This window comes from Ranitomeya imitator, chromosome 3 (assembly GCF_032444005.1).
Source record: "Ranitomeya imitator isolate aRanImi1 chromosome 3, aRanImi1.pri, whole genome shotgun sequence".
NCBI lineage: Eukaryota > Metazoa > Chordata > Amphibia > Anura > Dendrobatidae > Ranitomeya > Ranitomeya imitator.
The window spans coordinates 311,590,216-311,834,008 of record NC_091284.1 but is presented as its reverse complement, the minus strand read 5'-3'; the positions used below and the strand labels follow the sequence as shown (position 1 = coordinate 311,834,008).

The 243,793-nt window shown below is 45.7% G+C and overlaps 1 protein-coding gene across 5 annotated transcripts; it reads left to right on the top strand.

Annotated features, from left to right (window-relative positions):
• Nucleotides 1–211: 211 nt before the first annotated feature.
• PPARD (peroxisome proliferator activated receptor delta) lies at nucleotides 212–154,827 on the top strand. 5 transcript variants are annotated; one of them, XM_069756603.1, is made up of 6 exons: nucleotides 212–300; nucleotides 32,832–32,977; nucleotides 99,553–99,691; nucleotides 124,040–124,227; nucleotides 125,032–125,482; nucleotides 152,594–154,827. In XM_069756603.1, exons 1-6 carry the CDS (start codon nucleotides 291–293, stop codon nucleotides 152,839–152,841), a joined length of 1,182 nt encoding a protein of 393 aa, XP_069612704.1. In that variant the 5' UTR covers nucleotides 212–290; the 3' UTR covers nucleotides 152,842–154,827. The 5 variants fall into 5 exon arrangements, with proteins under 5 accessions (XP_069612704.1, XP_069612702.1, XP_069612706.1 ...); XM_069756601.1 differs by lacking the exons at nucleotides 124,040–124,227; nucleotides 125,032–125,482; nucleotides 152,594–154,827 and adding exons at nucleotides 106,780–106,936; nucleotides 107,491–108,588; XM_069756605.1 differs by lacking the exon at nucleotides 32,832–32,977 and having other exon boundaries at nucleotides 223–300.
• The last annotated feature ends 88,966 nt before the right edge of the window (nucleotides 154,828–243,793 follow it).

Sequence of the window (243,793 nt, the reverse complement as noted above, 5' to 3'; positions counted from 1 at the left end):
AAAAGCAACAACTCTGTGTTTTTCTGCAATGTGCTATGTCCGGTAATGCAAAGCAACATAGACTGAAGAGATTGTGTTATTAAGTGTAAAGTGTGTGGAAAGAGTAGAAGCCTGGGTGAGGGGAAGGGGTCCAAGAGTTTACAAGGAATGCTTTATACACACTCCCCCACATCACTTACATTCCAGCAGCCTGCTGTGATTTCTTCTGAATAACAGGAAGTGTTACAGCAGGAAGGGGTTGGAGGGGCTCTTTAAATCAGGAATCAAAAATCCTGTCACAGAGCATACAGATGAAAGACGGTAATTAATTGTTCATTTACCTCTTTTAGCCTAATTTTGCTTTTTTTGTTCTTTTGTATCCCTATGTCAGAGCTTGCTTAGCGCAAACTAAGTGAGTGTGAATTTCTGGTTAGTGGATGGCAGTCACAACAACTGTGCAGTCCTCCAGGATTGCATTTGCCTGTTTCAGTGTATGTTTATTTCAGATAAAGCTAGCAGGAAACATTTCAATCACTTTGGTATGAACGAGAACTTTGTGTAATGTGTTTTTTAGACAAATTTACTGGTTAGTAGATGATGATTTAAATAATAATTTGAATTTCCTTTATAATATTGGCTGCAGAGCCCACATGGTATAACAATTACTGGCAGTCGCTGATGGGTTGCAGTGCTCACACCGTACGTCCATGGTTTGTCCTAAGCCAAGCCAGGGAGCCAAGGAGCCCATTAGCGACCACTGATTGTTAAAGGGAACCTGTCACCCCGTTTTTTGAGATTGAGCTATAAATACTGTTAAATAGGGCCTGCGCTGTGTGTTCCTATAGTGTATGTAGTGTACCCCGATTCCCCACCTATGCTGAGAAATAACTTACCAAAGTCGCCGTTTTCGCCTGTCAATCAGGCTGGTCAGGTCGGGAGGGCGTGGTGACATCGCTGGTTCTTCCTCAGCTTTACGTTGGTGGCGTAGTGGTGTAGTGGTGAACAAGCAGCGCGCGATCTGCGCTGTCATCCCTTTCGTCGGTGGGGGCGGCCATCTTCCTGGGGCCGCGCGTGCGCAGATCGAGTGCTCTGCTGCACGGGGCTTCAGGAAAATGGCCGCGGGATGCCGCGCGTGCGCATTAGAGATCGCGGCGGCCATTTTCCCAAAGCCGAGTTTGCATCTTTTCATGTAATGGTACTCCTAGAGTCATAAAGGTTATACACTAAGTGGAAAGCCTGCAATAAGTTACAAGCAAGGTCATTCATAAAACATTGAAGGCAAGAACTCGAGGTCCTTATTAAAGTATTTTGAATGTGTAGTTGATGTACCTATAAAGGCATTGTACAAAGTTCAAAGCCAGGAAAAATTATTGTGGTTATAAGTATTGTCATCCAGTCATCCATAGACCCTTGAAGGCAACAACTGGTGGGCATCATTCAAATATTGAAGATTAAAAACACTTTATGCGCTGCTGTCATCTGGTGGTGTGGAAAAGTTGGGGTTAATCCAAGATTCTAAACCTTCAAACTATATTCAAATATTAGGCCAAAAATGTAGCTTAATATAAAAGATATAACTTTATTTATCAATTAAAAAAAAAGAAAGCATCATAATTTTACACAAAGCACGTTAAACTGTATGGATGACTAATTGAATCAGGATTAAATGTTTTCTTTGGAGTGTTATATACCACTGACATTTAACAAAAAGCACATAATACTCTATGGATGACTAATTGAATCCAGAATAATTTTTTTACATTTTTTTGAGTGTTAAATACCAACGAAATTTAACAGAAAGCACTTTATACTCTATGGATGACTAATTGAGTCCAGAAAAATTTGTGAATGTTATTTTGGACTTTTATATATATCGAATCTTAACAGAAAGCATGTAATACTATATGGATGATTAATTGAATCCAGAAAAATGTTTGCTCGCTCTTTTGGAGTGTTATATACCACCAAAATTTAACAGAAAACACAAAATACTCTATGGATGTCTAATAGGGATGAACGAGTGTGCTCGTCACTACTCGTTACTCACTCGAGCATCAGTATGCTCAAGATGCTTGTTACTCGATGAGTACTTTTTGAATGCTCGAGCGGAAGCTCAAGTCCTCGCCCTGCATGTTTGGCGCTTTTTAGACAGACAAAAAACATGTGGGAGTTGCCTGCCAGTCACTGTAATGCTATAGCCAACTTGGTTGTCGCATTATTATGATTGGCTGGCCGCATAGCTTCATCAGGTCTATATAAGACCCATAATGCTATGCTTGTCACATTGTAATTACAGAGCAGGCAGAGGTGCTGTTGAAAGAGGGACAAAATTGTAGATGCGTAAATTGTAGATGAGAAATTGTGCTGAAGGGATAGTGTAGGACAGGATAGTGTGACCTGCACATCTTTTACGCTGCAGCCTGCAACTTATACCAAAACCCCTTCTCAGGGTTAATAATATTGTATTTGCTTTTAATCCTGCAAATTGTTCTGAGCAGGGAAACATTATACACCATTTTTACTGCGGCAGTTGTGTGTCAAAAGCATACAGCCAGACTGGGTTGAATCTCAATAACATCGCTATATTGTTCCTGGACTATAAACAGTCCATCTGAATTTTCCTACAATAGCAATACTGCAACTTTTTTCAGCAGTGAAATATTATACGGCATTTATAGTGCTCCAGTTGTGCGTCAAAATTTAAAAAAATTGGTGGTTACAAATAGCATAGCTATATTGATACCTCAGTGTAAGAGGTCCGCCTGAAGTGGCCAAATTTTCCTGCAAAAGTAACTCTGCTAAATTTTTTCAGCAGTAAAATTTTATATGACATTTATATTGATCCAGCTGTGCATAAAAAAAAACTTGTTTGGTCCTAAATAGCATCGATATATAGACCAGGCTGGAGCGAGCCGCCCCACCCCCTCCCCCGGGCGGCATACGTGAAAACTCACATGACACGGGGTTTGGAGCAGGGAAAAAGGGGGCAGGGAGTTTCACTCTTAGGGGAGGGTTAATGCTGGCCTGGAGAGGGAATGGGGTGAGTGGGGGGGAGGAGCCGGTCACTTCCCGCTCTGAAGACCTGTGAGCAGGAAGCACCAAGCACCAGCAGCTTACCATGGCAGCCATTGAAGGAGTCCTGTCACAGCTGCGGGCGGCAGCGGCGTCACAGCCTCCAGGCTGGCTGGAGGCTCAAGTGTCCAGCATCCTTGGTGGTGGCAGCGGCAGCGGCGGTGTGGATCCCCGGCGGTCGGGCCCGGTGAGCGGCGGTCCAGGCGAGTGCGGCCCCCGCAGCGCTTATCCCCCGATGTCACCCCGGTGTCTCAGCTGTGGCGCAGGAGCCCATCAGGGGACCCTCCAGGCCACGTGCCTGCTCAGAAGCGCCCCAGCAGGCCGCGGTCTGGGAGGAATCCGCCAGCTGCGCTGAGGCCTGCGGCAGCAGTTAGGCCTTCTCCCCCAGCACGCCGGGGGCAGGGCCTATGCGCGCCAGAGCTCCTAACAGCCGGAGCGATGTCACGGCGGGTCGCCGTAGTGATGACCAGGCCAGGTGGCCTGCCTCTTGCGGCACCGTGAGTCAGCGGGGGAGCATACCAGGGCAGCACCCCAGACCCAGCGAGGCTGCTGGACATGACCAGGGGGCACAATTCCCCTCCAGCACCGGCGGCCGGGCCTGCATCCTCTAGGGTGGCGACGTCAGACGGCAGCGTTTCAGACGGCGAGTCCGGGCCTGGGCCTGTAGGACATCAGGCGGTCACCTCAGCTGACGGATTCGGCACGGTCCCCTCCGCAGGGGGCGGATCGGTTGGAGCGGTGTTGCGGAGCAAAGTTCACGTCCGGGAGGGCCCAAGGACAGCTTCGGGATCGAGAGACGGCTGGACAGCGACAGCGTCTGCGGCTGGGGGGATCACAGCTCCCTTGCAGGCTGGTGAGAACCCTTCTATGTATTGTTTGTCCCCGGCGTTTTCGACGCCGACTTTGACTTCTGTGAATCGGGTTGTGGGGTATGTGGAAGGGGGTGATAGAGTCAGTATGCGGGCTGATGCGAGTCATGAAGGGTTGGGGGAGTTGTCAGGTGCACGAAAACTGTTGTCACGGTTGGGCAGTGGTAGGCAGGGCCATCCCCTTTGTCAACTTGGGTCGGATCGTCTGATCCGGGGTTGGTGTTATCCGGCAGCGGGTCTGCTGAATCGGGCAGGTCGACCGAGCCGGTCTCGGTATCCGTGCAGACTGAGAAAGAGAAGGAGGGGGGCATTCGGGTGGATGATAAGGTGCGGGGGGAGGTGTATGTTTGTTTTGAAGGGCCGTTGGGGGCACACTTGAAAAAGGAGCTGCGTGAGAAGATTTGGAAGGACGAGTATGTCGAGATATTTTCGCTTTTGCCTTTGGAGAAATTTAACCTTGATAAGAGTAAATTTAACCTTGATAAGAGTAAAGGAAGATAGTAAGAAGGAAGATGAGGAAAAGCGGCGATGGCGCCTTATTCCTCAGACGTTTGTAAATTGGCTCCAGGCATTCGCGATTTTGGCAAGTGTTATTGGCGAGAAGGCTCCCGAGAATTGCTCCGCCTTGTTTTGCTATATGGATCCAATAGGTGAGGCGCATAGGGCCTATGGTGGGCAAGCATGGTTACGATACGCTGAGCAGTTCCGGCAACGGAAGGAGGTTCGTCCTGCGATCCGGTGGGAGCAGAAGGACATTGGTTTGTGGTTGCGGGTGATGGCGCCAGCGAAGTTTGGTCACTCCTTTCAAGGCGGGGCCGGAACTTCCGGCCAAGGCGCTTCGCAAGGTTCCTCTTCAGGAGCTGGGGGTCAGTCGGGACAATCCGGCGGCCAGAGGCACGGAGTTTGTTGGCAGTTCAATGAGGGCCAGTGTAAGTTCGGAGTGACGTGTAACTTCAAGCATTTGTACTCGAACTGCAATGGCGCGTCGCACGGAGCCTCCAAGAGCATTAAGAGAAAAGGGAAGCCAGAGGGTAATTCCAAAGGGGGTGACTCCGGTGAGGTTGGACGCAGTGGCCCCCTATCTAAATAGGTTTCCCGACAGGGAGAAGGCGGAGTTGGTTGGTTTTAGTGTTGGTTTTCGTATACCTGCCCCGGCTTTTGTGGTACCACCAAGTTTGAAGAACCTTAGATTGGCTTTGTTACATGCATCAGTTGTGTCAGAAAAGTTAGGCAAAGAGGTGGCTTTGGGTAGGATGTCTGGACCGTTTTCCATTTCTCCCTTGGACGATTTGGTGGTGTCGCCATTGGGTGTGGTCCTCAAGAAGGAGCCTAATAAATTTAGGCTCATTCAGCATTTGTTCTACCCGAAAGGGAGGTCCGTGAATGATGGGATCGATCCTGAGCTTTGTTCGGTGGTGTATACGTCGTTTGATGAGGCAGCCAGGTGGTTGCGCAGTTGTGGTAGAGGGGCTTTGTTGGCTAAGACCGACATTGAGTCGGCCTTTTGTTTACTGCCGGTTCACCCCGATAGCGTACGGTTGTTAGGCTGTTATTGGGATGGCGGGTTTTATGTTGACCGTTGTTTGATGATGGGCTGTTCGCTGTCGTGCGCTTATTTTGAGGCCTTCAGTTCCTTTCTGGAGTGGGCGGTGCGGGATGTGTCCGGTTTGGACTCGGTGATTCATTACTTGGATGACTTCTTGTGCATAGGCCCTAATCAGTCTCAATGTTGTGAGGTCCTGTTGGGGATGGTTGTTTTGGTTGCTGAGCGTTTTGGGGTCCCGCTTGCACCGGGCAAGACTGAGGGTCCGTGCACGAGTCTGTCTTTTTTGGGTATTGTTATCGACTCCGTGAAGTGGGAGTTTAGGTTGCCGGTTGACAAGGTGTTGGGTTTGAGAGAGGAGGTGGCCCGTGCTAGACGTGTGAAGAAATTGCCGCTGTGAGAGGTGCAGTCACTTTTGGGAAAATTGAATTTTGCATGCCGAATTATCCCAATGGGGAGGATTTTTCACGTAGATTGGCTAGCGCTACAGCCGGGATTACCGCCCCACATAATTTTGTTCGTTTGTCGTCTGAACACAAGGCCGACTTGGAGGTTTGGGATAGTTTTTTGTCTTGTTACAATGGGAGTTCATTGTTGATGGAGGAAGCAGTGGGTAACGCGGATTTGGATTTGTTTACCATCAGGCGGTATTGGATTTGGGGCCTTCTTCGGTGGCCGTTGGTGTGCTGCTAGGTGGCTGGAAGCTTGGTTTGAAACAGGGTTGGTATGGAACATTACTTTGTTGGAGATTTTTCCAATTTTGGTGGCGGTGCAGCTTTGGGGCGACGATTTTCGAAACAAAAAGGTGCGCTTTAATTGTGATAATATAGCGGTTGTGTGTGCCATTAACAGTCTGACGACAGCGTCGCCCCCTGTGGTCAGAGTTCTTCGGCAGTTGGTTTTGTCTTGTTTATCTTTGAATGCTTATTTCATGGCATCACACATGCCCGGTGTTAATAACTGCATTGCCGATTCTCTGTCTCGTTTCCAGTGGGAGCGTTTTTGGTCGCTGGCTCCAGAGACGGGGCGGGAATGCCCAGCGGAGCTTTGGAGCGTGGTGTCCGGGCTGCAGACCTTTTAATTCAAATGTCCTTGGCGCCGAGTACGTGGTCGTGTTATCAGGCGGTATGGGAGAACTGGTTGGTGTCTTGTGGCGTTGCGGGTACTGGTCGGGAACAAGTGGGGGCGCTGTTGTTGTGGTTGAGGCACGGGGCGGACCAGGGATGGTCGGTGGCAAAGGTTGATAGGACGTTAGCTGCTTTAGCTTTTGGTTTCAGGCTCCGGGGCCTGCAGGACGTGACAAAGTCCTTTTTGGTAAAGCAAGCTGTGAAAGGGTTGAGAAGATCAGGTAGCCATGGCGATTGCAGGCGCCCGGTGTCTTTTGAGATATTGGAGCGGTTGGGGGCATGTCTGGGCGATATATGTGTTTCCGGTTTTGAGGTTGCGCTATTTCACCTGGCTTTCTCGTTGGCTTTTTACGGGGCCTTGAGGGTGGGGGAGTTGGTGTCTCCCACTACAGTTCGTCAGGGGGGCCTTTGGGCGGGGGACTTTTTTGTTTCCGAGGGGTCGTTGCAGTTTTGGATTCGGAGGTCTAAGACGGATCAGATGGGAAGGGGTAAAAGGGTGGTTTTGGGCGCCGTTCCCGGGTCAGTTATGTGTCCTATCCGTTGCTGGCAGGATTTTGATAGGCTCCACCCGCGGGGTGATGGGCCTTTGTTACGTCATGAGGACGGGTCTTTTCTGTCCAAAATACCAGTTTGTAGCAGTTTTTCGGCAGTCTTTGGAGGCCATTGGCGTGGATTCTTCCAGGTTCGTCTCGCATTCTTTTCGGATCGGGGCCGCTACGGAGGCGGCGCGGAGTGGTTTAGCTCCTGCGGTGGTACAGAGGATAGGACGGTGGGAGTCTGGTTGTTATCAGAGTTACGTGAGGCCCGGAGAGGCTGGTGACTGTTGGTCATTGTACTCGTAGTCGGCGCGTGCCTAAGTTGTTTATGTTTTTCAGGTTCATCCTCGCTGTTGGTGTGGATTGTCGGCCACTCTTACGTGTACTGGGGCGCAAAGCGAGCAGATGTCCGATGGGATGGAAGACAGCTCGGCTTTTCCAGGGACGTGGCCGTCATCAGGTGGTTGGGGTTTCAGGGCTTAGGTTGGAACAGAGTCCTGGAGGAGGTACACAATGGTGTACGATTGGACAGGCCTCCCGACATTTTGGTTTTACATGTTGGGGGAAACGACTTGGGAGTTCGTCCTTGTCGTGAGTTGATCCGGGACATTAAGCATGACTTGCTACGGCTATGGGTTTCTTTTCGGGACATGTCTATCGTGTGGTCGGAGATCGTTCCACGGAAATCCTGGAGGCACGCTAGGTCGGTAGACAAGATTAATAAGGCCCGCATCAAGGTGAATCGGGCCGTGTCTGGTTTTGTCGCACGGAATGGGGGTTTTGCCGTGCGTCATTTTGAGTTGGATCGTGGTGGTGACCAATATCTTTTGGGTGATGGCATTCATCTGAATGCGGTGGGCATTGACTTGTGGGCCCTCGGGCTGCAGTCTGGAATTGAGCAGGCCATAGCGGTTAAGGCTGGTGGGGTCTCGGGTACTTGAGGGGGTCAAGTATCCTCGTGGTGGTGGGGGAGGGGTCCTTGGAGTTGGTGCTAAATTGGCCTGGGGGGTCCGTCGGGATACGGATTCTCCAGTTGGTATATGTTTGGATGATGGGAAGGAAAGGGATCGGAGACCCTTGGGGACACACTTATTCACGGTGGTCGACAATACCAATGTCAAGACCAGGCTGGAGCGAGCCGCCCCACCCCCTCCCCTGGGCGGCGTACGTGAAAGCCGACATGACAGGGGGTTTGGAGCAGGGAAAAAGGGGGCAGGGAGTTTCACTCTTAGGGGAGGGTTAATGCTGGCCTGGAGAGGGAATGGGGTGAATGGGGGGGAGGAGCCGGTCACTTTCCGCTCTGAGGACCTGTGAGCAGTCCCACCCACCCGCCCTTTATGTTTGTGTATTCGATAATTTTTGTTGGTTCTTGTTTTCGGGTCATAGTGGCTGTAGGCGGGGGTAGGGGTCCTTTTGGAGTTGGTGCTAAATTGGCCTTGGGGGGTCCGTCGGGATACGGATTCTCCAGTTGGTATATGTTTTGGTTGCGGGCCTGGTGATTTGGGGGAATCTTGGTAACGGTGGGCCAGATTCCTAAGTTGGAAGTGGACAAGGGTAACCCTTCAGGGTATTTTGGTGCTCTCGAGCCTGTGGGGTAATGGCTGAGAGTAATCTACAGTTGGTCTTTTGTCCACTTGTTTATACTATGGTTAACACAAGACTTTTAGCTTCAAGGACCCCTTCCTGGATCATGTTACGGTTAAATGTTTGTCTGTTTATAATAAAGGCCGCTGTGGCCAATTATATCCAATGACTCATGTCATTATTCGGATGATGGGAAGGAAAGGGGTCGGAGACCCTTGGGGAGACACTTATTCACGGTGGTTGACAATACCAATGTCAGGCTAGTAGCCACACAACCTTCGTCCTGTCTCTCCTACGTGGATGGGCTGAGGATGAAAATGAGGAGGAAGAGAGGGAGGAGGATATGGAGAGTTTTTATCATGGTGGAGACAGGGAAGTGTTTTAGGCTGTATGGAGCTTGGCACATATGGCTAACTTTATGTGCCACTGCCTTTCCTGTGACGCTCGCATTAAATTCATCTTGGCAAAAAAAAATTACTAGTTGTTCACCCTGATAGACCCACACTACAGGAGAACTTTGTATCTCTTCATTCTGAGGTGGAGAGGTCTATGCTATAGCAGAAGACCATTGTGGAAAATATATTGTAAAATATCCCATCAGACAACGCGAGCGACAGGAGGCAAGTTTCCTCCTTGCTGACCAAATCTGCCTACTCCCTACTTCCTCTGTGAATTTCAGCTATTTTCTCAAAGCTGGACGCCTGGCATGAACTGTCCCTCTATGCCATGGAGGTGTTGTGCTGCACTGCCACTAGGGTCTTGTCTGAGCTCTGAATGGGCCTGGAGGGGGGGTGGCATAACAGACATGCGCTTTCGCCTGTCAACTGAGAATTCTGACAGGCTCATTCTCATAAAAATGAACAAAGCCTGGATTATCCCACCCTTTTCCACACCACCACATGACAGCAGCACAAAAAGTGTTTTTAAATATTCAATATTTGAATGAAGCCTGACAGTGGTAGCCTTTCAGGGATTAATGGATGATATTTTTTATAAATTTTGCTTGTCTTTGCACTTTCTGCAAAGCCTTTAGGACTGTATAAGTACATCAACTACATTTTCAAATATATTCTAAATTTTTTTAAGGATTCAATGAGTCATCCGTACAGTTTAACATGGTTATTATTGCATTGCGGTGGTATGTAAAATTCACAAAAAGTGTTGAAAAAAATTATTTCTGGATTAGATTACTCATCCAAAGAATATTATGTGCTTTCTGTCACATTTTATTGATATATAACAGTACTAAAAACTTTAAACATTTGGCTGGGTTACATTCCTAACCAATACACCATTCTGGTCTGGGTTAAATTGCTTGGATGCATAACACTCCAAAAAATTTTTTAAATATTTTGCAGGGTTATATTTCTTATCCATACACTATTTTATGGTCTAGGGTACATTTTTGTCATATATAACACTCTAAAACAGCGTTAATAAATTTTGCTAGGTAACATTTGGCAGCCATAGAGTACTATGTGGTCATGGGTACATTTCTATGTTATATAATACTTCAAAAAAGTGTTACAAATTTTAGCTGGGTTACATTTCTCACCAAAATAGTATTCCGTGTTCTGACCTGGGGTACATTTTTTATTATTTATAATACTCCAAAAAAGCGTTACATTTTTTTGCTGTGTTATATTTATCACCCATACACTATTCCATACTCTGGGATACATTTCGTTGTTATATAACCCTCAAAAAACTTGGTTAAAAATGTATTGTATTATTTTGCTCATCCATAGGGTATTACATCTTCTTGTGTACATTTTGTTTCTATCTAAGCCTTAAAATACTTGTTAAAAAATGTATCTGTATTATATCGCTCATCCATAGACTTTTACATATGTTTGGGTAAATTTCGTTGGTGTATATCCATAAAAAAATTGTTCAAAATGTTTAGGCTGTGTGTACATGTTGTAGATTTGTTGCATTTTTGTTGCGTTTTTTTCAACGTGGATTTATGACAAAACCTGATGCCAGCAAAATGAATGAGAAATGTAAAGAGTCATGCAGAAAATCTGCAGCATGTCAATTCTCTGGGTGTTTTTACCCTGCGTTTTTTACCCTTGACTTCACTCAAATCCTTAAAAAAAAAAAAGGCAAAAATGCACCAAGAATGCACATTTTTGCAGCTGCGTTTTTCCTGCCAAGAGATGCAGAAATGGATTCAGAAATTTTACTCAACGTGTGCACATAATGTATCGGTATTTTATGGCCCGCCCATAGACTATTCCATGGTCTGGAATACATTTCCTTGGTATGTAACCCTAACAAAACTTGTTCAAAAACATATCGGTATTATATAGTTCACCCATAGGGAATTACATTTGCTTGGGTACAGTTCGTTACTATATAAGCCTCAAAAAACTCGTTCAAAGTTTTAGGCTATGTGCACACGTTGTGGATTAGCCTTAGGAATTTCTGGTGCGGATTCTGCCTCTCCTGACAGAAAACGCACCTGCGGATTTGTCGCGTTTTTGTGCGGTTCCGCAGCGATTTATGTGCCTTTTTGCTGCGGTTTTCTCGTGGATTTGCTGCGTTTTTTACCCCTGCGATTTTCTATAATGGAATGGGTACAAAAACGTTGCAGATTCACAAAAAAGAAGTGACATGCTACTTCTTTTAAACTGCAGCGTTTCCGCAGCGGATTTTCCGCAAAGTGTGCACAGCATTTTTTTTCTCATTGATTTACATTGTACTGGATCTGGATTTTACACACTATTATTCATATCTTCTCTACAGCAAACGCTGCTGCAGGGAAGATATGAATGGGGCTTCAGCACGATGCAGGGGACAGTGCTAAACTTTAGCGCTGTCTCCGGCACGGTACGTGTGGTACCCAGTGGGCACATGGGCGGCACACGTGTGCCGCACGTGTGCCACACTGATGTGCCACAGAAACGCACCGGCACACGGACACATAATTCCGGTACCGATTTTTCCGGTACCGGAATTATCTGGACGTGTGAGACTGGCCTGAGCTCGATCACTGCCAGGTGTCAGCTGATTCTCGCGCTCCTGGAACTTTAACCCTTTATATGCTGCGATCAAACTCGATCGCAGCATTTTGGGAGCAGGCAGAGGGATAACAGCCTCTCTGCCCTTGGATCGGATACCCTGCGCCGTCATGCGGGGTCCCGATCGTTGCCATGGTGACCTGATGTTGTCATGACGACATCTGTGTCACCAGAGCTAGGAAAGTTGCTGCTGCATCCCCATGCTGTACAAACGATCAGTATAATAGTACCATAGTGGGACTAAGTAAAAAAAAAAAAAAAAAAAGTATTTTTTTTTTTCGTTTTAAAAACCCCTTAACCCCTGGAGGTATTTTTGGTTGTGTGTTTTCTTTTTTTTGCTCCCTTTCTTCTCAGAACCATAACTTTATTTTTCCATCAATATTGCCGTATGAGAGCTTATTTTTTGCGGGACGAGATGTACTTTTGAACGACATCATTGGTTTTACCATCTCGTGTACTACAAAACAGGAAAAAAATTCCAAGTGCGGTGAAATTGCAAAAAAGTGCAATCCCACACTTGTCTTTTGTTTGGCTTTTTTACTAGGTTCACTAAATGCTAAAACTGACCTGCCATTATGATTCTCCAGGTCATTACAAGTCTAGGTTCTTTTTTATTTAATGGTGAAAAAAAATTCCAAACTTTGTTAAAAAAAAATTGTGCCATTTTCCGATACCTATAGCAACTCCATTTTTCATGATCTCAGGTTGGGTGAGGGCTTATTTTTTGTGTGACGAGCTGACGTTTTTAATGATACCATTTTGGTTGCAGATACAATCTTTTGATCGCGCGTTATTGCATTTTAATGCAATGTTGAGGTGACCTAAAAAATAAAATTCTGGCGTTTTGACATTTTCTTGCTACCTTGTTTAGCAATCAGGTTAATTCTTTTTTTTATTGATAGATCGGACAAGTCTGAATGCGCAATACCAAGTATGTGTATGTTTGATTTTTTTTTATATTGTTTTATTTTGAATGGGGTGAAAGGGGGTGATTTGAACTTTATTATTTTCATTTTTAATATTTTTAAAAACATTTTTTTACTGTTGGCATGTCCATGGGAGACTAGAAGCTGCCACAATCCGATCGGCTGGCGATCAGATTATTCCTTTTTTATATTATTGATAGATCGGGCAATACCAAATATGTGTATGTTTGATTTTTTTTATTTATATTGTTTTATTTTGAATAGGGTGAAAAGGGGGTGATTTGAACTTTTATATATTTTTTTATATTTTTTAAAATATTTTTTTCACTTTTTGCATGCTTCAATAGTCTCCATGGGAGACTAGAAGCTGCCACAACCCAATTGACTCCGATACATAGAGGCAATGATCAGATGACGTCTATGTAGTAGAATTACTAACTTGCTATGAGTGCCGACCACCGGGTGGCGCTCACAACAACCCAGGAGTGGCAACCATAGAAGTCTCAAAGAGACTTCTGGTTGTCATGCCAATGAACCGGTGACCCACAATCACATGACGGGGGTCACTGGTGGAGAGCATGCGGCCCGATGGCCAATGCTTTATCATACCACCAAACAAAAAGTGGAATAAAACGCGATCAATAAGATGGATATAAATATACATGGTACCACTGAAAGCGTCATCTTTTCCCGCTAAAATAAACCACCACACATCTCCATCAGCAGAAAAATACAAAAGTTATACAGGTCCTTCTCAAAAAATTAGCATATAGTGTTAAATTTCATTATTATAACCCAAGCCTTACACTATGGCTGGTCCGAATAACTATAGCAATTGTTACCATCCACCTCTCGTGTCTCCCCTTTTCCTCATAGTTTGTAAGCTTACGAGCAGGGCCCTCACTCCTCTTGGTATCTGTTTTGAACTGTATTTCTGTTATGCTGTAATGTCTATTGTATGTACAAGTCCCCTCTATAATTTGTAAAGCGCTGCGGAATATGTTGGCGCTATATAAATAAAAATTATTATTATTATTATTATTATTATTTACCATAATGTAATGATTACAATTAAACTTTCATATATTATAGATTCATTATCCACCAACTGAAATTTGTCAGGTCTTTTATTGTTTTAATACTGATGATTTTGGCATACAACTCCTGATAACCCAAAAAACCTGTCTCAATAAATTAGCATATCAAGAAAAGGTTCTCTAAACGACCTATTACCCTAATCTTCTGAATCAACTAATTAACTCTAAACACATGCAAAAGATACCTGAGGCTTTTATAAACTCCCTGCCTGGTTCATTACTCAAAACCCCCATCATGGGTAAGACTAGCGACCTGACAGATGTCAAGAAGGCCATCATTGACACCCTCAAGCAAGAGGGTAAGACCCAGAAAGAAATTTCTCAACAAATAGGCTGTTCCCAGAGTGCTGTATCAAGGCACCTCAATGGTAAGTCTGTTGGAAGGAAACAATGTGGCAGAAAACGCTGTACAACGAGAAGAGGAGACCGGACCCTGAGGAAGATTGTGGAGAAGGACCGATTCCAGACCTTGGGGAACCTGAGGAAGCAGTGGACTGAGTCTGGTGTGGAAACATCCAGAGCCACCGTGCACAGGCGTGTGCAGGAAATGGGCTACAGGTGCCGCATTCCCCAGATAAAGCCACTTTTGAGCTACAGAGAAGCAGCACCGGACTGTTGCTAAGTGGTCCCAAGTACTTTTTTCTGATGAAAGCAAATTTTGCATGTCATTCGGAAATCAAGGTGCCAGAGTCTGGAGGAAGACTGGGGAGAAGGAAATGCCAAAATGCCTGAAGTCCAGTGTCAAGTACCCACAGTCAGTGATGGTGTGGGGTGCCATGTCAGCTGCTGGTGTTGGTCCACTATGTTTCATCAAGGGCAGGGTCAATGCAGCTAGCTATCAGGAGATTTTGGAGCACTTCATGCTTCCATCGGCTGAAATGCTTTATGGAGATGAAGATTTCATTTTTCAGCACGACCTGGCACCTGCTCACAGTGCCAAAACCACTGGTAAATGCTTTACTGACCATGGTATTACTGTGCTCAATTGGCCTGCCAACTCTCCTGACCTGAACCCCATAGAGAATCTGTGGGATATTGTGAAGAGAAAGTTGAGAGACGCAAGACCCAACACTCTGGATGAGCTTAAGGCCGCTATTGAAGCATCCTGGGCCTCCATAACATCTCAGCAGTGTCACAGGCTGATTGCCTCCATGCCACGCCGCATTGAAGCAGTCATTTCTGCCAAAGGATTCCCGACCAAGTATTGAGTGCATAACTGAACATTATTATTTGTTGGTTTTTTTGTTTGTTATTAAAAAACACTTTTATTTGATTGGATGGGTGAAATATGCTAATTTATTGAGACAGGTTTTTTGGGTTATCAGGAGTTGTATGCCAAAATCATCAGTATTAAAACAATAAAAGACCTGACAAATTTCAGTTGGTGGATAATGAATCTATAATATATGAAAGTTTAATTGTAATCATTACATTATGGTAAATAATGAAATTTAACACTATATGCTAATTTTTTGAGAAGGACCCGTAGCTTTCAAAATAAAGTGATAATGCAAAAATAATTACTTTTTTTATAAAATAGTTTTTATTATGTAGAAGCGTCAAAACATAAAAAAAATATAACTGTGGTATCGCTGTAATCGTACTGACCCGAAGAATAAAACTGGCTTATCAATTTTACGACATGTGGAATGACAAAAGAAAACTCATCAATTTCAGAATTGCTGGTTTTTGTTCATTCTGCCTCCCAAAAATTGCAATAGAAAGTGATAAAAAATGTCATGTGTCTGAAAATGGTACCAATAAAAACGTCAACTCATCCTGCTAAAAAACAAGCCCTCACATGACTCAGTGGGCCAAAATATGGAAAAATTGTAGGTCTCAAAATATGGTGATGCAAAAACTATTCTTTGCAATGAAAAGCGTCTTTTAATGTGTGACAGCAGCCAAACATAAAAACCCGATATAAATCTGGTATTGCTGTAATCGCACTGACCCGAAGGATAAAGTCATCTAATCACTTATACTGCATGAGGAATGGTGTAAACAATAAATAAAACCAATTCTTCACCTGCTGTTCATTTTTTCATTCTGCCTCCCAAATATCCTGCGCTCTGCGCTGAGCACTAACGTCGGCAGAGTTTCTGTGTGAATTTCTGAAATATGTGATTCAGACAGAACCCTCAATGGAAGATCTATAATATAACGCTGGGAGCGTCACTCTGTCCGAAGCCTTTATAGACTGCGCAAGCGCAAGCGCCGGCGTAGTCTGGCCCCCACAGAGTGACGCTCCCAGGAGATCGCGGTATGCGTAAACACTGAACGCACACCGCAATCTTCACCGGAGAGTCAGGGACCGCCAGGAGGGTAAGTATATTCACCTGTCCCCCGTTCCAGCGCTGCGTGCGGCTCCATCTCCCGGGTCCTCTGCTGTGACGTTCCCAGTTCAGAGGGCGCGATGACACGCTTAATGCGCGCTGGCGCCGCCCTCTGACTGAACAGTCACAGCCAGAGGAGCCGGAAGATGGCAGCGCGCAGCGCTGGAACGGGACAGGCAGGTGAGTATAGCAAGTGCTGGGGGCCTGAGCTAGCGGCGATACCGGCACCTGACCCCCACAGCGTGCCGGTGTCCCCGCCTGCTCAGGCCCCCAGCACTCGGCGCCCAGCGACGATAGGTGAGTATGGTATTTTTTTTTTTTATATATGGCAGCAGCATACGGGGCATATATAATGGAGCATCTTATGGGGGGCATATAATACAATGGTGGCGCAGGATGGGAGTAGCACATGACAGAACGGGGGCAGGATGGCAGCAGCACATGACAGATCGGGGGCGCAGGATGGCAGCAGCACATGACAGAACGGGACGCAGGATGGCAGCAGCACATGACAGAACGGGGGCGCAGGATGGCAGCAGCACATGACAGAACGGGGGCGCAGGATGGCAGCAGCACATGACAGAACGGGGGCCCAGGATGGCAGCAGCACATGACAGAACGGGGGCGCAGGATGGCAGCAGCACATGACAGAACGGGGGCGCAGGATGGCAGCAGTACATGACAGTACGGGGGCGCAGGATGGCAGCAGCACATGACAGAACGGGGGCGCAGGATGGCAGCAGCACATGACAGAACGGGGGCGCAGGATGGCAGCAGCACATGACAGAACGGGGGCGCAGGATGGCAGCAGCACATGACAGAACGGGGGCACAGGATGGCAGCAGCACATGACAGAACGGGGGCCCAGGATGGCAGCAGCACATGACAGAACGGGGGCGCAGGATGGCAGCAGCACATGACAGAACGGGGGCGCAGGATGGCAGCAGTACATGACAGAACGGGGGCGCAGGATGGCAGCAGCACATGACAGAACGGGGGCGCAGGATGGCAGCAGCACATGACAGAACGGGGGCGCAGGATGGCAGCAGCACATGACAGAACGGGGGCGCAGGATGGCAGCAGCACATGACAGAACGGGGGCACAGGATGGCAGCAGCACATGACAGAACGGGGGCGCAGGATGGAAGCAGCACATGACAGAACGGGGGCGCAGGATGGAAGCAGCACATGACAGAACGGGGGCGCAGGATGGCAGCACCACATGACAGAACGGGGGCGCAGGATGGCAGCAGCACATGACAGAACGGGGGCGCAGGATGGAAGCAGCACATGACAGAACGGGGGCGCAGGATGGAAGCAGCACATGACAGAACGGGGGAGCAGGATGGAAGCAGCACATGACAGAACGGGGGCGCAGGATGGCAGCAGCACATGACAGAATGGAGGCGCAGGATGGGTGCAGCACATGACAGGATGGGGACGCAGGATGGCAGCAGCACATGACAGAACGGGCGCAGGATGGGAGCAGCACATGACAGAACGGGGGCGCAGGATGGCAGCAGTACATGACAGAACAGGGGCGCAGGATGGGAGCAGCACATGAAAGAACGGGGGCACAGGATGGGAGCAGCACATGACAGAACGGGGGCGCAGGATGGGAACAGCACATGACAGGACGGGCGCAGGATGGCAGCAGCACATGACAGAACGGGCGCAGGATGGGAGCAGCAAATGACAGAACGGGGGCGCAGGATGGCAGCAGCACATGTCAGGATGGGGACGCAGGATGGAGCAGCTCATGACAGGATGGGGACGCAGGATGGAGCAGCACATACCAGGATGGAGACCATATACCAATATAGATGCTAGCCACCCGGGCGTAGAACGGGTTCAATAGCTAGTTCCCTATAACGAGGCAGATTGGGGCACTGTGGGTTCCATAGGACCTGTGATCCGGCGGTGTCTGTCTTTTTAGGATTACATGAAAATGCAGTCGGCCACAATTTTGTGCACTTCTGAAAAGAAGGAAATGGCTGAACAGAGGCCAGACAGAGTCCAGAGTAACTCTGCTTCCTCATTATAGTGAATGGATCATCTGAATCATGTCACTCAGATTTAGATGGAAACCCCAAAGTAAGTTCTCAGCGTAGAGCGCCAGATAAATGTGATCCCAAACGTTATGTAAAATGTTCCCAATAAAAGCTTCAACTCAATCCACAAAAAAAGCAAGTCCCCACTCAGGTCATAGGTGGCTTCCACGTTACTGGTAGTAGAAAGGTTCTGGAAAATCAAAATGGTTCCTCACCCTCCAAAAAAGTCAGCAAAATCTGCACTCCCAAATCCAAATTCCCCCCTCCCTTTTGAGCCCCACAGTATACCTAAACCACATGTAGCGTCCACATGTTTGGCATTTCCGAAGCGATCAGAGCCCGTCTAACATACGGGTGCATGTCTCCAGAAGCACGGGCTGGGCATAACATACTCATGACTAGTGTTGAGCGATACCGTCCGATACTTGAAAGTATCGGTATCGGATAGTATCGGCCGATACCCGAAAAATATCAGATATCGCCGATACCGATATCCGATACCAATACAAGTCAATGGGACACCAAGTAGCGGAAGGTATGCTGATGGTTCCCAGGGTCTGAAGGAGAGGAAACTCTCCTTCAGGCCCTGGGATCCATATTAATGTGTAAAATAAAGAATTAAAATAAAAAATATTGATATATTCACCTGTCCGGCGGCCCCTGAACATCACGCTGCTAACCGGCGAGCTTCTTTGTTTAAAATGCGCGCGTTTAGGACCTGCGAATGACGTCCCGGCTTCTGATTGGTCGCGTGCCGCCCATGTGACCGCCACGCGACCAATCAGAAGCCGTGACGTCATTCGCAGGTCCTCAATTCCTAGAATTAGGAGTTTAGTGAATGAGAATGACGTCGCGGCTTCTGATTGGTCGCGTGGCGGTCACATGGGCGGCACGCGACCAATCAGAAGCCGGGACGTCATTCGCAGGTCCTAAACGCGCGCATTTTAAACAAAGAAGCTCGCCGGTGAGCAGCGTGATGTCCAGGGGCCGCCGGACAGGTGAATATATCAATATTTTTTATTTTAATTCTTTATTTTACACATCCCTATGGATCCGATACCGATACCCGATACCACAAAAGTATCGGATCTCGGTATCGGAATTCCGATACCGCAAGTATCGGCCGATACCCGATACTTGCGGTATCGGAATGCTCAACACTACTCATGACTTGAATGTACCGGTCACTACAACGTACTGGTCACTATAACAGCAGTTTGCAATTTTCACTAGGCAACATTTATTGCTGCTTATTTCTTGAAAATACTCATGGAGTCACCTGTAGATAAATCCCCAAAGAGGTATAATTTCCACTTGAGGGGGAAATTCTGCTCTTCTATCATTTGGGTTTTGTATTTGGAGTCCGCAAACTGTTCTAGGAAAATCTGCACTCCTGGAGGCAAATAGCGCTCCGTTCCTCCCGAGTCTCTCCTTATGACTAAGCAGTACTGTACAGTCACAAATGGGGTATTACCACGTTCAGTAGAAATTGTGGGACAACTTACGGTGTCATTTTTACTCACTCCATATGTGAAAATCTGGGGCTAAAACTAAAATTTTTTATTTTTGGTATAAAATTCTGTAACACACCTGTGGTGTCAATATGATCACTGCACCCCTAGATGAAATAATTCAGAGGTGTAGTTTGTAAAATGGGGTCATTTATTGGGGGATTCTGTTCTGGCAACTCAGGGGCTCTCTCATTGGGTCATGGAACCTGCAAATCATAACAATAAAATCTGCACTATAGTATTGTGCTCCTTGCCTTCTGAGCTTTGCATTGTGACTGAAAAAATATTTCCCGTTTACATTTATGTGTAAAAAAAATTCCTTTTAGTGGTAAAAATGTCATTTATTCTTTCTTCACCACTCAATGGTATAAAATTATGTGAGGCACATGTGGTGTTAATATGATCACTGCACCCCTAGATGGGTTCATTGGGGAGTGTAGTTTGTAAAATGAGCTCACATACAGGGGGTTTCTGTTGTTCTGGCACCTCAGGGACTCTGCCAATGTGACATGGCACTCTCAAATCATTCCAGCAAAATCTGAACTCCAATATGCACCTCTTCTCTTCTGAGCTTTGAACTGTGCCTTAAACCTTATATTCCCCCACATAAGGGGTATCAGCCTACTCAGGAGAAATTGCACAACACATTTTATGGTGTAATTTCCCCTGTTACCCTTATGAAAATACAACATTTGTGACCAAAATAACATTTCTGTGGGAAAAATGGGATTATTTTATTTTCACGGCTCTACGTTACAAACTTCTGTGAAGCACCTGGGGGTTCAAGGTGCTCAATACACATCTAAATGCATTCCTTGAGGGGTCTAGTTTCCAAAATGGGGTCACTTGTGGGAGATTTCAACTATATAAGTGTAAGGGGATGTAAAGTCTACCCCTTTAAGCTTTCCATGCTGCTATATATATATATATATATATATATATATACTCGAGTATAAGCCGACCCGAGTATAAGCCGACCCCCCTAATTTTGCCACAAAAAACTGGGAAAACTTAATGACTCGAGTATAAGCCTAGGGTGGGAAATGCAGCAGCTACCGGTAAATTTCAAAAGTAAAAATAGATGCCAATAAAAGTAAAATTAATTGAGACATCAGAAGGTTAAGTGTTTTTGAATATCCATATTGAATCAGGAGCCCCATATAATGCACCATAAAGTTTGATGGGCCCCATTAGATGCTCCATATTAAAATATGTCCCATATAATGCTGCATAAAGGTTAATAAGGGCCCCATAAGATGCTCCATAGAGATATTTGCCCTATATAGTGCTGCACAAGCGTTATGGCCCCATAAGATGCTCCGTACAGTCACTTGCCCCATATAATGCTGCACAAGTATGGCCCCATAAGATGCTCTGCACAGCCACTTGCCCCATATAGTGCTGCACAAGTATGGCCCCATAAGATGCTCTGCACAGCCACTTGCCCCATATAGTGCTGCACGAGCGTTATGGCCCCATAAGATGCTCTGCACAGTAACTTGCCCCATATGCTGTGGCTGCCATAAAAAAAAAAAATCACATACTCACCTCTCTTCGCTCAGGACCCCGGCACTGTCACCTGCTCCTCGTGCGGCTCCGTCTTCGGCACTGACGCTCAGCAGAGGGCGCGCACTGACTACGTCACCGCGCCCTCTCACCTGAGCGTCACTGCTGAAGACAGAGTGACACACGGACCGAGGAGCAGGTGACTATCGCGCAGCGCAGCGCTCCCCCTCCCCATATACTTACCTGGTCCTGGAGCTGCGTCCCTGCTTCTTCCCCGGCGCTACATCTTGTTCCTGTATTGAGCGGGCAGCGTCACCGCTCATATACAGTAATGAATATGCGGCTCCACCTCTATGGGGGGTGGAGCCGCATATTCATTACTGTATATGAGCAGTGCCATGTGACCGCTTAATACAGGAAGAAGATGCAGCGCTGGAAGAAGCAGGGACCGCGTCGGGTGCAGGTAAGTATAATTAAACAGCTCCCGTTCCCCCTCCTGTGCCGACCCCCAGGGCTGCCACTAGAAATTTCGGGGCCCCATACTGGCAAAATTTTCGGGGCCCCCTTGAAACTCCGCCCAGGCTCCACCCCAGCCCCGCCTCCAGGCTCCACCCCACGAACTGTCCACAGTCCCACCACTCTCTCTTGGAAAATCTCCACTTCTCACCTATCACACATTGACAGTTCCCATCACCAGATCACACATATAGCCGGCAGCTTTTGTTTTGGCCAAAAGATTTTTTAAGCCGCCACCACAACAAGGTAGACACTTTTGGCCGGGCCCTACTCTACTGTAACCTACTAAATATTTGTTAAAATATGCAATACAATTTAGGTATATTTTTATTTATTTTTCAATTTTTAAAATGACCTATAATACTACATACAAGGAACAAATACCACAACACTATGACCAGATGACATATTACCACCACAGTGATCGAATAATATAAAATACAAGGAACAAATACCGCTACACCATGACCAGACCACATATTACCTCCACATCATGACCAGACCACATATTACCAACAATGACTGAATACTACAATACTGATCAGTAATACAAAAAAAACCCACAATACTATCACCATCAGTGCCATTATGCACAGGAGATCTGTAATTAGTAAGCAGTGTCTGTGTACAGGTAATACAGTGATCACTGGTGACATTACACACAGGAGCTCTGTATATAATGTATAGATAATACAGTGATCACTGGTGACATTGTACACAGGACCTCTGTATATAGTATACAGTGTATAGTGTAAGTGTATAGGTAACACTGACTCACCAGTGACGTCTCTAGGTGAAGTCCTTCATCTTTCATCCAGCACAGACCGCCATCACTTTATCCAGCCAGGACTCGTCTCTGCAGGAAATAAAACAGTTATCTCGAGTTCCGCTTGTAGAACACATTACTTAATTTTCCCAACTTCTACATTACACCACATGAAGAAGGCAACATAGTATCACTCTACACAGTAACAGGACCGCCCCCCCATTTAAAACAGTATACTCAAAAAATAAAATAAATACATCACTGCAATAATAATATCCCTTAATTAGCCCCTATGGTAATATTCGCCATCCTGGCCACCGTGTGTCTCATTTCAGGCTCCAGCCATATGTTCTCTCATCCTGCCCTCATGAGTATTCATTCTACCCCATATGATCTCCCCATCCTGCCCCATCTGTCTCCATCGTATCCATCCTGCCCCATCTGTTTCCAATCCTGCACCATCTCTGTCCAGCACTCTGCCCCATCTCTGTCCAGCACTCTGCCCCATCTCTGTCCAGCACTCTGCCCCATCTCTGTCCAGCACTCTGCCCCATCTCTGTCCAGCACTCTGCCCCATCTCTGTCCAGCACTCTGCCCCATCTCTGTCCAGCACTCTGCCCAGCACTCTGCCCCATCTCTGTCCAGCACTCTGCCCCATCTACTACCCAGCCCTCCACCTCCAAAACCAACTTCTCCACCATTACAGAAGACGGACTCTCCACTCTACTCTCAAGATCGCATCTCACCACCTGTGCACTTGACCCACTCCCATCCCACTTCATCCCAAACCTCACCACAGTCTTCATCCCAACCCTAACCCATCTCTTTAACCTATCACTAACAACTGGCATTTTCCCCTCAAGCTTTAAACATGCCACAATCACACCTATCCTCAAAAAGCCCTCTCTTGACCCATCCTCTGTATCTAGCTATCGCCCTATATCACTTCTCCCCTTTGCCTCAAAACTACTGGAACAACATGTCCATATTGAACTGTCCTCCCATCTATCTTCCTGCTCCTTCTTCGACCGCTTTCAATCAGGCTTCCGGTCACACCACTCCACTGAAACTGCCCTAACTAAGGTCACCAATGACCTATTAACCGCCAAGAGCAAGCGACACTACTCTGTCCTCCTCCTCCTGGACCTGTCCTCTGCCTTTGACACAGTGGACCATTCCCTGCTGCTGCAGACCCTCTCATCCCTTGGCATCACAGAATTGGCCCTATCCTGGATCTCATCATACCTAACTGACCGTACATTCAGCGTCTCCCACTCACACACCACCTCCTCACCTCGCCCCCTATCTGTCGGAGTCCCGCAAGGCTCAGTTCTAGGACCCCTGCTCTTCTCCATCTACACCTTTGGCCTGGGACAGCTCATAGAATCTCACGGCTTTCAGTATCATCTCTATGCTGACGACACACAGATCTACATCTCTGGACCAGATATCACCTTCCTACTAACCAGAATCCCTCAATGTCTGTCTGCTATTTCATCCTTCTTCTCCACTAGATTTCTAAAACTTAACATGGACAAAACAGAATTCATCATCTTTCCCCCATCTCACGCGATCTCCCCAACGAACCTATCCATTACAGTAAACGGCTGCCCACTCTCCCCAGTCCCACAAGCCCGCTGTCTTGGGGTAATCCTTGACACTGATCTCTCCTTTAAACCACATATCCAAACCCTTTCCACTTCCTGCCGCCTCCAACTCAAAAATATTTCACGGATCCGCACATTCCTAAACCAAGAATCTGCAAAAACCCTAGTCCATGCCCTCATCATCTCCCGCCTTGACTACTGTAACCTCCTGCTCTGTGGCCTCCCCTCTAACACTCTTGCACCCCTCCAATCTATTCTAAACTCTGCTGCCCGACTAATCCACCTGTCCCCCCGCTATTCCCCGGCCTCTCCCCTCTGTCAATCCCTGCACTGGCTCCCCATCACCCAGAGACTCCAGTACAAAAGCCTAACCATGACATATAAAGCCATCCACAACCTGTCTCCTCCATACATCTGTGACCTCGTCTCCCGGTACTTTCCTGCATGCAACCTCCGATCCTCACAAGATCTCCTTCTCTACTCCCCTATTATCTCCTCTTCCCACAATCGCATACAAGATTTCTCTCGTGCATCCCCCCTACTCTGGAATGCTCTACCACAACATATCAGACTCTCGCCTACCATCGAAACCTTCAAAAAGAACCTGAAGACCCACCTCTTCCGACAAGCCTACAACCTGCAGTAACCACCGATTGACCAAACCGCTGCACGGCCAGCTCTACCCTCACCTACTGTATCCTCACCCATCCCTTGTAGATTGTGAGCCCTCGCGGGCAGGGTCCTCTCTCCTCCTGTACCAGTTGTGACTTGTATTTTTCAAGATTATTGTACTTGTTTTATTATGTATACCCCTCCTCACATGTAAAGCGCCATGGAATAAATGGCGCTATAATAATAAATAATAATAATAATAATCTCTGTCCAGCACTCTGCCCCATCTCTGTCCAGCACTCTGCCCCATCTCTGTCCAGCACTCTGCCCCATCTCTGTCCAGCACTCTGCCCCATCTCTGTCCAGCACTCTGCCCCATCTCTGTCCAGCACTCTGCCCCGTGTCCAGCTTTCTGCCCCCCATGTGTCCAGCTTTCTGCCCCCCATGTGTCCAGCTTTCTGCCCCCCCCCCCGTGTCCAGCTTTCTGCCCCGCCCCCCCCTGTCCAGCTTTCTGCCCCCCCCCCGTGTCCAGCTTTCTGCCCCCCCCTGTGTCCAGCTTTCTGCCCCCCCGTGTCCAGCTTTCTGCCCCCCCCGTGTCCAGCTTTCTGCCCACCCCGTGTCCAGCTTTCTGCCCACCCCCCCCCGTGTCCAGCTTTACTGCCCCCTCTGTGTCCAGCTTTACTGCCCCCTGTGTCCAGATTTACTGCCCCCTCTGTGTCCAGATTTACTGCCCCCTCTGTGTCCAGCTTTACTGCCCCCTCTGTGTCCAGCTTTACTGCCCCCTGTGTCCAGCTTTACTGCCCCCTCTGTGTCCAGCCTTCTGCCCCCCCTGTGTCCAGCTTTACTGCCCCCCTGTGTCCAGCCTTCTGCCCCCCGTGTCCAGCCTTCTGCCCCCCGTGTCCAGCTTTACTGCCCTTCTGTGTCCAGCGGCCTTCTGCCCCCCCCGTGTCCAGCTTTACCGCCCCCGTGTCCAGCGGCCTTCTGCCCCCTCTGTGTCCAGCTGCCTTCTGCCCCCTCTGTGTCCAGCTGCCTTCTGCCCCCTCTGTGTCCAGCTGCCTTCTGCCCCCTCTGTGTCCAGCTGCCTTCTGCCCCCTCTGTGTCCAGCTGCCTTCTGCCCCCTCTGTGTCCAGCTGCCTTCTGCCCCCTCTGTGTCCAGCTGCCTTCTGCCCCGTGTCCAGCTGCCTTCTGCCCCCCTGTGTCCAGCTGCCTTCTGCCCCCTCTGTGTCCAGCTGCCTTCTGCCCCCCTGTGTCCAGCTGCCTTCTGCCCCCTCTGTGTCCAGCTGCCTTCTGCCCCCCTGTGTCCAGCTGCCTTCTGCCCCCTCTGTGTCCAGCTGCCTTCTGCCCCCCTGTGTCCAGCTTTACTGCCCCCCTGTGTCCAGCTGCCTTCTGCCCCCCTGTGTCCAGCTGCCTTCTGCCCCCCTGTGTCCAGCTGCCTTCTGCCCCCTCTGTGTCCAGCTGCCTTCTGCCCCATCTGTGTCCAGCTGCCTTCTGCCCCCCTGTGTCCAGCTGCCTTCTGCCCCCTCTGTGTCCAGCTGCCTTCTGCCCCCCTGTGTCCAGCTGCCTTCTGCCCCCTCTGTGTCCAGCTGCCTTCTGCCCCCCTGTGTCCAGCTGCCTTCTGCCCCCTCTGTGTCCAGCTGCCTTCTGCCCCCCTGTGTCCAGCTGCCTTCTGCCCCCTCTGTGTCCAGCTGCCTTCTGCCCCCCTGTGTCCAGCTTTACTGCCCCCCTGTGTCCAGCTGCCTTCTGCCCCCGTGTCCAGCTGCCTTATGCCCCCTCTGTGTCCAGCTGCCTTCTGCCCCCCTGTGTCCAGCTGCCTTCTGCCCCCCTGTGTCCAGCGGCCTTCTGCCCCCTCTGTGTCCAGCGGCCTTCTACCCCCCTGTGTCCAGCGGCCTTCTGCCCCCCTGTGTCCAGCGGCCTTCTGCCCCCCTGTGTCCAGCGGCCTTCTGCCCCCTCTGTGTCCAGCGGCCTTCTGCCCCCTCTGTGTCCAGCGGCCTTCTGCCCCCCTGTGTCCAGCTGCCTTCTGCCCCCTCTGTGTCCAGCTGCCTTCTGCCCCCCTGTGTCCAGCTGCCTTCTGCCCCCCTGTGTCCAGCGGCCTTCTGCCCCCTCTGTGTCCAGCGGCCTTCTGCCCCCCTGTGTCCAGCGGCCTTCTGCCCCCCTGTGTCCAGCGGCCTTCTGCCCCCCTGTGTCCAGCGGCCTTCTGCCCCCTCTGTGTCCAGCGGCCTTCTGCCCCCTCTGTGTCCAGCCTTCTGCCCAAACCCCCCCCCCCCCCCCCGATCGCCGCTCTCCGCTCTTAATAGAAAAAAAAAAAAGTTCTACTTACCTGCCGCGCTCCTCTCTCCACGCAGCTGCACTGTGCACTCGCCGGCGACTGACAATGACGTCAGACGCCGGCGACCTGCACGCTGCGGCTGGCGGCTGTTAACTATTGACGTGCGGGCGCGGGCCCGCATGTCAATAGCGTACAGCTGCAGCGCCGGCCGCCGCTAAGGGCCCGGTTCAGCCTGCGGCTGCCGGTAGGGGCCCGGTGAGCAGGTAAGAGGGGGCCCGATGCGGGCCCCCTCTGCTCACCGGGCCCCTTACGCCAGTCACGGCTGTAATGCCCTGATGGCGGCCCTGCCGACCCCCGGGTATGACTCGAGTATGAGCCGAGAGGGGGACTTTCAGCCCAAAAAAATGGGCTGAAAATCTCGGCTTATACTCAAGTATATACGGTATATATATATATATATATATATATATATATATATACAGTACAGACCAAAAGTTTGGACACACCTTCTCATTTAAAGATTTTTCTGTATTTTCATGACTATGAAAATTGTACATTCACACTGAAAGCATCAAAACTATGAATTAACACATGTGGAATTATATACTGAACAAAAAAGTGTGAAACAACTGATATTATGTCTCATATTATAGGTTCTTCAAAGTAGCCACTTTTTGCTTTGTTGACTGCTTTGCACACTCTTGGCATTCTCTTGATGAGCTTCCAGAGGTAGTCACCGGAAATTGTCTTCCAACAATCTTGAAGGAGTTCCCAGAGATGCTTAGCACTTTTTGGCCCTTTTACCTTCACTCAGCGGTCCAGCTCACGCCACACCATCTCATTTGGGTTCAGGTCTGGTGACTGTGGAGGCCAGGTCATCTGGCGTAGCACCCCATCACTCTCCTTCTTAGTCAAATAGCCTAACATCTGCCCTCAGCCATCGGCTTTCAATCTGCTGGTTATGAAAATTACGCTGGAGCACACGCAATTTTTTTAAAACTTTTTTTTTAAAAAAAGAAACAGATATTGCATTTCACGCAGATTCCCACAGCATGTTCCTGGAGCGCCCCCAGACACAGGGCCACGAGTTCTCGGTACCGGGCCTCTCTGGTTCGGTTCTGAGGCTGTCACGGTGGCTAGACCCGGTCCGTGACCCTGCTAAGGGGCGTCCAATAAAAGGGTGATAGGAGTCTGTCAAGGTTCTATGATGCCACCTGTGGTGTTCGGTCAGGGTGACCGACGCTGCTGTGGGGTCTGCTGGGGTGATGGAATGGCAGCTGGATGGTATACCTTCCCACAGGTGAAGTATGTCCCCAGGGCTTCCCAGTAAGGTGGATGGTGATTGTGTGAGGTGCAGTCAATAACGAGGACACAAGGTTGCAGTCTCTTTACCTCTTTACTGAAGACTTCAGGATCCTCAATCCAGAGCACGCTTAACAGGGCTTTCTGAGACCGGCCGGTCCGATGGGCACATCCAGAGTTCCCTTTGCAGGTGGAAATCAGTGCCTACCACTAGTGCCTGTGTCTTGTAGTGCTACCCTGCTGAGCATTCGAAATAGTCCTCACAACTGCTGTTCTCGTTCGTTCGTTCTTTCTAATTCTCTCTCGCTTGTTCCAGATGTTACTAGTTTCTCGTCCCCCAGTATGTTATGGCTAGGACGCACCCGTATGACCGGAAGGCTCGGAGCTCTTCCGGGACCCTATAGATGCCCCTCTCCACGCGTTGCCCCCTATGTCTTTGTAGGAAATTTAAGGTAGACAGCCAACCTATAATTAACTGTCCTGCGGAGTTCGAAGTAAGGCCTAGAGTCAGTTACTCCTGTGGTGTTCCGGCCACCGGCTACGCGCCTCAGTAGGATGTTGCCTCGGTCTCACGGCACGACTCCTACTGGTTCTCCTTTGTGCTTGATCTCGTTTCTCACTGTTCCACAATATCCTTCCCTTCGTGTCTCTCTCTTAGGATACCGCCGCGGGGTGTGCAGGCGCGGTTCCGTATCGTTCTGCTCTGTTCGCTAGGCACCTGCCAAGTTCCCACGCCTGACAGGGACCCCCCTGTGTCTTCTCCCTGCAACACCCCCTGCCACGGGATGTTGCCTGAATCCAACCCAGTCAGCTTCTGACTAACTTCCTATCCAACCCTTAGTTTTACCAGCGTGAGGAGTGGCCCAATAAATAAAGCCTTTTTGTCCCCCTAGTGGCCGGAGTGTGAAGTGTAATGTGTGCTGGTGATACCTGGTCAGTAGAATTCCTTCAGTGCCATCAGACGTACCATCACTCCCCTTAGCGGCAGAGTGTCATACTGCAACGACCAGATCTCTGGGGCGCTGCATTCCCACAGTCAGTAAATGCTGCGGGTTGGACGCCATGACTTACCAAGCAGCGGCTGCTCCGGCACGCTGCTGGTCGGGGGCGAGCTCACTCCTCTTCAGTGCTTCATGCTGTCCTGCCTGCTGCCAAGTTTTAGTGTCCGCGTGCACCCCCGACTCAGCTTAGGTCGCAGGCACGCGTGTCCCCTGCGCTCTATAGAACTGTCATGACCTTACCCGGAAGTGCATCTCCACCAATAGTGGGTATGTGCAGGGTATTTCTCTGCATTTCCTCCAAGTGACTGCCTGATTATCTAGCTTGTTCCTTTAGCTCAGGCCCCTGTTGTACTCCCTCATATAGTGTGTTTACACTGCCTCACCTTGCCTTTCCTACATTGCCTCCTGCCATCCCTGCTCCTGGTGGTCACTGGATCTTGTTTACCCTGCCTGCTGTTGCCATTCCTATTGTGCCTCCTGCCGTCCCAGCTCATGGTGGTACCTAGATCTCATTTACTGTGCCTGCCCTTGCCTTTCCTACTGTTCCTCCCACCTTCCAGGCCCCTGTCGGTCCCTGGACCTCACTCCCTCTCTCCAGCCCTTTTCTTTTCTCATCCTTGGTTCTCCTCCAAACTTGCCTGGTTTCCTATTCCTCAAGTGACTGCCTGATGTGTTCTGAAGTCCCTTATGTCACGTTTCCTTGTCCTCCAGGTCTGTCTCTTGTACTTCTCAGTCCTTCAGTCGCCCTCTCGGTTCCGGCAGTCGTAGCATTTGAATCCTCTGGGCTTGCCCCTGGTGGTCCCAGTATAGGGGTCAGCCCACTAGGACCAGCTCACCCAGGGGAGGCTCGGCATCACGGCCTACAGGGTCCACTCTTGGATAACCTACTCTTTAGCGTAACAAGGGATTTCAAGAAATCCCATGTCCACTATGCATGCACCGCCACCCGCGCCTTCCCTGTGGAGATGGACATGTGTTGCGTCTTTCCTGACTGCAGCATGTCCATTTATTTTGCGGAGATGCTCAGTCTCCACAAGATAAGGTCGCGGTGATTCTGCACAGTTCAATGAACACCTGTCTTCAAAAGTCAGCAAAGCTTTGGACACGTGCTGTGTCCAAAGTGCTGCCGATTACTGACCGTGGGGACATTGCCTAATAACCGTTTCTGTTTTGTTACAGTAGATGTAGGTTAATTATGTTAATGCTCCTACATAGGCTGGTGACTGTGCGTGTATGCCTTTATTTAATTGTGCATGTGTGTGTCTTTATTTAATTGTGAGTGTGTGTCTCTTTAATTGTGTGTGTGTGTCTTTATTTAATATTAATGAGGGTATCTGGCTATAGAGTTTGAACAAGAAAATTACATCACAATTCTTTTTCTTTTTGTTAAATAATACAGTGCCTTGCGAAAGTATTCGACCCCCTGGAACTTTTCAACCTTTTCCCACATAACATGCTTCAAACATAAAGATACCAAATGTAAATTGTTGGTGAAGGATCAACAACAAGTGGAACACAATTGTGAAGCTGAGCGAAATTTATTGGTTATTTAAAATTTTTGTGGAAATTCAAAAACTGAAAAGTGGGGCGTGCAATATTATTCGGCCCGTTTACTTTCAGTGCAGCAAACTCACTCCAGAAGTTCATTGTGGATCTCTGAATGATCCAATGTTGTCCTAAATGCCTAATGATGATAAATAATTTAATCCACCTGTGTGTAATCAAGTCTCCGTATAAATGCACCTGCTCTGTGATAGTCTCAGGGTTCTGTTTGAAGCACAGAGAGCATCATGAAGACCAAGGAACACAACAGGCAGGTCCGTGATACTGTTGTGGAGAAGTTTAAAGCCAGATTTGGATACAAAATGATTTCCAAAACTTGAAACATACCAAGGAGCACTGTGCAAGCAATCATATTGAAGTGGAAGGAGTATCATACCACTGCAAATCTACCAAGACCCTGCCGTCCCTCTAAACTTTCATCTCTAACAAGGAGAAGACTGATCAGAGATGCAGCCAAGAGGCCCATGATCACTCTGGATGAACTGCAGAGATTTACAGCTAAGGTGGGACAGTCTGTCCATAGGACAACAATCAGTCGTACACTGCACAAATCTGGCCTTTATGGAAGAGTGGCAAGAAGAAAGCCATTTCTCAAAGATATCCATAAAAATTGTCGTTTAAAGTTTGCAACAAGCCACCTGGGAGACACACCAAACATGTGGAAGAAGGTGCTCTGGTCAGATGAAACCAAAATCGAACTTTTTGGCAACAATGCCAAACGATATGTTTGATGTAAAGGCAACAAAGCTTCGAATACACCATCCCCACTGTCAAACATGGTGGTGGCAGCATCATGGTTTGGGCCTGCTTTTCTTCAGCAGGGACAGGGAAGATGGTTAAAATTGATGGGAAGATGGATGGAGCCAAATACAGGACCATTCTTGAAGAAACCTGTTGGAGTCTGCAAAAGACCCGAGACTGGGACAGAGATTTGTCTTCCAACAAGACAATGATCCCAAACATAAAGCAAAATCTACAATGGAATGGTTCACAAATAAACATATCCAAGTGTTAGAATGGCCAAGTCAAAGTCCAGACCTCAATCCAATCAAGAATCTGTGGAAAGAGCTGAAAACTGCTGTTCACAAACGATCTCCATCAAAACTCACTGAGCTCGAGCTGTTTGCCAAGAAAGAATGGGCAAGAATTTCAGTCTTTCGATGTACAAAACTGATAGACATATCCCAAGCGACTTGCAGCTGTAATCGCAGCAAAAGGTGGCGCAGCAAAGTATTAAGTTAATAAGTTAAAGGGGCAGAAAAATTTTGCACGCCCCACTTTTCAGTTTTTGAATTTCCACAAAAATTTAAAATAACCAATAAATTTAGTTCCACTTCACAATTGAATTTAAGTTCCATTTCATCTGTTCTGTAAGAATTCTGGCATAAAACTGTATGAAATGTCACAAAAATGTTATGGCTTTTGGCGTTTTATGCAAGTCCCAGATAGAATTGTTTTTTTACTTAAAGTTTGGAATTTTTTTTAACCACTTAGATAAAAAAGTACCTATACATATTTTGTGTCAATACACTCACAATGACCTGGAGAATCATAATGGCAGGTCATTTTTAGCATTTAGTGAATATAATAAAAAATTAAAACAAAAAACAACTGTGGGAGTGCACTTTTTGCAATTTCCCTGCACTTGGAATTTTTTTCCCATTTTCCAGTACACGATATGTTAAAACCAATGGAGTCGTTCAAAAGTACAACTCGTCCCACAATAAACAAGCCCGCACATGGCCATATTGATAAAAAAATAAAAAAGTTATGGCTCTGGGAAGAAGGTGAACAAGAAATGAAACCGCATAAAGAAAATACCTCCGGTCATGAAGGGGTTAAATCAACAAAATTACATGAGGAAACTTTACAATGCGTAAAGAAACTAAATAGTTCTTCATATGCCCTATAATACATGTAAAATTTGATGCATATGTCTTTAGAGAAAAAAATATTTTTTCACATACTCATCCTTGATCACATCTTTTGTAATCTGCTGAAAAAACATTTAACATCAAATGTCATCTTAATATTGCAGAAATCCCACCTAGATCTCCCTCTTCATATGAGCGAATTTCAGGTTCACTTTTGCATCAACAAACTGTGCATAATGTGGACTGCAAGATATGTGGTGACAAAGCTTCAGGCTTCCATTATGGGGTGCATGCATGTGAAGGATGTAAGGTAAGATATACAACTTTCCTAAAAACCTAATTCCATCTCACCCTTTTGCTCTATGCTCATCCACCTGGGGCTCACACATCGGCCTTGCCCTGGCCTCACATCAAGGAAAATAGAAAAAATTGGAGTCCGGCTCAACAGGACTGGATTTTCCTTTTTTTTTTTTTTTTTCAAAAGAAAATATAGTGACTCATGAGTAAGACTGCCTAGTGCTGTCAAAACAAGTTGACTGGGTCATGTTGACCATGTCAATTTTTCTTTTGTATGCACTATATTTAAAAAGGAAAATCCAGTTCTGTTGAGTCGGACTCCAATTTTTTCTATACAACTTTCCTACTCTCAGAGGCGTCTGTAGGAGGCCATGTTCCGATGTGGAGAAAATGTTGCAACCATTTACAAAAAAATAAACTGAAATGGCATTTTCAAATGAATAGCAGGCCCATCATGTTGCAAAATCTCACAACAGATTTTAGCTTGCTCAGCAGCAAAATTCATTGGCAACACAGTAAGTAAATCATTTAGCTGCTGAAACGCATTGCTACAAACTTTTCAATGTGGCTGAAATATGTGTGTATATATATCTAATATATAAAGCTGGTGTGTGTGTGTGTGTGTGTGTGTGTGTGTGTATGTGTGTGTATGTATGTATGTCCGGTATTGGCATCTGCACCGTCGCAGCTACAGCCACAAAATTTTGCACAGTCACACAACTGGACCCCGAGAGCATCATACGCTATGTTGTAAGGCGAAATTTTAACCCCGCGCGTTCCAATTCACCAAACAATTTTGCCCCTATCTACATAATGGGGAAAAAAGTGAAAGGAAAAGTGTTGGAGGTGTCGCAGCTACAGCCACAAAATTTTGCACAGTCACACGTCTGGACCCTGAGAGCGTCATAGGCTATGTTGTAAGGCGAAATTTTAACCCCGCGCGTTCCAATTCACCAAACAATTTTGCCCCTATCTACATAATGGGGAAAAAAGTGAAAGGAAAAGTGTTGGAGGTGTCGAAGCTACAGCCACAAAATTTTGCACAGTCACACGTCTGGACCCTGAGAGCGTCATAGGCTGTGTTGTAAGGCGAAATTTTAACCCCGCGCGTTCCAATTCACCAAACAATTTTGCCCTTATCTACAGTACATAATGGGGAAAAAGTGAAAGGAAAAGTGTTGGAGACAAATTGACAACTGCCAGATGTGAACAAGGGGGACTTAAAGAATGAGAGCGATGGCGCCAAAGAGTATATACCGTACAGTTGCTAAGGTGGGGCCCCGACATGGGTTACTCACCACACACGGGGATATCAACACACAAAATGCGCCACACACTACCATGTGCTTGAACACATATTACCCTCAGCACACATTTCACCACAAATACACCAACCTCGCCACATAAAAGTTGAAACACAAAAGTCGCCACTCAAAATTCGCCACGCGCAGAAATCGCATGCAAAAACTAGGCTCTTGCAAAACTCGCCACAAGTGCAAAACTCACCTCATGGAAAACTCGCCACACGCAAAACTTGCACACGTGGAAAAATTGCCACATGCACAAAAGTTGCAACACATGCAAAAGTTGCCTCACACAAAACTTTGCACATACTCAAAAGGCACCACACATAAAACTCGCCACGTGCAAAACTCGCCATGCGCAAAACTTGCTCCACACAACTTGCTACACTAACCTGTCACATGCAACTCGACACACAAAAAGTTGCTACACGCATGTTGCCACACAACTCATCTCACAAAAGTCGCTACATGCATGTCGCCACACGCAACTCAACACACACAACTTGACAAACGAAACTCGCCCTAAAACACACACAAGTCTGGTATTATCCTTCAAAAATAAAAATCTGATTAATAAGCAGACAAACTACAACAAATGTACCATATAGGAAATACGGCAGCTGTCAGTCACATGACCTGTCTATTATGTGTATGTGTGAGCTAATATATACTGCCAGGGGGAGGGCTTCCTGTTGGCTGGGGATTTATCAGGCTGCCAATTTAGCTTACAAATACTGAGGTAAAAATACTGAGCAAATAACGTCTGAATGAGGTCTAATACAGGAGGAGATGACACACAGGTATATACTATATACAGGGGAGATGACACACAGATATATACTATATACAGGAGAGATGACACACAGGTATATACTATATAGAGGAGGAGATGACATACAGGTACATATATATACAGGAGGAGATGACATACAGGTATATGCTATATATAGAAGATGACATGCAGGTATATACTATATAAAGGAGGAGATGACACACAGATATATACTATATACAGGAGGAGATGACATACAGGTATATGCTATATATAGAAGATGACATGCAGGTATATACTATATACAGGAGGAGATGACACACAGATATATACTATATACAGGGGAGATGACACACAGGTATATACTATATACAGGAGGAGATGACATACAGGTATATGCTATATATAGAAGATGACATGCAGGTATATACTATATACAGGAGGAGATGACACACAGATATATACTATATAAAGGGGAGATGACACACAGGTATATACTATATACAGGAGGAGATGACATACAGGTATATACTATATATAATAGGAGATGACATTCAGGTATATACTATATATAGGGGAGATGACACACAGCAGGTATATACTATATACAGGGGAGATGACATACAGGTATATACTATATACAGGAGATGACATACAGATGTATACTATATATAAGGGAGATAACAAACATGTATATACTGAGGTAATGAGGTGAAAATGAGAGGTGTGAGGTGAAAATGAAAAGGTGTGAGTGCAAAATGAGAGGAGTGAGGAAAAATAGTGGAGTGATCAGAAAATGACAGATGTGAGGTTGAAATGACAAGTGTTAGGGGGGAATGAGAGGAGTGAGGGAGAAAATGAGAGGTGTGAGGGAGAAAATGAGAGATGTGAGGGGGAAAATTAAAGATGTGATTGGGAAAATGAGAGGTGTGATGGGAAAATAAGAGAAGTGACGTGCTATAACTAACCACAGATATTTACTATGCCCAGGCAACGCCGGGCTCTTCAGCTAGTCTACTATATAAAGCTGAATGTTTGTATGTGTGTGTGTGTGTATGTGTGTATGTCCGGGATTGGCATCTGCACCGTCGCAGCTACAGCCACAAAATTTTGCACAGTCACACGTCTGGACCCCGAGAGCGTCATAGGCTATGTTGTGAGGCGAAATTTTAACCCCACGCGTTCCAATTCACCAAACAATTTTGCCCCTATCTACATAATGGGGAAAAAAGTGGAAGGAAAAGTGTTGGAGGCGTCGCAGCTACAGAAACAAAATTTTGCACAGTCACACATCTGGACCCTGAGAGCGTCATAGCCTACGTTGTGAGGTGAAATTTTAATCCCGCGCTTTCCAATTCACCAAACAATTTTGCCCCTATCTACATAATGGGGAAAAAGTGAAAGGAAAAGTGTTGGAGGCAAATTGACAGCTGCCAGATGTGAACAAGGGGGACTTAAAGAGTGAGGCTGCCGTCACACTAGCAGTATTTGGTCAGTATTTTACATCAGTATTTGTAAGCCAAAACCAGGAGTGGGTGATAAATGCAGAAATGGTGCATATGTTCCTATTATACTTTTCCTCTAATTGTTTCACTCCTGGTTTTGGCTTACAAATACTGATGTAAAATACTGACCAAATACTGCTAGTGTGACGGCAGCCTGAGAGCGATGGCGCCAAAGAGTATATACCTTACAGTTGCTAAGGTGGGGCCCCGACATGGGATACTCACCACACACGGGGATATGAACACACACACAAAATGCGCCACACACTACCACGTGCTTGAACACATATACCACCCTCAGCACACATTTCACCACACATACACCAACCTCGCCACATAAAAGTCGAAACACAAAAGTCGCCGCTCAAAACTCGCCACGTGCAAAACTCACCACATGCAAAACTAGGCTCACGCAAAACTCACCACACGTGCAAAACTCACCTCATGGAAAACTCGCCACATGCAAAACTTGCCACACGTGGAAAACTCACCTCATGGAAAACTCGCCACACACAAAACTTGCACACGCGGAAAAATTGCCACATGCACAAAAGTTGCAACACATGCAAAAGTTGCCTCACACAAAACTTGCACATACTCAAAACGCACCACACATAAAACTCGCCACGCGCAAAACTCGCCAATGCGCAAAACTTGCTGCACACAACTTGCTACACTAACCTGTCAAATGCAACTCGACATGCAAAAAGATGCTACACGCATGTCGCCACACAAAACACATCTCACAAAAGTCGCTACATGCATGTAGTCACATGCAACTCAACACACACTACTTGACACATTAAACTCGCCCTAAAACACACACAAGTCTGGTATTATCCTTCAAAAACAAAAAATCTGATTAATAAGCAGACAAACTACAAGAGCAACAAATGTACCATATAGGAAATACGGCAGCTGTCAGTCACATGACCTGTCTCTTATGTGTATGTGTGAGCTAATATATACTGCCAGGGGGAGGGCTTCCTGTTGGCTGGGGATTTATCAGGCTGCCAATTTAGCTTACAAATACTGAGGTAAAAATACTGACCAAATAACGTGTGAACGCGGTCTAATGCAGGAGGAGATGGCATACAGATATATACTATATACAGGGGAGATGACACACAGATAAATACTATATACAGGAGAGATGACACACAGGTATATACTATATACAGGAGGAGATGACACACACATATATACTATATACAAGGGCGATGACACACTGGTATATACTCTATACAGGGGAGATGACATACAGGTACATACTACCTGAAAGGTGGCAGATGAGGTTTAACAATGATAAATGTAAGGTTATACACATGGGAAGAAGGAATCAATATCACCATTACACACTGAATGGGAAACCACTGGGTAAATCTGACAGGGAGAAGGACTTGGGGATCCTAGTTAATGATAAACTTACCTGGAGCAGCCAGTGCCAGGCAGCAGCTGCCAAGGCAAACAGGATCATGGGGTGCATTAAAAGAGGTCTGGATACACATGATGAGAGCATTATACTGCCTCTGTACAAATCCCTAGTTAGACCGCACATGGAGTACTGTGTCCAGTTTTGGGCACCGGTGCTCAGGAAGGATATAATGGAACTAGAGAGAGTACAAAGGAGTGCAACAAAATTAATAAAGGGGATGGGAGAACTACAATACCCAGATAGATTAGCGAAATTAGGATTATTTAGTCTAGAAAAAAGACGACTGAGGGGCGATGTAATAACCATGTATAAGTATATAAGGGGACAATACAAATATCTCGCTGAGGATCTGTTTATACCAAGGAAAGTGACGGGCACAAGGGGGCATTCTTTGCGTCTGGAGGAGAGAAGGTTTTTCCACCAACATAGAAGAGGATTCTTTACTGTTAGGGCAGTGAGAATCTGGAATTGCTTGCCTGAGGAGGTGGTGATGGCGAACTCAGTCGAGGGGTTCAAGAGAGGCCTGGATGTCTTCCTGGAGCAGAACAATATTGTATCATACAATTATTAGGTTCTGTAGAAGGACGTAGATCTGGGGATTTATTATGATGGAATATAGGCTGAACTGGATGGACAAATGTCTTTTTTCGGCCTTACTAACTATGTTACTATGTTGCTATGTTACTATATACAGGGGAGATGACACACATGTATATACTATATACAGGGGAGATGACACACAGGTATATACTATATACAGAAGGAGATGACACACAGGTATATACTATATACAGGAGAAGATGACATACAGGTATATACTATATACAGGAGGAGATGCCATATAGGTACATACTATATACAGGAGGAGATGACACACATATATATACTATATACAGGAGGAGATGACACACAGGTATATACTATATACAGGGGAGATGACACACGTATATACTGTATACATGTTGTGAATTCCGCTCTTGGGCTCCCTCCGGTGGTTGTAAGTAGCATTTTTGTGAGTTCTGCTCTTGGGCTCCCTCCTGTGGTTTTGAGTGGTATGGCTGCTTCTTGGATTTAGTTTCTGCAGCTGTTTTCACTGATCGTCTTTCTGGCTCTGCTATATTAGTCTGGCCTTATCCCTCATTCAATGCCAGTTGTCAATTGTTCCAGCCTGGAATTATTGCTCTTTGGATTTTCCTGACTCTCTGACCAGTTCAGCAAAGCTAAGTCCTTGCTTGTTCTTTTGCAGTTCACTTGTTGTGGACTTTGTTGTTCAGCACTTTCTATGTTTTGCTCATTTGTCCAGCTTATCAGTATGGATCTATTCAGCTAAGCTGGAAGCTCTGGGCAGCAGAGTTTGCCCTCCACACCTTTAGTCAGGTGTGGAGATTTTTGCATTTCTCTGCGGTGGACTTTTTCTAGTTTTTTTACTGACCGCACAGCGTTCTGTCCTGTACTATTTCTATCTAGCTAGAAGTGGCCTCCTGTGCTAAATCTTGTTTCATACTACGTATGTCATTTCCTTCTCCTCTCACAGTCATTATTTGTGGGGGGCTAAACTATCCTTTGGGGATTTTCTCTGAGGCAAGATAGTTTTCCTGCTTCTATCTTTAGGGGTAGTTAGCTCTTGGGCTGTGACGAGATGCCTAGGGAGAGTTAGGAGCATTCCACGGCTACTTTTAGTGTTGCGTTGAGCTTAGGGACTGCGGTCAGTATAGTTACCACCTGCTCAGAGCTAGTCGCATGTCGCTCCTTAATCACCAGACCATAACAGTACAACTGGCCAAAAATAAGCTGAATGCATCTCAAAAGAAGGAAAAGAAAAAGATTTCTGAGCCATTTTTTTTTCTTTAGTTTGTTTTGTCTTTTTCCTTCCTCTTGATCTCTGTATGATTCGGGATTTGGATGCAGGCATGGATGTTCAGGGGTTGTTTTCTCATGTGGATCAGCTTGCTGCAAGAGTACAGAGTATTCAAGATTATGTTGTTCAGACTCTGGCCTTAGAGCCTAGAATTCCTACTCCGGATTTGTTTTACGGGGATAGATCTAAGTTTTTGAACTTTAAAAATAACTGCAAATTGTTTTTTGCCCTGAAACCCCGTTCTTCGGGTGACCCCATTCAGCAAGTAAAGATAGTTATTTCTCTGCTGCGTGGCGACCCTCAGGACTGGGCATTCTCTCTTGAGTCAGGGGATCCGGCATTGCTCAATATAGATGCATTCTTTCAATCGCTCGGATTATTGTATGACGAACCTAACTCTGTAGAGCATGCTGAGAAAACACTATTGACCCTGTGTCAGGGTCAGGAAGCGGCAGAATTATACTGCCAGAAATTTAGAAAATGGTCTGTGCTCACTAAATGGAATGAGGACGCTCTCAGCAATTTTCAGAAAGGGTCTTTCTGAAGCCCTTAAAGACGTTATGGTGGGGTTTCCCACGCCTGTAGGTTTGAGCAAATCTATGTCTCTGGCCTTTCAGATTGATCGGCGCCTGCGCGAACGCAAAGTGGTGCACCATATGGCAGTGTCCTCAGAGCAGAGTCCTGAGGCCATGCAATGTGATAGGATTTTGACTAGAGCGGAACATAGGGGATACAGACGTCAGAATGGGCTGTGTTTTTACTGTGGTGATTCTGCTCATGCTATTTCTGATTGCCCTAAGCGTATTAAGAGGGTCGCTAGGCCTGTTACCATTAGTACTGTGCAGCCTAAGTTTCTCCTGTCTGTGACCCTGATTTGCTCATTGTCATCTTTTTCCGTCATGGCATTTGTGGATTCAGGCGCTGCTCTGAACTTAATGGAATTCGCTAGGCGCTGTGGTTTTTCTTTGCAGCCTTTGCAGAGTCCCATACCCTTGAGGGGTATTGATGCTACACCATTGGCCAAGAATAAACCTCAGTATTGGACTCAGCTGACTATGTGCATGGCTCCTGCACATCAGGAAGATTGCCGTTTTCTGGTGTTGCATAATTTACATGATGTTGTTGTACTGGGTTTTCCATGGTTACAAGTACACAATCCAGTGCTGGATTGGAAATCACTGTCTGTGACTAGTTGGGGTTGTCAAGGGGTACATAGTGACGTTCCTTTGATGTCAATTTCCTCTTCCCCCTCTTCTGATGTTCCTGAATTTTTGTCAGATTTCCAGGATGTATTCGATGAGCCCAAGTCCAGTTCCCTTCCTCCACATAGGGATTGTGATTGTGCTATTGACTTGATTCCTGGCTGTAAGTTCCCTAAGGGCCGACTTTTCAATCTGTCTGTGCCAGAGCATGCCGCCATGCGGAGCTATGTTAAGGAGTCTTTAGAGAAGGGGCATATTCGGCCGTCTTCGTCACCATTGGGAGCGGGATTCTTTTTTGTTGCCAAGAAGGATGGCTCCTTAAGACACTGTATTGATTATCGCCTTCTTAATAAGATCACGGTCAAATTCCAATACCCTTTACCTTTGCTCTCTGATTTGTTTGCTAGGATTAAGGGGGCTAGTTGGTTTAACAAGATTGACCTTCGAGGGGCATATAATCTTGTTCGTATTAAACAGGGTGACGAATGGAAAACTGCATTTAATATGCCTGAAGGCCATTTTGAATACCTGGTGATGCCTTTCGGGCTTTCTAATGCTCCTTCTGTATTTCAGTCCTTTATGCATGATATTTTCTGCAATTATCTTGACAAATTCTTGATTGTGTATTTGGATGATATTTTGATTTTTTCCAATGATTGGGAGTCTCATGTGAAGCAGGTCAGGATGGTATTCCAGATCCTTCGTGATAATGCTCTATTTGTGAAGGGGTCTAAGTGCCTGTTTGGAGTTCAGAAGGTCTCTTTTTTGGGGTTTATTTTTTTCTCCTTCGTCTATAGAAATGGATCCTGTTAAGGTCCAAGCCATTCATGACTGGATTCAACCCACATCTGTGAAGAGCCTTCAGAAATTTTGGGACTTTGCTAATTTTTATCGCCGTTTCATTGCCAACTTCTATAGTGTGGTTAAACCCCTCACCGATTTGACGAAGAAAGGCGCTGATGTGACTAATTGGTCCTCTGAGGCTGTTGAGGCCTTTCAGGAGCTTAAACGCCGATTTACTTCTGCCCCTGTCTTGCGTCAGCCGGATGTTTCTCTTCCCTTTCAGGTTGAGGTTGACGCTTCTGAGATTGGGGCAGGGGCCGTTTTGTCACAGAGGAATTCTGATGGTTCCTTGATGAAGCCATGTGCCTTCTTTTCCCGAAAGTTTTCGCCTGCGGAACGCAATTATGATGTCGGCAATCGGGAGTTGTTGGCTGTGAAGTGGGCATTTGAGGAGTGGAGACATTGGCTTGAGGGAGCCAAGCACCGCATTGTAGTCTTGACCGATCACAAGAATCTGATTTACCTTGAGTCGGCCAAGCGGCTGAACCCTAGACAGGCTCGTTGGTCCCTGTTTTTCTCTCGTTTTGATTTTGTGGTCTCAGATCTTCCAGGATCTAAGAATGTTAAAGCAGATGCCCTCTCTAGGAGTTTTTTGCCGGATTCTCTTGGAGTCCTTGAGCCCGTTGGCATTCTTAGGGAAGGGGTGATTCTGTCTGCCATCTCCCCTGATTTGCGGCGGGCGCTTCGGGAGTTTCAGGCTGATAAACCTGACCGCTGTCCTGTGGGGAAGCTGTTTGTTCCTGATAGATGGACAAGTAAGGTAATTTCTGAGGTCCATTGTTCTGTGTTGGCCGGTCATCCTGGGATTTTTGGTACCAGAGATTTGGTTGCTAGGTCCTTTTGGTGGCCTTCCTTGTCGCGGGATGTGCGTTCTTTTGTGCAGTCCTGTGGGACTTGTGCCCGGGCTAAGCCTTGCTGTTCCCGCGCTAGTGGGTTGCTTTTGCCTTTGCCCGTCCCGGAGAGGCCTTGGACGCATATTTCCATGGATTTTATTTCGGATCTTCCTGTGTCCCAGAGGATGTCTGTTATCTGGGTGGTTTGTGACCGGTTCTCTAAAATGGTCCACTTGGTACCTTTGCCTAAATTGCCTTCCTCCTCTGATTTGGTTCCATTGTTTTTCCAACATGTGGTTCGTTTGCATGGCATTCCGGAGAATATTGTGTCTGACAGAGGTTCCCAGTTTGTTTCCAGGTTTTGGCGGGCCTTTTGTGCTAGGATGGGTATAGTTTTGTCTTTTTCTTCGGCGTTCCATCCTCAGACAAATGGTCAAACTGAGCGAACTAATCAAACCTTGGAGACCTATTTGAGATGTTTTGTGTCTGCTGATCAGGATGATTGGGTGACTTTCTTGACGTTGGCCGAGTTTGCCCTTAATAATCGGGCTAGTTTGGCTACTTTGGTTTCGACTTTCTTTTGTAATTTTGGTTTCCATCCTCGTTTTTCTTCAGGGCAGGTTGAGCCTTCTGATTGTCCTGGTGTAAATTCTGTGATGGACAGGTTACAGCAGATTTGGACTCGTGGTAGACAATTTGACGTCCCAGGAAAAGGCTCAGCGTTTTGCTAACCGCCGTCGGTGTGTTGGTCCTCGGCTTTGTGTGGGGGATTTGGTTTGGTTGTCCTCTCGTCATGTTCCTATGAAGGTTTCTTCCCCTAAGTTCAAGCCTCGGTTTATTGGTCCTTATAAGATTTCTGAGATTATCAATCCTGTGTCTTTTCGTTTGGCCCTTCCAGCCTCTTTTGCCATCCACAATGTTTTTCATAGATCTTTGTTGTGGAGAAATGTGGTGCCCGTTGTTCCTTCTGTTGATCCTCCTGCCCCGGTGTTGGTTGAGGGAGAGTTGGAATATGTGGTTGAGAAAATTTTGGATTCTCGTTTTTCGAGGCGGAAGCTTCAGTATCTTGTCAAGTGGAAGGGTTATGGCCAGGAGGATAATTGTTGTGAATTCTGTGGTCAAGCTCCCTCCTGTGGTCATGAGTGGTACTTCGGCTGGTTCTGTCTATGAGCTTCCTCTGGTGGATGTGAGTGGGGCTGCGGCTTCTGAGTTTCCTTCCTCAGGTGACGAGGTTAAGTCGTTAGGTGCTGCTCTATTTAACTCCACCTAGTTCTTTGTTCCTGGCCTCCAGTCAATGTTCCAGTATTGGCCTTGCTTTCTCCTGGATCGTTCTTGTGGCCTGTCTGCCCTGCATAAGCTAAGTTCTGCTTGTGTTACTTTTGTTTGCTATTTTTTCTGTCCAGCTTGCTATATTGGTTTTTCTTGCTTGCTGGAAGCTCTGAGACGCAGAGGGAGCACCTCCGTACCGTTAGTCGGTGCGGAGGGTCTTTTTGCCCCCTCTGCGTGGTTGTTTGTAGGTTTTTGTGCTGACCGCAAAGCTATCTTTCCTATCCTCGGTCTATTCAGTAAGTCGGGCCTCACTTTGCTAAAATCTATTTCATCCCTGTGTTTGTATTTTCATCTTACTCAGTCATTATATGTGGGGGGCTGCCTTTTCCTTTGGGGAATTTCTCTGAGGCAAGGTAGGCTTTTTTTTCTATCTTCAGGGCTAGCTAGTTTCTCAGGCTGTGCCGAGGCGTCTAGGTCTGGTCAGGAACGCTCCACGGCTACCTTTAGTGTGGTATGATAGGATTAGGAATTGTGGTCAGCAGAGTTCCCACGTCTCAGAGCTCGTCCTATGTGATTAGCAACTATCAGGTCATTTTCTGTGCTCGTAACCACCAGGTCCATTGTGGTTCTGAATCACCTGTTCATAACAGTACTGGAGGCCCAAAGTACTTATGCTTCTCAATAGAGGGAAAAGAGAAGTTCTGAGATCATTTTTTTTTCTTTGCACTGTGTTTTGTCTTTCTCTTCCCCTAGACATTTGGGTGGTTCAGGACACAGGTGTAGTGATGGACATTAAAGGTCTGTCTTCTTGTGTGGATAATCTCACTGCAAGAGTACAAAAAATTCAAGACATTATGGTTCAGAAATCTATGTTAGAACCTAGAATTCCTATTCCTGAGTTATTTTCTGGAGATAGAGCTAAGTTTCTGAATTTCAAAAATAATTGCACACTGTTTCTGGCTTTGAAACCCCGCTCCTCTGGTGACCCAGTACAACAAGTTAAGATCATTATTTCTTTATTACGTGGCGACCCTCAAGACTGGGCATTTTCCCTTGCGCCAGGAGATCCTGCATTATGTAATATTGATGCGTTTTTTCTGGCGCTCGGATTGCTGTATGATGAACCTAATTCAGTGGATCAGGCAGAGAAAAATTTGTTGGCTCTGTGTCAGGGTCAGGATGAGGTAGAGATATATTGTCAGAAATTTAGGAAGTGGTCTGTGCTCACTCAATGGAATGAATGTGCTCTGGCAGCAATTTTCAGAAAGGGTCTCTCTGAAGCCCTTAAGGATGTCATGGTGGGATTTCCTATGCCTGCTGGTCTGAATGAGTCTATGTCTTTGGCCATTCAGATCGATCGACGCTTGCATGAGCGTAAAACTGTGCACCATTTGGCAGTATTACCTGAGCATAAACCTGAGCCTATGCAGTGCGATAGGACTTTGACCAGAGCTGAACGGCAAGAACACAGACGTCAGAATGGGCTGTGTTTTTACTGTGGTGATTCCACTCATGCTATCTCCGATTGTCCTAAGCGCACTAAGCGGTTCGCTAGGTCTGCCACCATTGGTACGGTACAGTCGAAATTTCTTTTGTCCGTTACTTTGATCTGCTCTTTGTCGTCCTATTCTGTCATGGCATTTGTGGATTCAGGCGCTGCCCTGAATTTGATGGACTTGGAGTATGCTAGGCGCTGTGGGTTTTTCTTGGAGCCCTTGCAATATCCTATTCCATTTAGAGGAATTGATGCTACACCTTTGGCCAAGAATAAGCCTCAGTACTGGACCCAGCTGACCATGTGCATGGCTCCTGCGCATCAGGAGGATATTCGCTTTTTGGTGTTGCATAATCTGCATGATGTGGTCGTGTTGGGGTTGCCATGGCTACAAGTCCATAACCCAGTATTGGATTGGAAATCTATGTCTATGTCCAGCTGGGGTTGTCAGGGGGTACATGGTGATGTTCCATTCCTGTCTATTTCATCATCCACCCCTTCTGAGGTCCCAGAGTTCTTGTCGGATTACTGGGATGTATTTGATGAGCCCAAGTCCAGTGCCCTACCTCCGCATAGGGATTGTGATTGTGCTATCGATTTGATTCCTGGTAGTAAGTTTCCTAAAGGTCGACTGTTAAATTTGTCTGTGCCTGAGCACGCCACTATGCGGAGTTACGTAAAAGAATCCTTGGAGAAGGGTCATATTCGCCCGTCGTCGTCGCCATTAGGAGCAGGGTTCTTTTTTGTGGCCAAGAAGGATGGTTCGCTGAGACCTTGTATTGATTACCGCCTTCTAAATAAAATCATGGTCAAATTTCAGTACCCCTTGCCGCTGCTGTCTGATTTGTTTGCTCGGATTAAGGGGGCTAGTTGGTTCACCAAGATAGATCTTCGTGGTGCGTATAATCTTGTGCGTATTAAACAGGGCGATGAATGGAAAACAGCATTTAATACGCCCGGGGGCCATTTTGAGTACCTGGTTATGCCATTCGGGCTTTCTAATGCTCCATCGGTGTTTCAGTCCTTTATGCATGACATCTTCCGAGAGTACCTGGATAAATTCCTGATTGTATACTTGGATGATATTTTGGTCTTCTCGGATGATTGGGAGTCTCACGTGAAGCAGGTCAGAATGGTGTTCCAGGTCCTGCGTGCGAATTCTTTGTTTGTGAAGGGGTCAAAGTGTCTCTTTGGTGTTCAGAAGGTTTCGTTTTTGGGTTTCATTTTTTCCCCTTCTACTATCGAGATGGACCCTGTTAAAGTTCAGGCCATTTATGATTGGACTCAGCCGACATCTCTGAAGAGTCTGCAAAAGTTCCTGGGCTTTGCTAATTTTTATCGTCGCTTCATCAATAATTTTTCTAGTATTGCTAAACCGTTGACTGATTTGACCAAGAAGGGTGCTGATGTGGTCAATTGGTCTTCTGCTGCTGTGGAAGCTTTTCAAGAGTTGAAGCGTCGTTTTTCTTCTGCCCCTGTGTTGTGCCAACCAGATGTTTCGCTCCCGTTCCAGGTCGAGGTTGATGCTTCTGAGATTGGAGCAGGGGCTGTTTTGTCGCAAAGAAGTTCTGATGGCTCGGTGATGAAACCATGCGCCTTCTTTTCCAGGAAGTTTTCGCCTGCTGAGCGAAATTATGATGTTGGCAATCGAGAGTTGCTGGCCATGAAGTGGGCATTCGAGGAGTGGCGTCATTGGCTTGAAGGAGCTAAGCATCGCGTGGTGGTCTTGACTGATCACAAGAACTTGACTTATCTTGAGTCTGCCAAACGGTTGAATCCTAGACAGGCTCGTTGGTCGCTGTTTTTCTCTCGTTTTGACTTTGTGGTTTCGTACCTTCCGGGCTCTAAAAATGTGAAGGCGGATGCCCTGTCTAGGAGTTTTGTGCCCGACTCTCCGGGTTTGTCTGAGCCGGCGGGTATTCTCAAAGAGGGGGTAATTTTGTCTGCCATCTCCCCTGATTTGCGGCGGGTGCTGCAAAAATTTCAGGCTAATAGACCTGACCGTTGCCCAGCGGAGAAACTGTTTGTCCCTGATAAATGGACGAGTAGAGTTCTCTGAGGTTCATTGTTCGGTGTTGGCTGGTCATCCTGGAATCTTTGGTACCAGAGATTTGGTGGCTAGATCCTTTTGGTGGCCGTCTCTGTCACGGGATGTGCGTTCATTTGTGCAGTCCTGTGGGATTTGTGCTCGGGCTAAGCCCTGCTGTTCTCGTGCCAGTGGGTTGCTTTTGCCCTTGCCAGTCCCGAAGAGGCCATGGACACATATCTCTATGGATTTTATTTCGGATCTCCCCGTCTCTCAAAAAATGTCGGTCATTTGGGTTGTTTGTGATCGCTTCTCTAAGATGGTCCATTTGGTACCCTTGTCAAAATTGCCTTCCTCCTCTGATTTGGTGCCATTGTTCTTCCAGCATGTGGTTCGTTTACATGGCATTCCGGAGAACATCGTTTCTGACAGAGGTTCCCAGTTTGTTTCGAGGTTTTGGCGAGCCTTTTGTGCTAGGATGGGCATTGATTTGTCTTTTTTCTCGGCTTTCCATCCTCAGACAAATGGCCAGACTGAACGAACCAATCAGACCTTGGAAACATATCTGAGATGTTTTGTTTCTGCCGATCAGGATGATTGGGTGTCCTATTTGCCTTTGGCTGAGTTCGCCCTTAATAATCGGGCCAGCTCGGCTACTTTGGTTTCACCGTTTTTCTGCAATTCTGGTTTCCATCCTCGTTTCTCTTCAGGGCAGGTTGAGTCTTCTGACTGTCCTGGTGTGGATACTGTGGTGGATAGGTTGCAGCAGATTTGGACTCATGTGGTGGACAATTTGACATTGTCTCAGGAGAAGGCTCAACGTTTCGCTAACCGCAGGCGCTGTGTGGGTCCCCGACTTCGTGTTGGGGATTTGGTTTGGTTGTCATCTCGTTATATTCCTATGAAAGTTTCCTCTCCTAAGTTTAAACCTCGTTTCATTGGTCCGTATAGGATTTCTGAGGTTCTTAATCCTGTGTCTTTTCATTTGACCCTTCCAGCTTCTTTTTCCATCCATAACGTATTCCATAGGTCATTGTTGCGGAGATACGTGGCACCTGTGGTTCCATCCGTTGATCCTCCTGCCCCGGTTTTGGTTGAGGGGGAGTTGGAGTATATAGTGGAGAAGATTTTGGATTCTCGTATTTCGATATGGAAACTCCAGTACCTGGTTAAGTGGAAGGGTTATGGTCAGGAAGATAATTCCTGGGTCTTTGCCTCTGATGTTCATGCGGCCGATCTGGTTCGTGCCTTTCATTTGGCTCATACTGGTCGGCCTGGGGGCTCTGGTGAGGGTTCGGTGACCCCTCCTCAAGGGGAGGGTACTGTTGTGAATTCTGTGGTCAAGCTCCCTCCTGTGGTCATGAGTGGTACTTCAGCTGGTTCTGTCTATGAGCTTCCTCTGGTGGATGTGAGTGGGGCTGCGGCTTCTGAGTTTCCTTCCTCAGGTGACGAGGTTAAGTCGTTAGGTGCTGCTCTATTTAACTCCACCTAGTTCTTTGTTCCTGGCCTCCAGTCAATGTTCCAGTATTGGTCTTGCTTTCTCCTGGATTGTTCTTCTGGCCTGTCTGCCCTGCATAAGCTAAGTTCTGCTTGTGTTACTTTTGTTTGCTATTTTTTCTGTCCAGCTTGCTATATTGGTTTTTCTTGCTTGCTGGAAGCTCTGAGACGCAGAGGGAGCACCTCCGTACCGTTAGTCGGTGCGGAGGGTCTTTTTGCCCCCTCTGCGTGGTTGTTTGTAGGTTTTTGTGCTGACCGCAAAGCTATCTTTCCTATCCTCGGTCTATTCAGTAAGTCGGGCCTCACTTTGCTAAAATCTATTTCATCCCTGTGTTTGTATTTTCATCTTACTCACAGTCATTATATGTGGGGGGTGCCTTTTCCTTTGGGGAATTTCTCTGAGGCAAGGTAGGCTTTTTTTTCTATCTTCAGGGCTAGCTAGTTTCTCAGGCTGTGCCGAGGCGTCTAGGTCTGGTCAGGAACGCTCCACGGCTACCTTTAGTGTGGTATGATAGGAATTAGTGTGGTATGATTAGGAATTGTGATCAGCAGAGTTCCCACGTCTCAGAGCTCGTCCTATGTGATTAGCAACTATCAGGTCATTTTCTGTGCTCGTAACCACCAGGTCCATTGAGGTTCTGAATCACCTGTTCATAACAGATAATTCTTGGATTGTTGCCTCCGATGTTCATGCCGCCGATTTGGTTCGTGCTTCTCATTTGGCTCATCCTGATCGGCCTGGAGGCTCTGGTGAGGGTTCGGTCACCCCTCCTCAAAGGGGGGGTACTGTTGTGAATTCCGCTCTTGGGCTCCCTCCGGTGGTTGTAAGTAGCATTTTTGTGAGTTCTGCTCTTGGTCTCCCTCCTGTGGTTTTGATTGGTATGGCTGCTTCTTGGATTTAGTTTCTGCAGCTGTTTTCACTGATCGTCTTTCTGGCTCTGCTATATTAGTCTGGCCTTATCCCTCATTCAATGCCAGTTGTCAATTGTTCCAGCCTGGAGTTATTGCTCTTTGGATTTTCCTGACTCTCTGACCAGTTCAGCAATGCTAAGTCCTTGCTTGTTCTTTTGCAGTTCACTTGTTGTGGACTTTGTTGTTCAGCACTTTCTATGTTTTGCTCATTTGTCCAGCTTATCAGTATGGAGCTATTCAGCTAAGCTGGAAGCTCTGGGCAGCAGAGTTTGCCCTCCACACCTTTAGTCAGGTGTGGAGATTTTTGCATTTCTCTGCGGTGGACTTTTTCTAGTTTTTTTACTGACCGCACAGCGTTCTGTCCTGTACTATTTCTATCTAGCTAGAAGTGGCCTCCTGTGCTAAATCTTGTTTCATACTATGTATGTCATTTCCTTCTCCTCTCACAGTCATTATTTGTGGGGGGCTAAACTATCCTTTGGGGATTTTCTCTGAGGCAAGATAGTTTTCCTGCTTCTATCTTTAGGGGTAGTTAGCTCTTAGGCTGTGACGAGATGCCTAGGGAGAGTTAGGAGCATTCCACGGCTACTTTTAGTGTTGCGTTGAGCTTAGGGACTGCGGTCAGTATAGTTACCACCTGCTCAGAGCTAGTCGCATGTCGCTCCTTAATCACCAGACCATAACAATACAAGAGGATATGACACACAGATATATACTATATGCAGGAGCAGATGACACAGGTATATACTATATACAGGAGGAGATGACACACAGGTATATATAATATACAGGAGGAGATGACATACAGGTACATACTATATACACGAGGAGATGACGCACAGGTATATACTATATACAGGAGGAGATGACTTACAGGTATATACTATATACAGGAGGAGATGACACACGTATATACTGTATACAGGAGGAGATAACATACAAGTATATACTATATAAAAGAGAAGATGACACATAGTATATACCTGCTGTATGTCATCTCCTCCTCTATATACCTATATACAGGGGAGGTGACATACAGGTATATACTATATACAGGAGATGACATACAGGTATATACTATATATGGGAGGATATGACACATAGGTATATACAATATACAGGAGGAGATGACATACAGCAGATATATACTATATATAAGGGACATTGCAAACATGTATATACTAAGGGGAAAATGAGGGGTGTGAGGTGAAAATGAAATGGTGTGAGTGCAAAATGCGAGGAGTGAGGGAAAATAGTGGAGTGATCGGAAAATGACAGATTTGAGGTCGAAATGAGAAATGTTAGGGGGGAATGAGAGGAGTGAGGGGGAAAATAAGAGGAGTAAGGGGGAAAATAAGAGGTGTAAGGGAGAATATGAGAGATGTGAGGGGGAAAATGAGAGGCGTGATGGGAAAATAAGAGAAGTGAGGTGCTATAAAGAACCACAGATATTTACTATGCCCAGGCAACGCCGGGCTCTTCAGCTAGTACAGGTCCTTCTCAAAAAATTAGCATATAGTGTTAAATTTCATTATTTACCATAATGTAATGATTACAATTAAACTTTCATATATTATAGATTCATTATCCACCAACTGAAATTTGTCAGGTCTTTTATTGTTTTAATACTGATGATTTTGGCATACAACTCCTGATAACCCAAAAAACCTGTCTCAATAAATTAGCATATCAAGAAAAGGTTCTCTAAACGACCTATTACCCTAATCTTCTGAATCAACTAATTAACTCTAAACACATGCAAAAGATACCTGAGGCTTTTATAAACTCCCTGCCTGGTTCATTACTCAAAACCCCCATCATGGGTAAGACTAGCGACCTGACATGTCAAGAAGGCCATCATTGACACCCTCAAGCAAGAGGGTAAGACCCAGAAAGAAATTTCTCAACAAATAGGCTGTTCCCAGAGTGCTGTATCAAGGCACCTCAATGGTAAGTCTGTTGGAAGGAAACAATGTGGCAGAAAACGCTGTACAACGAGAAGAGGAGACCGGACCCTGAGGAAGATTGTGGAGAAGGACCGATTCCAGACCTTGGGGAACCTGAGGAAGCAGTGGACTGAGTCTGGTGTGGAAACATCCAGAGCCACCGTGCACAGGCGTGTGCAGGAAATGGGCTACAGGTGCCGCATTCCCCAGGTAAAGCGACTTTTGAACCATAAACAGCGGCAGAGGCGCCTGACCTGGGCTACAGAGAAGCAGCACTGGACTGTTGCTAAGTGGTCATTCGGAAATCAAGGTGTCAGAGTCTGGAGGAAGACTGGGGAGAAGGAAATGCCAAAATGCCTGAAGTCCAGTGTCAAGTACCCACAGTCAGTGATGGTGTGGGGTGCCATGTCAGCTGCTGGTGTTGGTCCACTGTGTTTCATCAAGGGCAGGGTCAATGCAGCTAGCTATCAGGAGATTTTGGAGCACTCCATGCTTCCATCGGCTGAAATGCTTTATGGAGATGAAGATTTCATTTTTCAGCACGACCTGGCACCTGCTCACAGTGCCAAAACCACTGGTAAATGGTTTACTGACCATGGTATTACTGTGCTCAATTGGCCTGCCAACTCTCCTGACCTGAACCCCATAGAGAATCTGTGGGATATTGTGAAGAGAAAGTTGAGAGACGCAAGACCCAACACTCTGGATGAGCTTAAGGCCGCTATTGAAGCATCCTGGGCCTCCATAACATCTCAGCAGTGTCACAGGCTGATTGCCTCCATGCCACGCCGCATTGAAGCAGTCATTTCTGCCAAAGGATTCCCGACCAAGTATTGAGTGCATAACTGAACATTATTATTTGTTGGTTTTTTTGTTTGTTATTAAAAAACACTTTTATTTGATTGGATAGGTGAAATATGCTAATTTATTGAGACAGGTTTTTTGGGTTATCAGGAGTTGTATGCCAAAATCATCAGTATTAAAACAATAAAAGACCTGACAAATTTCAGTTGGTGGATAATGAATCTATAATATATGAAAGTTTAATTGTAATCATTACATTATGGTAAATAATGAAATTTAACACTATATGCTAATTTTTTGAGAAGGACCTGTATGTATATGTATAGATAAAGAAAAACACAGCAGCACATGTACATTACTCTAGGCCATGTGAAAACACAGACAAATATTCAATATGAATTATACTTCTCAAAAATATTTTTTCACAAAAAGTTTTCTCAAAATTTTTTTTTCATAAAACTTACAGTTATAGATGAAATGAAGATTCTTAGCGCATAAATTGGCCAATTCATGTGTGCCCATCAACCACAGCAAGGTGATCTCCCTCTGATAAGTCCTACTCTACCATACATGTCACTCTTGGGCCACCAGCCTACAACTCTGGACAAAACATGTCACTCTGGGCTAAACCTACAATTTATGGGCAGGTAGAGTTGATTACTGCCACCTGCAAGGTCAATGGGAGGAGTGCAAGATCAGTCTGGATGCAGCCACATCCAAACATCAAATAGAGAAAAAAAGCCAACCAGCACTCCTAATGTGAACACGTTCAAGCTGCAAGCTGCATCATATAGATAAAGAAAAACACAGCAGCACATGTACATGAATCTAGGCCATGTGAAAACACAGACAAATATTCAATATGAATTATACTTCTCATTCTTTATCTATATGATGCAGATTGCAGCTTGCACGTGTTCACATTAGGAGTGCTAGTTGGCTTTTTTTCTCTATTTGATGTATGGATGTGGATAAATTGTAGGATTATCCCAGAGGGACATGGTTTGTCCAGAGTTGTAGGCTGGTGGCCCAAGAGTGGCATGTATGGTAGAGTAGGACCCATCAGAGGGAGATCACCTTGCCGTGGTTGATGGGCACACATGAATTGGCCAATTTATGCGCTAAGAATCTTCATTTCATCTATAACTGTAAGTTTTATGAAAAAAATGTTTTGAGAAAAATTTTTGAAAATTTTTTTTGTGAAAAGATATTTTTGAGAAGTATAATTCATATTGAATATTTGTCTGTGTTTTCACATGGCCTAGATTCATGTACATGTGCTGCTGTGTTTTTCTTTATCTATTTGATGCAGCTTGCAGTTTGCACGTGTTCACATTAGGAGTGCGGGTTGTCTTTTCTCTCTCTCTCGCTATGTATATATACAGTGCCTACAAGTAGTATTCAACCCCCTGCAGATTTAGCAGGTTTACACATTTGGAATTAACTTGGCATTGTGACATTTGGACTGTAGATCAGCCTGGAAGTGTGAAATGCACTGCAGCTAAAAAGAATGTTATTTCTTTGTTTATTTTTTTTTTAAATTGTGAAAAGTCTTTTCAGAGGGTCATTTATTATTCAACCCCTCAACCCACCAGAATTCTGTTTGGTTCCCCTAAAGTATTAGGAAGTAGTTCAGGCACAAAGAACAATGAGCTTCACATGTTTGGATTAATTATCTCTTTTTCCAGCCTTTTCTGACTATTTAAGACCCTCCCCAAACTTGTGAACAGCACTCATACATGGTCAACATGGGAAAGACAAAGGAGCATTCCAAGGCCATCAGAGACAAGATCGTGGAGGGTCACAAGGCTGGCAAGGGGTACAAAACCCTTTCCAAGGAGTGGGGCCTACCTGTCTCCACTGTTGGGAGCATCATCCGGAAGTGGAAGGCTTATGGAACTACTGTTAGCCTTCCACGGCCTGGACAGCCTTTGAAAGTTTCCTCCCATGCCGAGGCCAGGCTTGTCCGAAGAGTCAAGGCTAACCCAAGGACAACAAGGAAGGAGCTCCGGGAAGATCTCATGGCAGTGGGGACATTGGTTTCAGTCAATACCATAAGTAACGTACTCCACCGCAATGGTCTCCGTTCCAGACGAGCCCGTAAGGTACCTTTACTTTCAAAGCGTCATGTCAAGGCTCGTCTACAGTTTGCTCATGATCACTTGGAGGACTCTGAGACTGACTGGTTCAAGGTCTTCTGGTCTGATGAGACCAAGATCAAGATCTTTGGTGCCAACCACACACGTGACGTTTGGAGACTGGATAGCACTGCATACGACCCCAAGAATACCATCCCTACAGTCAAGCATGGTGGTGGCAGCATCATGCTGTGGGGCTGTTTCTCAGCCAAGGGGCCTGGCCATCTGGTCCGCATCCATGGGAAGATGGATAGCACGGCCTACCTGGAGATTTTGGCCAAGAACCTCCGCTCCTCCATCAAGGATCTTAAGATGGGTCGTCATTTCATCTTCCAACAAGACAACGACCCAAAGCACACAGCCAAGAAAACCAAGGCCTGGTTCAAGAGGCAAAAAATCAAGGTGTTGCAGTGGCCTAGTCAGTCTCCTGACCTTAACCCAATTGAAAACTTGTGGAAGGAGCTCAAGATTAAAGTCCACATGAGACACCCAAAGAACCTAGATAACTTGGAGAAGATCTGCATGGAGGAGTGGGCCAAGATAACTCCAGAGACCTGTGCCGGCCTGATCAGGTCTTATAAAAGACGATTATTAGCTGTAATTGCAAACAAAGGTTATTCCACAAAATATTAAACCTAGGGGTTGAATAATAATTGACCCACACTTTTATGTTTAAAATTTATAAAAATTTAACTGAGCAACAAAACTTTTTGGTTTGTAAGATTTATGCATCTGTTAATAAATCCTGCTTTTGTTTGAAGTTTGAAGGATCTAACTTATTTGCATCTTATTAAACCTGCTAAATCTGCAGGGGGTTGAATACTACTTGTAGGCACTGTATACACTGCTCAAAAAAATAAAGGGGGCACTTATTTTGAGAAATCAATCTGTCCACTTAGGAAGCAACACTGTTTGACAACCAATTTCACATGCTGTTGTGCAAATGGAATAAACAACAGATGGAAATTATTGGCAATTTTCTAGACACACTCCATAAAGGAGTGGTTTTGCAGGTGGGGACCACCGACCACATCTCAGTACCAATGCTTTCTGGCTGATGTTTTGGTTACTTTTGAATGTTGGTTGTGCTTTCACACTCGTGGTAGCATGAGAAGTACTCTACAACCCACACAAATGGCTCAGATAGTGCAGCTCATGACAGGATGGCACATCAATGTGAGCTGTGGCAAGAAGGTTTGCTGTGTCTGTCAGCGTAGTGCCCAGAGGCTGGAGGCGCTACCAGGAGGCAGGCCAGTACACCAGGAGATGTGGAGGGGGCCGTAGGAGGGCAACAACCCAGCAGCAGGAACGGTACCTCAGCCTTTGTGCAAAGAGGAACAGGAGGAGCACTGCCAGAGCCCTGCAAAATGACCTCCAGCATACCACAAATGTGCATGTGTCTGCACAAATGGTTAGAAACTGACTCCATGAGGATGGTCTGAGTTCCCGACGTCCACAGATGGGGGTTGTACTCACAGCCCAACACAATGCAGGATGCTTGCCAATTGCCACAGAACACCAGGATTGGTGCCCTGTGCTCTTCACAGATGAAAGCAGGTTCACACTGAGCACATGTGACAGACGTGACAGTCTGAAGACGCCATGGAGAGCAATCTGCTGCCTGCAACATCCATCAGCATGACCGGTTTGGCAGTGGGTCAGTAATGGTGTGGGGTGGCATTTCTTTAGAGAGCCGCACAGCTCTCCATGTGCTTGCCAGAGGTAGCCTGACTGCCATTAGGTCCTGAGATGAGATCCTCAGACCCCTTGTGAGACCATATTCTGGTGCGGTTGGCCCTGGGTTCCTCCTAATGCAGAACAATGCCAGACCTCATGTGGTTGGAGTGTGTCAGCAGTTCCTGCAAGATGAAGGCATTGAAGCTATGGACTGGCCCGCCTGTTCCCCAGACCTGAATCCAATTGAACACATCTTGGACATCATGTCTCGCACCATCCACCAACGTCACGTTGCACCACAGACTGTCCAGGAGTTGGCGGACGCCAACCATCCGCCGCCTCATCAGAAGCATGCTCAGGTGTGGTAGGGAGGTCATACAGGCACTTGGTGGCCACACACACTGCTGAGCAACATTTCCTTGTGTTGAGGCATTTACACTGAAGTTGGATCAGCCTGTAATTTGATTTTCCACTTTGATTTTGAGTATCATTCCAAATTCAGACCTCCATGGGATATTAATTTTGAATTACATTGATCATTTTTATGTTTTATTCTTCTCAATGCATTCCTCTATGTAATGAATAATGATTTGCAACTAGAATATTTAATTCAGTGATATCTAGGATGTGGAATTTAGTGTTCCCTTTATTTTTTGAGCAGTGTATATATAGTCTAGTAGATGGTTAGAATACCCTTGAAAACCCTTGTGCAAGTATGTTAGCACAGCCGAAAACAGTTTGGCTGATTAGAGAATCTATAAACCTGACCTTTCTTGGAACTAGTTGAGAATCTGGAGCATTGCATTTGTTGGTTTCATTAAACTCTCAAAATGGCGAGAAAAAATGAACTTTCATGTGAAACTCGACAGTCTTTTCTTGTTCTTAGAAATTAAGGCTATTCCATGCAAGAAATTATCAAGAAACTGAAGATTTCCTACAAAGGTGTGTACTACTCCCTTCAAAGGAGAGCACTAACCAGAGTAGAAAGAGAAGTGGGAGGCCCCGCTGCACAACTGAGCAACAAGACAAGTACAATAGAGTCTGTAGTTTGAGAAATCGATACCTCACAGTTTCTGAACTGGCAGATTCATTAAATAGTACATGCAAAACGCCAGTGTCAATGACTACAGTGAAGAGGCGACTCCAGGATGCTGGCCTTCAGGGCAGAGTGGCAAAGAAAAAGCCATATCTGAGACTGGCTAATGAAAAGAAAAGATTAATGTGGGCAAAAGAACAGACATTGGACGGAGGAAATTGGAAAACAGTGTTATGGACACTCATCAATAGTGATGAGGGAATATACTAGTTACTCGAGATTTCCCGAGCACGCTCGGGTGTCCTCAGAGTATTTTTTTAGTGCTTGGAGATTTAGTTTTCTTCGCCGCAGCTGAATGATTTACATCTGTTAGCCATGTAGGGATTCCCTAGCAAACCAGGCAACCCCCACATGTACTTATGCTGGCTGACAGATGTAAATCATTCAGCTGAGGTGCAGAAAACTAAATCTCCGAGCACTAAAAAATACTCGGAGGTCACACGAGCGTGCTCGGGAAATCTTGAGTAACGAGTATATTCACTCATCACTACTCACCAATCGTTATATCGGTGCCTCTACCTTGTGCCAGTCATTACACTGGCTACCCTTCCACTCCAGAATCCAGTACAAATTTATTACCCTCATCCACAAAGCACTCCATGGCTCAGCACCACCCTACATCTCCTCCCTGGTCTCAGCCTACCACCCTACCCGTGCGTTCTGCTAATGACCTGAGGTTAACATCCTCAATAATCAGAACCTTCCATTCCGTCTCCAAGACATTTCACTTGCTGCGACAATTCTTTGGAATGCACTACCCAGGTTAATATGATTAATCCCTAATCCCCACAGTTTTAAGCATGCCCTAAAAACGCATTTGTTCAGACTGGCCTACCGCCTCAATGCATTAACCTAACTATCTCTGTGTGGCCCATTCAAAAAACTTAAACCAAAATCAGGTTCCTCACATTATGTTCTCATACACTTTATGCATTTAATTAGCCCTCTGTGTCTGTACTGTTACATATTTAGGCTGTTAACTGGTTCATGCAGATTTACATGAACACCTGATTCTTACACTATGGCTGGTCCAAACAACGAAAGCAATTGTTACCATCCAACTCTTGTGTCTCCCTTCTTTAATCATAGTTTGTAAGCTTGCGAGCAGGGCCCTCACTCCTCTTGGTATGTCTTGAACTGTGATTTCTGTTATGCTGTAATGTCTATTGTCTGTGCAAGTCCCCTCTATAATGTAAAGCGCTGCGGAATATGTTGGCACTATATAAATAAAATTATTATTATTATTATAAGTGCATCAGCCTGTCAACTGAAAATGCTGACAGGCTGACTCTTATAAAAATGAACAAGAGCTGGATTGGGCCAGACTCCTCAACACCAACGAATGTTAGCAACGTAACTTAAACTCAGTCCAGTGTGTTTTTTTGGGAGGTCTATTCCCATGTGTATCACTGATGAAGTCACTTAGGTGACGATACGCGTTGGGTGGGCCACATGGGAGCCGGTTCCTGGTTTTCCATCTCAATTTCCTCAGCTATATACAGAGTGTGAGCATGTCGATTAGGAGTCTATTTTGGGTGCACACACTCATGTTTTGCTCAACTATGACGGTTTTCTATTGAGATGCCTTTACGGGTATGGCACTATATTGTTATTTGTGCAATTTCCTCAGCTATATACAGAGTGTGAGCATGTCCATTAGGAGTTTATTCTGGGTATGTGCATTCATGCTTGATAAATCAATCTGCTCAATTATGTTGGTTTTCTATTGACATGCCTATACGGTTATGGTATTAAACTGTTATCTATGTATATGTATATATGTATATATATATATATACACAGTGCCTACAAGTAGAATTCAACCCCCTGCAGGTTTAGCAGGTTTAATAAGATGCAAGAGATTCCATTTGCACAACGGCATGTGAAATTGGTTGTCAAACAGTGTTGCTTCCTAAGTGGACAGATTGATTTCTCAAAATAAGTGCCCCCTTTATTTTTTTGAGCAGTGTATACAGTGCCTACAAGTAGTATTCAACCCCCTGCAGATTTAGCAGGTTTAATAAGATGCAAATAAGTTAGATCCTTCAAACTTCAAACAAAAGCAGGATTTATTAACAGATGCATAAATCTTACAAACCAAAAAGTTTTGTTGCTCAGTTAAATTTTTATAAATTTTAAACATAAAAGTGTGGGTCAATTATTATTCAACCCCTAGGTTTAATATTTTGTGGAATAACCTTTGTTTGCAATTACAGCTAATAATCGTCTTTTATAAGACCTGATCAGGCCGGCACAGGTCTCTGGAGTTATCTTGGCCCACGCCTCCATGCAGATCTACTCCAAGTTATCTAGGTTCTTTGGGTGTCTCATGTGGACTTTAATCTTGAGCTCCTTCCACAAGTTTTCAATTGGGTTAAGGTCAGGAGACTGACTAGGCCACTGCAACACCTTGATTTTTTGCCTCTTGAACCAGGCCTTGGTTTTCTTGGCTGTGTGCTTTGGGTCGTTGTCTTGTTGGAAGATGAAATGACGACCCATCTTAAGATCCTTGATGGAGGAGCGGAGGTTCTTGGCCAAAATCTCCAGGTAGGCCGTGCTATCCATCTTCCCATGGATGCGGACCAGATGGCCAGGCCCCTTGGCTGAGAAACAGCCCCACAGCATGATGCTGCCACCACCATGCTTGACTGTAGGGATGGTATTCTTGGGGTTGTAGGCAGTGCCATCCAGTCTCCAAACGTCACGTGTGTGGTTGGCACCAAAGATCTTGATCTTGGTCTCATCAGACCAGAGAACCTTGAACCAGTCAGTCTCAGAGTCCTCCAAGTGATCATGAGCAAACTGTAGACGAGCCTTGACATGACGCTTTGAAAGTAAAGGTACCTTACGGGCTCGTCTGGAACGGAAACCATTGCGGTAGAGTACGTTACTTATGGTATTGACTGAAACCAATGTCCCCACTGCCATGAGATCTTCCCGGAGCTCCTTCCTTGTTGTCCTTGGGTTAGCCTTGACTCTTCGGACAAGCCTGGCCTCGGCACGGGAGGAAACTTTCAAAGGCTGTCCAGGCCGTGGAAGGCTAACAGTAGTTCCATAAGCCTTCCACTTCCGGATGATGCCCCCAACAGTGGAGACAGGTAGGCCCAACTCCTTGGAAAGGGTTTTGTACCCCTTGCCAGCCTTGTGACCCTCCACGATCTTGTCTCTGATGGCCTTGGAATGCTCCTTTGTCTTTCCCATGTTGACCATGTATGAGTGCTGTTCACAAGTTTGGGGAGGGTCTTAAATAGTCAGAAAAGGCTGGAAAAAGAGATAATTAATCCAAACATGTGAAGCTCATTGTTCTTTGTGCCTGAACTACTTCTTAATTCTTTAGGGGAACCAAACAGAATTCTGGTGGGTTGAGGGGTTGAATAATAAATGACCCTCTGAAAAGACTTTTCACAATTTAAAAAAAAAAAAAAAATAACATTCTTTTTAGCTGCAGTGCATTTCACACTTCCAGGCTGATCTACAGTCCAAATGTCACAATGCCAAGTTAATTCCAAACGTGTAAACCTGCTAAATCTGCAGGGGGTTGAATACTACTTGTAGGCACTGTGTATATATATATATATATATATATATATTTATTTATTTTTCTTTCCATTAGGTTGTTATAGGTATTGCACCTTGCACCTTTTTGCCTATATTGGGTACCAATCCATAACTGTAGGATTCCCTATGGTCCAAATTAGAGCTAACCATTGTGTTATTGGATTTAGGAGGAAATTTGATAAGGGGCCGTTCCCCCATGTGTTTTATTTTTTGTCTTCCCTATTTCTTTTTTTGGGTAAAGGCTATGTGCACACGTAGGAAATGTGGTGCAGAATTTTCTGCACTAAATCTGCATCTGCAGATTTGATGCAGTTTCTATGCAGTTTCTGTGCAGTTTCTGTGCAGTTTCTATGCAGATTCTGTGCAGTACAATGTAAATCAATGTGAAAAGAAAAAAGCTGTGCACATGGTGCAGAAAAATCTGCTGCAGAAACGCACAAAAGAAGCGACGTGCACTTCTTTGAAATCTGCAGCGTTTCTGCGCAGATTTTTCTGCACCATGTGCACAGCTTTTTTCTTTTCACATTGATTTACATTGTACTGTAAATCACAGTGCAGTTCTGCAGCGTTTCTGCAGCAGAAAAATCTGCTGCAGTTCTGCACCAATTCTGCACTAAATCTGCATCGTGTGCACATACCCTTACTCTTTTGCTATTTGTGGTTTTAATGTTTTTAAATCAAGTTGTGTGGTCAAAAGACATTGAATAAATAAAATTTGTTACTTATTATTTGTTGTTGTTCCCTGCGTTTGTGCATGTCTCTTTTCTTTTGTTCTGTACCGTATAGGATAGGACATAACCTGGTGACTTGAGCCTGTTTATAGGGCCTCTAGCACGCCCCGGGCTCTATAGGTGTCACCGTGTCTTCAGGTGTGTGTGGTGACAGATAACTTGCAATATCAGCTGTCCTGCCGGTCTCTGCTGTAAGTCGTAGAGTCCTCACAACCTTGGTGGTCCGGCTACCGGTTATCTGCGCTTCAGAGAGAGGCAGCCTGATCTTAGCTGGTCTCCCCTGATGTTACTCTCCTGTGCTTCACTCTCCTGCACACTCACTGAACAATGTTCGGCTTTCTGTATGTCTCTTCCTCCAGGGGCTGCAGTACGTCAGACAACAGGCCCCTTCAGACCTTCTCACACTCTGTGTTGGTCTGCTCTCTTCCGTGTCTCTCACTTTCTGAACTAAAGCTGAAACTGAACTCTCTTTCCCTCCAGAACAGAATGTCTTTCTAGGGGAGTTCACCTTAAACAGGTTTAGAGCTCCTCCTTCTGGCCTGGAGTGTGAACATGTTGTTGTATGCATTGTGGTTACCTTATAAAAGATCTCCTTCATCACTTCCAAACGTAAGATCACTCTCCCCGTGAGGAAAGCAATGCTGCTGTGACTACCAGGACCCTGGGGCGCCACACTACGTCAACCCCCCCCCCCCCCCACCCCGTTAAATCCAGTGCTTCCGTACTGGGAAAAGAAAACAACATTTACAGGTTGAATAATGCAAACATTTTGAAAAACATATTTGAAAAACACATTTGAACAATTATAAATCTTAGACTTCCCTTTATGGGAGGTATTTTTGGCTTAAACGTTGCAAAAACAAGTTTATAAAAGTACATATGGTTTTATACTAGGATGTCTTTGTTTATAAATGAAAGTACCGATGCGAGGGACCCATCATAACCCTCAATGTAGGATTGGGCGGGCTACAAGGCATATCCAGACCGAGAGTTCGCCACACCAAACGATATGGCTTCGGGTCTGTGAAGAAACAGACTAACAAGGCCCTACCCACGCCGGCAAGTGGGTAGAACCAGGTTGCACCTTGAGGGTGCCAACTATGTACAAATACAGTTTTTGGGTAATTCACTGTCCATTACCCTATTGTCCATTTTAAATCTGTAACAAATGTAAGCAAGCAATTTAAACAATTAACAGTAATTATTGACATTTTTAATCCCTGTAACGAGCTGGGATTTGTCCTTTGGTACTACGAGTAGACCTGCGTAAATCCTGACCTAACATGTCTGCTGTTACTATAGTGGACCCACCCACTAGTGTGTGTACTACTTGCAGGCCTGCATTGTATTGGCAAACTGGGCAAGCGTCTGCTGTTATGAACTGGTGGTTTAGGAGCAACATGGGACAAGCTCTGAAGGAGGTGGTACCTGTACTGACCACAGTTCCTAAGCTCAACACCACACTAGAAGCAGCCGTGGGATGTTCCTGTCACTCCCTAGACACCTCATCACAGCCTGAGAATTAACTACCCCTAAAGATAGAAACAGGAAAGCTATCTTGCCTCAGAGAAAATCCCCAAAGAATAGATAGCCCCCCACAAATAATGACTGTGAGTGGAGAGGGAAAAGACATACGTAGAATGAAACCAGGATGTAGCACAGGAGGCCAGTCTAGCTAGATAGGACAGGACGGAATACTGTGCGACCAGTATTAAAAACTAGAAAAATCCACCACAGAGTTTACAAAAATCTCCACACCTGACTAAAGTGGAGGGTAAATCTGCTTCCCAGAGCTTCCAGCTTAACTGAATTAATCCATACTGACAAGCTGGACAAAAACATAGAATGTACCGAACAATGAAGTCCACAACATGTGGACAGAAAAGAGCAAAGCAATGACTTATCTTTGCTGAACTGGTCAGGATATCAGGGAAATCCAAGCAGAGATGTGAATCCAACCAGGAACCATTGACAAGTGGCACAAGCTGAAGGGAAGAGCCAGGCTAAATAGCCGAGCAGAATAGACAATTAGTGGAAGCAGCTGCTGACTGCTAAATCCAAGGAGCAGCCATTCCACTTAAAACCACCGGAGGGAGCCCAAGAGCAGAACTCACAAAAGTGCCACTTACAACCACCGGAGGGAGCCCAAGAGCGGAATTCACAACAGTCTGCGTCTTCTTAGATTCGCCATAGGTCTGACAGATTCACCAATAGCAGGGAGTGGATTCTCTTGTTCCACTGCTGGGGTGAAGTTGGCTGCTTGAACCTGCTGGTGTGAAGTCTCTTCTGATTCAGGATGGTCTGGAATCACATTTTGTTCTGGTATTTCCAGCTGGGGAAAAGTCAAGACAGGTATCACTAAGGCCTGATGCACTTGAGTCCAAGACTGGGTAAAATCTCCAAGAACGGCGTGAATTCTCTTTTCTTCTTTTTCCAAGGGTGGAGATATTCCTGGGTCTGTTTCCCTGATTCACAATTTATCAGGGCATACTTTGAGATGGTCTCTGGATACTGCAGTTGAAGTTTCTCCTCCATGTTTACTGATAAGGCAGACTTTCGTGTTGTCGAACTTTGAAGGTAGGATAGTATATGGTTCTGCTTCCCACTGGTCATCAAGTTTGTGCAGTCTTTTACGTTTTAGCACTTGTTCACCTGGTGACAAGGGAATTGCAGGGGCTCGTAGGTTATAGTCTCTTTCTTGTTTCTGTCTCGCCTGTGATAGACTTCTTTCAACGCACTCTTGTACTTGGCGGTACCTTTGTTGTCTTTCAGTATCCCAATCTGCATCAGATGAGGTATTTTCTGGGGTTAGGACTCCCATGCCTAGATCAACAGGTAGTTTGCTGGGTCTTCCTCTCATCAGGTATGCTGGAGTACAGTTGGTGGAATTCACTGGAATGTGGTTGTACAAGTCTAATAAGTCTGGTAACCTTTCTGGCCATAAGTTTCTTTCATGTAAAGGCAAGGTCTTCAGTAAGTCAATCACTACTTGGTTCATCTTTTCACACATACCGTTGGTTAGTGAGTGGTAATGTGTGGTTCTGATCTTTTTACATCCGTAGAGGTTGCAGAACTCTTGAAACACTTATGCTTCGAAGGCTTTTCCTTGATCAGTAAGTACCTTCTCAGGATATCCATGTGGTCTACAGAAGTAATGTTGGAAGGCTCTGGCTGCCGTCTTTGCGGTCTGGTCCTTGACAGGTACAACTACCAGGAATCTGGAGTAGTGATCCACAATAGTCAAAGCGTAGACATAAATCAACCAATTTTATGATCCCATTATTATCATTGTGTTATACTAACAATATTCTAATCAAAATAGTCCCTAATTGCTGTTACAAAGCAAGAAAGACTTTGCACACAAAGGTACCTCAATAAATCCATATAATGATATTTATTAAATAATTTACATAATAAAAGACACAATTAAATTAAACAGAAAATACCTCCAATGGAATGGAACAAAGATAACACGGAATATCATCAAATAAACACTCGTATGAATCATAAGCCTCACTATCAGACCTGCCCATCAAGCTGATCACATTAAGCAGGGTGGTATTTCTTAGCCAAACCAATCTGGTAAGTAAGGTGCTGTAATACTGGGGAACAAATAGCGTATCTACTACTATGCTAGCATATGTAATAAAAAAATCAATGCCCCATATAAACCGGCACCACTAAGGCTCAGATACCAGTCAAATGAAATGAGAATTAGATCACTTACATAGTGCCTGATGTCCGTATATCCGTTCCTTCACCCCGACGCGCGTTTCGTCAACACTTCCTCAGGAGGCTCTGGCTGCCATCTTTGCTGTCTGGTCCTTGACAGGTACAACTACCAGGAATCTGGAGTAGTGATCCACAATTGTCAAAGCGTAGACATAGCCTGACCGGCTTGGAGTTAGCTTCACATGGTCTAAGGCCACCAGTTCAAGTGGCTGTTTGGTGACTATGGGCTGTAGGGGAGCACTCTGGCTGTCACGGTCCTTTCTGCGCAAGCTACATGGGCCACACTCTCGGCACCACTTTTTGATGGCCTTTCTCATGCCAATCCAGTAGAACATCCCACGAAGTAGGGCCTCTAACTTCTTCCATCCGAAGTGTCCTGCTCCATCATGGTACACTTCCAGAACCATTGGCGCATCTTGTCTTGGGGCCACTATCTGCCAGACCAGCTCATGAGTGCGTGGGTCAATACTCCTCCGACACAGCTTACCATCGTACATAAACAGTTTGCCTTTCTCTTTCCACAGCTGTTGAGTTTCTTGTGGAGCATTTGGACCAGGGTGCGAATTGGCTTGTGTCAGCAGCTCCTTGACCAGACGGACTGCGGGGTCACTGTCCTTTGTCTCTGCTCACCCATGGTGGGGCAATGGTTTCAGAGTGGCTTCTCGCTTGTTCCTGTGCCTGTTCCTCACGTGATGGGAATTCTGAGTTGCCCTGGGGCGATGGAAAGCTGGCAACTCTATTTCTTTGAATGTTTCTGAATCTTCTCCCATCTCTGGCAAATTAGGCATCCTGGTCAAGGCATCGGCATTTGCATTCTTGTGCCCCGCACGGTACTTGATGGTGAACTCGTAATTGGACATCCGAGCCATCCATCGCTGCTCCAAAGCACCAAGTTTTGCTGTTTCCAGAACCTTGCCGAGGCCAGGTAGTGCTTGAATCTCTCTGTCACCACCCAGACGATAGCGAGGAACTCCAGCTTAAAGGAACTGTAGTTCTTGGGGTTCCTTTCAGTGGGGCGAAGTTTCCTGCTGGCGTAGGCGATTACCCTTTCTTTGCCTTTCTGTACCTAGGACAAAACGGCTCCCAGTCCCATGTTGCTGGCGTCCGTGTACAGCACAAACAGTTGGTCATATTCAGGGTAAGCCAGTACTTCATCTCCTGTGAGAGCCAACTTCAGTCGAGTGAAAGATCTCTCCAGCCCGCCGTCCCAGTCAAATGGGATATTCTTACCCGTGGTCTTCTTAGATTGGCCCACTAACAGGTCTTGTAGTGGTGCGGCTATCTTGATGAAGACTTTAATAAATCTTCTGTAGTAGCCTACCAACCTGAGGAACTGCCGGACTTCATGGAGGTTGCTGGGCTTTGGCCAGTCTCTGATCACGGTGACCTTGTCAGGGTCTGGTGCCACTCCTTTGGCGCTCACCACATGGCCCAGGTACTGCACTTTGGGCTTTAACAGATGACATTTGGATGGTTTTACCTTTAGGCCAAAGTTGGACAGAGCTTGGAACACCTCAGCTAGGTGCTTCAGGTGGTCCTCATAAGTCTTGGAGAAGACGATGACATTGACCAAGTACAGCAAGACGGTCTCAAAGCTCTTGTGCCCGAGACAGCACTCCATCATTCTCTGAAACATTCCTGGGGCGTTAAACAGTCTGAACGGCATGTAGTTGAATTCGCAGAGACTCATCGGTGTGGTGAAGGCCGTCTTTTCCTTACCTGCCTCTGCCACGGGAACCTGCCAGCACCCACTGGTGAGATCCAAGGTAGAGAAGTAGTTAGCAGATTTTAAAGCAGCTAATGACTTCTATTCTAGGCAATGGGTATGCATCTTTGTGTGTAATGCGGTTTATCTGCCTATAATCTACACACATTCTCATGGTGCCGTCCTTTTTCCTGACGAGGACTAACGGAGCTGCCCAGGGGCTACAGCTATCTCTGATTACCCCAGCCTCTTTCATCTCTCGTAACATGTCTTTGGCACACTGATAATGAGCTGGAGGTACAGGCCGGTATCTCTCCTCAATGGGCGGATGATCTCACGTGGGGATATGATGTTGAATCCCTTTTACCTGCCCAATATCTAGTGGGTGTTTGCTAAATACTCGCTCATACTCATGGACCACCCGGTAAGCCCCTTGTTTTTGGTGTGATGGTCTAGAGTCAGTTGTGACGGGGTGTACGGCAGAGCAAGAAGGGACAACAGGCCGAGGGATGATTCAACAGATTTATTATCAAGAATGCTGGAACAACACATGCAGGTAGATCTACAGAGTTCACAATTAGTCCAATGGAACAGGTTCGGGGGCACCTCCCGATAATCCTTGTGCCAGGTAACAAAGCAATAGTCCACAATTAGTCCAAGGGATCCCAAAACAATCACACGAACGACGAGATATGTCCTCAGCTCAAGTCTCGCCCCGTTCGCTTCCACAGTCCTAGATGGGCGTGGGGTCTTGCCTCAGCTAAGAATCCCCACTCCTTCTCCTTCAAGGATCAACTCACATCTGATCTCAAAATAAGAATGTATTGTCTGAGCTCCTGGGATCCGCCCATGAAGGGGTAGGGGTTACACCTTCTATTCAATGGTTGGGTCCACCAGAAGATTCTAGACTGGTGGGCTCCAGGCAGTCTATGTAATATGTACATTTGACTAGCCACCTGCTGTGAGGAAGAATGGCTATTCCTCCACTAGTGATGTTGACAAAGCTTAATTACATTAGAGCTTAGGGCTGCAAGTATTGGGGGAAGGAGACATTGTTACAGGTGAACACCCAGCCAAGAAAATACATAAATTACAGCTAATAGAAACCAGAGAACAGTTACATACATCAAATGGCGTATTATTCAAATACAGGACAGGGCAAAAGTACATATCATGACATCAGTGCCCACGTGTAATTTCTGATACCAATCCTCCATTTGTCCTCCAGAGCCATTGTCCTCCGCCTGGTTGGACAGGACCAAGGCTTCTGGTGCCAGTATTACATTATTATCAGTAAACAGTAAACAGTTTAGCAAGTGTGGCATATTTGGTTAGGTAGACCTCCTTCTCTCCACAGTTAAGGACACGTACTGGCACCCTCCCCTTGTGGACTTCAACCACCCCTCTGGCTGTCAGGGTTGTGGGCCTAATATCTGAATACACAGGTTCTACTAGGGCCTGGTAGTCTTTACCTCTGAGGCCCATTGCTGCCTGACACCATATTAACACTCCTGGGGGGTATTGTGATGGGGATTGAATCACTCACTGTGGCACGGCCAATTTGTCCACCAGATAGTTCTACCTGCTGTCTCTGCACCAGGGTTCTGATTTCTTTCTGCAGGACACATTGTTCACTGGAACCAGCAGTTTTGGCCACCTGTTGCAATAAGACAATAACCTCTGCAAGACAATTTTCTATGACATTAGTACCAATGGTCATCATGGGGTTACGTTCATGTCAGTCAATATCAACAATCACCATTCCTTGGGCCTTCAATTCTGCCCGCCCCACCTTAATGGTGACCTCTTTGTACCCCACCTCTGGCAACGGCTGACCGTTACTGGCTACTATTGTCAAATCATCATCTGGGCCACGATTAATGTCTGTGTCAGTCCAATGACGCTTATAAAGAATGTAAGGCATAGTGTCACCTGAGAACCGGTGTCCAATAATGTGTTCATTGGGATGCCATCGATCACAATAGGGATGACCGGTCGTCCTCCGACGTACTTGTCTCGCCAGTTGTGTGGGCCTGGTTGTCCTATTCCTGGGGGTTGGCCCTCTGCCCCAGGGGTCACTTGTTTAAATGACAGTACCTTGCGATGTGTCCTGCCTGGTCGCAGCAGCGGCAGATGGGTCGTCCGTCCTGATGAAAGCGATCATCGTCTCTCCCTCTGGTCGGCGGGATCCTCTTCTGTCGTCACCAGCGGACGACCTCCGGTCTGGAAGCCAGCTTGATTTTTTCTTTTGGCGGCTCCTGCAGGGACTGCACGGTTTTAGCTAGTGCAGCTACGCTTTAGTCAGTTCCTAGACCTGGAGGCGTAGTCCTGTAGGAGAGTCATCATCCAGGATCTGTGCGTTGGCCTCAATGGGGACCTGATGATATGGTGCCACCTCCTGGTGGTACGTAAGAGGTGGACGCCTATGGGGCACTGTGCATCTGGGCTGAGGTTCGTGCAGCACCCGGATGGCTCTGTCCTTAAATTGCACAAAGTCCAGGTCAGGGATTTGCAAGGCCAAGATGCGCAGCTGGGTCCTGTGGCTGCTGGACAAGAGACCCTCAATGAACTGTTCCTTTAAGAGTTTGTCTCCATCCTGCAGGCTGTTAGGGTCAACCTGTCTGATGGCCCACAGTGCCTCCTGGAGGCCCGTATGCTATCCTGTGCTCTCTGCTTGCACCCAAAGAACTTCATTTTGATTTCTGCAGTGGTGCGGGTGTCAAAGGTGGTCTTAAGTTTAGCAAATATCTGCTGCACAGTTCTTTTTTCCATATTTGGCCAGAATTTCACTTCTCTTAGGGCTGCGCCTATCAATTGTTAAATTGAGATGCTGACCTTTTGATGCTCGGTTAAAGGATAAACTTCAAACAGGCTGCAGAGCCTTTCTTTAAAGGAACTTAATGTATGGGACTCCCCGGAATATTGTGGAAGCCAGGCCGCTCCAGGAATATTGGCCATGGACAGCAGCATGATGGGCACTGTAGCTGCAGCGGGGTCTGGCCTGTTGGTAGAAGCTGCGGGGCCTGGTGGCAATATGGGGCCTGCAGGTGCATCTGCGGCGGGGCCCGGGGGTGCAAGGAGTCTGGCGGCTGTGTCCACCCCGAGGTCTTGGGGCATCACAGGGGCGGCGGCTGCATCTGCCGCTACTTCTCCCCCCTGGTCTGACATAGCTTCTCCCCTTGCTAACCTTATAGGGGCCGGCGTCTCTCCTCCGGAGTTTGCAGCAGTTCCTCCGATGCATCGCTCGGCACTTTTCAGTGTCCTCACTTCTGGCTCCGCTGTACTGCATCTTCACTTCCAGCGTTCCTCTCGCAGTGCGGCACCCATTTCCTTCTTCGCGCTCTTTCCGGCTCGCTCTGCCCACTAAGGTCTGTCTCCTCCTCGCACTCCAAGCGGTGCGGCAATGGCGGCAGTTTTGGCAGAAATTCACGATGCACAGTCTCTTAATAAATCACAGTTTAGGCACAGTCTCTAAGGAACACATGACTCAATAGTAACATAGTAACATAGTTAGTAAGGCCGAAAAAAGACATTTGTCCATCCAGTTCAGCCTATATTCCATCATAATAAGTACCCAGATCTACGTCCTTCTACAGAACCTAATAATTGTATGATACAATATTGTTCTGCTCCAGGAAGACATCCAGGCCTCTCTTGAACCCCTCGACTGAGTTCGCCATCACCACCTCCTCAGGCAAGCAATTCCAGATTCTCACTGCCCTAACAGTAAAGAATCCTCTTCTATGTTGGTGGAAAAACCTTCTCTCCTCCAGACGCAAAGAATGCCCCCTTGTGCCCATCACCTTCCTTGGTATAAACAGATCCTCAGCGAGATATTTGTATTGTCCCCTTATATACTTATACATGGTTATTAGATCGCCCCTCAGTCGTCTTTTTTTCTAGACTAAATAATCCTAATTTCGCTAATCTATCTGGGTATTGTAGTTCTCCCATCCCCTTTATTAATTTTGTTGCCCTCCTTTGTACTCTCTCTAGTTCCATTATATCCTTCCTGAGCACCGGTGCCCAAAACTGGACACAGTACTCCATGTGCGGTCTAACTAGGGATTTGTACAGAGGCAGTATAATGCTCTCATCATGTGTATCCAGACCTCTTTTAATGCACCCCATGATCCTGTTTGCCTTGGCAGCTGCTGCCTGGCACTGGCTGCTCCAGTTAAGTTTATCATTAACTAGGATCCCCAAGTCCTTCTCCCTGTCAGATTTACCCAGTGGTTTCCCGTTCAGTGTGTAATGGTGATATTGATTCCCTCTTCCCATGTGTATAACCTTACATTTATCATTGTTAAACCTCATCTGCCACCTTTCAGCCCAAGTTTCCAACTTATCCAGATCCATCTGTAGCAGAATACTATCTTCTCTTGTATTAACTGCTTTACATAGTTTTGTATCATCTGCAAATATCGATATTTTACTGTGTAAACCTTCTACCAGATCATTAATGAATATGTTGAAGAGAACAGGTCCCAATACTGACCCCTGCGGTACCCCACTGGTCACAGCGACCCAGTTAGAGACTATACCATTTATAACCACCCTCTGCTTTCTATCACTAAGCCAGTTACTAACCCATTTACACACATTTTCCCCCAGACCAAGCATTCTCATTTTGTGTACCAACCTCTTGTGCGGCACGGTATCAAACGCTTTGGAAAAATCGAGATATACCACGTCCAATGACTCACCGTGGTCCAGTCTATAGCTTACCTCTTCATAAAAACTGATTAGATTGGTTTGACAGGAGCGATTTCTCATAAACCCATGCTGATATGGAGTTAAACAGTTATTCTCATTGAGATAATCCAGAATAACATCCCTCAGAAACCCTTCAAATATTTTACCAACAATAGAGGTTAGACTTACTGGCCTATAATTTCCAGGTTCACTTTTAGAGCCCTTTTTGAATATTGGCACCACATTTGCTATGCGCCAGTCCTGCGGAACAGACCCTGTCGCTAAAGAGTCACTAAAAATAAGAAATAATGGTTTATCTATTACATTACTTAGTTCTCTTAGTACTCGTGGGTGTATACCATCCGGACCCGGAGATTTATCTATTTTAATCTTATTTAGCCGGTTTCGCACCTCTTCTTGGGTTAGATTGGTGACCCTTAATATAGGGTTTTCATTGTTTCTTGGGATTTCACCTAGCATTTCATTTTCCACCGTGAATACCGTGGAGAAGAAGGTGTTTAATATGTTAGCTTTTTCCTCGTCATCTACAACCATTCTTTCCTCACTATTTTTTAAGGGGCCTACATTTTCAGTTTTTATTCTTTTACTATTGATATAGTTGAAGAACAGTTTGGGATTAGTTTTACTCTCCTTAGCAATGTGCTTCTCTGTTTCTGTTTGGACTGGGTCAGTCCATTCTGTTCATTACGCCAAGATGAGTCGCCCTGCCAGGGCCGTGGGGTACTCGGTACCGGGTCCAATACTTAAGGGGACGTGTCACGGCAGCGACCCTGTCCGTGGCCCTGGGCGTCCATGCAAAAGGGAATAGTCTTTAAAGCGAATAAAGTTTATGTTCGTGACGCCACCTGTGGTATTCGGTCAGTGGGGACTGACGCTGCTTTAAGGGGTCCTCTGGGGTGATGTTATGGCAGCTAGATGGTATAACTTCTCACAGGTGAAGTATAACCCCAGGGCTCCCGATGTGTAGATGGAAGATGGTGGAACGTGCAGTAAAGAACAAGGACACAGGTTTGCAGTCTCTTTCCCTTGTTTACTGAAGACTTCAGGCAGCCACAGTCCAGGGCACCAGATCACAGGGCAGGCAGGGTCCGGCCGGCTTGGAAGTGAATCCAGAGTCCCCTTTACCAGGTGGAGTTAAAAGCCTTCCTCTAACCCGGTGGTGTTGCAGTCCCTTACTGCCTATGGCTTCAGATAAGGTCTTCACAGTTCTTCTCTCTGTCCCCTGTATAGGATAGGACATAACCTGTATGACCGGTGACTTGAGCCTGTTTATAGGGACTCTAGCACGCCCCCGGGCTCTAAAGGTGTCACCGTGTCTTCAGGTGTGTGTGGGGACAGAAAACTTGCAATTCAGCTGTCCTGCAGGTCTCTCGTAGAGTACTCACAACCTCGGTGGTCCGACAACCTATTATCTGCCCTTCAGAGGGAGGCAGCCTGATCTTAGCTGGTCTCCCCTGATGTTACTCTCCTGTGCTTCGCTCCCTGCACACTCACTGTACAATGTTCGGCTTTCTGTATGTCTCTTCCTCCAGGGGCTGCAGTACTTCAGACAACAGGCCCCTTCAGACCTTCTCACACTCTATGTCGGTCTGCTCTCTTCTGTGTCTCTCACTTTCTGAACTAAAACTGAAACTAAACTCTCCCTCCAGAACAGAATGTTCTGACCCAAGAAGCCCAATCTAACCCAAGAAGAGGTGCGAAACCGGCTAAATAAGATTAAAATAGATAAATCTCCGGGTCCGGATGGCATACACCCACGAGTACTAAGAGAACTAAGTAATGTAATAGATAAACCATTATTTCTTATTTTTAGGGACTCTATAGCGACAGGGTCTGTTCCGCAGGATTGGCGCATAGCAAATGTGGTGCCAATATTCAAAAAGGGCTCTAAAAGTGAACCTGGAAATTATAGGCCAGTAAGTCTAACCTCTATTGTTGGTAAAATATTTGAAGGGTTTCTGAGGGATGTTATTCTGGATTATCTCAATGAGAATAACTGTTTAACTCCATATCAGCATGGGTTTATGAGAAATCGCTCCTGTCAAACCAATCTAATCAGTTTTTATGAAGAGGTAAGCTATAGGCTGGACCACGGTGAGTCATTGGACGTGGTATATCTCGATTTTTCCAAAGCGTTTGATACCGTGCCGCACAAGAGGTTGGTACACAAAATGAGAATGCTTGGTCTGGGGGAAATTGTGTGTAAATGGGTTAGTAACTGGCTTAGTGATAGAAAGCAGAGGGTGGTTATAAATGGTATAGTCTCTAACTGGGTCGCTGTGACCAGTGGGGTACCGCAGGGGTCAGTATTGGGACCTGTTCTCTTCAACATATTCATTAATGATCTGGTAGAAGGTTTACACAGTAAAATATCGATATTTGCTGATGATACAAAACTATGTAAAGCAGTTAATACAAGAGAAGATAGTATTCTGCTACAGATGGATCTGGATAAGTTGGAAACTTGGGCTGAAAGGTGGCAGATGAGGTTTAACAATGATAAATGTAAGGTTATACACATGGGAAGAAGGAATCAATGTCACCATTACACACTGAATGGGAAACCACTGGGTAAATCTGACAGGGAGAAGGACTTGGGGATCCTAGTTAATGATAAACTTACCTGGAGCAGCCAGTGCCAGGCAGCAGCTGCCAAGGCAAACAGGATCATGGGGTGCATTAAAAGAGGTCTGGATACACATGATGAGAGCATTATACTGCCTCTGTACAAATCCCTAGTTAGACCGCACATGGAGTACTGTGTCCAGTTTTGGGCACCGGTGCTCAGGAAGGATATAATGGAACTAGAGAGAGTACAAAGGAGGGCAACAAAATTAATAAAGGGGATGGAGAACTACAATACCCAGATAGATTAGCGAAATTAGGATTATTTAGTCTAGAAAAAAGACGACCGAGGGGCGATCTAATAACCATGTATAAGTATATAAGGGGACAATACAAATATCTCGCTGAGGATCTGTTTATACCAAGGAAGGTGACGGGCACAAGGGGGCATTCTTTGCGTCTGGAGGAGAGAAGGTTTTTCCACCAACATAGAAGAGGATTCTTTACTGTTAGGGCAGTGAGAATCTGGAATTGCTTGCCTGAGGAGGTGGTGATGGCGAACTCAGTCGAGGGGTTCAAGAGAGGCCTGGATGTCTTCCTGGAGCAGAACAATATTGTATCATACAATTAGGTTCTGTAGAAGGACGTAGATCTGGTGATTTATTATGATGGAATATAGGCTGAACTGGATGGACAAATGTCTTTTTTCGGCCTTACTAACTATGTTACTAATGTCTTTCTAGGGGAGTTCACCTTAAACAGGTTTAGAGCTCCTCCTTCTGGCCTGGAGTGTGAACATGTTGTATGCATTGTGGTTACCTGATAAAAGATCTCCTTCGTCGCTTCCAAATGTAACATCACTCTCCCCGTGAGGAAAGCAATGCTACTGTGATGACCAGGACCCTGGGGCGCCACACTACACGTATGACCTTCCTAGAAGTGGGGGCGGAAGTGAGCGTGTGAGAACGAAAGCAGGGGGTAGTGGCTTTAGCGGGGACGGTCCGAAGCAATGAGGTACCCACCCTGCCAGCAGCCGAGCCAGAGTGGGCCCACGAATTACAGCAGGAAATTCGAGAAACTAGGGCAGAAATATGGAGCTTAAGAGAAGCTCTTGCTTCTACCTTGGAATCCAATCCCATACCCTGGGGTAACTTACAGCAGGAGATAAGAGAAATTAGAGGAGCGATACGAAGCGTATGAAAAAGTCAAGCAGCAACCCCAGAATCTAATCCTATATCCTGGGATGAAGAACAATTACACAGGGGGTATGCCACTCCTGGGGGACAGCAATACATACTGAAGCGCCCACCAGACAGGCTCAGAAGTGAGTGTTGCACTTGTGGAAAAAAGGAGTTGCCCAACACGATGCAGCCAACTACGAAGATTTGCCTACTCCTCCAACGGTCCTACCCACTGGAGAGAATACTGCACCTGGAGGAGACAGTCCTTGGACAGGAAAGCCCATCCCCGTGGAACAGATTGGAGAGTGAAGGTCCACCCATTATAGAGTGACCATAGAGGAGGGACTGAGACCTGGAAGAAATGGAATGGTGAGCAGAAGGGAACCTCCCCTAGAGCAAGGCAGAGACATGGCGCCGAATGCTGAGAAGTGAGGGAGAAGGCATAATTTGCCTGCAGCGAGATGTCTGCGTTACTCAGGAGCATGGAAGTGAATCAGGTGTGCATCAAGGAAGTTGAAGATGAAGAGGCGGAGGTAGGGCTCACACCTAGTGCGCAGTCAGATGGCTTAGTGGAGGAGGACATTGAATGCCATGTAGGAGAGCCAGATGTCAAAATTCTACATGAGGTACCTGAAGTTCTGAGTACTCCTGACAAGAAAATTCAAGAGGTGCCTCAAAGTACTCAGTGTGTCCACACTGGTGTCCCGCCTATGCAATATATGCAGAACAATTTTCTTTGGCAAAACATAGTGCAAGAGAAGCAGATATGGGTGTGAAAACTGTGTGCATTAGGCCCACCTACGAAGAACATTAAGGGGCACGAAGGGCTGTTGGTATGGCGAGTTAAAGGAGAGCGGGAGTGTAGAGAAGAAGGGCTGTAGGTGCTAACAGGGCTCCAGGTCCAGAACTGCTGGGGCCACACCTATTGTTGCAGGAGGGAAGGAAATTGAGAATGGAGACCCATGACCTGAGAGAGGGTGCGTGGTGAGTCAGTAGAGTATAAGGAGGTTTGTGCGGGAAGAGAGAGGGGATTCCCACTGGAGGGCTGAGCGAGTGAGGACCTGCACCGCGCTGCAAATAGGTATAAGTTGCGAGGCAATGATAAGGGTCGGGTGCAGCAAGGATCTGGGGAGCGTCGCCGGGCGTGCAGGGCAGAACACGCTGAGCGGGAGATTGTTGTGTGAGACTCCTGACTGCAGAGCACACCAAGTGGGAGATTGTTGTGTGAGACTCGTGACTGCAGAGCACGACGAGCGGGAGTTTGTTGTTAAAGGCTCCCGTCTGCAGAGCAGTGTGATGGACTAGGGGCTCAGCGGGCAAAATCGGTGACCTCCTGCTGCAGCCAGAAGTGAGACCGTATGTTGGGCGGGGAAGCCTGAAGATGCAACACCGGCCTCTGCCGGCATATCATCACCTATCAGACTCCAAGAGAGTAACGGACAATGGAGCCACGATAAGTGAAACCAATAAAAAGATGGTTGAGTTAAAATAATGATTATCTTGTTTAACCTGCATCCCTTTATCTGAATTTCTCTTGTTATCTCCCTGTGAGGAGTTTATTAGTGTGTTTGATCGGGACCCAAGAAGTATCGTTTCTCCTTGCGGAGAGTGACATGATAAGCATGTCGAGGTGAGGAGACTTAAAGCTGCAATGCTCCTCTGGGAAATATGCAAATTGTCTCTTCAGAGAGGAAGAGGACTAGAACTCTAGTGCCACCTATTGGAAGTAGCAGTCCTAACAGTCAATGTCGACCCTTTAACGAGCCTTGTCACATGACTTAGGATAATAGCCAAACCAGAATCTCAATTTGCAGACACTGTGTTTCGGGGTACTGCCCCTCGTCAGTGCAAAGTGGAGATCTGGTTTGGCTGATTGAGAGGCGTCTGACCGGGATCCAAGAAGTATCGTTTCTCCTTGCGGAGAGTGACATGATAAGCATGTCGAGGTGAGGAGACTTAAAGCCGCAATGCTCCTCTGGGAAATATGCAAATTGTCTCATCAGAGAGGAAGAGGACTAGAACTCTAGTGCCACCTATGTTTGATAAAGCAAATAATAGTTAACCCCTGCTCTGCGCCTCTGTTTCAATAGATACGAGATCCTGTCTTATATACACTTCTCCTGTATATACTTCACTTTTCTTTATTTTATTATTTCTTCCATGTCACCAGGACTATGAAGTGCAACACACTTTTATGGATGCAGACATACATGGTGCATGTGCTGCAATTAACAGACACTGGTTACACCTGATTGGGAATATATATACAGCTCTGGCAAAAATTAAGAGACCACTGCAAAATATTCAGTTTGTCTGATTTTTTTTCTCTCTATAGATATATTTTTGAGTAAAATGTAAATTGTTCTTTTGTTCTATAAACGTCTGACAACATGCCTCCGAATTTCCAAATAATAAATTTTGTATTTTTTCCTGACAAAGAAAAATGGTCAAAATAAAAAAACAGTGCTCTCAGACCTCAAATAATACAAAGAAAACAAGTTCATAATCATTTAGAAACAATAATACTAATGTTCTAACTCATGAAGAGTTCAGAAATCAATATTTTGTGGAATAACCATGATATTTAAGCACAGCTTTAATGTGTCTTGGCATGCATTCCACCAGTCTTTCACACTGCTTCTGGCGCAGAAATTTAAGTAGTTCTTCTTTGTTTGATGGCTTATGACTATCTATCATCCTCTTGATGGCATTCTAGAGGTTTTCAATGGGTTCAGGTCTGGAGATTGGGTTGCCCATGACAGGGTTTTGATGTGGTAGTCTCTTAATTTTTGCCAGAGCTGTATATGAGAAATAATACTATGAGAAATAAGGTAATTGTTTGTGATAATTCTAAGTGATATGTGTGGAGAAAACCAGGCACTGCTCATCACCTGACCAATACAACCCCAACAGTGAAACATGGTGGTGGCAACATCATGCTATGGGGGTGGCTTTCAGCTGCAGGGACAGGATGACTGGTTGTCATTGCAGGAAACATGAATGTGGCCAAGTGCAGATATATCCTGGATGAAAACCTCTTCCAGAGTGCTCTGGACCTCAGACTTGGCCGAAGGTTCACCTTCCAACAAGACAATGACCCTAAGCACACAGCTAAAATAACAAAGGAGTGGCTTCAGAACAACTCTGTGACCATTGTTGACTGGCCTAGCCAGAGCCCTGACCTAAACCAAATTGAGCATCTCTGGAGAGACCTGAAAATGGCTGTCCACCAAAGTTCACATCCAACCTGACGGAACTGGAGAAGATCTAAAGAATGGATCCCCAAATCCAGGTGTGAAAAGCTTGTTGCATCATTCCAAAGAAGACTCATGGCTGTACTAGCTCAAAAGGGTGCTTCTACTTTTAATAAATTTGCAAAAAATACTACATTTCTGTTTTTTTTTTCAGTCAAGATGCTGTGCAGAGTGTACATTAATGAGAAAAAAATGAACTTTTTTGAATTTACCAAATGGCTGCAATGAAGCAAAGAGTGAAAAATGTAAAGGGGTATGAATACTTTCCTTACCCACTGTATATACAGTATACATCTCTTTCAAAAATTAAGAGACCACCACATCAAAACCCTGTCATGGGCAGCCCAATTTCCAGACCTGAACCCATTGAAAACCTCAGGAATGTAATCAAGAGGATGATGGAAAGTCAGAAGCCATCAAACAAAGAAGAACTGCTTAAATTTTTGTGCCAGAAGACTGGTGAACAGCATGCGAAGACGCATGAAAGCTGTGATTTAAAAATCATGGTTATTCCACAAAATATTGTTTTCTGAACTCTTCCTGAGTTCAAACATTAGTATTGTTGGTTCTAAATGATTATGAACTTTTTTTCTTTGCATTATTTGAGGTCTGAAAGCACTGTTTTTTTTTAAATGTTGACCATTTCTCCTTTTCAGAAAAAAAAATACAAAATGTATTGTTTGGAAATTCGGAGACATATTGGCAGAAGTTTATTGAATAAACAAACAATTTACATTTTACTCAAAAATATACCTATAAAGAGAAAAATCAGTCAAACTGAACATTTTGCAGTGGTCACTTAATTTTTGCCAGAGCTGTATATATATACATATACATATATAAGGAACACTTAAACAACAGAATAAACTCCAAGTAAATCAAACTTCTGTGAAATCAAACTGTCCACTTAGGAAGCAACACTGTTTGACAATCAATTTCACATGTTGTTGTGCAAATGGAATAGACAACAGATGGAAATTATTGGCAATTATCAAGACACACTCAATAAAGGAGTGGTTCTGCCGGTGGGGACCACAGACCACATCTCAGTACCAATGCTTTCTGGCTGATGTTTTGGTCACTTTTGAATGCTGGTTGTGCTTTTACACTTGTGGTAGCATGAGACGGACTCTACAACCCACACAAGTGGCTCAGGTAGTGCAGCTCATCCAGGATGGCACATCATTGCGAGCTGTGGCAAGAAGGTTTGCTGTGTCTGTCAGCATAGTGTCCAGAGGCTGGAGGTGCTACCAGGACACAGGCCAGTACACCAGGAGATGTGGAGGGGGCCGTAGGAGGGCAACAACCCAACAGCAGGACCGCTACCTCAGCCTTTGTGCAAGGAGGAACAGGAGGAGCACTGTCAGAGCCCTGCAAAATGACCTCCAGCAGGCCACAAATGTCCATATATCTGCACAAATGTTTACAAACTGACTCCATGAGGATGGTCTGAGTGTCTGACATCCACAGATGGGGGTTGTGCTCACAGCCCAACACCATGCAGGATGCTGGGCATTTGCCACAACACCAGGATTGGCAAATTCTCCACTGGCGCCCTGTGCTCTTCACAGATGAAAGCAGGTTCACACTGAGCACATGTGACAGACATGACAGAGGGTGGAGACGCTGTGGAGAGCGATCTGCTGCCTGCAACATCCTTCAGCATGACCAGTTTGGCAGTGGGTCAGTAATGGTGTGGGGTGGCATTTCTTTGGAGGGCTGCACAGCCCTCCATGTGCTTGCTAGAGGTAGACCGACTGCCATTAGGCACCGAGATGAGATCCTCAGACCCCTTGTGAGACCATATGCTGGCGCCAGAGGCATAGCTAGGGTTTTGGTCCAGGGAAGGTGAAGCTTCTGAGTGGGCTGCTAACCAGGTAACATTGATTACAACTCGGTGACGCGCCCTAATACTGGAGGAGAATCTCAGCAGATGACCACGCTGTTACTGAAAATAATCTCTATATAAAGACCAATATGGATATTACCGCCATATGGTCAGTGGTAGATACTAGTCCTACAGAACATATAACAGATCACTGCACAGTTACAGATAGTGTCTTACAGCTGACGTTCTTTCTGATGGAATTGTTCATTTTTCCTGTCTTTTCCATCTTGCCCAGACTGATATGACAACTTCTTCCAGCCAGGACTCGTCTGCAGAGAATACAATAAAGACACATTTCATTTCTCATATTCCAGCCCCATCACCATCTATTCCCAACTCCTCATCCTGCTGATACCCCAATACTAAGCCGCTGCTGCCGTATGTGTCGCTATTACTGCACCTGATACCCCAATACTGAGCCGCTGCTGCCGTATGTGTCCCTATTACTGCACCTGATACCCCAATACTGAGCTGCTGCTGCTGCCGTATGTGTCCATTTTACTGCCCCTGATACCCCAATACTGAGCCGCTGCTGCCGTATGTGTCCCTATTACTGCACCTGATACCCCAATACTGAGCTGCTGCTGCTGCCGTATGTGTCCCTATTACTGCACCTGATACCCCAACACTGAGCTGCTGCTGCCATATGTGTCCGTATTACTGCACCTGATACCCCAATACTGAGCCGCTGCTGCCATATGTGTCCCTATTATTCCACCTGATACCCCAATACTGAGCTGCTGCTGCCGTGTGTGTCCCTATTACTGCACCTGATACCCCAATACTGAGCCGCTGCTGCCGTATGTGTCCCTATTACTGCCCCTGATACCCCAATACTGAGCCGCTGCTGCCATATGTGTCCCTATTACTGAACCTGCTACCCCAATACTGAGCTGCTGCTGCCGCATGTGTCCCTATTACTGCACCTGATACCCCAATACTGAGCCTCTGCTGCCGTATGTGTCCCTATTACTGCACCTGATACCCCAATACTGAGCCTCTGCTGCCGTATGTGTCCCTATTACTGCACCTGATACCCCAATACTGAGCCGCTGCTGCCGTATGTGTCCCTATTACTGAACCTGCTACCCCAATACTGAGCTGCTGCTGCCGTATGTGTCCCTATTACTGCTCATGATACCCCAATACTGAGCCGCTGGCACCGTATGTGTCCCTATTACTGAACCTGCTACCCCAATACTGAGCTGATGCTGCCGTATGTGTCCCTATTACTGCTCCTGATACCCCAATACTGAGCCGCTGCTGCCGTATGTGTCCCTATTACTGCACCTGCTGTGTGGTTCTCTGTGCCCTCTAAATTCTAAAGCTCCCCTCTATAATATAGTAATGCCGGGTGCAAGTGCCCTAGAAAACAGTACCCATATTTTGCCCCTAGAAAGTAATATTGCCCTGTGTGCCCCTTTGATAGCCACAGTAACCTGAGTTCCCCTATAACAATAAGTGCCCACTTTACATTTAATAAAGTCCCAAGTCTCCCCCTGTACAGCTCCCCTTTACACAGCACGATGCTCTCTTATACACAGTATAAAGCACCCACACAGTATACTGACTCCTTAGTAGCCCCCAAACTGTTTGATGGCTCCAACAATGTATAACGACCCCCACACTGTAATCTCCATACTGTATGATGACCCCCTAGATAGCCTCCATATACAGTAGCATAATGCACCAAATAGTCCACAATATAGTATAATGCACTCCCTATAGGCAGACTCTATAGCAGGGGTGTCAAACTGCATTCCTCGAGGGCTGCAACCAGGTCATGTTTTCAGGATTTCCTTGTACTGCACAGGTGATAATTTAATCACTTACACACATAATGATTGCAGCACCTTGTGCAATGCTAAGGAAATCTTGAAAACACACATGGTTTGCGGCCCTCGAGGAATGCAGTTTGACACCCCTGCTCTATAGCATACGGCAGCCCCCATAGGCAGACCCTGTAATAAGGTATAGACAATATCCACTGATACATATTTGAAGTCAATCAGGGTATAATACCTCTATGACAAGGACACGATCATATTGATCACGGACACTCCCAAATACATATTTCCTACAAAGACTCATGGAGTAATGTCCACATTGAATGGGTAATAGAAATAGCTTTATTCAAAAATTTAACATAATCAAAAAATCCACAAACTGGTAACACAACAATAACATGTTAAAAGCAGCTTATCATGGACAAAGTACACACAAAGGGGGTCTTCATGCGTTAAGCCACATGAACAGGCAGACACTGAGTATATATAAGGGTACCGTCACATTTAGCGACGCTGCAGCGATCTAGACAACGATGCCGACTAGCACTTGCTTATTACTGTGATTTTTTTTACAACAGAGTGTTTTTTACCTCATTTTGCTCTTTTGTGTCTTCTTATTACAGGGTCTGCCTATAGAGATGCTGCCTTATTACAGCGCCTGACTATGGGGGTTGCCTTATTACAGAGTCTGACTATGGGGGTGCTGCCTTATTACAGGGTCTGCCACCTTATTACAGGGTCTGCTTATAGGGGTGCTGCCTTATTACAGGGTCTGACTATGGGAGCTGCCTTATTACAGAGTCTGACTATGGGGGTGCTGACCTCATTGTGCTCTTTTGTATCTTCAAGTTTCTTGATGGTGTGAACAGGTTCCTACAGACTTGTTCAATGGGCAAGTGGCCCATGTGTTTCTGGCCCTGTAATAAGGCGGCAGACCCTGTAATAAAGCAGCACCCCCATAGTCAGACTCTGTAGAAAGGCAGCCCCCATAGTCAGACACTGTAATAAGGCAGCACCCCTAGAGGCAGACCCTGTAATAAGGCGGCAGACCCTGTAATAAGGCAGCACCCCCATAGTCAGACCCTGTAATAAGGCAGCCCCCATAGTCAGACCATGTAATAAGGCAGCACCCCCATAGTCAGACCCTGTAATAAGGCAGCACCCCCATAGTCAGACCCTGTAATAAGGCAGCACCACTATAGGCATACCCTGTAATAAGGCAGCCCCCTATAGTCAGACCCTGTAATAAGGCAGCACCCCTATAGGCAGAGTCTGTAATAAGGCAGCCCCCCTATAGGCTGACCCTGTAATAAGGCAGCACCCCCATAGGCATACCCTGTAATAACACAGCACCCCCATAGTCAGACCCTGTAATAAGGCAGCACCCCTATAGGCAGACCCTGTAATAAGGCAACACCCCCATAGTCAGACCGTGTAATAAGGCAGCCCCCTATAGGCAGACCCTGTAATAAGGCAGCCCTCCTATAGGCAGACCCTGTAATAAGGCAGCACCCCTATAGGCAGACTCTGTAATAAGGCAGCACCCCTATAGGCAGACCCAGTAATAAGGCAGCACCCCTATCGGCAGACCTTGTAATAAGGCAGCACCCCTATAGGCAGACCCTGTAATAAGGCAGCACCCCTATAGGCAGACCCTGTAATAAGGCAGTACCCCTATAGGCAGACCCTGTAATAAGGCAGCCCCCCATAGGCAGACCCTGTAATAAGGCAGCAGCACGATTTAAAAAAAAAAAATACTCACCTCTCTTCTTCCTGGTTCCTGCGCTGCTCCCGCTGATCTCGTGACAGCGGGCACCGGGCAGTGACGTCATCGCACCCGCTGTCAGTGTCGGCGACGTCAGACGCCAACACTGACAGGGGGATGATGGGGGAAGGAGCGCAGCGCTCCTTCTCCCATCAATGCGATCAACTGTATCGGCTAAATGCCGGTACAGCTGATCTTCCGATGATGGCGGGGGGGCCCACTGCTGGCACCGTGCCCCCTCGCCTGCTCAGGGGCCCCATAGCGGCTGGGCGGCAGACCGAAGCAATACAACACCGGCTGCCGCCACCCTGAGGAAACTAACAGGTACGAACGCACCTCACATCACTATCAGGGCGACCCATCACCAGTATACTCCGCTGACAATTGGTTCACGACAGAATTTGCCAAGTTCTTCACACGACGTGAACTGGTTGCCAAGGGTCTCATGAAATTCACTGACCAAGCTGAAGGTTACAAAGCTTGGAAAGCTTCCTTCCAAAATGTCACTAGAGGCTTGGGGCTACAACACAGGGAAGAGTTATACTTGTTAGTCAAATACCTGGGAGAAGCAAACACGCAGTATGGATCAGAGACATTAATATAAACCATCCTGAGACTGGCCTCAAAGAGATCTGGAAGAGGCTGGATGAGTGTTATGGCTCAGCAGAGGTAATAGAAAGAGACTTGTTCAAAAGAATCGACGACTTCCCTAAAATATCTAACAAAGGTCTCCAGAAACTTAGAGAACTAAGCGACCTGCTAATGGAAGTTCAAGTTGCCAAATATGAAGACGACCTACAGGGACTTGCATTCCTCGACACAGCCAGAGGTGTTAACCCTATAGTCCAAAAGTTGCCCTACAATCTACAGGAGTGGTGGCTCACACATGGTTCCACATACAAATACAAACACAGTGTTCCATTTCCTCCCTTCTCCGTTTTTGTAGACTTTATACACCAACAAACGACAATTAGAAACGATCCCAGCTTTGACTTTGCAATGCCATATGCCACACCGTCACCACCTGCAAATCCACGCAGAGCATCTGTGGCAGTACACAAGACTTATGTTTCTTCTCCAGGTTCTAATTACAGGTCTGCTGGCTGCTCCCAATCAGAGACAAAGGTGCAGGACACTGACAACAGTGCCCACTTCATCAGAAGCCTCATCCTCTCCTGAAATGCAGAGCCTTCAAAGGAAAATCTATGCCAGATCACAGAAGCTTCCTGAAAGAAAACGGTATCTGCTACAAGTGCTGCTCATCCACAACTCATCTCGCCAAGGATTGCAAGGTCAGTGTAAAATGCACAGAATGTGGCACCACAGACCATAACACTGCTCTACACCCTGGCCTAGCTCTATGAAGTACCCAAAACACGCCAGCTGAAAGTGAGTATGGTGGGGAGGAAAGGAACACTGATACAGCTACGCCAGAGATCACTTCACAATGTACAGAAGTCTGCAAAGGGACAATAGACAGTAGGTCCTGTTCAAAAATATGCCTCGTCAGAGTATACCAAAAAGGCCATAGAGGCCAAGCTGTAAGACTCTATGCTATCTTGGATGATCAAAGTAATCGATCCTTGGCTAGATCAACATTCTTTGACCTCTTCAACATCAAAGGGCCAAGCACCCCTTACCCATTAAACACGTGTGCAGGTACTGTGACAATAGCAGGCATGAAAGCTACTGACTACCAAATCGAGTCCTTAGATGGACAATTCTGCCTACCGCTACCTACGATCATCGAATGTAACCAGATCCCAGACAACAGATCTGAAATCCCTACGCCAGATGTAGCAATCCATCATGCTCACTTGAAACGAATAGCACACCTTATACCGGAACTCGACCATCAGGCCCAGATAAATCTGCTGTTGGGGAGAGATATCCTGCAGGTTCATAAAGTGAGACGTCATATCAATGGACTCCACAATGCTCCCTATGCCCAAAGGCTAGACCTAGGATGGGTAATAATTGGCAACATTTGCTTAGGACGCATGCACGCCCCATCATCTGTGACAAGCATGCTAACAAATACATTGGAGAAAGGATGACCAGCTCTGTTTCAACCTTGTAACAATGAGTTCCATGTCAGGGAATTGCCACACAGCATCCAACTGCCCAACCATTTAATAGACTTTTGCAAAAAAGAAAAATATAATGGCACTGCTGTGGGGCCAGACAACCATATGCTGAATGGAGTGCTTCCCGGATAGAGACCACCTCTATGGACTCCGGGTGCTCATGCAAAAACAGGGTATATGCAGCAAAGAAGATAAATGCAGATAGCACTCACCTGTCCTTAAAACTTCATTCTTTATTCAAACTTTAAAATGTCATGGCCAGAGGAACAGGTTGCTGGGATGTGCGAGCTGGTGTAAGACGACGGCCTTTTTGCACCACTTAGCGATTCAACGGGTCTTTTTAAAATTTGAATAAAGGATGAAGTTTTAAGGACTGGTGACTGCTATCTGCATTTTTCTTCTTTGCTGCATTTAATAGACTTTACTCACGACAGCACGACAGCAGTGTAGTGTCAGGAAGCTATGAGGCTCAGTTAGGGTGCACAGTCTTCCAGAAAACTAAGCAGGACAACCAAGTGGCAATGTCGGTAGAGGACAAGTTGTTCTTAGACATAATGGACAAGGGACTTGTTAAAGATGAGACCAACAGCTGGGTCGCACCTCTTCCCTTCAAAACCCACAGACCACGTCTACCGAACAACAGAAATCAGGCATTACAACGTTTCTCCTCTCTCAAATATAATCTACAAAAGAAACCAGAGATGAAAGATCACTTTTTCTCCTTCATGTCAAAGATTTTCGAAAACTGTCATGCAGAACTAGCTCCCACTCTCAATGACTGTGAAGGATGCTGGTTCCTACCCATGTTTGGTGTATATCACCCTAAGAAACCAGGCCAAATTAGAGTAATCTTCGATTACAGTGCTAAGTTTAATGATGTCTCCCTGAATGACGTTCTACTGAGAGGACCAGACCTCAATAACAAACTGCTGGGAGTACTTATGCACTTCCGTAAGGATTCCATTGCCTTCATCGCTGACATCCAGCAAATGTTCCATTGTTTCCTTGTGAGAGAGAGAGACAGGAACTTCCTAAGATTCTTCTGGTACAGAGACAATGATCCTACTAAAGAAGTCACAGAGTATCGCATGAGAGTGCACATCTTTGGCAACAGTCCTTACCCTGCAGTCACCATTTACGGACTGAAAAGGTCGGCTCAGGAAGGAGAAGGAGAATACGGAGCAGATATCAGACAATTCATAGAAAAAGACTTTTATGTCAACGACTGTCTGAAAGCCATGCCTTCAAATGAGACTGCCATCAGTCTTCTCAGGAGAGCCCAGGACATGCTTGCCTGCTCAAATCTTAGGCTTCATAAAATAGCCTCAAACAGCCAAGAACTCATGGAAGCATTCCCTTCTCAGGACTTATGTAATGGTCTCAGAGACCTGGACCTGGGGTCAGACCCTATACCAATGCAACGCAGCCTTGGGCTTCTCTGGAATCTACAGTCAGATACTTTCACCTTTCAGGTCAGCCAGGAAGAAAGGCCTTTCACACATAGAGGTGTCCTGTCTACCATCAACAGTCTGTACGATCCCTTGGGTTTTGCAGCTCCTGTTTATATACAAGGCAAGGCCCTACTAAGAGACTTAACTAGGGAAACATCTTACTGGGATGCACCTCTGCCACCTGACAAGAGGATCCAGTGGGAAGGGTGGAAGAACTCATTAGCAGCCCTCTCCAACCTGAACGTGCCAAGACCATACACTCCTGTGCCATCTACAGAAATACAAAGCCAAAGACTGTATGTATTTGCAGATGCTACTGTCAAAGCGATTGCCGCTGTTGCCTACCTCAAAACTGTAGACTCCAAATGTCAGTGCCACATTGGGTTCATTATGGGGAAGGTCAAACTCGCACCACAACCAGAGCACACTATACCCAGGTTAGAGCTTTGTGCCGCAGTTCTAGCTGTTGAGTTAGCGGATATCATCACATCCGAAATGGATATCGACGTGACACAGGCCAAGTTCTACTCAGTCAGTAAAGCAGTCATGGGATATATATACAACGAAACCAGGCGATTCTATGTTTATGTCAATAACAGAGTGCTATGAATCAGGAGATCAGTTCATCCAAAGCAGTGGCATTACATACCCATGGACCAGAATCCCGCAGATCATGCAACTAGGGCAGTTGACGCAAGTAAACTAGGAAGCACAACATGGCTCTCAGGTCCAAAACTATTGTACATTGAGGAATGTTTTCCAGACACCTTTGAACTAGTAGGAGAGGACTCAGATGCTGAAATCCGCCCTCAGGTGTCTACACTTCATACAATGATTAACCTCTGTTATCCAGCTTGGATTTTGCAGGTTCAACAGATTCTCAAGTTGGAAGCCGCTTATTCGAGCCATTACCTGTCTGACCCATATAGCTCGCTCATTCAGGACCATTAGAACTTGTGGCACAGAAAAATGTAAAGGTTGGCATCTTTGTAAAAATACCTATGTTACTTCCGACTTAGAATTCTCTAGAAATCACATCATCCTCACTGTTCAAAGAGAAACCTACTTTGCAGAAATTTAATGTCTTATTAACAAAGCTCCAATACCAGTGAGCAGAGTATTGAGAAAACTCGACCCATTCATCGATAACAGCGGCCTGCTAAGAGTAGGAGGCCGACTCAAAGAAGCTGAAATGGAGTTTGTGGAGAAATTCCTTCTTATACTTCCCGGAAAATGTCATGTTGCCTACCTAATCGTGCAACACTATCACAATCTGGTCAAGCACCAAGGAAGACTATTTACAGAAGGAGCCATCAGAACTGCTGGTGTGTGGGTCGTTGGTGCAAAGAGACTCATCAGTACTGTCATCTACAAATGTATTACCTGCCGTAAGCTTCGTGGTTCGACTCAAACCCAAAAGATGGCTGACCTACCAGCAGATATACTCAGCCCAGACCCTCCTTTTACCAGCGTTGGTCTCGATGTGTTTGGGCCTTGGTCAGTTGTTACACGTCGTACGAGAGGCGACCAAGCCAATAGTAAACGTTGGGCAGTCATGTTCACTTGCATGCCAATCAGAGCCGTCCACATAGAGGTCATCTAGTCCTTTAACACGTCAAGCTTCATCAATGCTTTAAGACAATTTATTGCCATCCGTGGTCCTATCAAGCATATACGTTCAGACAGAGGTACTAACTTCGTTGGTGCAGCAAAGGAATTAGGAATACTTTCAAATCTAGACAATGAGATTCTCGAGAGGTTCCTCAGTGACCAAAGTTGCACATGGTCATTTAACCCACCTCACTCTTCACATATGGGAGGATCTTGGGAACGAATGATTGGTCTAGTACGGAGAATTCTTGACTCCAATCTTCTTCAAGAAGGAACAGCGAGGCTCACCCACGAAAGCCTAATGACCTTCATGGCAGAAGCTGCAGCTATAATCAATGCAAGACCCTTGGTTCCAGTTCCTAACGACCCTGAGGAGCCCTTGTTATTGACTCCAGCTACTCTCCTTACCCAGAAAACGGGACTGTCCAGTGCCCCTCCAGGAGGATTCGACGCTAAGGACCTCTACAAGCGCCGATGGAGTCAGGTACAAAGTCTTGCAAATACTTTCTGGGACAGGTGGCACAAACAATATTTGTCTACTCTGCAGGCTTGGACGAAGTGGCAATCTACTAAGCCTAATCTAAGCATAGGTGACTTTGTTCTTGTGAAAGACTGTCAAATTCACCGGAACCAGTGGCCACTTGGTCTAGTTACCCCAACATTCCCGAGCAAGGATGGCAACATCCGCAAAGTTGAACTAAGGATGATCCAAGGGAACGAACCTAAGACATTTTTCAGACCGGTATCCGAACTGGTCCTATTGTTGCCTTCAGAAGAAAGGAGTAGTGACATCCGTTGATGTCAGACGGGGAGTGTTCTGTCTCCGCCATCTAATTTGTTACCTCTGATTATCTGTTTGCATAATTTGCAGTTTTCTCAGCCAGTATACAGCAACTGATATATTCATACCTTTATTTGTAGCGTTTTGGCTCCCTCTAGTGGTCAGAGTCATGTTCACACTTCTATTTCTGTTTTTTTCTATTTTTTCCATGTCTTATTCTCCTCCCCCTTTGCAAAGCATTATGGTAGCTCAGCCTACATCTCCCTCCATTTTCACTTCCTTCAGTCTGCTTTCAATGAAAGACGCTTGCACTTCATCCCCCTTGCGATTGCATTACCGGTATGTCTTTATACTTTCTGTAGATAATTTCTGCTCTAATATTAGCCTAGCTTAGTCAGTTGTACTCCTAGTTCAGTTACTAGCCTTGTAAATGTTCATGCATAATGTACATCATGTGTAGTATGTATTTCTTCTATACCATGCACTGATTGTATGTATATCATTGTTTACAGTTTCACCGCATCAATACACCACTACGTTTAATAAAGCACAGACTTAACCACAGTCTCCTTATTGGACTCCGGTACAGCGGTTTAGCTGCCTGTATAGCTACATATGAGCCTGCCTCATTCAGTGAGGACAGAACAAGCAGTATATATATATATATATATATATATATATCAAGATGGAGGCAGCACACCATTTGTAGTGAAAAAGAGCCTATTTAATAAGCCCAGAAAGCGACGTTTCGGTCCCAACAGGAACCAAACTCAGGCAGTGAACAAAGCCTCGCCAACAAAATGGACGAATTAGAATTAATGTTGTTGGAGCATAATTATGACATGGTGGGGATAACTGAAACGTGGCTGGATGAGAGCCATGACTGGGCTATTAACTTACAGGGTTATAGTCTGTTCAGAAATGACCGAACGGATAAGCGAGGGGGAGGGGTGTGTCTATATGTAAAATCATCCTTAAAGCCCATCCGGCGTGATATTATAGGTGAATCTAATGAAAATGTAGAGTCCCTGTGGGTGGAGATAAGGGGAGGGGAAAAAATAATAAATTACTGATAGGGGTTTGTTATAAATCTCCAAAAACAATGGAAGCAATGGAGATTATCCTCGTAAAGCAAATAGATGAAGCTGCGATTCAAGGGGAAGTAATTATTATGGGGGACTTCAACTACCCTGAAATAGATTGGGGAACGGAAATCTGCAGTTCCAGCAAAGGTAATCGGTTTTTGACAACTATGAGAGACAATTATCTTTCACAACTGGTTCAGGACCCAACAAGAAGGGGCGCACTGCTAGACCTAATATTAACCAACAGGCCCGACCGCATATCAAATATAAGGGTTGGGGGTCACTTGGGGAATAGTGATCACAAAATAATAAGTTTTCATGTATCCTTTAATAAGATGTATAGTAGAGGGGTTACAAGGACACTAAACTTCAGGAGGGCAAATTTCCAACGGATGAGAGAGGATCTTGGTGCAATTAACTGGGACGATATCCTGAGGCATAAAAATACACAAAGAAAATGGGAGACATTTATAAGCATCCTGGATAGGACCTGTGCATAGTATATACCGTATGGGAATAAACATACTAGAAATAGGAGGAAACCAATATGGCTAAATAGAGCTGTAAGGGGCGCAATAAGTGACAAAAAGAAAGCATTTAGAGAATTAAAGGAAGTAGGTAGTGAGGAGGCATTAAATAAATACAGAAAATAAAATAAATTCTGTAAAAAGCAAATCAAGGCAGCAAAGATTGAGACAGAGAGACTCATTGCCAGAGAAAGTAAAAATAATCCCAAAATATTATTTAACTACGTAAATAGTAAGAAACTAAAAAATGATAGTGTTGGCCCCCTTAAAAATAGTCTGGGTGAAATGGTGGATGAGGATGAGGAAAAAGCCAATATGCTAAATAACTTTTTTTCATCAGAATTTACACAAGATGATCCCATGGCGGACAAAATGGCTAGTGATAAAAATTCCCCATTAAATGTCACCTGCTTAACCCAGCAGGAAGTACGGTGGCGTCTAAAAATGACTAAAATTGACAAATCTCCGGGCCCGGATGGGATACACCCCCGAGTACTGCAGGAATTAAGTACAGTCATTGATAGACCATTATTTTTAATCTTTAAAGACTCCATAATAACAGGGTCTGTACCACAGGACTGGCGTATAGCAAATGTGGTGCCAATATTCAAAAAGGGGACAAAAACTGAACTCTGTAATTATAGGCCAGTAAGCTTAACCTCTATTGTGGGTAAAATACTGGAGGGCATTCTAAGGGATGCTATACTGGAGTATCTGAAGAGGAATAACCTCATGACCCAGTATCAGCACGGGTTTACTAGGGACCGTTCATGTCAGACTAATCTGATCAGCTTCTATGAAGAGGTAAGTTCTGGACTGTACCAAGGGAACCCAGTGGACGTAGTGTATATGGACTTTTCAAAAGCTTTTGATACGGTGCCACACAAAAGGTTGATACATAAAATGAGAATAATGGGGATAGGGGAAAATATGTGTAAGTGGGTTAAGAGCTGGCTCAGGGATAGGAAACAAAGGGTGGTTATTAATGGAGCACACTCGGACTGGGTAGCGGTTAGCAGTGGGGTACCACAGGGGTCAGTATTGGGCCCTCTTCTTTTTAACATTTATTAATGACCTTGTAGGGGGCATTCAGAGCAGAATTTCAATATTTGCAGATGACACTAGACTCTGCAGGTAATCAATACAGAGGAGGACAATTTTATATTACAGGATGATTTATGTAAACTAGAAGCTTGGACTGATTAATGGCAAATGAGCTTTAATGGGGATAAATGTAAGGTCATGCACTTGGGTAGAAATAATAAGATGTATAACTATGCACTTAATTCTAAATCTCTGGGCAAAACCAATGAAAAAGATCTGGGAGTATGGGTGGATGACAAACTCATGTTCAGTGGCCAGTGTCAGGCAGCTGCTACAAAGGCAAATAAAATAATGGGATGCATTAAAAGAGGCATAGATGCACATGAGGAGAACATAATTTTACCTCTATACAATTCACTAGTTCGACCACACTTAGAATACTGTGCACAGTTCTGGTCTCCGGTGTATAAGAAAGACATAGCTGAACTAGAGCGGGTCCAGAGAAGAGCGACCAAGGTTATTAGAGGACTGGGGGGTCTGCAATACCAAGATAGATTATTACACTTAGGGCTATTTAGTTTGGAAAAACGAAGACTAAGGGGTGATCTTATTTTAATGTATAAATATATGAGGGGACATGTTGTGAATTCTGCTCTTGGGTTCCCTCCTGTGGTTATGAGTGGTAGTGCTGCTGTCTTTGGATCGCAGCATTCATCAGGTGAGTCCACTTATCGCAATTTGGTCTGGGCTATTTAGTCTGGCTTGATTCTTTAGTCAGTGCCAGTTGTCCATTGTTTTTGGAGGATTCACATCTCTGACTGGTCTCTCCTGTTTTGCAGTCCATGTCTACAAAGATAGGTTCTGGCTTTGTTTTTGCAGTTCACATGCTGTGGGCTTAATAGTTCAGTGCATTTTCTTGTATTGTCTTGTCCAGCTTTGTCTGTGTAAGGATTCCTTCAGCCTTGCTGGAATCTCTGGAATGGCCTCCTCTGCTAAATTCTGATTTCAGTCTGCGTATGTCATTTCCCTCTCCTCTCACAGTCAATATTTGTGGGGGGCTGTCTTTCCTTTGGGGATTTTCTCTGAGGCAAGATAGTTTTCTGTTTCTATCTTTAGGGGTATTTAGTCCTCAGGCTGTGTCGAGGTGTCTAGGGAGCGTTAGGTACATCCCACGGCTACATCTTGTTGTGTTGTTAAGTTCAGGGTCTGCGTTCAGTACAGGTGCCACCTTCTCCAGAGTACGTCTCATGCTGCTCCTAGGCCACCAGATCATAACAGGGACAGTACAAAGACCTTTCTGATGATCTTTTTAATCATAGACCTAAGACAGGGACAAAGGGGCATCCTCTACGTCTGGAGGAAAGAAGGTTTAGGCATAATAACAGACGCGGGTTCTTTACTGTAAGAGCAGTGAGACTATGGAACTCTCTACCATATGATGTTGCAATGAGTGATTCATTACTTAAATTTAAGAGGGGATTGGATACCTTTCTTGAAAAGTATAATGTTGCAGGGTATATATACTAGATTCCGTGATAGGGCGTTGATCCAGGGAACTAGTCTGATTGCCGTATGTGGAGTCGGGAAGGAATTTTTTTCCCCAAAGTGTAGCTTACTATTTGCCACATGGGTTTTTTTTTGCCTTCCTCTGGATCAACATGTTAGGGCATGTTAGGTTAGGCTATGGGTTGAACTAGATGGACTTAAAAGTCTTCCTTCAACCTTAATAACTATGTTACAGGAACGAAACCACAGCATTACAATATATTCATATAATGACTGATAAGCTACAACATCCTTGTTTATAAACAGAGAAATTAAATGTACAGCACATAGAGTTTTAATATAGTAGCACTTTGATGTAGTGACACAAATATTGTTCAATAAGTATAATGCTAATAAAATCAAATCGCACCATACATACAAGACTCATTTTCAAACATGTTTCAAAGAGGATTCCCACTAAAATTAGATGTTAGAAGGACTGGGAAAAATCCATACGGGTGAGAACACCCCCCATTAGCTGGGGCTGGCAACTCACCACAAGGAGAATGGGGGAGACACAAGCCTCGCTAAAGAAATGTGTCTCAACCCCAAATTCTCAAATGGATAATATACTCCTCTAAAGCCACATCTTAAATCTTTTCAATGGAGGGAATTATCCCCAAATCACAGAAGGTCCCTTGTTCCAAGAGTAAATATATTTACCTGTTATTGTTTGATCTCAATTTTCAAGAAAACAAAAAAGAAGAAAGAAAAAGAAAAAAATAATAAAAACAACTTGCCAATCTATCCGAATGGGACTAGCCATGGATCATGATATTAGATTATATTCAAATTTTTCTAGTTCTAGTAATTAATTGATTGATGGACTTGAGGACATTTAAAGAAAGAAATGTAATAGAGACGCTGAAGATTATCGCCTTGTGTATATTTTTTACTGATAAAAGAAAAATTGAGTATATAAATGTCTCTTACAAGAAAAATTATAGTTGGCTGCGACCCTTGTCTGGGATGTTTTATCTGTACTGATAATTTTTGCCATCCAATTACTGATGAGTTTTCTAACATGTTCTAGTGATTAATTGTTGGAATGTCCATGTAAATATGTGAATTGTAATTAGTTCTTTTATGAGTTACTCTTTGTGGTGACTCTTATATGCTTCAGCTGGAATCTTTTTCTTTATGCTAGGGTTAGTGCCAATTGTTTTTAAAAACTGTTTTCCTTTTTTGAAAAATGTGAATATAATCTAATATCTAATATAGCTCTGCACCCGGACTTTTTCTTTGTGCTGCTCTAATTCTCTCTCTCTCTCTCTCTCTCTCTCTCTATATATAAACATATACATATCGTTACACACTCCTCAACTCCCAGGAGAAGCCCACTCAAAACGTGCATTGGGGTTGTGAGGCATAAGCCATGATTATTGATAAGGAACTCCAGGCCATTTTACATTGCTTATACTTATGTTTCATGTACATGGAGGTGCTTAACACACACATGTTCTACTCTCTATACCATGGGTCTAAACCTTAGTCGAGTAACTGAGTAACTTAAAAAAAGGTTTAAGCATAATAACAGACGCGGATTCTTTACTGTAAGAGCAGTGAGACTATGGAACTCTCTGCCGTATGATGTTGTAATGAGTGATTCATTACTTAAATTTAAGAGGGGACTGGATACCTTTCTGGAAAAGCATAATGTTACAGGGTATATCCACTAGATTCCTTGATAGGTCGTTGATCCAGGGAACTAGTCTGATTGCCGTATGTGGAGTCTGGAAGGAATTTTTTTCCCCAATGTGGAGCTTACTCTTTGCCACATGGGTTTTTTTTGCCTTCCTCTGGATCAACATGTTAGGGCATGTTAGGTTAGGCTATGTGTTGAACAAGATGGACTTATAGTCTTCCTTCAACCTTAATAACTATGTAACTATGTAACTGGGTCGCACAAAGAAAAAATGTGAATAGGAAGGGCCACGTTCTTTGTTGGGAAAATATTCCGTTTTCAGTGACACCATTATTTTTCTATTACTTTTTTACATATATTTTTGAGAGTGTTTTATTCTTTTCAATAGTGCTTATGGTATGGGTTATGGTACAGATATTCTTTGACTTCAGTTTTTACATAAAACAGCATTTTTAGTGGCCAAATATTCTTCTATTACTTTTTCATTTTTTATTATACTTTTTTTATGTTTTTTTCTTTTTTTCCCCCAATCTGCCCCATACAGTAATATAGTTTATAATTAGCCCCATAAAGTAATTCTGGCCCCTATCCTGTAATAATGTCCCCAAGCCTGTAATGATGCCCCCAATCCTGTATTAATGTCCCCTGTCCTGCAGCAATGTCCACTGTCCTGTAACAAAATTCCCAAGCCTGTAATAAGGTGGTATCATTAACGACATCACTGTCTGTCACACACAGTCACGTTCTCATGCTCAGCTCAGTGTGAGCTGGCTGGTGTGATGAGAGGTCACATCACTGATATGACTGCTTACCAAACCATCAGGATCCTCGTGGGATATCAGGACTAATAGATTATCAGCACACAGGTGTGGATGACTTTGATTTTTTTATTTTTATTTTATTGTTAATAAATTTGTAAAGGAGGGTTATTGCGGGGAAGTGTTTATTTCAATTACAGGACTTTTCTCTGCGTCTGTCTTTATTAATTTTGACTATGGGGTAAGTAATGGGGGTGTCTGATAAACACGTCTCCATTACTAACCCCAGGACTTAATGTCAGCGGACATAAAACAGCTGACATCAACTCTAAAAATATTACCCCACTTGCCACAACACCAGGGCAAGTGGGAAGAGCGTCATCTAATGAATGTGGCATTTCTGGGGCAGATGAGAGCTAATGTTCTCAATCACCGTCCCAGCCCATTAATATCAGGCCGCAGCTGTTTAGCCTTTGCTGGTTAGTAATAATAGGGAGACTCAACGTCATTTTATTGGGAGGTCACTCTTTTACTAACCAGTAATGGCTAGGCAAACAGCTGTGAGCTGTTAATATGCTTTGAAACCTTTATGGATATTGTTCCCTTCCCTGAATATTAACATTAGCCCCCAGGTGTTGGCTTTCCCTCAGCTAATTCAGCTAATTAGGATAATTAAGGTGGACCCAATGTTTTACTTAAATTTATTTAATACACGCTACGCAGTGGGTACTGACTTCAAGTCTCATCAGCATCGCCTGGTCACGCTGATCACAGGGTGACCTGGCGACAATGATGAGACTTGTAGTCAGCATTGTTCCCAGGCGGTGTGTGCTGACTACAAGTCTCATCAGCATCACCTGGTCCCGCTGATCTCAGTGCGACCAGGCAGCAATGATGAGTTTAATTCCGCACCTGGTGCCTGGGAACGATAACTGGACTATTTTTTTCTAGGCACTGGTACATGTCACACAGATGTGTGAAGAAACCTAACATGTGCCCACCAGGATTGAATACAATGGGTGTGCATGTGTCCATATTTGGAGTCCTTAGAAAACGGACTGCATACAGACATAAAAAACAGACGCGTGAAGGTGTCCTTAGGGTGAGATATGTTGTGAATTCTGCTCTTGGGCTCCCTTCGGTGGTTATGAGTGGTAGTGCTGCTGTCTGTGGATCGCAGCATCTATCAGGTGTGTTCACTTTTTGCAATTTGGACTCAGCTATTTAGTCCTGCTTGATCCTTTAGTCAGTGCCAGTTGTCCATTGTTTTTGGAGGATTCACATCCCTTTCTGGTCTCTCCTGTTTGCTGTGTTTTTCTTCAAAGATAAGTCCTGGCTTTGTTTCTGCTGTCCACATGCTGTGGGCATTATAGTTCTGTGCATTTTCATGTATTGTCTTGTCCAGCTTGTCTGTGAAAGGATTTTTGCAGCCAAGCGGTATCTCTGGAGATGCAGATATACCCTCCATGTCTTTAGTCAGATGTGGAGTTTTTGTATTTTCTGTGGTGGATATTTTCTAGTGTTTTTATACTGAACGCATAGTACTCTGTCCTATACTTCCTATTTAGCTAGAATGGCCTCCTCTGCTAAATTCTGATTTCAGTCTGCGTATGTCTTTTCCCTCTCCTCTCACAGTCAATATTTGTGGGGGGCTGTCTTTCCTTTGGGGATTTTCTCTGAGGCAAGATAGTTTTCCGTTTCTATCTTTAGGGGTATTTAGTCCTCAGGCTGTGTCGAGGTGTCTAGGGAGCGTTAGGTACATCCCACGGCTACATCTAGTTGTGTTGTTAAGTTCAGGGTCTGCGTTCAGTACAGGTACCACCTTCTCCAGAGTACGTCTCATGCTGCTCCTAGGCCACCAGATCATAACAGAGATGTAGAAAGGGACAAATTTTGTTGTCTTTATTGAGTTTGAGAGTGCAAACATGTCAACCAGAACAATAATACTGCTAACGTATGGTGACGCAATTAGATGAGGAGTAAGGAAGAAAATGCTTTCTAACGTTGTTACTCTGTTTTACATGTTTGTTCTATGCCAATTGATATTGCCTTAAAGGGAACCTATCACCCCCCAGGCGTTTGTAACTAAAAGAGCCACCTTGTGCTGCACTAATGCTGCATTCTGACAAGGTGGCTCTTTTAGTTCTGGGTACTGTAACTGCAGAAATAATCGATTTTGCAATTTGTCCAAAATACCTTGAAATCGTCCTGGGGCAGGTCTTTCCCCCCCTAAGGCAGACGCAGCACCGCCATCACTCATGCCCTCTTGGCGCCTGGCGCCACCTCCTCAGCGTTGTTTTCAACTGTCCCGGCACCTGCGCTGTTGTCTTATGCCTTGGGCATGCGCATTTAGCGCTGCCCGTCTTCTGACATCATTTGATGTATTGCTGACAGCGCCTGTGCGGCCGTACTGCCCGGGATCCCGCCCCGCAGTGTGAATAAATCAGAAATTACACTTGGGCATTTTATTACTGATTCTCTTTTGTGAAGAGTTTATTTTTAATTCAGTCAATTCATCTGTATTATATGAATTTGATGAATATACTTCTCATTTCTGCAGGGCTTTTTTCGACGGACTCTGCGGATGAGGCTCCAGTATGAAAATTGTGATCGCAACTGCATAATACAAAAGAAAAATCGAAATAAATGTCAGTATTGTCGCTTCAATAAGTGCCTGAACCTGGGAATGTCCCACAATGGTAGGCAACAAGAGTACTTTTAGATTTTCACCTTCTGTTCATGTCATTATAGAAAAAAATGCAGTTTTGAAATGTGAAGAAATTAAAGGTGACTATTTGGCAGGATTGGATTACAATCTTATGTGTAATTTAACTTAACAATATCCCCAAATGTGTGCACAGTGAGCGCTGTCAAGGTGACTGCTAATATGCAATATGAATACTTCCAGTCAGATACCAACTAAACATGCCTGGCCTCAATTTTCTTTCATTGAGTGAGGTCATGCACATCTAGTTGACACGTGACTAAATGTATGCAAATCGCCACATCTGGTACAAGCATCGGGAGCGAGTGCTGTGAGGATTCATAAGTCTATTGTCACATGGAGTGACTGCAAAATTGAACCCCCAAGTCTGGATAACCCCTTTATCAGTTCAATATCAGTTGTCTAAGGGGAAAACCTCTTTAAAGGGAATCTGTCAGTAGAATCAACCCTCCTAAGTCGTCTACACTCTCTGACAGAAGTTATGTCGCTTATCTATGTTATGTAAATAAAAGCTTATAACCTGACGTTAAATTCATCCTTTGGTTATATAAATTATTCTTTTGAAAGCTGAAACCCTCCTAAATGTGGTTTAGGTTAAGAAAATAAATTGGCATCAATGCAGAAATATTGATCGGTTATTGGACACAGAATGGTCAGATTTTGGCAAGAAAAAAGTTTTGTTGCCCACAGAAAGTAATGTGATATTCAAACAAATAATTAACTTAAACCCTTAGCGACCGCCGATACACCTTTTAACGGCGGCCGCTAAGGGTACTTAAAGCACAACGCCGTTTATTAATGGCGCTGTGGAAAAAGTAAATAGCGCCCCCCAGAGTCGGATTTTCTCCGGGGTCTCGGCTGCCGGGGATAGCCGAGACCCCAGAGAACATGATTCGGGGGGTTTTTTTACCGACCCCGCATTTGCGATCGCCGGTAATTAACCGTTTACTGGCGATCGCAAAAAAAAAACACGCAATCTTTTTTTATTTTCTCTGTCCTCCGATGTGATCGCACATCGGAGGACAGAGAAAAGGGGTCCCAGGTAGCCCCCCAATACTTACCTATCTCCCCGATGCTCCTCATGGCTCCCGGTGGGCGCCGCCATCTTAAAAATGGCAGGCGCATGCGCAGTGCGCCCGCCGGCCGGCCCCGCGAGAATCTTTGAGGGTCTCGGCTGCCGGGGGTAGCCGAGACCCCAAAGAGCATGATCGGGGTCGGTTTTACCGACCCCTGTTTTGCGATCGCCGGTAATTAACTGTTTACCGGCGATCGCAAAAAAAAAAAAATAAAGTAAAGTGTAATTCTCTGTCATCTGATGTGATCGCACATCAGAGGACAGAGAAATAGGGGGATTCGGAGACCCTGCCATACTCACCTGTGTCCCTGGATCCTCCTGCTGCTCCTGGCCGCCTGCAAAAGAAAATGGCGGGCGCATGCGCAGTGCGCCCGCCATCTGTCTCCATCTGCTGGCCGGCAGGAGAACAGCAGTTGGGGCTAAAATTAGGGTTAGGGTTAGGGCTAGGGTTAGGGCTAGGGTTAGGGTTAGGGCTAGGGTTAGGGTTAGGGCTAGGGTTAGGGTTAGGGCTAGGGTTAGGGCTAGGGCTAGGGCTAGGGTTAGGGCTAGGGTTAGAATTAGGGCTAGGGTTAGGGTTAGGGTTAGGGCTAGGGTTAGGGCTAGGGTTAGGGTTAGGGTTAGGGCTAGGGTTAGGGCTAGGGCTAGGGCTAGGGTTAGGGCTAGGGTTAGGGCTAGGGTTGGGGCTAAATTTAGGGTTAGGGTTGGGGCTAAATTTAGGATTAGGGTTGGGGCCAAATTTAGGGTTAGGCTTCTTTCACACTTACGTCGGTACAGGGCCGTCGCAATGCGTCGGCCCGACATACCGACGCACGTTGTGAAAATTGTGCATAACGTGGGCAGCGGCTGTAGTTTTTCAACGCATCCGCTGCCCAATCTATGTCCTGGGGAGGAGGGGGCGGAGTTACGGCCACGCATGCGCTGTCAGAAATGGCGGATGCGACGTACAAAAAAACGTTTCATTGAACGGTTTTTTGTGCCGACGGTCCGCCAAAACACAACTGATCCAGTGCACAACGGACGCGACGTGTGGCCATCCGTCACGATCCGTCAAAGTCTATGGGCAAAAAACGCATCCTGCGGGCACATTTGCAGGATCTGTTTCTTGTCCAAAACGACGGATTGCGACGGATGCCAAACGATGCAAGTGTGAAAGTAGCCTTAGGGCTAGGGTTAGGGTTGGGGCTAAAGTTAGGGCTAGGGTTGGGGCTAAAGTTAGGGTTAGAGTTGGGATTAGGGTTAGGGTTTGGATTAGGGTTGGTATTAGGGTTAGGGTTGGCATTAGGGTTACGCTTGGGATTAGGGTTAGGTTTGGGATTAGGGTTAAGGTTAGGGTTGTGATTAGGGGTGTATTGGGATTAGGGTTAGGTTTGAGGTTAGGGTTGAGATTAGGATTAGGGGTGTGTTGGATTTAGGGTTTTGATTAGGGTTATGGTTAGGGTTGACATTAAGGTTGTTTTGGGGTAAGGGTTGTGATTATGCTTAGGGTTAGTGATTAGGATTATGGATCAGGTTGGGATTAGGGTTAGGGGTGTGTTGGGGTTAGGGTTGGAGCTAGAATTGGGGGGTTTCCACTGTTTAGGTACATCAGGGGGTCTACAAACACGACAGCCAATTTTGCGCTCAAAAAGTCAAATGGTGCTCCCTCACTTCTGAGCTCTGCCGTGCGCCCAAACAGTGGGTTACCCCCACATATGGGGCATCAGCATACTCGGGATAAATTGGACAACAACTTCTGGGGTCCAATTTCTCTTGTTACCCTTGTGAAAAAAAAAAACTTGGGGGCTACAAAATCTTTTTTTGTGGAAAAATATATATATATATTTTTTTATGACTCTGCATTATAAACTTCTGTGAAGCACTTGGGCATTCAAAGTTCTCACCACACATCTATACAAGTTCCTTGGGGGGTCTAGTTTCCAAAACGGGGTCACTTGTGGGGGTTACTACTGTTTAGGTACATCAGGGGCTCTGCAAACGCAACATAACGCCCACAGACCATTCTATCTAAGTCTGCATTCCAAAACGGCGCTCCTTCCCTTCCGAGCTCTGCTGTGCGCCCAAACAGTGGTTTACCCCCACATATGGGGCATCAGCATACTCAGGATAAATTGGACAACAACTTTTGTGGTCCAATTTCTCCTGTCACCCTTGTGAAAATAAAAACTTGGGGGCTACAATATCTTTTTTGTGGAATAAAAAATATTTTTTATTTTCACGACTCTGCATTCTAAACTTCTGTGAAGCACTTGGGCATTCAAAGTTCTCACCACACATCTAGATAAGTTCCTTGGGGTCTAGTTTCCAAAATGGGGTCACTTGTGGAGGGTTTCTACTAGTTAGGTACATCAGGGGCTCTGCAAACGCAACATAATGCCCGCAGACCATTCTATCAAAGTCTGCATTCCAAAACGGCGCTCCTTCCTTCCGAGCTCTGCCATGTGCCCAAACAGTGGTTTACCCCCACATATGGGGTACCAGCATACTCAGGACAAATTGGACAACAACTTTTGGGGTCCAATTTCTCTTGTTACCCTTGTGAAAATAAAAACTTGGGGGCTAAAAAATCATTTTTGTGGAAAAAAAAATATTTTTTATTTTCACGACTGCATTATAAACTTCTGTGAAGCACTTGGGCATTCAAAGTTCTCACCACACATCTAGATAAGTTCCATGGGGGGCCTAGTTTCCAAAATGGGGTCACTTGTGGGGGATTTCTACTGTTTAGGCACATCAGGGGCTCTCCAAACGCGACATGGCGTCCGATCTCAATTCCAGCCAATTCTACATTGAAAAAGTAAAACGGCACTCTTTCTCTTCCAAGCTCTGCGGTGCGCCCAAACAGTGGTTTACCCCCACATATTGGATATCGACGTACTCAGGAGAAATTGCACAACAACTTTAGTGGTCTAATTTCTCCTGTTACCCTTGTGAAAATAAAAATTTGTGGACAAAAATATCATTTTTGTAGAAAAAATGCGATTTTTTTTTTCACGGCTCTATGTTATAAACTTCTGTGAAGCACATGGGGGTTCAAAGTGCTCACCACACATCTAGATAAGTTCCTTAAGGGGTCTAGTTTCCAAAATGGTGTCACTTTTGGGGGTTTCCACTGTTTAGGCACATCAGGGGCTCTCCAAACGCGACATGGCGTCCAATCTCAATTCCAGCCAATTCTACATTGAAAAAGTAAAACGGCACTCCTTCTCTTCGAAGCTCTGAGGTGCGCCCTAACAGTGGTTTACCCCCACATATTGGGTATCAGCGTACTCAGGAGAAATTGCACAACAACTTTTGTGGTCTAATTTCTCCTGTTACCCTTGGAAAATAAAAATTTGTGGGCAAAAAGATCATTTTTGTAGAAAAAAATGTGATTTTTTTTTTTTCACGGCTTTACATTATAAACTTTTGTGAAGCACATGGGGGTTCAAAGTGCTCACCACACATCTAGGTAAGTTCCTTAAGGGGTCTAGTTTCCAAAATGGCGTCACTTGTGGGGGGTTTCCACTGTTTAGGCACATCAGGGGCTCTCCAAACGCGACATGGCGTCCAATCTCAATTCCAGCCAATTCTACATTGAAAAAGTAAAACGGCGCTCCTTCACTTCCAAGCTCTGTGGTGCGCCCAAACAGTGGTTTACCCTCACATATGGGGTATTGACGTATTCAGGAGAAATCGCACAACAAATTTTGTGGTCTAATTTCTCCTGTTACCCTTGTGAAAATAAGAATTTGTGGGCGAAAAGATCATTTTTGTGTAAACAAAAGCGATTTTTAATTTTCACGGCTCTACGTTATAAACTTCTGTGAAGCACTTGGGGGTTCAAAGTGCTCACCACACATCTAGATAAGTTCCTTAAGGGGTCTAGTTTCCAAAATGGTGTCACTTGTGGGGAGTTTCCACTGTTTAGGCACATCAGGGGCTCTCTAAACGTGACATGGCGTCCGATCTCAATTCCAGCCAATTCTGCATTGAAAAAGTCAAACGGCGCTCCTTCACTTCTAAGTTCTGCGGTGCGCCCAAAAAGTGGTTTACCCCCACATATGGGGTATTGGCGTATTCAGGAGAAATTGCATAACAACATTTATGGTTACATTTCTGTTTTTACACTTGTGAAAATAAAAAAAATGGTTCTGAATTAAGATGTTTGCAAAAAAAAGTTAAATGTTCATTTTTTCCTTCCACATTGTTTCAGTTCCTGTGAAGCACATAAAGGGTTAATAAACTTCTTGAATGTGGTTTTGAGAACCTGCAGGGGTGTAGTTTTTAGAATGGTGTCACACTTCATTATTTTCTATCATATAGACCCCTCAAAATGACTTCAAATGTGATGTGGTCCCTAAAAAAAATGGTGTAAAAATGAGAAATTGCTGGTCAACTTTTAACCCTTATAACTCCCTAACAAAAAAAAATTTTGTTTCCAAAATTGTGCTGATGTAAAGTAGACATGTGGGAAATGTTATTTATTAACTATTTTTCATGACATATCTCACTGATTTAAGGGCATAAAAATACAAAGTTTGAAAATTGCAAAATTTTAAACATTTTCGCTATATTTCCGTTTTTTTTATAAATAATCGCAAGTAATATCGAAGAAATGTTACCTCTAACATGAAGTACAATATGTCACGAAAAAACAGTCTCAGAATCAGCAGGATCCGTTGAAGCGTTCCAGAGTTATAACCTCATAAAGTGATAGTGGTCAGAATTGCAAAAATTGGCTTGGTCATTAAGTACCACATTGGCTCTGTCACTAAGGGGTTAAAATACAAATATATGTTGCATAACACTGGTGAATGAAGTTGTGGCGCTATTAGAGTCATATTTAATATTTTGTGTGACTTCCATGAGCTTGAAGAACTGAATCCATGCGGTTCAACAATTAGGCCGACCTCAAACTAGCGTGTTTTACGGACGTAAGAGAGGTGTTGAAAATACGGCTTCTCTATGGCCAAGCTCCTGTCAGCTGTAGTTTACTGATCCGTATTATACGGTCTTCTACGGCCGTAAAAAAATCGCAGCATGCTGCGTTTGTCACCCTATTGCGCAAAAAATATGCCAATGAAAGTCTATGGGGGTCAGAAAAATACAGATTACACACGGACCAACAGTGTGACATGCGAGAAATACGCCAGACATCTCCAGACATCGCCAGGTGCAAGGAATTGTGTCAAGCCCTTAATCAGGAAGCTCAGACATGCTAATTAGCTCAAAAAGCCACACAGACATCCCGGAAGTCTGGCGCTCGCCTCCACGGAGTTGCAACCAGCATCGCCAGCATAATAAATGTGGATATGCTCCTCATACTGGTCCAAGAAAGGCCAGAAATATGGGACCAGCGGGATCCAAACTATTCAAACCGGGCCAGGAAAGAGGCAGCTTGGAGGACCATCTGTGGGATCCTATTCCCAGATTATGCCCAACGGCCACGTGCGGAGCAGACAAGTCTATGTAAGTACACTCATGTATTCACAAGATTGAACTTTACAAGATGCTTTCCCTACATGATAACTGGAAGAATCAGTTTTATCTTTCTATGTCATTTGTGGGCATTTTTGGCAAATCAAAAAGTTGATTAACATGCTAAAGTGTTTATGTACATAGGTAATCTTGATGTTGTTCTGCTAAATCTTTTTTTGGCCTCATACCTCGTCCAGAGGGGTGTTGACCCTGGTATTTGTTTTTACATAAATTTAAACTTTAGGCTAATTAGTTAACAAGGCATTTTATTATCCTCTGTCAAATATTAGCTAATGTATGTTTGCAAGGACAGGGTTCTCTCCCCTCTGTACCAGTCTGTGATTGTAAAGTTTTTTTTACTGTGACCGATATCTAGACCTCTGCATGTAACCCCTTTATTATCTACAGCACCATGGAAATAATGGTGCAAGAAAAATAAACAATAAGAATAAGAATAATATATCACTGACAACTGGAATAAGCAATGTGCATAATGAGCTTCAACAATATTTGTTAACATGTAATTGCAGTGGATGATGTAATGACACGATGGCGCAGCATCCGGGACCAGTACCGGCGGGAAAGGCAGCAGCGAGCAAGAAGTGGGTCAGCAGCCCCACTGAAGAAGAAAAAATATATCTATTATGACCGTCTTTCATTTTTGGATGGCAGTATGGATCTTAGGCAGTAAGTAATAACCCACAACACATTTTTACAGAAAAAATATCTTATTAAGATTATTTGTTAGGGTTAGTCCATTGCGAATTCCATGTAAGGATGTGTAAATCTAGTGCAAACAATAATGTTTACACCAAAAAATGTAAAAAGGGTCTTGGAGGAGAGAGGACCCTGCCCGCAAAGCCTCACAAGCTACAACAAGGGATGGGTTAGAATATAGTAGGCGAGGTTAGAGATGTTCATGCAGTGGTTTGTTCGATGGGTGGTTACTGCAGGTTATCTGATTGTTTGAAGATGTGGGTCTTCATGCTGTTTGTGTAGCCTGAAATGGTATGTGACAGTATGATGTGTGGTTTTCACAATAGGGGTGATTCACAAGATAAATCTTGCCTACCATTGTGGGAATAGGTGATAAGAGGGGAGTACAGAAGGAGATCTTGTGCTGATCTGAGGTTGTGTGTAGGTAATTATTGTGACTGTAGCTCACAGATGTGTAATAAAAGAATGGCCACAAATAAATAACCTTTTAAATCATTTTTCTTTTCTTTTTTGTTTGATAACAGAACACAGTCCAACCTCACAGAGAGGGAGACCGGGTCTGAATCGGAGGCTGTGATCGATCCTGTAAGTCTGGATGAAGAGGTGGCAGGCCCATCTTTAGAATCTTCCACATCCATTCTTGAAGAGCCATCAGCATCATCATCACTGCAGGCAGCAGCAAGTGAGGAAGATGCAGCACCACCACCCTCAGCAGCACATGATGAGGGAAGGCATGAGGAACATGGCCAGAGCAGCAGCCCTACAGGCCCACTGGTGTCATCCCCACAGGCAGCTGGGCCTTTACGGAGAGGCCGCCGAAGGAGAGAGCTGCAAGCCACAAGGAGTGATGTTGACGCTGGGGTCCTCAATTATTTGGCCAGGGCAGCCACGGATGATGGAGAGGAGGCCTTTGCCCGCAGCCTTGCCCGTTACCTTAGATCCCTTCCCCGTGAGGTGAGGCTACGTGTGAGAGGGTGTATGCAAATCCTGATTGATTTAAGCACCCCTCCAAATAACCCCTATGAGGTGTTTGAATATCTGGAGCGAAGGCAGCTTTCCCAAACAAACCTCTTGTGCCTTCAATTCCCACAACAGGTACAGGATCAATCAGGATTTGCAGCACCTACTCCACGTATGCCTACACCTCAACCCCTCCCACCCCAATATCTACAAAGGCCAGCACTGTTTCAAATGGCAGCCTACAACCCACATTCCCAATATGGCCACTTTTTCAGACCCAGTGATGTAGGCTGGTCCCAACCTGGGTTTGGACAACATGGCCATTTTGGGGTTGGGTATTATGCAAGCCAATATGTCCATCAGCATGAGGGCCAGAGACAATTAGCTTATGGACAACACACAACTGGCCAATAGGGACAAGGCCAGTATTCTGCGCCACAAGCCACAGCAACCTCACAGGGTGAAGGACAATTGGCCCAACAAAGGCCCCCTGAACAGCACCCTGAGCTGTCGCCATCTCCCCCGCCAACTTACAGGGATCTGTAATGTTTTTTGTTTTTTGGTTTATATTCTTTAGTTTTGTGAGCTGACTACCATGTTTTCTATTTGTTTGGCCACTATTTCCAGTTTGTTGTGGTTACTTGTTTAAAAAAAAAAAAAAACCATATGAATAAAATATGGTATCAAGTTAACGAAAAAAGGGTTTGTATGTTACTAAATTTTTTTAAAAAAAAGCCAATTGATGTTTGTGGACCAATCATTATTATATCACACACATATTCTCTAAACATAAACATCTAGTCATTAAGGAAACACAACACACACAGTACTGTTTCAGTGGATGAAAAAAGTATATTTGACAAAGATATATAGAAAATAAGGAAATCACAACTGAGAAACAGCATAATCTTGCCAGGGAGTAGAACCCTGAGGAGAAACAAAAAAATTGGTCAAAACATCCCTAACTTTTAGGCCAGAAAGGGGATGGTGCGAAGGAGGGCATGGGGTTGGCCTAATTACACTACTCAACATGTGTTCATCATTACCATCTGAGAAGCAATCATGTATGCGGGTATAGTTGTGCAAAATTACTGAGGCTTTGATAACTTTATTGACTGTAGCCTCACTGAGCTGTATGGCAGTCTGTAGGACACGCCATTTGGCCACCAGAATACCAAAGGCGCACTCCACCAGTCTACGCACCCTAGAAAGGCGCAAATTAAAGATCCTCCGACGGTGGTCGAGGTTGCGCCGGGGATAAGGCCTCATGACGTGTCTGGAGTTGGAACGCCTCATCTCCAACAAAAAAAAAAGGCAGTGCTTCTGCAGTGGAGCCTGGGAGTTGTTGTGGTGGTGGGAGGTCTAACTGGTTGTCACGTAGCCGCCGACCCATAATGGACGAATTGAAGACCCTAGATTCTCCAGTTCGGCCATAGGCCCCAATGTCTACAATTATAAACCTGTAGTTACTGTCAACTACAGCTAACAGAACTACAGAGAAAAACTGCTTATAATTGTAGAATTGGGAGCCAGAGTTCGGCGGCTTACGTACCCTGATATGTTTCCCATCCACCGCTCCAATGCAGTTTGGAAAGTCACAATTATCCTGGAACCCATGGGCTATTTTGAGCCAATCAGCCTGATTTGGCTCAGGCATCACAAGGTCCTTGAGTCTATCCCATATTTGCCTACAGGTTGACCGCACAATGCCAGAAATTGTTGATCGGTCAATCAAAAACTCCAGGTGGAGTCCCGGAAATAACAATGCAGTTGTCAGGAAGCTGAAAGTGAACAAAAAATCAATATTAGGTAGGTTTCAAGAGTGCACACAAAACATGAATAATCACAATCATATTTGCTATTTTTAGAAACATGCTTAACGCTGGAAAGTGAAAAATGTTCTTAGGGTGCTTAACTGTAACATTTTCCAAACTTTGTAACATCTTCTTGTGACCTAATGTACACATATTCCTGAAAAAAACAGATAGAAACAAACACATAAACTAAAAAAGATCATCAACATACAGCATGTGAGGATGGAGAATACATACCGTAAGGTAAGGAGAAGACGTTCCTCGGCGGATATGGCTTTGCGCATCCTTGTGTCCTGATATGTGATTCCTGGCCGTAATATCTCCAACAATCTGTCAAATGTTTGGATTGTCATGCGACAGTAGAGATAGAACTTTTCTGGATGTTCCTGCAAAGCTGTATATAGCCGATGAAAATGGCCTTTAGTGAGGCGTTTAGTCAAAAGAGGATGCACCCACATTCTTCTGCTCCTTCTTCGCGGATCCACAATCACAGGATATGGCTGGCCAAACCGACGAGACAAGACCCAGTTAAAAAAAACACGCTGCGTTGAGGTGAACTGCAGGAGGTCAGACATGGTGCAAACGTTACCACAACACTCCAACAGATGCCAAACCACAAAATGGCCATATGGGAGTCAACCACCTGTTGTAGAGGCCTTAAATAGGGTTGATGATGGTGATTTAAATCAATTTCAGCCTCCAAAACTGTTAAATGTCCATTTTGTCAGGTTACGTGAAAAATACGTATTACGGTGGGCATACGGATTACATTCGCAACATTACATGCGCAAAATACACGACCACACCTTGCCTACGGAGTACTTACGGATCACCGTATTTGGAATTTTGAGGCGTATTACGCCCGTAGAATACGGACCGTATTTTTATACGCTGAGTGTGAGGCCGGCCTGATTCATACAATTTATTAATGAAGTCATCAGGAATAGCAAAGAATGCAGTCTTACATGACTCCCAGTGTTCATCTAGATTCTTTGGTTTTGTCTTCCAAGCTTCCTCTTTCATCCTACCCCAAACATTTAATAAACCAAACAAATAAATGTGTATGTGGTCGTGTATCTATACAAATATACGATGAAAGAGAAGAAAGCGGAATGCACTCACCAATCTTCAAAAATAGCAGCTTTATTGAGTCTTCATAAGAAAAACTTCATGGCCAGGAGAAGGGGAGTGGAGCTCAAGCGAGCAGGAGGAGACGACAGCCGTTTCGCGCAGAGGACCCGTTGAAGCACTAGCACTGCGCGAAACGGCCGTCGTCTCCTCCTGCTCGCTTGAGCTCCACTCCTCTTCCTCCGGCCATGAAGTTTTTCTTATGAAGACTCAATAAAGCTGCTATTTTTGAAGATTGGTGAGTGCATTCCGCTTTCTTCTCTTTCATCATATGGATCAATTATCATTATGGAGTTGCACCCGTGATCTTTTTGGATATGGCTGTCTTACATTAAGACTTACTAAACACACCGGCTTTTTAACCAAAAAGGTGTTTTAGACAGTGCCGTTCATTTTTTTCTTTTTATGTTTCTATAGAAATATACAATACCTATAAATATGAAACACCAACCAAGGAATTTTACTAAAAAGTATATAGTTTATTATTCACAAAATAATCACAATATTAAAATTAGGGAATGGACCACCAAGTGGCAATAGAATGCAGGTTTTCATCCAAGGGTATGTACACTAAATTATACACTCCAATTTAACAATGATTAAAAATAGGGATAATCACTATTCAAATTCCATAATAAGCAAAAGACCTAAACATTAGTTGAATATATAAACAGAGGCTATAATATATTTTATTTCAATGTTCACTTTACAAAGCAAAGTGCATATAACAAATAAATAAAGTAAAGTGAACGCTGTGCATAGATCAAATATGGTATTTCAGGTAAGTACCCAAAGTAAAATAAATGCTGTGCATAGATCTAGTATGGTGTAACCCAAGTAATTATAAATAAATAGATTACCAATCAACACATGTATGTATGGAAGATCATGGCAACACTTTCTACGATCATGTTTGGTGCACCTTATAGTCATTAGACTTTATTTGTCTTTCTATTCCCCACCCTTATATTGATTGGGAGCCCATTATATTTATTTGAGGTAACATTATATTTGATCTATGCACAACGTTCACTTTCATTTGGGTACTTACCTGATATATGCACTTTATATTGGAAAGTGAATACTCAGTGCAATATAGCTTATTTGGTGCACTTTACAGTTATTTAGGCTTCACTCCTTTTTCTATTTTACATTGATTGGTAATCTATTTATTTATATTTACTTGGGTTACACCATACTAGATCTATGCACAGCATTTATTTTACTTTGAGTACTTACCTGAAATACCATATTAGATCTATGCACAGCGTTCACTTTACTTTATTTATTTCTTATATGCACTTTGCTTTGGAAAGTGAACATTGAAATAAAATATATTATAGCCTCTGTTTATATATTCAACTAATGTTTAGGTCTTTTGCCTATTATGGAATTTGAATAGTGATTATCCCTATTTTTAATCATTGTTAAATTGGAGTATATAATTTAGTGTACATACCCTTGGATGAAAACCTGCATTCTATTGCCACCTGGTGGTCCATTCCCTAATTTTAATATTGTGATTATTTTGTGAATAATAAACTATATACTTTTTAGTAAAATTCTTTGGTTGGTGTTTCATATTTATAGGTATTGTCTACCCCAAACATGCTCAATGACATTCATGTCTGGTGCCTGGGCTGGCCAGTCCTTGAGCACCTTGATCTTTTTTGCCTTTCAGAACTTTGTTGTAGAGATGGATGTATGAGATGGAGCACCATCCTGCTGCAGAATTTGACCCCTTTTATGATTTGGAATATAAGAGGGAGCTAATACTTCTTGATATTTTAGGCTATTGATATTACCTTCCACCTTGCAAATGTTTCGCACACCCCCATACTGAATGTAACCCCAGACCATAACCTTTCCACCACCAAAGGTAACTGTTTTCTGGGTGTATTTTCGATCCATACGGGCTCCAGTAGGTCTCCTGCAGTATTTGCAGCGGCTGTGGTATAATTCTACTGAAGATTTATCAGAGAAATCCACCTTCTGCCACTTTTCCAGTGTCCATCTGTTTAGCAGGCTGTGGGACTTTGCAAATGCCACACAGTTTTTTATTTGCCTTTTGTTCAGTGCTGGCTTCTGGGAACTGATTTGCCCATGGAGGCCATTTTCGAGACAGAATCCTACAAACTGCTCCAGTTGACACAGGGACTTGAGATGACCAGGCCTGTTGGAGCTCTGCTGCAATGGAAGAGGGGCTTGCTTTGGATTTTCTAACCAACAAACGTTCCTCCTGAGCAGTTGTCTTGCAGGGTCTGCCAGACCTGGGCTTGTCAAACACATCTCCAGTCTCTTCAAATCTTTCTTTAATTCTTTGTAATTGACGCTGAGACACATTAAAGGTGCCAGCCACCTCTGCAGTGGATCTGGTCTTCAGCCTATTGATAATCCAGGCTTTGGTCGCAGGGTGGATTTTTGGCATGTTGTCAGAGCTCAAGTTGCAGTTCAAGTGAAGGTCTGGGATGCTGGGTTTCTTTTTATACAAACACACAAATTAACCGATCATTTACTTAGCACAGGTAAGGATGTAAACTAGGATTTGGTGCATTATATGACCAGGCGACAAAACTTTTGTCTTGTCAAAATCTGTCTATTCTGTGTTCATTAACTGATCAATATTTCTGCATTGATGGCAATTTATTTTCATAACCTAAACCACATTTCCGAGGGTTTCAGCTTTCAAAAGAATAATTTATACAACCAATGGATGAATTTAACATCAGGTTATAAGCTTTTATTTACATAACATGGATAAGCGACATAACTTCTGTCAGGGAGTGTATGTGGGCTTTCTGGTCATAGGAAGATTAATAAAATGATACCTTGATATTTGTCATCCTATGTCTTATTCCAGAGAAATACATATTTTTCATATATGTAAATGAGCTGTTCCAGACTAAGGGCTGGACACTGATTTACATGAGAATCTGCCTCCAGAGCTTATCTAATATATAAAGCTGAATGTGTGTATGTGTGTATGTGTGTGTACAGTATGTCCGGGATTGGCATCTGCACCGTCGCAGCTACAGCCCAAAATTTTGCAGTCACACGTCTGGACCCCGAGAGCGTCATAGGCTATGTTGTGAAGCGAAATTTTAACCCCGCGCTTTCCAATTCACCAAACAATTTTGCCCCTATCTACATAATGGGGAAAAAGTGAAAGGAAAAGTGTTGGAGGCATCGCAGCTACAGCCACAAAATATTGCACAGTCACACGTCTGGACCCTGAGAGCGTCATAGGCTATGTTGTGAGGTGAAATTTTAACCCCTCGCTTTCCAATTCACCAAACAATTTTGCCCCTATCTACATAATGGGGGAAAAAGTGAAAGGAAAAGTGTTGGAGGCGTCGCAGCTACAGCCACAAAATTTTGCACACTCATACGTCTGGACCCCGAGAGCGTCATAGGCTATGTTGTGAGGTGAAATTTTAACAACGCGCTTTCCAATTCACCAAACAATTTTGCCCCTATCTACATAATGGGGAAAAAGTGAAAGGAAAAGTGATGGAGGCGTCGCAGCTACAGCCACAAAATTTTGCACAGTCACACGTCTGGACCACGAGAGCATCATAGGCTATGTTGTGAGGTGAAATTTTAACCCCGCGCTTTCCAATTCACCAAACAATTTTACCTCTATCTACATAATGGGGAAAAAGTGAAAGGAAAAGTGTTGGACGCAAATTGACAGCTGCCAGATGTGAACAAGGGGGACTTAAAGAATGAGAGCGATGGCACCAAAGAGTATATACCGTACAGTTGCTAAGGTGGAGCCCCGACATGGGATACTCACCACACACGGGGATATGAACACACACAAAAAATGTGCCACAGACTACCATGTGCTTGAACACATATCACCCTCAGCACACATTTCACCACACATACACCAACCTCGCCACATAAAAGTCGAAACACAAAAGTCGCCGCTCAAAACTCGCCATGCGCAAAACTCACCACATGCAAAACTAGGCTCACGCAAAACTCGCCACACGTGCAAAACTCACCTCATGGGAAAACTCGCCACACGCAAAACTTGCACCCGCGGAAAAATTGCCACATGCACAAAAGTTGCAACACATGCAAAAGTTGCCTCACACAAAACTTGCACATACTCAAAAGGCACCACACATAAAACTCGCCACGCGCAAAACTCGCCATGCGCAAAACTTGCTGCACACAACTTGCTACACTAACCTGTCACATGCAACTCGACACACAAAAAGTTGCTACACGCATGTCGCCACACAAAACTCATCTCACAAAAGTTGCTACATGCATGTCGCCACACGCAACTCAACACACACAACTTGACACACGAAACTCACCCTAAAACACACACAAGTCTGGTATTATCCTTCAAAAATAAAAATCTGATTAATAAGCAGACAAACTACAAGAGCAACAAATGTACCATATAGGAAATCCGGCAGCTGTCAGTCACATGACCTGTCTATTAAGTGTATGTGTGAGATAATATATACTGCCAGGGGGGAGGGCTTCCTGTTGGCTGGGGATTTATCAGGCTGCCAATTTAGCTTACAAATACTGAGGTAAAAATATTGACCAAATAACATGTGAACGAGGTCTAATACAGGAGGAAATGACATACAGATATATACTATGTACAGGGGAGATAACACACAGGTATATACTATATACAGGAGAGATGACACACAGGTATATACTATATAGAGGAGGAGATGACATACAGGTACATACTATAAACAGGAGGAGATGACATACAGGTATATACTATACTAGATTGTGGCCCGATTCTAACGCATCGGGTATTCTAGAATATGCATGTCCCCGTAGTATATGGACAATGATGATTCCAGAATTCGCGGCACACTGTGCCCGTCGCTGATTGGTCGAGGCAACCTTTATGACATCATCGTCGCCATGGCAACCATTATGACATCTACGTCGATACTGTGCCCGTCGCTGAATCAGAAACGTGAGATGTCTACGTCCTTTATGACATCATCGTCGTTGTGCCCGTTGCTGATTGGTCGAGGCCTAGCGGCCTCGACCAATCAGACGCGGGATTTCTACGTCCTTTATGACATCATCGTAGCTGTGCCCGTTGCTGATTGGTCGAGGCCTGGCGGCCTCGACCAATCAGAGACGCGGGATTTCTACGTCGATGCTGTGCCGGTCTCTGATTGGTCGAGGCCGCCAGGCCTCGACCAATCAGAGAGCCGGGATTTCCAGGACAGACAGACAGACAGACAGACGGAAAAACCCTTAGGCAATTATATATATAGATACAGGAGGAGATGACACACAGGTATATACTATATACAGGAGCAGATGACCTACAGGTATATACTATATACAGAAGGAGATGACATGAAGGTATATACTGTTGTGAATTCCGCTCTTGGGCTCCCTCCGGTGGTTGTAAGTGGCACTTTTGTGAGTTCTGCTCTTGGGCTCCCTCTTGTGGTTTCTAGTGGTATGGCTGCTCCTTGGATTTAGCTGTCTTCAGCTGCTTCCACTAATCGTCTTTTCTGCTCGGCTATTTATGCCTGGCTCTTTCCTTCAGCCAGTGCCACTTGTAAATGGTTCCTGGTTGGATTCACATCTCTTTGGATTTCCCTGTTATCCTGACCAGTTCAGCAAAGCTAAGTTTTTGCTTGCTCTTTTCTGTCCATAGATTGTGGACTTATCCGTTCTGTGCTTTCTTTGTTTTTCCAGCTTATCAGTATGAATTTATTCTGTCTTGCTGGATGCTCTGGGAAGCAGATTTACCCTCCACACTTTAGTCAGGTGTGGAGATTTTTTGTAAACTCTGCGTGGATTTTTGTAGTGTTTTATACTGACCGCACAGTATTCCATCCTGTCCTATCTATTTAGCTAGACTGGCCTCCTGTGCTCATCCTGGTTTCATTCTGTGTATGTCTTTTCCCTCTCCACTCACAGTCATTATTTGTGGGGGGCATATCTATCCTTTGGGGATTTTCTCTGAGGCAAGATAGTTCTCCTGCTTCTATCTTTAGGGGTAGTTAGCTCTTAGGCTGTGATGAGGTGCCTAGGGAGAGTTAGGAGCATCCCACGGCTACTTCTAGTGTTGTGTTGAGCTTAGGGACTGAGGTCAGTACAGTAACCACTTCCTTCAGAGCTCGTTCCATGTTGCTCCTAGACCACCGTATCATAACAGTACAAGTGGCCAAAAATGAATTAAATGCATTTCAAAAGAAGGAAAAGAAAGTTCTGAACCATTTTTTTTTCTGTGCTCTGGTTTGTCTCTTTTTTCCTCTTGATATCTGGGTGGTTCAGGATATATGCTTTGGCATGGATGTTCAGGGTTTGTTTTCTCGTGTGGATCATCTTGCTGCAAGAGTACAGAGTATCCAAGACTATGTTGTCCAGACTCCGGCTTTAGAGCCTAGAATTCCTACTCCTGATTTGTTTTTTGGGGACAGATCCAAGTTTTTGAACTTTAAAAATAACTGCAAATTGTTTTTTGCTTTGAAACCCCGTTCTTCTGGTGATCCCATTCAGCAAGTAAAAATCATCATATTCTTGCTGCGTGGTGACCCTCAAGACTAGGCTTTTTCTCTTGAAACAGGGGATCCGGCATTATTGAATGTAGACGCATTTTTTCAAGCGCTCAGATTATTGTATGACGAACCTAATTCTGTGGATCATGCAGAAAAAACCCTGTTGGCCTTGTGTCAAGGTCAGGAAGCGGCAGAATTATACTGCCAGAAATTTAGAAAATGGTCTGTGCTCACTAAATGGAATGAGGAGGCTCTGGCTGCTATTTTCAGAAAAGGTCTTTCTGAAGCCCTTAAAGATGTTATGGTGGGCTTTCCTACGCCTGCCGGTTTGAGCGAATCTATGTCTCTAGCCATTCAGATTGATCGGCGTCTGCGCGAGCGCAAAGCTGTGCACCATATGGCAGTGTCCTCTGAGCAGAGTCCTGCACCTATGCAATGTGATAGGATTTTGACTAGAACAGAACGGCAGGAATTCAGACGTCAGAATAGGCTGTGTTTTTACTGTGGTGATTCTGCTCATGTTATCTCTGATTGCCCTAAGCGTACTAAGAGAGTCGCTAGGTCTGTTACCATTAGTACTATACAGCCTAAATTTCTCTTATCTGTGACCCTGATTTGCTCATTGTCGTCCTTTTCTGTCATGGCATTTGTGGATTCAGGCGCTGCCCTGAACTTAATGGACTTAGAATTCGCCAGGCGCTGTGGTTTTTCCTTGCAGCCTTTGCAGAGCCCTATTCCTTTGAGGGGTATTGATGCTACACCCTTGGCCAAGGATAAACCTCTGTACTGGACGCAGATGACTATGTACAAGGCTCCAGCACATCAGGAAGATTGCCGTTTTCTGGTGTTGCATAACCTGCATGATGTTGTTGTACTGGGTTTTCCATGGTTACAGGAACATAATCTGGTGCTGGATTGGAAAACTATGTCGTGACTAGTTGGGGTTGTCAAGGGGTACATAGTGACGTCCCTTTGATGTCAATTTCCTCTTCCCCCTCTTCTGAGGTCCCTGAGTTTTTGTCGGATTTCCAGAATGTATTTGATGAGCCCAAGTCCAGTTCCCTTCCACCGCACAGGGACTGTGATTGTGCTATTAACTTGATTCCTGGTTGCAAGTTCCCTAAGGGCCGACTTTTCAATCTGTCTGTGCCAGAGCATGCCGCCATGCGGAGTTATGTTAAGGAGTCTTTGGAGAAGGGGCATATTCGGCCCTCATCGTCACCATTGGGAGCGGGTTTCTTTTTTTTTGCCAAGAAGGATGGCTCCTTGAGACCCTGTATTGACTATCGTCTTCTTAATAAGATCACGGTCAAATTCCAATACCCCTTGCCTTTGCTTACTGATTTGTTTGCTCAGATTAAGGGGGCTAGTTGGTTTACTAAGATTGACCTCTGAGGGGCATATAATCTTGTTCGTATTAAACAGGGTGATGAATGGAAAACTGCATTTAATACGCCCGAAGGCCATTTTGAGTACCTTGTGATGCCATTTGGGCTCTCTAATGCTCCATCTGTGTTCCAGTCTTTCATGCATGATATTTTCCGCAATTATCTTGATAAATTCATGGTCGTATATTTGGATGATATTTTGATTTTTTCCGATGATTGGGAGTCTCATGTGAAGCAGGTCAGGATGGTGTTCCAGATCCTTCGTGATAATGCTTTGTTTGTGAAGGGGTCTAAGTGCTTATTCGGAGTTCAGAAGGTCTCTTTTTTGGGTTTTATTTTTTCTCCCTCGTCTACAGAAATGGATCCTGTTAAGGTCCAAGCTATTCATGACTGGATTCAACCCACATCTGTGAAGGGTCTTCAAAAATTTTTGGGCTTTGCTAATTTCTATCGCCGTTTCATTGCCAAATTTTCCAGTGTGGTTAAGCCCCTTACTTATTTGACGAAGAAAGGCGCTGATGTGACGAATTGGTCCTCTGAGGCTGTTGAGGCCTTTCAGGAGCTTAAACGCCGATTTACTTCTGCCCCTGTGTTACGTCAGCCGGATGTTTCTCTTCCTTTTCAGGTTAAGGTCGACGCTTCTGAGATTGGGGCAGGGGCTGTTTTGTCTCAGAGGGAGTCTGATGGTTCTTTGATGAAACCGTGTGTTTTTTTTTCCAGAAAGTTTTCGCCTGCGGAACGCAATTATGATGTCGGCAATCGGGAGTTGTTGGCTATGAAGTGGGCGTTTGAGGAGTGGCGACATTGGCTTGAGGGAGCTAAGCACCGCGTTGTGGTCCTGACCGATCATAAGAATCTGATTTACCTCGAGTCGGCCAAGCGGCTGAATCCTAGACAGGCTCGATGGTCCCTGTTTTTCTCCCGTTTTGATTTTGTGGTCTCGTATCTTCCGGGATCTAAGAATGTTAAGGCTGATGCCCTCTCTAGGAGTTTTTTGCCTGATTCTCCTGGAGTCCTTGAGCCGGTTGGCATTCTTAAGGAAGGGGTGATTCTTTCTGCCATCTCCCCTGATTTGCGGCGGTTGCTTCAGGAATTTCAGGCTGATAGGCCTGACCGCTGTCCTGTGGGGAAGCTGTTTGTTCCTGATGGATGGACAAGTAAGGTGATTTCTGAGGTTCATTGTTCAGTGTTGGCTGGTCATCCTGGGATTTTTGGTACCAGAGATTTGGTTGCTAGGTCCTTTTTGTGGCCTTCCTTGTCGCGCGATGTCCGTGCTTTTGTGCAGTCCTGTGGGACTTGCGCCCGAGCCAAGCCTTGCTGTTCCCGCGCTAGTGGGTTGCTTTTGCCTTTGCCGGTCCCTGAGAGGCCCTGGGCGCATATTTCCATGGATTTTATTTCGGATCTTCCTGTTTCCCAGAAGATGTCTGTTATCTGGGTTGTTTGTGACCGGTTCTCTAAAATGGTCCATCTGGTACCTTTGCCTAAGTTGCCTTCCTCCTCAGAACTGGTTCCATTGTTTTTTCAGCATGTGGTTCATTTGCATGGCATTCCAGAGAATATTGTGTCTGACAGAGGTTCTCAGTTTGTCTCTAGATTTTGGCAGGCCTTTTGTGCTAGGATGGGTATTGATTTGTCTTTTTCTTCGGCGTTTCATCCTCAGACTAATGGCCAAACTGAGCGAACTAATCAGACCTTGGAGACCTATTTGAGATGCTTTGTGTCTGCTGATCAGGATGATTGGGTGTCTTTCTTGCCTTTGGCCGAGTTTGCCCTTAATAATCGGGCTAGTTCGGCTACTTTGGTTTCACCTTTCTTTTGTAATTTTGGTTTTCATCCTCGTTTTTCTTCAGGGCAGGTTGAGCCTTCTGATTGTCCTGGAGTTGATTCTGTGGTGGACAGGCTGCAGAAGATTTGGACTCATGTGGTGGACAATTTGACGTTGTCTCAGGAAAGGGCTCAACGTTTTGCTAACCGCCGTCGGTGTGTTGGTCCCCGGCTTCGTGTGGGGGATTTGGTTTGGTTGTCTTCTCGTCATGTTCCTATGAAGGTTTCTTCCCCTAAGTTTAAGCCTCGGTTTATTGGTCCTTATAATATTTCTGAAATTATTTATCCGGTGTCTTTTCGTTTGGCTCTTCCAGCCTCTTTTGCCATTCATAATGTTTTCCATAGATCTTTGTTGCGGAGATATGTGGTGCCCGTTGTTCCTTCGGTTGACCCTCCTGCCCCGGTGTTGGTTGAGGGAGAGTTGGAATATGAGGTTGAGAAAATTTTGGATTCTCGTTTTTCGAGGCGGAGGCTTCAGTATCTTGTCAAGTGGAAGGGTTATGGCCAGGAGGATAATTCTTGGGTTGTTGCCTCCGATGTCCATGCCACCGATTTGGTTCGTGCTTTTCACTTGGCTCGTCCTGATCGGCCTGGGGGCTCTGGTGAGGGTTCGGTGACCCCTCCTCAAGGGGGGGTACTGTTGTGAATTCCGCTCTTGGGCTCCCTCCGGTGTTTGTAAGTGGCACTTTTGTGAGTTCTGCTCTTGGGCTCCCTCTTGTGGTTTCTAGTGGTATGGCTGCTCCTTGGATTTAGCTGTCTTCAGCTGCTTCCACTGATCGTCTTTTCTGCTCGGCTATTTATGCCTGGCTCTTTCCTTCAGCCAGTGCCACTTGTAAATGGTTCCTGGTTGGCTTCACATCTCTTTGGATTTCCCTGTTATCCTGACCAGTTCAGCAAAGCTAAGTTTTTGCTTGCTCTTTTCTGTCCATAGATTGTGGACTTATCTGTTCTGTGCTTTCTATGTTTGTCCAGCTTATCAGTATGAATTTATTCTGTCTTGCTGGAAGCTCTGGGAAGCAGATTTACCCTCCACACCTTTAGTCAGGTGTGGAGATTTTTTGTAAACTCTGCGTGGATTTTTGTAGTGTTTTATACTGACTGCACAGTATTCCATCCTGTCCTATCTATTTAGCTAGACTGGCCTCCTGTGCTCATCCTGGTTTCATTCTGTGTATGTCTTTTCCCTCTCCACTCACAGTCATTATTTGTGGGGGGCTTATCTATCCTTTGGGGATTTTCTCTGAGGCAAGATAGTTCTCCTGCTTCTATCTTTAGGGGTAGTTAGCTCTTAGGCTGTGACGAGGTGCCTAGGGAGAGCTAGGAGCATCCCACGGCTACTTCTAGTGTTGTGTTGAGCTTAGGGACTGCGGTCAGTACAGTTACCACTTCCTTCAGAGCTCGTTCCATGTTGCTCCTAGACCAACGTATCATAACAATATACTATATACAGGAGGAGATAACACACAGATATATACTATATACAGGGGAGATGACACACAGGTATATACTATATACAGGAGGAGATGACATACTGGTATATACTATATATAGGAGGAGATGACTGTTGTGAATTCTGCTTTTGAGCTCCCTCTGGTGGTAGCAGATGGTAATGCAGTTGTTCCTGGGCTGCAGTCTTGGACAGGTGTATCTGCTAATTGCAGTTCTGACTGGGGTATTTAGGCTTACATGACTCATTAGTCCTTGCCAGTTGTCAATGTTTTTTGGGATATGATGGATCTCTGCCTGGCTTCTCCTGCTTGGCTGCCATTTCAGCAAAGATAAGTGTTTGTTTCTTTTTCTGTGGCACACAGGCTGTGTGCTTGTTTTTGATTGTATTCCTGCTCTGAATGTAGGATTCGCTGGAGTTGCAGATATACGCTCCTACGTCTTTAGTTAGATGGAGGAAGTTTTTGTATATTCTGCTGTGGATATTTTTGAAGGGTTTTAATACTGACCGCACAGAACTCTGTCCTATCCTGTCCTATTTTAGCTAGAGTGGCCTCTTGTGCTAAATCCTATTTTTCTGCCTGTGCATGTTTTTTCCTCTCCGACTCACCGCCAATATTTGTGGGGGGCTGTCTATCCTTTGGGGTTCTGCTCTGAGGCAAGATAGTATTCCTATTTCCATCTTTAGGGGTATTTAGTCCTCCGGCTGTGACAAGGTGTCTAGGATTGTTAGGTACACTCCACGGCTACTTCTAGTTGCGGTGTTAAGATCAGGATTTGCGGTCAGTATAGTGACCACCTACTCCAGTGAAAGTTTTCATGCTGCTCCAAGGTCACCGGATCATAACAGATGACATACAGGTATATAGTATATACAGGGGAGATGACACACAGCAGGTATATACTATATACAGAGGAGATGACATGCAGGTATATACTATATACAGGAGATGACATACAGGTGTATACTATATATAAGGGAGATGACAAACATGTATATACTGATGTGAAAATGAGAGGTGTGAGGTGAAAATGAAAAGGTGTGAGTGCAAAATGAAAGGAGTGAGGGAAAATAGTGGAGTGATCGGAAAATGACAGATGTGAGGTCAAAATGACAAGTGTTAGGGGGGAATGAGAGGAGTGAGGGGGAAAATGAGAGGAGTAAGGGAGAAAATGAGAGGTGTAAGGGAGAAAATGAGAGGCATGATGGGAAAATAAGAGACGTGAGGTGCTATAACTAACCACAGATATTTACTATGCCCAGGCAACGCCGGGCTCTTCAGCTAGTGTTAAATAATAATGGAAGTTACCAGTGTGATATGTAATGGCTGTTCTGTGCTCATAATCTTACACAGTTCTGTAATCTGCGTATGTCCTCTCATTGCTTCTGCTTCCATCTCATAGACAGCCAGTGTTGCAATATTGCTGCAAGAAGCTGTGAGAGCTGCAGCTTCTAACGTGTTTTTTATGAGATACAGTTCAGTTCTCTCCTGTGTTGGTTACATGTCTCACACTGGTATCACCCACTTTTTGAAAAAAAAAATAGGAGAACATCTGGTGCAACGGATCCTGCTACCCCATCTGAGATCAGCATGATTCAGGGATTTGGGGCAGATTTACTTCAAGATTTCCACAAAAGTTTAAAACACTTTCAGAATGACTGTTCTACATTGATGTAATTCTACATCAATTAAGGCATGTGCTTAATGTCACAACATCACAACCCTGGACCAGATTTGAGTCAGAGTACAATAAAACATTAACACTTCTTAGGTATGAACTTCTATTTAGTTTATTAATTTATTTTTTTATTTCAGCCAGCAAAAAAAAGTATTCACTACTGTAAATTGTCAATTTTATGTCATCTATTTATTATTAGTTAACACAATTAGTTTCCTATTCGTTAAAGCTTCTGAAAGAAGTGCCAATCTTCTAGACTTTAACTGACTTTTACCAATGGGTAACCTAGTTCTTAACTTTTTTTATTTTGAATTCCTTTAGCAATTAGGTTTGGCCGAATGCCAGAAGCGGAAAGGAGACGTCTTGTACAGCCTTCCACGGAGGACACAGATTCTCCAGTGTCTGACTTGGTGGCTCTTTCCCAGAGAATCCACTCTTCCTATATGAGTACATTCACCATGACAAAGAAAAGAGCACGGGATATTCTGACTGGCAAGAGTAGCATTTCGGTGAGGAGAGTGATAATACTGACCAAGTGGCAATGCCAGAAAAAAACCAAAGTAAACTAGTAATCAATATAAAGTTGTCTATGATAATTAACAATGAAATGATTTGTTATACTGACATAGTATGTAAATCCCAGACTACTTAATTTAAAGCAGCTGATTAAGTGAATTACCTTTTCATGTGGCTCGCAATAATACAGAACCCATAATAATGGTGACCATACATATTAGACTTAGATGAGTAAAACCTGTCAATCACCTAATGTGTGTGACTTGTCCTGTCCCCCTTTAACTTGCTTTTCACTGGTACAGTAAGTGATCAGCTAATATCAATAATTGGTTACAAAGCAGTATATGGTCCAGCTGCACAGGATATCTACAGTCTATAAAGTATAAGGAGATCCGCAGCACTTCAAACTAGTTCAAAGTATATGGTGATTGATTCATAACTAAACTGCTATACTTTAAACCACTTTGTGTAGTGCTGTAAATCTTGTAGTTCATGATCAGCTGACATCTATTCAGACTGTTTGAAGGAAGGGAATAGTCGTGCATGTTGGATTTTAGCATACCGATCTCATATTCCCCAGAAAGATAATGCACTGCAGTCACCTCTAGCAGATGCTTACTTATCTCTTCCCACTAAGAACACATGCACGCTTGGTTTGGATATGTATGGAGAGTTTGTTCAGAATAGCTTTTTGTCAAATGAGTGTTATCCATGCACTTTGACATCAAAATTTATGTTCAGTAGAAAGCTGTTCAATGACTTAATGCAATATCCACTGCATCATCCTTTTCCTTTAGCCTTTTGTGATATACGACATGGAAACCTTATGGGAGGCAGAAAAAGGAACGGTTTGGGACCAACTGCCAACACAAAACCCACCTGGAACAGAGATTGGAGTTCATGTATTTTACCGATGTCAGTGCACTTCTGTGGAGACTGTTCGAGCACTTACTGACTTTGCCAAGAGCATTCCAGGTTTCAGTACACTCTACCTCAATGATCAGGTCACATTACTTAAGTATGGAGTCCACGAAGCAATATTTTGCATGCTTGCCTCACTTATGAACAAAGATGGGCTACTAGTAGCTGGAGGTCATGGCTTCGTCACTCGTGAATTCTTACGCAGCCTTCGTCTTCCCTTCTGTCACATCATGGAACCCAAGTTCAACTTTGCCTCTAAGTTTAATGCATTGGAACTTAATGACAGTGACCTGGCGCTCTTTGTGGCTGCTATCATCCTTTGTGGTGGTTAGAGACTTATCAACAATTGTTCATGCCCCTTTTGTATCACTTTAAAACTTTGCCTTATAATGCCTTCTTTACTAACCTTTGCATTGCAAAATAATACATAATAATAGCTAAAGTCTATATCTACGTAATCACTGATTATAAGGTGATTTTGCATATCACATTTTCTACTAACAGTAGCTGCAGTTGTCTCCTGTCTTAAATGTCCCCCTATATTTTCATGCATAGACTCAAAATAATATCCATGTAGATAGATATGACTGTAATTCTGTAAAAAATGATTGATGGCTAATATAATGCTATTTTTTGCACTTAGAGGACTAAATCAACCATGCAATAATCAAGCCAACTATGTCTTAGGTCAACCACAGTGATTTATAGTAGTACCTTAGGCTACTTTCACACTAGCGTCGGATTCGGCTCGTCGCATTGCGTCGGGCCGAGATTCCGACGCTAGCGTTTGTTGTGCCGCACAACGGGTGCAGCGGATGCATTTCTCCGGCATGAATAAATTTGACATAAAGCTACTTTATATCCACTTTATCAGATTTTTCACACAAGAGATAAGAAAAAAATCAAACAAAATGAGGCAAAAAAATTAGACTTATTGTAATTTTTTAAGTGACGAAAATTATACAATCACATGTTTGAGTGGCAAAAGTATATGAGCCTTTGCTTTAAATATATGGTTTGACTATTTAGAATCCGTTATTGCTGCATTAGATATTTTGGATATTTGGTGGTTAGACGTGCATGTCTATAATCCTATAGAAATGTTGTGGAAGGACATGAATCGAACAGTTCACAAAAGAATTTTAGTCCATTTCTCCCTGGAAAACAGCTTCATCTCTAGTATGTTCGTGTTTTTTCTCCCAAGTCGATGTGCACATCGACTTGGAAGAAAAAATACCAACATACTAGAACTTAAGCTGTTTTGCGGTGAGAAATGGACTAAAATTCCTTTGTGAACTGCAGATTGACTGTGCACATCAACTTGGGAGAAAAAACACCAACATACCAGAACTGAGGTTGTTTTGCAGGGAGGAATGGACTAAAATTCCTTCATGAATTGTTTGCTTCATGTTTTTCCACAACATTTCTATAGGATTAAGGTGAGGACTTGGTTTGATTTGACCATTACAAAATTTTAACTTTAATCTTTTTGTAGAGCAACTTGTGTGCTTCGGGTCGTTTTCTTGCCGCATGAACTATGTTCTCATCAGATTCACCTCATGAACATAAATCCTGATGTTTTTCTTTTAGAATTTGCTATTAGAATTTAGATGTTATTGTTCTATTAATGATGGCAAGCTGTCCTGGCCCAGATGTAGCAAAACAGGCCCAAACCAAGATACTACTACCACCGTGTTTCACAAGACTGTATGCAGTTTTTATGCTCTAGGGCAGAGGACCCCACCCTGTAGCTTGGGAGCCATATGTGACTGTCCCAAGAGTTATGGCTTTTGCTGTCTGCCATCTTGGTGCTTTAGTTCCAGGTCTAGAAAAAAGGTATGAAAAGCACATCTCAAAATGGTGAATTTTGTGAGTAATCCTGCACAGAAGAGCAGATTGGGATGCACATATTCTGGCCGTAGGGGTTTAGAGTTAATTTAAGTATGGTACGCTGGAGACTAGATGATACCACATGTGAGAGGAGGTGCTTGAAACTGGATGCGACAGTGTTTAGGGGTGTTTGATGGGAGAATACTGAATGGGAGTATTGTGGGAACCTCTGGATCTCGGTGTACTACTTTGGGGTGATTTTTGCGGAAAAAGCTTTGGCTATCACTATGCCCATAATGGAGGCTTTGGTTGCCACTACAGTGAAGAGGGCGAGAGCTCGATGGGGTTTGCAACCCTCGCTCAGATCTGAATGTGGCTTGCGACTGTCTGTCACAGTTGAATGGGGCTCTCAAGGTGGGTAAGATTGGGGGCCACTTCTTCAAAGTTATTTTCCCTTGTAATTTCCCTTGATACTTGTTATTGAGACCAAAAAAGCTCTATTTTAGTCTTTTCCATCCACAAAAAATTGTATCAATAGCCTTCTTGCTCGTCCTGGTGATCCTTAACAAACTGCAGATGTGCATCAATTTCTTCTTGAAGGGCAGAGGCTTTCTTATTGCAATACTGTTCGAGTCCACCTGCAGAGAAGCTTTTATTCGTTAAGAAATCACTTTTGGTTCCTTTGTTATCACAGGAATATTACAAAGCTGGCTCTTAGAGTGATCTTTGTTGGTCAACCACTCCTGGGCAGGTTAAAAGTGGTCTTGAATTCCTTCCATTTGTACGTATCCTGTTTGGACTCCAACAATCCAAACTGAAACTCTTTAGAAATGGATTTGTAACTTTTTCCAGCCTGATGAGCATCTACACCTCTTCCACAAAGGAGATTTCTGAGAGCTCAGGGCAGCACGGTGGCTCAGTGGTTAGCATAGCAGCGCTGGAGTCCTGGGTTCAAATCCCACCAAGGACAACATCTGCAAGGAATTTGTATGTTCTCCTCGTGTTTGCGTGGGTTTCCTCTGGTTTCCTCCCACACTCCAAAGACATACTGATAAGGATTCTAGATTGTGAGCCCCATCTGGGAGAGCGATGATAATGTAAGTAAAAACTGTAAAACGCTGCGGAATGTGTTAGCGCTATATAAAACTAAAGATTTTTATTATTATTATTATTATTATTAAGTGTATCATGGAACAAACCAAATGTGTTGTGAAGCTCAGATTGGATAGATCCCTGTTCATTAAATAAATTAGTATGATCATTCACACCTGATTGTCAACCCATTGATTGAAAACACAATACTTTAATTTCATCTTCAAATTATTTTCTAATCCTAGATTTTCACATACTTTTGCCACTCATAGATATGTGATACTGGATCATTTTCCTCATTTAAAAATATGTTGGCCTGTAATATTTTTGCCTCATGCTTTTGATTTGGATCTCTTTATCTACTTTTAGAATCGGTGTGAAAATATAATTTAGTTTTATGGCAAATTTATGCAAAAATTGGAAAATTCTGAAGGGTTCACAAACTTTCAAATACCATTGTAAGTGATTAGTTTGTGATTTTTGAAACACACATTTAAACATGTTTCTAAAATTGTGGACATTGGGTAGAAGTGTACCTCCTATCTGCGAAATGTGCTGCAAATTGCTGTAACTTTGTGATTTCAATTTTCAGTAGCGTAGTTTTGTTTTCATTTGTTTTAACTGTATGACTAAAAATGGTGTTAAATTGGTCTTGATCAGTGAAGAGAGGCAGCCTCTGGATGTAACATGAATGTTTCCATTCACTGATTGCTATTGATTGAGACCTTTGCAATTGTGCTGATTTAAAAACAAAGTAAATCAGAAAGTCACATCGTTTTTGTTATACAATATGTCAAGAATACACAGTGAAACTGAACCCATCACTGTTACCACTTTGTCATAAATGACACTGGAGAGATCCCACAGATCCCACAACTGCCACCAGTTGATAAGGGAATACAACACTGCTGCCTCCAATCGTCAGGTCAATTACGCAATTGTCTGATGAATGATGAACGAGACTGTGGCTGCTTTCACTTCTAGGCTGGTTAATGGGGAAATCACAGTGAGCATATGGTATATACACCTTCAATTTGAATGCATGGAAAATATGCATATACCCCCGTACGGTTACTACCAGCTCCACAATAACAAAAATAATCACTCACTGCCATAACCAATCATTTATAAAGGCCAATTAGACATCCATTAGAGGTAGCATAAGGCTTCAGGGGTGTGGTTTACAGAGCAAGAGAAACAAAGCTATTCAATTTTATATTTAATACAGAAAGAAAGGCAAAAAATACAAGATGATACAAAATGGGGACAAACAAAATTATATATATATATATATATATATATATATATATATATATATATATATATATATACCATTACATACAATAAAAAGGAATAACGAAAGAAAACTACTCAACATAGTCACAGAAATGGCTCAGAACTTAGTGGAGGGATGCACTCCTGAGTTAGAAAATGGACACTCACACAGCAAACTGTCTTCCCAGAATGACAAAGACCCAAACCAAGTTTCTGCATTTTAACTTAGCTCTAAATTACTGACACATCTCTTGATGATTTCATGGTCTGTTTGTGGAATGTCCTCAGCCCTTCAGAATTTGAGAACTCCAGGAGGGAGATATCATCGTCATATTTTTTATCATGATTTTACCTTTACGTAGAGACTAAATATGACCTGGTTTGCATCATCTATCTGGCAGTTATTAAGTTGGAGGAGTTCTGGTGGCCTCACGGCGATGTGATTAAATGCGTCACATCTGTCCCTTATCTACGACACTGAAAATCTATATAACATAAATATCTGATCAATACAAAACCAAAATATTCATATCTGGACAATGGAGACAACGGCCGGAACACTTCCTTTTGAACCCAGGATGTTCCTTCCATAATCGTAAACAAATGTCAGTCTTGCTGCCCCCTTCCCAGGTCAATTCTCCTGTTTAATTACCTTTACACTGCACTGCAGGAGACCACTGCTTCAAAAGGTTTTTCAATTAGTTTTCTTTTCCCTGGCCATAACTAGTCATCTCATCTCTCTTCTCTGGAGATGTCTTATGGATTTTAATTTTTTCTCTATGACACAATATTTAAAGTGTTGTTCCATGTTCATCCTTTCATAACTCTGACATGGCTCCAACTGGTGGGGGATATTAGAAAAAGCTGAAATCTGATGAGCTAAGCTGCTTTCTTAACTCCCCTAGAATCTACATATATTCCAAATTTTATTAAATTTGTGGGATTTTAAGGTATAAAGATGATTAGGAACATCATGATAATGAAACATGTGGTCCCCTTTTGTTTTCCCAAGTAGGGGGTTACATCTTGGATATAGCAAAAAGTAATCTTTATATATAAAATATAACCTAAAAAAAAGACAGTTGGAGTATTTCTTAAAACAAATTATAATTTTTTATTGAAATATTGTAATGCAAATTACAACAGTATACACAGAATATAAAAAAGAGGTTGTCATGCCCTCAGATACTTACCTGTCCGGCCGACGCGCTCCCGCTGTCCTCCCTCGCTGCATTCCGCCCAGCTTCTCGGGCTCTCGGCGCTTTGGCAGGTTGTCGCAGGCACCGTAGCGCTTCTTCCGCCGCCAGGGGTTCCTGGAGGTCGTGACCTGGTGGCTCCGCCCCAACATGGCGGCGCCCACCGGGTATTTCTGTTCGGCATTTACACAGGTAAGACGCCTGTGTATCTTCATTGTAGTGGCTCCTGCCTAGCCCAGGAGTCCCTCTTCTTTCTCAGGTCCCTGTCTCTGCTGCTACTTGCTAGCCCAGTGCCTTTTCCTTTTTGCTCATCCGTTAGTAGCCTTGTCCTTTGTAGTCTTGTCCCTGGTAGTCTCGTCCCCTCCGTTCCTTTTCCTTGTCCTTTCCTTGTCTCGGTAGTCCATTGTGCTAACCACATCCTTTTGTTTCTTCTTCCCTTCCTTTTCAGCTCCCAGCTTCCAGGCTCCCTCAATTCCAGTTTCTTCTTTGTTTTTTCCTGTTTTCACCCTAGTCGTCCCTTTGGCTCCGGCAGTTGTGGTTCCATCCCCCTTGGGCTTGCTCCTAATGCTCCCTGTATAGGGGGTGGTTCTATCTGGTCCGCTCGTCCTCGGGGGCTCTGGAGCCGCGACCCAGAGGGTCCACTTTCATGTTTTTCTCCCTTAGTTTCCAACCCATGATAGTATACACAGGCCATGGATCCCGCTGGGGCCTCGGCCGCCCAGAAGGAGCTAGTCTTTTTGCAGGAGAATCAGTCCCGTATGATGTCGTTTATGAAGTCCATGGACTCTCGTCTCTCTGCTCTTCAGACCTCCGATCCAGGGAATGCTTCCCAGTTGGCAGGTCTGCAACAAAAACTGGCTCAGCAGCGAGACACCCAAGCCCATATTCTAAGTTGCATGTCATCTGTTGACACTCGGCTATTCTCCTTGCAGTCTGCCAGGTCAGCTCCCATCCTAGCCTCGGCTCCTCACTCTCCTCCCCGTCTGGCTAAGCCACCGCGCTATAATGGAGATCCCAAATTATGCCGGGCTTCATAAATCAATGTTGCCTCCATTTTGAGCATTTGGCTTTGCAGTACCCTACTGAGCAGGCCAAAGTAGCCTTCATAATTTCCCACTTGAAGGAAGACGCGTTGGCTTGGGTAAACATCTTTTGGGAGCGAGACGACCCTGTGGTCTCGCAACTTAGTAATTTTTTGGAGACTCTTTGTTGAGTATTCGACGAGCCAGGTCAGCTGGCCTCTACCACAGAGTCTTTATTTAGTCTTTACCAGGGGCCTTTAGCTGTGGGTCAGTATGCTATTCAGTTCCGTACCCTGTCTTCTTATTCAGGTTGGAATAATGAAGCTCTGGTGGGAATTTCCTGGCGAGGTCTGTCCGGGCGTATTAAGGATGAGTTAGCGGGTTGCGATAACCCAACCATTTTGGAGGATGTAATTTCTTTGGCTACCCGTATTGACCTTCGCTTTCAGGAGAGAGCCCGTGAGAGAAGGTTTCCTCGTCCTCCACCGTCTTCACGCAGACTACCTAGTCCACCTCTCAGGTCGACCTCCTCTGTATCTGCACCAGAGCCAATGCAAGTCGATCGGCTCAAGATGTCTGAACAACATCGCCAGGAGAGATGCACTCAGGGTCTTGCTTCTACTGTGGGAGTGCCTCCCATCTTCTTCGTGCCTGTCCGGAACGGCCAGAAAACTCCTCCGCCTAAGTCAGGTAAGAGAGGCCTCCCTAGGTGCTTATGATACCTCTCTACCCCTCACTCTATCAGTCTTGTTGCATGTTTCCGGAAAACGCTTTTCCTTATTAGCCTATGTTGATTTGGGCGCTGCGGGGAATTTTATTAGGTTGGAGGATGTTATTACATTTTCTGTCCCTCTTAGGACCTTAGAAAATCCCCTCTTCCTCGCTTTCGTGGATGGCAAACCCCTACTAGAGACTATAACTCAGGTTACACAGGTGGTAGAGCTTCAGGTAGGGGCCCTGTATAAGGAGAAGATTGCATTTTATATTTTAGCCAGTATTTCTCATCCAGTTCTTCTCGGTCTTCCTTGGTTGCGAACCCACGAGTCCACCTTAGATTGGCATAAGGGAAATATTCTTCGTTGGGGGGATTCCTATCGGGCTCGGTGTCTGCTTCCGGGGCGTCCTGTTGGTTTTCCTAGTTCCCCTTCTATTCCTTCTGGTTTGCCCTTTGTCTACTGTTCTTTCTTGGATGTCTTCGAGAAGAAGGAGGCGGTGAATCTTCCCCCGCATCAACCCTACAACTGCCCAATTGATCTCGTTCCTGGCACTGCGCCACCTAGAGGAAGAATCTATTCTCTCTCTCCCGCAGAGACTCAGGCCATGTCGGAATATGTTCAAGAGAATCTCGCCAGAGGCTTCATTCAGAAATCTTCTCCTGCCGGAGCAGGCTTCTTCTTTGTCAAGAAAAAGGATGGTTCTCTTCGTCTATGCATTGATTATAGAGGTTTAAACAACATTATGGTGAAGAACAAATACCCGTTGCCTCTTATCCCAGAGCTCTTTGACTGCCTGAGGGTAGCACGAATATTTACCAAGCTTGATCTTCGAGGAGCCTTTTACCTGGTTCGAATCCGTGCAGGGGATGAGTGGAAAACCACATTCAACACCTGTGACGGTCACTATGAATATTTAGTCATGCCTTTTGACCTCTGTAATGCTCCTGCAGTTTTCCAAGAATTTGTAAACGATGACTTCCGAGATCGCCTCTATTCTAGTGTCGCAGTCTACCTAGACGACATCTGTTGTGAATTCTGTGGCCAAGCTCCCTCCTGTGGTCGAGAGTGGTACTTCGGCTGGTTCTGTCTATGAGCTTCCTTTGGTGGATGAGAGTGGTACTGCGGCTTCTGAGTTTCCTTCCTCAGGTGATGAGGTTAAGTCGTTAGGTGCTGCTCTATTTAACTCCACCTGGTGCTTTGATCCTGGCCTCCAGTCAATGTTCTAGTATTGGTCTTGCTTCCTCCTGGATAGTTCCTGTGGCCTGTCTATCCTGCATAAGCTAAGTTTTGCTTGTGTTATTTTTGCTTGCTTTTTTTTCTGTCCAGCTTGCTTTATTGGTTTTTCTTGCTTGCTGGAAGCTCTGAGACGCAGAGGGAGCACCTCCGTACCGTTAGTCGGTGCGGAGGGTCTTTTTGCCCCTCTGCGTGGTTGTTTGTAGGTTTTTGTGTTGACCGCAAAGCTATCTTTCCTATCCTCGGTCTATTCAGTTAGTCGGGCCTCACTTTGCTAAATCTATTTCATCTCTGTGTTTGTATTTTCATCTTACTCACAGTCATTATATGTGGGGGGCTGCCTTTTCCTTTGGGGAATTTCTCTGAGGCAAGGTAGGCTTATTTTTCTATCTTCAGGGCTAGTTAGTTTCTCAGGCTGTGCCGAGTTGCATAGGGAGCGTTAGGCGCAATCCACGGCTACCTCTAGTGTGGTGTGTTAGGATTAGGAATTGCGGTCAGCAGAGTTCCCACGTCTCAGAGCTCGTCCTTTGTTTTTGGTAATTGTCAGGTCACTTTGTGTGCTCTGAACTTCAATGTCCATTGTGGTTCTGAATTACCTGTTCATAACAGTACTGGAGGCCCAAAGTACTAATGCTTCTCAATAGAGGGAAAAGAGAAGTTCTGAGACCATTTTTTTTTCTTAGCACTGTGTTCTGTCTTTCTTTTCCCCTTTACATCAGGGTCATTCAGAACACAGGTGTGGACATGGACATTCAAGGTCTGTTCTCTTTGATGGATAATCTCGCTATAAATGTACAGAATATTCAAGATTTAGTGGTTCAGAATCCTATGTTAGAACCTAAGATTCCTATTCCTGAGTTATTTTCTGGAGATAGAGCAAAGTTTTTGAATTTTAAAAATAATTGTAAACTATTTCTGGCTTTGAAACCCCGCTCCTCTGGTGATCCAGTACAACAAGTTAAGATCATTATTTCTTTATTACGTGGCGACCCTCAAGACTGGGCATTTTCCCTTGCGCCAGGAGATCCTGCATTGTGTAATATTGATGCGTTTTTTCTGGCGCTCGGATTGCTGCACGACGAACCTAATTCAGTGGATCAGGCAGAGAAAAATTTGCTGGCTGTGTCAGGGTCAGGATGAGATAGAGATTTATTGTCAGAAGTTTAGAAAGTGGTCCGTGCTCACTCAATGGAATGAATGTGCTATTTTCAGAAAGGGTCTCTCTGAAGCCCTTAAGGATGTCATGGTGGGATTTCCTATGCCTGCTGGTCTGAATGAGTCTATTTCTTTGGCCATTCAGATCGGTCGACGCTTGCGCGAGCATAAATCTGTGCACCATTTGGCGGTATTATCTGAGCATGAACCTGAGCCTATGCAGTTCGATAGGACTTTGACCAGAGCTGAAAGGCAAGAACACAGACGTCAGAATTGGCTGTGTTTCTACTGTGGTGATTCCACTCATGCTATCTCCGATTGTCCTAAGCGCACTAAGCGGTTCGCTAGGTCTGCCACCATTGGTACGGTACAGTCGAAATTTCTTTTGTCCGTTACTTTGATCTGCTCTTTGTCTTCCTATTCTGTCATGGCATTTGTGGATTCAGGCGCTGCCCTGAATTTGATGGACTTGGAGTTTGCTAGGCGCTGTGGGTTTGTCTTGGAGCCCTTGCAGTGTCCTATTCCATTGAGAGGAATTGATGCTACGCCTTTGGCCAAGAATAAGCCTCAGTATTGGACCCAGCTGACCATGTGCATGGCTCCTGCGCACCAGGAGGATATTCGCTTTCTGGTGTTGCATAATCTGCATGATGTGGTCGTGTTGGGGTTGCCATGGCTACAAGTCCATAACCCAGTATTAGATTGGAAATCAATGTCTGTGTCCAGCTGGGGTTGTCAGGGGGTACATGGTGATGTTCCATCTCTGTCTATCTCATCATCCACCCCTTCTGAGGTCCCAGAGTTCTTCTCTGATTACCGGGATGTATTCGATGAGCCCAAGTCCAATGCCCTACCTCCGCATAGGGATTGTGATTGTGCTATCGATTTGATTCCTGGTAGTAAGTTTCCTAAGGGTCGACTGTTTAATTTATCTGTACCTGAGCACGCCGCTATGCGGAGTTACGTGAAGGAGTCTTTGGAGAAGGGTCGTATTCGCCCGTCATCGTCGCCATTGGGAGCTGGGTTCTTTTTTGTGGCCAAGAAGGATGGTTCGCTGAGACCTTGTATTGATTACCGCCTTCTAAATAAAATTACGGTCAAATTTCAGTACCCCTTGCCGCTGCTGTCTGATTTGTTTGCTCGGATTAAGGGGGCTAGTTGGTTCACCAAGATAGATCTTCGTGGTGCGTATAATCTTGTGCGTATTAAACGGGGCGATGAATGGAAAACAGCATTTAATACGCCCGAAGGCCATTTTGAGTACCTGGTTATACCATTCGGACTTTCTAATGCTCCATCAGTGTTTCAGTCCTTTATGCATGACATCTTCCGAGAGTACATGGATAAATTCCTGATTGTATACTTGGATGATATTTTGGTCTTCTCGGATGATTGGGAGTCTCATGTGAAGCAGGTCAGAATGGTGTTCCAGGTCCTGCGTGCTAATTCTTTGTTTGTGAAGGGGTCAAAGTGTCTCTTTGGTGTTCAGAAGATTTCATTTTTGGGGTTCATTTTTTCTCCTTCTACTATCGAGATGGACCCTGTTAAAGTTCAGGCCATTTATGATTGGACTCAGCCAACATCTCTGAAGAGTCTGCAGAAGTTACTGGGCTTTGCTAATTTTTATCGTCGCTTCATCGCTAATTTTTCTAGTATTGCTAAACCGTTGACTGATTTAACCAAGAAGGGTGCTGATGTGGTCAATTGGTCTTCTGCTGCTGTGGAAGCTTTTCAGGAGTTGAAGCGTCGTTTTTCTTCTGCCCCTGTGTTGTGCCAACCAGATGTTTCGCTTCCGTTCCAGGTCGAGGTTGATGCTTCCGAAATTGGAGCAGGGGCTGTTTTGTCGCAGAGAAGTTCTGATTGCTCGGTGATGAAACCATGCGCCTTCTTTTCCAGGAAATTTTCGCCTGCTGAGCGAAATTATGATGTTGGCAATCGAGAGTTGCTAGCCATGAAGTGGGCATTCGAGGAGTGGCGTCATTGGCTTGAAGGAGCTAAGCATCGCGTGGTGGTCTTGACTGATCACAAAAACTTGACTTATCTCGAGTCTGCCAAACGGTTGAATCCTAGACAGGCTCGCTGGTCGCTATTTTTCTCCCGTTTTGACTTTGTGGTTTCGTACCTTCCGGGCTCTAAAAATGTGAAGGCGGATGCCCTGTCTAGGAGTTTTGTGCCCGATTCTCCGGGTTTGTCTGTGTCGGCGGGTATTCTCAAAGAGGGGGTAATTTTGTCTGCCATCTCCCCTGATTTGCGGCGGGTGCTGCAAAAATTTCAGGCTAATAGACCTGACCGTTGCCCAGCGGAGAAACTGTTTGTCCCTGATAGGTGGACGAATAAAGTTATCTCTGAGGTTCATTGTTCGGTGTTGGCTGGTCATCCTGGAATCTTTGGTACTAGAGATTTGGTGGCTAGATCCTTTTGGTGGCCGTCTCTGTCACGGGATGTGCGTTCTTTTGTGCAGTCCTGTGGGATTTGTGCTCGGGCTAAGCCCTGCTGTTCTCGTTCTAGTGGGTTGCTTTTGCCCTTGCCGGTCCCGAAGAGGCCTTGGACACATATCTCTATGGATTTTATTTCGGATCTCCCCGTCCCTCAAAGAATGTGGGTCATTTGGGTGGTTTGTGATCGCTTCTCTAAGATGGTCCATTTGGTGCCCTTGTCTAAATTGCCTTCCTCCTCTGATTTGGTGCCGTTGTTTTTCCAGCATGTGGTTCGTTTACATGGCATTCCAGAGAACATCGTTTCTGACAGAGGTTCCCAGTTTGTTTCGAGGTTTTGGTGAGCCTTTTGTGCTAGGATGGGCATTGATTTGTCTTTTTCCTCAGCTTTCCATCCTCAGACAAATGGCCAGACTGAACGAACCAATCAGACCTTGGAAACATATCTGAGATGTTTTGTTTCTGCTGATCAGGATGATTGGGTGTCCTTTTTGCCTTTGGCTGAGTTCGCCCTTAATAATCGGGCCAGCTCGGCTACTTTGGTTTCACCGTTTTTCTGCAATTCTCGTTTCTCTTCAGGGCAGGTTGAGTCTTCGGACTGTCCTGGTGTGGATACTGTGGTGGATAGGTTGCAGCAGATTTGGACTCATGTAGTGGACAATCTGACTTTGTCCCAGGAGAAGGTTCAACGTTTCGCTAACCGCAGGCGCTGTGTGGGTCCCCGACTTCGTGTTGGGGATTTGGTTTGGTTGTCATCTCGTTATATTCCTATGAAGGTTTCCTCTCCTAAATTTAAGCCTCGTTTCATTGGTCCATATAGGATTTCTGAGGTCCTTAATCCTGTGTCTTTTCGTTTGAATCTTCCAGCTTCTTTTTCCATCCATAACGTGTTCCATAGGTTATTGTTGCGGAGATATGTGGCACCTGTGGTTCCATCTATTGATCCTCCTGCTCCGGTTTTGGTTGAAGGGGAATTGGAGTATATAGTGGAGAAGATTTTGGATTCTCATGTTTCGAGACGGAAACTCCAGTATCTGGTTAAGTGGAAAGGTTATGGTCAGGAAGATAATTCCTGGGTCTTTGCCTCCGATGTCCATGCTGCCGATCTGGTTCGTGCCTTTCATGTGGCTCATCCTGGTCGGCCTGGGGGCTCTGGTGAGGGTTCGGTGACCCCTCCTCAAGGGGGGGGTACTGTTGTGAATTCTGTGGCCAAGCTCCCTCCTGTGTTCGAGAGTGGTACTTCGGCTGGTTCTGTCTATGAGCTTCCTTTGGTGGATGAGAGTGGTACTGCGGCTTCTGAGTTTCCTTCCTCAGGTGATGAGGTTAAGTCGTTAGGTGCTGCTCTATTTAACTCCACCTGGTGCTTTGATCCTGGCCTCCAGTCAATGTTCTAGTATTGGTCTTGCTTCCTCCTGGATCGTTCCTGTGGCCTGTCTATCCTGCATAAGCTAAGTTTTGCTTGTGTTATTTTTGCTTGCAATTTTTTCTGTCCAGCTTGCTTTATTGGTTTTTCTTGCTTGCTGGAAGCTCTGAGACGCAGAGGGAGCACCTCCGTACCGTTAGTCGGTGCGGAGGGTCTTTTTGCCCCTCTGCGTGGTTGTTTGTAGGTTTTTGTGTTGACCGCAAAGCTATCTTTCCTATCCTCGGTCTATTCAGTTAGTCGGGCCTCACTTTGCTAAATCTATTTCATCTCTGTGTTTGTATTTTCATCTTACTCACAGTCATTATATGTGGGGGGCTGCCTTTTCCTTTGGGGAATTTCTCTGAGGCAAGGTAGGCTTATTTTTCTATCTTCAGGGCTAGTTAGTTTCTCAGGCTGTGCCGAGTTGCATAGGGAGCGTTAGGCGCAATCCACGGCTACCTCTAGTGTGGTGTGTTAGGATTAGGAATTGCGGTCAGCAGAGTTCCCACGTCTCAGAGCTCGTCCTTTGTTTTTGGTAATTGTCAGGTCACTTTGTGTGCTCTGAACTTCAATGTCCATTGTGGTTCTGAATTACCTGTTCATAACAGACATCCTAGTCTTTCCTGATCTTTCCACTCATCAACGTGATGTTCGTCTGGTTTTGCAACATCTAAGGGAGAATCATCTTTTTGCTAAGATTGAGAAGTGTGTCTTTGAGCAGTCTTCCGTACCCTTCCTCGGTTTTATTGTCTCGAAGTCTGGCCTGAAGATTGATCCTGCAAAGGTGTTCTCAACTGGCCACGTCCCCTTGGGTGTGAAAGCCATTCAACGTTTCCTTGGCTTTGCCAATTATTATAGGCAATTTATTCCTCATTTTGCCTCCTTAACCAGACCAATCTGTGCTCTTACTCGCAAAAATGTCAATCCCAATCACTGGCCCTCGGAGGCTGAGGACACCTTTCTAACCCTGAAACAAGAATTTGCTGCAGCCCCGGTGCTCCATCGTCTGGACGCCAACAAACCATTTATTCTTGAGGTTGATGCATCTTCCGTTGGAGCTGGGGCAGTCCTTTTACAAAGATCTCTCTCTGGTCGTATAGTCACATGTGCCTTCTTCTCTAAGTCCTTCTCCTCTTCAGAACGCAATTATTCCATAGGTGACAAGGAACTGTTAGCTATTAAGCTGGCTTTAGAGGAGTGGCGTTATCTTCTCGAAGGGGCCGTCCACCCCTTCATCATTTTTACGGATAACAAAAATTTGGCTTACATTCAGTCCGCCCAAAGGCTAAACCCTCGGCAAGCCAGATGGTCTTTGTTCTTTGAACATTTTGACTTCAAGCTCCACTTTTGTCCTGGTGATAAGAACATCAGAGCTGATGCCCTCTCAAGGTCCTTCCAGCCTCTGGATGAAGTGGAGAGTCCAGCACATATTATTGATCCAGCTAGGATCATCTCCGTGGCTCCCCCTGGAAAGACCTTCGTGGCAGATTATGACAGGGTTAAAGTCCTGCGTTGGGGTCATTCCTCCAAGTTTGCTGGTCACGCTGGATGCAAGAAGACTCTCTTTTATTTCTCGTCATTATTGGTGGCCATCTCTTCGCCAAGATGTCCTTGATTTCATCGCTTCCTGTTTTTCTTGCGCCAGAAACAAAGTTCCCTCACAACTACCTTCTGGACTCCTGCATCCGCTTCCTGTGCCTTCAGCTCCTTGGAGCCATATTGGTATGGACTTTATCACTGATTTGCCTCGCTCCTCGAATTGCTCCATTATCTTGGTAGAAGTGGATAGATTTTCCAAGATGGCCAACTTCGTTTCCCTGCCAGGACTGCCGTCAGCCCTGGAGTTGGTGAAGATCTTCACACACCATGTCTTCCAACTTCACAGCTTTCCACAGCATATCATGTTTGACCGAGGAGTCCAATTCACCTCCCATTTTTGGAGGGCTCTTTGCGGTTTAATGACAGTGACTCTGGATTTCTCCTCCGCTTATCATCCTCAATCCAATGGTCAGGTTGAGCATGTTAATCAAGTTCTCACGTCTTATCTTCGGCATTTCTCCAATGCTCACCAGAATAATTGGGTTTCTCTTCTCCCATGGGCAGAGTTCGCCTACAACAATCACCCTAGTGAATCCTCCTCTAAATCTTATTTTTGTGGTCTTTGGGCATCACCCCAGCATTCCTCTTCCCATTTCCCCCACCTCAGGCGTACCGGCGGCAGACTCTCTGTCCTTGGAATTTTCTAAAGTTTTGCAAGAGACTAAAGAGGCTCTTGAAAGGGCTAGTAGTAGGATGAAGAGGTACACTGACAAGAGACGCCTAGATGCTCCTCCATATCAACCTGGAGATAAAGTCTGGCTCTCTTCTCTTTACATCAGACTTAAGATTCCCTCTCAGAAGCTAGGTTCTTGCTACATTGGTCCTTTTGAGATTTCTAGTCGCATTAATGATGTGGCCTACAAGTTAAACTTGCCTGCTTCGTTGAGCATCCCCAATGTTTTTCATGTGTTGCTCCTCAAACCTGCAGTCTTCACTTTCATTCTCCTCAGTCCCATTCTCCTTTATCCACCGCTTCTGATGGTATGTTTGAGGTTGAGGATATTCTAGCCAAAAAAACAGTTAGGGGGAGGACTTTGTCACGCCCTCAGATACTTACCTGTCCGGCCAGCGCGCTCCCGCTGTCCTCCCTCGCTGCATTCCGCCCGGCTTCTCGGGTTCTCGGCGCTTCGCTCATGCACCGTAGCACTTCTTCTGCCACCAGGGGTTCTGGGAGGTCGTGACCCGGTGGCTCCGACCCAACATGGTGGCGCCCACTGGGTATTTCTGTTTGGCGTTTACACAGGTAAGACGCCTGTGTATCTTCGTTGTAGTGGCTCCTGCCTAGCCCAGGAGTCCCTCTTCTTTCTCAGGTCCCTGTCTCTGCTGCTACTTGCTAGCCCAGTGCCTTTTCCTTTTTGCTCATCCTTTAGTAACCTTGTCCTTTGTAGTCTTGTCCCTGGTAGTCTCGTCCCCTCCGTTCCTTTTCCTTGTCCTTTCCTTGTCTCGGTAGTCCATTGATGGCTCCGGCAGTTGTGGTTCTATCCCCCTTGGGCTTGCTCCTAACGCTCCCTGTATAGCGAGTAGTTCTATCTGGTCTGCTCGTCCTCAGGGGCTTTGGAGCCGTGACCCAGAGGGTCCACTTTCGTGTTTTTCTCCCTTAGTTTCCAACCTGTGATAGTGGTAAAATCAGGAAAAGACCACAATGCAGTCCCTAGCATTATGCAACCCGAAATAGTAATATATGTATACTTCTAGGGACTGCATTGGGGTATTTTGAATAATTAGTACCTATTGTGTTAATTAGTTTAGCCAACAGGCTAGATGGAATCACTAAAACGGTGTGAAGTTGGAAATCATACAGTACAAAATCAATATACGTCAATGTGGGCTAATCTGATTAGTGTCATGTGTGAATATCCATACATTCACTGTGCCACACACCATATTAATTCACATTAGTAAAATATCAAGACAGCTTACCAATGGTAGACTACTGCTGCAGGTACCAGGGAAGGAGCCCTTGTGACGTGCCTTTTGCGCTAGCTTTCTTCACAACAAGGTCTTATGAATCACTCATGTGATTTAACTTGGGGTGTGTTTATATGGAATATATCTTTATTTTCCTATTTTTCTATTATCTACATCTATTCCATGTTCATTCCCCATCTAACAAGCACAGGGAATATAATATACACCTGTTTATAAGGAATATGTGTTCATTGCCATATTACCTACATATATTCCATGTTCATTCCCCATCTAACAAGTACGAGGAATATACAGGTGCTTCTCACTAAATTACAATATCATTAAAAAGTTAATTTATTTCAGTTCTTCAATACAAAAAGTGAAACTCGTATATTATATAGAGTCACTAAAAACTATTTCAAGTGTTTATTTATGTTAATGATGATGATTATGTATTACAGCCAATGAAAACCCAAAGTCATTATCTCAGTAAATTAGATTACTTTATACCACCAGCTTGAAAAATGATTTTGAAAATCTGAAAGGTTGGCCTACTGAAATGTATGTTCAGTAAATGCAGTCAATATTTGGTTGGGGCTTCTTTTGCATCAATTACTGCATCGATGTGGCGTGGCATAGAGGCGATCAGCCTGTAGCATTGCTGAGGTGTTAAGAAAGCCCAGGTTACTTTGATAGCAGCCTTCAACTCGTCTGCATTGTTGGGTCTGGCATTTCTTCTCTTCCTCTTGACAATACCCTATAGATATGGAGTTAGGTCAGGCGAGTTTGCTGGCCAATCAAGCACAGTGATACTGTTTTTTTTAAACCAGGTATTGGTACTTTTGGCAGTGTGGACCGGTGGCAAGTCCTGCTGGAGAATGAAGTTTCCGTCTCCAAAAAAGTCGGCAGAGAGAAGCATGAAGTGCTCTAAAATTTCCTGGCAGACAGCTGCGCTAACTTTTGCCTTGATAAAACACAATGGACCTGCGCCAGAAGATGACATGGCTCCCCAAACCATCACTGATTGTGGAAACTTCACACTAGACCTCAAGCAGCTTAGTTTGTGTGCCTCTCCACTCTTCATCCAGACTCTGGGACCTTGATTTCCAAATGAAATGCAAAATTTACTTTCATCTGAAAACAACACATTGTACCACTGAGCAACAGTCCAGTTCTTATTCTCCTTGGCCCAGGTAAAATGCTTCTGGTATTGTCTTTTAGTCATTAGTTGCTTGACACAAGGAATGTGACACTCGTAGCCCATGTCCTGGATACGTCTGTGTGTGGTGGCTCTTTAAGCAGTGACTCCAGCAGCAGTCCACTCTGTGAATCTCCCCCAAATTTTTGAATGGCCTTTTCCTAATCCTTTCAAGGCTGCGGTTATCCTGGTTGCTTGTGCACCTTTTTCTATCACACTTTTTCCTTCCATGCAACTTTCCATTAATATAATTGGATACAGTACTCTGTGAACAGCCAGCTTCTTTAGCAATGACCTTTCGTGGCTTACCCTCCTTGTGGAATGTGTGAATGACTGCCTTCTGGACATCTGTCAAGTCAGTAGTCTTTCCCATGATTGTGGAGCCTATTGAAACAGACTAAGAGACCTTTTTAAATGCATAGTAAACCTTTGCAGGTGTTTTTTGTTAATTATTCTAATTTACTGAGATAATGACTTTTGGCTTTTTATTGGATGTAAGCCATAATCATGAACATTAACAGAAATAAACATTTGAATAGATCACTATGTTTTGTAATGACTCCATCTACTATATAATTGTCTAAGGGTCACTTCCCTCTTTCTGACTGTCTTTCTGTCACAGATATTCATTGGTCATGGCCTCTGTCTGTCATGGAATCCAAGTCGCTGATTGGTCTCACCAGCTGCCTGTCATGGCTGCCGCGACCAATTAGCGACGGCCACAGTCCGATTAGTCATTCCCTACTCCCCTGCAGTTAGTGCCCGGCGTCCGCTCCATACTCCCCGAAATCACCGCTCACACAGGGTTAATGCCAGCGGTAACGGACCGCGTTATTCCACGGGTAACGCACTCCGTTACCGCCGCTATTAACCCTGTGTGACCAAGTTTTTACTATTGATGCTGCGTATGCAGCATCAATAGTAAAAGGATCTAATGTTAAAAATAATAAAAAAAATTTAAAAAATCATTATATACTCACAGTCCGCCGCCTTTCCCGCTTCTCGCGACACTCCGGTAACCGCTCCATGCAGCGGCAGTTTCCGGGGGCAAGGATGGTATGCGACAAGGACCTGCCATGACGTCATGGTCAGGTGACCGCGACCTCATCACAGGTCCTGCGCACCTGCGCGAGAAGGACCTGCCATGACGTCAAGGTCATGTGACCGCAACGTCATCACGGGTCCTGCGCTACCAACCCTGGGACCGGAAGCTGCCAAGTGCACTGCACACAGGCGACATGACTACAAGGGCTCCCTCGGAAGGTGAGCATATGTTTATTTTTTATTTTTTAACCTGCGACATACATGGCTTGGCAATATACTACGTGACTGGCCAATATACTACATGGCTGGGCAATATTCTACGTGGCTCTGTGCTGTATACTACATCGCTGTGCAATATACTACGTGGCTCTGTGCTGTATACTTCGTCACTGGGCAATATACTACGTAACTGGGCAATATACTATGTGGCTGGGCAATATACTACGTTGCTGGGCAATATACTATGTGACTGGGCAATATACTATGTGGCTGGGCAATATACTACGTGGCTGGGCAATATACTATGTGACTGGGCAATATACTACGTGGCTGGGCAATATACTACGTGGCTGGGCAATATACTACGTGACTGGGCAATATACTACGTGGCTGGGCAATATACTACGTGGTTGGGCAATATACTACGTGGCTGGGCAATATACTATGTGGGCTGTGCATTATACTACGTGGACATGCATATTCTAGAATACCCGATGCGTTAGAATCGGGCCACCATCTAGTATAATATATAAGTTTCACTTTTTCCATTGAAGAACTGAAATAAATTACCTTTTTGATGATAGTCTAATTTAGTGAGAAGCACTTGTAATATACACCTGTTTATATGGAATATGTGTTCATTACCCTGTAATCTACATATATTCCATGTTCATTCCTCATCTAACAAGCAAAGGGACTATATTATACATCTGTTTATATGGGATATGTGTTCTTTCTTTTGTAATTGTAATTTACATATATTCCATATTCATTCCCCACCTGAAAAGTACATGGAATATATACATGTTTATATGAAATACTGTATGTCTTCTTTATTTTATTATGTATATACAGTGGGGCAAAAAAGTATTTAGTCAGTCAGCAATAGTGCAAGTTCCACCACTTAAAAAGATGAGAGGCGTCTGTAATTTACATCATAGGTAGACCTCAACTATGGAAGACAAACTGAGAAAAAAAAATCCAGAAAATCACATTGTCTGTTTTTTTAACATTTTATTTGCATATTATGGTGGAAAATAAGTATTTGGTCAGAAACAAAATTTCATCTCAATACTTTGTAATACATCCTTTGTTGGCAATGACAGAGGTCAAACGTTTTCTGTAAGTCTTCACAAGGTTGCCACACACTGTTGTTGGTATGTTGGCCCATTCCTCCATGCAGATCTCCTCTAGAGCAGTGATGTTTTTGGCTTTTCGCTTGGCAACACGGACTTTCAACTCCCTCCAAAGGTTTTCTATAGGGTTGAGATCTGGAGACTGGCTAGGCATCTCCAGGACCTTGAAATGCTTCTTACGAAGCCACTCCTTCGTTGCCCTGGCGGTGTGCTTTGGATCATTGTCATGTTGAAAGACCCAGACACGTTTCATCTTCAATGCCCTTGCTGATGGAAGGAGGTTTGCACTCAAAATCTCACGATACATGGCCCCATTCATTCTTTCATGTACCCGGATCAGTCGTCCTGGCCCCTTTGCAGAGAAACAGCCCCAAAGCATGATGTTTCCACCACCATGCTTTACAGTAGGTATGGTGTTTGATGGATGCAACTCAGTATTCTTTTTCCTCCAAACACGACAAGTTGTGTTTCTACCAAACAGTTCCAGTTTGGTTTCATCAGACCATAGGACATTCTCCCAAAACTCCTCTGGATCATCCAAATGCTCTCTAGCAAACTTCAGACGGGCCCGGACATGTACTGGCTTAAGCAGTGGGACACGTCTGGCACTGCAGGATCTGAGTCCATGGTGGCGTAGTGTGTTACTTATGGTAGGCCTTGTTACATTGGTCCCAGCTCTCTGCAGTTCATTCACTAGGTCCCCCCGCGTGGTTCTGGGATTTTTGCTCACCGTTCTTGTGATCATTCTGACCCCACGGGGTGGGATTTTGCGTGGAGCCCCAGATCGAGGGAGATTATCAGTGGTCTTGTATGTCTTCCATTTTCTAATTATTGCTCCCACTGTTGATTTCTTCACTACAAGCTGTTTGGCTATTGCAGATTCAGTCTTCCCAGCCTGGTGCAGGGCTACAATTTTGTTTCTGGTGTCCTTTGACAGCTCTTTGGTCTTCACCATAGTGGAGTTTGGAGTCAGACTGTTTGAGGGTGTGCACAGATGTCTTTTTATACTGATAACAAGTTTAAACAGGTGCCATTACTACAGGTAATGAGTGGAGGAAAGAGGAGACTCTTAAAGAAGAAGTTACAGGTCTGTGAGAGCCAGAAATCTTGATTGTTTGTTTCTGACCAAATACTTATTTTCCACCGTAATATGCAAATAAAATGTTAAAAAAAACAGACAATGTGATTTTCTGGATTTTTTTTTCTCAGTTTGTCTCCCATAGTTGAGGTCTACCTATGATGTAAATTACAGACGCCTCTCATCTTTTTAAGTGGTGGAACTTGCACTATTGCTGACTGACTAAATACTTTTTTGCCCCACTGTATATTCCATGTTTATCCCCCACCTAACAAGCACAGAGAATATAATATATACCTGTGTATATGGAATATGTCTTCTCTCTCCTTATCTACATATATCCCATGTTCTTTCCATACCTAAGAAGCATAGGGAATATTTTATACACCTGTTTATATGGGATATGTGTTCATTCTCTTGTAGTCTAGAAATATTCTGTTAATTCCCTACCTATCAAGCACAGGACATTCAATATACAGCTGTGTATATGAAATACGTGTTCTTTCCCCCCTAATCTATATGTTTTTCATGTTCATTCCATATATAACATGCCCAAAGGAACCTATTACACCTCAGCATATTTTTGGACCAAAAAATTACTTATATTTATTTTTGGGATTTTAAGATACACTTTTTTTCCAAAAAAATTTGGGTGAAAATTTGGGTTACGTCTTATAATCTGAATGTAGCTTATCAATGTGGGGAGGCGGCTGCTGTGAAATGGAGTCTCAGGAGGCAGGGTCGCTGCTGCAAGAAGCTGGCAGCGGTGGCATGAGTGAGGCGATACTATGGGCCCTGGACTTGGGGGAGGAGGTATTCAGCTCCCGTGCGTGATCTCAATTTGTACATGCAGCACCTCCGTCGTCCATTTTCCCAAATTACACCGAAGTGAAATGAATTGGAAGTGTGGGGACTCCTGACATTTTCTGAAGGCCCTCCACAGCCTCACACCGCCGAACACCCCCGCCAAGGCCGGGGCCCACAGCATCGACCCACACCTGCCGCCATCTTTCTGCAGCAACGACCATGCCTCCAGGGATAACGCTCCACCAAAGTCCCCCTGGTAAGCGTACTATAACATGCACCACCATTTTATTGAAAAAAAAATTTTTTTGTTCCTCCCCAAAATTTGGGGGGCTTCTTATACTTCAGTTCATATTATAATCCGCAATTTACAATAATATGTTCATTCTTTTCATTTTATTTTTGTCATTCTTTTTGGTACGTCCCATCAAATATGCAGATAATCCACACATGGTTGTATCAGTAAAGTGTAACCAAAAATACAGGAAGTATTGAAAGCAAAACAGCTTTATTTATAACATGACATACCAATAAGAGACAAAAAAAACAGAGCATCAAAAACACTATTAACCCCTTTACCCCCAAGGGTGGTTTGCACGTTAATGACCGGGCCAATTTTTACAATTCTGACCACTGTCCCTTTGTGAGGTTATAACTCTGGAACGCTTCAACGGATCCCAGTGAATCTGACATTGTTTTCTCGTGACATATTGTACTTCATGACAGTGGTAAAAATTCTTTGATAGTACCTGCGTTTATTTGTGAAAAAAAACGGAAATTTGGCGAAAATTATGAAAATTTTGCAATTTTCCAACTTTGAATTTTTATGCAATTAAATCACAGAGATATGTCACAATAAATACTTAATAAGTAACATTTCCCACATGTCTACTTTACATCAGCACAATTTTGGAACCAAAATTTTTTTTTGTTAGGGAGTTATAAGGGTTAAAAGTTGACCAGCAATTTCTCATTTCTACAACACCATTTTTTTTTAGGGACCACATCTCATTTGAAGTCATTTTGAGGGGTCTATATGATAGAAAATACCCAAGTGTGACACCATTCTAAAAACTACACCCCTCAAGGTGCTCAAAACCATATTCAAGAAGTTTATTAACCCTTCTGGTGCTTCACAGGAATTTTTTCACAAAAAATTTAATTCAGCTCCAATTTGTTTTATTTTACCAAGGGTAACAGGAGAAAATGGACCCCAAACATTGTTGTACAATTTGTCCTGAGTACGACAATACCCCATATGTGGGGGTAAACCACTGTTTGGGCGCATGGCAGAGCTCGGAAGGGAAGGAGCACCATTTGACTTTTCAATGCAAAATTGACTGGAATTGAGATGGGACGCCATGTTTCGTTTGGAGAGCCCCTGATGTGCCTAAACATTGAAACCCCCCACAAGTGACACCATTTTGGAAAGTAGACCCCCTAAGGAACTTATCTAGAGGTGTGGTGAGCACTTTGACCCACCAAGTGCTTCACAGAAGTTTATAATGTAGAACCGTAAAAATAAAAAATCATATTTTTTCACAAAAATTATCTTTTCGCCCCCAATTTTTTATTTTTCCAAGGGTAAGAGAAGAAATTGGACCCCAAAAGTTGTTGTACAATTTGTCCTGAGTATGCTGATACCCCATATGTGTGGGTAAACCACTGTTTGGGCGGATGGGAGAGCTCGGAAGGGAAGGAGCGCCATTTGACTTTTCAATGCAAAATTGACAGGAATTGAGATGGGACGCCATGTTGCGTTTGGAGAGCCACTGATGTGCCTAGACATTGAAACCCCCCACAAGTGACACCATTTTGGAAAGTAGACCCCCTAAGGAACTTATCTAGAGGTGTGGTGAGCACTTTGACCCACCAAGTGCCTCACAGAAGTTTATAATGCAGAGCCATAAAAATAAAACAAAAAAATTTTCCCACAAAAATTATTTTTTTAGCCCCCAGTTTTGTATTTTCCCGAGGGTAACAGGAGAAAGTGGACCCCAAAATTTGTTGCCCAATTTGTCCTGAGTGCGATAATACACCATATGTGGGGGGAACCACTGTTTGGGCGCATGGGAGGGTTCGGAAGGGAAGGAGTGCCATTTGAATGCAGACTTAGATGGAATGGTCTGCAGGTGTCATATTGCGTTTGCAGAGCCCCTAATGTACCTAAACAGTAGAAACCCCCCACAAGTGACACCATTTTGGAAAGTAGACCCCCTATGGAACTTATCTACATGTGTCGTGAGCACTTTGACCCACCAAGGGCTTCACAGAAGTTTATAATGGAGAGCCGTAAAAATAAAACAAAAATTTTTTCCCACAAAAATTAATTTTTAGCCCCCAGTTTTGTATTTTCCCGAGGGTAACAGGAGAAATTGGACCCCAAAATTTGTTGTCCAATTTGTCCTGAGTGCGCTGATACCCCATATTTGGGGGGGAACCACTGTTTGGGCGCATGGGAGGGCTTGGAAGGGAAGGAGCTCCATTTGGAATGCAGGCTTAGATGGAATGGTCTGCAGGTGTCACATTGCATTTGCAGAGCCCCTAATGTACCGAAACAGTAGAAACCCCCACAAGTGACACCATTTTGGAAACTAGACCCCTAAGGAACTCATCTAGATGTGTTGTGAGAGCTTTGAACCCCCAAGTGTTTCACTACAGTTTGTATCGCAGAGCCGTGAAAATTAAAAATCTTTTTTTTCCCACAAAAATTATTTTTTAGCCCCCAGTTTTGTATTTTCCCAAGGGTAACAGGAGAAATTGGACCCCAAAAGTTGTTGTCCTATTTGTCCTGAGTACACTGATACCCCATATGTTGGGGTAAACCCCTGTTTGGGCACACGGGAGAGCTCGGAAGGGAAGAAGCACTGTTTTACTTTTTCAACGCAGAATTGGCTGGAATTGAGATCGGACGCCATGTCGCGTTTGGAGAGCCCCTGATGTGCCTAAACAGTGGAAACCCCCCAATTATAACTGAAACCCTAATCCAAACACACCCCTAACCCTAATCCCAACAGTAACCCTAACCACACCTCTAACCCTGACACACCCCTAACCCTAATCCCAACCCTATTCCCAACTGTAAATGTAATCTAAACCCTAACCGTAACTTTAGCCCCAACCCTAACTCTAGCCCTAACCCTAGCCCTAACCCTAGCCCTAATCCTAACCCTAACCCTAACCCTAGCCCTAGCCCTAACCCTAACCCTAACCCTAGCCCTAGCCCTAGCCCTAACCCTAGCCCTAACCCTAACCCTAATGGAAAAATGGAAATAAATACATTTTTTAAATTTTTCCCTAACTAAGGGGGTGATGAAGGGGGGTTTGATTTACTTTTATAGCGGGTTTTTTAGCGGATTTTTATGATTGGCAGCCGTCACACACTGAAAGATGCTTTTTATTGCAAAAAATATTTTTTGCGTTACCACATTTTGAGAGCTATAATTTTTCCATATTTTGGTTCACAGAGTCATGTGAGGTCTTGTTTTTTGCAGGACGAGTTGACGTTTTTATTGGTAACTTTTTCGGGCACGTTACATTTTTTGATCGCTTTTTATTCCGATTTTTGTGAGGCAGAATGACCAAAAACCAGCTATTCATGAATTTCTTTTGGGGGAGGCGTTTATACCGTTCCGTGTTTGGTAAAATTGATAAATCAGTTTTATTCTTCGGGTCAGTACGATTACAGCGACACCTCATTTATATCATTTTTTTATGTTTTGGCGCTTTTATACGATAAAAACTATTTTATAGAAAGAATAATTATTTTTGCATCGCTTTATTCTCAGGACTATAACTTTTTTTTTTTTTTCTGCTGATGATGCTGTATGGCAGCTCGTTTTTTGCGGGACAAGATGACGCTTTCAGCGGTATCATGGTTATTTATATCTGTCTTTTTGATCGCGTGTTATTCCACTTTTTGTTCGGCGGTATGATAATAAAGCGTTTTTTGCCTCGTTTTTTTTTTTTTTTTCTTACGGTGTTTACTGAAGGGGTTAACTAGTGGGCCAGTTTTATAGGTGTACTTTTATAGTTTGTTTTTTAATTTAGATAAAGAAATGTATTTAGGGGAATAATATTTTTTTTTTTTTCATTATTTAGGAATATTTTTTTTTATTTTTTTTTTACACATTTTGAAATTTTTTTTTTTTACTTTTTTACATTGTCCCAGGGGGGGACATCACAGATCAGTGATCTGACAGTGTGCACAGCACTCTGTCAGATCACCGATCTGAGAGCAGTGCAGGCTGCTTCACAGTGCCTGCTCTGAGCAGGCTCTGTGAAGCCACCTCCCTCCCTGCAGGACCCGGCCATCTTGGATCCGGGCCTGGAACAAGCAGGGAGGGAGGTAAGACCCTCGCAGCAACGCGATCACATCGCGTTGCTGCGGGGGGCTCAGGGAAGCCCGCAGGGAGCCCCCTCCCTGCGCGATGCTTCCCTGCACCGCCGGCACATCGCGATCATGTTTGATCACAGTGTGCCAGGGGTTAATGTGCCGGGAGCGGTCCGTGACCGCTCCTGGCACATAGTGCCGGATGTCAGCTGCGATAGGCAGCTGACACCCGGCCGCGATCGGCCGCGCTCCCCCCGTGAGCGCCGCTGATCGCGCTGGACGTACTATCCCGTCCGTGGTCATGGGGGCCCACCCCACCTCGACGGGATAGTACGTCCGATGTCAGAAAGGGGTAAACAATGTATATTAAAAAAAAGCACTGAAAAACCCAATGAAAAAACACATGTAAACTAATTTACATAATATATATGCAAAAATGGTGCACAGAATCTGCAACATCAAAAACTCACCAAAAGCTCATTATGGGAAAGTAGCCTAAGGTTGAACTATTCCTTATGAAAAGTGTTTAGTCGTCATCTGAGTGCTGGTGATGGCCCTTATATAAAATCCTTTCTTCTCCCAATGATTTATTACAAAATATAGGTTACACTACCATCTATTCTATTAATCGAATTGACATAGCAGCTATGCTCATTTTACTAATATCTGCATTATTTAATTTTCCTCTCTGTTGTTTTTTTTATTTTTATTTACTTATTTTTACAAGAATTCTTAATAATTTGTTTTCGATATTTGCATCTAGACCGCCCAGGCCTCATGAGCCCATCCCAAGTAGAAGACATCCAAGAAAGAATTCTAAGTGCTCTCAGGCGTCATCTTGAGACCTCTCACCCAGCTGCTCCGTTTCTATTTCCAAAACTCTTACACAAGATGGCTGATCTGCGTCAACTGGTGACTGAGCATGCAGAGCTTGTACAGAGTATAAAACGTACTGAATCCAGCGCATCACTGCATCCTCTGCTACAGGAGATCTATAGAGATATGTACTGATCAAAAAATTCATATAATACTAGCATGCATTTATTGTTTCCTTATTTATCAGAACTTTTAGTGTAAGGACATATTTGCACTTAAGTTTGATAATGCCCAGGTAAAATATTTTTCAGCATTCATGGACATCTCATATTTCAGAATGCAAATCATATATAATCTTTTTTTAAATATTATAAATTGTATACTTCAAATACTTCAATTAAATGTAAAAATGCTTCCCAAAATAGTAATGATTATCTTTCCAAGGACATTTAATTTAGGAAGGTCATCCTCATAGAGAGGTAAGTTTAACTACAGTCATGGCCAAAAGTTTTGAGAATGACACCAAAATTATATTTTCACATGATCTGCGGCCCTCTGGTTTTTATTAGTGTTTGTCTGATGTTTATATCACATACAGAAATATAATTGCAGTCATATTATGAGTACCAATAGGTTATATTGACAGTTAGAATGAGTTAATGCAGCAAGTCAATATTTGCAGTGTTGACCCTTCTTCTTCAAGACCTCTGCAATTCTCCCTGGCATGCTCTCAATCAACTTCTGGACCAAATCCTGACTGATAGCAGTCCATTCTTGCATAATCAATGCTTGCATTTTGCCAGAATTTGTCGGTTTTGTTTGTCCACCCGTCTCTTGATGATTGACCACAAGTTCTCAATGGGATTAAGATCTGGGGAGTTTCCAGGCCATGGACCCAAAATCTCTATGTTTTGTTCCATGAGCCATTTAGTTATCACCTTTGCTTTATGGCAAGGTGCTCCATCATGCTGGAAAAGGCATTGTTGGGCGCCAAACTGCTCTTGGACGGTTGGGAGAAGTTGCTCTTGGAGGACATTCTGGTACCATTCTTTATTCATGGCTGTGTTTTTAGGCAAGACTGTGAGTGAGCCGATTCCCTTGGCTGAGAAGCAACCCCACACATAAATGGTTTCAGGATGCTTTACAGTTGGCATGAGACAAGACTGATGGTAGCGCTCACCTCTTCTTCTCCGAGTAAGCTGTTTTCCAGATGTCCCAAACAATCGAAAAGGGGATTTATCAGAGAAAATGACTTTGCCCCAGTCCTCAGCAGTCCACTCCCTGTACCTTTTGCAGAATATCAGTCGGTCCCTGATGTTTTTTCTGAAGAGAAGTGGCTTCTTTGCTGCCCTCCTTGAAACCAGGCCTTGCTCAAAGAGTCTCCGCCTCACAGTGCGTGCAGAAGCACTCACACCAGCCTGCTGCCATTCCTGAGCAAGCTCGGCACTGCTGGTAGTCCGATCTCGCAGCTGAAACAGTTTTAAGATACGGTCCTGGTGCTTGCTGGTCTTTCTTGGGTGCCTTGGAGCCTTTTTGACAACAATGGAAGCTCTCTCCTTGAAGTTCTTGATGATGCAATAGATTGTTGACTGAGGTGCAATCTTTGTAGCTGCGATACTCTTCCCTGTTAGGCCATTTTTGTGCAGTGCAATGATGGCTGCACGTGTTTCTTTAGAGATAACCATGGTTAACTGAAGAAAAACAATGATATCAAGCACCAGCCTCCTTTTAAAGTGTCCAGTGATGTCATTCTTACTTAATCATGACTGATTGATCGCCAGCCCTGTCCTCATCAACACCCACACCTGTTTTAATGGATCAATCACTAAATCGATGTTAGCTGCTCCTTTTAAGGCAGGACTGCAATGATGTTGAAATGTGTTTTGGGGGTTAAAGTTCATTTTCTGGGCAAATATTGACTTTGCAAGTACAGTAATTGCTGTTAAGCTGATCATTCTGACATTCAGGAGCATATGCAAATTGCCATTAGAAAAAATGAAGCAGTAGACTTTGGAAAAATTAATATTTGTCTCATTCTCAAAACTTTTGGCCATGACTGTACACTCCTCAACATTGAACTTGAAAGAGTAAGAAGAAAAAGTAATTGAATGATGAAATCTCAAGATTGATAGACATGTTAATAACATGATTATGAAAAGTGGAAATAAAATTTTCAATGTATCTCAATTTATTCAATATTGCTGCACGCAGAAATACATGCATTTACATACCTCGCCATGCTATCGATGGGGTTAAGGGATGTTCAGTCTAACTGAATGCTATTTGGTATGCAAACCATCAAGCTCTACTGCTGGCAGCTGCCTGTGCAATCACTGATCAATCATGTGCTGAATGGGAGACAATTCCGGAGATGCTTCAGGCCATGGTAGCACATTTACGCCAAGCAGACTTCTCACCATTGCATGAGCAACAGGCTCCCTGTCAATGTTGTGTTGAAAAACGTCTAATGGGTCACTTTGTAGAAATAGCCATACCTATGATTCCATAACCAAATCAATGCAATGCCGCCAGGAGTGAACCTGGAGGGAAGATTAGAGGGGTCCAGCTACCATAAATGATATCATTGTGAGGTGAGCCATGGCCGTAGTCATGGCTGACATGTACTGCTCAATCGCACCCTGATTCCCAGTCACATTAATACAATGTTCTCGTTTTTGCATACCTTCTGATTCACCCTCTGCACCATCAGGGTCCCATCGGAGCTGCTGAAGCTCTGCTGCTGGCACTGTTACGCACAAAGTGACACTGAAAACAGACAGCTTGACTGGGTTCTTCTCTCAGCACATCTAGGTCTATTGCAGCACCAACATAGGGTTCCACACAGTTTACATCCTCTGCTTTCCCTGTGCTCTCCCTCATGTCCTTCAGCATATTCCCGGATCATCTCATCTTGTCCAGTATCGCAGCAACCTCCCTGTCCAGCTTCACTACTCTTAGGGTTCCCCTGTCCACTTCGCACCAGACAAAAGGCTTCTGCCCACTTAGTTAGCTTCCTCATGATCGAGCCACCTGTGTTCCTGTGCTGCTGCAATCCCTGATCTCCTAGCATTGGATGTCTGGGCTTCTCGCTTCCAACATTACGGGGCCCACTGCATTGCCCCCGGGTTCTAAGGACCTATGGGACTGCCTGGGCTCATTGGTCCTCCTGGGCTGTTTTAGCTCCCTGGCCCACTGACTTGCAACAAGGAAATACAGAATCATATAGACCCAGCAAAAATCTTTAATATTGTAAAGTTAAAATGCCACCAACCTGTGGCTGCACCAAAAAACATAGAAAAAACACACAAAAAAAGCACCGTGAAAAAACTAGGGTGGGGGTACAAGCAATCCCTATGTGGTACCTGGATTGCACCTGCCTGCCAGCGGGGGTTGGCACCCTATGGGAAACGTTGTGGCGCCCCCGCTCCACGTCGGCTAGCCCCAGGGTCCCTGATCAACCCTAATAGTCCCCAAGGGGTCCCTCTACCCACACAATGGTGTACTGAAGGTACCCCTCAAAGCTAAACAAATAGCAACTCACACTAGGGAAGCCTACAACCCCACACCTGTGTATTAAAAACAATAGGAGAACATGCAGAGGGCTATTACCGGCTGCCTATTTGCCATTGTCGCGTATAATCCGTGACCTCGAAGGCAATGCCTCACTACAGCAAATGATGCTGCATACACTTCTACTGATAAATAGGGAGGCCAGGTCTGCCGAATGACACCATACCACCAGTGATGCTGACAAATAATCTGTGCCTTATAGTCCTACAAGCATAAGGATCCTATTCCCAGATACAGGCATATACATAGAAGTCGATACTCATCATCGGATGGTGCGTCGTCTCCCCCCTGTTCCTAGATAGCCTCAACGCGTTTCGCCCTGCCGGCTCATCAGGAGGCCCGATTTAAAGCTCATGTGTCTCGATGGTGCAGGATATATAAGAATTGCGATGAAGATTACCTCAGTTTTAAACAGTGCCCGCCGGGAAGAGAACGCCACCACCACTTCCTGTGTCAATCCGGAAGCCGAGTTGGTGCACGTCCCTGATTGGTGAACCGCAGCGCTTGTACTGCGATTGCGCTGAGTGACACGCAAGCTGCGTGTCAACAAATGCCGTGCCCGGAGGCGGGTCTCTGAAGATTATGGAAGCCGCCCAGTTAGACCACTGCGGCTGCGCGCTTCCAAGGCACGTAATCCCCCTCGATGGAGCAATAAGCTCTAACTGCGCTTGCGCCGCTCAAACCGCACAGTTAGATCACTGCGGCTGCGCGCTTCCAAGGCATGTAATCCCCATTGGTGGAGCGATAAGCTCTCACTGCGCTTGCGCCGCTCGAAACCGCCCAGTTAGATCACTGCGGCTGCGCGCTTCCAAGGCACATAATCCCCATTGGTGGAGCGATAAGCTCTCACTGCGTTTGCGCCACTCGAACCGTACACTGCGTGTCACCCGGTTTTTGGGGAGAAGTGGGCGTATGCAAAGCTAGAAGCTCCGCTTACCTATCTTACTGTGAATACGCAAATCTGCAGCGCCTAGATTGCCACCTCGCCTGTGGCTTAATGCTCTTCTCTTTATATGAGATAGTCCTCTACTGCGCATGTGCCATGTTTCCGAAATCCGAGATCAATGATGCAGGAAATTAACAGTACACCATGCATACAGGACATTAAGAGAAGGTACAATAAAGGTATTCATGGGAATTACAATAAGCCATCTGATCGCTTAGCCACATTCGAATCATCCCTAAACCATTCCATTATCAAATCCACTATGCGGATCCCTAACCTGAGGATTTTGATCCAACCAATTACGCACACCAATCTGTGCACAACCCCCAAAGAAACCCGGGGCATAAGTCTAGGGTAAAACAAAGACTAGCCTTACTTATGGTAAAGCTGAAGTTGATATTTTTCTCATTGTCCAAAAATCCATAAAGTGAAAATACACCATACCGAAGGCATCAATCCAAAAGGCCGACAAATATTAAAGGGTCACAATAATCTTACAAAAAACAAGCGAAGGATTGTTGTTCATTAAGACCCTTTGGACAGATGGAGTCCATCCTGAAGATCCATTCACATTCCCTCTGTAAAATGGTTTTATCCAAGTCCCCTCCCCTCGGATTAGGTTTCACCACTTCCACAACCGTAAATTTTAAATCAAGGGTATCCTGTGCATGTTTTAATCTCATGTGTCTCGCAAGTGGGGTATCTCTGCCATGCCTTATGTCCCCCAGATGTTCGCCCACCCGCCTACGAAATTCCCTTTTTGTTTTCCCAATGTAGTCCAGTGGGCAAGGGCACGAAACCTTATAGACAACCCCCGTTGATTTACAGTTGGAAAAATCTCGTTGGAAGAACACCTTCCCTGAGGAGGAACTCATAAAGGACTTATTTGGAACCATTAGCCTGCAAAATTGGCAGCCACCACAGCGATAGATGCCACATGGCCTCCTCTCAAGCCACGTACCCCCAGATTTTGGTTTCCTGTAGTGGCTATGAACGAGGGAGTCTTTTAGAGATCTCCCCTTCCTGAATGTTATGTCCGGACGCGGACCAAGCAAATCCTTCAGGTCTGGGTCCATTCTCAGGATGTCCCAGTGTTTACTGAGGATCTCCCTCACCCTCTGGTTTTGACAATCAAATGTACCTATAATTCTGATCGTTTCGTTTTCCATTTGATCATTCTTTTTATGTAGAAGTTGCTGCCTGTCGCTATTAGCCGCAGTCGTATAAGCTGTCTGTAGCACATGTGGAGGGTAGTTTTTCTCCCTGAACCTATTGTACATATCCTTTGCTTGGCTATGGAACATCCCAATTTCTGAACAATTCCGCCTCAGTCTAAGGAACTGGCCCTTCGGAATCCCCTTTTTCAGGGGAACAGGGTGATGGCTATTCCAGTTCAAAAGACTGTTGGTGCTCGTTGGTTTGCGGTATATGCTCGTGGATAGGCCTCTTTTCTGTGTCTTCTTGATTAGCACATCCAAGAAAGCCAATTCCTCTGTCTCAATTTCCGAGGTGAATCTTAGACTGATCTGGTTACAGTTTAGCTCCATAATAAAGCTCTTAAACTGGTCAATCGTGCCCGTCCAGATGACAAAGACGTCGTCTATGAATCTGAGCCATATTGCTACAAATTCATTCCACCATTTTGTCTCACCCCCAAAAATGACGGTTTCCTCCCACCAGCCCAGGAACAGATTTGCATACGATGGGGCACAGGGGCACCCCATCGCAGTGCCCCTGAGCTGGTGGTAGTACTTGCCGTCGAATTTAAATGCATTGTGGGTGAGAATATACCCCAAAAGGGTCACCACGAAATTGTTGTGCTCCCTACAGGCCACCGACCTCTGTTGGAGGTAGTAATTTACCCCCCTTAAACCCGCCTCGTGTGGGATACTACTATAGAGGGCCTCCACATCAATTGACGCCAGCAAAAAACTGCTGTCCAATTGTAGGCCCTCTAATTTCTGCAATAGGTCTGTAGTATCCCTCAAGTATAAGGGAATAGAGGTCACAAATGGTCGTAAGATTTCTTCCAGATACAGACCACAATTTTGGGTAAGGGAATCAACACCCGATACAATGGGCCGTCCCTTCAGGGGGATTACCCCCTTATGTATCTTGGGTAGAGTATAAAAGGTAGCCTGTAGAGGAAAATTAGGGAGCAAAAATTCAAATTCAGATCTTGACACCAGTCCAGTAGCCAAGGCCTCATCCAAGATCTCTTTTAATTCAGTTTTATAGATTCCTATTGGGTCGGAGCCCAGAATTTCATAGGTGCTCCTATCTTGTAGGATATTATAACACATTTCGCTATACACTTTATGGTCCATAATAACCAGGTTGCCACCCTTGTCGGATGCTTTAATTATCACCTGGTCATTCCCCTTAAGGGCTTCCAATGCTTCCCTCTCACCACCAGTTAGATTATATACTGTGTTAACATCATGGCCCTTAATTTTTCTCAGATCCCTCTCCACAAGCTGTAGAAAAATATCAATGTTCATCGTTTCGCTCTGTGGTGGCATCTTCACGCTCTTATTTTTAAGTTTCGTAAACGGACCCTTGCCTGTGTCTATTCTCTGTGTATTCTCATCTAAAAGCCCAACTAGAGCTTGGAAGCTCTCTAAATCATCTTCCTGTAGGCCATGTTGAAGGCACTCATCCCTGTTATTATGTAGGAAGAATTTCTTCCACTTCAATTTTCTACAGAAGAGGTTCAAATCCTTGACCCACCCAAAGCCGTTAAAACTGTTGGTCGGTACAAAGTTGAGACCCCTCTGTAGAATTCGATGTTCCTCACTAGTGAGGGTATGTGTGGATAGATTAATGATTTGTCCTCTCTCTAGTTGGGCTTTGTTCTCAGGAAGTACCCTGTTCTCATTCCTTGCTCCAAAAAAGAGGAGGATGGAGCAGATGAGGAGACAGGCGTCGGAGTATCTATTGCAGATGAAAATGTATTTCTTGATGTGCCCTCTCCGTTCCTGTGGTATCCTCTCCCCCTCTTCCCATACCTTCCTCTTCCCTGTTGCCATCTTGATTGTCTAAAGGATTGTCTCCTATTCAAATACCCTCCTCTCCCTCCTGTTTCAGATCTCTCCGTATCTGAAGTTTCAATGTCCGAGGAGGAGATTTCCCCCAAATTGCCTCCTTGCAGATCAAAAGCTTTATTATCCGCAAAATTTTTAAGGTCCTTCTGAAACTGTATCTGTTTCCTTTCCTTCAATAGGGCCTGATACTTCTCAACCGACGTCTGCAAAAGACCCTCTCTCCTATTGAAATCAGAATCTGATTTAAATTTCAGCACTTTTTCTATTATATTATTCAAATTGCTAGTTGATTTTTCCAGCAATTTCTTCTCCTCTGCTAATAATAATTGCATAAAACGTATTGACGAGTCGATAGACTCTTTCAACTAGCAATTTGAATAATCTAATAGAAAAAGTGCTGAAATTTAAATCAGATCCTGATTTCAATAGGAGAGAGGGTCTTTTGCAGACGTCGGTTGAGAAGTATCAGGCCCTATTGAAGGAAAGGAAACAGATACAGTTTCAGAAGGACCTTAAAAATTTTGCGGATAATAAAGCTTTTGATCTGCAAGGAGGCAATTTGGGGGAAATCTCCTCCTCGGACATTGAAACTTCAGATACGGAGAGATCTGAAACAGGAGGGAGAGGAGGGTATTTGAATAGGAGACAATCCTTTAGACAATCAAGATGGCAACAGGGAAGAGGAATGTATGGGAAGAGGGGGAGAGGATACCACAGGAACGGAGAGGGCACATCAAGAAATACATTTTCATCTGCAATAGATACTCCGACACCTGTCTCCTCATCTGCTCCATCCTCCTCTTTTTTGGAGCAAGGAATGAGAACAGGGTACTTCCTGAGAACAAAGCCCAACTAGAGAGAGGACAAATCATTAATCTATCCACACATACCCTCACTAGTGAGGAACATCGAATTCTACAGAGGGGTCTCAACTTTGTACCGACCAACAGTTTTAACTGCTTTGGGTGGGTCAAGGATTTGAACCTCTTCTGTAGAAAATTGAAGTGGAAGAAATTCTTCCTACATAATAACAGGGATGAGTGCCTTCAACATGGCCTACAGGAAGATGATTTAGAGAGCTTCCAAGCTCTAGTTGGGCTTTTAGATGAGAATGCACAGAGAATAGACACAGGCAAGGGTCCGTTTACGAAACTTAAAAATAAGAGCGTGAAGATGCCACCACAGAGCGAAACAATGAACATTGATATTTTTCTACAGCTTGTGGAGAGGGATCTGAGAAAAATTAAGGGCCATGATGTTAACACAGTATATAATCTAACTGGTGGTGAGAGGGAAGCATTGGAAGCCCTTAAGGGGAATGACCAGGTGATAATTAAAACATCCGACAAGGGTGGCAACCTGGTTATTATGGACCATAAAGTGTATAGCGAAATGTGTTATAATATCCTACAAGATAGGAGCACCTATGAAATTCTGGGCTCCGACCCAATAGGAATCTATAAAACTGAATTAAAAGAGATCTTGGATGAGGCCTTGGCTACTGGACTGGTGTCAAGATCTGAATTTGAATTTTTGCTCCCTAATTTTCCTCTACAGGCTACCTTTTATACTCTACCCAAGATACATAAGAGGGTAATCCCCCTGAAGGGACGGCCCATTGTATCGGGGGTGTTGATTCCCTTACCCAAAATTGTGGTCTGTATCTGGAAGAAATCTTACGACCATTTGTGACCTCTATTCCCTCATACTTGAGGGATACTACAGACCTATTGCAGAAATTAGAGGGCCTACAATTGGACAGCAGTTTTTTGCTGGCGTCAATTGACGTGGAGGCCCTCTATAGTAGTATCCCACACGAGGCGGGTTTAAGGGGGGTAAATTACTACCTCCAACAGAGGTCGGTAGCCTGTAGGGAGCACAACAATTTCGTGGTGACCCTTTTGGGGTATATTCTCACCCACAATGCATTTAAATTCGACGGCAAGTACTACCACCAGCTCAGGGGCACTGCGATGGGGTGCCCCTGTGCCCCATCGTATGCAAATCTGTTCCTGGGCTGGTGGGAGGAAACCGTCGTTTTTGGGGGTGAGACAAAATGGTGGAATGAATTTGTAGCAATATGGCTCAGATTCATAGACGACGTCTTTGTCATCTGGACGGGCACGATTGACCAGTTTAAGAGCTTTATTATGGAGCTAAACTGTAACCAGATCAGTCTAAGATTCACCTCGGAAATTGAGACAGAGGAATTGGCTTTCTTGGATGTGCTAATCAAGAAGACACAGAAAGGAGGCCTATCCACGAGCATATACCGCAAACCAACGAGCACCAACAGTCTTTTGAACTGGAATAGCCATCACCCTGTTCCCCTGAAAAAGGGGATTCCGAAGGGCCAGTTCCTTAGACTGAGGCGGAATTGTTCAGAAATTGGGATGTTCCATAGCCAAGCAAAGGATATGTACAATAGGTTCAGGGAGAAAAACTACCCTCCACATGTGCTACAGACAGCTTATACGACTGCGGCTAATAGCGACAGGCAGCAACTTCTACATAAAAAGAATGATCAAATGGAAAACGAAACGATCAGAATTATAGGTACATTTGATTGTCAAAACCAGAGGGTGAGGGAGATCCTCAATAAACACTGGGACATCCTGAGAATGGACCCAGACCTGAAGGATTTGCTTGGTCCGCGTCCGGACATAACATTCAGGAAGGGGAGATCTCTAAAAGACTCCCTCGTTCATAGCCACTACAGGAAACCAAAATCTGGGGGTACGTGGCTTGAGAGGAGGCCATGTGGCTTCTATCGCTGTGGTGGCTGCCAATTTTGCAGGCTAATGGTTCCAAATAAGTCCTTTATGAGTTCCTCCTCAGGGAAGGTGTTCTTCCAATGAGATTTTTCCAACTGTAAATCAACGGGGGTTGTCTATAAGGTTTCGTGCCCTTGCCCACTGGACTACATTGGGAAAACAAAAAGGGAATTTCGTAGGCGGGTGGGCGAACATCTGGGGGACATAAGGCATGGCAGAGATACCCCACTTGCGAGACACATGAGATTAAAACATGCACAGGATACCCTTGATTTTAAATTTACGGTTGTGGAAGTGGTGAAACCTAATCCGAGGGGAGGGGACTTGGATAAAACCATTTTACAGAGGGAATGTGAATGGATCTTCAGGATGGACTCCATCTGTCCAAAGGGTCTTAATGAACAACAATCCTTCGCTTGTTTTTTGTAAGATTATTGTGACCCTTTAATATTTGTCGGCCTTTTGGATTGATGCCTTCGGTATGGTGTATTTTCACTTTATGGATTTTTGGACAATGAGAAAAATATCAACTTCAGCTTTACCATAAGTAAGGCTAGTCTTTGTTTTACCCTAGACTTATGCCTCGGGTTTCTTTGGGGGTTGTGCACAGATTGGTGTGCGTAATTGGTTGGATCAAAATCCTCAGGTTAGGGATCCGCATAGTGGATTTGATAATGGAATGGTTTAGGGATGATTCGAATGTGGCTAAGCGATCAGATGGCTTATTGTAATTCCCATGAATACCTTTATTGTACCTTCTCTTAATGTCCTGTATGCATGGTGTACTGTTAATTTCCTGCATCATTGATCTCGGATTTCGGAAACATGGCACATGCGCAGTAGAGGACTATCTCATATAAAGAGAAGAGCATTAAGCCACAGGCGAGGCGGCAATCTAGGCGCTGCAGATTTGCGTATTCACAGTAAGATAGGTAAGCGGCGCTTCTAGCTTTGCATACGCCCACTTCTCCCCAAAAACCGGGTGACACGCAGTGTACGGTTCGAGTGGCGCAAACGCACTGAGAGCTTATCGCTCCACCAATGGGGATTATGTGCCTTGGAAGCGCGCAGCCGCAGTGATCTAACTGGGCGGTTTCGAGCGGCGCAAGCGCAGTGAGAGCTTATCGCTCCACCAATGGGGATTACGTGCCTTGGAAGCGCGCAGCCGCAGTGATCTAACTGTGCGGTTTGAGCGGCGCAAGCGCAGTTAGAGCTTATTGCTCCATCGAGGGGGATTACGTGCCTTGGAAGCGCGCAGCCGCAGTGGTCTAACTGGGCGGCTTCCATAATCTTCAGAGACCCGCCTCCGGGCACGGCATTTGTTGACACGCAGCTTGCGTGTCACTCAGCGCAATCGCAGTACAAGCGCTGCAGTTCACCAATCAGGGACGTGCACCAACTCGGCTTCCGGATTGACACAGGAAGTGGTGGTGGCGTTCTCTTCCCGGCGGGCACTGTTTAAAACTGAGGTAATCTTCATCGCAATTCTTATATATCCTGCACCATCGAGACACATGAGCTTTAAATCGGGCCTCCTGATGAGCCGGCAGGGCGAAACGCGTTGAGGCTATCTAGGAACAGGGGGGAGACGACGCACCATCCGATGATGAGTATCGACTTCTATGTATATGCCTGTATCTGGGAATAGGATCCTTATGCTTGTAGGACTATAAGGCACAGATTATTTGTCAGCATCACTGGTGGTATGTTGTCATTCGGCAGACCTGGCCTCCCTATTTATCAGTAGAAGTGTATGCAGCATCATTTGCTGTAGTGAGGCATTGCCTTCGAGGTCACGGATTATACGCGACAATGGCAAATAGGCAGCCGGTAATAGCCCTCTGCATGTTCTCCTATTGTTTTTAATACACAGGTGTGGGGTTGTAGGCTTCCCTAGTGTGAGTTGCTATTTGTTTAGCTTTGAGGGGTACCTTCAGTACACCATTGTGTGGGTAGAGGGACCCCTTGGGGACTATTAGGGTTGATCAGGGACCCTAGGGCTAGCCGACGTGGAGCGGGGGCGCCACAAAGTTTCCCATAGGGTGCCAACCCCCGCTGGCAGGCAGGTGCAATCCAGGTACCACATAGGGATTGCTTGTACCCCCACCCTAGTTTTTTCACGGTGCTTTTTTGTGTGTGTTTTTTCTATGTTTTTTGGTGCAGCCACAGGTTGGTGGCATTTTAACTTTACAATATTAAAGATTTTTGCTGGGTCTATATGATTCTATATTTAAAATAAACCCTTGTATATATCATTTTTTTAGAGATTCAACAAGGAAATACCCCATCTTATCCACAGCTGGCCCCTCCTACATTAATTATTTACACTATTGTGCCCCATGTAGTGTCCTAACTACTAACTGCACTCTCCCTAAGTTACAACATAGTGTACATCTTAAAGCCTGCAGTATAAAACAGCTTTTACACATCATGTATATACATAGCAGCATAAGGTATTAAAACATTTACAATCAGCAACATTTAACAACATTTAAACGGGACGTGCTTGGTGTATAAACAGTCTCTGTGACCCTTTACACCACCCCTCATCATAGTCCCATGAGTAGGAAAGATATGAAGTACAATTATGAAGGCCTCTTCATGGTGTTGCACACGTGGTCTCAGGACCAATCTCCGACCATCATTGTGTCCATTACAAAAGTGGGCATCATAGTTGAAGAGAATAGACTTCCATTCCAGCCCCCATGGCTGGCTCTGCACCATGAAAGCCTTTGAGAGCAGTTATGTCATGTTAATGACTCTTAGCCCAAAGTTGTGTAAACACAATCTGATGGTTTGTTTAAACTGATTGACACATTAGGGTTAGTATATGACATTCAATTGCACTTAGCATACATAATCTATCAATCCTGGAACCAGTGGTATGGTCATTTCATCAAAATCTCCCTAGAGCCATTTTTCAACATGACAGTGATGTCATATCTGTGAATTTTGGTCCAGTTGTTCAGGAAAAAATTGAATAATAGATGAGCAACCCTGACTTGAACCTGCAATCATCCGATCGATTATACGATATACGGCAATGCCATAATATTAATAAGAAAAAAACTTAATATTTGTTGGCGTCAAAGAAGAGCATATCTCCCAACTTTGCAGCCATTACAATGTAATTTTAACTCTATTGAAGCTCCTAGACTTCCCTTTCGTTGCTCCCATAAAGTATGATGACAAAAACGTGCCCCCTCAAACACAATATGATACCCCAGAGTTATTTGCTCCATAGTACCCTCTACACGTACAGTATGAGAACCCTACTGTACCCCCCTCAGCTCACCCGGCTAACTATGGTAACCACAACACAATATGATTCCCAAAATATGACCCCCATAACGCCCTCCATACAGTACAATGAGCCTACATACAGTATAATCGCCCCACACTTCTCCACACAGTATGTTGGCCCCAACTTAACTCTCTAGACAGTATAGCGGCCCTGATTAGCCCTTAATACAGTATAATGGCCCCCACTGTCACAGAAGTTGTTTGTGGAATCACTGTGCCTCGGCCCACGGAGAGCCTGTAGGGGCATGACTAAGCGAGCACTGGACTGTTCACTAGAGCCTCTGATGGTGAGTTAGACTTGGCTCCCGATGAACGCCAGGTGCCACTCCAGGACAGACCAATGTACGCTCGGCAGCTGGATCCAGAAGGACAGACTGGATGGTGCAGCAGGCAGAATACATATCAGAGTGCAGCAGGCAGAGTGCGTGTCAGAGTACAGCAGGCAGTATCTGCTCGAGAGTGCAACAGGCAGGACAGGGCTAGAGGCCCAGCTGGAAGCTCTGTTGGAAGCATGCAGAGCATGGGGAAGGGAAGCACCAACTGCAGCACGGGTGAGTGAAGTGACACGCCGGAGATCCTGCCTGTCAGAGCAGGGATCTGGCATGGTGCTAACACCCACAAAGCCCTCCAAACAGCATAATGGCCCCCACACAACCATCCACACAGTATGATGAACCCCACACAAACCTTCACACTGTATAATTGCTTGCATATAGTATAATGGCTCCCACATAGCTCTCCAAACAGTAAAATGGTCTCCCACAGAGCCCTGCACATAGTATAATGGGTCCCAACATAGCCCTCCAAATATTAGAATGGCCCCACATAGCCTTCCAATTTTTTTAATAGCCCCACTTAGCCCTCTAAATATTATAATGGCCCCCACATAGCCCTCCAAATATTAGAATGGCCTTCACATAGCTTTAAAAAGGTCGCATAATGGACCCCACATAGCCCTCATTATTGCATAACAAACAGCAGCATAAAGAGATTTATGGCCCCACATAGCCCTCCAAGTATTACAATGGTCCCCACAAAGCTTTCCATATAGTATAATGGAACCCACATAGCCTTCCATATGTAGTATAAAGGGCCCCATGTAGCTTTCCATATAGTATAATGTGCTCCACATAGCCTTCCATACAGTATATTACCCCCTTCACCCATAGCCATCCATACATTATAATGGGCCCTACATAGCCTTACACACCGTACAATCGGCCACACATAGTCTTGCATACAACATAATGGGCCACACATAGCATTTCATACTGTAAAATGCACCCCACATAGCCTTCCATACAGTATAAATAGCTCCACATAGGCTATGTACAGTATAATGGGCCCCAAATAGTCCTCCATATAGTAAAATGGGCCCCACATTGCCTTCCATACAGTACAATAGGTCCTAAATTGTCCTCCATACAGTATAATGGGCCCCACATTGCCTTCTATACAGGGTAATGGACCCCACATTGCCTTTCATACAGTATAATGGGCCCAACATAGTCTTCCATACAATATAATATGCCCTATAAAGCCTTCCATACAGTATAATTTGCCGGACATAGCCTTGCACATAGTATAACTAGCTATTGAACCCGTTCTACGCCCGGGTGGTGAGCATTTATATTGGTATATGGTCTCCATCCTGGTATGTGCTGCTCCATCCTGCGTCCCCATCCTGTCATGTGCTGCTCCATCCTGCGTCCCCATCCTGTCATGCGCTGCTCCATCCTGCATCCCCATCCTGTCATGTGCTGCTCCATCCTGTATCCCCATCCTGTCATGCGCTGCTCCCATCCTGCGTCCCCATCCTGTCATGCGCTGCTCCCATCCTGCGTCCCCATCCTGTGATGCGCTGCTCCCATCCTGTGATGCGCTGCTCCCATCCTGCATCCCCATCCTGTCATGTGCTGCTCCATCCAGCGTCCCCATCCTGTCATGTGCTGCTCCATCCTGCGTCCCCATCCTGTCATGCGTTGCTCCATCCTGCGTCCCCATCCTGTCATGTGCTGCTCCCATCCTGCGTCCCCATCCTGTGATGCGCTGCTCCCATCCTGTCATGCGCTGCTCCATCCTGCATCCCCATCCTGTCATGTGCTGCTCCATCCTGCGTCCCCATCCTGTCATGCGCTGCTCCCATCCTGCTTCCCCATCCTGTCATGCGCTGCTCCCATCCTGCGTCCCCATCCTGTCATGCGCTGCTCCCATCCTGCATCCCCATCCTGTCATGTGCTGCTCCATCCAGCGTCCCCATCCTGTCATGTGCTGCTCCATCCTGCGTCCCCATCCTGTCATGCGTTGCTCCATCCTGCGTCCCCATCCTGTCATGTGCTGCTCCATCCTGCATCCCCATCCTGTCATGTGCTGCTCCCATCCTGCGTCCCCATCCTGTCATGTGCTGCTCCATCCTGCGCCTCCATTCTGTCATGTGCTGCTCCCATCCTGTGTCCCCATCCTGTCATGCGCTGCTCCATCCTGCGTCCCCATCCTGTCATGCGCTGCTCCCATCCTGCGTCCCCATCCTGTGATGCGCTGCTCCCATCCTGTGATGTGCTGCTCCCATCCTGCGTCCCCATCCTGTCATGTGCTGCTCCATCCTGCGTCCCCATCCTGTCATGTGCTGCTCCCATCCTGCGTCCCCATCCTGTCATTTGCTGCTCCATCCTGCGCCCCCATCCTGTCATGTGCTGCTCCATCCTGTGTCCCCAATCCTGTCATGTGCTGCTCCATCCTGCGTCCCCATCCGGTCATGTGCTGCTCCCATCCTGCGTCCCCATCCTGTCATGCGCTGCTCCATCCTGCGTCCCCATCCGGTCATGCGCTGCTCCATCCTGCGTCCCCATCCTGTCATGCGCTGCTCCCATCCTGCGTCCCCATCCTGTGATGCGCTGCTCCCATCCTGTGATGCACTGCTCCCATCCTGCGTCCCCATCCTGTCATGTGCTGCTCCATCCTGCGTCCCCATCCTGTCATGTGCTGCTCCCATCCTGCGTCCCCATCCTGTCATGCGCTGCTCCATCCTGCGTCCCCATCCTGTCATGCGCTGCTCCCATCCTGCGTCCCCATCCTGTCATGCGCTGCTCCCATCCTGCGTCCCCATCCTGTCATGCGCTGCTCCCATCCTTCGTCCCCATCCTGTCATGCGCTGCACCCATCCTGCGTCCCCATCCTTATGTGCTGCTCCATCCTGCATCCCCATCCTGTCACGTGCTGCTCCATCCTGCGTCCCCATCCTGTCATGTGCTGCTCCATCCTGCGTCCCCATCCTGTCATGTGCTGCTCCATCCTGCGTCCCCATCCTGTCATGTGCTGCTCCATCCTGCGTCCCCATCCTGTTATGTGCTGCTCCCATCCTGCGCCCCCATCCTTATGTGCTGCTCCATCCTGCGTCCCCATCCTTATGTGCTGCTCCATCCTGCGTCCCCATCCTTTCATGTGCTGCTCCATCCTGCATCCCCATCCTTATGTGCTGCTCCATCCTGCGTCCCCATCCTTATGTGCTGCTCCATCCTGCGTCCTCATCCTTATGTGCTGCTCCATCCTGCGTCCCCATCCTTATGTGCTGCTCCATCCTGCATCCCCATCCTTATGTGCTGCTCCATCCTGCGTCCCCATCCTTATGTGCTGCTCCATCCTGCGTCCCCATCCTTATGTGCTGCTCTATCCTGCGTCCCCATCCTTATGTGCTGCTGCATCCTGCGTCCCCATCCTTATGTGCTGCTCCATCCTGCGTCCCCATACTGCCTCTGACCCGCTCGGCGCCGAGTGCTGGGGGGCCTGAGCAGGCGGGGACACCGGCACGCTGTGGGGGTCAGGTGCCGGTATCGCCGCCAGCTCAGGCCCCCCAGCACTTCCTATACTCACCTGTCTGTCCCGTTCCAGTGCTGCGCGCCGCCATCTTCCCAGTCTCCTGGCTGTGACTGTTCAGTCAGAGGGCGGCGGCACGCATTAAGCGCGTCACCGCGCCCTCTGAACTGAAGGTCACAGACCGAAGACCGGGAAGATGGCGGCGCTCAGCGGTGGAACGCAGGACAGGTGAATATGGCCGATACTCACCCTCCTGGCGGTCCCTGCTTCTCTGTTGGAGATCGCGGTGTGTGCGTTCAGTGTGAACGCACACCGCGATCTCCCGGGAGCGTCACTCTGTGAGGCCCAGACTGCGCCGGCGCTTGCGCCTGCGCAATCTATAAAGGCTTCGGACAGAGTGACGCTCTCAGCGTTATATTATAGATAGGCCCCACATAGCTTTCCATACATTATAATTGGCTTCACATAATCCTTCATACAGTATAATGGGTCCCACATTGCCTTCCATACAGTATATAAAACCTACAAGAGAAAAAATGAACAAAAACCCAGCTGTAGCTAAGTAAAAAGCAAACAGTGCATCTAAATAACACAGGGTTTTTCATCAAAAATAGCATAAAAGCCATTCCACCACCACAAGGTTACTGTGATTGGGACAGTCCTACACTGTCTAATATTGAAAACCTTACCATGTGTCAATGTTGACCTCAGTGCCTCTATATACCACCTACCACTACTACCTGCCTCTATATACCACCTACCATTGCCACCTGCCCCTATATACCACTGCTACCTGCCTCTATATACCACCAACCACTGCAACCTGCCTCTATATACCACCTACCACTGCTGCCTGCCTCTATATACCACCTGCCACTGCCCCTATATACCACTGCTACCGGCCTCTATATACCATCTACCATCTACCATGGGCAGCACGGTGGCGCAGTGGTTAGCACAGCAGCCTTGCAGTGCTGGGGTCCTGGGTTATAATCCCACCCAGGACAACATCTGCAAAGAGTTTGTATGTTCTCTCCGTGTTTGCGTGGGTTTCCTCCGGGCACTCCGGTTTCCTCCCACATTCCAAAGACATACTGATAGGGATTCTAGATTGTGAGTCCCATCGGGAACAGTGCTGATGCAAAAAAAACTGTAAAGCGCTGCGGAATATGTTAGCGCTATATAAAAATAAAGATTATTATTTTATTTATTATCTACCACTGCTGCCTGCCTCTATATACCACCTACCACTGTTAGCTGCCTCTATATACCACCTACCACTGCTACCTGCCTCTATATACCACTGCTACCTGCCTATATATACCACCTACCACTGCTACCTGCCTCTATATACCACCTACCACTGCAACCTGCCCCTATATACCACTGCTACCTGCCTCTATATACCACCTACCACTGCAACCTGCCTCTATATACCACCTACCACTGCTGCCTGCCCCTATATACCACCTACCACTGCTGCCTGCCTCTATATACCACCTACCACTGCTACCTGCCTCTATATGCCACCTACCACTGCTACCTGCCTCTATATACCACCTACCACTGCAACCTGCCTCTATATACCACCTACCACTGCTGCCTGCCTCTATATACCACCTACCACTGCTACCTGCCTCTATATACCACCTACCACTGCTACCTGCCTCTATATACCACCTACCACTGCTAGCTGCCTCTATATACCACCTACCACTGCTACCTGCCTCTATATACCACCTACCACTGCTAACTGCCTCTATATACCACCTACCACTACCTGCTCCTATATACCACTGCTACCTACCTCTATACACCACCTACCACTGCTACCTGCCTCTATATACCACCTACCACTGCTACCTGCCTTTAAATACCACCTACCACTGCAACCTGCCTCTATATACCACCTACCACTGCTACCTGCCTCTATATACCACCTACCACTGCTACCTGCCTCTATATACCACCTACCACTGCTAACTGCCTCTATATACCACTGCTATCTGCCTCTATATTCCACTGTTAGCTGCCTCTATATACCACCTACCACTGCTAGCTGTCTCTATATTCCACCTACCACTGCTAGCTGACTCTATATACCACCTACCACTGCTAGCTGCCTCTATATACCACATACCACTGCTACCTGCCTCTATATACCACCTACCACTGCTACCTGCCTCTATATACCACCTACCACTGCTACCTGCCTCTATATACCACCTACCACTGCTACCTGCCTCTATATACCACTGCTATCTGCCTTTATATACCACTGCTATCTGCCTTTATATACCACTGCTACCTGCCTCTATATACCACCTACCACTGCTACCTGCCTCTATATACCACTGCTATCTGCCTCTATATACTACTGCTACCTGCCTCTATATACCACCTACCACTGCTACCTGCCTCTATATACGACTGCTATCTGCCTCTATATACTACTGCTACCTGCCTCTATAAACTACCTACCACTGCAACCTGCCCCTATATACCACTGCTACCTACCTCTATATACCACCTACCACTGCTACCTGCCTCTATATACCACCTACCACTGCTACCTGCCTACCTGCTATATACCACCTACCACTGCAACCTGCCTCTATATACCACCTACCACTGCAACCTGCCTCTATATACCACCTACCACTGCTACCTGCCTCTATATACCACCTACCACTGCTACCTGCCTCTATATACCACCTACCACTGCTACCTGCCTCTATATACCATTGCTATTTGCCTCTATATACCACTGCTAGCTGCCTCTATATACCACCTACCACTGCTAGCTGCCTCTATATTCCAACAAAAACAACTGCTAGCTGCCTCTATATACCACCTACCACTGCTAGCTACCTCTATATACCACCTACCACTGCTACCTGCCTCTATATACCACCTACCACTGCTACCTGCCTCTATATACCACCTACCACTGCTACCTGCCTCTATATACCACTCCTATCTGCCTTTATATACCACTGCTATCTGCCTTTATATACCACTGCTACCTGCCTCTATATACCACCTACCACTGCTACCTGCCTCTATATACCACTGCTATCTGCCTCTATATACTACTGCTACCTGCCTCTATATACCACCTACCACTGCTACCTTGCCTCTATATACCACTGCTATCTGCCTCTATATACCACTGCTACTTGCCTCTATATACCACCTACCACTGCTACCTGCCTCTATATACCACCTACCACGGCTACCTGCCTCTATATACCACCTACCACTGCTATCTGCCTCTATATACTACCTACCACTGCTACCTGCCTCTATATACCACCTACCACTGCTACCTGACTCTATATACCACCTACCATGGCTACCCGCCTCTATATACCACCTACCACTGCTATCTGCCTCTATATACCACCTACCACTGCTACCTGCCTCTATATACCACCTACCATTGCCACCTGCCCCTATATACCACTGCTACCTGCCTCTATATACCACCAACCACTGCAACCTGCCTCTATATACCACCTACCACTGCTGCCTGCCTCTATATACCACCTACCACTGCTACCTGCCTCTATATACCACCTGCCACTGCCACCTGCCCCTATATACCACTGCTACTTGCCTCTATATACCATCTACCACTGCTGCCTGCCTCTATATACCACCTACCACTGTTAGCTGCCTCTATATACCACCTACCACTGCTACCTGCCTCTATATACCACCTACCACTGCCACCTGCCCCTATATACCACCTACCACTGCTACCTGCCCCTATATACCACTGCTACCTGCCTATATATACCACCTAACACTGCTACCTGCCTCTATATACCACCTACCACTGCTGCCTGCCCCTATATACCACCTACCACTGCTGCCTGCCTCTATATACCACCTACCACTGCTACCTGCCTCTATATGCCACCTACCACTGCCACCTGCCTCTATATACCACTGCTACCTGCCTCTATATACCACCTACCACTGCAACCTGCCTCTATATACCACCTACCACTGCTGCCTGCCTCTATATACCACCTACCACTGCTACCTGCCTCTATATACCACCTACCACTGCTACCTGCCTCTATATACCACCTACCACTGCTAGCTGCCTCTATATACCACCTACCACTGCTACCTGCCTCTATATACCACCTACCACTGCTAACTGCCTCTATATACCACCTACCACTACCTGCTCCTATATACCACTGCTACCTACCTCTATACACCACCTACCACTGCTACCTGCCTCTATATACCACCTACCACTGCTACCTGCCTTTAAATACCACCTACCACTGCAACCTGCCTCTATATACCACCTACCACTGCTACCTGCCTCTATATACCACCTACCACTGCTACCTGCCTCTATATACCACCTACCACTGCTAACTGCCTCTATATACCACTGCTATCTGCCTCTATATTCCACTGCTAGCTGCCTCTATATACCACCTACCACTGCTAGCTGTCTCTATATTCCACCTACCACTGCTAGCTGACTCTATATACAACCTACCACTGCTAGCTGCCTCTATATACCACATACCACTGCTACCTGCCTCTATATACCACCTACCACTGCTACCTGCCTCTATATACCACCTACCACTGCTACCTGCCTCTATATACCACCTACCACTGCTACCTGCCTCTATATACCACTGCTATCTGCCTTTATATACCACTGCTATCTGCCTTTATATACCACTGCTACCTGCCTCTATATACCACCTACCACTGCTACCTGCCTCTATATACCACTGCTATCTGCCTCTATATACTACTGCTACCTGCCTCTATATACCACCTACCACTGCTACCTGCCTCTATATACGACTGCTATCTGCCTCTATATACTACTGCTACCTGCCTCTATAAACTACCTACCACTGCAACCTGCCCCTATATACCACTGCTACCTACCTCTATATACCACCTACCACTGCTACCTGCCTCTATATACCACCTACCACTGCTACCTGCCTACCTGCTATATACCACCTACCACTGCAACCTGCCTCTATATACCACCTACCACTGCAACCTGCCTCTATATACCACCTACCACTGCTACCTGCCTCTATATACCACCTACCACTGCTACCTGCCTCTATATACCACCTACCACTGCTACCTGCCTCTATATACCATTGCTATATGCCTCTATATACCACTGCTAGCTGCCTCTATATACCACCTACCACTGCTAGCTGCCTCTATATTCCAACAAAAACAACTGCTAGCTGCCTCTATATACCACCTACCACTGCTAGCTACCTCTATATACCACCTACCACTGCTACCTGCCTCTATATACCACCTACCACTGCTACCTGCCTCTATATACCACCTACCACTGCTACCTGCCTCTATATACCACTCCTATCTGCCTTTATATACCACTGCTATCTGCCTTTATATACCACTGCTACCTGCCTCTATATACCACCTACCACTGCTACCTGCCTCTATATACCACTGCTATCTGCCTCTATATACTACTGCTACCTGCCTCTATATACCACCTACCACTGCTACCTTGCCTCTATATACCACTGCTATCTGCCTCTATATACCACTGCTACTTGCCTCTATATACCACCTACCACTGCTACCTGCCTCTATATACCACCTACCACGGCTACCTGCCTCTATATACCACCTACCACTGCTATCTGCCTCTATATACTACCTACCACTGCTACCTGCCTCTATATACCACCTACCACTGCTACCTGACTCTATATACCACCTACCATGGCTACCCGCCTCTATATACCACCTACCACTGCTATCTGCCTCTATATACCACCTACCACTGCTACCTGCCTCTATATACCACCTACCACGGCTACCTGCCTCTATATACCACCTACCACTGCTATCTGCCTCTATATACTACCTACCACTGCTACCTGCCTCTATATACCACCTACCACTGCTACCTGACTCTATATACCACCTACCATGGCTACCCGCCTCTATATACCACCTACCACTGCTATCTGCCTCTATATACCACCTACCACTGCTACCTGCCTCTATATACCACCAACCACTGCAACCTGCCTCTATATACCACCTACCACTGCTGCCTGCCTCTATATACCACCTACCACTGCTACCTGCCTCTATATACCACCTGCCACTGCAACCTGCCCCTATATACCACTGCTACTTGCCTCTATATACCATCTACCACTGCTGCCTGCCTCTATATACCACCTACCACTGTTAGCTGCCTCTATATACCACCTACCACTGCTACCTGCCTCTCTATACCACCTACCACTGCCACCTGCCCCTATATACCACCTACCACTGCTACCTGCCCCTATATACCACTGCTACCTGCCTATATATACCACCTAACACTGCTACCTGCCTCTATATACCACCTACCACTGCAACCTGCCCCTATTTACCACTGCTACCTGCCTCTATATACCACCTACCACTGCAACCTGCCTCTATATACCACCTACCACTGCTGCCTGCCCCTATATACCACCTACCACTGCTGCCTGCCTCTATATACCACCTACCACTGATACCTGCCTCTATATACCACCTACCACTGCCACCTGCCCCTATATACCACTGCTACCTGCCTCTATATACCACCTACCACTGCAACCTGCCTCTATATACCACCTACCACTGCTGCCTGCCTCTATATACCACCTACCACTGCTTCCTGCCTCTATATACCACCTACCACTGCTACCTGCCTCTATATACCACCTACCACTGCTAGCTGCCTCTATATACCACCTACCACTGCTACCTGCCTCTATATACCACCTACCACTGCTACCTGCCTCTATATAACACCTACCACTGCTACCTGCTCCTATATACCACTGCTAACTGACTGCCTCTACATACCACCTACCACTGCAACCTGCCCCTATATACCACTGCTACCTACCTCTATATACCACCTACCACTGCTACCTGCCTCTATATGCCACCTACCACTGCTACCTGCCTTTAAATACCACCTACCACTGCAACCTGCCTCTATATACCACCTACCACTGCTACCTGCCTCTATATACCACCTACCACTGCTACCTGCCTCTATATACCACCTACCATTGCCACCTGCCCCTATATACCGCTACCTGCCTCTATATACCACCAACCACTGCAACCTGCCTCTATATACCACCTACCACTGCTGCCTGCCTCTATATACCACCTACCACTGCTACCGGCCTCTATATACCATCTACCATCAACCATGGGCAGCACGGTGGCGCAGTGGTTAGCACAGCAGCCTTGCAGCGCTGGGGTCCTGGGTTCTAATCCCACCCAGGACAACATCTGCAAAGAGTTTGTATGTTCTCTCCGTGTTTGCGTGGGTTTCCTCCGGGCACTCCGGTTTCCTCCCACATTCCAAAGACATACTGATAGGGATTCTAGATTGTGAGTCCCATCGGGAACAGTGCTGATGCAAAAAAAACTGTAAAGCGCTGCGGAATATGTTAGCGCTATATAAAAATAAAGATTATTATTTTATTTATTATCTACCACTGCTGCCTGCCTCTATATACCACCTACCACTGTTAGCTGCCTCTATATACCACCTACCACTGCTACCTGTCTCTATATACCACTGCTACCTGCCTATATATACCACCTACCACTGCTACCTGCCTCTATATACCACCTACCACTGCAACCTGCCCCTATATACCACTGCTATCTGCCTCTATATACCACCTACCACTGCAACCTGCCTCTATATACCACCTACCACTGCTGCCTGCCCCTATATACCACCTACCACTGCTGCCTGCCTCTATATACCACCTACCACTGCTACCTGCCTCTATATGCCACCTGCCCCTATATACCACTGCTACCTGCCTCTATATACCACCTACCACTGCAACCTGCCTCTATATACCACCTACCACTGCTGCCTGCCTCTATATACCACCTACCACTGCTACCTGCCTCTATATACCACCTACCACTGCTACCGGCCTCTATATACCACCTACCACTGCTAGCTGCCTCTATATACCACCTACCACTGCTACCTGCCTCTATATACCACCTACCACTGCTACCTGCTCCTATATACCACTGCTACCTACCTCTATATACCACCTACCACTGCTACCTGCCTCTATATACCACCTACCACTGCTACCTGCCTTTAAATACCACCTACCACTGCAACCTGCCTCTATATACCACCTACCACTGCTAACTGCCTCTATATACCACTGCTATCTGCCTCTATATACCACTGCTAGCTGCCTCTATATACCACCTACCACTGCTAGCTGCCTCTATATTCCACCTACCACTGCTAGCTGACTCTATATACCACCTACCATTGCTAGCTGCCTCTATATACCACCTACCACTGCTACCTGCCTCTATATACCACCTACCACTGCTACCTGCCTCTATATACCACCTACCACTGCTACCTGCCTCTATATACCACTGCTATCTGCCTTTATATACCACTGCTATCTGCCTTTATATACCACTGCTACCTGCCTCTATATACCACCTACCACTGCTACCTGCCTCTATATACCACTGCTATCTGCCTCTATATACTACTGCTACCTGCCTCTATATACCACCTACCACTGCTACCTGCCTCTATATAACACTGCTATCTGCCTCTATATACCACTGCTACCTGCCTCTATATACTACCTACCACTGCAACCTGCCCCTATATACCACTGCTACCTACCTCTATATACCACCTACCACTGCTACCTGCCTCTATATACCACCTACCACTGCTACCTGCCTACCTGCTATATACCACCTACCACTGCAACCTGCCTCTATATACCACCTACCACTGCAACCTGCCTCTATATACCACCTACCACTGCTACCTGCCTCTATATACCACCTACCACTGCTACCTGCCTCTATATACCACCTACCACTGCTACCTGCCTCTATATACCATTGCTATTTGCCTCTATATACCACTGCTAGCTGCCTCTATATACCACCTACCACTGCTAGCTGCCTCTATATTCCAACCAAAACAACTGCTAGCTGCCTCTATATACCAACTACCACTGCTAGCTACCTCTATATACCACCTACCACTGCTACCTGCCTCTATATACCACCTACCACTGCTACCTGCCTCTATATACCACCTACCACTGCTACCTGCCTCTATATACCACCTACCACTGCTACCTGCCTCTATATACCACCTACCACTGCTACCTGCCTCTATATACCACTCCTATCTGCCTTTATATACCACTGCTATCTGCCTTTATACACCACTGCTACCTGCCTCTATATACCACCTACCACTGCTACCTGCTATATACCACCTACCACTGCAACTTGCCTCTATATACCACCTACCACTGCAACCTGCCTCTATATACCACCTACCACTGCTACCTGCCTCTATATACCACCTACCACTGCTACCTGCCTCTATATACCACCTACCACTGCTACCTGCCTCTATATACCACCTACCACTGCTACCTGCCTCTATATACCATTGCTATTTGCCTCTATATACCACTGCTAGCTGCCTCTATATACCACCTACCACTGCTAGCTGCCTCTATGTTCCAACCAAAACAACTGCTAGCTGCCTCTATATACCACCTACCACTGCTAGCTACCTCTATATACCACCTACCACTGCTACCTGCCTCTATATACCACTTACCACTGCTACCTGCCTCTATATACCACCTACCACTGCTACCTGCCTCTATATACCACCTACCACTGCTAACTGCCTCTATATACCACTGCTATCTGCCTCTATATACCACTGCTAGCTGCCTCTATATACCACCTACCACTGCTAGCTGCCTCTATATTCCACCTACCACTGCTAGCTGCCTCTATATACCACCTACCACTGCTCCCTGCCTCTATATACCACCTACCACTGCTACCTGCCTTTATATACCACCTACCACTGCTACCTGCCTCTATATACCACCTACCACTGCTACCTGCCTCTATATACCACTGCTATCTGCCTTTATATACCACTGCTACCTGCCTCTATATACCACCTACCACTGCTACCTGCCTCTATATACCACTGCTATCTGCCTCTATATACCACCTACCACTGCTACCTGCCTCTATATACCACTGCTATCTGCCTCTATATACCACTGCTACCTGCCTCTATATACTACCTACCACTGCAACCTGCCCCTATATACCACTGCTACCTACCTCTATATACCACCTACCACTGCTACCTGCCTCTATATACCACCTACCACTGCTACCTGCCTTTAAATACCACCTACCACTGCAACCTGCCTCTATATACCACCTACCACTGCAACCTGCCTCTATATACCACCTACCACTGCTACCTGCCTCTATATACCACCTACCACTGCTACCTGCCTCTATATACCACCTACCACTGCTAACTGCCTCTATATACCATTGCTATTTGCCTCTATATACCACTGCTAGCTGCCTCTATATACCACCTACCACTGCTAGCTGCCTCTATATTCCACCTACCACTGCTAGCTGCCTCTATATACTACCTACCACTGCTAGCTGCCTCTATATACCACCTACCACTGCTACCTGCCTCTATATACCACCTACCACTGCTACCTGCCTCTATATACCACCTACCACTGCTACCTGCCTCTATATACCACCTACCACTGCTACCTGCCTCTATATACCACCTACCACTGCTACCTGCCTCTATATACCACTGCTATCTGCCTTTATATACCACTGCTATCTGCCTTTATATACCACTGCTACCTGCCTCTATATACCACCTACCACTGCTATCTGCCTCTATATACTACTGCTATCTGCCTCTATATACTACTGCTACCTGCCTCTATATACCACCTACCACTGCTACCTGCCTCTATATACCACTGCTATCTGCCTCTATATACCACTGCTACCTGCCTCTATATACCACCTACCACGGCTACCTGCCTCTATATATCACCTACCACTGCTATCTGCCTCTATATACTACCTACCACTGCTACCTGCCTCTATATTCCACCTACCACTGCTACCTGCCTCTATATACCACCTACCATGGCTACCCACCTCTATATACCACCTACCACTGCTATCTGCCTCTATATACCACTGCTATCTGCCTCTATATACCACCTACCACTGCTATTTGCCTCTATATACCACTGCTATCTGCTTCTATATACCACTGCTACCTGTCTCTATATACCACCTACCACTGCTACCTGCCTCTATATACCACTGCTAGCTGCCTCTATATACCACCTACCACTGCTAGCTGCCTCTATATACCACCTACCACTGCTAGCTGCCTCTATATACCATCTACCACTGCTACCTGCCTCTATATACCACCTACCACTGCTACCTGCCTCTATATGCCACCTACCACTGCTACCTGCCTCTATATACCATTGCTACCTGCCTCTATATACCACCTACCACTGCTATCTGCCTCTATATACCATTGCTAGCTGCCTCTATATACCACCTACCACTGCTAGCTGCCTCTATATACCACTGCTAGCTGCCTCTATATACCACCTACCACTGCTACCTCTGTCCTGTGTAGCTAATCCAGTCCTGTGTAGCTAATCCAGTCCTGTGACACTGACTGCTGAGCTCTGTATCTAATCTAGTCCTGTGTATCTAATCCTGTCCTGTGTGCAGTATCACACAGGACAGGATTAGATACATGGCTCAGCAGTCGGTATCACACAGGACAGGATTAGATACACGGCTCAGCAGTTGGTATCACACAGGACAGGATTAGATACACGGCTCAGCAGTCGGTATCACACAGGACAGGATTAGATACACGGCTCAGCAGTCGGTATCACACAGGACAGGATTAGATACACAGCTCAGCAGTCGGTATCACACAGGAGAGGATTAGATACACGGCTCAGCAGTCGGTATCACACAGGACAGGATTAGATACACAGCTCAGCAGTCGGTATCACACAGGACAGGATTAGATACACGGCTCAGCAGTCGGTATCTAATCGTCTCCTATGCACTCCTCTCCTATGCACTCATCTCCCCCCTGCATGTCTTTCCCCATTGTGGTTTATTATTTTTGTTGTAGGAGACGAGGGAGTCAAGGATTATGCATTCGGTAAGTATGGTTTAAAAAAGATTAATAAAGGACTTTATTCTGGCCGAGTCTTTATTTGCAATACAACTATAGGATTAGTAATGGATGGGGGCCTTATAGACGCCTCTCCATTGCTAAGCCGTGGGCTTGATGTCACCGGACAATATGAAGGTGACATTAACCCCACAAATATGAACCCCACTTGGTACCGCTACAGGGCAAGTGGAAATTGCCAGGCAAAGCGCCAGAAAAGGCGCATGTAAAAGGCGGCTGAGAGCAGATGTTTTTAGCCTGGGGGGGACAATATCCATGGCCCCTTCCTAGGCTATTAATGTCAGCCTGCAGCTGTCTGCATAGCAGTTGCTGGTTATTAATTATAGGGGGCCCCCCACATCTTTTTTTTGGGGGGTGTCCCCCATTTTAATAGCCAGTAAAGGCTAAGTATACAGTTGTTTGAGTGTGAGCACAATCCCCCCCATAGACCAGTACACTACTATCCTGAAATACTCTGTGCTCCTGTCACCCTGCTCCTTCCACCATACATCTCTGTGACTTCCCTAGAGCAGCACAATACCATATGGATCGTGTACAATGCCGCCATATATATTTATCACACAATACTCCTATAAAGATCACACATTATGCTGAGATATTATATATATATATATATATATATATATATATATATATATATATATTGTAGCATGGCTAAAGGGTGTGTAGTCAATGGGAGGTATGTGCCACATAAGTGCCTTGTTACTGTATGGTAGCCCAGGGGTATTTCTGTCTTGCACATAACCATGTAAATATATGTGTTTCAGGACCTGTGGTAATGTCAGACCACATGGCTAATCATGTGATGGGTTACTGGGTGTGGTTAGCTCTATTTAAGACTGGCTAATGCTTTACACAGCAGATATGTGTGGAGGTGAAACCCTCCTGAGTGTGTTACGGCTTCAGGACTGAGCTGGAAGAACTGGACACTTGTTTTTCTTTGCCTGAACCAAAGGCTATTTTGTTTTCTGTTGTTTTGCCACATGGTTTATGAAGCAATAAACCCAGTGAACTTTAAAGGAACACGTCTCCTGAGTGTCAGCCGTCGCAGCTGAGTGAGTGGAACCCCTACAATTGGTGGTAGACATGCGAGCAGCGTTCCCAGCGGAGACGTGAGTTTATTTTTGAATGTCCTGGGTCAAGGCTGTTGCAAGCCAGCAAGCATTGCCGGAGAAAATGGAGGACTTGCTGAAACACTTGGTCCAGCAGGAGCAAAGGCAGCAAGAGACCAACAGGCTGTTGATGCAGCAGATACAACAGAGCCAGCAGCAGATACAACAGAGCCAGCAGGAGCAACGGCAGCAGATGCAGCAAAACCAGCAGGAGCAACGGCAGCAGATGCAGCAGAGCCAGCAGGAGCATCAGCAGCAGATGCAGCTTCTGGCAACCGCCATCCAGGGCAAGGCGAGCGCCCCAACCCCAGGTTTGGCTGATGACACCCACGTCCGGAAGACGGTAAGACGCGCATTGCAGAAAATGACTCCCGGGGATGATGTTGAGGCCTTCCTGACGGTGTTTGAGAGGGTCGCTGAGAGGGAAAAACTTCCGCCAGAGCAGTGGGCAGAGGTACTTGCGCCATACCTGACAGGAGAACCCCAGAAGGCGTACTATGATTTGACCTTGCAGGATGCCAAAGAGTATCACAAATTGAAAGCCGAGATTCTCGCACGTTTGGGGGTGACACTGACTGTCAGGGCACAGCGAGTTCACTCCTGGGGCTATCACCGGGACAAACCACCTCGTTCCCAAATGTTTGATCTGTTGCACCTGGTCCAGAAATGGCTGCAGCCAGAATCCTCTGCGCCTGCACAGATGGTAGAACGGGTGATGATGGATCGGTTTGTCCATTCCCTCCCGAGGCCTATACAGTCTTGGGTTGCCCAGGGTGATCCCCAGAATGCCGACGAGCTGATCGGACTGGTTGAGAGATACCAAGGGTTGGAAGGCTCCTTCGGGAGGCAGCCCATGCCGTACTGGGGGTCCCAGAAGGCAACTGAGTCCCAAAAAGGGGTGGTGCGTCCAAGGTCACAAAGGGCGGGGGAGGTGGTGCCCAAGGTCCCCACGGGTGATATTATTTGTTGGAGGTGCCACAAGCCAGGACATATAGCTGCCCGTTGTTCCCAAACCACTGAGCAGATGGACTGCAGCATGGGACGCCGTTGTTCATACTATGCGTATCCAGCCTGTAGTGTGAACTCTCCATCTAACGAGGGACCTCAAGCGTGTCCCGTAAAGGTGAACGGTCGAGCAGTAACGGCACTGTTAGACTCGGGGAGCCTAGTGACCCTGGTGAGGGCCACTTTTCCTCTCCACCTGCTCCCAGGAAAGAAGGTCGGAGTGCGGTGCATACATGGTGATGCAAAGGACTACCCTATGGCCAGGGTGGACATTGAAACGGCATGTGGCACTGAGTCCCACATAGTCAGCGTAGTTCAGGACTTGTTGCACCCTATAATTATTGGCCGGGATTTCTGTTTGTTTTGGGATTTGTGGGGAAAAGGTTCTGAGCTCCCTGGCAGGGAACCAGTGAACCCTGGAAGGGTATCGCCACACCCAGAGGCAGACAGCTTTCCTTTTTGTGTTCTGGTTGGGGATGAGGAGGAAGTATCCCCTACATTTGACATTTTGGAGTTAGAAGTTACCGGTGAAAATTTTGGGACTGCCCAACATAGGGACCCCACTCTGAGGGAAGCCTTTAATAATGTCACAGTTATTGACGGGGTGGTACAGGAGCCGGGGGCAGATACAAGATTTCCCCATTTTCTGTTGAGGGGGGAGTTGTTGTACCGGGTCACGAAAATAAGGGAGGAGTTGGTAGAGCAGTTGATAGTGCCGGGTCCGTATAGACGGAAAGTGTTGGACATGGCCCATTCACACATCTTGGGTGGACACCTGGGGGTGGAAAAAACGCAGGAACGGGTTGTGCAGAGGTTCTATTGGCCTGGGTGTCACCGGGAAATAGTGAACTATTGCAGGTCCTGCCCTACATGTCAGCTAACTGCTCCCACTCCTCATTTCCGGAACCCCCTTGTGCCACTGCCCATTATTGAGGTACCGTTCGAGAGAATTGCCATGGACTTGGCCGCTCCCTTAGTTAAATCAGCTCGGGGCCATCAGTATATATTAGTCATCCTGGACTATGCCACACGCTATCCTGAGGCAATTCCCTTGAGAAATTCTTCCTCAAAAAGCATAGCCCGCGAGTTGGTCCATGTCTTTTCCCGGACAGGTCTGCCAAAGGAGATCCTGACTGACCAGGGTACACCTTTCATGAGCAAGGTGATGAGGGAGTTGTGCAAATCCCTGAAGATCTCCCAGTTGAGGACCTCGGTGTACCATCCCCAGTCAGATGGCCTTGTTGAGAGGTTTAACAAGACACTAAAGAGCATGCTGAGAAAAGCTATAGAGAAAGACGGTAGAGACTGGGATTGTCTCTTACCCTATCTGATGTTTTCCATTCGTGAAGTTCCACAGGCCTCCACAGGGTTCTCACCGTTTGAGCTTCTATATGGCCGACATCCACGAGGACTCCTGGATATAGCCAAGGAAACCTGGGAGGCCGAAGTCACGCCCCACAGAAGCGTCATTGAGCATGTGGCCCTGATGCAGCAGAGGATTGCAAAGGTGATGCCTATCGTGAAAGAACACCTTCTCCAAGCACAAGAAGCTCAAGCCAGGTTCTACAACCGGTCTGCAAGAGTGAGGCAGTTCAATCCGGGAGACCGAGTTCTTGTGTTAGTTCCAACGGTGGAAAGCAAGTTCTTGGCCAAATGGCAAGGGCCATATGAGGTTGTCGAGAAACTTGGTGAGGTAAATTATAAAATTCACCAACCAGGAAGACGGAAACCATTCCAAGTTTACCATGTCAACCTCATCAAGCCATGGCAAGATAGAGAGCCGACAGTAACTCCGTCATTGTTAAGCAACCCAGAAGGTGAGGTTGGAGTGGTTACTATAGCAGAGACTCTATCAAAGACCCAGAAACAGCAGTGCCAGGAGTTACTCCAGAAAAACAGGGACCTGTTTTCAGAATTGCCAGGATACACGAAGGTCATAGAGCACGAGGTCCTAACAGAGCCACATGTGCGGGTGAATGTGAAACCTTATTGTATTCCTGAGGCTCGTCGAGAAGTTATCTCCAAGGAAGTGGAGCGTATGTTGAGGCTTGGAGTCATTGAGGAATCCAAGAGCGGTTGGTCGAGCCCAATTGTCCTGGTCCCAAAACCTGATGGAGAGTGGAGGTTTTGCAACGACTATCGGAAGTTGCATGAGGTCTCCAAGTTCGACGCTTATCCCATGCCCCGTATTGATGAGCTCATCGAAAGGCTTGGGCACGCCAGATATATATCCACCTTGGATTTGAGAAAGGGGTATTCGCAGATCCCCATGGCACAGGAAGCCAAGGAGAAGACAGCCTTTTCGACACCTGATGGATGCTTCCAGTATGCCCGGATGCCGTTTGGCCTACAGGGAGCTCCGGCGACCTTCCAGAGGGCTATGGATAGAGTCCTTGCACCCCATAAGGCCTACGCTGCTGCGTACCTAGATGATATCGTCATCTTTAGCCCGGACTGGGAGAGTCATCTGGAGAAAGTCCAAGCGGTATTTGATGCTATAAGAGAGGCCGGATTTACTATAAACCCGAAGAAGTGTGCCTTGGGTAAAGAAGAAGCTAAGTACCTTGGATACATAGTGGGTCATGGAGAAATAAAACCCCAAATCAGTAAAGTGGAGGCAATTCAAACATGGCCAAAACCAGTTTCCAAGAAGCAAGTTAAAGCCTTCCTGGGAATCGTGGGATATTACAGGAGGTTCATCCCAAACTTCGCCACGATGGCTGCGCCTCTGACTGACCTGCTAAAAGGGACAAAACCAGTAATGGTTAAGTGGTCCGAAGAAACAGAGTCAGCCTTCCAAGAAATGAAAAACGCTTTGTGTAAGCAACCCGTTCTGATGGCCCCAAACTTCAAGAAAGAGTTTATTCTTCAGACAGATGCCTCAGATGTTGGGGTGGGAGCAGTCCTTTCCCAAGAACTACATGGGGAGGAGCATCCTGTTCTCTATCTGAGTAGGAAGCTGTCCTCATCTGAAAAGAACTACTCAGTCGTTGAGAAGGAGTGCTTGGCCATAAAATGGGCAGTGGACACATTACGGTACTATCTGCTGGGACGTAAATTTAGACTGGTATCGGACCATGCCCCACTTAGGTGGATGAGGGAAACGAAAGGGAGAAATGCCAGAGTCACCCGTTGGTTCTTAGCCCTGCAGGACTTCAGTTTCCATGTGGAACATAGGGCCGGAAAGCTGCATGGTAATGCGGATGCCCTATCAAGAATCTCTTGTTTAGTGGGGGAAAGTGCCAAGCCCCACGGCTTTAGGCAGAGGGGGGAGGTATGTAGCATGGCTAAAGGGTGTGTAGTCGATGGGAGGTATGTGCCGCATAAGTGCCTTGTTACTGTATGGTAGCCCAGGGGTATTTCTGTCTTGCACATAACCATGTAAATATATGTGTTTCAGGACCTGTGGTAATGTCAGACCACATGGCTAATCATGTGATGGGTTACTGGGTGTGGTTAGCTCTATTTAAGACTGGCTAATGCTTTACACAGCAGATATGTGTGGAGGTGAAACCCTCCTGAGTGTGTTACGGCTTCAGGACTGAGCTGGAAGAACTGGACACTTGTTTTTCTTTGCCTGAACCAAAGGCTATTTTGTTTTCTGTTGTTTTGCCACATGGTTTATGAAGCAATAAACCCAGTGAACTTTAAAGGAACACGTCTCCTGAGTGTCAGCCGTCGCAGCTGAGTGAGTGGAACCCCTACAATTGGTGGTAGACATGCGAGCAGCGTTCCCAGCGGAGACGTGAGTTTATTTTTGAATGTCCTGGGTCAAGGCTGTTGCAAGCCAGCAAGCATTGCCGGAGAAAATGGAGGACTTGCTGAAACACTTGGTCCAGCAGGAGCAAAGGCAGCAAGAGACCAACAGGCTGTTGATGCAGCAGATACAACAGAGCCAGCAGCAGATACAACAGAGCCAGCAGGAGCAACGGCAGCAGATGGTTTATGAAGCAATAAACCCAGTGAACTTTAAAGGAACACGTCTCCTGAGTGTCAGCCGTCGCAGCTGAGTGAGTGGAACCCCTACAATATATATATATATATATTAGATGGTGGCCCGATTCTAACGCATCGGGTATTCTAGAATATGTATGTATGTATATAGCAGCCACGTAGTATATAGCAAATACTACGTGGCCTGTGCTATATACTATGTGGCTGCTATATACATACATACAGTACATATTGTAGAATACCCGATGCGTTAATACAGGCCATGCAGTATATAACACAGCCCAAACAGTATATAACACAGCCCACATACTATATAACAGAACCCACGCAGTATATAGCAGCCATGCAGTATATAACACAGGCGATGTAGTATATAACACAGCCCACGTACTATATAGCACAGCCCACATACTATATAGCACAGCCCATGTACTATATAACACAGCCCACGTACTATATAACAGCCCACGTACTATGTAACACAGCCCACGTACTATGTAACACAGCCCACGTACTATATAACACAGCCCACGTACTATATAACACAGCCAAAGAAATATATAACACAGGCCACGCACTATATAGCAGCCACACAGTATATAACACAGCCCACGTAACATATAACACAGGGCACGTAGTATATAGCACAGCTCACGGAGTATATAACACTGCCCATGTTGTATATAACACTGCCCGTGTAGTATATAGGAGCCACGTGGTATATAACACTGCCCACACAGTATTTAGCAGTGTGGGCACCATATCCCTGTTAAAAAAAATAATGAAAATAAAAAATAGTTATATACTCACCCCCTGGGATCCAGCAAAACTAGCGATGCACGCGCGGCTGCCACCATCTTCCGTTCCCAGGATGCATTGCAAAATTACCCAGATGACTTAACGGTCTCGCGAGACCGCTAAGTCTTCTGGGTAATTTCGCAATGCATCTCTGGGAACGGAAGATGGCGGCCGGCACGAGCGCATCGTCGGACAACAAAAGGTGAGCATAGCAGGTTTTTTGTTTTTTTATTTTTAACATCACATCCTTTTACTATTTATGCAGCATAGACAGCATCAATAGTAAAAAAGTTGGGGACACACAGGGTTAATAGCAGCGGTAACGGAGTGCAGTACCCGCAGCCCGTTACCGCTGGCATTAACCCTGTGTGAGCGGTGACTGGAGGGGATTACGGAACGGGCGCCGGGCACTGACTGCAGGGGAGTAGGGGACGGTGACTGGAGGGGAATACGGAGCGGGCGCCGGGCACTGACTGCAGGGGAGTAGGGGACAGTGACTGGAGGGGATTACGGAGCAGGCGCCGGGCACTGACTGCAGGGGAGTAGGGGATGGTGACTGGAGGGGATTACGGAGCGGGCGCCGGGCACTGACTGCGGGGAGAAGGGGAGGGACTAATCGGACTGTGCCCGTTGCTGATTGGTCGCAGCAGCCATGACAGGCAGCTGACGAGACCAATCAGCGACGCGGGATTTCCGTTACGGCGGTTATGCCGCCAAGTATTGTGTGATCTATGTGACGGTATTATATGTCATCTATATGGCGGTATTATGTTTGATCAGTATTGTGGAATGATGTAAAAACTATATGACTGGTATATGAGAACTATATTGTGGGATTATGTGTGATCTATGCGGCAGTACTAGGTGAGAATTATATGGTGGTTTTATGTGTGATCTATATGACGGTATTATGTGATTAGTATATGGCAGTATTATGTGTGATCTATATGGCGGTATGTGTGAAAAGTATATGGCGGTATTATGTGAGATCTATATGGCGGCATTATGGGTGATCTATATGGCGATATTATGTGAGAAGCATATGGTGGTATGTGAGAACACTGGCGGCATTATGTGTGATCTATGTGGTGGTATGTGTGATCTATTTGACAGTATTATGTGTGAGCTATATGGCGGTATTATGTGTGATCTATATGGCGGTATTATCTTCAGAAAGGGGACCCATTCTAGGGTGGTTCTGGCTGAGCACCTGCACACGGGTCTGGGGTAATAGAGGGGGCAGCATGACCTACAGTTAGGTGCAGTCAGGGGAGGGCTGGTGAGGCGGCTAAAGAGAGGGGTCTCATTTTTATCGTTACTATATGGCTACATTTCTCCCCAGCGTCACCCTGGACTACGCCTGTCACCTCGCTTTCACACATCGCCAGGACAGGAGCTGAGGAGGGGAATGGGGTCTTAACATGCAATGTCTGGATCAGAACAGGCCATCAATCAGCAGAAATGTTTCCTGGATTTTTGTGGAGCAGACAGTCCATCCATGTGTATAAAAGACAGCGCTCTATGTAAATCCCTGACTGCTCTGCACACCGAACAGGGGGCCATAGAGCTGCACACTGCTCTCCTGAAATACTCTGTGCTGCGGTCACCCTGCTCCCTCCACCATGTCTCCCAGAATCCTTGCTGCCTGCCATCCTCTGTGACTGTTTACTTGTCAGTATAACTTTGCAGTCACCAACAAAATGGCTGCTTACTGGGTTTCCTGAATCCTCTCTTATCCCTTAGCAAACACCCAGAAGGAGAGGAGTGACATCACACACGTCACCAGACTCCGCCCATAATTACTGCAGTGCAGTAATGTGAGCTAGTTGTACACTAGGTTTTTGTCAAATTTCAGTAGCTGCTCCCCCTAGTGTTTACAAGTGGAAATGCTAAACTTTTTAAAATGATTTTTCATATTTTACTAAATTATAAACAAATGATAATATTTTTTTAAGAAAATGTAAACATTAATTCTTTACATTTTTCAATTACTGGAATTTTTTTTAATGGCACCTTCCCTTTAATCAATTCCCGAAAAGGTCGGACCCCCCAAGTCATTCCCCCAACATGAAAAACCAAAACGTCCGGGGCTCGATCTAAGCTCACACTGTTATGGATCTCCCGCAACACTCGATTCCAGGCCATCCCCCAAAAACCGAGCCACAGGATTACTGCCACACTTCGGTCAAAACCAAGCTGTCTGCCCTCCGTCCGAACATTGGCGCGCAGAGCTCCCCAATGCACATACGAGTGTCCGAGAATCCACACCAATAATGCCTGGTGACCTGGAAAACAAAACACAAACTCAACATATGTCACGAACTGACGAAAAGCCGCCTAAGCAAGTCCTATAGAACCCCCTCAACCACACCTTGTGGCCGCACATAACTACGAAATCTGTTAGAGCGCCACCTGCCAATCCGGCGAATAGCGGAAGCCCCTAACCCCCCAAGTGCCACCTCGGTCGCGGCTCCTATCCGAAAAGAATGAGGGGCAAAACAGGCACCATCCAAACCCAACAATGCAATAGCCTTTTTAAAAACCGCCGTGAACTGATAGCGAGACAAGGAGGAACCGTCTTGATGGCATAACAACGACTGATCTCACCTAGGCTGAAGGCCCCAAAAACTGTGAAGACAAGCGACCGGACACATAGTAGAACCCGCGACTGAACCCAAAACGATTCTACTACCCCAGCCTTCCTGATCCAATTTTGATCGCCGAAACCATAGCTCCACCCGACCGTCAGCCAAAAACACATCCCTGGCCAACAGGCCCCCTGTCACCTGATTACTAGGTGCTACCAACTCGCCCACATGAAACGCCCCAAAAAAGGCAAACGAAAAGGCCAGCCGAAAAACAAACAAAGCTCAAAAACCGAGAAACACAACGATGACAAGACCTCGCCCAACTTTTCTAAAACTTTGAAGGAAACCGGCTGCCTCGAATCCATTTTTTCAGGCCGCAGCATGAAACTTTTTACTGCCCACTGCACCAACAAGAACTTGGTGATATCATACTGACCCTGCAATTTGAAACCAAATGCCAAAGCCGCCATGACTCTTGACACCTTAGAAGACGACCATCCAACCGATGCCCCCCGACTTAACCATGACAACAAGATCCCCACCTGATCCTGTTGGCTCGACCTACAAGACGCCGCCGATAACAAATCCTCCCACTCACGCCAAATTGTCTGGTACGCCTCCCAAGTTCTGGAGCCAACGACGCCTTAATCAACGCCTCAGCGTCCCGGATACCACTAGCCAAAGTTCCAGAGGGCACTCCAACCCGACCATCTCCGCCTCCGGGGCCAACGACCGAAAACGATCGAACTGTAAACGAGAAAGAGAGTCAGCGATGGAATTATGAACTCCAGGCACATGCGACGCTGTGACGTATGCATTCAAAGTCAGACACAACAACACCAACTGCCGTGACACACACACCACCGGAGGTGATGATGCGGACAAGCTGTTAATCGCGCAAAACACCCCCATGTTATCGCCGTGAAAACTAACCCGCCTGTCCCGAAAGATCCCTTGCCACAAATGCACCGCTACCAAAATGGGAAAAATCTCCAAAAGCGCGATGTTCCGAACCAAACCAGAAGAAATCCAACTCGCTGGCCATTTTGATGCACACCATTGTCCCTGAAAGTACGCTCCAAATCCCGACCCACCTGCTGCATCGGTAAATAAGTCCAAAGACTCATTGTCGATCACACCTTCCATAAGCAAGGACCTGCTGTTATAGTTCTTCAAAAATTCACTCCAAACTGCTAAGTCCTCCTTGTGCTCCGTCGCTAGCCGTACGAAATGGTGGGAAGCCTTAACTCCCGCCGTAGCACTAGCCAACCTCCTAGAAAAAACTCTACCCATCGGCATGACTCGACAAGCAAAATTAAAGGGACTCTGTCACCTGAATTTGGAGGGAACAATTTTCAGCCATAGAGGCGGGGTTTTCGGGTGTTTGATTCTCCCTTTCTTTACCCGCTGGCTGCATGCTGGCTGCAATATTGGATTGAAGTTCATTCTCTGTCCTCCGTAGTACATGCCTGTACTATGGAGGACAGAGAATGAACTTCAATCCAATATTGCAGCCAGCATGCAGCCAGCGGGTAAGGAAAGGGTGAATCAAACACCCGAAAACCCCGCCTCTATGGCTTAAAATTGTTCCCTCCAAATTCAGGTGACAGCGTCCCTTTAAGTTTCCCTAGCAGTGATTGCAACTCTCGCAACGGCAATTTTTGCAGGCGACCTGCCCGCCACACATCATCCCGAAGGTCTGCCAATTTGTCTTCGGGCAACCGAAACTCCCACCGAACCGTATCGATGACGATACCTAAAAAGATAAGCACGTGCTCGGGCCCTCTGTCTTACCAGGAGCCAGCGGAACACCGAAGCGAAAAGCCACCCATTCGATTACACTCAAAATCCGAGCACAACAGTCAGACCCAGCCGGGCCGATGCACAAAAAATCATCTAAATAATGCAGAACCGAATCGCAACCAGAAACGTCCGCACCACCCATTCCAAAAATGAACTAAACCCCTCGACAGGGCACAAGATAGCGAACAGCCCATAGGCAAGCATCTATTAACAAAGAAGCGATCCTCCCAAAAGCAACCAAGAAGTCTAACACTAGACGGATGAACCGGTATCAAAAGGAAAGTGGATTCAATGTCCGTCTTGACAAGAAGAGCACCTTTCCCACATTTCTGCACCCACACCACAGCCTCATCAAAAGATGCGTACACCACCGAACAAAGATCAGGATCAATTCCGTCATTTACCGACAGACCCCTGGGATAGGACAAGTGCTGAATCAGGCGAAATTTGCCTGCCTCCTTCTTAGGGACTACCCCCAAAGGGGAAACAACTAAGTCCTCAAACGGAGCCCTTTCAAAGGGGCCCACCATGCGCCCCAGCGCAACTTCTCCGAAACCACATCAGCGTGCAACAAAGCTGAGCGCAAATATTTTCTAACACAGGGAACTGCAAAGGAAGGAGCCGGAATGACAAAGCCTTCATTAAAAGCTGACAACAACAAAGACACCTTTTCCCTATCCGGATATCTATTTAGATAAGGGACCATCCTTTCCAACTTCACCGGTGTCTCCCCCATGGGAATTACCGGAACCAGGCTTTGCTTTCCCCCTTTTTAAAGCACTTTGCGGCCCCGTGGGAGGACCCGCTGCAGTGGGAGCACAAATGTTTAAACTTACAATTGACTCCGAATATGCACTGTCTTTTATTAAATTGCCAGCACACTCCCAACTTCTGACCTCCCGCCTGTCCTGCGCTACCTGAGGACCATGAAGCACCGGGCTGTGCACCATGGCCGGAACCACCGCCCCCCCCGTGAAAGGGATGGCAGAACTTGTACTGCGCCATTACCCGTAGCCAGAGACCAATATCTTTCTGGTCCCACTTAATGGCCGGCCGAACAGCTTTTCTCTGTCTAAACTGCGCGTCGTACCTGAGCCAAGCCTGACCGCCATACACCCTGTGAACTTCACTGATGGAATCCATGTAACAAAATAACCCCGAACAATTCTCGGGCGCCTTTTCACCGATAACACTGGCCAGGATGGCAAAAGCCTGAAGCCAATTAGAAAAAGTCTGGGGGATCAAAGGCCAGTTTTCCTCCTCTTTTTGGTATCCTCCTTCTTCCCTTTGTCAAGATTAAATTTTTCTAACGGAAGCAGGGAAAAAATTTATTCATATTCGTCTTTACCTATCTTTTCCCTAACCTCTTTCTTAAGGTGCGTCCCCAATGGGCCCTCGAAACACACGTATACCTCCGCGTGCGCCCTATCATCCAAGTGGATCCTGCACTCTTTTTCCTTTTCTGTCTGCACCGAAACGGAAACCGGTTCCGCCACCACTGCCGACGCCGCCACTGCACTGACCGGACCCAGCTGCGAGCCCGACCATGCTCCCAAATGTCCCTGCGCACCCGTACCGCGATCCAATCTCACCAGCAAATTCTGCACATTCACCAAAATCTCCTGAACCCCTGCCGTTTCTCCGCCACCTGCACTCCCCACCCCAGCTACACCGCTAAGCACCCCCTGAACACCACTAACTGCAGGTGACCAAGCATCTGAAGGACAAAAACGTGACGCAGACGCATACTCACCGGGCTGCAAGGGATCTGTGATCCCCCCAGCCGGAGTGCTGGCATCCAGACGTCCACGAACTGTCCACTCCGCCATCGACCCGTCTTGCATTTGTCCCTGATGCTGCCCATCCGACCTGCTGTTCTGGAACGTCGCTGATGTCGGGATTGCTGGATCTGGACTCCAGGTGCCGGGGGATGATGTGTCCTGGGCAGGTGAGCTGACCGCACGCTGACCGCCGCCAGCCGCGCTCCCGGCCGTCCAGACCACAGAAGTGGAGCAGGTGAGCCCCCTGACACCGCCGATGAGGCCGGCCCAGTGCAGTCCAGCCTCAGGCCGCCTGACTCACCGACGTCCGGTGATCCTCCCGACCACGCCGAGGCAGGCCGCGCGGCGGGCACATCACCGCTGCGGTCTCCCGATGCTCCTGGCCCCCACCGCGCTACGAGGTGAGGGCCTTGCAACCGCCGCTGTGCCCGCCTGGCAGTCGGATTCCTCCCAGGCCAGGGCCTGCTCGCCGCTGCTCTTACCGGCGCCCGGCCTGGAGGCTCCCAGGAGGGGCTCCTGCGCCTGCGGGGGGCACGAGGCCCGGAATCCGGCGACAACCGCTCGGGGGGCTGCGACCGCCGAGCTCGTCGCTCCAGAGGGGGGACCGCTGGCGAGGTCCCACCGCCGCCGTCCATGAGATAGGCCACCTGGGCTTCTAACCAGCTGGGAGGGCGTGCAGCTGCAGCAGCCCACAGGCTCTCCAGGACGGCGTCCACGCTGGTCATCCTGCTTCTCAGAGAGGTGAGCAGGAACTGACCGGCCCCCACCCCCTGACCCCTCTCTACCCACCCACCACTAACCCCCTCCATGTAATTAGCCTATTCCGCCCACCCCCTCCTCTCCAACCCATTGTCACAATGGCCTTCGATTAGGCCGTGGGGTGAGGGGACGGCTCGCTCCGGCCTGTCCTAGAACACCGCTGCATATTTCTCGCAAGTCCCACTGTTGGTCCATGTGTAATCCGTATTTTTCTCGCCCCATAGACTTTCATTGGTAATTTTTTTGCGCAATACGCTGACAAACGCAGCATGCTGGGATTTTCTACGGCCGTAGAAGACTGTATAATACGGATCAGTAAAATACGGCAGATAGGAGCTGGGCCATAGAGAATCATTGTACCGTGTGCAATCCGTATTTTCTGCACCGCTCATACGTTCGTAAAACTCGCTAGTGTGACGCTGGCCTTAGTCTGATACACACTGCGTGCAGAATTATTAGGCAAGTTGTATTTTGGAGGATTATTTGTATTATTGATCAACAACTATGTCCTCAATCAACCCAAAAGACTCAAATATGAAAGCTTAATATTTTTGGAAGTTGGAGTGTTTTTTTTTTAGATTTGGCTATCTTGGGAGGATATCTGTTTGTGCAGGTAACTATTACTGTGCATAATTGTTAGGCAACTTAATAAAAACCAAATATAATCCCATCTCACTTGTTTATTTTCACCAGATAAACCAATATAACTGCACAAAATTAGGAAATAAACATTTCTGACATGCAAAAACAACCCCCCCCAAAAAAAAATTAGTGACCAATATAGCCACCTTTCTTTATGATGACACTCAACAGCCTTCCATCCATAGATTCTGTCAGTTGCTTGATCTGTTTACGATCAACATTGCGTGCAGCAGCCACCACAGCCTCCCAGACACTGTTCCGAGAGTTGTACTGTTTTCCCTCCCTGTAGATCTCACATTTTAAGAGGGACCACAGGTTCTCTATGGGGTTCAGATCAGATGAACAAGGGGGCCATGTCATTATTTTTTCTTCTTTGAGACCTTTACTGTACAGCCACACTATGGAGTAGTTGGAGGCATGTGATGGAGCATTGTCCTGCATGAAAATCATGTTTTTCTTGAACGATACCGACTTCTTCCTGTACCACTGCTTGAAGAAGTTGTCTTCCAGAAACTGGCAGTAGGTCTGGGAGTTGAGCTTCACTCCATCCTCAACCCGAAAAGGTCCCACAAGTTCATCTTTGATGATACCAGTACCCCACCTCCACCTTGCTGGCGTCTGAGTCGGAGTGGAGCTCTCTGCTCTTTACTGAACCAGCCTCTGGCCCATCAAGAGTCACTCTCATTTCATCAGTCCATAAAACCTTTGAAAAGTCAGTCTTAAGATATTTCTTGGCCCAGTCTTGACGTTTTATCTTATGTTTCTTGTTCAAAGGTGGTCGTTTTTCAGCCTTCCTTACCTTGGCCATGTCCCTGAGTATTGCACACCTTGTACTTTTTGATACTCCAGTAACATTGCAACTCTGAAATATGGCAAAACTGGTGGCAAATGGCATCTTGGCAGCTTCACGCTTGATTTTCCTCAATTAATGGGCAGTTATTTTGCGCCTTTTTTGCCCAACATGCTACTTGCGACACTGTTGGCTATTTGCCATGAATCGCTTGATTGTTCAGTGATCACGCTTCAAAAGTGTGGCAATTTCAACAATGCTGCATCCCTCTGCAAGACATCTCACAATTTTGGACTTTTCAGAGCCCATCAAATCTCTCTTCTGACCCATTTTGCCAAAGGAAAGAAAGTTGCCTAATAATTAAGCACACCTTATATAGGGTTTTGATGTCATTAGGCAACACCCCTCATTACAGAGATGCACATCACCTAAATTTACTTAATTAGTGGTTGGCTCTCAAGCCTGAACAGTTTGGAGTAGGACAAGTAGGCAAGTTGTGTTTTTGATCACATGATACTTTTTAGTATCATGTGATCAAAAAAACAACTTGCCTAATAATTCTGCACGCAGAGTATTTAGACAAAAGCCAAACCCTCTCGCCCGGCAGATAAGTTGGAGCATCCAGAAGCCTCTTGTCGGCATGTTTCTTCATAAGTTCTCCAGCTCTCTCGAGCGCCTCTTTAGTCTCTAGCCAGATTCTGGAGAATTCCAAGACCTTGGAAGCAGCTGCAGGAACCCTGGAAGAGGCAGAAATCGGCAAGGGAATGCAAGGATGCATGCCAAAAACTACAAAGAATGGAGACTTGGCTGAAGACACGTTGGGATGATTATTATAGGCGAACTCAGCCCACGGAAGAAGACTGGACCAGTCATCCTGATGAGAGTTGGAAAAATGACGTAGATAGGATGACAACACTTGATTTACATGCTCCACTTGGCCGTTGGTTTGCGGATGGTATGCAGAGTAGAAGTCTAACTTTACCTCCAAGACACCACACAAAGCCCTCCAAAATCGAGATGTGAATTGGACTCCGCGATCAGATACAATATGTTGAGGGAACCCATGAAGTCGGAAGATGTGCCGGACAAAGACCTTAGCTAATTCGGGAGCGGAGGGCAGTCCAGGTAGCGGAGCAAAGTGCACCATCTTCGAGAACCAGAATGGTAGTATACCCGGAAGCGCGAGGCAGGTCAGTAATAAAGTCCAAGGCGATATGTTGCCACGTGGATGATGGAACAGGTAACGGAAGCAGAAGCCCCGATGGTAAGCGCCTGGGGACCTTGACTTTGGCACAGTAAGAACACAAGGCAGTAAAGTCAGTCACATCTTGACAGAGAGAAGGTCACCAGTAGAACAAGGAAATGAGGTCCAGAGTCTTCTTAATACCGACATGCCCAGAGATCTTGGAAGAATGTCCCCAATGCAAGATCGTCATTCTATCAGCCTCTGGAATGAAAGTTTTGCCTGGAGGTGGGATGACCAGGTTTACGGGAGCCACAGTAACGATCTTGAACGGATCAACAATCTGGGAAGGTTCATCTTCCAAGTCAGAAGGCTGAAGAAACAGAGATAATGCGTCGGCCTTGACATTTTTCATACCAGGACGAAAGTGCAACTCGAAGTCGAAACGGGCAAAGAACAGAGACCACCTGGATTGTCGGGGGTTTAGCCTCTGGGCAGACTGAAGGTAGGACAGATTCTTATGGTCAGTGAAGATAGTAAAAGGATGGACAGCCCCATCCAGTGAATAGCGCCACTCCTCCAGAGCCATTTTTATGGCTAACCGCTCCCGATCCCCGATGGAATAGTTGCACTCCACAGACGAAAAGGCCTTAGAAAAGAACCCACAGGTAACCAACGGCCAGTAGAAGACCTCTGAGACAGCACTGCGCCGGCACCAATGGAAGATGCGTCCACTTCCAGAACAAATGGTTTGTTTGCCTCGGGCCGGTATAAAATAGGAGCAGCCGCAAAAGCATGTTTTAGACTTAGAAAAGCATCTTCAGCCTCCGGGGACCAGGTTGCGGTACCGACTCCTCTTCATGTAAGACACAAGATTGGCTTAGTTACAGACAAGAAATGCAGAATAAACTAGCGGTAGTAGTTGGCAAAACTGAGAAAGCGTTGGATAGCCTTTACTCCAGCCGGCCAAGGCCACTGGAAGATCGCAGACAGTTTTTCTGGGTCCATTTCCAGTCCAGACACAGACGATATACCCTAAGAAGGGCGAAGAAGCTTGCTCGAAGATGCACTTTTCCATCTTAGCGTATAGCCGGTTCTCTCGCAGACGTTGCAGCACAAGACGAACGCTCCTCCGGTGGGAGGATAAATCCGGAGAGAAAACGAGGATATCGTCAAGGTAGACCACAACGCAGGAGTATCCTGGAAGATGTCATTGACAAACCCCTGAAATACTGCAGGAGCATTACATAGACCGAAAGGCATGGTGAGGTACTCATAGTGACCGTCCCGGGTGTTAAGCACGGTCTTCCACTCGTCACTAGGGTGGATTCGAATGAGGTTGTAGGCTCCACGTAAGTCTAATTTAGAAAACACACAGGCTCCTCTCAGACGGTCGAAAAGCTCAGGAATAAGCACTAGAGGATACTTATTCTTTATCGTAATATCATTCAGACCCCGGTAATCTATGCATGGCTGAAGATAACCATCCTTCTTTTTACAAAGAAGAAGCCGGCACCTGCGGGTGAGGAGGATTTACGTATAAACCCCTTGGCCAGGTTCTCACGGATATACTCAGACATGGCAGATATCTCAGCTGGAGAGAGAGAATAGATTCGACCCCCTGGCGGGGTAGTCCCCGGTCGTAGTTCAACTGGACAGTCATAGGGACGATGAGGTGGCAAGATCTCAGCCTCCTTTTTATCAAATACGTCCGCATAAGACCAATAGGCAGAAGGCAGTCTGACAGGGCCAGAAGAAGGTTGAGAAGGAGTGACCGGACGGACAGACCCTAAGCATCTCTCTTGACACAAATGTCCACACCGGAGGACCTCACCGGAGCACCAATTCAGAACGGGTTTGTGTGTCCGAAGCCACGGAGGGCCGAGGAGCAGCGCATGAGACAGGTTGGGCAAGACATAGAAGGCGATCTTCTCTTGATGTAAGGCCCCCACTTGAAGAACCAGTTCTTCTGTGACCATGGTGACAGACTCTTGCAGGAGTCTCTCTCATCTATGGAGGCAATCATATGAGGATGCTCTAAGAAGATCACGGGAATCTGGTGCTTCTTCACCTCCTTTAGCCGAATCAAATTGGCGGCCGCGCCCGAATCCACATACGCCACCTCTGTACCACGTCTGCGACCTTGGACAATCAAAACAGAAAGAGTAAGGGGTGGAGAGGAATCAAACACACCTAAGGAGGCCTCACTTACCTGACCTAGGTGGAGGCGTTCCCCGGCCTCTCTGGACATGAACGCAGGAAGTGAGACGTTCCACCGCAGTATAAGCACAAGCCCTGTGCCAACCTCTATCTCCGGCGTCGTTCAGCCAACTTAACCCAGACAACTTGCATAGGCTCAGGAACAGAGCTGCAGGAAGAACCCAAATGCCGATGACTGGGTGGTCTAGGGACAGAGGAAGAAGATGATGGCCTAAAGGGTCTCCTCTCCCTGGCAGCCTCTCGAGAACGCTTCTGAAAGCGCAAATCAATACGTGTGGAAAGCGAAATGAGATCCTCCAGAGTGGTTGGAGTATCTCGTCCAGCAAGTTCATCCTTGATCTTGCCGGACAACCCTCTCCAAAAGGCCCCAACCAAGGCCTCGTTGTTCCACCCTAGCTCAGAAGACAATGTGCGGAAGCGGATCACGTATTGCCTGACGGAGGGGGTGCCCTGCTGTAGATTAAAGAGAGAGCTAGAAGCAAGGCGCCCGGGTTAATCAAAAACCCTCCAGATGGTGTCTGCAAAGAAGGCAATACTACACACCACAGGGTCGTTACGTTCCCAAAGAAGATTTACCCAGTATAGGGCCTCCCCATCCAAGTGGGACACGATAATAGCCACCTTAGCCCAGTCAGTGGGATACTGCTGGGGCATCAGCTCAAAGTGCAGGCGACATTGGTTAAGAAAACCTCGGCACAGCTTGGGGTCATCGCCATTTCGCGGCAGTTTAGCAAGACGGGGGGAAGGAGCTGACATGGGATCAGAGGCGCGGGATGAAGCCTACACGGACGTAGACTGCAAAGAGAGCAAACGGTCATCTATAGAGGCCACATAAGATAAAATGTGAGCCTGGGTATAGCGCTGCTGGACTAATTCTTGCTGGAGACCGGCTAACTGAGAGGCATTACCCGGATCCGCGGCCTGTAAGGCAGACAAGCGGTAATCCATTGTCTTCATAAAAGACATAATGCGAGTCTGGTTCTCTTGCAGAAATACCAGCTCCATCTGAGCGGAGGTCCCGGCGGGATCCATGGCCTGATTGTACTGTTATGCAGGAGGCGGCGGGAGACAAGAATGGACTCACTGGACCGTGATACCGAACCTCCTCAGAGCAAGCGTACAAGTTTGACCAACCCCTATACAGGGATAGTTAGGGAGCAAACTAAGAGGCCTCAAGTACCACGAATGCCAGGACCAGGGATTGGCTCCAGAAAAGACGAGGACGAGAAAGGAGAGCCAGAACAGGAAAGGAGCAGACGACATATGGAGGAGGAGACTACAGAAGAGAGTACTGGGCTGGAGAGACCAAAGTGGTGATGGTCTGTGGATACTAGAAGATGCAGAGCAAATGTGAATATAGGAAAAGGAGCTGGGAAACAAAGGGTAAAGGCACTGCGATATAGGGTCTAAGCAAGGGACAGTAAGCCGTGCCTGGACAAGAGAGCTAAAAACAGAGCAGAACTCAGAGCTGAACTCGACAATCAGGCGCCTCCACAAAGGGAGGGCGGCCTGAAATACTTAATGCCTGCCCCCTATTGGCCCAGCAATACTGCCGAGTCAGGTCACAGCGCAGGATAAGGAGGAGTGTGCGTGCGCCCAGTCGCCGAACAGGCATGTGCCGGGAACCAGGCTGTTATGAACAGGTGATTCAGAACCACAATGGACCTAGTGGTTAAGAGCACACAAAGTGACCTGATAGTTACTAACATAGGACGAGCTCTGAGACGTGGGAACTCTGCTGACCGCAATCACTAATCCTATCAAACCACACTAGAGGTAGCCGTGGATTGCGCCTAACGCTCCCTATGCAACTCGGCACAGCCTGAGAAACTAGCTAGCCCTGAAGATAGAAAAATAAGCCTACCTTGCCTCAGAGATATTCCCCAAAGGAAAAGGCAGCCCCCCACATATAATGACTGTGAGTTAAGATGAAAATACAAACACAGAGATGAAATAGACTTTAGCAAAGCGAGGCCCGACTTACTGAATAGACCGAGGATAGGAAAGATAGCTTTGCGGTCAGCACAAAAACCTACAAACAACCACGCAGAGGGGGCAAAAAGACCCTCCGCACCGACTAACGGTACGGAGGTGCTCCCTCTGCGTCTCAGAGCTTCCAGCAAGCAAGAAAAACCAATATAGCAAGCTGGACAGAAAATATAGCAAACAAAAGTAACACAAGCAAAACTTAGCTTATGCAGGGCAGACAGGCCACAAGAACGATCCAGGAGAAAGCAAGACCGATACTGGAATATTGACTGGAGGCCAGGAACAAAGAACTAGGTGGAGTTAAATAGAGCAGCACCTAACGACTTAACCTCGTCACCTGAGGAAGGAAACTCAGAAGCCGCAGCCCCACTCACATCCACCAGAGGAAGCTCATAGACAGAACCAGCCGAAGTACCACTCATGACCACAGGAGGGAGCTTGACCACAGAATTCACAACAGTACCCCCCCTTGAGGAGGGGTCACCGAACCCTCACCAGAGCCCCCAGGCCGACCAGGATGAGCCAAATGAAAGGCACGAACCAGATCGGCAGCATGAACATCAGAGGCAAAGACCCAGGAATTATCTTCCTGACCATAACCCTTCCACTTAACCAGGTACTGGAGTTTCCGTCTCGAAATACGAGAATCCAAAATCTTCTCCACTATATACTCCAACTCCCCCTCAACCAAAACCGGGGCAGGAGGATCAACGGATGGAACCACAGGTGCCACGTATCTCCGCAACAATGACCTATGGAATACGTTATGGATGGAAAAAGAAGCTGGAAGGGTCAAACGAAAAGACACAGGATTAAGAACCTCAGAAATCCTATACGGACCAATAAAACGAGGCTTAAACTTAGGAGAGGAAACTGTCATAGGAATATAACGAGATGACAACCAAACCAAATCCCCAACACGAAGTCGGGGACCCACACAGCGCCTGCGGTTAGCGAAACGTTGAGCATTCTCCTGAGACAATGTCAAATTGTCCACCACATGAGTCCAAATCTGCTGCAACCTATCCACCACAGTATCCACACCAGGACAGTCAGAAGACTCAACCTGCCCTGAAGAGAAACGAGGATGGAAACCAGAATTGCAGAAAAATGGCGAAACCAAAGTAGCCAAGCTGGCCCGATTATTAAGGGCGAACTCAGCCAAAGGCAAAAAGGACACCCAATCATCCTGATAGGCAGAAAAAAAACATCTCAGATATGTTTCCAAGGTCTGATTGGTTCGTTCAGTCTGGCCATTTGTCTGAGGATGGAAAGCCGAGGAAAAAGACAAATCAATGCCCATCCTAGCACACAAGGCTCGCCAAAACCTTGAAACAAACTGGGAACCTCTGTCAGAAACGATGTTCTCCGGAATGCCATGTAAACGAACCACATGCTGGAAGAACAATGGCACCAAATCAGAGGAGGAAGGCAATTTAGACAAGGGTACCAAATGGACCATCTTAGAGAAGCGATCACAAACAACCCAAATGACCGACATTTTTTGAGAGACGGGGAGATCCGAAATAAAATCCATAGAGATATGTGTCCAGGGCCTCTTCGGGACTGGCAAGGGCAAAAGCAACCCACTGGCACGAGAACAGCAGGGCTTAGCCCGAGCACAAATCCCACAGGACTGCACAAAAGAACGCACATCCCGCGACAGACGGCCACCAAAAGGATCTAGCCACCAAATCTCTGGTACCAAAGATTCCAGGATGACCAGCCAACACCGAACAATGAACCTCAGAGATAACTTTACTAGTCCATTTATCAGGGACAAACAGTTTCTCCGCTGGGCAACGGTCAGGTCTATTAGCCTGAAATTTTTGCAGCACCCGCCGCAAATCAGGGGAGATGGCAGACAAAATTACCCCCTCTTTGAGAATACCCGCCGGCTCAGACAAACCCGGAGAGTCGGGCACAAAACTCCTAGACAGGGCATCCGCCTTCACATTTTTAGAGCCCGGAAGGTACGAAACTACAAAGTCAAAATGGGAGAAAAACAGCGACCAACGAGCCTGTCTAGGATTCAACCGTTTAGCAGACTCGAGATAAGTCAAGTTCTTGTGATCAGTCAAGACCACCACGCGATGCTTAGCTCCTTCAAGCCAATGACGCCACTCCTCGAATGCCCACTTCATGGCCAGCAACTCTCGATTGCCAACATCATAATTACGCTCAGCAGGTGAAAACTTCCTGGAAAAGAAGGCGCATGGTTTCATCACCGAGCCATCAGAACTTCTTTGCGACAAAACAGCCCCTGCTCCAATCTCAGAAGCATCAACCTCGACCTGGAACGGGAGCGAAACATCTGGTTGGCACAACACAGGGGCAAAAGAAAAACGACGCTTCAACTCTTGAAAAGCTCCCACAGCAGCAGAAGACCAATTGACCACATCAGCACCCTTCTTGGTTAACTCAGTCAACGGTTTAGCAATACTAGAAAAATTATTGATGAAGCGACGATAAAAATTAGCAAAGCCCAGGAACTTTTGCAGACTCTTCAGAGATGTCGGCTGAGTCCAATCATAAATGGCCTGAATTTTAACAGGGTCCATCTCGATAGTAGAAGGGGAAAAAATGAACCCCAAAAATGAAACCTTCTGAACACCAAAGAGACACTTTGACCCCTTCACAAACAAAGAATTTGCACGCAGAACCTGGAACACCATTCTGACCTGCTTCACGTGAGACTCCCAATCATCCGAGAAGACCAAAATATCATCCAAGTATACAATCAGGAATTTATCCAGGTACTCTCGGAAGATGTCATGCATAAAGGACTGAAACACTGATGGAGCATTAGAAAGCCCGAATGGCATAACCAGGTACTCAAAATGGCCCTCGGATGTATTAAATGCTGTTTTCCATTCATCGCCCTGTTTAATACGCACAAGATTATACGCACCACGAAGATCTATCTTGGTGAACCAACTAGCCCCCTTAATCCGAGCAAACAAATCAGACAGCAGCGGCAAGGGGTACTGAAATTTGACCGTGATTTTATTTAGAAGGGGGTAATCAATACAAGGTCTCAGCGAACCATCCTTCTTGGCCACAAAAAAGAACCCTGCTCACAATGGCGACGACGACGGGGGAATATGACCCTTCTCCAAGGATTCCTTTACGTAACTCCGCATAGCGGCGTGCTCAGGCACAGACAAATTAAACAGTCGACCTTTAGAAAACTTACTACCAGGAATCAAATCGATAGCACAATCACAATCCCTATGCGGAGGTAGGGCACTGGACTTGGGCTCATCAAATACATCCCGGTAATCCGACAAGAACTCTGGGACCTCAGAAGGGGTGGATGATGAAATAGACAGAAATGGAACATCACCATGTACCCCCTGACAACCCCAGCTGGACAGACATTGATTTCCAATCTAATACTGGGTTATGGACTTGTAGCCATGGCAACCCCAACACGACCACATCATGCAGATTATGCAACACCAAAAAGCGAATATCCTCCTGATGCGCAGGAGCCATGCACATGGTCAGCTGGGTCCAATACTGAGGCTTATTCTTGGCCAAAGGCGTAGCATCAATTCCTCTCAATGGAATAGGATACTGCAAGGGCTCCAAGAAAAACCCACAGCGCCTAGCATACTCCAAGTCCATCAAATTCAGGGCAGCGCCTGAATCCACAAATGCTATGACAGAATAGGATGACAAAGAGCAGATCAAAGTAACGGACAAAAGAAATTTCGACTGTACCGTACCAATGGTGGCAGACCTAGCGAACCGCTTAGTGCGCTTAGGACAATCGGAGATAGCATGAGTGGAATCACCACAGTAAAAACACAGCCCATTCTGACGTCTGTGTTCTTGCCGTTCAGCTCTGGTCAAAGTCCTATCGCACTGCATAGGCTCAGGTCCATGCTCAGATAATACCGCCAAATGGTGCACAGTTTTACGCTCACGCAAGCGTCGACCGATCTGAATGGCCAAAGACATAGACTCACTCAGACCAGCAGGCATAGGAAATCCCACCATGACATCCTTAAGGGCTTCAGAGAGACCTTTTCTGAAAATTGCTGCCAGCGCACATTCATTCCATTGAGTGAGCACAGACCACTTCCTAAACTTCTGACAATATATCTCTACCTCATCCTGACCCTGAGACAGAGCCAGCAAATTTTTCTCTGCTTGATCCACTGAATTAGGTTCATCATACAGCAATCCGAGCGCCAGAAAAAACGCATCAATATTACATAATGCAGGATCTCCTGGCGCAAGGGGAAATGCCCAGTCTTGAGGGTCGCCACGTAATAAAGAAATAATGATCTTAACTTGTTGAACTGGGTCACCAGAGGAGCGGGGTTTCAAAGCCAGAAACAGTTTACAATTATTCTTAAAACTCAGAAACTTAGCTCTATCTCCAGAAAACAAATCAGGAATAGGAATTCTTGGCTCTAACATAGAATTCTGAACCACAAAGTCTTGAATATTTTGTACTCTTGCAGTGAGATGATCCACACAAGAAGACAGATCTTTAATGTCCATCACTACACCTGTGTCCTGAACCACCCAAATGTCTAGGGGAAAAGAAAGACAAAACACAGTACAGAGAAAAAAAATGGTCTCAGAACTTCTCTTTTCCCTCTATTGAGAAGCATTAGTACTTTGGGCCTCCAGTACTGTTATGAACAGGTGATTCAGAACCACAATGGACCTAGTAGTTAAGAGCACACAAAGTGACCTGATAGTTACTAACATAGGACGAGCTCTGAGACGTGGGAACTCTGCTGACCGCAATCACTAATCCTATCAAACCACACTAGAGGTAGCCGTGGATTGCGCCTAACGCTCCCTATGCAACTCGGCACAGCCTGAGAAACTAGCTAGCCCTGAAGATAGAAAAATAAGCCTACCTTGCCTCAGAGATATTCCCCAAAGGAAAAGGCAGCCCCCCACATATGACTGAGTTAAGATGAAAATACAAACACAGAGATGAAATAGACTTTAGCAAAGCGAGGCCCGACTTACTGAATAGACCGAGGATAGGAAAGATAGCTTTGCAGTCAGCACAAAAACCTACAAACAACCACGCAGAGGGGGCAAAAAGACCCTCCGCACCGACTAACGGTACGGAGGTGCTCCCTCTGCGTCTCAGAGCTTCCAGCAAGCAAGAAAAACCAATATAGCAAGCTGGACAGAAAATATAGCAAACAAAAGTAACACAAGCAAAACTTAGCTTATGCAGGGCAGACAGGCCACAAGAACGATCCAGGAGAAAGCAAGACCAATACTGGAATATTGACTGGAGGCCAGGAACAAAGAACTAGGTGGAGTTAAATAGAGCAGCACCTAACGACTTAACCTCGTCACCTGAGGAAGGAAACTCAGAAGCCGCAGCCCCACTCACATCCACCAGAGGAAGCTCATAGACAGAACCAGCCGAAGTACCACTGATGACCACAGGAGGGAGCTTGACCACAGAATTCACAACACCAGGCCAGGAGGAAGCAAGCAGCGACGCGGGAGCAACAACTGAGGAAGAGGAAGGAGCAGCGAGCGTGGCGCCGGCAGTGACAGCCCTGGGACCGGCCGTGGTGAGTATGGTAGTAACAGAAGCTTTCCGCAACCTGATGGCGGCAGCCATCCCAAGGGACTCGGTCCCCAGTCGTCACTATTTTACCCGGTGTGCCATACCGGCATTACACCAGCATGTGTCCCACAACATTACCCGTGCCCTCAGCAATGCTGTTACATGTAAAGTCCCCCTAACCACGAACACATGGACAAGTGCATGTGGGCAGGGACGGTACATCTCACTGACGGCACACTGGGTTAACATAGTGGAAGCCGGGACCCAGTCGGACCTTGGAATGGAACACATCCTCCCCACGTAGAGGATTGCTGGCCCTACGTCAATCAGGGTTGCCCCCACAGTCTACAGCTCCTGCATCTCCTCCTCCTCTTCATCCTCCATCTCTGAAATCAACACATTAGTCAGAAGCTGGAAGCACTGCAGCACTGCCTCAGCCAAGCGGCAACAGGCTGTGCTGAAACTAATCAGCATAGGTGACAAACCGCACAATGCAGAAGAGTTGTGGACAGCGCTGAAAGAGCAGTCAGATATTTGGATGACACCGCTGAACCTACAGCCAGGCATGGTCATGTGTGACAATGGCTGTAACCTGGTGGCGGCTCTGAGGCAAGATGAGCTCACACATGTACCTTGCTTGGCCCATGTGCTTAACCTCGTGGTTCAACGTTTTCTGAAAAAGAGCTGACTGCCCATTTTAGAAAGTCAGCTCAGCTTCAGCCTCCCTTGCCGTGCTTCAGCAGCGTTTGCAGCTTTCAGCTCACTGGCTGGTGTGTGATGTCCCCACGCTCTGGAACTCTACGCTGCATATGTTGGAAAGGATTTGTGAGCAGAAGAGGGCAGTTGTTGACTACCAACATCAACAAGGCCGTTGATATTCAGTTCAGACTCCACACATAAGATCTCAGGAGTGGATATGGATGTCCGACATATGTACCATCCTCCAAAACTTTGAGGACAGCACCAAGATGGTGAGCGGCTATGACGCCATCATTAGCATCACCATCACACTTCTCAGCATTCTGAAAACCTCTCTGCTCACAATTGAAGAGTATGCATTGCAGGCAGAGCACGAGGACCTGGAGCAAGGAACCATACAGGGGGATTACACTCAGCCCAGCCTCATGTCTTCTCAATGTGGATTGGTAGGCAATGAAGAGGAGGAGGAGGAAGAACAGGAGCTACTTTCATGCACTATAGAAGGTACTACAAGCACAGCTGTCATACCGTCAGTTCAGCGTGGATGGCCTGAGGACAGGGAGGAGGAGGAGGAGGACAGCATGGTAAGCCATCCTGTTGGTGAGGACATGGAAGTCTTGCCTGTTAGCAGTCTGGCATGCATGGCTGACTTTATGGCTGACTTTATGTTGCGCTGTGCTTCCTGCAATGTGTCCTTTAACTGCCACTAGATGACCAGGGTGAACGGGCTCTGAACGGTGAATTTTGGGCAAGGGGGCTGTGATGGCACTATTTTATTTAGCAAAAAAAGGACCTCACATTGGGGAATTGGGCTGTCACGATACTAGTGGATACAACTGGACACCAGTGGCTAGGTCAAAGAGACTGCAGACACATTGGTTTGAACAAGCAGAATTGTATTTGTGATCTGAATGCAATATAGCATGTAAGTCCAGGTAAATGTTCAGTCAATCTGATAAACAGTAATAGCAGAGCTGATACTCTGCGACACAGCATGCAAAGTCACTGAGCAATGAGTGCACAAGAATGTCCAGCACTGACACAGTCTCTTGCAGAGCAGAGGAACACACAAGCTGGCTGGAGTTCTTACTTCACCACAGGTGTGGTCAGTCAGAGGTTTCTGAAGTCAGGTGTCCAGCAATCACTTGGTCAGCAGGCAGGGATCCAGACGTGCAGGTTGGCAGAGGACTCCGCCGTTAGGAAAGGACCAACAGGGATAGGAAGTCCAGGCTTGGGACTGCAGAGGAACAAGGTCCAAAACATAATACACAAGCAATGAAACAGAGCAGGTGCTGGCTTTATATACAACTTTGGCAGGAAGCAAGATGGCCGACGTGAAACATCAAGATCCATGTTAACTAAGGGCAAGTCTAAGGGCAAGAGAAACAGTTTCCAGGACTAGATACTGACATTACTCCCACCTCAAGAACGGCCTCCGGACGACCCAAAACCAGGTTTGCCAGGGTACCTTTGATGGAACTGCTCAATCAGTCGGGAGGCGTTAATATTGTTCACAGGTTCCCAGGAATTCTCCTCTGAAGAATAGCCTTGCCATTTAATCAGATACTCCAATCGATTTCTGTAGATTCTTGAATCCAGAATCCTCTCAACGATGAACTGCTCTTGACCATCAACAAGAACGGGATCGGGAGGAGGAGATGAACGTCCTGGAAAAGGATTTGGTACTACAGCCTTTAGTAGGGAAGTATGAAAGACAGGATGTATCTTCATTGTTCTTGGGAGTTTTAAGCGACAAGCAACAGCACCTACCAGACCACTGATCCTATAAGGACCGATGTACTTCTGTCCCAATTTAGGAGAAGGGATCTTCATCTTTAAATTCTTTGTAGATAACCAGACTAAATCTCCTACCTTAAATTTTGGTGTTGGTTTGCGAAATCTTTCAGCTGCATTCTTGTACCTATCTTGTGCGGAACCCAAAGTCTTTTTCAGAAGTTCAAGGTTCTGTTGAAGTGAAGAGATCCTGTCGGCAACTGCTGGTAAAGATGTATCTACCGGTAATCTGGGAAGAATGCTATGGTGATATCCCAGGTTAGTGTAGAATGGAGACTGCTTGGTGGAGGCACTCAGAGTTGTTATAAGAAAATTCAGCCAATGGGAGTAGCCTTACCCAATCATCTTGCAAATGGCAAACGTAGCAGCGAAGGTATTGCTCCAGAGTTTGATTGGTACGTTCTGTCTGCCCATTGGACTGTGGGTGGAAAGCAGAAGATAAGTTAACTTCTATGCCTAATGCCGAACAAAAGCTTCTCCAAAACTTTGAAGTAAATTGAACTCCACGGTCCGAAACAACTTCATCCGGAACCCCGTGCAGACGAAAGATGTTCTGGATAATTAGATCAGCAGTGTCCATCGCAGAGGGTTAACCGGAACAAGGGATGAAATGGGCCGCCTTGGTCAAGCGATCGACCGCCACCAAAATTGTACTCTTTCCCTCGGAAAGAGGCAGTTCTACAATAAAGTCCATAGAAATGGATCCCCATGGGCGAGACGGCATCGGCAAAGGCTGTAACAGACCAGTAGGGGAGGCACGTGGGACCTTGAATTTGGCACATACCTCACAAGATGAAACATACTTCTGAACATCCTTCCGAAAACCTGGCCACCAGAAGAAGCGAGATAAGAATTCTTGAGTCTTCTGAATTCCTCTGTGCCCTGCAACCTTAGAGTCATGGACCATTTTCAACACTCTTAACCTCATGGCTTCAGGAATGTAGAGGCGCCGTTCCCCGGGCCAAACTCCATTCCTAAAAAGAAGGCTTACCTCATCAGATGGCTGAGACAGGAAAAGATCAGAATTGTAAGCTTCTTTGATGACCTGCAACAAATCTTGGTTATGAATGACACCTATAAAATTGCAATCAGAAAGTATGGTCTTAGGTGGAGCATCTGGAACAGTGTCAGTAGAGTACATCCGGGATAGAGCATCTGCTTTTCCATTGCGAGAACCTGGTCTATAAGAGATTGTAAAATTGAATTGGTTAAGTAAAAGACTCCAACGGGCCTGCCGTGGGGTCAGGCATCTTGCTGACCTGATGAACTCAAGGTTGCGGTGATCCGTGAGGACAACAATCGGCTGTGAAGCTCCTTGCAGAAGATGTCTCCATTCCTTGAAGGCGGCGATGATAGCCAGTAATTCTTTATTTCCTACATCATAGTTCTTTTCGGCAGGAGACAGTCGCTTGGAAAGAAAAGCACAAGGATGAAGTAAATTCTTCTCACCTGTTCTTTGGGACAGTATAGCCCCGACGGCACAGTTTGAGGCATCTACTTCAATAATGAAAGTGAGTTCTGGGTCAGGATGGATCAGTACTGGTGCTGATGTGAACTTGGTCTTGAGCCGAGAGAATGCTTCTTGAGCTTGAGGGGACCAAATAAATGCTGTCTTCTTCTGTGTCAACCGAGTGATGGGCGAGACGATGTCGGAGAAGTTCTTGATGAATCGTCTGTAGAAGTTAGCAAATCCAATGAAACGTTTGACTTCCTTGACGTTCTTGGGGATTGGCCACTCCTGAATCGCCTTGATCTTGCTGTTATCCATACTCAGACCCTGTGGAGAAATTACATAACCTAAGAATTGGATCTCCGACTTGTGAAATTCGCACTTCCCCAGCTTGATGTACAGATGGTGTTCCCTCAAACGCTGCAAGACAGTCTTGACATGTTGCTGATGTTCCTCCATGGAGCTAGAAAAAAATCAGAATGTCATCCAAATAGATTACGACAAAAAGATCAAGAATGTCTCTAAAAATATCATTTACTAGGTGTTGGAAGGTTGCTGGGGCATTGCAAAGTCCAAATGGCATGACTAAATACTCAAAGTGTCCATATCGAGACCTAAATGCTGTTTTCCATTCGTCTCCAGGTCTTATACGGACTAGATTGTATGCCCCGCGTAAGTCCAATTTTGAAAAGACCTTGGCCTGCCGAACTCCCTCGAGAAGCTCTGGAATTAATGGCAGGGGGTAGCGGTTCTTGATGGTCACCTTGTTAATTTCCCGGTAATCAACACAGGGTCTGAGAGATCCATCCTTCTTTTTAACGAAAAAGATGGATGCACCGGCTGGAGAGGATGAGGGGCGTATGAACCCCTTAGACAGGTTCTCGTCGATATATTCCTTGAGAGTCTTGAGCTCAGGACCGGACAATGGATAAATATTTCCAAAAGGAATGGTAGCAGCAGGCAGAAGCTCGATTGGGCAGTCATAAGAGCGGTGTGGTGGCAATTTGTCTGCATTCTTTTTATCGCACACATCCGAAAATTCTTTATAAACTGTCGGTAAACTTAGGTCCGATGATGGGTCGCCCGGAGATGGATCAATCGAATTCCCAGAAGTTACCTCCTTAGCTGGGAAGCGCAATCTCTTTGTCTCCCAGTCAATGATGGGATTTTGAGCCTGCAACCAGGGTAAACCCAAGATAATAGGGAAATGTGGAGAGGAAATCAGAAGGAAGGGCAATTTCTCCTGGTGATCATCTCCCATGAGGACCTTCAGTGATTCAGTCTGCTGGTCTTCTGGGCCCGAGGTCAAAGGAGATCCATCCACAGTCTCCATCAATATTGAAGATACTCTTCTCTGTGATCGGATTCCATATTTCTTAGCAAAAGAAGTGTCCATGAAGTTACCGCTGGCCCCAGAATCTATCATGGCGGAACTGTTCACCCAATGGGAGTTAATCCAGATCTTGATAGGGAGGTAACAATGTGAGTCTTTTTTTTATTGACAGGGTATGAAACTGCAGAAGATAGAATAACAGCATTAATGGGTAATACCGTTTCGGAGGTTACAGAGTTCATATCTGAAACGTCATAATCCGGAACAGTTGCTGCAATTTCGGGTGGCCCTAATTCGAAAATCACAGAGAATCATTCAGAGAAGTCGCATTCTACCACGGCTGCGGTTGTCCTGCGAGAACGACTGGGGCAGTTGATAATAAAATGTCCTGACTTCCCGCAGTAAAAACATAAATTCTCCTTGAAACGAAATTCCTTCCGTTCGTCACTTACTCGACTTCGTAGGGAATTTACCTGCATCGGCTCGGGTGCAGACTCCTGAGGACTCGAGTCTGGAATCTCCTTAGAAAGAAAAGGAAGAAGCGATTTATTGCTGCGGTTCATCTCAGTCCACCTTTCTAGTTTTCGTTCGGAGATGCGAGCGTCTAGGCGAATACAGTGATTGATGAAATCTCCTAGAGCAGTGGGAGCCTCCGCACGTGCAAGCTCGTCCTTGATAGAACTGGACAACCACTTCTTAAATATTGAGTACTTTGCTGCACTATTCCAGGTGGTATCCTGAGCCCACCTTCTAAAGTCCATAGCATACTCAGTCACTGGGCGTTTACCCTGACGCAAATTCAGCAGGACCGTCTCTGCTGTAAGACCACGGTTCGGATCGTCAAACATCTGCCCCATGGCGGCGATAAACATATTGAAGTCATTCAGACATGCATCCTGCGATTCTATCAGAGGGTTTGCCCAGGCAAGAACCTTGTTAGTCAGCAACATGATAATAGTCAATACTTTGGATCTGTCCGTAGGAAACTGTGTGACATGTGCAGCAAAGTATAAACGACACTGGTTCAGAAACCCTCGGTATTTGTCTCGGTCGCCACCAAACCTAAATGGCGGTAGTTTGGGGATGGCAAGAACAGAAGCCTGAGGTTGTGCCTCCAGAGCCGCAACTCGACCACGCAATTCCTGAAGGGTCTGACTGAGCACTTGTATATCATATTTAGTCTCCCCCTCTAGGCCTTCCAATCTGCTCTTCCATGTCTGCACTTCAGCGTGTACAGTGGCAGTGATATTATTTAGCTTCTTAACACGCACCTCTAAAGTCTCTGACCCAGCGGTATCCATTTTTTCTGGCTTGTGTATCCTGTCACGATACTAGTGAATACAACTGGACACCAGTGGCTAGGTCAAAGAGACTGCAGACACATTGGTTTGAACAAGCAGAATTGTATTTGTGATCTGAATGCAATATAGCATGTAAGTCCAGATAAATGTTCAGTCAATCTGATAAACAGTAATAGCAGAGCTGATACTCTGCGACACAACATGCAAAGTCACTGAGCAATGAATGCACAAGAACGTCCAGCACTGACAGTCTCTTGCAGAGCAGAGGAACACACAAGCTGGCTGGAGTTCTTACTTCACCACAGGTGTGGTCAGTCAGAGGTTTCTGAAGTCAGGTGTCCAGCAATCACTTGGTCAGCAGGCAGGGATCCAGACATGCAGGTTGGCAGAGGACTCCGCCGTTAGGAAAGGACCAACAGGGATAGTAAGTCCAGGCTTGGGACTGCAGAGGAACAAGGTCCAAAACATAATACACAAGCAATGAAACAGAGCAGGTGCTGGCTTTATATACAACTTTGGCAGGAAGCAAGATGGCCGACGTGAAACATCAAGATCCATGTTAACTAAGGGCAAGTCTAAGGGCAAGAGAAACAGTTTCCAGGACTAGATACTGACATGGGCATTGCATTACATTGGGCCTACTTCTTAACTCTCTCCTGCAATGTCTCCTTTAACTGTCACTAGATCACCAGGGTTAACATGCTCTGTACTGTTATAGGCCACTGAATTTTGGGCAAGGGGGTTGTGATGGCACTAGTTTATTTTTTTTAAATAATTGGGGAATTGTTTGTCAGCTCCCTACTTCTTAACTCTGTCTCCTGCAATGTGTCCTTTAACTGTCACTAGATGACCAGGGTGAACGTGCTCTGTATGGTGAATTATGGGCAAGGGGGCTGTGATGGCACTATTTTGCTTAGTAAAAAAAGGACCCCACATTGGGGAATTGTTTGTCAGCTCATGTCCTCCAAGTCTCAGAGACCCACACCCTTACATTGGGCCTACTTCTTAACTCTGTTTCCTGCAATGTCTTTTCCTTATCTCCGACGACATGACCTGGGTGAACGTGTTCTGTACTTTTAAAGGTCACAGAATTTTGAGCAAGGGGGCTGTGATGGCAATAGTATATTTTTTAAAAAGGTACCCCCCATTGGTGATACCACATCCTTGTTGGCCAAGACTTCATAAAATTTGTGTACCTTAAAGAGCTCACTTGAAAAGCTCCTTTTTGTGTTGCCTAGTTGCACACATTGGACACAATACACTTCATATAAATTTGATAAAGCAATGCTGTTAGTTTGGCTCAGTAGTGCATTACAAATATTTCTTTGTCGACTATATTAGTTTCTCTCCTTGAGAGCCATAACTTTGGCTGACTCAAATGTACAAATGGCAAATATACAAATGGCGATTTGGAATCCAGATTAAAATACTGTATACCGAAAGCATTCAGACAATCACAGAGATGCAATTCTTCTAAAACATTTATAGATGTGACAGACAATGCTCATAGTGACACAATATCTTGAGAAATCTTTGTTTATTCGCTTCACAAATAGTTCTAAGCCTCTATATGTTTGCTGTTTGTCATCGTAAAACATTAAGTTTTATTGAAATTCTGCCTGTGGTGGTTTGATCTAAATCCCTGAGGGTTCTCTCTCTTGGTGTTGCTTCTCTGATATTCCAGATGGATGATGTTTAAAAGCCTCTTGTGGATGATGTAAGTATACTCTATGTAGTTAATCTTTATATATACGTAATCACTATATGCATTTAATCCTTATATGTACTTATTAAGCTTTGTATGTTAACATATACAAAAGTGTACGCACTCACACTATTCAATCATACTATGCCTTGAATTTTGTAGTTTGAAATAAAATTATGTTGTATTGCAAGTATTAGCCTTATTTAAAGCCGTATCTGAACCTGAGTGTTAAAAACATGGCAAATAAAATTGCCAAATTCTCCTGTAAATAATTCTGCAAAGAGGCAACCATCATACCATTAACCCCTTCATGACCCAGCCTATTTTGACCTTAATGACCTGGCCGTTTTTTGCAATTCTGACCAGTGTCCCTTTATGAGGTAATAACTCAGGAACACTTCAACGGATCCTAGCGGTTCTGAGATTGTTTTTTCGTGACATATTGGGCTTCATGATAGTGGTAAATTTAGGTCAATAAATTCTGTGTTTATTTGTGATAAAAACTGAAATTTGTCGAAAATTTTGAAAATTTCGCAATTTTGACATTTTGAATTTTTATTCTGTTAAACCAGAGAGTTATGTGACACAAAATAGTTAATAAATAACATTTCCCACATGTATACTTTACATTAGCACAATTTGGAAACAAAATTTTTTTTTGCTAGGAAGTTATAAGGGTTAAAATATGACCAGCGATTTCTCATTTTTACAACAAAATTTACAAAACCATTTTTTTTAGGGACCACCTCACATTTGAAGTCAGTTTGAGGGGTCTATATGGCTGAAAATACCCAAAAGTGACACCATTCTAAAAACTGCACCCCTCAAGGTGCACAAAACCACATTCAAGAAGTTTATTAACCCTTCAGGTGCTTCACAGCAGCAGAAGCAACATGGAAGGAAAAAATGAACATTTAACTTTTTAGTCACAAAAATTATCGTTTAGCAACAATTTTTTTATTTTCCCAAAGGTAAAAGGAGAAACTGAACCACGATAGTTGTTGTCCAATTTGTCCTGAGTACGCTGATACCTCATATGTGGGGGTAAACCACTGTTTGGGCGCACGGCAGGGCTTCGAAGGGAAGGAGCGCCATTTGACTTTTTGAATGAAAAATTGGCTCCACTCTTTAGCGGACACCATGTCACGTTTGGAGAGCCCCCGTGTGCCTAAAAATTGGAGCTCCCCCACAAATGACCCCATTTTGGAAACTAGATACCCCAAGGAACTTATCTAGATGCAAAGTGAGCACTTTGAACCCCCAGGTGCTTCACAAATTGATCCGTAAAAATGAAAAAGTACTTTTTTTCACCAAAAAATTATTTTAGCCTCAATTTTTTCATTTTCACATGGGCAACAGGATAAAATGGATCCTAAAATTTGTTGGGCAATTTCTCCTGAGTACACCGATACCTCACATGTGGGGGTAAACATGGTAAGGCTCGGAAGGGAAGGAGCGCATTTGACTTTTTGAATGAAAAATTATCTCCATCATTAGCGGACACCATGTCGCGTTTGGAGGGCCCCTGTGTGCCTAAACATTGGAGCTTCCCCACAAGTGACCCCATTTTGGAAACTAGACCCCCCAAGGAACTTATCTAGATGCCTAGTGATCACTTTAAACCCTCAGGTGCTTCACAAATTGATCTGTAAAAATGAAAAAGTACTTTTTTTTCACAAAAAATTTCTTTTTGCCTCAATTTTTTCATTTTTACATAGTTAATAGTATAAAATGGATCCTAATATTTGTTGGGCAATTTCTCCCGAGTACGCCGATACCTCATATGTGGGGGTAAACCACTGTTTGGGCACACGGCAGGGCTCGGAAGGGAAGGCGTGCCATTTGACTTTTTGAATGGAAAATTAGCTCCAATTGTTAGTGGACACCATGTCGCGTTTGGAGAGCCCCTGTGTGCCTAAACATTGGAGCTCCCCCACAAGTGACCCCATTTTGTAAACTAGACCCCCAAAGGAACTTGTATAGATGCATATTGAGCACTTTAAACCCCCAGGTGCTTCACAGAAGTTTATAACGCAGAGCCATGAAAATAAAAAATTATTTTTCTTTCCTCAAAAATGATTTTTTAGCATGGAATTTCCTATTTTGCCAAGGGTAATAGGAGAAATTGGACCCCAAATGTTGTTGTCCAGTTTGTCCTGAGTACGCTGATACCCCATATGTGGGGGTAAACCACTGTTTGGGCGCACGGCAGGGCTCGAAAAGGAAGGCACGCCATTTGGCTTTTTAAATGGAAAATTAGCTCCAATCATTAGCGGACACCATGTCACGTTTGGAGACCCCTGTGTGCTTAAACATTGGAGATCCCCCACAAATGACCCCATTTTGGAAACTAGACCCCCAAAGGAACTAATCTAGATGTGTGGTGAGGACTTTGAACCCCCAAGTGCTTCACAGAAGTTTATAACGCAGAGCCATAAAAATAAAAAATAAAAATTATTTTCTCAAAAATGATCTTTTAGCCTGCAATTTTTTATTTTCCCAAGGGTAACAGGAGAAATTGGACCCCAAAAGTTGTTGTCCAGTTTCTCCGGAGTACGCTGATACCCCATATGTGGGGGTAAACCACTGTTTGCCGGGGCTCGGAAGTGAAGTAGTGACGTTTTGAAATGCAGACTTTGATGGAATGGTCTGCGGGTGTCACGTTGCGTTTGCAGAACCCCTGGTGTGCCTAAACAGTAGAAACCCCCCACAAGTGACCCCATTTTAGAAAATAGACCCCCCAAGGAACTTATCTAGATATGTGGTGAGCACTTTGAACCCCCAAGTGCTTCACAGACGGTTACAATGCAGAGCCGTGAAAATAAAAAAATCATTTTTCTTTCCTCAAAAATGATGTTTTAGCAAGCATTTTTTTTATTTTCACAAGGGTAACAGGAGAAATTGGACCCAAGTCATTGTTGCGCAGTTTGTCCTGAATATGCTGGTACCCCATATATGGGGGTAAACCACTGTTTGGGCACACGTCGGGGCTCGGAAGTGAGGGAGCACCATTTGACTTTTTGAATACAAGATTGGCTGGCATCAATGGTGGTGCCATGTTGCATTTGGAGACCCCTGATGTGCCTAAACAGTGGAAACCCCTCAATTCTACCTCCAACACTAACCCCCCCACACCCCTAACCCTAATCCCAACTGTAGCCATAACCCTAATCACAACCCTAACCACAACCCTAATTCCAACCCTAACCCTAAGGCTATGTGCCCACGTTGCGGATTCGTGTGAGATTTTTCAGCACCATTTTTGAAAAATCTGCGGGTAAAAGGCACTGCGTTTTACCTGCGGATTTACCATGGATTTCCAGTGTTTTTTGTGCGGATTTCACCTGTGAATTTCTATTGAGGAACAGGTGTAAAACGCTGCGGAATCCGCACAAAGAATTGACATGCTGCGGAAAATACAACAGTGTTTCCGCGCGGATTTTCCGCACCATGGGCACAGCGGATTTGGTTTTCCATAGATTTACATGGTACTGTAAACCTGATGGAACACTGCAGCAAATCCGCAGCGGCCAATCCGCTGCGGATCCGCAGCCAAATCCGCACCATGTGCACATGGCCTAATTCTAAAGGTATGTGCACATGCTGTGGAAAATGCTATGGATCCGCAGCAGTTTCCCATGAGTTTACAGTTCAATGTAAACCTATGGGAAACAAAAATCGCTGTACACATGCTGCAGAAAAACTGCACGGAAACGCAGCGGTTTACATTCCGCAGCATGTCACTTCTTTCTGCGGATTCCGCAGCGGTTTTACAACTGCTCCAATAGAAAATCGCAGTTGTAAAACTGCAGTGAAATGCGCAGAAAAACCGCGGTAAATCTGCCATAAATCCGCAGCGGTTTAGCACTGCGGATTTATCAAATCCGCAGCGGAAAAATCCGCAGAGGACCAGAAAACGTGTGCACATACCGAAACCCTAACCCTGACCCTAACCCTATTCTAACCTTAGTGGAAAAAAAAAATTATTTATTTTATTATTGTCCCTACATATGGGGGTGACAAAGGATGGGGGGGGCATTTACTATTTTTTTTTATTTTGACCACTGTGATAGGTTATATCACAGTGATCAAAATGCACTTTGGAACGAATCTGCCAGACGGCAGATTCGGCGGGCGCACTGCGCATGCGCCCGCCATTTTGGAAGATGGCGGCGCCCATGGAGAAGACGGATGGACCCCGGGAGGATCGGTAAGTATGATCGGGTGGGGGGGGAGCACGGGGGGCGGGGGGATCGGAGCATGGGGGGGTGTATCGGAGCGCGGGGGGTGGATCGGAGCTCGGGGGATGGATCGGAGCACGGGGGGTGGATCGGAGCACGGGGGTGGATCGGAGCGCAGGGGGGTTGGATCGAAGCACGGGGGGTGATTGGAGCACAGGGGGAGCGGACAAGAGCACGGGGGGAGCGGCCAGGAGGACGGAGGGGAGCGGGGCACTGTGTACAGGACAGATCGGTGGCTTGGGGGGGCGATCGGTGGGGTGGGGGCACATCAGTGTTTCCAGCCATGGCCGATGGTATTGCAGCATCGGCCATGGCTGGATTGTAATATTTCACCAGTTGTAATAGGTGAAATATTACAAATTGCTCTGATTGGCAGTTTCACTTTCAACAGCCAATCAGAGCGATCGCAGCCATGGGGGGGTGAAGCCACCCCCCCCCCCTGGGCTGTACTACCACTCCCCCTGTCCCTGCAGATCGGGTGAAATGGGAGTTAACCCTTTCACCGGATCTGCAGGGACGCGATCTTTCCATGACGCCACATAGGCGTCATGGGTCGGATTGGCACCGACTTTCATGACGCCTACGTGGCGTCAAAGGTCAGGAAGGGAAATAAAAGTGGATTTTCATGGGCCCATCCAGTATGTGGGTTCCAAGGCATAATGGTGTGCATATGACTATGTAACAGGGCTGGCATTGCTGCCAATGTGTAAAACAAAGGAATACAGGAGTTCAAAATGAATATTGTGAAGTGGATTTTCATGGGCCCATCCAGTATGTGGGTTACAAGGCGTAATGGGGTGCATATGACTATGCAGCAGGGCTGGCCTTGCTGCCAATGTGTAAAACAAAGGCGTACAGGAGTACAAAATGCATATTGTGAAGTGGACTTTCATGGGCCCCTCCAGTATGTGGGTATCAAGGCGTAATGGGGTGCATATGGCTGACTATGCAGCAGGGCTGGCATTGCTGGCAATGTGTAAAACAAAGGAGTACGGGAGTACAAAATGAATCTTGTGAAGTGGATTTTCATGGGCCCATCCAGTATGTGTGTTCCAAGGCGTAATGGGGTGCATATGACTATGCAGCAGGGCTGGCCTTGCTGGCAATGTGTAAAACAAAGGAGTACGGGAGTAAAAAGGCATGTTTTGAAGTGGATTTTCATGGCCCCAACCAGTATGTGGGTTCCAAGGCCTAATGGGGTGCAAATGACTGACTATGCAGCAGGGCTGGCCTTGCTGCCAAAGTGTAATACAAAGGAGTACGGGAGAACAAAATGAATATTGTGAAGTGGATTTTCATGGCCCCATAGAGTATGTGGGTTACAAGGTGTAATGAAGTGCATATGACTGACTATGCAGCAAGGCTGGCCTTGCTGCCAATGTGTAAAACAAAGGAGTACGGGAGTAAAAAGGCATATGTTGAAGTGGATTTTCATGGGACCATCCAGTATGTGGGTTCCAAGGCGTAATGGGGTGCATATGACTGACTATGCAGCAGGGCTGGCCTTGCTGCCAATATGTAAAACAAAGGAGTGCCGGAGTACAAAATGAATATTGTGAAGTGGATTTTCATGGGCCCATCCAGTATGTGGGTTACAAGGCGTAATGGGGTGCATATGACTGACTATGCAGCAGGGCTGGCCTTGCTGCCAATGTGTAAATCAAAGGAGTACGGGTGTACAAAATGCATATTGTGAAGTGGATTTGCATTGTCCCATCCAGTATGTGGGTTCAAAGCTTACTGGTGTGCATATGAATTGGTAGCAGGGCAGGCCTTGCACTTGCATTCAATTCAACATTTTTTCAGGAGGCCCTTCTGGGTATCTTATCGAAGGTTTATTGTGGTGCATCGCAATTCTTGGCAGCCCATCCACTCACAGCATAGGCTACAAAAGTTTAGGAGACCCACTGTTTAATAATGGCCCTTTCAGAAGATTAATGCCGCCTGATGCATCGGTAAAAATAGGCTCTGTGACTTTAAGTGTCCCTCCTTCATAAATGAAACAAGATGGTTCTGCTTATGTGTCACACACCACATGGCCAGCTAGGGTTGTTAAATGTTGCAATGACATTTCTCAGTGAACGCCTTTGTAGTGGTTGAAAGCAATGTTAAAGTTGAAAAACGCTTCAAAAAATGCTGCATCTGAACTAAGCCTAAGTGGGGTAGGATATTTTCGGTCTGGGGTTAATTATTTGGCCTTACCGGCAAGTCATTAACCTGCAAAGGATGTACCTTAACATATTTCCCAGCAAAATCCGTGTTGGTTTCGTTTTAGTGTATTTTTTGTGGCACCAGGAAAAATGGCATGAATCTCGGAAAAATGTTTAAAGCTGTGAACTAGGTCAGGAATGCTTCCAGGGGCGATCCCCATGATGTTCCTGTGTCATTTGAGCAGTGTTTCCATGATTTTCAGACATTTTTTAGACCTGAGGGATCTCCTCCCAGTCCTGGACTAAAGCATCCACCAACTACTGGACAGTTTGTGGTGCAACGTGACATTGATGGATGGTGCGAGACATGATGTCCCAGATGTGTTCAATCGGATTCAGGTCTGGGGAACGGGTGGGTCAGTCCATAGCTTCAATGCCTTCATTTTACAGGAACTGCTGACACACTCCAACAACATGAGGTCTGGTATTGTCCTGCATTAGGAGGAACCCAGTGCCAACCTCATCAGCATATGGTCTCACAAGGGGTCTGAGAATGTCATCTCAGTACCTAATGGCAGTCAGGCTACCTCTGGTGAGCACATGGAGGGCTGTGCACCACTCCAAAGAAATGCCACCCCACACAATTACTAACCTACTGCCAAACCGGTGATGCTGAAGGATGTTTTAGGCCGCAGATTAGTGATGAGCGAACGTGCTTGCCACTACACTATGTTCGGTGTACTCGGCGAGCACCGAGCATTTCCGGGCTTATTCGGCGGTAACTGGTGTCTCCACCCAGCGTTTTTGGCGTCACTACAGACGAGGCAGGACTCAGGCGGCTGAAACAGGGTTATGGAGACGCTGAAAGATATTGTACCCAGTTCAGACGATGGTCTGCAGAGGTCAGATGGAATGATTCAGCACTCAAGTCAGTTTTTAGCAGGTTTAAATGACAGGGTTAAAGATTTGCTCATTGCATATCCTGCACCTGCTACGCTTGAGGCTCCTATGCAATTAGCTATCCGGGTGGATAGAAGATTGAGAGGTAGACAGAATGAGAAGGTTTCAATTTTGCTGGAGAGCCCCGTTGACTGTGGGGAGTCGATGCAACTTGGGTCGATGTCCTCTCGTTCCCAGGAAAGGCAGAGATTCTCTGAGGGGCTATGCCTTTATTGTGGTAAGGCTGACGATTTTATTAAGCAATGTGAAGGATGCATAAACAAGGAAAAGAGAAAAAAAGGTCAATCAGAATAACCCTCCCTTTCGCATTGCATTTTTACGGTCGGCAGGAGTTTCTTTTTCTGGTAGTTCTACCTGTCGTGGTTATTCGATTTCAGGGAGATTAATAAGATCACTGTGCGCAATCCTTACCCATTCCCGCTAATTCCGGATTTGTTTAACAAATTAGTTGGAGCCAAGTGGTTCTCTATAATCGATCTCCGAGGGGCATATAATTTGCTGCGGGGTTAAAGAAGGCGATGAATGGAAGACATCCTTTACTACCCCAGAAGGTCATTTTGAGTGTCTAGTTATGCCTTTCGGCCTTACAAATGCTCTGGCGTTCTTTCAAAATTTCATTAACGACATCCTGAGGATGTTGATCGGTAGGAGTGTGATTGTTTATTTGGATGATATTTTGATCTATTCACCCGATCTGGTGTCGCATTGGTAGAGAGTCCGTGAGGTTCTGCAGATTCTGAGAGAAAACACACTCTTTGCTAAACTGGAGAAATGCGAGTTTGCAGTACCGAAAATTAGTATTTTGGGGTACTTTGTTTCCAGTGATCATTTTGAGATGGACCCGGTGAAGGTTCAGGCGGTATTGGAGTGGCCTAGACCTGAATGCTTGAAGTTGATGCAGAGATTTTTGGGGTTTGCTAATTATAATAGAAAATTTACAAAAAAAAATCAGTTATCGCAAAATCCCTTACTGATCTTACTAAGAAGGTTTCCAATATTGTCCAATGATCCCCTGAGGCCGTTAAGGCTTTTGAGCATCTGAAGGAGAGGTTTAGCTCTGCTCCTGTTTTGATCCAGACAGATGTGCCTTTCTGGTAGAGGTGGACGCGTCATCAGTAGGAGTGGGGCTGTTCTGTCCCTGGAGGGAGAGGATGGGGTGCATCCCTGCGCTTTCTTTTCTAAGAAATTTTCAGAGACGGAGGTCAACTACGATGTTGGGAACCGAGAATTGCTGGCTTTTAAGCTTGAGTTTGAGCATTGGCGACATTTTTTAGAATGCGCTAGACATCCTATACAAGTCTTTACTGATCATAAGAACCTGATCTATCTGGATGTGGCTAAACGTTTGAATGCCCGTCAAGCTAGGTGGGTATTGTTTTTTGCCCGGTTCCATGTCTCTGTGACATATATCCCTGGGACAAAAAATGTTAAAGCTGATACTTTGTCTCGAAGTTTCTCCCCAGCGGTTAATACTGAAAAGGAAGAATCTTTTCTGCACAGAGGGGTGGTGGTGGCAGCATTAGGTTCTCAGTTGGAAAATAGCATTCTTAACCCCTTCATGACCCAGCCTATTTTGACCTTAATGACCTGGCCGTTTTTTGCAATTCTGACCAGTGTCCCTTTATGAGGTAATAACTCAGGAACGCTTCAACGGATCCTAGCGGTTCTGAGATTGTTTTTTCATGACATATTGGGCTTCATGTTAGTGGTAAATTTAGGTCAATAAATTCTGCATTTATTTGTGATAAAAATGGAAATTTGGCGAAAATTTTTAAAATTTCACAATTTTCACATTTTGAATTTTTATTCTGTTAAACCAGAGAGATATGTGACACAAAATAGTTAATAAATAACATTTCCCACATGTATACTTTACATTAGCACAATTTTGGAAACAAAATTTTTTTTTTGCTAGGAAGTTATAAGGGTTAAAATTTGACCAGAGATTTCTCATTTTTACAACGAAATTTACAAAACCATTTTTTTTAGGGACCACCTCACATTTGAAGTCAGTTTGAGGGGTCTATATGGCTGAAAATACCCAAAAGTGACACCATTCTAAAAACTGCACCCCTCAAAACCACATTCAAGAAGTGTATTAACCCTTCATGTGTTTCACAGCAGAAGCAACATGGAAGGAAAAAAATGAATATTTAACGTTTTAGTCACAAAATACGTACGCTACTCACCTGGTAGCAGTGTTTTTTCAGGAGCCATGACAGCACAACGAGAGAGGGGATCCGCCCTTCAGGGACAGGAAACCTCAGACATAAAAAGGGCGGCACCTCACTCCCCCGCCAGTTGGTTTACAGAGTATGAAAGGACCTTCTAGGTTAGTAGCACATAGACAATATTAATATATGGTACAATTCACCCAGTGAATAAACTTAGGAATTTTCTAAAGGAAGTGTTGAACCCATAAACAAAGAGGGTAGGGAATATAAGGGTGCTGTCATGGCTCCTGAAAAAACACTGCTACCAGGTGAGTAGCGTACGTATTTATTCAGTCGCCATGACAGCACAACGAGAGACTTTCAGAGAAGTGAAAAGTGACTAGGGAGGGATAATAGCCTCCAGCACCCTTCTCCCAAACGTGAGGTCGGAGGAGCCACCTAGATCTAACCTATAGTGTCTAAGAAAGGTGGATGGAGAAGACCATGTGGCCGCCTTACAGATGTCTTCAATCGACACTTCTGCCCTCTCAGCCCAAGATGTGGCTACCGCACGAGTGGAGTGTGCCTTTATGCCTTCTGGAATTTCCACGCCACCTGCGGTGTAAGCAAGAAATATGGCCTCCCTAATCCATCTGGCTAGCGTATTCTTTGATACCCTAAGCCCCTTCCTAACTCCCTGGTAGGATAAAAATAAGGAATGATCTTTTTTCCAGGCGTCTGTTACTGCAATATATCTGAGAAGGCATCTACGCACGTCCAAACAATGAAATCTCTGTTCTTTATTGTTAGAGGGATTAGGACAAAATGAAGGCAAGATTACCTCCTGGGACCTATGAAATTTTGACGCGACCTTTGGAAGATAAAGAGGGTCAGGCCTCATCACCACTCTATCTTCCGTAATTTGCATATACGGACGCTGCCTGGACAATGCTTGCAGATCACTAACTCTTCTTGCCGATGTGAGGGCAACTAAGAGGGCTGTTTTGACAGACAGGATCTTGATCGGGACAGAGTCAATGGGCTCAAACGGAGCTTGTGTTAGAGCCGAGAGCACAAGATTTAGATCCCATGGCACTATCTTTTGTTTAACAACCGGCCTGGATCTGGTGACCGCTTTGAAAAACCTTGTTATCCAGTGATTACTAGCTATGTTGGAATTATATAGTGCCCCTAGAGCCGAAACCTGAACTCTAAGGGTGCTGGTGGCTAAGCCTAAATCTAGGCCCTTCTGTAGAAATTCTAGGATCTGAGCAATATCAGGTTTCTGATCGATCTGTGCTCCTGAGCTTGATAGGAACTTCCTCCATATCCTAACATAAATGCTAGTCGTGGAGGCTTTCCTACTCTTAAGCAGCGTATTTACAAGGTTCTGAGAGAATCCCTTCTTTTTCAGAAGTGACCTCTCAAGTTCCACGCTGTCAGATGTAAGTTGGCTACTCGTGGATGCAAAACTGGACCCTGGGAGAGGAGGTCTGGAATTTCTGGGAGAATCCATGGTTGGGAAATGGACATGCTTCTTAACCATGGGAACCAAGACCTTCTGGGCCAGAATGGAGCTATTAATATAACTCGGGCTTTGTCTTCCCGAATCTTCCTCAGAACTAAAGGAATTAGATTCAGAGGGGGAAACGCATAGGCGAGACTGAAGTTCCAGGAGATCAGAAGAGCGTCGATTGCGTACGGGTTGTCTCTTGGGTCTAGGGAACAGAATTGATGGAGCTTCTTGTTTCCTCGACTGGCAAACAGATCTATTTCTGGACATCCCCACAACCGTACGATCTGATTGAAGACAGCCGGTTTTAGAGACCAATCCCCTTGTTTGAGCTTGTTGCGGCTTAAGTAATCGGCCGTGGTATTTAGTTTCCCCTTTATATGAAGGGCCGTAAGGGAGAGTAGGTGATTTTCGGCCATCTGAAAAATACGATTTGTAACGTTCATTAATGACGTAGACCGTGTGCCTCCTTGGCGGTTCACATAAGCAACTGTCACCTGGTTGTCAGAGAGTATTCTAACATGTCTACCCTGTAGAGGTACAAGAAACCTATCCAAGGCGCGTTCCACCGCCATCAATTCTTTCAGATTGGAAGACGAGTCCTGCTCAGATCGGGACCATAGACCCTGAACGTAATTATTTTCCCAATGTGCTCCCCACCCCGTGGGACTAGCATCAGTTGTTATTACTCGTGATATATGATATGTCCAAGGTACCCCTTTACGCAGATTAGGGATGTGCGTCCACCACCTTAGTGAAACCGTGGCCTCTACGGATAGAGTGAATTTCTTATCTAGGTTTGCGCCTAGTCGCCGAAAATTACGTAGAACATCCCACTGAAGAGACCTAGAGTGAAACTGTGCCCACATCACCGCCGGAAAACAAGAAGTAAGTGACCCCAAAAGAGACATAGCACTTCTTAAGGAGACTACGGGATTTTTAATTGCTCTAGAGGCCAGCCGGTGGATAGCATCGACTTTTGAGTCTGGCAGGCGACATTCCTGCTGAGCTGAATCTACAATAAGACCCAAAAACTGCTGTGATGTGGAGGGTTGAAGACGCGATTTTTTAAGATTGACAATCCAACCTAAGTTACGAAGTGCTACCATCACTTTCTCTAACTGTTCTTTACAGTGTAACTTTGAATGCCCCACGATCAGTAAGTCATCCAAGTAAGGAATTATCAGTATGTTTTGCTCATGAAGGTGTGCCATAACCTCTACCATAACCTTAGTAAAGACCCGGGGTGCGACTGCAACACCAAAGGGGAGTGCCTGATATTGGAAGTGCTCCACTGTGCCGGCAAGAGAAATCGCCACCCTGAGAAAACGCTGGTGATCTGCATGTATCGGAACATGGTAATAGGCGTCTTTTAGATCTAAGACCACCATGAAGCACTCGTGAAAAAGAAGCTTTATTGCCGTTTTCACAGATTCCATTTTGAAGGATGGGATTAGCAAGAATTCATTCAGGCCTCTCAGATTAATAATGGTACGGTATGACCCATCTGGCTTCTTTACCAAGAATAACGGGGAATAGAACCCCCTACCTCGCTCTTCCGTGGGTACCCGAATAAGAACCCCCTTTTGTCTGAGATCCTGAACTTCTGACTCCAACGCCAACTGTTCTGCAGGAGAAGAACGGATAGGAGTTAGTTTAAATTTGTCCTGAGGGATCTGATGAAACTGGAACTTTAATCCCTCTTTAATGATACTGAGTATCCATGGACTGTTGGTGATCCTCAACCAGGCTGGGTAGAAAGCTAAAAGCCTACCGCCCACCTGGACCGCTAGTCATTGAGTTTTCTTCGAGTCCCGAGGGGTGTTAAACATATACCCCCTACCTCTTCTTCTGCTGCTGCCGTAATATCTGGATGAATCTCTATTTGGTTCTCTATCAGATCTGCGGCGATAAGACCATCCCCTGCTGTAGTCACGCCTATAAAAAGGTTTTCTTAATAGAGGGAACCGCTTCTTAGAGTCGCCCGCCTTCTCCAGCAGCTCATCAAGTACCGGACCGAACAGATGAACTCCTTCACAGGGGATGCCGCATAGTCTTGACCTAGCTTGTAAATCACCTGGCCAACATTTAATCCAAAGTGCTCTGCGGGCTGCGTTGGATAAGGCTGAGGATCTTGCGGCCAGCCTGACCGAATCCGCTGATGCATCCGAAAGGAAGGCTGCAGCATCTTGGATCATGGGCATAGATGATAGGATTTCACTTCTAGGAACTTTATCCTTAAGTTGATCTTCCAGGTGGCCTAGCCACACCATCAAGGACCGAGCTGTGCAAGTAGCCGCCACTGCCGGTCTCAGGGATCCCGCAGAAGTCTCCCAAGCTCCTTTAAGGAACACATCAGCCTTTCTATCGAGCGGGTCCTTTAAGTTACCTAAATCTTCAAATGGAAGAGAAGAGTTTTTGCATGCTTTGGCCACTGCTGCGTCTAACTTCGGGACTTTGTCCCAAGAAGCTGAAGCTTCTTCCTCGAACGGGTATCTTCTCTTAAATGCTGGCGGAAGTGACCCCTTTCTTTCGGGCTTCTTCCACTCCTTCATAATCAGAGACTTGATTTTCTCCACCACAGGAAAAACCCTTCGGGATTTACGGTCTATGCCCCTGAACATAATGTCCTGAATGGAGCATTCTGGCTGAGTCTCTTCAATCCCCATGGTGTTGTTGACAGCTTTCACCAGATGATTAATCCTATCTAATGATAGACATGTTCGGCTAGACTCTACGTCCTCTGATGATGAAGATGATGGATGAGAATCCGAGCTCACACTATCGGAATCCATCTGTGATACAGGGGATGAACCTAGTATTCTCTTCTTAGATTGTTTCTTATGAGGACTGGATTTTAAGGAGTCCCTGATCTCCTGTCTGACCATGTCCCTAAGGTTAGACGTCAGGTCAGGGGCTTCCTCTTCGATTAAGTGCTGTATGCAGGATCTGCACAGCTTCTTTTTATGCCCATCTGGGAGAGGCTCTGTACAAACGGCACACTCCCTATGTTTAGCTTTGGAAGCACATTTTTTCCCCTAAATAAGGAGAGAGGGAATACAAGGAGGGACACCAATCAGAAAGCGTACTTTCACGTAGCTCACTTACCCATCCTTGAAGTAAACGGTACCGTGATCGGGGGGTCCTCTTTGGCCGGAGAATTCCTACGGCCCGAGGATTTGGTGGACCTCTGAGCAGCTTTAGCTCCACCAGCACGACTACTGCCACTGGAACGCCGCTGGGAGCTTCTCTGAGACTTTCCTGTTTGTGGCTGCTCCAAAGGCTGCTGCTGTTCACCGCACAGCTGCGGAGTTCCCTCCGGTGACTCCATTAGGAAATGGACAGGAACCAGGATGGGCATCTGTGCGGCTCTTAAATACATCCCCCTGGGTACCACCCCCGGATGGGGGTCAGCAGGGCTTCCTCCAGGTGTCAACGATCGGTATTAACTACCGATAGGCTCTGGCCACTGCACGCCGTGCCCCACGCTGAGCGCCGAACTCCCTGCGGCCAGTATCCTCCCCCTGCCCCTGGGCGCCGCCATTAGCCGGCGAAAGAACGCTACCGCGCGTGCGCGGCCGCGCCACCGCCCGGCGCCGCTCGCTGCGTCATCCGGACACGCCCCTTCCGGTCACAGCTGCGGCGCCGAGGGCAGACGCGCCGAACAGAGGACGGCAGCGTCCTCCGGCCAAGACGGACCACCAAGGCAGGAGTGGACAGACCCCAGAGGCCACGTAGACACGGCGGCATATACTCACAAGGTAATGTGACACCTAGAAGCTAACCCCTTGGGGTTGCTTCCTCCTGCTCTCACCGACACTAACAGTCCCCCTGCCGTGTGGTGCTACCGGCCTCCTGACTAGGCCGAGGCAGGGGACCCCCGCTACCTGATCCGGCCTGTCAGGAGTGGGAAGACTTCTTTCTTCAACCTTCTTCAAAAGGTCTGCCTGAAGAGGTTCCACTGTCAGGGACAGGAAACCAACTGGCGGGGGAGTGAGGTGCCGCCCTTTTTATGTCTGAGGTTTCCTGTCCCTGAAGGGCGGATCCCCTCTCTCGTTGTGCTGTCATGGCGACTGAATAAAATGATCTTTTAGCAACAATATTTTTATTTTCCCAAGGGTAAAAGGAGAAACCTGAAAGTTGTCCAATTTGTCCTGAGTACGCTGAAACCTCATATGTGGGGGAACCACTGTTTGGGGGTACGACAGGGTTCGGAAGGGAAGTGCCATTTGACTTTTTGAATGAAAAATTGGTTCCAATCTTTAGCTTACACCATGTAGCATTTGAGTGCCCCTGTGTGCCTAAAGATTGGAGCTCCACCACAAGTGACCCCACTTTGGAAACTAGACCCCCAAAGAACTTATCTAGATGCATAGTGAGCACTTTGAACCCCCAGGTGCTTCACAAATTGATCTGTAAAAATTAAAAAGTACTTTTTTTTCACAAAAAAATTCTTTTAGCCTCAATTTTTTCATTTTCACATGGGCAACAAGATGGATCCCAAAATTTGTTGAGCAATTGCTCCTGAGTACTCCGATACCTCACATGTGGGGGTAAATCACTGTTTGGGGGCACAGCAAGGCTTGGAAGGGAAAGAGAACCATTTGACTTTTTAAATGAAAAATTAGCTTCAATCGTTAGTGGACACCATGTCGTGTTTGGAGAGCCCCTGTGTGCCTAAACATTGGAGCTCCCCCACAAGTGACCCCATTTTGGAAACTAGACCTCCCAAGGAACTAATCTAGATGTGTGGTGGGACTTCAAAGTGCTCAAGTGCTTCACGTTTATAACGCAGAGCAGTGAAAATAAAAAATCATTTTTCTTTCCTCAAAAATGATTTTTTTAGCCTGCAATTATTTTATTTTCACAAGGGTAGCAGGAGAAATTGGACCACAAAAGTTGTCCAGTTTGTCCTGAGTGCCCAGATACCCCATATGTGGGGGTAAACCACTATTTGGGCACACGTCAGGGCTCGGAAGGGAAGAAGTGACGTTTTGAAATGCAGACTTTGATGGAATGGTCTGCGGGGGTCATGTTACGTTTGGAGAGCCCCTGATGTGCCTCAACATTGGAAACCCCCCACAAGTGACCCCATTTTGGAAACTAGACCCCTCAAGGAACTTATCTAGATGTGTGGTGAGCATTTTAAACACCCAAGTGCTTCAAAGAATTTTATAACGCAGAGCCGTGAAAATAAAATCATTTTTCCCACAAAAATAATTTTTTAGCCCCCAATTTTTTTTTTATTTTCCCAAGGGTAAAAGGAGAAATTAGACCCCCAAAGTTGTTGTGCAATTTTACGCTTATGCCCAATATGTTTGGGTAAACCACTGTTTGGGCGCACACCGGGGCTCGGAAGGGAGGGAGCACCATTTGACTTTTTGAACGCAAGATTGGCTGGAATCAATGGTGGTGCCATGTCACGTTTGGAGACCTCCTGATGTGCCTAAACAGTGGAAACCCCTCAATTCAAACTCAACACTAACCCCAACACACCCCTAACCACAATCCTAACCCCAACACACCCCTAACCCCAGCACACCCCTAACCCTACTCTAACCACAGGCCTAACCGTAACCCCAACACACCCCTAACTATGATCTTAACCCTAATTCCAACCCTAAGGCTATGTGCCCTCATTGCGAATTCGTGTGCGGCTTTTTCCACACCATTTTTGTAAAATTCACAGATAAAATGCACTGCGTTTTACCTTCGGATTTACCGCGGATTTCCAGTGTTTTTGTGCGGATTGCACCTGCGGATTCCTATTGAGGAACAGGTGTAAAACGCAGAATTGATATGCTGCGGAAAATACAATGAGTTTCCACGCAGTATTTTCTGCACCATGGGCACAGCGGATTTGGTTTTCCATAGGTTTACATGGTACTGTAAACATGAAAAACTGCAGCGAATCCGCAGCCAAATCTGCAGTTTGCACATAGCCTAATTCTAACCCCAACCCTAATGGAAAAATATAAATATTTTCTTTATTTCATTACTTTCCCTACCTATGGGGGTGATAAAGGGGGGTGTTACTTTTTTTTATTTTGATCATTGTGATAGGGTCTATCACAGTGATCAAAATGTACCTCGAATGAATCTGCAGGCCGGCAGATTAGGCGGGCGCACTGCGGATGCGCCCGCCATTTTGGAAGCTGGCGGCACCCATGGGAGAAGACCGACGGACAATGGGACTCGGGAGGTACGGCAGGCAAGATCGGACCACGGGGGGAGCAGAGGACAGGATGGAGGGGAGAGGATGGCAGCAGAGGACATGATGGAGGGGAGGAAAGACTGATGGCGGCAGAAGATTGCCCCAGTCAGTCGGTGGCAGATCGCGGTCTCCAGCCATGGCCGATGGTATTGCAGCATCGGTCATGGCTGGATTGTAATATTTCACCAAGTTTCATTAGTGAAATATTATGATTGCTGATTGACTTTCATTTTCAACAAACAATCAGGGCGATCGTAGCCACCAGGGGGCAAAGCCACCCCCCCTGGGCTCAAGTACAACTCCTCCTGTTCCTGCAGTTCAAGTGAAATTTCAGTTAACCCTTTCACCCGAGTTGCAGGAAAGCGATCCCACCATGACGCATATGCTGCGTCACAGGTCAGATTGGCACAGGTTTTCATGACGCATACGCTGCGTCACAGGTCAGGAAGGGGTTAAAGGATTAATGATTTTATCCAAGAAAAACCCCATTTTATTAAAAACCGAATCTATCACTGAGAAGATTGGCCGTCCTGGTGGGTTTTCAAGTGATTTATGAATGTTCGGGAGAACGTATAGCATCGGTGTTACCGGATACTCCACAAACAAATAATCAAAGATCCTGGTCAATGATTCCTTCTTTTATGGCCATGTCAAGAATCTTTGTTTTATTTCTTTCTGTATATCAAATTTGGGGTCTCGATTCAGGTTCTGATTTACATCCATACCACCAAGACGTCTTTTGATTTCACCAATGTATGCTTGTTTGTCCTTGACGTCAGAACCCACCTTGTCAACCAGCTTTATAGATAGAATGGAGCTTACCCACACAAAAAGGGGACATGAAAATCCTCCAAAAATTTGAAAAAAAAAAATCATAGAAAAAAAAGCAGAGATGATTACCTGCTGAGGCCTCCAAACAAATGCACTGACAGGGTGCAGCGGACCCGATTAATGATGGCAGAAACACAGGTGCAGCTATACCGATATAGCAATCACTCTCAGCCTACCAATCCATGGAGGGGGTGACTGCTTGGTATATTAGTGCACAAAAGATAAAAGATAATCTGTATGTGGCATTCACAGGAAATGCAGAGCATCTGGCTAACAGCCTATTAATAGCGCACATACAGGCGGGCCGCTCAGTGCTGCAAAATGCATACTGTGTGAACAGAGGCCACAATTTACAGAGCCATCTGGGTCCAACTGCACCCAGTAAGATAAAGTGCAATAAAAAATCAATACATGTAAGGTATTAGTTAATATTGGGGCCACAATACGTAAGCTGGCAACCCGTGTCAAGGGTGCACTAATATACCAAGCAATCACCCCCTCCACGGATTAGTAGGCTGAGAGTGATTGCGATATCGGTATTGCTGCACCTGTGTTTCTGCCATCATTAATCAGGTCTACTGCACCCTGGCAGTGCATTTGTTTGGAGGCCTGAGCAGGTAATCATTTCTTTTTTTCCTGTGACTTTATAGAAAGAATAAAAGCCAAGTACAGAAAAATCACAGCAGGACCTGACAGGATAGAAGGATTACATATAGTATATACACATAGGATAGCTATACAGATGTCAGAAGATCAAAAAGAGTTGAGGCAGCACACTATGTCAAAGTTGCAAAGTGCTCTTTAATAGCCCAGTGACATATATTAGTATAGTGCATATGCAGCTTTCTGTACATGTATTTAATTATTAAAAGATCGTTTCTCTAAAAAAAAAAAAAAATAAAAAAATAGCGTGGGCTCATGCATAATTTCCTTAACCAGCAGAGAGAAAACAGACGGCTGGGGGCAAATGTTTATAGCCTGGGAAGAGGGTAATACCCATGGAGCTTCCAAGGCCATTAGTATCAGCTCACAACTGTATACTTAGCCTTTAATGGATATTAAAATGGGGGACCTGAAAAAAATGACGTAGGGTCCCTCTATAATTAATAACCAGCAAAGGCTAGGCATACAGCTGTGTGCTAATATTAATAGCCTAGGAAGGGGTCATGGAATACTGCTTCCCCCAGGCTAATAACATCAGCTCTCGGTCACCCCAGAAAAGGCTCATCTAAAAGAAGTGCCAATTCTGGCACTTAGTCTCGCTCTTCCCACTTGCCCTGTAGGAGTAACAAGTAGGATAAAAGTTGGGGAGGTTGATGTATCCTTTGTATTGTCAGGTACAAGTTATAGATTAAGGGTGCACTCTTGCTGTATATCATAGAGTAAAATGGGTGCAGTGCCTAGTCCACTAGTATATATACCTGAAAAAAAGAGAAGAAAAGAGAATGGACTAAACCAGGCCTGCACAACCATATAGTATAGAAAAATAGCAAAACACATTTTATTGAACACCACAGAAAAACAATATAAAAACATTTAAAAATACAACAATGTATATAACACCCCTATACATCCTAATGGGTATGCAGCAAGTACACATAAAATATATGCAAACAGGCCAATATAATCATATAACACCACTACTTAACAATAATCTATATGCCATAAACAACTAGGAGATCAGCATAATACTCAAAGAGAAAAGGGAAGGCGTAAATACGATCCCTATATCCCCTATTGATGATCAAGTACACCAGAGAATGGCACAGAGAATAAACCTATCTCACAGCTAGTGACACATAAGTGTCCAAAAATAAAGCTGACTATATATGGTGTATAAGTAGTATGTAGAGTAAGACCTGAAAAACCATATCAAAGTTCCCCTATAGAAAGTGAAAGTGGCACCACGCCAGAAACATACTCAGCTGGGTCGAAGATCTGACCAAGGGGAGCCAAGAAGCCACAAGGGCTAAAAAGATGCTGCAGATCCGTAAGTCATGAATGACCGGCAAATGGCAAAGAGGGGGTGTAGGGAGAAGACCCCACGCGTATCGCCGCCGCAGCGGCTTCGTCAGGGGAAGTAAGATTAGTGGTGGATGAAGCACATATATATATATATAGAGATCATTATTAAGTTACTAACATACCGGTGCGTCGCATGGCGGAGGGAGGAGGAGGACGGAAGTGGCGTGCAGCCGCACATAGAGAAAGGCAGAGCAAGAACGGAGGCCTCCGCAGTACAACGTTCGCGCATGCGCAGACGCGGCTCAAACATTGAGCCGCACTGCGCTGCGCATGCGCCGGGCACCAATAGCCCCATAGAGTGAAAACAGGGGGACGGGATGAGCAGCCAGAAGATGGATAGAAGGGAGAGTGCAACATAAACACGCCTGGCCGACAGTAAGCAGTGTCCAAAGAACCTATATGGTGGAGAGAAGATATTAAACATATGAAAATAGCACAGTCCAATACTAGAAAAGCGATGACAATATAGAGCATAAATTCAATAGAAAAGAGGCCATTGCACGAGGGCAAAGGAAAAGAAGACTTAATGGTATAATGACCATATGTACTCTCGGCCTGAGATATGGAAAAATGTGACCCTATACTGCCAAAAATATATTTTATTCATATATATAAACCAGGTTTCCAAAGGCGGCATAATGTGCCAGAAGTTATTGAAGATATAAGTCCCACTGGCCCCCATTGCCGTTCATAAGGCCTCCGCCTATTTCCATGGAAGCTACATCCTGCAGCCAATAGGCGGTTGGTTAAGGAGTGCAGCTAAATAGTTGCAACCGAAAAGTTGAACACACAAAATGTCTAATAAAAGTCCGCGATGATACAAAATGAAGAAAGATCCAAAATGGCCCCAGGTCATGTACAGGAGAAATCCAACAATCCATTCATAATCCGGGTAGATATAGTCCAATCCAAAATAGGTCCAATCCAAACATGGCCTTCCACATGAGACGTACTTGGTAGACACATCACTTCCTGTAGAAAAATCTACTATTAAACCATCTTCGATGCATGATGAATACAGGTCCCAGAAGTCCGCCGGCATAATGCAGAGAGGTGCAGAGTGGATGCCCGCCCCTCTCATAAACGAGCCCTGAAATACAAGGCTTGGCAGATCCAAAACAAAAAGCGGCAGCTAAAGATAAAAGAAGAATCTTAGTATCACGAAATGATATACAACCAAACATGAAAACAAAGATATAATAATGGCAGAGAATCTCCAAATGGCTATATTACCCCAGAAAACCTGTGAAAAGGAGCTCCTCATTAAGACCCGAGGGGGCCACTGTTTGTAATTTAAAGATCCATCTGGATTCAATTTGTAAAAGTTGTTTGCGTTTGTCCCCCCCTCTCTCGTTGGGGGTGAGCTTTTGCAGGCCCACCACCTTGAGATTGGCCGAGGAGCCCCCATGTTTGGCTAGAAAATGCTCCGCCACCGGGGTAAGGACCCTGCCCTTCCTCAAATCAGATGCTGCTAAATGCACTGTAGAAAGATGTTTCTGTGCCCGCTTCCTAAGTTCTTGGGTGGTCTGCCCAACATACACCATCCTACAAGGACAAATGAGAGCATAGATTACATCCCTAGATCTGCAGTTAATGTATGCCCTAAGGGGATGCCTGGTGAGAAGTGTGGGATGCACAAAGAAGTCACGAGTCGGAACCATGTGAGGACAGATATTACACTCTCCACATGGGAAAGACCCCCTCAGGGTAATGCCTCTATTCAACTTTACTGTTGGTCTCTTAAAGTGACTCCTGGTAAGGAGATCCCTGAGGTTAGGTGCCCGTCTTGCTGTTAGCAAGGGTCTGTTACTCGTGACCTCCGATGTTTGTGCATCCAACCGAAGGATCTGCCAATGTTTAGACAAAATGTCACTGACCTGTCTCCAATTATTGTTAAAATCGGTGATGAATCTTGTCTGTATCTCCTGATTACGCTTCTTAGAAGATAGGAGTGACTTCTGATCCTGCCCTTTCGCTCTTTGATAAGCTGTTGAAATGACACGTTTAGGGTAGCCCGTGTCTAAATCGCTCCGAAAGTTCACGAGCCTGGATTGAAAAATCACAGTCACGGGTACAGTTACGCCTAACGCGCAAAAACTGGCCCGTGGGTACACCCACCTTTGTATGCCATGGGTGGAAGCTGGAAAATTCCAGAAGCGCGTTAGTTGCCGTGGGCTTTCGGAAAAGATTCGTTGCCAGGTGCTGTTCGTGTGGGAATACCCTCAGGTCCAAAAAGGTGATGTCCTTAGCAGAGATGGAATATGTAAGAAAAATGTTATATGGATTGGAATTTAAGTTATCAAAGAATGTGATACATTCCTCCTCTGTACCCTTCCAGATAATGAAGACATCGTCTATAAAGCGGTACCAGGCGTGGACGTGGGCAGCGAAGAGTGAAGAGGAATACACAAATTTGTCCTCCCACCAGCCTAAAAAGGTATTAGCATAGGCTGGTGCACACTTCGCGCCCATCGCCACGCCTGATCGCTGTAAATAATAGACCCTGTCGAAAAGAAAAAAGTTGTGGTGGAGCACGAATGACATCAAGTCAAGGAGAAACGAATCATGACCCCTATCCATAGAAGTCTTCTTATCCAAAAAGTAAGCTATCGCCTCTATCCCATCCTTGTGGCCAATGTTTGAATAGAGTGATTCCACATCACACGTAACTAATAAAAAATCCGTAGGAAGTACGACCTGACTAAAAATTTCAATGAAATGTGAGGAATCACGAACAAATGACAGAAGAGATGAGGCAATAGGCTGGAGAAAAGTCCAGGTACTCACCTGCCCTCTCGCACATGCTGCCGACACTGGACACAATGGGTCTCCCGGGAGGTCTGGTACTGTCCTTATGTATTTTTGGCAGCATATAAAATGTTGCCGTTACCGGGTTGGCCACCCACAAATACTGTTTCTCTTGCGGGGAAATGATGGCAAGCTGTAAGGCTCTGTGGAGAAGTTGTTCATACTTGGAGAGAAAGATAGAAGTAGGGTCAGATGGAAGTTTTTGATAATACTGCACATTGTTCAGTTGGCGTTTAGCCTCAGCTTCATAGAGCTGAGTTGACCATAGGACCACGTTACCCCCTTTGTCGGCCTTTTTGATAGTGAAATCCCTATTATTCTGTAGGGCAGTGAGGGCCCGTTTTTCCTCTATATTCAAGTTAGAAAGACCACTTACCCGGATAGGCATGGCCACAATGTCCCGTTTGACCAACTCAAAGAATATTTTTATGGCCGGTACCAGGGAAAACGAGGGGGTTTTGAGAGATTTGTTCCTATATGGAAACTTCCTTCTGTCGGAGTCTATTTCGTTCTCCTCCAGTAGCTCCAATAGATCTTGAAAAGTCTGACGTTCGTCTGTTGGAATTGTTTGTAGGATGTCCAGTCTCCTGTACATGACCTGGAAGGTTAACTTTCTGCAACACAAAAGATCTTTCACAAGGGTAAATTTGTCAGCAACATGCGTAGGAACAAACGATAAGCCCCTTTGGAGTACGGATAATTCCATAGGTGTAAGGGTATGATCGGAAAGATTTATAACCTGCAATGTTGTTGAACCGGATACAAGCTCAGATGATTCTTGATAACAAGCCCCCACCTCCTCTACTTCCGCCTGGTGGGATATTTGTGGCGGTGAGGAGGAGTATGGCCCCTGTGCCGCACGAGCCGTTTTATTGCATTTCTTGTGTTTTCTCCCCCGTCTGGTCCGTGATCGACCTCGCTGCCGGCAGAGGACCAAAAAAAAAAAAAAAAAAAAAAAAAAAAAAAAAAAAAAAAATCGCTGGAACTTTCTTCTCTATAGGATGATGTCGAAGCCATTGGAAGAGGATCACCCCTATAATTTCTAGGTCGACGGGCATTGCCCATGTGTTTCCATTTATAAACCATTCCTTGCTCAAAATCGGCTTTGTCCCTCTGGAATTTTTTACTTTTACGTTGTGTTATTTCAGTTTCGTATTTATCCAGAGTGTCCTTTAGTTTATTCTTAAAGGGCGTAACCAATCCCTCATCATGATTTGATAATTTAGTCTCCAGTTCTTTAATCGAGTTTTTTGTCTGTGAAAATAGTATTCTATCATGCTCAAGTAACAAATTAATCAAAATGCCTGAGCATCGAGTAAGTCCCTGTTCCCAAAGTTGCTTAAAGGCCACAGAAGGCTCCCAAGCCGGGAAAATAGGTATGCGGAGACCCCCTATGAACAAAGCCCGATTTGGTGTACTCCTCCAAACTCCTCATGTTCCACCAGAGTCTTATACCCGTCTTGTGGGCCCTGGTCAGATCAGAGCAGAGTATGGAAAAATCGTTATCCAAATGGAGTACAGCAGCCCCCGCCGTCTCAAAAGATACTGGAGGATTTAGCCAACCAGGCCGCCTCCCAGTCCATAGCGACAACAACCGGTATATCAAAAGCAGAAAAATACAAAAATAATAATAATCACAGCACCATCCACATAGATGTGTGCGACCCTTAGGAAGAATGCCCTGGAACACAGGGCTAGACCACTAGCACAAGTTATAGATTAAGGGTGCACTCTTGCTGTATATCATAGAGTAAAATGGGTGCAGTGCCTAGTCCACTAGTATATATACCTGAAAAAAAGAGAAGAAAAGAGAATGGACTAAACCAGGCCTGCACAACCATATAGTATAGAAAAATAGCAAAACACATTTTATTGAACACCACAGAAAAACAATATAAAAACATTTAAAAATACAACAATGTATATAACACCCCTATACAGGTCCTTCTCAAAAAATTAGCATATAGTGTTAAATTTCATTATTTACCATAATGTAATGATTACAATTAAACTTTCATATATTATAGATTCATTATCCACCAACTGAAATTTGTCAGGTCTTTTATTGTTTTAATACTGATGATTTTGGCATACAACTCCTGATGACCCAAAAACCCTGTCTCAATAAATTAGCATATTTCACCCATCCAATCAAATAAAAGTGTTTTTTAATAACAAACAAAAAAACCATCAAATAATAATGTTCAGTTATGCACTCAATACTTGGTCGGGAATCCTTTGGCAGAAATGACTGCTTCAATGCGGTGTGGCATGGAGGCAATCAGCCTGCGACACTGCTGAGATGTTATGGAGGCCCAGGATGCTTCAATAGCGGCCTTAAGCTCATCCAGAGTGTTGGGTCTTGCGTCTCTCAACTTTCTCTTCACAATATCCCACAGATTCTCTATGGGGTTCAGGTCAGGAGAGTTGGCAGGCCAATTGAGCACAGTAATACCATGGTCAGTAAACCATTTACCAGTGGTTTTGGCACTGTGAGCAGGTGCCAGGTCGTGCTGAAAAATGAAATCTTCATCTCCATAAAGCATTTCAGCCGATGGAAGCATGAAGTGCTCCAAAATCTCCTGATAGCTAGCTGCATTGACCCTGCCCTTGATGAAACACAGTGGACCAACACCAGCAGCTGACATGGCACCCCACACCATCACTGACTGTGGGTACTTGACACTGGACTTCAGGCATTTTGGTATTTCCTTCTCCCCAGTCTTCCTCCAGACTCTGGCACCTTGATTTCCGAATGACATGCAAAATTTGCTTTCATCAGAAAAAAGTACTTGGGACCACTTAGCAACAGTCCAGTGCTGCTTCTCTGTAGCCCAGGTCAGGCGCCTCTGCCGCTGTTTATGGTTCAAAAGTGGCTTTACCTGGGGAATGCGGCACCTGTAGCCCATTTCCTGCACACGCCTGTGCACGGTGGCTCTGGATGTTTTCACACCAGACTCAGTCCACTGCTTCCTCAGGTTCCCCAAGGTCTGGAATCGGTCCTTCTCCACAATCTTCCTCAGCGTCCGGTCTCCTCTTCTCGTTGTACAGCGTATTCTGCCACATTGTTTCCTTCCAACAGACTTACCATTGAGGTGCCTTGATACAGCACTCTGGGAACAGCCTATTTGTTGAGAAATTTCTTTCTGGGTCTTACCCTCTTGCTTGAGGGTGTCAATGATGGCCTTCTTGACATCTGTCAGGTCGCTAATCTTACTTCCCCTGACGAAGCCGCTACGGCGGCGATACGCGTGGGGTCTTCTCCCTACACCCCCTCCTTGCCATTTGCCGGTCATTCATGACTTACGGATCTGCAGCATCTTTTTAGCCCTTGTGGCTTCTTGGCTCCCCTTGGTCAGATCTTCGACCCAGCTGAGTATGTTTCTGGCGTGGTGCCACTTTCACTTTCTATAGGGGAACTTTGATATGGTTTTTCAGGTCTTACTCTACATACTACTTATACACCATATATAGTCAGCTTTATTTTTGGACACTTATGTGTCACTAGCTGTGAGATAGGTTTATTCTCTGTGCCATTCTCTGGTGTACTTGATCATCAATAGGGGATATAGGGATCGTATTTACGCCTTCCCTTTTCTCTTTGAGTATTATGCTGATCTCCTAGTTGTTTATGGCATATAGATTATTGTTAAGTAGTGGTGTTATATGATTATATTGGCCTGTTTGCATATATTTTATGTGTACTTGCTGCATACCCATTAGGATGTATAGGGGCGTTATATACATTGTTGTATTTTTAAATGTTTTTATATTGTTTTTCTGTGGTGTTCAATAAAATGTGTTTTGCTATTTTTCTATACTATATGGTTGTGCAGGCCTGGTTTAGTCCATTCTCTTGTATTGTCAGGTGACATCAAGCTCAGAGGTTAGTAAATCGAGAGGTGTCTATAATATGCCCCCCATTACTAACCCCATAGTCATATTGCATAAAACACTGTTATGAATAGGTAATTCAGAACCACAATGGACCTTGAAGTTCAGAGCACACAAAGTGACCTGACAATAACCAAAAAACATAGGACGAGCTCTGAGACGTGGGAACTCTGCTGACCGCAATCCCTAAACCTATCAAACCACACTAGAGGTAGCCGTGGATTGCGCCTAACGCTCCCTATGCAACTCAGCACAGCCTGA

Excerpts from the sequence above, each read along its gene's own strand:
- PPARD (XM_069756601.1), top strand. Across the intron at positions 32,978-99,552 it reads ATGCATGTGAAGGATGTAAG|GGCTTTTTTCGACGGACTCT; the intron begins GTAAGATATACA and ends TCATTTCTGCAG. Across the intron at positions 99,692-106,779 it reads CCTGGGAATGTCCCACAATG|TGGATGATGTAATGACACGA; the intron begins GTAGGCAACAAG and ends ATGTAATTGCAG.